We start from the raw sequence: 253,797 nt of genomic DNA on the forward strand, positions 1-253,797 counted from the left end.
ACAATGATTGTGCCCAGGGAAAATGACTCTGAAGTTTTCAAACCCTCTTAAGCATTATGTTGCCATCTTTTGATGCAGAAAAGAACCAATTTGCATTCAGCCAACACCAAAGCTGAGCACATCTCATAAACATGTGGAACATGTCAGTTTATGATGGAAGTCACCTTAGCCTTGCAAACAGTACTTTGCAGTGTCTGCAGCCAAAATTACTGAAAATGTTTCTCAGACACCCATTTTCTTCACTGTTACAGCACAGATAAAACTATACTTCTTTACTTGCCAAGCGCTTACATCTTACGTGTACTAAGTAATCCCAACTGTGTGTTTTTTAAGTGTTCTAATAGAATGAAATCTGTTATAGTCGTGTAAAATGACAGTGAACAGCATGAAGCTTTCTTCTTCAAGTTGTTTCTGGGGAGCATTGCAAATGTTAAAATCGCTTGATTTATTTATTTCTAAGCTTTTGTCCTTATGCTTTTTTCCCCACATTTTCTTCTATTAGAGGAATTTATGGGACACGGCAGCAACATCACAAGTTTACATTTGGAGTATATGCATACCAGACAGAGATCTGAATGACTAATTAGGAGAAAGAATGGTGCTGTTTCTATGTAAATGATCATTCTACAGAAGCCGACATACATTATGAGATTTGGAGAAAGGCAGCTTTTGGATATTCTTAGCTGTGAATGCAGGGGATTTCAAGACAAATCCCTGGGGATTTCTGATCCCCTAAATGCCCACTTCCTCACACAATGATAGCTTATTCGGTTGCAACAATAAGTGTTCATTTCAGGACATCAGTGGATGATACAGGCATCACATCTCTGGATTTAAAAAGAGAGACACACTGAGTCCAGGTTGCTATTTTGATCTAAGTGACCCACTTCGTTCTAAAGTGATTGGACATTGCGTCTTTCAGCTGTCTGACTTCGTTAGCACGCTGAGGTTATGCAAGCAGACAGATGCAACAGTAAGGATGGGTGCTGACCAGACTTGCTTCGGAAACATTTTGCCAAGAAGCCACCAGATTGTCTTGTGATTTTTGCCTAGGAGGGCCATGCGTCTCTCTGATACCTTGTTTTCTGTTAATGCTAAAGGCTGTTATCAGTTATGTCATTTTGGATTACTTCAACTGTAGCATTTTTAAAAAGATTAGATAATATTATGTGCTAGCCTTGGTCAGCAATCTCAAGGGTGGTCAATTCTGAGCAGCATCAATGAGAACACAGAATATTGTGAATAGGAATATAATGGATTCAAGTTCAGGTTCTGCTTGTATTTTGATCTGCGGAATCTGACATTCATTGTGGTTTGACTTAGCTGTTAACACTATAGAAGGACATCCCAGCTATATGTGTGATGTCAAATTATGTTTGAGAAATCAATTCAGTAAGGTTTTGTGACTACACAATTTCTTCCATTAAACATATTTGTCACATATTTAGATTTTTTTGGACTATGACTGACATTAAACAACAGCATAATATAATGGACATATCATCTAAACACTAATATTTAATACCATTGATTAAACCTTGATTTATTTTCCGTATATACCGTAAATGTTTTCACTGTCAAATCTTTATGTCCTGTTGTCTATAATGTACACATTTGCTCAGTTATTTCTAAGTATTTAATTTTAAGAACCATCCTAAATGCCACATTAAAGCATAGCTCTTCGTGCGCAGTTCACTGTCAATAAATTATAAATTCAAACATAAGACGTAATAGAAATTGTGTATTTATTCCCAGCAAATGCACAGATTAACAAATATGTGCAGAATAAAGGAAGAAGTCCTCTATGAAAAAATAGTTATTCAGTGAAATCAACTTTTGTATCATTTTTTTATTTGATTGCTTCTTTGTTTTCGGTTTATTATTGAAGCAAGAACGGATCTCCCATTCACTGCAGCCCATACTTGTTGCAATGGGTTTGGATTTCTGTTCCCTCTAGGATGCAGTTTGAATGAAACTGGTCCCTTTCATGGTGTAGTTAGCAACCTACAGGAGGTCAACATGGTTTTGTCTTTCCAGTGGTCTCCAGCCTTATTCCAAGGAATGGCATCAGTTTCAGTGAGCACCACTCGTTAAATATTGCATAACCTTTGACAGGAATTAATAACTAAATAAAAGTTGACAGAATGAATGACAGTGTCTCTCTCGCTCTCTATCTGTTTCTCCATCCCTATGATTTCTCGCTGTGCTAGAGGCAGGTTTTTCTTTTTCTTTTTTCCTTTTCTTTTGCAGTGGTCTGACTCCCTTGTCATCGCAGAGGCTTGGTTGTGATGCAGGAAGTGTCTCCCTAGAGGTGGTTGCCTAGCAGCCGGCTGCTGCTTGATTATGGGCTAAGTCAGACGTGAGGAGCTCCGGGCGAGGGAGGGGGGGGGGGGATCCCTAAACAAGAGCGGTGTGCTTAGTTGATGAGTTGATTTTTGCACAGGGGGAGAAAAAGAGAAAGGGGGAATTCACCTACGGGAATCGCACAGTCCTGACATCTCACCTCCACATTTTTACGCCTTCCCTGTAAATAGGCTGAACGTTGTTGTTTTTTTGTATCCGCTACTGCTTTGCCTAATTGTGCATTAATGTGTGAAGCAAAACAAATGCTAATCGTTGTGTTCAATTCATAGCTCGCCCTGTAGCATTTAATGGAACCCATCATTTGTGCTTAATTCACCTAATCAGAATAAAATATACATATCCCCAAGAAAAAAGCTTCCTTTGACACAATTTCCCCCACCACAAACACACACACTTTCCTTCTCACATAACATTTTATTTTTCTTTATCTCAAATTAACAAACAATGGCTTTTACTGACCCAGTTTTAGTCACATACTGTTTGTTTTCACAACCTGGAAGCACAACCTTTTGACAAGCTGGAATCGGCTTTCTAATGCGGGATCGGTGGATATGCAGCTTGCAGGAACATTGTTTTCCTGAAGGGCAGATGAAAATCGTTCCATACAGGAGAAAAGAAAAATAGAACCATAATGCCAGTCCTTGCTTCACAGAGTAGACTGACACAATGGAATCACCAAGTGCCAACTGACTGGGAGAATATAGTTTGATGTTAAAGTGGAAGAAGTTACACTAATGAGAAAGGCAGCTGAAAAAAGAATTGGGTCAGCATTGTGAATCATGATTGTGTAGAAAAAGGGGATCAGTAGAATGTAATTGCCACTGGCACTTACACCATTTAATGTTATAGTTGACACCTCAAGTTACAAGCTGCATAATCTTATGTCTGGTTGTTGGATGGAGTTGGTTGTGCTAATAATCACACTATTCAAATGTTTATAAGACTGACACAATGACACTTCCAAGGGACAAATGCATTTTGTTGTAGAAAGCAGCTATACTCTCTTCATGGAAGCCTGTGGACTTCAAATTGTATCTTACAAGCCTATTGTCAAAGTGGTGAAGGTGTGGAGGATGCCACTGACAGGATTTGCTATGAAGGCATTACATAAAAGTTAAATAAGCTTTCTGTGTCACGCAGAAATAATCGATATTGACAGCCTGACAGCCCTATTTTTCTATGCAGGCCCCAAAAAACAGAAGGGGTATGGAATATATAAATCACTGAAACGTTGGCCCAACTGGCTTCCCCAGTAGGTAGCCAACATTTCTTCTGAGGAGGTCTCCCATCAGTCTCATCACATACAAAATCTGTTGAAATTGGACGACTTTTAAAATGATATTTGGATGTAGACACTTGCTAGGCATTAGACTTAGACCCAAAATCTTGCATCTAAAAATTCATGATTTAATATATGCAAACCACTATGCCAGTCAGGCAGCTGATCCCTATTTCACTTTGCTAGCTCAAGATACAGATGGCGCCAAGCTTTTAAATGCTGGAGACTTAGGCATAGCTTGACAGTTTATTTGCAGACCATTGTCACTCACTAGGTAGGCAGAAGACCTGTGGCACCTATAGACAGCATTCCCCTACAAATTCGGCTGCTTGGAATTAATCAGCTCAGGATAACATGATATGCAGTACATCACACTAGGGAAACATCAATTTCTGGCTACTATATACGTCTAATTTGTTCATAATTATATTGTTGTCTGTATACTGTTTGTGTATTAGTTAATGGTTGAAATAGTTGCCTGGGAAAAAAGGTAATTCCTCAGCTTTTATTTTGTCAAAATTATGTTTTCCCCATATGAAAAATATGTCCATCATTTATTAGCCTGGATTATGAATGAATTTCAGATGTAGAAATCCAGTCAGTGAGTGGCTGGCATTCTAGGAGCTTCGAGGGAGAGAGAGAGAGAGAAAGAGAGAGAGAGAGAGACGGAGAGGGAGAGGGAGATGGGGGTTGAGAGAGAGAGGGAGGGAGGGAGAGAGAGACATTCAGAGAAACACAGGGAGAGAGAGAGGAGAGAAACAAGTCATGAAGAATAAACCCAGGCTTTAGTGGAACAAGAAATGCTTTGCAAAGAATGTCACTGAAGAAGCGGATCTGTTGCTGCTGGAGATTTGGGGAAAAATAAAAGACAAGTTTAAAGGATCCAGCACATGGTGAAGCAAGTATTACCGTATCTACTTATCCATCTCTGCCTTCGAACATGAAGACTGTGGTACTTAAGTGGCTGTGGAGGGAGTAGGGAGATAGAGAGAGAGGCAGAGACATGGAGAAGCAAACAGGAGGTTTCTGATGTCTTCCCTTTGAAAGCAGGAGTGGGAATAAATAACCAAAAAATGCAGCGCAAATGAAACTAAGGGGGATTAAACGGAACTCCATACTTCCTAAAAAGACATTCATGGGCATTTATGGACATCGGTGGGGAACCAGTAAGACAACTTGACCCACAACGTAAAACCCCCCAGCACCCCTCCCCTTCCTTCCCTTACTCACCCCCTCACCCCCAGCCTTTCCCCCCGAAAAAGGATTTTAAATTTGTATTATTCTCCTGCATTTTCCTGTTTTATTCATTTGAGGGAAGATATGTTTTGATATAGCAAAGCATTCTGATATGGGGGCTTTTTCTGTTATGAGGCATTTATCTCTGTTGACTTGTTTTCTCATGTGTTTTACTTTGCAAAACAAAACTGGAAATATCTGAAAAAATATATTTTTCTTTTTTTTTTTCTTTTTTTTACTGGGGGAGAAAGTGTGAGACATTTTGATATACATCAGAAGGATGAGGCAGAACCACTTTTCAATTTACTACTGAAGACTGTGACCTGACATAAATCAAAAAGGAAAAATACGAAAATGTGAAAGATCAAACTGCGTCAGGAAAGCAAACTGCTTCAGAGCTACGGTTTGCTGGATAGGAATTGGATTGCTGTAATGAAAATGTAATTCTTCCAGTCATGACAGAAAGACTGACACTTGTTTCAGGCACCCAGGATACTGGAAATAAACAAGCCAGCAAAATAAGGGAATCTTCAAAAATGAAGAAGTCGGAAATGAAAACATAAACTGATTTCCTGAGACCAGTTAAAATATTGTCTCCCCCCCACCAAAAAGAAAAGAGAGAAGGAGTGAGGTAGAGAGTGTGCTTTTGTGAATACAACAGTATTAAAATGAAACAATAGAAAGAATCACTACAGGGTGAGGGGGGAAAAAAGGAGGGCCATTTTTTGTTTTGTCACTATTTTCACAATATAGCCATTACTGGAGAAGGAAGGCTCGTCTTTGTGTTGCTTATCAAATTCATTAACATCATTGGAAAGGGATATACCAAGCACGACCACCTAAAGAGGAAAGAGAGAGAGAGGGAGGAGAGAAAGAGAGAAGAAAACATTATCAACCCAAACAGAATCAGATTTTTCCAGGACTCATTTGTTGAAGAAAAACAAACAAACATTAAAAGATCATTATCATAATATTCAAATCTGGACAGCTGGAAAGTGGGATTGTGGGGGTTGGTGGGTGGGGAGGTAGGTGGGGGGATTTTTAAGGTAACCAACATGGAATTGTTGCTGAAATAAAGAGAAGGTCCATGGATTTATTTCCACACACCAGATGCAATGTATGGTAAGTAGCATGCATTTGACCTGACTAGCTATGACTTATATGTGCTTGGGTACAGAGGTATGTTTAGTGTCTTTTTTTCCCATCCTATCTCTTTACGTATCTTTTTAAACAGAAACATGGGGGTTGATGAAGGGGGATTATTAGATGTATAATATGTAGATCAGGATAGCATATGTGATGTTCAATTAAGTAAGGTGAGAGTGGGTTAGGTAGAGCTTTCCTTTGTACAGATATATATATATCAAATTGTGACTGTAAAGGATTTCTTTACACTCCAATAACAATGCAGTGCATGCAGTGTGGTGCCCAGCCATAAACATACTTACCTGTATGTACTTTACACAATAGTGGGTTTTTCTTGGATGCAATATTCATATGCATGGGATCTATTTATAGAATGTGGATGGAGTGTTTGATACAGCATGTGTGTGTGTGGATGCTGTGCATTATGAATGACTGAAGATGGACGTGTAAATGCAAGGTGAGCCAAGATGTTTGTGCTTGACTCGCTTCATTGACTCCTTCCGATTATTACATTTAAATTTTTCCATTTTTGGAAAGCCCAGGTACCCATACGAGAGATTCCGTCTGTTAACAATGACACAGAATTTAAAAACGTGTTGCTCTAACAGTGGCCACGTGACCCATTTGTTTAAAGAATCTTGCTGACTGTTTTTCACAGTTAAAGTTCTACAACAGTACCCTGCTGTAATGCTCAATCACTCAAATTAGTTTGCATGTATATGCATGTGTTTGTGTGTGTATGTGTGTGTGTGTGTGTTTATGTTTCTTTAGCTCAGAATGGTTAGCTTGTAATATGTAGCATCTGTAACAATTAACCAGCTGGTCGCTAGGGTTTGTACGCTCCACTTGTTATGACTTATATATCCTGGGCGTATAATTAGCCAATCCTTTCACATCAGTGACGGATCATGTTTTACATTTTAAGTGAACTTCTGGGGGGCCACTTAATTCTTAATTAAGAGTATTTTAGCTTAACTATCTTGCTTTCAATAAGGGATTCCACAGAGGTTCTAATTTGCAATTACATATTTTTTCTTTATTTCTAAGCAAGTGGTGTTATGAGAAATGGGTTTGTTTCAGAATTAAGCCCGTGCTATTCAAAATATTGGTTTTGTTAAAATTTGTAATGAAAAGTAAAGATGGATATGTCTACGATATTTTATTTGATGCAGATGGCATTCAGCCAAGATAAAATTGCCCCATAATGGAAGACATTTTTACTCGATAAGCACTCCCGTTACAAACGTGATCTTGGAATTCGACTTTTGTTTTGTATGTATAGATTTACATATTAATTTTGATTGTTCTAAAACACAAACTGGTCAAGCAATTCAAGTCGTATTCTAAGCAAATTACCAATAGTATGGAAGCAGTTACAATTAAGATAGTTTAAAGTACAGGAATAAGCACACGTAAGATATGGAGTAAGAAAGCATCAAGGTGGGGAGAAGATAAGTGCAAGTCAGAAATTTGGTTTCACGTTCGACTGCAATATTGTCCAAAAGATAAGATATTACAAAGTGACCAGTTGTGTCTTGAGCAGAAGCCAGGTGATTCGTGATTGGGCAGTGCTGACCTCAGTGTGTAGGTCATTCCACTATTTGCAGGGAGATTGTGCAGCCAAGGTAACAAAGGGGGGACACAACCAGCCTTCTAGTGCAAGAAGATGAGAATGGTGTAAAGAGATGTGTCTTACATTATCTAGATATTCCAATTTTACAGTTTGTTCAAAGAAAGTGGAATGGAGAAGTTTTAGCTTCAGTGGACCTGCCAGCCTTGGCTCATACAAATATGCTTCCTTGCTATTGGTTTTGCCAGCATTTTGAATGTATGCTGTAGTGAGATAAGTATTTTCAAATATTTGTAATATGTAATATTTTCAATAGCAGGAAGAGAAACAGTTTTTCTAGAATTATATACTTTGTTCAGGAAAGGAAATATATAGATAATAAAACATACACATAACTATTTTACCATTTCCCTTCTTAAACCTAATACAAACTAATTGAAAATGAAAGAAAGTAACCTACAGTAACTCTGTGGCCATAATGACACTAATAAATCCACCCTTTGCTCTGAATTTGAGTGAGAGGAAGAAAAGGAAATATAGAGTCAACTCACAGTTGGTCATCGAAAGCAATAGAAAAAGAGGTCAGGGTAGAAATGGGAGCAGGAGTTTAAATAGGACAGGCTGCCACAGAATGTAAAACAGTATCAGCAAACCCACTCAAGTTTTAAAGATTGCTTTCAGCTGGTGATGCAGTTGGTGATGTTGTTGTATAAACAGCGCAACTATAGTAATACTTTTCGGGATCAGCGCAAGGTATGATTTATTTATTTGGTTTATGCCTTCATCCAATGGATTGCAGACTCAGGAGCTATTTAAAAAAGGATGTAGTGCAGTGTGGTTTCACAAAATATTGGTAGGCAGTGTCACATGCTGGTGGTTTATAGGTGAAAAAGTGTATTGTGTTGGAGGGCGATTAGTACACGAGCAATCCTGACATTCCTCGGTTGATGTTTCCTCCATAATGCAGAAGGTGGCATGGGAGGTAGGAAAAGGTCTAACCAAGCAACTCTCAGGAGATAAATGGGTACAATTAGTAACGGGAGGGACTGGAGATTAGAAATAGGATGGGATGGAGTAATGCAGTCTAGAACTGGGTGCCACAAGTCCTGAGTTGAAGGGTCAGGAGTAGAACAATTGTGTGGGAGAAGCAAGGTTCTGTATATATTCCCCAGTCTTGGACAAAATTATTTGTTGTTTTTTTCTTTCATGGTATATATAAAAGTAGTTGATTTTCTTACAAATCCCATCCTATCCTGTCTTCACTTTGATTATTTGCTCACTTGTTTGACAAGAAATCCCATGGGTGGTGTCTTGAAAAGGGGGGATAGAAAAAACTCTAGACCGCATTCTTTTTTGTTTTCATTTTCTGAGCCTTCTCCACCAGCAAATCTCTTCGGATGCACATACACTACATAAGAAGCGCTGGAGACTTGCACGCAGTATCCCCATAGTTGTGGATTGTATCATTCAATTGAGAAAAAACACAGAGTCTTCAATGGCAATGAAGTGTCAGGTGCTGTGCCACGTGACGCAGTCAACCAACTGCTCAGAAGCCTGTGAGGGTTTTACACAGCCATTCGCAGTGCACTGTAGGAAAGCTCAAGAATTGTTTTGAATAGGTTCTGTGCATCATTCTTTGTGCAACATCGGTATCTGTCAGGCCAGCTTTCAGGCCAAGTGACACCAAGATAGCTTTTCCTCTCTATCTATCTCCCTCTCTCCATATATAAATTTGGGCACAGCAGTATTCAAGGGTATACACATTAATTATTCCTTGGTAAAAATCATTTTAACAAGGAATATGTTAAGACTTGTGTTTATGAATGGTGCATAGGGCAGTCTGGTTATGAAATAGTCAGATCTTAAAATCTCTCAGGTTTAAACATGAAGGGGGATTTGCTCTGATACTTGATGTATGTGATCAATTGTAGATGCATTGTTGCAGAGAACACACAGTGCTTAAAGACTGTCTCCTGGGTTTTCATCAAATGTAAACGTGTGACACAAATAAGCACTTTGAAGCAAAATTCTTGATATGGTTGATATGGATCAATGAACTACTTACATGTGAGACCCACCAGTTGGGCCTTTTTTTATTATTTTTCTTTCTGATGTTGTTTTAGACCATTTTCATTTAAGTTTCCAAGCTGAAGTGTTTGCTCTTGTTTCAAAGCAAACAGATACATTTGCTGTAATGAAGAAACAGCATCAGATGAAGCAGTGTAAAAATAAAATAATACATAAGTTAATAGTAGTCTAATGCCTCTTCAAGATGATTGGCCTTCACAGAAGACATTCATGCCCTATGCATTTTGTCATCCATGAACTTAACATAATGGTATGTTTTTACTATTCAGGCAAACCTTTCCCTCTGCCTGGCTTGCTTTACTGAGCCTCTAATCTTTCTCGCTTGTTCTGATCAAAACAAACATAGTGTCAGTTGCCTTTCTCCCAATGTGATTTTATAATTTAACTGCAGTATTGCTCACAGAAAACAGATAATATCTTATTCTATTGAAGCCCAGAGGCGTGACTGGTACTGTCACACCATACCAGTGTTTGGTAATATGGAGTCCTGCTAGTGTGGATTTTATGTAATATTTTGTTTTCCCTGTAAATATATATGTACTGGAAATGTTCACCATTAGCCTATATCGATCCACAGCTGGATGATGGCCTCCCCAAGATCTTTCCACTTGCTTCAATCAACAGCTTTTCTCTCCCATATCAAGCCTGCAAAGTTTATGATTTTATCTTGCCATCTTTTATGTGATCTTCTTCTAGGTCTTTTTTCATCTCTTGGTGTGCTTTCAATAGCTTATTTTGTCCATCTTTGATCTGTTCTTGCAATGTGTCCGGCCCATTGCCATTTTAACATTTTCACTCTCAATGATGTCAATGTTTTCTGACTCATTCATTGCTTTTGCCATCTCTTGTGATTCAAAGCATCTTTCCACGCTTCTTTGTGTCATTGTCACATTTTCTGTATGTATTTTTGTGTTTAGTGACCAGGTTTCAGAGCCATAAGTAAGCACTGGCAATATGCATTCATCAAATAATTTTCTCTTCAAGTAAACGGGAAGATTTCCTTTCAACAGCATGCTGTTTCTTCCAAATACACGCCATCCCTTTTTTATCCGTATGATTTCTTCCATAATAACTCTGTCTGCACTGATTTGTTGTCAAAGGTATATCTATATATTTATATATTATAAAAGTTTTTTACTATATGAAGGGTATTTTACAGCCTCTTGTGGAGTAGGTTGATGCTTAAGCACTGGAAGGGAATGAAACCTAGAGGATCTCAGTATGTATGTAGGTGCTTGTTTTAACACGTTAGTACTTGTATTCTGTGATCCTAATAAGTTGGACGGTTTAAGAAAGCTTAGGGGGAACCAAATTAGTGTGATAACTCCAGATCATGCACTTCAGGATGACAGCTTACCTTTGTGTGGCAGATCTGTCCTCAGGTGTTGTTGTCTGACTTCATTAAAAAAGCTGGTGGAGAAATGACGACTGCAGATGAACATGTGAAAGGCTGGAGAAGAGTGGCCTTAAGGACAACCCAGCTGCCTTGAATTAAAGCTGACTAAAACAGCTGAAACAATCAGTGGTGATAGAGAACGCAGTGCGCTCCAGAACACCACCATTTACTCTTTAAACGCAGTCTTTTTAAAGATCGATATCTAGCAACACAAAAAGTTACCAATGCTTCCACAGATGTGTTTATTGTGGCAAAATAAATGCACCCTTTGAGGCAAACCCCCCTTGAGTTTCTCTGCTAAGAGGTTAATTTGTCCCTTCTGCCAGTATCAATAAAGCCTTTCAGAGTCTCTAATATGTGTCATTAGTAACAGGGTCAGACAACATATTTCCAGCCTGCAGCGGCAAGGAAAGGAATAACAAAAACACGCTCTGAAATAAAGTGCCTGCAGGCCCCAAGCTGACATACAGCCACTCTGCATTAATAGACAGCTCCCTACCTCTGAGATGGGGGGTGTGGTCCAAATCTAGACAGTGTTTCTGGTGTGCTAGCTTTGATTCTCCATTAGGACTTCTATTTTAAACACGTGTTGACTTATAATGTGAAAGTTGCCATCACGGTTGCACTGCAAGTCTAAGTTGGAGTAGACGATTCAAGAGGTCAATCGAACCAAACTAACGTCAAGTGACTGATGCTTACCTGGGTCCTTTGAGTTTGGTTCTGGTTGCTCCTTTAATTGGACCTTTGCTTTACCTGGGACTTTGCCTTTGTCATCTCTAAATATTCTGATTCCTTCCTCTGGAATACCATTGCTAGCTTCCAAGCCATTTTATTTTATTTTATGTTGTCTACCCATTATTTTGAACTAGTTACTGTTTCATTCTAATTGGTCATGAGAAACAGGAGGGTAGCTTTTTAAGAGAAACTGCCAAGCAATGGCAGATAGATTGTCCAATATTAGACTTTGATCTCTTCTCAGTTTATCATACAGTCATTGTATTTAACTGTACATCACCTTAGCATTAATAGGCAGGATAGTTTGTCCCATTAGCTAAACATATGTTTGTCACATATATTCAGGGGGAATCATTATACTCCACAATATGATAATTTGGTAAATTACTGGTGAAGGACCTTCCATAGGCCATAGGTTTCTTAGGATTCTGTAGAAGTTTACATACACTAATGTGACGGGGGTGGTTGGTGTAGTGGAGGGGAGTTGGGTATAAAATGAAATTAAAAAAAATATTTTATTGTCTATGACAGAATAGCAGAAACAGACAGTCTATTAGAGTTTAGATCTATTTAATCATTAACTAACCACTAAGTAATGCCTTTTTAATTATTGCAATGCAGCGTATAAATCAAAGTCTTCATTGAATTACTATAAAAATGTACCTGACCTCCATTAATTAGCCTGATTGATGAAAGCAGGAGGCTGAGGAGGCTCAGCCTTGGCAGGACCCCGAAGCAGCCCTCTTTTCCTCAGAAGTGCCGGGGAAGCTGTCTTCACAGTTAATGAAGCTGCTGGTATATAAACCCCCCACACAAACAGAGTTAAGATTCTCAATGTTTTCGCCCTAGTTGAATGGTCATGGAAGCTTCTGATAAAAAAAGGAAGGACAAACTCACTCTCTTAAAGGGCCTGGCTTATGGCTTACCCTTAAAGTAAAATACTTAAACAGCATTGCTTATGTCTGAATTTCCTCCTTTGCTTCCACATGCTGCACAGGGATGGTTTTTTAATCACGTTCTACTTGCAAGTATAGAGGAACTGCATGCAGCAAATGTTTAGGACAAAGGGTTTATTATTCCAAATCCCTTTGCACATTTTGCCACAGGACGTACAACTATACAAGTCGTACTGTTTTTTTTAATTTGTATTATATTTTAAATCATATCGCAATGTTAAAAGCAGTCTAATCCCAATGCCAAGTTAAATCAAGCAACTGCATGCAAATTAGCCTACCTTCCGAAACCTATGCTATTTTATATAGGTGTTTTGGTCTCCTCTTTTTTTTCTCATCTTTATTTCACTTCCTTTGCATTTTTTCGGGAGGAGCAGATCAGATTAATTCATATTCATTCCGTTTTTGCACAGAAAAGAAAGTAGCTTACTTATTGCTTTCGAAATTGACCACAAGTGGGAAAGCACTGACATGAAGGACTGTTTTATAGCCGGGCAGCATGTTCTTTTGCAGTCTTGTCTGAAATCAATCTACAGTGTTGCATCATGCATGTGTTGGCCAAATTCAAGTGCTAGTATTGCCAGCCTGCCTGTCCACCATGTCCCTATCAAGGATCTACATACCAAGTGTCTAATAATTAGCTAAAGGACAGGAGTTTAATTAATTATAGCCTGGTATACTGCTCCCTTCACAGTAATGTGTTTTGTTTCCTTTCCTGCCTCCTTGGTGCGGAAGATTATGAAACGATCATTAGATGGTTCATATCACACAATATTAAATCTCCCAAGCACCACAAGCCAGTAATTCACTAATCTCCTCTGCTTGGCTTATTGATTCAAGGAAACCTGCAAGAAAAAGCATGTCAATCAATGTCAGCTTCTGAAACATAACACTAAAAGTTTTCTCGAGCTTTAAAAATCTTGAGTAGTGTAACAATGCTGATGCTATGGTCCACCTTGGAACAACAGGACCTAACTGAACATTTACAGGACTAGAAATATTTGTTTTCTTAAATTTTTGATGCTGTTGTTAAACTCATGTGAGCACACATTTGATTCTTCTTTCATAAAATAAATGCGGACAACTGATCATGACTGCATGATTATTATTATTATTATTATTATTATTATTATTATTATTATTATTATTATTATTTTATTGCCCCACTGGTATAAAAACACTGTTTGTTCTTTTGTCCAGCAGATGTGTATTTATCTGAGAATTTTCACAGAAAAGCATGCTTACAGTGGCTCTCAAAAGTATTTACCCTCCTTGGACTTCCACATTTCATGAAATCAGAATGGGTTTAATCAGGAGTTTAATCATAATTATTGAATGCATAATAATTGAATGCATAAGTAATTGCCCCTTCTGTCAATATTTGGTAGAGGCACCTTTGGCATCAATTACAGCCATGAGTCTATTTGGATAAGTCTCTACCAGCTTTGCACATCTGGACACAGATGGATGGGGACCTTTGATAAACAACAATTTTCAACTCTCTCCACGTATTTTCAATTGGATTGAGGTCCGGGCTTTGACTGGGCCACTCCAGGACATTGACCTTTTTTTTTTTAAGCCACTCCAGTGTGGCTTTGGCTGCAAGATTAATCTTCTCCCAAGTTCCAGGTCTCTTGCAGACTTTTCTTCCAGGATTTCTCTGTACTTTGCTTCATCCATTTTGCCCTCTATCTTTACAAGGTTTCCAGTTACAAGCATCCCCATAGCATGAAGCTGCCACCACCATGCTTCACAGCAGGGATGATGTTCTCAGGATGATGTGTGGTGTTAGGCTTGCGCCAAACATAGTGCTTAGCGCTGAGGCAAAAAATCTCTATTTTGGTCTCATCAGACCATAGAATCTTCCTCCACATGGTCTCAGAGTCTCCCACATGCCTTCTGGCAAACTCTAGCTGAGATTTGATGTGAGGCCACTTTTGTGAAGCACCCAGGCTATTGTTGCAGTATGCACAGTGTCTCCCAGCTCAGACTGTAACTCCTTTAGAGTTGCCATTGCCCTCTTGGTGGCCTCCCTGACTAGTGCACCTCTCGCCTGTATACTCAGTTTTTGAGGATGGCTTGATCTAGGCAGATTCACAGTTGTGCCATATTCTCTCCATTTCATAATAATGGACTCCAGGGGATATTCAATGCCTTGGAAATGTTCTAATATCCTACCCCTGAATGGTGCTTTTGAAGAACCTTATTCGGTATTTGATTTGAATGTCTTCAAGATGTAGTTTATGTTAGGAATTGTACTAACCAACTGTGGGACCTCCCAGAGACAGCTGTATTTAACCTGAAATCACGTGACACACCTTAATTGCACAGAGGTGGACTCCATTCAGGTAATTACTTCACTTCTGAAGACAATTGGTTTCACCACAGCTCAGTCAGGTATTTCATAGCAAAGGGGGTGATAACTTATGCATTCAATTATTTTCTATTTTGTATTTGTAATTCATTTAGAACAATTTGCAAATTATATTTTTCACTTTGACATTATGGACAATTCTTTATTTCTCTTGGTGTGTGTTACTGATTGAGTGTGTTTGTGTGTGGGGGTAAAAGTAAGGGGGGAGTTGTGGTAATAGAGTGAAAAAATGCCACAAGGCTCCTCTCCATAAACACAGAATTGAATTGAAACACTCTATTGACTTGGCGGCTTCTTAAAGGTCAGAGCATCCTAAATCGAGTTCTGTGAGAGCTGGGAGGACTTGCTGTTACCAATTGCAATCACCCGTTGAAGAACCATCTCTTACTGATTACTGACTAATTTGAGGCAGTAGGCATTCAACCCCCTAGCCTTTTTTGTGGGGAGAAAGCAAATCAAAATGCTGGTGATATCTACTATACCTGAATCAGTGGCAGGAAATCCCAGTGGAAGCCTCAGGTGTTATTCTTCAGTAAAAGTTAATTACTCCTGAAATGTACATATTATTTCCACTCTTTTTTATTTGTTTTATTTGTTTATTTTTTTTATCATGCTCTTACACCTTGTTTTCCTCTTATGTGGGGTTAAGCCACCCACTGCCACTTGTAGGTGATACTCATTATATGCGATTCTAAACTAACCATTGGTTTATATGGTTTCTAATATTTTAAATAATGTTTTCAGGTCAGGAAAAAAGGTTGTAAACATCTCAGCATGAAGTAGGAATATTAAATGTCCTTAATAATACTAGGAGTACACTAAATGGTTGTGCTTATAAATAGGTGCCGTCATGATCCAGTGCCAACTCAAAACTATGTGAAAATTAGTTTTCTTTTTTCAAGAAATTGGATGCATGCTGTTGACAGTCCTCTCCCGCACTTTTGCCATTCATACAAATGAAACCTATCAGCAGTCGGAGAAATCATAATAGTTTCAACCCCCCCTGTCACCATAATGGGAGAGTAATGAGTGTTGCCTTACTGGTCAATCAACACGAGCAGTATCCTGATTTGATGTCTCCCACCCTGGCATTAACCAGACCAAACTTTACCAAGAGGTCGGCAGAGAATGTATTTCAAGGTAGTATAGCTGCTGTTCATTTGGATTAAGGGATGTTTTTATACCATCCATACAGAAGTACAGAGCTAAGCGGGGGGGCTGCTGTAATTAAAGAACAGCCTCTCCTCCCCTATCTCCACATTGAGCAGAAGATGGCTATTACAGTAAATTAGAAGTCTCCCTCAGGTCTAGTTTTCCATGCAAAGGGAGACAGTGAGCGATAAATAGAACATCTTACAGTCTTTGATTTAAATATAGGTCAAGGTGAGTCACTGAAATGCAGTGCACACTCAATCAAATCTCAGCCTTGTCCCACACAAAGAAATAAAATGATTTTGCTGAGGGCACACACAGGCAGATCATTAAGATATATAACAAACTCTTTAACATAACTGGATTCCACAGTGGGAAGTTTCCAATTTTTTTTTATTTTTTTTCTTGATGAAAATCCAAAAATAGTGCAAGAATTTGAAGGAGCAAAATGGGGCCTTTTATTTTTGCATGGCTTGCATAGCTTTTCTTCCCAACTTTTTCCACAGTTTTGCATTCATGTTCATAAAACAAAGCAGTCCTTGTTTTTTATGTGGAAGCTTAAAAATAGAAGTTTGTGAATTCAAGTCAGATATGATCAAACTTGAACAAACCTTTTTTTCCCACCCTCTAATGTTGTTTATTGTATTATCTTCTCAGTTTCTAGAAATGTGTATATTTTGTGACAACTTTAAGTCACACTGGCAGGGTGTTAGCTAAGACTTTTTAATATATATGATAATAATATAGTAGAAGTCATGGATGAACATGAATAGTCTCAGAAATGTGTTTGTAACAAATTATCTTTAAAAAAAAATTACGATTAGGATCTAGTGTCTTAAATAGTGTCTCGTGTCTTACATAACCCAGGATGATGCACCTATAAATTGGCTCAGCCTTGTCTTTATTTAGCACCCCCCAATGTTAAATTAAGGACTATGGGCTCAGAGACTATCAATCTGTTTAGAAGTTCTGCCATGGGGGAAAAAAAATGAATGGATGAAAACTTAATGGTGTTATTTTGACAAGCACTCTGTACTGTACAGGGAGAGGATGTGGCACAGGCAAGGACATCAGCAAAGCTTTCCTTGGCCAAAAAAAAAGTAAAGAATTGTTCCTGACAGGCAGTTAAACTGTTTGAGAGAGTGCTTTTCGGAATCGGCGGTCAACGTTACTATCTACAACTGCAGACTGTTAATGAGTCCAGCATTGGCTGTAATGAAATGCAGAGAAAGGCCACAGAATGAATAAGTCATGAATGTATTACAGGCACAATGCATCACTCTCTTTATTTTACAGAACAGACCCTATCCTGTGGTATGTTTACCTTCTCTACAATGCAGATACTTCTTTTCTACAAGAGGACCGAGATGGTACTTTAAACAACACTAATGAATATTTTAGGACCCAGCTCCTCCTTTACACACACAGAACTTGCCTTAATATATTCCTTTTGCAGTGTTTTCATTTTTTGGTGGTAATGCATTTGAAGAAACCTATCTGCTGTTTGCACTGTAACAGGGGCGAGCGAATGTATAATCAGAGCCCTGGTGCAACTGCATTCCTTTTAGGAGGTTTAGATTAAGGAGACTGAAGCGTGACTGGAAACCGAAAGGCCTCCTTTTGTAACATGCAGGCCACACTCTTCATTTCCTCCTGATGTGGCGTACAAAGGAAACCTCCATCGGCAAGTGGCATATTTCATTTTGAAGTCCCTCGTTGTCCTTTAAGGATGTTTATTAAACATCATGTAAGGATCAGGTGCTGTTGTGAAGCTCACTACGCACATCTTTGTTTTGTGAAGCAACCTCAGTACCACCAGGGTGATCTGAGTTACACAACAGTGTTTATGGAGGGATGTTCAAAGTGTAAAACTGCACAGAGGTCAGGACTGTTTTTCAGGTTTCATGTTTGAGGACTATGCTTCCGTGTATAGCGTCAGACAACTGTGAAGTGAACAATTTCCATGGAGGCTTGACTTAATATGTTAAAAGGTCAAATGCTGTCAAAAACAAACCCTTTGACATTTTTGTTGTGCCCAGATAGCTGCTGCTTTATGCTACCCGAGCATGAGATCATGAGTGCAGTTGACAAGTTCTCGGTGTATATATATATATATATATATATATATATATATATATATATATACATATACACTCACCTAAAGGATTATTAGGAACACCATACTAATACTGTGTTTGACCTCCTTTCGCCTTCAGAACTGCCTTAATTCTACGTGGCATTGATTCAACAAGGTGCTGAAAGCATTCTTTAGAAATGTTGGCCCATATTGATAGGATAGCATCTTGCAGTTGATGGAGATTTGTGGGATGCACATCCAGGGCACGAAGCTCCCGTTCCACCACATCCCAAAGATGCTCTATTGGGTTGAGATCTGGTGACTGTGGGGGCCATTTTAGTACAGTGAACTCATTGTCATGTTCAAGAAACCAATTTGAAATGATTCGACCTTTGTGACATGGTGCATTATCCTGCTGGAAGTAGCCATCAGAGGATGGGTACATGGTGGTCATAAAGGGATGGACATGGTCAGAAACAATGCTCAGGTAGGCCGTGGCATTTAAACGATGCCCAATTGGCACTAAGGGGCCTAAAGTGTGCCAACAAAACATCCCCCACACCATTACACCACCACCACCAGCCTGCACAGTGGTAACAAGGCATGATGGATCCATGTTCTCATTCTGTTTACGCCAAATTCTGACTCTACCATCTGAATGTCTCAACAGAAATCGAGACTCATCAGACCAGGCAACATTTTTCCAGTCTTCAACTGTCCAATTTTGGTGAGCTTGTGCAAATTGTAGCCTCTTTTTCCTATTTGTAGTGGAGATGAGTGGTACCCGGTGGGGTCTTCTGCTGTTGTAGCCCATCCGCCTCAAGGTTGTACGTGTTGTGGCTTCACAAATGCTTTGCTGCATACCTCGGTTGTAACGAGTGCTTATTTCAGTCAAAGTTGCTCTTCTATCAGCTTGAATCAGTCGGCCCATTCTCCTCTGACCTCTAGCATCAACAAGGCATTTTCGCCCACAGGACTGCCGCATACTGGATGTTTTTCCCTTTTCACACCATTCTTTGTAAACCCTAGAAATGGTTGTGCGTGAAAATCCCAGTAACTGAGCAGATTGTGAAATACTCAGACCGGCCCGTCTGGCACCAACAACCATGCCACGCTCAAAATTGCTTAAATCACCTTTCTTTCCCATTCAGACATTCAGTTTGGAGTTCAGGAGATTGTCTTGACCAGGACCACACCCCTAAATGCATTGAAGCAACTGCCATGTGATTGGTTGGTTAGATAATTGCATTAATGAGAAATTGAACAGGTGTTCCTAATAATCCTTTAGGTGATATATATCACATAAACTACATTTACAGTTTTAGGCTTATAGCATTTGACTGACATTAAGTATCCCCCCTCTAACTAATGTAAGCTCCAGTTAAGTTGTTAAATGATGTAGTCTGTTGTAGTAGGACATATTTTCCATTCCTTTTGAAGAGCACTATGATCATACTTTTTGCTTAAGAAAATCAACATGCATAACTGAGTTTTACGTAATCCCAGACATTTAAGCTCCCATTATAATCAGATGCACAATACCACAACAGCCTAAGCTAGGAAAGAATACTTATTAGACGGCACAGTAATTAATTTAGTTTCTAATTATTGTGTACCTTCCAATGTGACATGACTCCAAAGTGTATTCACCAGTCATTCCACTGAAAATGCGGAACCTCAAAATTAATACATCAATTCAACTCTTTGAAACTTTGTTGTAGAGCATTAACCATAGCTTATTATCTGTATTAAATTCATAATTAATTACATGGAAATTAAAAATGTGAGATGCTGTGTGGTAGAAACAAAGTAAGGGCAGACAGGGGAGTTGCCAACGTCTAAAGACCTACCTCCTGCAATTCTTTTGTGTGTGTTTTTTCTCATGACTTTACCTTATCTCTTTTTGGTGCAAGCAAAAGTCAATTGCCTGCATTTCCTGACACAACTCTTAGAGAAAGGGGGATGCTGGGGATATTTCTGTACATGATTCTTGTAAATAAACCTATTTAGAATTCTTATGTTATTCCCATGTCTATTGCAAGATCCTTAATATTACTAGTTACAGAAGTTGCCAGTTTGAGATATGGGGTGCTGAGCAGGTTGACTAGGTGTGTGGGGGAAGAGGGGACGATTGCATTTATAGAGCTAAGCCAATTTGAGGCGTCAACAGTAGACTTTGAAGTGGGCTATAACAGCAGGATGAGCACAGCAAAAATGCCAGACGGCATCTTTGGAATAACCCTTTCTGTCCTTTTCAATGACTCGTAATGCCCAGAGTATGACTCACCCACAGCAGCAATTGTGTTACTTTTCAAGGTGGCTACACCAAGCCCAGGCTTTGGATGAGTCGCTGTCCAAAGTGCTGATTTGTATTTGCATCCACTGAACTGAGATGTGAGTTGCAGTATCTTTGTCTTTGCGTTAATCTCTTCACTAAAAGTTCCGGATTGGGTCCCCATGGTTTTCAATCAAAAGGAATAAGTGAAGAGATGGACCTCAAGGATTATACTCTGAAATTCCCAAACAATGATAGTATTTCTGAGATGCTCTCTAAAACGTATCATAACAGAAGCTGACTAATTAAGAATTTGCGGTGTGGTGAAGTTCTGCATTTGTATAAACAGTGGAAGGCCAGGATATTGAGAGAACTTGCATTACCATTAGCAGTCAGTGTTTTGTTTATTTTATTCTGACAAAGAGATACATACATGGTTTAAACGAGATGTCAGGTGTTCCAGTCTATGTCAAGCTAATAACACAGAATTGGCTGGCTGAAATATACAAATAGATTAAAATACAGATTTGAAATATGCTGCCCATGGGTAAATTTGATTCCAATTCATGATATTTATTATTATTCATAATAATTGTTGACAAACATAAGATATCTTGGTAAAACTTGATATTGCTGTGTTGTTAATAAATGATTGGTCTTATAGTTTAGTTTATAAAACAGTAAACCATTCATAATTCCATTTATAAATTATGAATAAACCTTTATATTTTGGTTTCAATTTGATTTTGATAAATGATAAATCATATATTATAAAGGTTTATTGAACATTTATACATGTGACACCGTAATATAAAGTGTTACCAAAATCCCTCTATATATATATGTATATATATATATATATATATATATATGAATATGAATCAGAGATACCTCCTACAAAACCTAGTTTTATTTTTTTATTTTTCTCTCTAGAAGGAGAAGGTAGATACCCAGGTAGCAATGTCTGCTTCCTAGGCTCTATATTTTAATTCATTTTAAGGGTTTCATCCCAGCCTAGCACTCCTTCATTGACAGACCTCTACTATCACATCCTGCGGCACTGAAGCCCAAAGACATTTTGGCCCCGTTTCTATAATTTTTTATTACCCTCCAACAACGAAGGAGGACACATTTTATTGACGCCTCTCCAAAAATAAACCGCAGCCGCCAGCGAGCATTTGAATTGCACCATGAAATTTCCCAACCCCAGTTAAAGAATAAGCCGCAGACAGGAAACGAGACGGCCAACCGCAGCCGAGGGAATGAGACGTGGGGGAGAGGGTAGTGCAGTTGTGCCCGTGGAATACAGCACAGTGATTGGATTTGTCGCATACAGATCCTGTTACAAATCAGCCTGTGGACTCTTCAGAACCCTCATCATTCTCTCTCCCCCCCCTCTCTTTTTTTTGTTTGTTTTTTAATAGATTTTTGCAGAAGCAGTAGCACAAGAAGCTATAGCCAACTGCAATGTACAAGAGTCTGAGAGCTAGATGCTGAGTTTATTTCCCCTAATTGGGTTGGAACTAATCTTGTTTCATCACTGAATGACTAAATCACATCAGCATGTAAGGAGGTGATGTCCACGTTTGAAGCCCTCATGCTCCTTCTGCTGTGAACGATCAGAGACTTTCTATTATTATTACTGCTATTACTACTAATAATAATAATACAAATACAAATAATAATAGTAGTAGTTGTATTAGTATTGTTCTACAAAGGAAAGAATGAGAAAGAGAGCCTTTGTTTGCTTGCTTGCTTGTTTGTCTGTTGTTTTCACCTCTCCTGCCACTTGATAACAGGAGAAGCCAAAGTGGGACGTCCATCCTGGTCTGTGAGCCCCCAGTGACTCGGCCACTCTGATTTCTCCCCCAACGACAAGGTAGCACAGAACTGTCTGTCCCTGATTAGATCTGCGCAGCATTATGAAGCATCAGCTTGACATCGACTTCATTTCACATTACCGGCAAAGTCCACTGGATCAAAAGTGGCAGGAACAGAGGTCTTGAGCTCCACTGCCAACACTCTCTCAGTCAGGAGGAGGGAAAAGGAGGATCAAAGTGGAGCTGAGATTGTTGCAGAGAAAACAAAAACCTTCCTATTTTTCTTGTAACGGACACTTTAATTTCCTTTAAACAAAAGGTTCCAATGTAGTGTCAGGTTTCGACCTTTCTGACTTACTTTCAACATAGGGAAATGCGACTAGTTACGTAGTGCAAATGTGTACATCCCACCTACATTGTAATTATATTGATAAACATATTTTCTTTCTTACTTTTTTTTGCATAGAATGGATAGCCTCCCAATTGGACTGTGGAGTTTCATTATGTACAAGAATATCTGAAGTAGTGCTCACAAGTATCACAACCCCACTTGTCAGAATAACATATTTTCAAATCAGCTTCATAAGTTACTAACATGCATGCTGCTGCACCATGAACATGTTTGTATTTGCTGGTACCTCCCGTATCTGTCAATCCTCTGAGATTCACAAAAACGAGAGTTCAATATGCTTTAAAAAAATAAAATAATAATAAACAAAAACAACTGCTTGTCTCCCATTTGTAAACGGTGGCCGCTTTGGGAATAAGTGACGGCTGGCGCATCTCGATTTACAATTCCTGCAGTAATAGAGTGGGTGATTCATGTGTTGTGTGCCGACAGTGCCTGCATTTGTGTTCGCTGCTCTTCTTTGATTAGAGGCTTATCACTTGTCCTGTCAATAAGCGGACCCATTCTCACATACTGCCATCGATCTCCACAACTTTTCTTTCCAAGGGCCTCATCAAGGCATCATTTTTCTTGCTTGCTTAGATTCTGGTGTGATAACGAGGCTTGGGATGGGAGCTCAGGCAACAGGAGGTTTTTCTTTCTTATTTTACACTGTGCATTAATGGGCTTCTTTTTTTTCTTTCAACTCTTTTTGTTCTCTTGTTTTTTTGCTTCAGGCTTACAGTTGATATTTCAGCCTTGCCCACTTTTGCGTTGTGGTTTCCCTTGTGGAAGTTTAAAGTACAAGTTTGCAAGAAGAGCTAGACTCAGCTATTTGCAACATAGTTTTAAACAATGCAGCAATAAGGGCCATACATATTATATAAGATATATATGTAAGTCAGCTGTTAAAAGTAGGTGAGTTTATACATAAGGTAACATTAAATTCCTTTAAAATAGCATTTGAAATACAATACTTCTGTTTTTATTAGTACAGGCCCCTCAAGAAAATCATTAATTATTATCAAAATAAAACAAAATCTTGCGCAGAACTGATAATGTGTGTGTGTGTTGGGGGGGGGGGTTCTGTGGGATTTCCTGGAAGACCTGAAAACCTTGACTTGACTTAAGATGAAAAACTCCCATCAGGCTTAGCAAACCATTAAGCATTAATTTCCTCAACAGGATTTGACTGAATGGAGGAATCCCAAAGTCAACAGTACCCTGACTATTTATTACTAGAAACCGCTGAGTAGATAGAATGACTTGGTATCTGACAAGAGCGTTTAAGTTGTGTTTAAGGCTGACACATCAATTTTTCCCGATACCAGATAAGTGTTGAAGGGAATCCAGGTTTCATCAAAGCTTGTCTCTGTTTTACAGCCTTCTTAGCCCTGGAAGTGTATTCCGAGGCAGTATCTGTCCACTGGGAGGGCAAGTCTTCTCAGGATTTTAATAATGTCTTGCTTCCCTGCATCACGGAGAATGAGATGGACACCAGCCGAATTCCCCATGCGCCCGGCTCATTTCCATTCAGTCTTACGACTGCATAACTGCCGACTTAGAGGTGATGAGTGTTGAATAACGCATCGATGGTGGGAATCCACTCAATTCATATCATGCTCAGCAAGAAGTAGATTACAACAATACCTGACCATTTGATGCTTAAAAGATTTTGTATCTTTTGGCAATATGTCTCTCTTCCGTACTTGAATCTCCTAATTTCTCCCTTTTTCTTTTTTCCTCCCCCAACAGCAGGTGGAGCTTGCTCTGAGGGCGAAGAACACTGATATAAAAATGGTCCCCCCTGGACGAAATGATGGTGGCAGTGCGAACGACGATCGTGAAGAATCCAAGGAGGACCGCGAGGAGAGGATCTTAGCCATGCTGGGCATCATCGGGACAGTCCTCAACCTCCTGGTGGTAATATTCGTCTACATCTACACAACCATCTGAGAGACGCAGCAGGGGCTAGGGGGGTGGGGGAGGGGCGTGGAGCGTAACAGAAAATTGAGACCAACAATGAGAAAGACCGTCTTACCACAGTCCACGGAAAAAGATCAATCAGTGCCTGTCAAAAACTGTTGATGCATTGCATATTTCTCCATTGAAAAATAAATTAATAAATCCATACAAAAAAAGGAAATCTGTATGTTGAAGTCAGTTGAAGAACAGTTGAAGAACTCGCTCAACTGTGGACTGCTAAGAAACGTCTCTCAGCTGCAACCCTGGACTACAATGTCAGGATTCTTGAGTCTATAAGTGACCTTTGCCCCCCCTCTACTCCTTTTTATTTTAGTAAATAGATTAGATTTAATTATTTCCTGCCCCTGTCTGTAGAGTAGCATCCCTCCTGCAGCCTCACTTGCCCACTGTTTTTTTTTTTTTTTTTAATCTTATGCACTGCTAGGAGCAGCCCACTTGCTCCCATTGACAATTTAGCGGCTATCCAGAAGCACAACTGGCCATGACTTAAAGGGACTTGATGGCGAACTCTATCCAGCTCACGATGGCAAGCCTTTGGGGACTGTGGCTTGTGAAGTTGCCCTGGGATCTTGAAGTTGGTGAGCCCTCGACGTGTGGGGTGAAACTTCAGAAGGATTGCGTAGCACCTCCAGAAAACCAAGGCCTGCCCCAGTTTCTGGGCGGCCTCAATATACATTACTTTACAGATATATTGTTTTCTACCAATAAGCTGAAACCGGAGAAGACATAATGAAAGCAGAAACTGCAGAGAATGGACATCTTTCTACTCTCACGTACTTCCATTGAGTGCTTTTGCATTTCTGCTGTTTCTAAGCAAAATGTTATCTTGTCACTTATTTTGAAAGCATTATTATTATTATTATGATGATGATGATTATTATAGATCTACCAGCTTCAGAGATTGTGTCTTGGCAAGGAAAAACAAACAAACATACAAAAAAGTAAGAGCCGCAATGTATTTCAAAGGTGTGTTTTTCTTTTTCAGTCAAAAAACAGCAAAAAAAAAAAATCCTTCCTTACACACAAACAATCTTGCTGAACAGAAAAGAAATGTGTTGGGGCAGTATTGGCATATTGACATACATCAGTGTTTATTTTACTGTTATACATTAATCCCAATGCTCTTACACAACCTGATTGTGTTGAGCACTTTTTCACCTGGAAAAGGAACTGTACAAAAAACAGAAATTCATCTAGTTATGGTCACGTTGAATTAAATCAACAGCCACAGTTATATGTCACCAATATTACTCACACATGGTACCAATATTTCCCCAGCATTACATGGTTAAACTGTAGGAAACAAGAATGCCAAGCAGACTGCCAACTATATATACACAGTTCCGCTGTTGACTGATTTCATCAGCGAATCCAACTGGCCACCAATATTGTCCTCACAGTTGCTGGTTAACTGGGTAATGACATCTTGGAAAGGGAATAACTTTTTTATGCTTCTATGATATTAGCAAATATGTGGATATTTGAAGTCAAGGTCTTTTCTGGGATCAAGAAACAATTCACAGCAACTTCCTACTTTTAATTATGTTTCAAAATAAAGAAAAAAGAAAATGCTTCCCTACGATGTAGCGTATCTGACTTTGATTTTGATTTTTCTCAAGGGCCTACAATCCCAAAAGCTGCTCGCCTTGCTGTAAAATTTAGGTCGAGCTCCAATGCTTCCAAAACATACTTGAATATGAATGGCAAAATCAATCTATCGAGTGTTCCTTCCTTTTGAGAAGTCATACAGTAAACAAATAAAAAAGGTTATCTAGGTCACAAAAACTGCGTTCCAGCTCTGTCTTCTGAAAACCCATTGCTGTTCTGACAATCCTTAAATAGATGCTCTTTCACTCTATATGTAAAGCACAGGGCAGGCTAATGCAATTTAAGTGATTAAAACATTTTGGGGATCAAAATGGGGAATGAGGAACTTGGATTCTTTAAGCAATGCTGGAAATTTGCAGATTACATTATGAATGATATGAGTTTTTATGAGTGTCCCCAAGTCTACGGAGAATTGTGCAAAAAAACCTTATTTTAATCACGGTTAAGAAATGCATAAGATAAAAATAAGTTACTTGAGTCCGATGTTCCGGACCCATGTACAACAATGAAACTTAAGTGGTTCCTGTTTTCTTAATTTGTTTGCAGTGGTTTGGGTATAAAGGATTAAACTGACACACAATGGCATATGCTGACCAGTCATAGTAACCTGTGCAATACAACAGACCAAATGTAAATATCACAAGGCTCCAACCATTTTCAACAAAACCAATCTGAAAATGCTGCAAGGATCTTACATGGTATACAGTTTCAGTGTACATGTGTGCTATTAGGGTAGTGGTCCAACTTTGATTTCCCCAAACAAACGAAAATGTGGAGGCTTGAAACGTGCTTCACAATGAAGAAGACGGAACGTCTGTGTCTTTCCTCGTTTGCTGTTTGTTTTGCTACCAATTGCTAGCTTGAGTGTGTGAAGTTACTGTGGGTAAAATAAATAATTAAATAAATAAAACATGTTGAGAGGTCTACAGCAAACGCAATCCAGTCGTGGAAATGGCCTGAAGCAAACACGAAGCCATCTGTTCCCCATGGATAGATGTAGCAACTCTACTTGTATTCCTCTCATGTTTCCAACAAAAAAAGGTCTGACTTAGCAATATTTTACAAGGAAGTCAGACTGTATGGTTACATATTGCAGCTTTATCGACATACACCTGACACGTAACCCTGCTACCCTAACGTGGATGAAGACTTTATGATGCTTTACAAAAATTGATTTAGCTGAAAAGGAAGGCAGTATTACTTGAAAAAAAATGCAATATGTGCTGACATAGTCCATGTTAGCTGATATGAGTGAAAAGTCAGAGAAATGTGGAATGTTTCTAATGCACAGTACATTGTTTTACTGAACAGGTACCAAATTTACGGAACAAGCTAAAGAGCCTTACTCTCTGCGGTTAGCTTTATTGGGTATTCCGTAATGGCGAAATAATTGCGTATTACGCTTATTGTGTAATAATCACTGCAAGCCTGAAACATTATATAACTCACAGATGATGATCCCCACATTGCCCTGCCATGCAAATTCAGGCAGAAATATCTTAGATGTGATAACTGTTGGGTGATTTAGTTTTGAATACATCAATTATTTTGTGGTATGCTGAAATATTTTTACACCGCTTAATATTAATGTGCTTGGGGGAACAAATCTACATTTTAGCTACACTCTGATACTGAGTATGCCGTTGCTTATTCCTTTTGACGTTCTGTGTTTGTATGCACAGTTTATTATGTAGATTGATCTGGATATTATGTTTAATTTGGTGGCACAGATGGTACACTGCTTGAAGTCATTTGTATGATTGTGTTGTGTTGAGGAGGTTTTATCCATCTTCGGTTTCTGTTGTAAATGCAGAGGCCTTGTCCTTAATAATGCAACCAAACGTACAGTATAGAAGTCTGAGCAAGTGGACTTTTAAAGCAAACTTTTATGACAAGGAAGAACAAGAACCAAAAACATAATGATATGGGAAATTGTATTTATTTGTTTTATTGTAGTTTATAGTTTTCTCAGTGAGTTACATTAGGAACAAATAGAGCAAAAACACAGTTTAACAAACTTAAACCAATTTTGGAAATAAATTAAATAATATGGCATACCTTATTCTCCACTACCAGTACACTGCCCAGACCATAGTCACTGAATCACACGCTGAGTTTGACCAATTTGCCAATTATCCACTTGTCAATAACCAGGAAAACATCAATGCTTTTGTTGAGAATGGATCAAATATTTTTGTATAGACATTGTTGTTGTTTTTTAATCTGTCCTTACCATGTAATACTCACCACAAATCTTATTTCGATATTTGGTGATCCATTTCCCATTTTCCCAACATTTATACTATTTCTTCACGGGTTTCCCCATTTCATAGTAATAATTTTTTGATCAAATTCTGTTCAGCCTAAGTTCAATCTATGGTACATTTGTATGATGTGTATCACCTCAAGCACTTCTAAAGTCAGAATTGCAATGTCCACATTTCTTTCAATAAGTAAAGGTAATAACACACTTTAACTACAGGTCATTCGACTCCAGTGCATCCTGTCCCCTAAAGATGACAAGTTTTAAGTTAGGAGTTGTGTTGTGTTGTTGATGTTTAGGATGCTTTTATGATGTATCTTAGTTATGCATTTTGCCTGTTCACAAGTTATCTTGAGGACATGGATTTTTTTTTTTTTTACTTAGCTTTTCTTTTCATTTTTTTCTAATCAAGTCTGCAACACTACTCCCAACATATTGCATTTAGCAGGATTACTGTGCTACTGGAATACGTTCTTATTGAGGTGCAGTAAATGAAGCTGCTTGCAGGTCTTGCATTACCTACAGAGGACCCCAGAATTAAAGGTGATTATTGCTGGGGAATGGTGTGTGTCTGTGAGTGAGTGTGTGCATGGAGGAGGTATAGGCACAACATGGGGAGGAATTTTATACTTACTAAACAAAGAGAAAGGTAGCTTATGGTAAATTAAAATGTCTTGGCTAACTTGTTTATGATAAAAAGTGTAATAATAGTAATACTATTAATTGTGTGCCAAATTATACTGAAACAGCAAATAACAGAATTTGATATGTGCCATAATTATGACCTATGAAATATATATTTTATTGTATTTATTATTATTTTTTCAAAACACTGAAATGGAACTTTCTACATTCTGTCACAACAGAAAAGTATTTAATCAGCATTGTATTAACAATTGAATTGCCTTTATCACACAGGAACAAGCCTGAGCGCTTTGTAAAGTAAATGACGCAGAGGGATAAAATTAAACGTTTTCAGGGAAGGGGTCTCAGGGAGACAGTTTACAAGGAAATAAACAACAATATTGTGATCACTTACCTTGGAACAATCATGAACAAGCCATTCCTGGTGATCAGGGTTGCTCCAAAATGTTGATCTTTGCCAGGCACAAACTAAAACACACATGAAAACTTTCCCTGGCTTCCTGAAAAAGCAGCTGTGCACAGACAGGAATAATACGCCCAGTTCATTAGCTCTTATGGTGTCTTTGTATAGTCAGTGAACAAGACATTCAGTCCTTTTGAAAGGGCAACCTACAACCCTTCCCCTCCACATCTTTCACAGGGTTCACATTATTTCCTTTGCCATGACAAACTATCCTGTTTTTATTTTGTATTTATTTAGGTAGAAAAGGGCCAAACAGAACACTTGTAATAGCGCTTTGACATTTCCCTTTCAGAGAGAATGGCTTGGGTTACACTCAAGACAAGTGTTCAGAGTTTCTGTCCAAGTACAAATTGTCTTCAGATTGTACAAATGGTCAGATTAGGTAATTATATTTTGTATTTATTAAGCAGTGCTGTCAGAACAAAGTAAACTATTATTATTATTATTATTATGGTAACACTATATTATGGTGACATTAATACATGATTGGTAAGTAATTGATAAAACAGTTACTATTTACAAACCATTAATATTTCAATTTATAGATGATCAATAAACCTTTATAAGATATGGTTTATCATTTATAATACAGATTTTAAACAAAATTGTGTTTTGGCAGCTCCCCAAACTGTATTATAAACAATGTACCAATCATTTATAAATGACATAGTAACATAAAGTGTTACAGTTGTTATTATTTATTTATTTATTTGAATGCCTTCACAATAACCAATTGGATATTTTATGTTCCACCCAACTGCCTTTTCCCCATCCAGTATTTTTTGTATCTCTATAATGTGTGAATCAACAGACACTATGCGTCGGATGGGAACTATTTGAGTAAATTCATACTGTATACTGACCTGAGCTGTATTAGTGCAATCTGCCCAATCAGACAGATGTAACTGACTTAATGTTACACTGGGAACCCATTTTATTCCATCTCTTTTAAATCTGCAACTGTTGCAATCGTAAACCTAAAGGACTTCAGACATATGCAAGACTTCAGACATATGCATTTTAAATCAAACATTACTTTTCGTGTATTCCCTTCTGGAAAACAAAAGCATGTTTTATTTCTGTTTTGACCAAAACTGGAGCCAGCTTTATGCCCTCGTGCAATGCTTTCTGAGGCATGAGTCTCTATGTGTTTCTAAACAATGGGAGGGGGAAATTATATATACCATATATATATAATCTTTGGAATTAAACAAATCTCTAGCTTTAGCCTCGAAGCAAGACAGATGCCAACTTACATTCAGACATTTCCTGAAATAGGTTACACAATCTGACTATATTTAAACTTGCCACTAATGTAACACACTGGACTGTCAAAATACACCGTTCTCTGGGGGGAGATAAAAGGGAAAACATGTATGACTTTAGTATTGAAGAAAACAAGAATAACAGTTACACTTTTACAAAATGTACCATAACGGAAGTAGGGGTGAATGTGTGTATGTGTGTGGCGGGGGTGTCACCACTGCTAAAATCTATCATCATTAGTTACTTTTAAAGTTGCACTGCATACAGTTTGTAAGGTGATGCACTCCTCATAGCTTATGCTGTATGTATCTGGCTAAGATCTAAGAACTGACCTAAGACAGACTTGCTTTTACAAAAGTATAATAGCTTTTCTATTTACTATGGGCAATTCAAAGTAATCAATAAAAATCCAGTTCATAACATGTTTAAATGCTGACCAATGGGTCCAATGTTCTTGCGCATACCTACGATAATACATGAATGCCTTTAAATGATCCATGTGTGTTGCCAAATATTTGATGTCATTTTTTAAATTATTATTATTATTCTTCTGTTTTAAAGGCGGAACTGAAAACTCAAAATAATACATTTCTGTGTCTGAAATGAATAAACAGAAAGACAATAGAACTACTGCCATGGAATCAAATGTATTTTTAATGTATTCTTTATAATATATAAAATATATATATAATAATAAAAAAGATGTGAAAAAGATTGGCGGAGGTCTCTTTATTTCTTCCTTGAATCTGCTTTATTTTTTGTTAGTAGTAAGGAATTTGAGGAACACTGGCCTACTGTATAGTGCATGGAGCAGTGTAGTCATATTTTGTGCTGATCTGTTTAAATGAAGGATTTCAGACTTCTGACATTGTAATATGTCACTCCATTGCATCCAACATACTCTCACGGACAGTCACCCTTTTAGAGTCTGTGGTGTGAGTGTGTTGCCCTCACTACAATCTGCCTCCCATTCCCAGGGTAGATGTGTAGTACGGGTCATTGGATTTCCTTTCATGAAGAAAGTAAGAAAAGAAAACTGCAGCCTGAGTGCGTGTTGTTCAGCTGCCGAAATTAGTTTTCCTTTTCCCCACCATAAACCACAGGAGCCTCCAGCGAAGCAATCGCCCACCTCACACTTTCACCCATGAAGGGTCTCCAGGAACACAGGGGTGTTATTGTGTCGTAATTTCAGTTGTTGCAGAGCACTGAGTTTAAATCACTTGGATGTTTTGCCATGTGTCAAAAGGAGAGACGAGAGCCAGAAGGCTAGGAGCTGTTGTCAGGGTCTTGTGTTTTTTGGGGTAAGGAGTTTTCAGAAAGGTCAGGGCACAGACCTCACGTTGCTTGGATATTTGGATGAGGAAAATGTAATTTGTTTTGCTTGAGTGGCTACCTGATTTGTGAAAAACGTGATCATTTATTGTTGGCTACTCCTATCTTTTAAATGTTTTTTAAGCCAGAGGAAAGTTTTGTAGGCAGGAAAAAGAAAAATCCAGGTAATTGCTGTTGTTTTCTCTAGACTCTTCACTTTGAATGGTGTGCAGTAAAGAAATATGTTAATCTCAACAGCTTCTAAACTAGAGAATGCCCTCCTGCATCTTCTACCCCATTAGGGACAACCTACATATTGGCCACCAGTCTTTTAATGTGGCAAACCCTGTCGTCCCTTGAGTCTATTTATACCTCCCACACTGGAGTGCTACGGAAAGGACAAATTAATCATTCTGTGGGCCGCTGCTGTGTTTATTCCCAGGCCATAATTCTCTTCACCTCATTTAGTTAAGGTCCTACAAGCTAGCCACTAATAACCAACTAGCTGGGGCTCTAAGGGAAAGCTTGCTAGGTTTTATGTGCCAAATGATCTATAGGAATTAACTGCTACCTGGGGCCGTCAAGTGGAGTGCAAATCATCTCTGAAACGTACACCTTGATGCATGCACAATGAGACGCAGGTTTCCCTCCTCCTGTAAAAGATGTCCTGGTCAGAAGGTTATAGATGTGTTGGGAATACATACATATTTATTGATTTATTTTATTTGAAATCGCCAATTATTTTTTATTTTCTCCCCCCTACGTTTTTTTTTTTAATTGTGCTAATGCATCTTGGCTTGTCGCCACCACACTGGTGGAAGTAGGAAGTACGATTGGGACCCTCCAAATCCCAGCCACACTCACGGTCACAATCTGCAAATTACATAAACTGGGATTGAACTGGCAAACCACAAATCCACTCAGTAGGCCAACAAATATATTTAATAAGGAAGGATTTAAAGGCAAGGCAAAAGATCAAATAAGATATGCACTGATTTATACCTATCTTATTATTTTCTTCAGTTTAGCATTGTATTTCCTAAATGTTTCAATTATTATTCATTGTTTTGTACTTTCAACAGCATTGGGGCTGTGTGACTCAGCAGGTTTGAGCATGTTGCTGATAATAGCAGGCCGTGGGTGTCTGTTCAGTTTCACTCTGTCAGTGATGGGTTGGAGCCCAATACAGATTATATTATCAATTGTAACCACAGTCCTGATGGGGTACAGTGGTGGTTATAGACCATTTCTGCTGGGGTTCCTGACTGGGGCCAGTTGTAATATTAGGGGGGCCATCAATTTCTCTGCGGTGTTGAAGTAGGGGGTGTTTTGTCCGCTATGCTAGCAGGGGGTGGGTGTTGGGGGTGCTGACTATGTTTTGTCCGCGGTGATAGCGGGGGGGTTGTGCTAACAGTGTTCTGTCTGCAGTGCTAGTTAGGGGGGCCATAGAGGGGGGCAAACTTGCTGTCACAGGGGCACCTCCTGGCCCCCCCTAAGAACCGCCCCTGATGGTTTGATGAGCTGTTTGATACAACTGGACCCGAAACAAAGTGTCCAAAACATTTTCCATACATTGATTAACATTGTAGTAATTGGTTGATACAAGCTTCATTTTCTTCCCTGGTAAGTTTACAGCATGTTTTCTCCTCCCCCCCCCCCCCACAAAAAAAAAAAAAAAATTAGTAGATGTGATCAATGTTTTAAAATCTTGGCTTCCTCCTAAATATCCTCATAACTCTAGTGAGATTTCACATGCCAAAACAAAACAATCTGCTGTTAAGGGGGCACCCTAAATGTTCATGTAAAAGCTTTTATCTGAGGTTTGCAAAACAGAAATGTTGTTGACATGTTCAGCAGGCTCATGTATAATTTGTTTTCCCTATGTATGTATGCATGCATGTATTAATTTCCAACATGTTTACCATCATGTATGAAGATTCACACTATACCGTATTTATTTTGCCTTTTTTAAATTTTCCTTCCACATTCCTCCACTCACTATTTCCTCAGTAGGGACATCTTTTCCCCAGGGTGCAATGCTTTAGATGTGGTGTAATTTTTGCAGGTCCTAGCTGCTTTACACCTTGGGTCTTTTTTTTTTTTTTTGCTGCTCCCTTTATAATGGATGCTGTTTGACTTATTTCACAGCACTCCCCGGGAGAAATCCTCCAAATCCATGGGTGAAATTGATGGATTGGGTAGTAAAAGATTCATGCTCACGTTTCAGTCCTTGAATCAAAGAAAGAGGGAAGAGAAGGAAAAAAAGGGGGAAAAAGGAAAGGAAAAATACTACGCTTTGTGACAGTGCCACTAGAGGCTGTAAGTAAATTTACTTTCCCCTGAGGATATTGAGCAGAGGTGGCAGCATGCACACACAGCTAGATGCACAAACAAACAAAAATATTTGCAGGAGCATATGTTGGGTTATACGCTAGTATATGTGACATCAAGCTAGGAGAGGTCAACAATTATGTATATCTAGGTCAGTAACTATCATCAACTGTAAAGCAGATGTCTGAAAAGCATACATGTATATTAGAATGGCCAAAATGAGTTGGCATGCTTTCTGAAGAATAAATCAGATTCTAAAGGGGAAACTAGCTTAAAAGTAAGGCCTGAGACCAATTTGTGCTTGCTAAAATATGGGTGAGAGACCTGGATGCAGAATGTGTGTACGAAATATAATTTTTACATCAACGTAAAATTTGTATGGCTCTGTTTTTAGGGCAATGTTCAATTCAATGATTTTTCTAATAGTACAATAATTGTTAAAGATTGCTAAGCAGGTCCACGGTTTACCTACTCAGCTTTGTAGAAGATTCCGAAAGTGCTCGTTAATAGCAACGTTTAGCTCAACACTGATGAGGCTATATGTCATGGCTAAGTAGTGGAGTACTCTAACCACGTTGTGCAAATGCAATGTTAGTGCCTCATTGTAGTCAGCATCAGCAAAAAGCAAAACAAGAAAATGACGTCAAATCAGAGTTTGTTGGAAATTTCCTTTAACGAGGCACTTCTAAATTGCACGGCATTGATCTCGCCACAAATCACGACACGATTTTATTTAGACAAAGACAAAGCAAAATAAATTAAAATAAGGATGTTGAACTTTTGGGTCTATTAAAGTGTCTGGAAGGTGAAACATGATGTGTGTGTTTCCCCAGATTTGGTGTGTAAAGCTCTGTAAAATGGCATTAACCCACTGTGCTAATTTGGTTTGTGCACTAACCCCATAGCAACCTCTTCAAGGTGTTTTTTTATTATTATTATTTGGTGGCTAGTGTTATGAGTCTGCAGGGCAGTTTTTCCACCACTTTGACCACATGCAACACAAGTGTGGAGACTAAACAGAAACCCTGTGTCTTTTGACGTGACCTGCACATCTGGGAAACCTATGGCACAGACTTGCAAGAGGGATTGGCAATAACTGATAATAATAATAATAATAATAAAAAAAAAAACATTAAAATATAAAGACTTTTGCTCAGATATGGGGGAAAAAAGGTCAGCGCAGCTAGAGAGGTAGATGCTGTCACAACATTTTAATACATCGTGTCAGGGAGCCTATTGCATTTGAAGTGTTGGGCTATTTTACGCAACTTTCTCATGCACACTGACTTCACCTGAGGGCACAAAAGCAAAGCATGGGGGAGAACTCAAACCAGTGATGCATCAATGATACATGCGGAAATGTGCGGTGCAGGGCTGGGGGTGGGGGTGGGGGTGGGGGTGGGGGGGCTGGAAGCTGGTTTTATCAATAGCGAAGATACAAATTTCAGCCTAAGTCAATTCATGGTTTCTTTCAAAGAAAAGGTTGACTTCATTTTGGAGAATTGAGAGTCCTAGTGACTAACTTTCAAGATGTATGAATGTGTATGTATGCTCTGTAGGAGTCGAAGAGCACTCACATCCTTCAGTTCAAGCATTGTGATTTGATGATTAATTTAGTCGTTCATTAAACTCTCCTTATTTATCAATAATGTCTTTCCAGAATTTTCTCAACACTGATGTCAGTCCGGAGACAAAGTGAAAAGGTTCCAGCTGATTGAAAGCATATATGACAATTTATGTGTTGATGTATGTACAGTAAGTATGTATTTATGTATTGATTGAATCATTCTTTCGTGTATTTATTTATTAACATACAGAAATGCTTGTTTAATTTAGTCACCTAATACTAATAATAATCTGTTCCATTTTATGCATGGAGATTTGTGTCCATAAATGTCCCAAAGCTGTAGGATACAAATACTTGGCAATACTTACCCTGAATACCCTGATCATCTCATACAATAACTTGTTACCTGACCATCAAGTATCTCAGTAAATGTTTTTCTTTTTTTCTTTTTAATGTGGGAGTCCTCCTTTGCTCCTTTGTCCTTCCTTGATTTCTGACTCAGTCAATTTGGCTCAGTCAGTGTACTGTCCAGGCAGTGGTACCTTGAGCTTTAAAAAGATTTAAAGGATATATCTATATATAACTATAATTGTGACCTTCTTCGTCAGTATTTATTAGAGAATGTAATTAGAGGTTTAAAACTCATCTCTACTGGGCGGCATACACCACTATACTGCAAAGCAGAGGTGGAAGTCTGTTCAGGCACATACAGGGCTAGTTTCCACAATAGGAGTTGAATCACAACCCCCCACCTCCTTGTACACACACACACACACACACACACACACACACACACACACACACACACACACACACATGCAAGTGATGCTACGCATGGGAAAGTTGACACTCGCATACACGCACTCTCCCAATGACAGTATGATTTTTAATTGATTCAAAACCCCCTCACAGCCAAACGCAGAGAGTCCTCTCAGGCAGGGCTGAGAGTCGGCTATAAAAAGCAAATAATGTGGAGTGTGTTGGGGGGGAGCGGGTGGGCTAAGGGGGGGAGACACATAACACGGTAAACCAAATAAAGCATTCACATGGAACAAGGAACTCAGGAATAAATGCATACAAATGCCTTGTGTGGGAGCATACAATTGGTTAGACATGCAAACACTGCCTTTGCCTTCCAAAACAGAACATCACTTTTTAAAATATATTTTTTCCCCCTTGCTGGTGATTTGTGAAAGCATACAGAGTAGCATGAACCGTGCAGTGCTTTAGTTGACCTGGATGAAAAAGCTCCAGTAAGGCCTGTCTTAGACGCACAACTGCTCCAGGGGGTGGATCAATTTGTAACCATGTCACTGCAGGATAGAGGACCACATTCTTTAGCAAATTCATACCTCATATGAATACTCCTCACCCCCGTATGTCTTTGTGAAGCCTGCTTTCTGGGCAGGGACTCAGCTCTGGTAAAATACAGCGTAGGTGGATTCCATCTTGAAATGTAGCACTAACTACAGCCCAAACTCACCAAAGTCACCAAAACATATGTAGTCTTCACCCAATCAATGATTAAAGCAGAAATACCAAGCTGATCTTTAACAGGGGCTTTCATTTTAGTCAACACAGAGCTCAGAAACAACCTAAAAGTAACAGAAACCATATATACCTTTTGCTGAATACCTGATACTTAATTATACCTGATCGTAACGCAAGTCTATCCATAACCAAATCAAATAGTCACACTAAAGATCCTTACAATGGAGTTCCTTTTCCATCCCCCACGGATATTTTGATATGGTCTCTGCCTATTTCAAGTGCATTGCTGGGACCGGCACTGTGAAATTATTCTTATGTTCAGAAAGGCAAGGCGGAGGTAAAAGGGAAAATTTGGGACTCAACAGATGGTCATGCTTCTTTCATTATGAGGCAAAATCAAACAACCATTTAATCAATTTCCGACAAGGCTGCAAATTGATCACTTTTTATTAGGTTTAATTGATTGCTCTGAAAGCTATTAAGGTAAAGACTGGAGTATTGTATAATTGCACTCATGTTTGTTTGCCTGATTTATTTATTTGATTGGATTCATATTCTTCAATTAAGATTAACCCCCTTCTGTCTGTACCCAAAAATAAGATTTCCCGTGTCTGATCAGTATGCTTTACCAATATCCAAAAAGGGCTTGGGGTCTGTATTTTTTATTATGCCTCACGCACACACAATATTCTATGGGCGTTATCTTTTTGAAATGGTCTTTAAATGGCTTTTCATTGTCTACCTCTATCTGCAGTACAGACACAATTTGCAGTGGCCGATTGTTAATTAACGAGTGGCCTACAGCTACAGCCCACCATAGCACAGAAGAAGACGAGTTCCCTGATATGTACAATTATTGTAGTGCAATCAGTCCATACACCTGTTTGACACTGCAACCCCTCAGCGCAGGTCTAGGAGAATGTGAAGCATTTATTGAACCAACTGGGTGTGAAAGCAAAACAAAAGTAACACTGGCAAGGTTTGGAAACAAAAGAAGAGGGAATATCCTGGATTTCAGCAGTCTGCACTTTGCCTGTAGCCCTTGTTGTTTTGTGTACAAAGAAATATTGCTATTGTTGTTGTTGAACTAGTCTTCCAGGTCACATCGAGACTTGGTTATGACTCCAGTTTTCAGTACGGCTTATGAAAATATACCAAATTTAAGCCGAAACGGTGTTCGGGTAGAGACAGGATGAGTGCTGCACCGCTTGGCAGTGTAATAACTCACAGTATTTTTCCACAGCTCATCTGAGTCTACATTGCAGATTTCAGCAAATTCGGTGAGTTTGATGGGCTAGGCCTGCACAGAAACGATTACCTGGAGACTCAGAGCATAAAATATTATTACTGAGCTATGAAGACTAGCGCACAAGTGGAGAGCTTTGATTAAGCAAATCAATAGCCAGGGCGATACTAACTGGACCACCAACTCGTTAGGGGATTCCTGGGGTGTGCTAATGAGCCTTTTCCTGATTACCCTTGCCGAAGCAGAAACTCTTCCTAATTCAGCTCTCTGCGCCTCCCAGAGTGACTATTAACAGGTCCCTGTCCCCCCAACCTTGCCTGTGAACTCAATCTTTTTTTTGGAATTGCAGCAGGCTCACAGCATAATTGCCTATCACGAGATTACAGGCTACCTTCCCTCCTCTGCCTGGTGTCGAATCCCATGGAAGAGATTACAGAGGGAGTTTGTTAATCGATGGCTGGGGCTCGGGAAAGGATTTTGCTGGGAAAGCACTTTGGATTTTCTTCTGCACCATAACCCTAGCTTCCCACCCCCCATCTCTCCCACCCCCCACCACCCCCAAGCTCACTCAGCAACAAAGAAGAAAAGGAAAGAAAAATGCTCCTGTATCACAGCTGCCAGCAAAGAAATACCTTTTGTCGTTTTTAGTCTACATTATGTTGATTCCTTCTTCTGTCACTGGGAACTGAAAGGTCCATGTATTTTAACTGAGATGCACACATTATGTTTCTGACTAAGTTAAAATAAATAAATAAATGCATGAAGTCCATATTTTGTTAGATACACTTCTGACTTTCAGTCCACCTGATTGATTTGTGGTTGCTGGTATTAAATTGTGTTCATGTTTTACTTAAGTGTGGTAGTCAGTTACAGTAGCTCTCAGCACAACCTCATTCTGCACACTTCGTATTGATTGAATTGGGTTGTTTAAATGAACTGAAGTTATGGATTTTTTTCAGCCTGTCTCCTTTGCTTTGATTTGTGCTGCCATCTAGTGAAAAGTATGAGACAGCTTAAATGTATCGTTATTATTATCTTTTTGTTTTTTCCGTCTTTTGTCATTTGCAAAACAAGTTCTGGAAATAATTGTATTGTTAAGGTCCTTACTGAATAACAAAACTAAACAAACGTTTTTTGTGGGAGAGTTAAGCTTTATGATTTAATGATATTTGAATCTTATTCATATTTTTATTAAATAGTGTTAAATTCAATGCATTGCATTTATGTTTGTTACTTAAAACACTATGTAACAAAGCAACACATAAGAATGACAAAATACTAAACACTTAAGGGCATTGTAACTATTTTATTCACAATATTTCTTCAAACAAAATCCATTTATAAAAGGTTAGACTTTCCTGCGTAGAATAAAGCTCGGTTTATGTAGGTGCTTTAGATATGAATTTTATACAAAAATGTTGATATCATTTACATAAATATAGTATACAGTAGGATATACGTTTCATATTGTACATAATCTTTATACCTTGTAATTCGAGGATTGACCACTAGATTGCGTTTTAGGACAACAAATTCACCTGCACCTACCAAACCTATATATATATATATATATATATATATATATATATATATATATATATATATATATATATATATATATATATAATACTGACATATTTTAGATTAGAAAATAATAGACAATAGTAATATTAATAATAGATTTTTGTAATCTGCATAAAGCAATACCTCGCCTATATTTTGTAACAGTAAGAGTTGTTACTGTGTTAAAATGAACTCAGTCCTTAATCACACTCAGATAGGATAGATACATAAATAGCCAGAGAAAGAGATAGATATAATACCACTCTTCGGATCCTTGTTGTGCAGAAACAACCCACATGTAATTAAGACAATATAATAGATCATTATACTCTCTGTGCATTAACTTGGGAACTATTTACTTTCATGATTAATAGGAACAGGACAGTGAAATGTCTGATCTGCTGTGTCTTTAGGAGGCTAAATCCGTTATCAGATCCGGCTTAGCTGTGTCTTTATTGGCTTTATTTGCTGCAGGATGGATTGGAAGTGTTCAAGCATAATAATCTTGAAGATGCAATATCTATTTAAGGCACAAAATGCCACACGCCTTTCCAAACTGATGTCCATCAGTGTCAGAAATTCAGTGAGGCGGGGTTGAGCAGATGGAAAGGAGAAAAACTGTAAAATGTCCTTTTCCAAATGGAACAGATTGAATGGTTTTATAAAGGCGCACAGTAAGGAGTAAAATACGCATTCTTACGATTCATTTGCTATACAAATGGTGCAAGCAGAAATTAGATGCAGTTGGATGTGAATACAATCGTTTATTTCCCACTGTGGGGCGGAATGCAAAGACTGCAACATGGCCCAATGCGACCCCCTCATACCAACCCATCACGCTGTTTTAAGCCTTTAGCCGAGGACTTGTGCTACCCTATCCCTCCCACTTTGCAAGGCTATTGGCTGACTAACATCTACAACGCAAGGCTTTGGTCCTATTGGCTTAACGTTTTTGTAAGCCCAACTTTAAACCTCTTCTATCTGTGCACTTGCGTCCACAGAAAGTTCAATAATACCCATTGCAAATGCGCAGACCCTCTTGGCACACACACCCAACCTGGCCCTGGATACAATTCAGCGGGATGGTGCAGAAGCAATTCTCCAGTGACAAAATAAGTGAAAGATCATGCAAATGAAAATCTAATTAGAGTTAAACATTTACAGATTTATATGTATATAAATTACAAGAACAGAAACCCACATTCATTTTCTTATCCACGTTGTAAAATTTAGAATTTTTTGGAACTTTAATTAGTTTTGTTTGGACACCCTGAACCCTTTGGGATGTAAACACCTACAACACAAAATGTTGAACAGGAAACAAGTGCTATTGGTGTTAACTTGGTTTGGACTGATGCTGCTTTTGACACTTTCTGATGCACTGGAGACCAAAAAGCAAAAGACTGCCACAAGGAAGCTGGGGCGGGAGACGCAGCGGGTCGAAGACAGCAGTCCAGCTCGGCGTTTACGTGATGCCCCAGGGAAGACAACTGCCAAGCCAAGATTGAAAAGCCAAATCCCCAAGATAAAGGCACTTGCAAAAGTGAGAAATGAAGCGACCAATTCCACCAAAAAGCTAAACAAATTGACTGGGTAAGTTATAATAATAATAATAATAATAATAATAATAATAATAATAATAATAATAATAATGCTTATACACTTAAACATATCGTGGTCGACAAGGCAGTTGCATTGAAATGATATTATGTATTGGTGAATAAAATATAGTGATTATTTTACCTCCTGAAAAGTAAATAAACATAAACAGGCTTTACTCAGCAGTGGAAAGCAAATTATATGAAATACAATACATTGAGCTAAATCAATACATACAACAACAATTTAAACAAACAAGCAAATAAACAAATGAATAAATAACATGAGCTGCAGTACTGGTAGGAGATAAACCATTTGTTTTAGAATAAATTAAATGTCACGGTGAAAGTTTGAGTTTTTCTTGTCTTAAAATGTACTAAAATGTATTCAACTCTATATGTATGTATAAGTGATGTATAGTATAATGTATTTATTGAGCAAAACATAATAATGATAACGCAAATAATAATAATAATAATAATAATAATAATAATAATAATAATAATAATAATACATTTTAATTAATATGATGATGAAAATAAATAGCAGTGTCTTTAAAGCTCTGTTCTAGATAAGACTACATTTCCCAGCATGCATTAAACAAAGTGCAGCGTTTTAGGGGTGGTGGTCAATTGCTTTTAATTAGATAAAATGGAATCGGCCAAAGATAACATTGAACAAATAATAATATGTAAGTAATGCATCCAACGTCCAGAGTTATTTTGAAAATTCATAATAATTAATGATGTCCGCTGCCAGTTTTGCATTTAAAAGCATTGAGTTTTGGTAACAGCGATAAAGACACAGGCTCGCCACATAGTAATCAGGCATGTAGGTAGCCTATATATGACGTTAAACATTCAGGTAATTAGGCTACTTCAGCTTATACAAATGCGCAGTTATTTTTAAAAGTGTATGTTACAATGTAATCAGTGAAATTGGCTTCATAAGATCAATTTTGTTTTATGTTTTGTATCAACTACGATCAGTTGCTGTGTAATCCAAACAAAACCTTGTGTCCCTCACATTTTAAAAACAGTTTCAGAGATTAGGGTCTTTCATCTGAAATCCTCATGTGTTGTAACTATGTTGTTTGTGAGGATGGCTTAAAACTAAGAAAAGCAAACAAAATGTACCATTTACTTATGCGTGACTCTTTGTGAATAATAGAAGTATTCACAAGTTGCCATAGACAGACAAAGGACAGTACAGGTGAGAGGCAGCTATCGTGTTGTGTTCCTAGTTTCAGACAGTTTTAGCATTCTTGATTTTGTTTTAACTGCCTTAATTGAAGTTAATCTTGTCTGTAGTTTGCCTAAATGTAAGTCAATTCAGTTCAGCTGCTGAGTTGGTGAAAGTAAATAGGATTTCAGTTAAGTGAGCTGTGCCAGGTGGTTCCAGTTGGAGACAGTTAGGTGTAAATTGGAGGCAGGAAGACAAAAGGGTACTCAAAGCAGAACAGAAAAAGTCAAGCAGTTGACCAGGGGACAGAAACCAAGATCCTCCCCCCCAAAAAAAAAAAATAAAAATAAAGTGGCATGTGGCCACTACAATCTCATGTTTGCAGAATGATTGCCTTCTTGGATGAACTCATCAAAGAAGATTTCATTTGTGAACATTGTCGACATGTTGAAATCCTAGAGATCAAGGTCCGTGATCTTGAGGCTCAGCTTGTCGATCTGCGCTGTATTACTGATATGGAAGAATTGGTCAATCAGCCCATGAGAGAGATGGTGTGCACGCCAAAACCTAGGAGAGTTGAGACCTTAGAGCAGGAAAGTGTACAGAACTGCTGGGTTACAGTAGGCCGTAACCGCAGAAAAGGGCGTGCACAACCCCTAGAGACACCCCAAGAGCTAGAAATGCCCAAAAGGTTCCAACTGCTGGACACCGAATTGGCTCGGCTCAGAGGGTGATGGGAGGGCAGTTGAGCACCAGAGCACCATGGTGCCCACTCCCCCTCATAAGAAGGAGGTAGTTATAGTAGGAGACTCAATTCTTAGAGATGTAGATCACACAGTGTGTTCTAGTGACAAGGAGACCCGCATGGTATCTTGCCTGCCTGGTGCTCAGGTTGCAGATCTCCCTAAACTAGTAGACAGGCTACTGGCCAAAGCTGGGGGGAATCCACTGGTCATGGTCCACATTGGAACCAATGACATAGGAAAAGGTAGGACAGAGGTTCTGCAAGACAAATTTAAATAATTAGGAAAGAAACCAAAGAGCATAACCTCCACGGTCATTTTCTCCTAAATACTTCCGGTACCACGTGCCAGGCCAGTGAGATGGGCAGATATTAGAAACTTCAACACGTGGCTAAAATTAGCAAATTGAGGACCAAAAAACATTGGCCAAAATGGTTTAATAGAGGTATGCAAAAAAATATCAAGAGAAAGAAAATGTTGTATAGCGCATACAAAAGGGATGGAGATGAAACAAAATACAAAGAATATGTTGAACTGCAAAGAGATTTTAAGAAAGGGATCAGGAAAGCAAAGAGGGAAATAGAAAGAAACATAGCTCTTGGGGCTTAAACTAATCCAAAGAGCTTTTTTCAATACTACAACAGCAAGAGGTCAATAAAGGAGGACGTGAAATGGAAGCATCTTGGAAAATTAACAAGATGTGGCAAATGTTCTAAATGAGTATTTCACAGAGGTTTTTACAAAAGAAAAAAGGGATTAACAGGTTAACAGTCAGTCCAGTCAAACCCTAAGAGAGATCAGGATAAATGAGGAGGAGGTACTAAAGGGACTAGCAGAATTAAAAACAAACAAATCACCTGGGCCAGATGGTATATTTCCAACAGTACTTAAAGAAATGAGGGAAATTATTTATATATTCTTACCTGCATTACTTGTAAAATGTTGGAAAAAATTATTAGACAGAGCATCTCAATGATAACCATATTCTTGGAGATAGTCAACATGGGTTTAGATGAAACAGATCATGGGCCGGATTAAATCAAAACATTGACCCACCCGCTAATTGAAAACTACAAACCTGTACATCATAGCGGTTACATTTATGATTAGAAGAAAGTGCCATCTTACTAAAAATGAAGCCACAACTGAGCACAGTTCTGTAGTTTTCTATTAGCGGATGGGTCAAAGTTTTGATTTAATCCAACCCCATGTTTTACTAATTTATTAGAATTTTTTGAACATGCAACTGCAGCTGTAGATCATGTGAAAGCATATGATATGATATACTTAGATTTTTAAAAAGCTTTTGATAAGGTTCCACACCAAAGACTGATCCTCAAATTGGAAGCTGTAGGCATTCAGGGTAATGTATGTAGATGGATTATGAACTGGTTGATGTATAGGAAACAGAGGGTGTCAATTAGAGGAGTCTCTTCTAACTGGAGTGAGGTTGTTAGTGGAGTTCCACAGGGATCAGTACTAGGGCCTTTGCTTTTTCTAATCTATATTAATGATCTGGACTCTGGGATAGTTAGCAAACTTGTCGAATTTGCAGATGATACTAAAATAGGTGGCTCAGCAGATACAATCTCGGCAACACAGGTTATTCAAAGGGACTTAGATAATATTCAGTTGTGGGCCGACACCTGGCAAATGAAATTCATTGTGGACAAGTGCAAGGTAATACATGCAGATAACAACAATGTCCACTATAATTACACTATGGGAGGAATAGAACTAGATGAACGCATGAGAAAGACCTAGGAGTCTATGTGGACTCCTCACTTTCTCCATCCAAACAGTGTGGGGAAGCAATAAAAAAGGCAAACTGAATGCTAGGGTATATTGTCAAAAGTGTAGAATTTAAAACAAGGGCAGTAATGTTCAGACTGTACAATGCACTAGTTAGAGCTCATCTGGATACTGTGTACAGTTCTGGGCTCCACACTTCAAGAAAGATATTGCTGCTTTAGAGGCAGTTCAGAGGAGAGCAACCAGACTTATTCCAGGTCTGAAGGGAATGTCCTACTGAGAGACTGAGGAACCTGAACCTTTTCACCCTGGAACAGAGGAGACTACGTGGGGACTTGATTCAAGTCTTCAAAATCATGAAAGGCATTGACCACATCAAACCAGAGGAGCTTTTCCAGATCAGCAGGGACACACGCACCCGGGGACACAAATGGAAATTGGGCTTCAAGGCATTCAAAATGGAAAACAGGAGACACTTCTTTACACAGAGAATAGTCACAATCTGGAATAAACTACCCAGTGATGTGGTCGAAGTTGAACATTTGGGAACATTTAAAAATAGACTGGATAGTATCCTTGGATCACTTATTTATTAATGGACACCAAACGAGCATGATGTGTCGATTGACCTCCTCTCATTTGTAAACTTTCTTATGTTCTAATACATATCTAGGCAGGAAACATCTAATACCCGTATCTTTGAACCCGTTCAACAGTTGAAAGTTGTCTTGCCCTCTAAGGTTTCCCCAGTGGCTAGTTAGACAAGGGGTCAGACTGTTCTTGAATCACAGTTTATCATTCTGTACTGCTGTAATGGGTGGGTTTACGGTCACTGACCTTTATACACTGGATAAACCCAGAGTATAAACGTCTCTGTTCATAGAAAAAATAATTTATCGCATCCAGACTTTAGGGGGTAGGGGGAAACTTGGTGTGTGAATATGAGAATGCTAGGTTTTGGGCCTTGGTTCACTCAAGTGGTTCAATAAAGGTCCTAATCTGATGATACATGGCCACTTCAGGGCCAAAATTGGTTTCAGCATCTTAAACTACTAGAGTTAGAGTTGAGCTGATTGTTTGCAATAACTTTAATGCAGCAGGGTTCTGTACAAGTATATAAACAAGAATCAATTAAAGTGTTATCTGCATTCCTCTGGCTTTTGGAAGTGCACACCATAGCCTTTTTAAGCTACAATGGACAGTCCCCCCCCCTTAGTCTTCAAACAAACCATTCGTTCTACTCACGTCCTGGGATTTGACAAGCTGACTGTGCTTCTCCTTTCACCAAACACGATGCCAATGACATGTTAGTGCAGCGACTTTGACAAATCTGCTCTTTTGTGTGAATATAGGTTTCCACTGGGGCGGACAAAATGTGGGCAGTATCAGACGAAAGGAGGTTCGTACATGGGGGGGCAGAGTATCAACACGTCAGGGTATCTCCATTGCATGGCCATAAAGTAGAAAAAGTGGCGTTTAGATCACTGATCATATATGTTTCAAAATGTAGTATAATCCTTTCCTTCGCTCATGGTTTTATCTCTGATTGGTGACGAGAAGGAGGGAAGTGCTAACATGACCTGGATGTGGAAAGAAGGGATCCCTTTTTTTCCAGGATCTGATTGACTGCTCTTAAGTGATCCCTTCAAACCCAGACTAATAGTCAATAGGTGGGAAAAAGCATTGAATAGTTATGCTCTTTAATTCATTCGCAACTATACTGACCTCAATCTGAAACAACAAAGAAAAATAAAACAATGATGCCAACCTTTGGCTTTTGTGAGATGTTGCTTTGGACTTTTGAATTTCTACAGCAGTGTTTATCTATTTTTTGTTGTTCAAAATCAGTGATCCAAAATGTTCCCTGTGTGGCTGAAGCGAAGTGAACTGTGTGAACTGCCATCAGCAGTACCTTCATGCTTTTGAGCTACATTTCTATAATAGTTATAACTTCAGCCTTTTTCCATCATAGGGTTCACATCTTATTCCCACAGTTAAAAGTGTGAAAAACCCTGACATTTCCAATTATAGTTAAAAAGCAGCTGCATTAAGACTTCATCTGTACACTTGCATTTGAGCTGTAGATGTACTTAGTAACTCAAACCTTTTGTATTATTATATTTTATGCTTAACCAGCGAATTCCTGGAATCTCTTTATTTTATATTATATGCTAACATTGGATCTGACTTAAGAGAGAAGTGCTTCAAAGGAAAATAATCATCATAATATTATTGAACCTCAAATGAATGTTAGGTACAGTTCTGAGGAGGAAAATAAGTTGGAGCATGAAATGTGTATTGAGCACTGTGATCATCTGTGATATGATTTTGCACCTGTCTCAAATTATTTATGTTACTTTGAGGGGCAGTTTTGCAGTATCAACGGAACACATTTTTACATGGATGGCAGACTTAAGATACATAGTATTTGTATTTGAGTATGTCCTTCCAATTCACTAGTTATATTGTCTAGTTTAAAGCTTGTCTTGCCTGGAAGTGCTAGTTTTAGGGTTAGGCAAATTATCTTCCCCAAAGTGATATATTTGGTGAATCCATTGTAATTGTAAATATAGAAGTGACCTCTTTTGCAGGGAAAACAACTCACTCTGTTTTCCATTTTGTTCCATAAACAACCTTTTTGCTAGGGGTGTTCTGTCGAATCCCTAGAAAACTGCTTCTGCTGGCCGGAGCCTAGAAATTCACAATGGTTTGACAAGACAGACAGAGTAAGATTTGCTTCTCATACATTTTGCTTCCTCATTCTTTGTGACTTAAAAAATATAGACAGGATGTTTCTGTTTGGCTTTTTCTTCTTTATAAACTTAGATTAAGCATAAGTATTGATGATTGGGGAGTGTTTGTGGGATCTTTAGATTAAGACTTCCTTGTTTATGGTCTGCTTGTTAATGGGGGGGTGTTAATAGTCATTAACATCTCTGTGTTTCTCTGTAGGGAAATTGTTGCTGGTCTGCAAGTTTAAAAAAGTTTAAAGGCAGCACTTCTGTTGCTGCAGGGTGATGGAAATTGTTTATGTTGAGGCATAAAGGATGTGATATTGAAGAGAGTACCAGTGGTTCAACAGTTCGTTAATGTTTTGGCAAAGATCCTGTTTGAACAACCCCACACCACCTCCTCCTTATTCCTGTCATCCAGATCTCTCACACCATCCAGCTTTCAAAGAAACAGCGCAAATATCAATCTTATATTATTGGTGATTTTTCTAAGAGAAGCCTGGCTTGAGTGTTGCTTTTCAGAAGGTGGCTTGTCCTTTGCTAAACCGCATTTGAAATTTGTTCCTGTGTTTGACGCAAGCTTTAAACATGCTCAGTCATGTCTGATCTGCCATCACTAGGTGATAATACTCCTGTCAGAATGGGCTTTAAACAGCATAGAAGAACCACTCACCTCTACCGTGATGAGATCATGACAGGGGAACGCACTGAGTGCAGACCTTTGTGCTTTGTCTTAATTTTAAAAGAAAAAAAATGTTAACTTCAAAATTGAAACAGGAGGACATAACAAAAAAGAAAAGGTCAAGAACTACACAGACTTGACCATGATTGTAAATCTCTGCTACATTCAGGGTAAACGTGGGAGTATGTACCAAAAAAAGATACAAAATACGCAAAGTGAGAGAGAGGCAGGGCTCATTGCAGATTCTGCAGTTCCTCTCCCTCCCTAGAGTTCATTATTCGCTGTACTTGCTGTCTCCCTAAATCCCAGCTTGCAAATTGGGCAGAAATAGGGTTTAATGGAGCGTGAAGAGAAGGGGTTTTGTAGTATTTATTTATTTATTTTACATTTTGACAGAAAAGCTCCCAAGGAAAGTGTGTTAGGGGAGGATATTTAAATTGCTAAAAGGGTTCCCAATGTTTTTCTTGAGTTTCCTACTTGTTGGGGGGGGGTGTTAATCATTGCCAACTTTATGCTCTGCATTCTTTAAGACCCCCAACAGTGAACTTGAACTTGTGATTAATATGTCAAATGCTTCTGCATATATATGTCTTGCTGGGTGAAGGGTCAACCATTCAGTTCTGTGAGAAGATACTTTCCCAGAATTGTAGTTTCCAGTTGCAGCTCATAAGCCTGTTTAACAATTTAACTGGACTCCATGCGTGTATATGTAATTCACCTGCCAAATCAGTATGTGTAATTTTTTTGTGTGCATCTCTTGTCACTGGTCTAAGTAAAAAAAAAAAAAAAGTGTCCATTAGCATTGAACACTTACTCAGAATGATGGGCATGTATAATGCACATGTGTAAAGGTCCAATCATACATAATGTACTGAGCTAGTAATGCAAAGTGTTTTTTTTTTCATTAACACATTCCCATATGGCATGAATTATATTGAATTAATCAGATTTCCAATGTAATGAAGTGTTCATAAGTTGAGAATGAGTAAATGTGAGAGAAATAAAACCCTGAACATTTCCAGTTTGAACTGGCCAAGACCTCCCTTAATCTAGACCCTCTCACTCTTGGTACACATCTGAAAATACTTCGATCACCAGATTGTGTATTGTCAGCACTAAAAGGATGGGAAAATGTATGGCCTTTTAAAGACCGTTCTTGGGCACTTTTGGGGAGTATTAATTCAGCTTGAGGATTGGATTGTGGCACTGTTTTGTGGCACCTCGTTGTTAAAGATGCACACGGGACCCTGAAACTGCTGAATAGCAGCCTGTGACTGTCACTGCTGAAGCCTATTCATTTGTTTGTGGCAAAGAGCAGCAGGAAAGCTAAGCCCTGTTGTCAGGCTGTGAGAGCTGTTAAAAGTCTCCCAGCATTGCAGTGGGCTGGGTCCTTGTTTGCAAAAGCCACTACTCAAGTATTTCAGTGTTTTCCAGCCCCTTACCATGCCAATTAAAACATGAGAGGGAATGCCACTCCATTGTGTGTAAACAGTGATCCAGTGTTGGTTTCCCAATGCATTTTGAGAAATACTCCTTCCTGTTTCATGAACCTGGACCGGCCGAGCGCAGCACACAATGTCAGGGTTGCCTGGCAACAGGGTGAAAAGTGCCAGCCACTTTGATTTTTTTTTCACTAGGGTGGCAGCAATGCAAGACTCGACTATTGCCAGGACGTAAAAAACATGTCATGTTAGTGCTGCTGGTGAAGTGTGGAATCATCGTTTTGCATTGTAAACTAAACCACTTAATCTGTTAAACTGAACACCTGCTTTCCTTAATGAGGATAGAAAACACAAAATGGGAAAGAATCACATATTTATTTTGGGATGTTTAACTAATTTAAGTTACAAAAGTCAATTCAATTATATTTTTGTTTTTGTTTTTTATATCTTAAAAAATGCCATTCTGCACATTTGGGTGCTAGTAACTAGTCAATCCCAGAATGTCCTCTCTCTGTCCATTTCTTGAAGAATCCAGAAGAGCTGACTTGTGTAGTTAGTTCCAGATTCTGTGTAAGGTAGTACCTCTTAATTTCCACTAATGACCCTATGGATTCATGGTTGATCTTGAAGTAGGCCTTTGGGTTGATTTTGTCAACTGAGTGCCTTTGAGGAATTTGAATAATTGAATCAAGTGCCCTCACAATCTCCTCCAACTGCCATTTGTGAGTCTCTAGTTAAACATACTGTGGTTTGCAAGGGAAGGATGTCAACATGGATATCGGCCAGGAAGAGAAGTCCTCCACACCCCAAACCCCAGCCGAGCTTCAAGCCAACTTAGCCACTGCAGCACGCAGCCAATTGCGTGGCACTCCACAGGGAAAAGCATTCATAGTCCGCCATGACACAGCCCAAATTGGAACCAGCGATGTCTGTACTATCTCAACATGAGCTCTGAGCCGAGGCTTTTACCAGTTGATCTATGCAGGAACCCATTTTTTTCTTTTTTTCTTTTGCTGCTCACCAGCGACACATTGAGAAGGCCCCCCGACTGCTGTCCGCAGCAAAACAATAAAGCCACAAAAGTGTAACTAATTAGAAAATCTCACAAAGGCAGTGAGAGTATTCATTTGCACTAATCTCCCTAACTGTTGCTTTGAAGTGAGGATTGTCACCAAGGTTTGTATTGGGCTGCTAATTGCCTTTTCTCCCAGAAGCCCTAAATAAACAGAGTCCCACAAGGAGGCCCCTCTGAGGACATTTAATCTGGTTTTGTTTACCCGTCTTGGAGGCGATAGACAATCTGTGAACCTGTGAAGAAAAACAATATATTTTCATGCATGGTGCACAAATGGTGCACAAATATGTATTAAATATTATTAAATATAAATCCTATTTATAAACTATTGATTTCCTGTTTGCTTACAGAGATAGATCTGGTTATAATAAAATAACTGTACACTTCTTTTAGGAAAAGAACAAACTTCTAGGAATAGCTCTTCAGAGTTAGTTTTTTCCTTTTGACCAGGAAGATATACATTTCTTTTCCATATTTCAACACCACCAATTGGTAAGGTAGGCTACATATTGTTGCAGCGATCCTCTGTTTGAATGTATAGGCAAACATTAACAGCAGGACTTGTAAACACACCCTTGAAATTTGCAGTTCAAAAGACACAGAGGAATTATTTAAAAATAAAACCTAGATAATTATAGGACCTCAGCCAGTTAAACTGATTGTCAGCCTTTTCATCTGTTTTTATAAGTTTACAATTAAACTGAAAGAGTACAAACATAGACTCTTTTTGATGTCTTAGCCTGCCTGTCCAACATTCATTGTTGGCTTATGTGTGACATGTTCTTGCCACAAACCGACAATCAAGCCTCACAAAGTGTATAACTGTTTGTTTATTTCTTTGTCTTTTTTTTCCATCTCCCTTTTAGACCCAATGTGTGTGGCAACAGATGTTGTTCAGGATGGGCAGTGGCCTTGAAGACAAAGCAATGCACAAAACGTGAGTTGACATTTCTTGGAGTTTTATTTGACATCCTGGGGAGCCCCCATAGTTTTCACGTTTTTCTAGAATCTTAAGGGTTTGTCGTTAGTAGAACACAATTAACTAGGCTGGCTGAAAGCCTGAAACTAGCTGAAAGCCTAAAGGTGTTTATTTAAACAAATATATATATACTAGGTGACCAACTGGGACTTTTAAATCACTTAAGAGTACAATGTAAATAGTATCAGATTTGTTTAGTATTTCCCTTCTGCCAGAATGTCTTTAAACTGATCCTTACCCAGTAGCATTTTTCCTGTGATTTCCTCATTTCAGTGATGCCCTTTGTGACTTTAATGCTGCCACATATGGAAACTAGATTTGTGAATTATTTGCATTCAGAGCAGGAGAGAGGAACCACACTGTCATCCCCACAATACATAATTGGCTAAGGCCTACAATGTGTATATGCTTTTGAGGTTTCTGTTGCTGAAAAGACTGGAAAAACAGAGGCCCCAGCCTTCTTTGTTATCAGGCAGGAAACCGTGTCTTGTCACTTCCTTGTGTGTGTGTGTCTAGAGCAGAATGACCCAGGATAACCCTCAAATTTATCTTGATCATCAAGGGAATGTGGACAACATCTTGTCCCAACAATAAGCCCTTTACAAAGACATGAGGCTGATATCCACTTACATTTTTATCCCACACCAATCCCTCATGCCATAGAGTTTCATATTTTTTATTTCAATATATTTTTATTCTCCCCTTTCTGAATGAAATGGACCCATACCTAGAAAGTTTATTTCATTAATTCCAACAACACTGAATGGAAAACATATATGTGTTCCCTAAATACTGAACAAAAAATGCTTTATACTTATGAAAGATATGATAGTCCAGCCTTCGAGGACTAATTTGAAGAAGGTGGCTGTACCTTGCTTTCAGTCTTTCCATGAAGACATATTTTTCTCTGAGGCTAAATCCATCGTCTGAGAAACACACTTTAATAACTGAGGTGTATTAATCACTTATAAGTACCACTGCCATTCGAGTACCATTAGAGTTTGCTAGCTTTCAGGACAATGTGAAACTGTTTGTTTAAAGCCAATGTTATTGAAGCATGAATCCCCGTAGCATTAAGCTACAAAAGAACTTGATCTACTTCATCCTCATGACTCATGCCTGACTGGAAGAAAACCCCGCACAAAATATTAGTTATACAAAAAGTATTACAAATATATTTTTAGCTTTATGAGGACTCTCCAGACTCAAAATGATGAGCAGTGGGTAATGAGCCCCATCTGGAAATTGCAAACAAATCTGGGCTGTGGCCCTTCCTGGATTTCCTTTTTTTGTCAAGAAAGGGAATTACAAGTGGATAGTGGACTATATTTGACATTCAATAGTGGAGGGAAGCAGAAGTCAGTCATACAGTAAACAAGAGAAGAGGAGATTATGTTTCTGGGCTCTTTTCAAAACTCCTCCCCCCTGGCATCTCACCCTCTGTGTCTTCTCTGGTGTTGATCTGAAATTCCCACCTCTTGACGATCAATGGTCACTCACAGCCATCGCTACTCAACCTTAACCGAACTGGTGTCAGTTCCAGGGGCTTCTCTTTGTCTATCAAATGACGGCTTCTTGTTATTTTCAGGAACTCTTTCTGTCGCTCTCTCACTCTCTCTCTCTGTTCAAATACCTTGAACCCAATGGCCCGCTAAGGCGTAAGAATGGAAAGGGGGGGAAGAGCTCCATGCAAAGACGTAATTCAGCGTCAGCACTCAGCATCACACAAGCGCAGACCGGTGCCCTCTCAATAGAGGCTAATGCACATGGAGTTCTCGCTTGGTGCATAGAGGCCTAAGGTTAGGGTTTTTGTGGGCATTTTTCCTTTTCCTTTTCCATTCCTTGTTACTGGGCTCTTAGAAGCAAATAGAAAAAGCTTTCAATAAGATAAAATCCTTTGAAAACACATTTAAAACACATATATTTACATATTAAATTTTGATTATTATTATCATATAGTAGAGATGTCTCCCTTTTCCCACAACACTTCAGTGTCTTTAGGCCTGTTTCCTGTGAGCCTCCCAGACGTGATTGTCTTTGTGTGGATTTTGTTTTGATCTGACATTATTATTGTAATCGGGGTTATTTCTACATGGATTGAAGCATTTGCCATACTGATTGGTGAGGGCATTTTCTGTGAACAATAACCTACCATTAGAACTCGTGGTCTGAAGTCACGCCTCCGTCACAGTTCAATATTTGTCATCTTCCAATCCCCATTTTTGAGTCTTGAAACATTTATTAGGCACCACTGACCCAATCTTGGTCTAAACTCATTCTCCCTAAAGGAGGAAACTTTTTTTTTTTTTCTTTATTCATTTTGGGATTAGCTTTTGATTCAACCCAATAAAAGGTACAGGGGGGTTTAAATGAAATTCTCTCAACTGGCTACCTGTCTGTCTATACCCCGCTGAGTTCCTTTGGCCTTATCAGTGAGGCACCAGTGAGGAGTAAGACCTGGCATAGATGGAGCTAGGATTTACTGTACTGTCAGGTCAGGCATTACAGCAGTGGCCAGAGTATCTGTCCCCCGGGCAGCGTTACCCTAGAAACAAGAAGGAACATGATATTCATTATTAAGTGCAGACCTATAAGTCACCCAGATGGAAAGTCTTCATACAATGTCAGGATCAGGTCATAACAAAACCACTCTGATATTGAGCAGAGTTTCATGGATTCCCAGTGGTCAGAGTGAAGTTCAAGGCTCCAGGAGCTCATAACTTTTCCTCACACTTAACTGCGAGGGCTCCTTCGCAGACACTGGGACAGTCAGGGTGATGAATTGTAATGGCAGGCCGAAACGGCAGTCAGAGATTCCTCAGCAGCTTGCACAGTGTGGTGAGAAACTCATAAGAAACAAGGTAGGGGCAAAAGAATTGATATGGTGCCTCCTTGTATAATAATATGCCACTTTCTTATGTATCCCCTCCTCCAAAAAAGGGCTTACATTTACAGATCTCTAAATGTTCTCTACGTTTTAGCCTTTTCCTAATATGAAATTAACTAAATTAAATTAAGAGTCATATTTACCTCTAAGGTTGATAAATTGTTAGCTGTAGGGACATGTATTTATGATTTTGTAACTCCAGGAATTGTTCTCTCTCTCTCTCTCTCTCTCTCCATATATATATTTATATAATATATAATTCTTCAGATGTCTTCCTTTGTAAAAGCGAGTTGACTTTAGGAACAAATAAGTGGCAGATGCTTAAGAGTACAGTTATGAGAATAGTTAAATAAAACATTGGTGCATTCAAAGTGTGAGTGAGATGGCCCATCTGTGTGGGGCTGATAGGCTGTTTGAACATTCATATGGGCCTTTTCTCTGCGGTCCGTATGATGCTTCCATAAAAATGACTTCAAACATGCTCCTCTTCATGAATGTGTTGAGCAAAATATTCAGCCATGGTGCCCGATTGGAGAACTCAATATCCACAGTTTAGATAAGTTTTCTTGTTCATTTAGTATAGACTATCATTAAATTAAATGTGCTAAATTAAGAAACTGACTGCACATATGAGACGTAAAGGCCTGTGCTTGTGGCTGTCTAACCAGTTTATTCGCTTAACCAAATGCTCTGTCTTGGCTAAACTGTCTCTGTGATGCATACTGTCATTCTTCATTGGGTTTAGGGGCCGAGGGGCAACACCTAGTAAAAGACAAAGCTGAAACAGTTGAGGTAGGCTTCTTTTTTGGAACTGCAAATCTAAAATTAAACATCCCCTGATTTTATCCCTGCTTTACTTCTGTGATAATCCCAAGGATTGAAGTTAATGTTTTTATAGAATGTCAAGTTGCTTTCTTTTAATGCTTTTTAAATGAGACATTCAGATATTTGGCATGCTCCCTATGTCTTCAAGCACTGTATCTTAAAAGTTTAAAGAGATACTTTATATGACTTATCTATTCTTAGCATATACAGCATCTTGGCTTTTTAATACCAGGTTATGATCTTTTAAAAAACCGAATGGAAAGAATTCCATTGTTTATGAATCATGTTTTCTCCTGCCAATAATGTTTCAAGTGGCAAATTAGTATTCCAATGACGTTCCAGCTCTTTAAACAGTAACATTTCTCTACCACTAGGGTGCTCTGTTTTGAGAATATACCATCGCTCAAGAGGGGCAGGATGAGAATTTGTGGGGTGTGAAGTTAATTGTATAGAATCATAACTTCATAAGGCATCCATAGAAATGAAAGCTACTAACTTCCTAAATGCCCTTTCAAAGTGTTAACATCTAATGACATTAGATGTTAGATTATCAGCAAGGGCAGATGCATTTCCAAAATCTTCCTTCTGTATCAATTTAAATTGAGAAATGTATCTTTCATTTCTATCCCTATACTTTTTTCTGTATCCAGAATGATAGCGTTCTTTGAAACTACTTTGTGTTACCAGTCCACCTCAATCTCACCTTTCTTCTTCTGGTTCAGAGTTGGAAAGTAGGTATGGACAACATGATTTACCACAGTACAACAATTTATGAGACATTGAGACAACACAGCAACTGTCAGTCTTTCATTTGTACTGCAGCTAACCAACCTCCACTCAAAGTGCCCCACAACCATGCCTGGAGTGTCCAAAAGCTCAGCCCCTTTATTAATGACAGAGAAAGAAGCTTGTTATTTAGTTCAACCATTTGTCTTTGGAAGGGCCTTATTTTCTTTTGCCTTCCCCTGTGCTTGACAGGGCTGGATGAACGACACCACTTGGACCACACAGGAAACCATAGCATGGGAGAGGGGGAAAAAAATTGGCTAATTGTTCAGTTGAATGAGTTAAAGTTTGAAGATAATTATAGATGTATGCATTACATGAATGATAGAGCCCTGCCACATTCGATTAACTTGCAACGGAGGCAATGCAACTTTTACAAAACAGTGAGCAGACACAAACACTTCTGTTTCTCGTCGCCGGATATGGATAGTCATACCAGGACCAAGGTTTCATGCTGGTTGCACAATCCTGCAATTATCGGGGGTTGCTAATTTTTATGCATTTGATTTGCATACAGAGAGAAAGACATCAGCTGCCATGCTGTAAAAGAGGTAATGCTCCATCTGGAAACCAGACATTTAGACTATGGGGTATTCAGTGTCAGCTTTGTTAATGCAACTGTCTGTTGACCGTTTAAACAGTGGTGAAGAGCAGTGTGGCCTTACTGCACAAGCAAAGAGGTTTTAATGGGCTTGCCTGAGAGAGATGGGTGAATTGGGGAATGGAAAATTCCCCAGGAATGGTTTGCATAACCGCTAAATAGAAATGAAAAGCTAGTGAGAGTGAGTGAGTCTGCTTGTGACAGCGCTACTTTTGTTGGACAGAGAAAGAAAGTAAAATAAAATGGCTGCCATATTAAAAGGAGCACCCTTGACATACGGATAATATATTTATATTTCCAGTCCAACTCCAAGCACAAAATAAATCCCAGTTAGATCTGGATATCTAGCAGCCACTTATCAGCATAAAGTGGATTGAGTTATTATGTTGGATGAGCAAGTGGAGGCGGTGCAGGCTAATTCATTTTGGTATGCAGGGGTTCTGTGACTCTTCAGCATACCCAGACAGCCAGGTGCATTCTGAGCCAGAGTTTTAAATGAATCCAGATGTGCAATATTAACGGGAGGGGCTCCACCTGGATTATCTTACGCTCCCACACGCGACACAAACTGGGAGTACTCTGCCCTTTGTGGACCCTTCCGATGTCTTGACACCCTTGACAGAATCCAGGCTGCTTTCATTTTGATCGCTCTGGCACTTGTGTTGACATCTACTCCGGATATATCAAATCATGCAACACAAACAACCCCAGAAAGCATTTTCCTTACTGTCACAATGAGAGAATTGTGACGAAGGTGGTTAGAGATGCAAACTTCACTGCCTTTCTTTGGCAAATGAAAGCGATACATGTGAATTCTGCATTTTTTAGATCTTAACCTGCATTTGCCTAATGTTTTTACAAACACTGATTATGTAGCTGGCTCCTTACCTTTCTTTGTGCATACGCCATAATCCACAAGCAAAGAAGAAGGTTTTGTACTGATTATTTCTGTAGATGGCAATATATTTGCTTGCCATGACCTGGGAAAGTGACACTATAAACTGAAGTGGAAACATCTATACATATATGTATAGATATATGCTTGGAATAACAATAAGAGATTATTGGTTCCGAGAACAAACCAAAATATGTTGAAATGGCAATGGGTGGGATACATTGCAAGAACAGATCAAAGATGGACAAAGGTTGGTAATGAATGCATACCAAGAGATTAAAAAAGACTTGGAAAATTACCACATGAAAGATGGGAAGATGAAATCAGAAACTTTGCAGTGGTGAAAAGGGAAGCTATAGATCAAAACTAGTGGAAACATCTTGAGGGATTTATATATAACAGTATGACAGTATTGTATGTCACAATAAGATCATTTTCAAACACATTTTACGTTCTAAATTGTTCAACTTCCAAACTCTAGGGGAGTTGAATGACACTAAGTTAAAGAAGGAAAGTGGGCTCTTCTTAAAAGTGTAGTTGCCTTTGTCCCGCAGAGGTGGAATGTCACAATGTATTTCTATTAAAATATCGCAGGTCGGGGGTAAAGAGCTGTCTGGATGAGGTCCAAAGTCAAAGTTGAGGTTTTTTTACAGCTCTTGTTGCTATCCCCCACCCCCCCCACACACATACATACCACCACAGGTGCATTCCACAGTGACAGGGGAAAAAGGCCTTAACAGGTCCGCTTAACATTCCTAATTGAAGTCTAGGGTCAGATTTTTATGCTTCATTATTTATAATCCACACCTCCATAATCCTTCTTTACAAGGATTTGCACACCTCACAACTAACCCCCTGACCTAAAGGGGTCTAGGACTCTCTATTTGTGGATTGGTCAATAATAATAATACATTATTTGGCATCTACATTCAAAATAGATTTTTGTTTTATTTCCCCCCTATGTTTTGTTTGTTTTTGTTTAAAAAAAATATACATGTTCATACACATGTTCAGGTATTGAATGGATCCATTGGGGACAACAAAATCTAAGTATAAGTGTATTTGATAGTTTAAATACTGTACTGTACACAATGAATTAGCTATCTGTTAAAACGTTAAACAGCAATCGGGGAGAGTTTCTATATTAAACAGTTTGGAGACAGTCTAAACAGTTTAGTTTGTTACTTGGCAACATAACACCTAATAGAAAGGACTGAGTTTGGAGTTCAGTGAATCCATTCAGAACGTATCTCATCGAGATCAACAAGCGCATGTTATTAAGATCTCATTTGGAGTGCGAAATGAGCCCTGCTAGCTTTGTCATTAAAACATTTGGGCTTTACTGGTGCAAAACAAAGAGCTGTGGTAAATGCACTGTGACTGGAGCTTTTTGTTCAGAGGCAGTCTCCTAAAACACATTCTAGCAACCTTCTTTTAGAAATCGCATCCAAATTGGCAGACAAGGCCCTACACTGGGGATGAACAAAAGCACTTTTTTTGAGCGGTTACTGTTTATGTTCATCGAGTAGGTCTCGAGATTTGTGATCATCCACTAATGGATGCAGTATTGTTGTTTGTGCCAAATGGGCCATTGGCAGTGACAACCTTTATGTTTTTACATGCACACAATAACTTTGAATTCAAGCAAACTTGAGTGGACCAGGAAAAGTCTTGTAAAACTATAATCAAGTATGCGTGAATGCACAGTATGGCAGTATCCTAGGCTAAAACACAGTCCACTGTTTCGCAACTAGCTTCTCACATGCAATTGTGTGTGTGTGTGTGTGTGTGTGTGAGTAGATAATATTAACTCTCCATCCCCAGGTATGCTACTAATGCAGCTAACTGCTTTCAGTCATTAAGAATTAATTTACTGTAGTTCAGTGTTAATGTCAGGGTAATGTCCTTCAAAAAATTTAAAAGTAGGGCACGCCTAAAGATAACTGATTGTTTATGGAAAATGTTGAACAAAATCAGAATAAATTGTACTGCAGCTTAGTTCTGATTCAAATGTGAAACAAGGTACAATTATAACATTACAAATGTTACAAAAGCTGGGCTTCTACATTACCACAAAGCTGAACTTTCTTCCTCCACATCATTGCTTGATGCTGAAGTCACCATTAGGATATGCATTTGTTTTGAGTATACTGACTTGTAATGATAAAAAATGTTAAATATGTGTGGAACTATAATAAAACCTATATTATTCTGAACTCTGACTGTCTTTATCTTCCTCTCTGGGTAGCTCGCTGCTTCCCCCGCTGTGTGAATCGAGGAATCTGCAAGCATCCCAACATGTGTATCTGCAGAGGGGAATTTGAAGGTCCCAGGTGTGAGTATCCCAGGGTCTCTCAAGCTGCGACCACTCCTGCTTTCATTTGGACGTCCACCAGCCTTCTCACAACCCCCCGTGTGACCTCGCCACCTGGGACTGCGCTGACTGGCACCACCACCACCCTGTGGGCATCGACCAGACCACCCCAGAGCTCGAAGAAACCACGTGTGGCACAGTGGCAGCCATTAACGTGAGTCACACCTCTCCAGTTGTTTTAAGAAATACAATCCAAAAGGCACTGAACGCCTCCAAACATGACACAGAGCTTAAAGGTGTGCAGTTGAATAACAAGCAAACAGCAATCTCTTTTAACTTGGCATTGGCGTGCACAAATGTGACCCAGAAGCTCAGATAGAGGGCCGAAAACTGGATTCTGTTGGGGCTGTTCTGTTTAATATGACTGGCCTCTGTGCTTCGTTTTAGCTACTCTGCATGTCTTCATGACGTAAGTACGCCAATCTATTTAATTCAAAACATTTCTTTAAATAAACAATTATATGATCTAGTGCGTTCTGGTTGAGGGGTGTGGGTTTCTGTCAGTTCAGAGAGAAATGGGCTGAACACAATGGATGAGGCCTGATTTTGAATAGAGCCACGTTTCCCTGTGGCCGGAGATAAAAGAACATTCGAAAATTTGACGGTTCTCCGGCACATAATCTGGCCCGTCTCTGCTTCTTGGGATTTATGGCGTCTCTCTCTCTCAGCTGAGTATTACGGCGGATCACGCTTTTTGCTTTGATGCTGCTGTCCCTCATATATGGGACATGTGGAACCCAGGTGCAGCCCGGCCCCAGTGCTCCAGTCTGGTAGCTTTCGGCCTGAGTGATTCAGAGCAGGTGTGTGGATTTAATCAGAGCAAAGGCCACTTCATGAAATCAGGTTACTAAACCCCGTGCAAAATATGAAAGATTTGATTCGCAGCCAGGGAGACCCTGGGCTTAGTGTACATTTATTTATTTATTTATTTTCTCTCTTTCTTGTAGAGACCTTAAAACAGAGTGTAACCTTTTGTAAAAGCTCAAGAACTTCAGTAATGCTTTGTCCTTCATTTTTGTTTAAATTCTATCCTGTTTGTGGTATCTTTGGGGCTATAAAATCCCGGCAGAATATACCATAAATTCAAGTAGCTGTGTAAAGAATTTGCCCTGGCCGTTTTAAATGCCCCTTTACAGTTCAAGAAGTGCTTGGGAAGTTGCTATGATTAAGATTTTCCTTGCAGGACTTTGGAGTTGGAGTGAACTTATACAGAGCCTTGTGTTCTGCACACTTTTCAGGTTTTCTCTTGAGTGTGCTTATCTCATGTTGTGCAGTTCCTTAATAACAATAAAAGAGAGTCCATTGAGCAATCATAAAGGAAAACATTATGTATTAAAGCCTCTAATTGTATAAGGATATGACATCAGGGTATTTCTGTCTACCCATACCCTGTCACATATCACATAACTGTGGCCTATAAATATTACTCTATATAATGTTATACTGCTTCACATATATACTTGTTAAATCCCACTAAAGTGCCAACCACTTTCTTATGAGATCTGAAAAGTAAAATTGCCTTGATGAGAGAGAGACTGCAAAGAGATCAAATTTTTAACGCATTTATTTATTAAAAGTTGTCAATTTCATTATAATACAATGAAAACAAGTGTGTTAACCCCAATATATACATTAAAAACTGTCTCGGACACTTTTTTGAATTGCATTTTTAGAAAAAGAAAGTTCTGACACATACTTGGCATTTTGGACATTTAGATTTAGAAGTTTTATGTAGGTTGCGGCTTCAGTAGATTTATTTCATTTACCTTTCGAAAGAATTAAATGCAAAAACATCCCGCAAGTGATTTTGAAACCCAGAATGTGAACACTTCAAAGAATGTTCCTTTTTAATATTTTCTTGGTCTTCTTGTCTTGCATTTGATTGGCCTTGTCTAGTAAGCAAGGTGCTTGTACTTAACAAAGTCCACATGCATGCAATAGCACTGCAGAAATAAGCACTCGTACCAGTCAGGTAATACTGTTTCTAGCCACCAGATGGTCCTATTCTCAAAACATTTGTCCATAAACTAAACACTATGACCTAACTGCAGGCACACAAAAGATTACTACTTCAAAAAGCTCTTCGTAAAATTAATATTTCTAGTGACAGAAATTTACATTTAGTATTATTCAGCTTATGAGTAGTTTTTGTTGCTGACATGCAAGTAATGAGTCTATTAATGATTATACGATTATATAAGTATATAATAATATAATCATTAATAGAATTATATATACATATATATATATAATGGTCATCTAATTAATAATCATGACTTCCCCAGGGAAATTAAGAATTGAATAATCTTTTTCTCAGGTTAAATTAAGTGAATTTATGTTATATTAATCTGTTTCTAAGGAATATAAACATATATATTTTTTTCTTACTTAGCCACTACACACACATACACGCATATATACACTCACCTAAAGGATTATTAGGAACACCATACTAATACTGTGTTTGACCCCCTTTCGCCTTCAGAACTGCCTTAATTCTACGTGGCATTGATTCAACAAGGTGCTGAAAGCATTCTTTAGAAATGTTGGCCCATATTGATAGGATAGCATCTTCCAGTTGATGGAGATTTGTGGGATGCACATCCAGGGCACGAAGCTCCCGTTCCACCACATCCCAAAGATGCTCTATTGGGTTGAGATCTGGTGACTGTGGGGGTCAGTTTAGTACAGTGAACTCATTGTCATGTTCAAGAAACCAATTTGAAATGATTCAACCTTTGTGACATGGTGCATTATCCTGCTGGAAGTAGCCGTCAGAGGATGGGTACATGGTGGTCATAAAGGGATGGACATGGTCAGAAACAATGCTCAGGTAGGCCGTGGCATTTAAACGATGCCCAATTGGCACTAAGGGGCCTAAAGTGTGCCAAGAAAACATCCCCCACACCATTACACCACCACCACCAGCCTGCACAGTGGTAACAAGGCATGATGGATCCATGTTCTCATTCTGTTTACGTCAAATTCTGACTCTACCATCTGAATGTCTCAACAGAAATCGAGACTCATCAGACCAGGCAACATTTTTCCAGTCTTCAACTGTCCAATTTTGGTGAGCTTGTGCAAATTGTAGCCTCTTTTTCCTATTTGTAGTGAAGATGAGTGGTACCCGGTGGGGTCTTCTGCTGTTGTAGCCCATCCGCCTCAAGGTTGTACGTGTTGTGGCTTCACAAATGCTTTGCTGCATACCTCGGTTGTAACGAGTGGTTATTTCAGTCAAAGTTGCTCTTCTATCAGCTTGAATCAGTCGGCCCATTCTCCTCTGACCTCTAGCATCAACAAGGCATTTTCGCCCACAGGACTGCCGCATACTGGATGTTTTTCCCTTTTCACACCATTCTTTGTAAACCCTAGAAAAAATTGTTTTCGTGAAAATCCCAGTAACTGAGCAGATTGTGAAATACTCAGACCGGCCCGTCTGGCACCAACAACCATGCCACGCTCAAAATTGCTTAAATCACCTTTCTTTCCCATTCAGACATTGAGTTTGGAGTTCAGGAGATTGTCTTGACCAGGACCACACCCCTAAATGCATTGAAGCAACTGCCATGTGATTGGTTGGTTAGATAATTGCATTAATGAGAAATTGAACAGGTGTTCCTAATAATCCTTTAGGTGAGTGTATATATACATACACAATGAGATAGAGATGGAGAGAGAGCAATCATCCATACACTGATTTAAACAAGGCATGGTCTACATTCTTTGCATGAATTATGGACTTCTTCCTTACGAGTCTGTTCGGCCACTTGATGCAGTTCACTCAGGCACATTGTGGTTTCTACAGAAAAGACTTAATAGGAATTGCAGATTGTCTGTTTACGACTCCAGTAAGCACTGTTCATTCACAAAAAGGGCAAACATGTATTCATGGCCATTTGCTTTGCAGACATTGCAGTGAGTTAACCTCAGTATTCTTCAACAAGTGAGTTTATAATAGACATATATATCAATACAATCCCGAAAGTACAAATGCCACACTATGAAAATCAAGCCCTGCTGGTTTTAGTTCACTGTTTGCAATACTATGATTATGGTAAATAGTTTTCCACACTGATTTTAGTACCAAAATAGCACTGCTGAGAGAATCTGAGGGGCAGTGGTTAGAATGTGAGACGGTGTGTTAGATTTTACAGGATGAAGTTGTTGTCTGCAGCCAAAGTACAAGTTCAAAAGGTGTTTTAACAACATTTTATCGTATTGTATAATTAACTTTCTGATACGGGAATAAAGAAACTGACACGCTTGAAGTTCAGCATTACAGGATCTGTTTTTCAGCCAAACACCTGCTTCTGGAGGATCATACACATATGTTGTTCTAGTAAGGAAATTGATTAGTAGGTATTTTTATATCAGAACTTTGACTAATCCTACTACTACACATCTACTGATAGATAGGATTTACAGTACTGTGCAAAAGTGTAAGGCAGGTGTGAAAAAATGCTGTGAAGTAAGAATGCTTTCAAAAATAGACATGTTAATAGATTATATTTATCAATTAACTAAATGCAAAGTGAGTGAACAGAAGAAGAATCTAAATCAAATCCATATTTGGTGTGACCACCCTTTGCCTTCAAAACAGCATCAGTTCTTCTAGGTGCACTTGCACGCAGTCAGGGATTTTGTAGGCATATAGTCAGGTGTATGATTAAACAATTATACCAAACAGGTGCTAATGATCATCAATTCAATATGTATGTTGAAACACAATCATTAACTGAAACAGAAACAGTTGTGTAGGAGGAATAAACCTGGGTGAGGAACAGCCAAACTCAGCTCACAAGGTGACGTTGCTGAAGAGAGTTGACTGTCAAAAGTCATACACCATGGCAAGACTGAGCACAGCAACAAGACACAAGGTAGTTATACTGCATCAGCAAGGTCTCTGCCGGTAAGAAATTTCAAGGCTGACAGGGGTTTCTAGATGTGCTGTCCAAGCTCTATTGAAGAAGCACAACGATACGGGCAACATTGAGGACCGTAGACGCAGTGGTCGGCCAAGGAAACTTACTGCAGCAGATGAAAGATGCATCATGCTTACTTCCCTTTACAATCGGAAGATGTCCAGCAGTGCCATCAGCTCAGTATTGGGTGTACCAGGGTCCCACTGTTTTCTGCCATCTACTGTCCGGAGAAGTCTGGTCAGAAGTGGCCTTCATGGAAGACTTGTGGACACAAAGCCATACCTCTGATGTAGAAACAAGGCCAAGCGACTCAACTATGCATGAAAACACAGCAACTGGGGTGCAGAAAAATGGCGGCAGGTGCTCTGGACTGATGAGTCAAAATTTGAAATATTTGACTGTAGCAGAAGCCAGTTTGTTCGCCGAAGGGCTGGAGTGCAGTACACAAATGACTGTTTGCAGGCAACAGTGAAGCATGGTGGAGGTTCCTTGCAAGTTTGGGGCTGCATTTCTGCAAATGCTGAGAAGTACAGGCAGATACGTATCTATCATGCAATACCATCAGGGAGGCATCTGATTGGTCCCAAATTTATTCTGCAGCATGACAATGACCCAAACATACAGCGACAGTCATTAAGAACTATCTTCAGCATAAAGAAGAACAAGGAGTCCTGGAAGTGATGGTATGGCCCCCACAGAGCCCTGATCTCAACATCATCGAGTCTGTCTGGGATTACATGAAGAGAGAGAAGCAACTGAGGCTGCCTAAATCCACAAAAGAACTGTGGTTAGTTCTCCAAGATGTTTGGGCCAACCTACCTGCCGAGTTCCTTCAAGAACTGTGTGCAAAGTGTACCTAGAAGAATTGATGCTGTTTTGAAGGCAAAGGGTGGTCACACCAAATATGGATTTGATTTAGATTTTTCTTCTGTTCACTCTCTTTGCATTTAGTTAATTGATAAATATAATCTATTAACATGTCTATTTTTGAAAGCATTCTTAAGTTACAACATTTTTTCACACCTGCTGAAAAATTTTGCACAGTACTGTATATATATCTTTTAAAAGTGAAGACCTAAGTGAACAGAGTTGCTGGTGTGTGATGGGCTATGCTTGACTGATCATGTCTAAGCAAATGCTGACTACCTGGAATCTAGATTAGTGATCTCATCCTCATGCTGTATGAATTCACAACTGTCTTGCGTTTGTAGATGAATGGCTGTATCAAGAACGTAGTGTAACCTATGCTTTGCCAATACTGTGTATGGTTCCAGGGTAAACCAGGGCTTGCAGACACCAGCTTTGATGATTAACGACATATTACAGACACTTTCTAACACTGTTATTGTGTTTTTGCTGAAAAGCCACAATAAAATGCAAGAGGCACCTTTTGTTCTGTACTCCCAGTTTTATTTGTTTTCCTTTCAAAGACTAGCCACAATGTGTATTAACTCACTGCACTGAATACGGTATTACTGGAAGTTAATCTTCCCATTTTTACAGGAAACTCACTGACAAATAATTTACTTTATAAAAAAACTAAAATAACACTTTGACGTCTAATTGCAAATTACAAATCAGACCAGGGTGTGTGTTTCATCAGTACAAAGCTGGTAATGGTATGTGGGTTTTGATCTGATTCTACTTTTACTTTATTTGTTTTGTCTAAAACACAGAAAGGGTCCAAAATAATGAGACGGAGACCAAATTACCAAAAAACTGTAACGTATGATTGTCAAATAATTTCAAAATCTAGGTGTTGCTAGATTTGTATAGTTTCATATGCACTGCGTTATAACTTTTTATTGTAGAGTGTACCGGTACGTCAGTACTCCCTGAGGACAACCTCACTTAGAATGTACTGGTACGTTCTTACTGCTCAAAGGGTTAATAAAATGTCAGTAACACTTTACAATGTGTCCCTAGTTACAGTGTATTTACATGGTAGGTACTTAGTAACTACAGCTGTAGTTACTCATAAGAACAGAGTAATTATGCATTATTACAATGTACTTAATGTGTAAAAATGATTATCGGTATATGTAAGTACACAATTGTAAATACATTTGTAACTAAGATTTTTCTTAAATGCACATGTGATTACATTTAAAACTGGTCCCAGTTTTCCATTTCAAGCTAAATATGTTTTGAGAATGAGTGACCACGATTATGTAACAGTGGTTACACTGCATGGACAATGTAAACAAATGGTAGTATCAATCCATCCATCCGTCCATGAATTTTCAAACCCGCTTATCCTGGTGAGAGTCGTGACGGCAAACTAAGCAGGCGGGTGAAACCTCCCTTTCCTCAGCCACGCATTTTACAGATTCCCTCCTCCTGGGGTATTCCCAGGCATTCCCAAGACAGCCGGGAGATATAATGTCTGCAACCAATGCAAGATAGAAGCACGATTGATTTATATTTTTAATGGCCCAAGGCTCTCAGGCTTGGAGGCGCCACTTGCTCAGTCAGTTTCATTACAATGAGATTTGGTCACCAAATGCTTTTCTCTTGAAAGAGAATTTAAAACAATTTCCGAAAAAATTAAACGAGGATTTTATAGGATATATGGCGGGGGAACCAAAACTCTGACCAGATTACAGACACAATCCTTTAATTCTGACTCTTTCTTTTAAATCTGGTATGGTGATCCCTTTACTTCCCCCCAGGTCCTGCCACATAGATGGATAGGGAGTTGACTAAATACCTACTATGGAGGTCTCTGGTGTGTGTTCAGCACTCAACATATGAAAAAAAAGACAGGTTTACATTAATTATCTCTTTCCACGCTGCAATCTAAACAGTCTGAGGAGCAAGCTGAGAAATGAATTGAGATGAACCAGAAGTGTGTCAACTGACTGCCTCTAACAGTTTATTTATTCAATTTGTCAAGTAACAGGGATGACTTTTGACTCACTAGCTGGGACAATGTGTAATCCTCTTTTGCTCATGGGCTTTATTTTATTTTATGATTATTATCATTTTCAAAGTAATAGATCAAAACTGGAGTACATTGTAACTGTGTATTTGAACAAATCACTCCAAATAATAGTCATGCGCCCTTTTCTCTTTGTTGTAAAATATAACGTATGCTGTTTGTACAGGCTGTCAGAGGAATGTAGTGAATGACAGGTGTTTAGAGACCCGTGTTGCTTAGAATGAGTTGGTCTGTAGTCTGTAAACTCAGAAGGCGAGAGTCCTGGAGCTGTCTGAGATTTTCCTTTAAATAAAATAATTCTGAGGGGTGGGCAGCTATCCACAAACTGTTCATCACATATATTCCTCTGAAGGATTTAATTACAGAATGCTTTTTTGTTATCTGATTGATCTTTGGTCATTTCAGGGACATAGATAAATAGGGCTAGTTTCAAAAGTGCCACATTCGAGTCATCTATCTTTCTCATGCTTTTTAATAAGGTTGTGGCTAAAGTGAAGCAAAATGCAGACTAAATTAACATTGCATTAGAACCACCTAAAAGAGCCATTACTCCAGCCAATACATACTTATGATTTCCTCACAGCTGGCTTTGACGTTTCTTTTGGCAAGTGTCATTCATTCACAATATGTGCTTTTAACCCATGTGAACTATGCTGTAAACCAAGACTGAAAGCGTAGTTCAGCACATAAACTAATCTCGGCACCTCTAGGAATCTCACTTCAGTGCATAGCTGACTCAAACCAGGAAGGAAGGGTTTGGCCTATTTGTAAACACAATCTATACAATAGACTAACTATTGTCAGACTGGAAGATGTGGCAAGGTCATTAAAATATAAACTTAGAGTTGTTTTAAGAGATAGTATCCATAGCCATTTTTGCCCTTGGAATTTAATTTTAATTTAATTAAACCTGAAGGGAAAATTTAAACATTATATGTATATACAGTGCCTTGCAAAAAGTATTCAGATTCTCTCAGTTTTCACATTTTGTTGCTTGAAAGCTTGCAGTCATGATACATTTGAGTAGGAATTTATTTGTATTACATACACAACCTACTCCACACATTCAAAGCAAAGAAAAAAAATACATAAATCATAATTCATATGAAATAAAAATTGAAAAGTAATAATTGCATAAATTAGGGCGTGGTTAACCTAAATTAATTTAGGTGCACAGAGTGATCTTAACAACCCACACAATTAGTTGAATGGCCTTTTACAGTGGTTTTCATGATTTCTGAGTAAAAACACCTTTCTCTGTGAGGTTCCCTGTTCAGGAAGTACATTTCAAGCAAGGATTCAACCGTGAAGACCAAGGAGCTTTCACAGCAGGTCAGAAACGCATGTCAGGAGAAGGATACAAACAATATGGAAGTCTCTGAATATCCCTTGAGTACAGTGTACTCAATAATCAAGAAATTAAATGTGAATTGTCAGACACTGTCTAGATCAGACTGTCCCTCCAAACTGAGCAGCCAGGTAAGGAAACTGATGAGGGATGCCACTGTGAGGCTAGTGACAACTTTGAAAGAGCTACAGAGTTCAATAGCAGAGATGGGTGAAAATGTGCATCAGTCAACATTCTACAGAACACGGCAAGGAGGCAGCCATCACTAAAATCGTAAGTCCTCTCAAAGCCTGCATGTGAGTGATCCAACAAAAATGTGAACTTTTTGGTCTAAAAGTAAACACCATTCCTGTTGGTGGCAGCATCATGCTATGGGGATGCTTCTCCTCAGCAGTGACTGGGAAGCTTTTTAGGATTGAAGGGAAAATGGATGCAGCAAAGTATAGGAAAACCTGTTTCAGTCTGCTAAATCTACCTTTCAGTAGGACAATGATCCAATAGGCATAAGCTAACCAGGAGTGGCTAAAGAATAAGAAAGTGAACGTCCTTGAGTGGTCCAGTAAAAGTCCTGACTCTAATCCTATGGAAAATCTGTGGAAAGACTTGCTGTCTGTAAGCGATCCCCAAGCAATGTGAGCAAATCTGACCCAAAGAATGAGCAAAAATTACACCAAGCCAGTGTGCAAAGTTGGTAGAGACTTACCCAACGAGACTTGTAGGTGAAAGTATTGCTAAATTTGCTTTCACCAAATATTGAGTTGACGGTTCTCAATACTAATTCAGTCAACATATTTCCTTTTTTTGCTCTTTAGTTTTTTGCTGACATTTACTGTTACTCATCTCACCTGTAAAGGTCTTCAGCTTGAGCATTCAAGTTTTGAATAAAATACTAACTTCAGAATGGGAATCCATATGAAGGGTATGAATACTTTTGCATTTCAGTGTCTATCTTGAAATTGCATGTTGCAATTTTTTTGTTTTTTTTGTTTTGGTCAGCTTACCACTGAAGACATCTTCAAAGATAATGTGAGAGAAGAAATGTGGAAACGATTTGAGGTTCACGTGTAGGAGAAGATGACTAATGTGTTGTTCTCTTTCAAAGCTCTTGCAGTGTTATGATAGATAATGTTGCTTTTGTCTTGTGCCTTTCCTTTCACAAACTTTTCCTGGCTGCATGACTCCATCGCCACAGAACTAAGCCAACAAGCAACGCCAAGTTAACGCCAGCCTCAGGGTCGCGTGAAGCCAGAAGGATGTGGACGACTGCCTCTGTGAAATTTTCTGCTATCATTTTTTAGTGTGTGTAGGGGGGTTACACTTAATCAAATAGTTGAAAAAAGTTTCTGGTGCATTTAAGATCTGTTCGTATTTTTACTACCAAAGTGTCATTGTATGCTTCCTTGCCACAGCACTAAATAAATGCTTAGCATAGTGTAATTGATGTGCTGCAAAACCATACAGTCAACTGTCAGAATACTGTACCATGAGAGAAGAAAAGAGCTGGGTATATATTTTATCCAGAGTACTGACAGAAATACTGTATTTAAAACGGAGGATTCCAGTGAGAAGGACTCTTTGACTTATCCCTTTTGTGCCTATAAGTAGACTGCACACTTACGTTCTCTAAAGCGAACTCTTTCAAACACTAGTTTGCTAGCTTAATCTTTTTGATAGATGCATTAGGCCATATCATATCATTTTACCAATGCTGGCAGGTCTCCACACTGTTAAAAATGTTCCACTGTGTACTGGAAGTTACCGTACCCCTTGTAAAAACCTACAACACACATTCTCTCTGGTGCTGTTCTGTACCAGTGGAGGTTGACTTGTCCTATTCATTTTGGTAACATTTTGTATGTAAGAAAGAGAGAGAGGTTTTATGCCCACAGCACTGCAGAAAAATATTTCAGCTCCTCAGTATTTATTTATTTACTACATGTTTATTACCAAAGGATAACATATGTTTGTAGAAGAACTTATTCATCAAGGAAACAGCTGCAGTTTCAAAACTCTTTTCTTTCCCATGCAAATCTTAATTTCTAATGGATAGAGCAGTTAATTAGGTATACCTAAATCATATTCAGAATCATAATTCTGATATGTTTTAGTGCAGTGCTGACAGGAAGGGCTTGACACAATAAATGAGTTTACCTGCCAGTTTTTTTCGTCTGCACCGCAATGCTAACCAACATCAAAATCTCAAGCTAGGCCCATAACAAAACTAAACCTGATCCAGTTAAGTCAGTAGAAAAGTAACAAAAACAAAATCCTGCATTTACTGGGAACACTTACCCTAATCTAAGCCTGGATCAAAGCATAATTTGATTACTTAATTTCATTTGAATTATTAATGTAGCTAAAATAAACACTTAAATGATTGCCCTATTAACTAACTAAATGTAAGATCTTTCCTACCTTCATCCGACATTTTTTAAATATAGGATTTTCGCATTTTATTCAATTGTATTTTCTCCCCCAAGATATTTTAATTTAGCCACGAAGAATGCTTCTAAAAACTTAAACTACGTATATAATTTTAAGGTTTTATCAACAATTTGGCAGGAAGAGTTTAATGGGTAACAGAGAGTATGCTAATAGATAGTAGAGGCTTGATTCCTATTTGGGTCACATCCACAGCAACTAGCCAACTCCATCTGGGAGTAATCAAGATAATAGTTTCAATAAAGGATGTCTCTTTACAAGCATGCAGTGTAAAATCCAATTGGTTAGAAAAGCATGCTAATAAAACTATTCGCAGGGGTGTCTGAAGGTATTTGGTGGATTTATGATTTGAACATACCTCAGCTGTTGCAGGGCAGGATGTGAGTAATTTAGTATATATTAATTTGCTATAAATTCACGATAGTGTTGTTTGTGGTTTGGGAAATTGTTTTCCATTTGACGCAAAAGAAATGTGTTCTTACACGATAATTTGAAATGATGTGTTTACAGCAGAGATTCTTCCTGTTGACCTAGAATCTTACTTTTTTTAAATAATAAATATATAAATCGCATAATTAGTAGTTTCCTTCTAGAGCTTTTCCCTCCCGTCACTTTAAATTAAGTGTTCTTTAACAGCTGCCCTATTGCAAAGGACTTATTGTAAAAGCATTTTTTAAATTAAGCTCATTGGGGGAGTTTATATGAAGTGTTTTTAACTCGTGAAGTGGATAACTCTGGAGAATCAGGTTTGTGGCCAAAAACAATGGCCACAGAGGAAAGGGTCAATCCCAAATACTTGAGTAAATGATGTAAAAATGATGAAAACACTGGAAAAACACACCCATTTTCACATGTAAACCCACATTTCACGTGTAAATGCTACTGAGATAATCATATATATCCTAAAATTACTACATTTTAACAGTGCAAGATAATAGTTCAGTTTATTGTGGGTTTTACGTTAAAGTAAGTTGCTGATGGATGTTTGATGGTTAGCAACGGTGTATTTCAGGTTAATGGCAATACGGAAAGCAGTTTTTTTTCTTGTATTTTTGTTGGTTTCCTATTATCATTATGCACGCTATATTGTTGTGGGTTTGTTGTGAACTCTCCAGTACTGTACATCATGTTGTAATCCTAACTTAAAACATTTATTTTCATGGCTTGCTGCTCCATCAGTGACGTTAAAAACCACTTGGTTAAGATCAGTAAAACAAAGTATTAAATAACTAGACATAAGGCACGAGCCACAGCTGTACACTGTTTAATTGAGGAAGTTGTCACATGACAGCCATGGATTCAGTGATGTCAGTGTCTTGAGTACTGTTCTCCGCACGTTTAAACCACCCTTTCTGGGATTGTCCTGCAGAAACTTGCATGAGAACTGTACGTAGAGCTAATTTTAATATGAATGCCTTTCATTTGCATGACGTTGGGAAAACAGCAGCTCATCCTGAGTGCAATAAACTAAAACCATGTATACCCCGATAGGGAGAGGCATATTGTCTCGAGTAAGGTCTACACACTTGTGCACTCAATGGCAGAGTTTACATATGAAAAGACACGGTGTACAGTAAAGGCTGGTTGATTGTACACATGATATCTGTACACATTTTCACCTGCTTGTCATGAGAGTCAGCAGTGACATTGGTCAAAAAATACTTTGGCCAGGATTCAATCAAAACTTTGACCCATCTGCTAATAGAAAACTACAGAACTGTACTTAGTTGTGGCTTCATTTTCAGTAAGATGCCACTTTCTTTTAATCAGAAATGTAACCGCTGTGATGTACAGGTTTGTAGTTTGCTATTAGTGGGTGGGTCAAAGTTTTGATTTAATCCAGCCCTTTGGACAATAGTAATTTTTTCTCCTTTCTAGTCTCCTTGTTTGGCTAGAAAGAAATGTCTGCATCTCATTCTGAAAAGCTGAAGCCAGCAAAGGTCATGAAAACATCATCCCACAAAAACAAGGGTAAAAAAGAAGAAGGAAAGAAAGAAACACTGCAAGGAAAAAGTACAGACCTGATGTCATTGCCAAAAGTTTGCCAAAGTTTTAGGAGGCAAACGGCTCTCTGACATAGTTCTCTTTAACATAGTATAAATACACAACTTCAGGCTTAATTAGGCGCAATTTACAAATTGCACTGTATAGTATTCCCTAGCCGGGGAACAAAATTGGTCGGTTTCCCTGATTTTGATTTTGGGCCCACTGTTGCCTCGGAAACGGGATGCTACAAAACAAGGGTCTCCCAGGACTCTGAGCCGTTTACTCAGCATGGGATCCTTGGGCCAATTTTCTTGTCAGCATGTCGACCCCATCTGGGTGATAAAATTGAACAGTGTACATAGCTGGTTAGTAGTTATAGTGTTTAGAGAGTATAGCTTCCAGGTAGTGTAGGATCCTTGGTTTTCCTCTTAGGATAGCGGGAAGGTACCCACAGTTAAAGTGTTGTACGTGTTAGACTTCACTGCTTTTCTGCACCATGAATGATTGAACATCAAAAAGTATGTTCTTCAAGCACTGTCATCTACAAGGAAGGCAATGAAAGACACAGGCAGGACAACTTTCGAAAGCAGTTGATCTGAACTCCTCTTATAACCATATTTCAGCAGAACATCAGTGATGCCAAATGTCTATTATTCAAATCAAGGAATATTTCACCCAAAATACCAAACAACCTTTTTTTTTTCACTTCGTTGTCCAGGTTAAAGGAAGCCCAGTTAGTGCTGCTGAAGAAATCTCTGGGGACCAACGGCCGAGCTTCTAAGTTGACTGCGCTCTTGTCCAAGCACGTGGAGACCGAGAAGCAGAAAGCACTGTCCAACACCCTCCTGAACCCCAAGGGAAGCAGTGTGAAGACTATCCAAACCAGCCGCGGGGAATATACCATCTATCGCATAGCCATACCAGGTGAATCTGGGCTTGTAGGAATTTACACTAACAAGGGTATTTTCAATGCTTTCTGTTTCACCATCCTTTGCACTGGTGTAAAGAGCTTTTATTATCCCAATCATTGTGTACACAATCTGTGTACATTAATACTTCCATTATAAAAAATATAAATCAATAAAATAGTCATGACTTCCATCTCAGTTTCCTTATTTACCTTTGCCGTTTTGTGCTGCAAAGGCATTTTATACTTTCTTTTGTTAAAGGCGAGTATAAAATAACCTGGCCTGTTGCAGCAACAAAATGTGAGACAGGGTGATGTAACTCAAACTCCCTCTCCAAGCCAAATTTGACGGAGCATCTTCCCCAAGAGTCCCTTCATGGATGGTGCTAAACTGGGTTCACACCTGTGCCTATCAAATTGGAGGGGAGAAACCATTAATCCTCTATGGTTTCAGTGGGAGGGACAGCTGAAACTCCACTTGCACCGGGCTCGTCTTTCTCACTTTTGTCATTGAAACAAGCCGACCGCTTTGTACCACTAGCACATCTTTTTCATATCAATCTGGAACCGTCTAGTACGCCCACCTCCCTTGCCATCCAGTGGTGTTTTTCAATGCTGTGCCTCTCAAGCTGCAAGAAAGATTGATGAAGGGGGAAGACATGTGTAAACCTAAACTTGGTCTTTTTTGCAGATTGGTATCAATAAAACAGTGCTGGGGATAGGAGTGTATAGTTTCTGAAATGGGCAATTGGTAGGATTTACAGGTGCAGCTGGAAAGGTGAGCTTCGAGAAGCTTCTGGAAAATAGTCCATATTCTTTGATGTGTTATGTGCATATATTTTAGTCTTTCTTTGTATATTTCTTAATAGCACAGTTCACATCTTGAAAGGTCATGGTTTCTTTATAGCACCCTTCAGCTATGTCTTGTTTTAATATTTTGGCTTGCCCCCAGCCCCAAAACCTATGGGGAATGAGATTAGGTTATCTTAGTGCTTTTTCTGTCGCTGGGGTTTACACAATGTCCCTTTCCACGGAGACAGGCTTAGATATGCTATTGTAACCAAATCCTGCTATTGTTTTAGTTGGCCAACATACTGCGGCCTAATAATTACCCGCTTGATTGATGTTGTTTTGCTAATAAAGCCCCCCAAATCACTTTCCCAGATGACCTCATAGCAGCTTGCTGAAATATTATTTCGTAAGCTTGGAAATCATAACAAATTAAATTTTTAAAGTGAAGTTAATGTAAATATAAATGTCATAATTTGTATTTATAACTTTCTATCTCATTTCTGTATCACATATGTCCAGACTAGTCCCTTTGCAGCTGCACAGTAAGGTTTAATCACAGGTGTGGTACACCCCTATATTTTTCAGTCATGTTAATTCATTTGTTTCCTAGCTCGTATATGGTCCTGAAAGAAGATATTTTGGGGAACCATGCTAAAGCATAATGTTTTGTTTGGAAGGAGAACCAGCTCTTTTTCATCTAACATTTGGCTTTTTTTTAATGCAGCTTTAATGTCAGATATAAATGTTCTGGCAAGTTTACAGAGTGAGTGGAATTTATATTTTATGTGTGTGTGTGTGTGTGTGAGAGAGAGAGAGAGAGTGAAGAGGTTGATGTAAGATGCTTCATTTTGCCTATTTTTCATTTCACTTTCTGACACCTGTCACATGGACCACTTTTATTATTTCATAAAATATATCGATTTTAATGCCATTCTTTAGGCCCAGTTCTGTGCAAACGAACAGACTACAAGAGCATTAACACTTTGAGACTGATCTGGATTTAAAAGTTGCCCTCAAATTAAAATAAATGAACAAGTCAATCATTCATTACAGCTTGGCTGGTATGTACATTGTTGTTCAATAACCGTGTACAGCAGACAGGTAATACTGAGCAGATGTTCACTATTCCCGTGCCAGCTGATCAGTAGAGAACTTGCATGTTAGCATTTATATGTGATTCACTGATAATTAACAGATGCTAAACAGTGCTTTAACATACGAATAACTACAATTAACACCAAATGAATAACACAAATGAATACGGTTACAAATAATGATACAAATATGGTATAGCCTTAACTATTTCTCTGATCTCTAAATCAGGAAACAGTCTGTGCTCCTTAATTTGAAGAGACTAGAGTGTTCTGTGACTGCATGTACCAATTAAATGCTAAAAGTGGTCTTTTAACTATCCCTTTAATTTATTTATTTTTCCCATCCTCCTACGAAGACACAGCAATAGTGGCATGCCACCTTGATTTTTGGAGGATGTGAAGCCTGGCGTGAGAAGGCTTAAGATAAACAAATAGATACATTTAAAAAATGAAGGCCCAAACCAGTCCCAGTCCCATTTCAGGTCTTCTACATTTAAACACAGTGATTTATAATGTTTTGGCAATTATCGTGCTGCTGTTTGAGGGCAATGCTATCTGGCTATAGATGGAGCATAGCCCCCTATTCATAATTAAAACAATAAGCATATCTGGCAGACATGTGTGAAAGCCTTGGGCTGTGCTGACATCATGTATAGGACTGGAGGTCTGTCAGCCATTTCGGGGGCTTGGGATTGACGGTGGCAAAATTGTTTTTATTCAATCACCTCATATAGGAGAGCTGAGAAGGTTTTTTTTCTTTCTCCAAGTGGGTGGGATGTGTTTTAAATGTGTAATCTATCTATTCATCTGTCTCTAATACATTAAGTCATATAAAACAATGATTTAGTATATATGATCCACAAAATATACTTTTCTCCAAGGATACTCATGCTAAAAAGAATCTAGAAATCTCTCTGTTGGGCCCTCCTACTATTTACCCATTTACCCATTCTTATGTGGCGTATCAAGATAAATTATTATTTTAGGAAAGAGTTCAACCACACACATATAACTGAAGTGTAATAATATTAACGCTTTACACTACGGCCTATTTTTCCTGTTATTTTCCTGTTTGTTTATTTGTGTGTAGCTCCTTGATAGTTTGTGCTGTATGCTATTATACACCGATCAGCCATAACATTATGACCACCTGCCTAATATTGTGTAGGTCCCCCTTTTGCTGCCAAAACAGCCCTGACCCGTCGAGGCATGGACTCCACTAGACCTCTGAAGGTGTGCTGTGGTATCTGGCACCAAGACATTAGCAGCAGATCCTTTAAGTGCTGTAAGTTGCGAGGTGGGGCCTCCATGGATCGGACTTGTTTGTCCAGCACATCCCACAGATGCTTGATTGGAGTGAGATCTGGGGAATTTGGAGGCCAAGTCAACACCTTGAACTCATGATTTATCAGACCAGGCCACCTTCTTCCATTGCTCCATGGTCCAGTTCTGATGCTCAAGTGCCCATTGTAGGCGCTTTCGGCAGTGGACAGGGGTCAGCATGGGCTCCCTGACTGGTCTGCGGCTACGCAGCCCCATACGCAACAAACTGTGATGCACTGTGTGTTCTGACACCTTTCTATCAGAACCAGCATTCACTTTTTCAGCAATTTGAGCTACAGTAGCTCGCCTGTTAGATTGGACCACACGGGCCAGCCTTCATTCCCCACGTGCATCAATGAGCCTTGGCCGCCAATGACCCTGTTGCCGGTTCACCGCTTTTCCTTCCTTGGACAACTTTTGATAGGTACTGGCCACTGCAGACTGGGAACACCCCACAAGAGCTGCAGTTTTGGAGATGCTCTGACCCAGTCGTCTAGCCATCACAATTTGGCCCTTGTCAAAGTCGCTCAGATCCTTACACTTGCCCATTTTTCCTGCTTCGAACACATCAACTTTGAGGACAAAATGTTCACTTGCTGCCTAATATATCCCACCCACTGACAGGTGCCATGATAACGAGATTATCAGTGTTATTCACTTCACCTGTCAGTGGTCATAATGTTATGGCTGATCAGTGTATAACATCAAATTAAAGAAAATGTTCTTGACTTTTATAAAGGCTTAATCGTCTGACCGAGTAAATGGCCGATTGCGCAATCCTGTAGCTCAGGCTGGGAAGGCCTTACATACTTGAGTAAGTCGTCATTTGAAAGCTTCCGGTCTCTAGGTTCAAATAACCCATGCAGACATTAGCGTCTGTGTATTTTTTAGTTTTGAAAAATATCTAATTTATTTCTGTTTTATTACAATGTTGCTCCGAAAATAATGGGGCATAGTGTATAAGGTTAATTAATAATACCAATTAATAATACCAATTAATAATTGCGCTTGGGTAACATGTGAGATGGTCTCTGAGGCACAGACCCTGGTGAATGAGACGGTGATTCTATTGTTGAACTGGGGATGGGAGAGATCGATAGATCTCTACTATAGATATACAAATAAATGAGACTGTAGAAGTGAGCCTTTGTTATAGTAGCTTCCATATGAGATAGGAATGCGATACCTGCGTTCACAACACAACCAGGTTTCTGAACAGATGCCCTGTAATTTGCAGGCCTCCTGGGTTGTATCACTTCCCAATGCTTGGCTCTAGATAAGACTCTTGTCTTTTAGCCCTTGCCCAGAATGAATCACTATTTACTGCTGTATCCCAGGTGCAGTTCTGAACTGGAATTCCTCTGCCACCGCCTGTCTGAGATCCAACTAGGAAGAGAGCAAAAGAGTGCTTTTCACGACAGAGAGAGGGGCTATGTCCCTGCAGCCTGTACTGCAGCTGAACACGGCACAAGGTGACCTTACTCCAAGGCTTTGTACTCAGTCAGGGATTCCAGCAGAGTGACCAGCCAACACTGTCTGACATAATTGTCCAGAGGATTAGTTAAAGTGTGTAATTTTTATGTTCTATTATTATCTTTTATAAATCGTTATAAAACTAAAAAGGACACCCACACTTTCTCAAATACTTTCAGTACACTGCTGCGTGTGCAAATGGGAGTGTAGGAGAGTCAAGGTCAGTAGATAAATAACTGTAGTAAAACAGTTACTCCAAATGTGGCAAAAGGCACCTGCAATCTTGTCTAGAATGGACAGGAAACTGCTAAAGAATATTGGATAGATTAAAGAGGTGGTGTTGTGTTTGCTTGCCTGCTTGCTTTCTCATTCTCTCGTTGTGTTATTGTATGGGTGTTGACCAGAATGTCTAGACATAACTCCAACATATATCAATAAAACTATTAGACCCACACTTCCACTATATGTATACACATGCACACACCATTTCCTGATTCTTTGAAATAATGAATCATAGACTAGTTTGTAATGTTTGTGGAAACTGCATCAAACGATGGCAGTAGATTGTAGAAAGCATACCTCTTCAGAATTAGTAGAATCTGCTAAGTATCTTTTTACCCTTGGATGGTCTATTTTTATTTGTAACCAACTAATATTGTTTATGATAACATCCCAGTTTATTCAAGGCATCCATGAGAGATTGGTTTGGTTTTGCTATATCTGAGTAGAGCAGACTGTTTATCTTGCAGGTGTTCCTTAAAGTTGCACCAGAAGGGAAGTGGTGTGAAGTAGTGGTTAGGGCTCTGGACTTGTAACTGTTGGGTTATGGTTTCAAATTCTGTGTTGGACCTTGGCTGTTGTACCTTTTAAGCAAGTTAATTAAAAGCTATTTAAAAACAAAACAAAAACATGTAGGGCTAGACCAAACCAAATGTAGACCTACCCGTGAATCACAAAGTACAATTCTGTATGCTATCAAGGTTGAAGCTATGTTCTACTAGTATTACACATCAAAAACGTCATAGGGTACACCTTTGGAAATTGCCATTCATGTGCAGGTCGGTGTTTGACAAATAAAATGATTGTAAAAATAATGCATGTTCAATATAATTCCCTACATTGAATGATTTATATAGTTAGTTATTTATTTGTTTCCAGAAGAAAACCTAACCAAAGCAGACGCTAACACATTTTTCCACTGCCGTGTCCTAGAAGTGCTGAATGACACAGAAATCACACTCCACGGTACCGGACTAGCTTCTCATAGACTTCCCCTGCCTTTGTTTAATGGATGGCTGGAAAAACAAAAACCATTGCCCACAACAGAGGAACTCCTAGTGTCGTATTGTAGGCAGCCTGCACTGAAGAGTTAACAGTTCTGTGTGATGGATTGGATCCCTTATAAACATTGTGTTTGGAGTGCAGCCCAGAGCATGCTCCTTATACTGCTTCCAATTAAGTGGACAGGCATTCATTTCCAAGCAAGCTTTTTGAACCAATTTTTTTTTTTCTTCCTGCAATTTTTTTTTCTTCTTTTTTGGGTAATGCATTTCAGGAAAAAAAAGGGGGAGCATCAGCTTTTTTTCACTGCGTAAATTGTTTCAGGTCCCAGCATAGAGAAGTTACAAAGAAACGGGAGGAGAACTTAGTGTTGCCTTCTGGGTTTGGCTTTTTTTTTTCTTTCTTTTTTTTCTTCTTCTTGCGTTCTACTTCTACTTCTAGGTCTCCCTCTCTCTCCTCTCCTTTGGGATGCAACAGTAACAGTCAGACATGATCCTTCACAAGCTCTTGCTGCTGGTTTACTTGTGCGTTCTGTTTCCCCACCCAGCCAGCAATCAGAGCACGGGAGCTGAGAAGATAAAGGTGCTCTTCACCCCGACAATCTGCAAGGTACGGTGCACCCAGGGACGCTGCACCAATTTCTGCGAGAAGGGCAACATCACCACCCTTTACAGCACCGACCACCGGCGTCCCACACCAGGGGGACCTGGCTTCCGAGTCTGTGAGTAAAGAAAAAACAAACCAACAAGCAATAAAACACTTTTCTATTCTCTCTGGGCAAAATCACGAGTTTCATGTGCTAGACATTTGATTAATTTCTTTGAAACCTTCCTAATCTATGTTTTAGTGATTCCACAGCACCTGCCTAGAACTTCTATGGATTCAAATTAAGTTATGGGACAGGAGGATCCACGAGGGCAGAACAGTAGAGCAGAGGATAGTATGATGTGGAAGGTTTATACAGAGTTAATGCTTTAACTCACCGATGTAAAAGTTGTGTGAGGATACTAGTCAATGTAAAGGACAAGCAGCCAGTCTGTGCTCCATTCTTATCTTGAGATTATCTTGAGCTTTCAGCTCAGAGGATGTTGCATTGTATTGTCAGGTTGCTGCTTTGTGGATACTGTGATGGAAGAAACAGAAGTTGCTAGTGGTGACGATTTCTGCTGGACACCGTTGCACTGTCACTTAGAGAGTGTATGTCCAGGAACAAAACTTCATCTGTAAGTGTAGAGCTTACATGGAAGTCTTTTTTGTAGCGTTTTATTGATTGATTTAGTTTTACTATGGCTTGCTGTGCTGGATTTGCTGTGCCCATACCCTGTTGTTTAGTCTAGTTATCTCAGTTAATAAGTTAAGAGTATTACATATCTTAGCACATTGCTAGACTATTGTTTTTTCAGTTGTTCTTTGATAAGTATGTGCGAGTGGATATATGTCACCTTTTGCACCAGCAGGGCTCAGACACCACTTTCTGACACCAATTTGATTACTGACACACTCTGAGGTTAAATAACTAACAGCTATGAAGCCTGAAGATCAGGTTCTCCCTAATAAAGGCATAACGTTAGCAAACTTTCTTTTTAATCTCCTGTATTATTTGGTGTGTATTCCCAGTGGTAGAACAAGCAGAAAAATGAAGAAAACCTTTCAATTCAGCACATGAAGTTCATTGTACCAGTGAATTATGTATTTATTTTTCATTTGTTTGAAATTCTGTCCTTTCAAACCCACATTGACAGACCAACCTTGTGGTTGATTCCCAGGTAGGATAGATTTTCATATATAAAGTTGATATTGGTATGATATAAAGCTGATTGTGTCTGTTTAACTTGAATGAGGAACACGTCTACTTTTTGAATGCACTAGCTGTCATCAAAAAAGGTCTCCTAAACATCTTCTCCAGAAGACTTAATTTGCAGTTAGCTGCATCTTTCATTAAATTTTTCATCTTCTTTTTCTCCTCTGCCTGTTTTATGTTTTATGTTCATTCCAACCTTGTAAACGTACAAATTCCCACATTGAGTTTTTCCCTTACTGACTGTAGCTGTGTTCCCATGCTCTTTCTGACATACGGTGTATGATTGGGAAATTCCTTGCACTTTAGCAGTCGCTGTTTTTTCATTTCACTTCAAAGTCTATACCTTTTTATTTTTTTTAAGATCAAGCTATGCAGGCTAGTTAATGCAAGTGTGTTCTTCAGCACTTGAACTATCAGCGCTAAATTTAACTTAGAGGCACACATTTTCCTGGAAAAGGAGACCAATGCAACAGTTAAACATTTGGGGTTCTGTTGCGCCAATGGAGACTGTTACAAACAGTTGCTTCCCTGTCCATTTTGAATTCCCTCTCCAGTTTTATCACATCACTTCTATAACAGCTGGCTGTCATTTATAATAGCAGATGCAGTAGAGGGGACAAAAAGGGGGGAAAAAAACATTGTATGCCTTAAAAAAGTGTTACAGAAGATAATATTTGGTATAAAATTCATGCTTGATCCTAGATTATTTATGTATTTCATCAGTACGTGTCAGTAGTTAGTTCATTCATTGTCTTTAATAAACTGCATTGTTGTCTCATCTATCATCTAAAATATCTCATTAGTAACAATTTGTGTCCTAAGGTTTGGTCACTGTCATATTTTGCTACAATCTTGTTCTCATAGTTTTTCAACTTTCCAGAATTGTTCTGTGAGTTATTTTTGTATATGAAGCTACGCAAATAGGTATTTACATGGGAATTGCATTGGATTTCTGCATGCGTACTTCTATTTCACAACCTGACAACACTGCAAGGCTCAGATTCTTCATCTAACCAAGCTGGGGAGAATCTGGTCCTAATGGACTTACCAAAGGAGCTGGAGTCATGTGTCTTTCATTTGGGATGAAAGCTTTCAAATAGTGCAAATGTTTGCAGCCTGGAACTATCTCCACACATGCCTAGAATATGTGTGAAACTATGTGTGCTTCCCAAGCCCTTTACTGTGAACATATGACCTGATACTGTACATTAAAAGCCAACAAAATGACCCATTCAAAATTAAACCCAATAGATCCATCGCCCCTCAACCCAGGGGAGGGGGAATGGGAAAAGTCCAGCTGGCACATCTTGGTTATGTTTACCTGCGATTCTGAAGAAGGGGGCTGAAGAAACATAACAGTTTGTTTCATATCATATTTTTTAGTGCTCTGAGAAACGTAGTAGTAGTAAAAACAGTATATTTCTTATTATTTCAACCCTACACCTCTGTCTGGGGGAAAGCAATTAAAAATAAAGTAATTGACTAATTGACTAAGATATTGAGCATTTAGTGATCACTATTGATAAGAGCCAACACTGTGTGTAAAGTCTGACAGAGATCATTCTACTTCTAATCCGTTTCTATCCTTTTTCCTGATCGCCTGTTCTCTGGCTTGGCTCCTGTGAAACTCGAAATGCTTTTCCTTTTCTTTTTCCTGCTGATAACGGCTTCTAACATTTCAGGGAGCTTTTTGCAGTCAAGCACATTGTGTTCAAATTCCACTCTGCTTACCTTACACATGCTAGAAAAAGATGAGCTTGTAGAGGAAAGCAATGCAATTGTTGGGAAAGCAGGATTCTTAAGAGTTATAGTGTGGAAAGTTAGAAATCTATATTAGCTATCTGTTTGATTGTATTGATTGATTGCAGGTAATAATTAATTTGTATACTTCACCATTACTAATAAGCTAAAAAAACATGTAAAGGACATGTATGTAGCTTGGTTTGGAACACTACTGGGTAAAAAAATAATGTAGAAGAACTGTGGGATGTCGATACAGATCCCTTCTCTGTGAAAAGTGAATGATCTTGTAACTTTCAATTAACTTGTAAAGCCTTACATCAGTGAAACTAATCTTCGGAAGGGAATAAAACTTTATAAAAAATTAAATAAAAAGTTTGGTAACTCTATACGGTAAGACTCTGACTCATACATTTGTTTGGTACCATATTTTCTGTTTACTAACTAGATCTTCTAAAGTTACTACACTAAATCAAACCTCCTACTAGTGGTGTAATGCTTGTAAGTTTATGCTTGGCCTTGTCCTCACAGGAAACCACTGAAAAGCAACCCAAAAACATCAAGAAAAAACAAGAACAGACATTTTTGGTCATGTTTATTAGTAACTTGCTGCCTTTCGGCCACAAAGAATATGTGAAATAAGATATAATGTCCTTAACTATAACCCTCCGGTTATTTCCATACCTAGACTATGAAAGTGTATTGTGAAGTAATATATGTACATTTATATTGAATATATTATTACATTACTTGGATCGCATCTAGCAAATTAGATGTATCAGACTAGTTTTCATAAAACACACTAAGCATGAAGTTTACAGTGTCATAAAGTTCACACCTGGATGGGAGTCGGGTTTGTAGGGGGAGACATTATTACCTGAAAATGTGAAAAATGTGTAAATCGCAGAGAGATGGAGACAGAGAGAGAGAGAGAGAGAAGAAAACTATGGTTCTTGCAGCTGCAAATTGGTGGGTTAGAAGTTACAGCTGACCGCTTGTCCCAGAGGTGATGTAATTGTTTTCGGGAATAGAAAGAAGTAATAGAAAACGATCAGAAACCTTCTCCTGAGCGTGTCTTCCCTCTCCATCACAAATCCACACATTTGATTGTCCCTGAGTTCTTAGTTTCCAAAAAACATATTTGTCTCTCCTTCTTACTTAATTTTAATAACCAGGATTTTGAAGTGATTGTGTAGCTGCCACCTAGAAGTGGGTGTGAAATAAGCCATTCTCAAATGTGGCACTTTGACAATCACTGTGACAGACAATCGGACTCCTCCCTAATGTAGCTGAGTTGATTGGCCAGGGGCCCACTCAGAGATAAGGAGTGGAAATGGAGCTGCCATTACATGAGGGGAGCTTGGGTGCTGAAATGTTCATTCTGCAAAGTCCCTCAGACGGAAAATCCATCCAAACCTACCAGAGGAAGGGCAGAGCACTAAAAATGATTGAGCTGTGTGGATTTTGGACAGCTTTCAGCTCCGGTCCATTAAGACAAAGGGTCTCAAAAAAAAAAAAAAAAAGCGTTAAAATGTTTAATGAGAGTAATTTTAAGGGCCCTCAAAGAGTTAGAAGTCATATTTTATCCTCTATGGTCCTCTAAATACATCCCTTGTTGGAGTTTCAAGACGTGCATCCTTATTTTGCTCCACAAACACGTTCAGCTCTGGAAAGACAAATGAGCCCCCTGGCCTTCTTTCCTTCTCAATTGCTTTTCCTTTCTCTGCAAGGTTGAAGACCTAATACTGCAGTATAGCCGTCCACTTAACCTACAGCACAATTGTTGCCCACAGCTTGCATCAAGGGTTGACTTGTGGGTATACTTTGGAATGGAGATTTTATGCCCATCTATATAATTTTAAACCTGTCAAAAAGTCAATAGAACCACATCCTTTCCCCCAGATAAAATTGTACAGTGAGGGAAAAAAGTATTTGATCCCCTGCTGATTTTGTACGTTTGCCCACTGACAAAGAAATTATCAGTCTATAATTTTAATGGTAGGTGTATTTTAACAGTGAGAGACAGAATAACAACAAAAAAATCCAGAAAAACGCATTTCAAAAAAGTTATAAATTGATTTGCATGTTAATGAGGGAAATAAGTATTTGATCCCCTATCAATCAGCAAGATTTCTGGCTCCCAGGTGTCTTTTATACAGGTAATGAGCTGAGATTAGGAGCACTCTCTTAAAGGGAGTGCTCCTAATCTCAGCTTGTTACCTGTATAAAAGACACCTGTCCACAGAAGCAATCAATCAATCAGATTCCAAACTCTCCACCATGGCCAAGACCAAAGAGCTGTCCAAGGATGTCAGGGACAAGATTGTAGACCTACACAAGGCTGGAATGGGCTACAAGACCATCGCCAAGCAGCTTGGTTAGAAGGTGACAACAGTTGGTGCGATTATTCGCAAATGGAAGAAACACAAAATAACTGTCAGTCTCCCTCGGTCTGGGGCTCCATGCAAGATCTCACCTTGTGGAGTTTCAATGATCATGAGAACGGTGAGGAATCAGCCCAGAACTACATGGGAGGATCTTGTTAATGATCTCAAGGCAGCTGGGACCATAGTCACCAAGAAAACAATTGGTAACACACTACGCCGTGAAGGACTGAAATCCTGCAGCGCCCGCAAGGTCCCCCTGCTCAAGAAAGCACATGTACAGGCCCGTCTGAAGTTTGCCAACATCTGAATGATTCAGAGGAGAACTGGGTGAAAGTGTTGTGGTCAGATGAGACCAAAATTAAGCTCTTTGTCATCAACTCAACTCGCCATGTTTGGAGGAGGAGGAATGACCCCAAGAACACCATCCCCACCGTCAAACATGGAGGTGGAAACATTATGCTTTGGGGGTGTTTTTCTGCTAAGGGGACAGGACAACTGCACCACATCAAAGGGACGATGGACGGGGCCATGTACCGTCAAATCTTGGGTGAGAACCTCCTTCCCTCAGCCAGGGCATTGAAAATGGGTCATGGATGGGTATTCCAGCATGATAATGACCCAAAACACACAGCCAAGGCAACAAAGGAGTGGCTCAAGAAGAAGCACATTAAGGTCCTGGAGTGTCCTAGCCAGTCTGCAGACCTTAATCCCATAGAAAATCTGTGGAGGGAGCTGAAGGTTTCAGTTGCCAAGCGTCAGCCTCGAAACCTTAATGACTTGGAGAGGATCTGCAAAGAGGAGTGGGACAAAATCCCTCCTGAGATGTGTGCAAACCTGGTGGCCAACTACAAGAAACGTCTGACCTCTGTGATTGCCAACAAGGGTTTTGCCACCAAGTACTAAGTCGAAGGGGTCAGATACTTATTTCCCTCATTAACATGCAAATCAATTTATAACTTTTTTGAAATGCGTTTTTCTGGATTTTTTTGTTGTTATTCTGTCTCTCACTGTTAAAATACACCTACCATTAAAATTATAGACTGATCATTTCTTTGTCAGTGGGCAAACGTACAAAATCAGCAGGGGATCAAATACTTTTTTCCCCCACTGTAGCTACGTCTTTCCTAAATTGTCAAATATTATCAACATTTTCAAATAAACCACTCAATAGTGCCTAGCGCCCTGCTAGATTAAAAAATAACTTTGATTTTCAAGCTGGCTTTCTCATCTGTTTTGTGAGGATGGCCAATACCACACTTCCAATGGATTGTATCAATTGTGGCTACATGCTGCCTGTCCTCTTTACCATTTGAAATGAACACCATGTGTGGGAATAGTAAAGTCATCTGTATTAGATAATTGGTAATTTGTCTAGTTTGACATGTTTTCTGGACTGGACGTTTAATTATAGTGGGTTGATTTGAAGGGCACAACAGGTCAAATCCAGGAAAGCAATGCAGTTGTTTAATACACTGATAGATATATGTATGTATTTTTTGTGGTTTACCATCTCTCTAGGGCTTTTGCAAAATGAAAATTACATAAAAGTAAATAAATTACATTAAGGTAAAAAAAAAAAAAGATTTAGCCATCCTATAATAACTTTTGGGAAACAATGAAAATGGACTGATGGATATTCTTTTACGATATGTGTTTTTTCTCTCAGTTTAGTATTTATTCATGTACTTGCTTTTGAAAGCTTTTGCTTTTCTGAAGCCTCTGGGAACTCCTGCATAGAGTTTGTATCAGAAAAATCACCAGTCACTCACACAGAAAAACAAATCTTGCTTTCTGTCTTATAACAAGTTATTATGTATTCCAGCTGACATTGGCAAACTAACCCCCCTGCCATCCCCCTCCCTCACAGTGAGATGGAGGAAGATATATTACAATCTCCCAGGTGGCTGGAGGGGGAAGGGTGCAAGGATCTCTCTTTTGAAATTGAAATGCAAAAATAAATGAACACAGATTTTCCAATTATTAGCATTTAAATTGGTGTGTCTGTGTACTAGGTTGAAGGTAGATGGGTGGGGGGCATTGATTTGATTTGCTTTTTTTTACAGTGAGCTTGGAAAAACAGATTCAGTAATGGAAAATAAATCCTGGAGCTATTCATGATTCCATTCTAGTGTACAATCCGCTGTACATTTTTCAGGCAGCTGTTTGTTCTGTCCTGTTTGACAGATTTATATCTAACTGCCAGTCTGTCTACTTATTTTATCTGCCTTATCTGTCTGTCTGTGTTGGTAGGAAGAAAGATATTCAGATAAGCATGGGATCTAATGGGGAAAGACAGCTTAGTCTGATACATGTTTCATTGATACCTGTGTTGAAACTGCCATAGAAACTGCACACTGATAGGTCGGCATGCAGTTCACAAGCAATTTGTCTTTGGCTGCAGGTTATTTTACATGTATCTGCTCAAGCCCAAAGTGTGGCACACATTGCACTGTAATCAATGTGAGCATCTGATGTATAAAGCATATCCTGTCATCTGATATATCGGATCAAGGAACAAAAGCATCTATTTTCCATTGAGTAGCCATCCATTGACAAAGGCAAGGAAAGTGTAAACAGTGATATTCCAATTGTGTTTATCCTTTTGTTGGCTATTCAGTAAGAATGAAATCAGAGTTCTGCTATAAAAAGGACAATAAAAGCTAGTCTGATCCAAGGTATCTTTCTGTCTCACAGCCGTGAGAAAACGCCAAACATCTTGTCTGGAATGAACATTCCAGGTTTCTATCTTGTTCAGTGCCCTGTTTCCCTTCTTCTGCTATTCAGACAGTCCCTCGGTACAGTACAGGGCTATACCATGTCCAATCATAAAGTATGTAGAAAGGAAAATGAAAAAACTTGTATCTGTACAATTATGCGTGTTTGATACCACCTACTTCCATTCAGGTTTTTGCTATTGAGTATTTCAAGCTGGGGATTGCATTGCCTTCCTGCTATGGAGAAATTAAGTCACTTTCCCCATGGTACTTAAACACTGTACTCTATATTTTAACTTCCCGAGCTGCTATGTGTGCTGGTGCATTTGTGCATGTGTGCCTTTTTAGTGTTGTTTCATTACAGTTCTAATAAAATGTCAGGCTTCTCAAGAAAGGACTGTGTTGTAAGTCTTTCCCATATAATAATGTATCTTTCTCTCTCTCTTTCTCTCCATTTTCTCGATCCCTCCAGTCCTGTGTCCACTGCTGTGCAACAACGGAGGAGTGTGTATTCATAAAGACGTCTGCCTGTGCCCCCCAACCTTCACAGGGAAATTCTGCCAGATCCCCATCCAATCCTCCACCAATGAGATCGAGAAGCCGCCCTCCAGAGCCCCTGCCTTACCCAATCAGCAGGGTCTGACTCAGTCCGAGTACACCCTGCCCCTGCAAAACCACGAATCGCAGCAGAGCGGTAAGATATGTGCTGGCGTTAACTTCCACAAAGCAGCCAACATGTTCCTAAGTGTGGATGTGTGTGCAGTTTATGCCTGTCTTGGTGAATCTGAAACTGGTTTCTCTGCTAGCTGAGTATTCCAATGAACACTTTTTTTTTTTTTTTTTAAGTGAATATTACAGAAAAAAATTAAATTAAAAAAAAAAATGTGGTAAAATTCCCCCAAAACCCATAAAAGAGTTACACTATACTACTTAACTTTTTTGAGGCGTTAATAAGATACATGACATCATAATATGCTCAATCCAACTCAAGGCTTTTAAACAATACATTTACTGTTCGATTACCAAATTATAAGTCCTGTTTGGCTTGTTCTGTCTGTAGCCCATCCCCATCATCTATTCGGAGAATAAACAAATGCCTGTGTTTTAGTCTTTCCTTAATCTCTGGTTCATTCGATTGCTGACAGTGCACTTTGCAATTGACACAGAATGAATGTCCTGTTAGATTCAGTTAACAGAAGAGGGAATCGGTGGTTTGCTGACTTTTTGTAAAATATTCTGGATACAAAAAGCAAGAGAAGGACAGCAAATGTCAGTAGATCAATCCATATTCCACTGAGGGTACTTTGGGTAATGGTCAGAGCATGGATGCAGTTAAAAAGAAATCCTAATGCAGCTACAAACAGAAATAAATTGAGCTTAATTCAAAGACTAACGCTATATTGTCCACTTTGATTTAAAGTCCCTTAATTGTAACGAGGGGTTCATCAGTCTGTTCAGGAACAAATAATCTCCTCTGATGTTTAATAAAAAATACTTAACCTCTGATGAATATATCTTGATATTCAAAATGTACTGCCCTCCCCTCTCCCCATGTACCAAATATTTTGAGTCTGGACTGTGACGATATTTCTTAAAGTAGAAATGATAAAGATTACTAGGCTGTATCCAAATACTTAAGGGTTGAACCTTATTATTTTCTGGTTGAAAAGGAAGAATTTGATACTCCTCTTGCAGGAAAGCATATGCACATTACTAGAGTCAAGGGCTGTTCATCAATGTTGAAAGCTTTAGAAAAATAAATTAAGGTGTCAGATTTCAAAGTTGAAAAAACATGCTTTACAAAGGGGAATGCTAAAGGGTAGTCAAAAGTGAATGGCATACAAAAAAATGTATTTCGAGCTACCAAAGTGAACACCAGGGTCAAACATCTTTATATGTACTTTATATGTACTATCTCTTTATGCCCCTGTTTCTAGTGCTAATATGCAGAGCCCTACAAGTAAAAATGTTATGAATACAGACCATAGTCTGCAAATATATTTGTAATGTTAGGATGTATTTCTTGGATTGCATTTAAACCCATTTATAGGCCAGGGTCTATGTTTTTTTTTGTAGGTAATTATGATTGCAATTGCTACAGTAATATGTCATGTCCTATTTAGAAGATTAATTGGTCTACAAAATGTAGTCTATTAATTTCTTCCCTTTTTAAGGCAAGTATTTTGTTTTTTTTCCTTCAGTTATAATTTTTTCTCTTCACCAACAGGTGTTTAATGTGGAGAACTAGTACGTTACTTGAGGCTCATTTTGGGTACATTTAATCCAAACAGTGAAACTTGTCAGTTGTTTCAAAATGCCGTTTCCCGAAAAAGAGGCACAAAGGGAACCTCTGTTCTCCCAGGTGACTATGTATACGGGGGGGAACTATAACTGTGTGGCACTAACATGGCCAGACAGAGTGAAATAGTTAGGAAATTAATGGAGCGATTGAGAGGGTCATAAATTTTAGGAAGCAACCTGGAAAGAAAATGTACCAAAAATAAAAAGAAAAAACTAAGGCAGAAAGTGTTTCCAAACAGCTTGAGTGCAGACTTTGTAACTGTCGGAAACGTGTTAGTGCTTTTGAAGAGGTGCAAAAGCGAAATGCAGTTCTGATTTGGAGCAACAACAAAAAATGAATTTCTCCAGGTGGGAAAACAACAACAGAACACACAAACATACATCTATTTTAATTCTCAGCTAGGTGAAATGTATTGTCCATAAAAAAAAAAATTACTAAATTTTTAACAACAATACCAACAGTGTTTTCGTGGTGCGTAATTCATTGTAAGCAGAAAACACAATTACAAGCCCAGCTTATTCCAGCAGATTTGTTTTTCTTTTGAAATAATTTGCTATGATTTGGCAATGAAATAACTTGCAACAAATTAGATTGCTGAGTGATGTGGCTGAATCATTCTTTTTCAGCTTTTTTTTTTGCACTGTGAAACCACACATTAAGAGCTGCATGTGTGTAAATCTCCTAAGAATGTCAAAAGAATTATCTACATCAAATCCCCAAGCTGAAACAATGTGGGTGGCGAACACTTCCTTTTGACACTTGCGAGCTGTTTGTACTAATTGACTGCCTCAGCCCTCTCAATATTTGTATTGAAGCGATCCAGTAAGAAAATCTATTAATTGACAAAATGGAAGAGAGCTGAAACAGAAGAAGTCAGCCAGAGTTAAGCTATCTCCTTAGGGTTCCATTTGTAAGATTATAATAATAATAATAATAATAATAATAATAATAATAATAATAATAATAATAATACACTTAAAATTATGCATCAAATATTTTCCTTTTCCAAGAAGAAAATAAGGACACGGAAAAATACACTTTGTTGAAAATGTTCTGATGTTTGCCTGCCTCTAACCCTGTTGTAGAAATGTACGGTTAGTATTGTCTGATAGATTACTCTGGGTTTTGAAGTATCAGGGCTAACATTACCAAAAGAGAATATTCTGTCCTGTGAGACTGAGGAAATATCCCAGATTTGCCAGACCCACTGAGGAGCACTTATAAAGACATGGTTCAGAGTAAATTGACATGGGATCTTGGTTTCACACTAAAATACACAACTGTCCTGTTTTCTTACAGTAGGGTCGCCGGTGGTGAAGGTTCGAGTCCAGCATCCCCCTGAAGCTAGTGTGAAGATCCACCAGGTTCTGAGAGTGGGCACCAGGCAGGGGGAAGATGGTGGGGTACAGGATGATGCCACCCTGTGGGCGGGGGCCCTGCCAGGCACCAGAAATGGTCTGCTGCTGGGCGAGAAGGCCGATGCACCCCTGCCTCAAATACAGGCCCAGACAGTGAGAGGGAATCCCAGTTACTCCGAATCTTCAGGGTTCAAGTACTGCTTTAGGGAAATCCTGAACGGTCAGGTAAGGATCTCTCAGTCTTGTCCACAATCTCAGTATATCTACAGATGGTTTGACTAAATTGATTTACAGATCTTTGTGCCTGCCAGGGTCTTAATAATGTAATTTAATGAACTATCAACCAGGTGTAATAAAGACTTGGGTGTTTGGAAATGTTCAGAAGAATTAATTGAGAACTACATTTTTGGGAATACCTTGATGACTGTTTTTCAGAAGAGGGTGTGTGATGATATATATGTCATCTACAGAAAGTGCATTTGTGGGTGCAGATTAACATATTACAGAGTTACTTGTTGATTGTTGAAAAGGATACTGGGATTCTGAAGGATTCTAGCAGTCTCATTTGTATATGTTTTGCAAGTAATGTGGTAAGAGTTGTGTCTCTGATGTTCTTGTAGTTCCATAGTGACTTGAAAGAGAATATAATATTACCAACTGTGGTGCTTGACAAATTAAAGCTGTAAGAGATTACATTATCAGCCCCGACCATCCACTCTTTAGCTGGAGAATTGAACAACCCTATTTGACTTACAATGGAGCTCCCACCCCCCAGCCCCCACTTACTACCTTCCACTCCCCTACTCTCCAGGGAGCTGCTTGGGAATATTTCAGAGAAAGCTCTGGCTCATTTTCCTCGGGTTCATCTGCTGGCTTTACAACATCCCTCCCAGATGAGTTGCTCTCATTTGAATGCATCCTGAGTAAATATTGACATTGAAATGAACAAACAGCTTGATTGCACCAGTTTTGCCAAGACTTTGCAACACATTCCTTGCTCTCATGACCATGGCGATATTCCTACAGTGTTTTTTTTTTTTTTTTTTGCTGCAAAGGTATTAATTATTACTTTAAGAATTACTTGAGAAATTTGATGAATTCGGTATCACTGGATGCTAGCACTGGAGGAGAAGAACAGCATTGTGTTGCCAAAGCTAAACAGATTAATGAATATCTCCTTTTTAAGTTGTAATTACTTTTACCTCATTATGTCCTTGTTTATCCTTTCTGTGCTCTTTCAATATGATTTGATCATAAAATTTGTATTGATCATTGAGTTCTTCTGTAATCAGACATCTAAAAGCTAGCTGAGAGGAAATTCAATGGGGATGACTTTCAATGTTTCACACCGTGCTCTAATGCAGGGATCTGTTTTTCCCATCACAAATATGTAATATATATTTATTTTCCACGATATGACCTTTTGAGGTGCTCCCTGATAAAGTTCAATCGCCCAAGCATGCTTTTTGTTGGTTTAAAAAATCTCATGCAGCGATAACTACAAGTAATTTTCCCCCTTGATTCTTAGTGTTCCTCCCCTCTTCCTGGCTTGAGAACACAAGAGACTTGCTGTCGGGGTGTGGGGCTGGCATGGGGGATACAAGATTGTACGCTGTGCCCTTCCAGTTCAGGTTGGTATCCTTTCCATTCCCTTTAGTCAACAAGGCACTCACACTTCACCAACCCCATTGTGATGTTACCTCCCTCTATAAGAGATACTTTATGTCTTAGGTTGGCACTACACAAGTGGCTGTATTAATGTGATTACTTTCATGGCCGCATACTCATCTGAAATGTCACTGCATGGGAGACAGGAGGTTTAGGAACACATAGTATGGACAGCACTGGTTGCCAGTTCAAAAGATGCTCATTATACAGTTGTTGAAGCAGGGACCGGTTGCATAAAACTATATTAGACTAGTCTAAACCATTAGACTAGTCTTAATTTGATAGTTAGACTAGTCTAATGCAAGTTAGTCAGTTGCATAAAAAAATTAAACTGACTAAGACTTAGCCTGCAAAGTTAGCCTCCTCACCCCGAGCCTAACATAGAATTTAAGTCTATCTTCCCTTTGAAACTGCTTGCCTGAGACTACGGTGACACTGTCACTGATGCTGACAGACAGAGCCTCTCATTAGTTCACACACACTCCACTCTCCCGCCCACAGGCAATCCCCCAAAACATCGAGACTCCTCCCTAAACATTCAATAACCAATCCTGTGGTCCATTTAAGTTTTAGGTAGGTCCTTTTCCAGTAAGCGGATGTTTCCTCTTAAATATTTCCATCATTTCTGCACATCTTTTACACACTGCACACAAAGTGGGTTGATGCTGTTAACTTTTTTGTTATTTTATCCCATGCTTTGAGTGTGATAATGAGCACATATTTTCAGTTACTGTGAACTGGGATCATCACTGTTTTAGAGAAGTGTCTTGAAATCTCCCAGAATGCATTGCGTGATTAAGTAAGACCAGTCTAAGGAAAGACTGTTTTATACAACTGTTTTACCTGAGTGTCTATTGTTAGTATGACTTACAATTATAATAAGACAAAGACTTAGTCTATGTTGATGCAAGCGGCCCCAGGTCAGTGCTTTATTTAAACTATTTGTAGTCCAAACTGCAAATTGAATTGAAAGAACAAATATTAAAATTGAAATGACTGATACAATTTCCATCACTGTTACTCTTTCATTTGTATGATTATCTTGTTTGTTAGTATTGTTAATATATGCATTTAATTTATTTTGTCTCATTGTTTTCTAAGGGTTGCCTTTTTCCAAATTTAGATTTCAGCACTGTCAAAAACATACAAAAACAACATTGATTCTAATACTCAGAATCACTCTGAGTTGTTTAAACAGCCTTGTAGGTTTTCCATAGCAAAGCAAAGAGAACCCAGACGACATCGAAAGAATACATTCCAATCCCAAGACGTCAGACTTTTCTTTTCCCCCTCTTCTTTTTGTTGGAAAGTAAAGCAGAGTATAAATTTGAGCCCAGCAGTGCTATTGGGAACAGAACCAAGTAGTAACCACTTTCCCCAAGCATACGTAGCAGTTGTTATTTTGGAAATCAGTGCAGTAAAGGCATTACAAGTGACTACTTTAACACACAATCGTTTAGTGTCCCCCATTCATTTATTTATGTATTTGTTTACCTCTCAAGCCTGCTTTAGATTTAGATCTCGTAAGACCTATCCTTGGATAGCCAAATGGGGAAATTGACAGCTACCGCACAGAAATGTTTCAACCATTCTGATGGGCAATCTAGTCATGGCCTTGGTAGCTGGTTAAGGAAACCTATGGTTGTCTACAACTGTCAAAGGATCAATCTGATATTCACCTGGCTTTCAATAACACATACTACTAAATCAATTGTTGTATTGTAGCCTACCTTAAAGCTATATGATTATCTCTAACAGCAACTATAACTATAACTTTATATAGCAGGTGTCTCAAACTCTGTTCCTGGAAGGCAATGGTGTCATTTTAGGCCTATTCATACATTTTTTTCTTTACATTTTTGTCTTCACCTTCTTCCAAGACTTAATGCTTGAATGTGTCAAACAAGCCTTTTATGGAGAATAAGCACCAAACATCCAGACACTGTTTTGAAACGGAATGAGACGCTGAAATCTAAAGTCACCCCCCACCCCCCCTTCATCTTCAGTTGTGACTGGCCAGTTCTGACAAAAGATTGAAACCAGAGACCTTTCTGTAAAAATCACTTTAGGTTCTTAATAAATTAAAGTACAAACATATCAGTTACTGCTAAATATAACTTCTGAGCTATTTTCTGCTCAGGGCTCAATATATGTTTGGCTGCTGTTACTCCAGATTATTCCATATTTGTCCATTACTGTAGGCTGTATGTCTCCCATTACTTCTCCATACTCTGACAACATTAGTGGACCCTTATATATTTGTTTCCCTTGCCCTATTTCCACACCAAGCTGATGGGATTCAAGATTTATGCACAGGATATGATTTCTGACAAAGCCTTGCTTTTATTTCAACTGTGAGAGAAAAAAATAAAAAATAAAGCTTGAAATAATTGGAACCACGCACTCATATATTTTCTTCAAGTCATCTGAAATAAAGAAATAACCACTATTCAGCTGTTTTCATTTTAAAGTAACACTTTATTTTTACTTGTTTTAATTGTAGTCATAAATCATTTGCCCTCTTCTGTTGAGATACTGTTCTTAAGACTTCCTATAAAGCTATACTATGTTGTACTAAGTGCTATCAAGAACTAGTCATTTTTCTTTTACCATTTCTATGTGCAGTCTTTATCCAGAGATGAAGGCAAAGAATACATTTCAGCTATTGCTAGCTAAAAGATTGTTTACAAGCTGTATTGATATGTCAGTGCATATTTACTCAGGTAACAAGCATGAAATACAGAGCACCTGCACTTATATACAAAAGTGAGTGTTGACAAACGTCTGAAGCTTGTGAAACCTGAAAGTGCTCAGACTGCTATGGATAATATTAGCATTCCTGTTTCTGTAAATAAATACAATTATGTTTAGCTGGGACCACAACTAGGAAGGAACTTAATTTGTATGCTCTTACATAAATCTTTGCCCTTTTTTATATAGATTGTCTTGAGAACATGAGAACATTTAGCTGTTGAAAGTTCAGCACTGAGTCAAACTTTATAGTGCTTTACAAAGTAAACCTCCTTCTTGCTTGATTGTGGGGTCAACCAAAGTTTAGAGGCTGACACCGAAAGTCACAATGACATATTTCTTCTGGGACTAAACTGTATGACTTTGTCTTTTGTCTCTCTCCATGCAAGGAAGTATTTCAGGAAACAACTGTCTTTTGAATTGGGATTAATCAGGACAGCTTATGCAAATAAATATGGTCTAACTTTTTCTTAACGCATCCATGGGTTTCTCATTTTCTGTAAAGGGAGGGAGAGTTGAACTTTAGCAATGCTGAAATCATCCATTTTAATGCCTTTTTCCATATGACCCTACCACTTTAATGCCACGCCAATGGAAAGATAACATATGACACAAATTAGAAGGTAAAACAAAGCCTTCACTGTTTAAAATGAAATAAATAAATAATAGAGAAAATTTTAAAGCAGACCAACTGACAAAACGATGCTTGTGTAAAGTAATTATGTCACTAGGCAGCTTGTAAACAGTATTCTTGTTATCCTTTATTGTTTCCCTGTGTTCCAGCTTTCTCCTGTGAAAAAGGATCACAGGAAAAAGTGAGACAGGCCTAAACAACAAATATATCAAAGCTCCATGACTTCAGGATAACAATAAACTCATATATTCCAATTATTTGGACTATTTTTGTTTTGTTTGTTTTGTCGGCCGTAACTAAAGACCTATTTAATGGATGGGTTTTCAGTTGACAAAAATATAAACAAAACGCAGATCTCCCTTTTGACATCTCAACTGTAGATATATCCCATCCCTGCAACAGTCCAAAACAGCCTTAAAGTATAATATCTATGTATGTATTTATGTATTCATACATTTCAAAATCTATGAAAACCAACACACTAGGCCCTACCTTTTGTGTCATCATTTTTGTGTTCATGTTGCTCAGAAATGAGTTTATCTTCAGATTTGGGGCTGACCATCCTGGCAGGGAAATGGGAGTGAAATAATTTTTTCCAAACTCAACCTGATCCTGGCTTTTTGTGGGTCTGCAGCACTCCAAAATGTTTTGTTTATTTCATGCTAGGCCATTTTATCCACCTTAATTCATATGTAGGACCTTCTTTAATTGCTGCTGTCTCTTTATAGTTGCAACCTAATCATTCTGCACGAAAATGATGCCAATATGTGACTGATACACTGCTAGAGAAGTGTCTCATGTGGAACTTCACTAAGAGGCCAAGGAAATACCACCTGCAGTTATATTTAAAACTCCATAACCGGCGGAGTAGCGTTAAAATCACTGCAGTTCCATTAATGTCATACAATAATATATCTTGTTGTTTTCTTTGTGTAAATGCTTTTAAAAAAACTGCATTACAATGTATTACTTTGCAAGAATTAAATGGAAAAGATTATTTTAATATGGACATTTTATTTTCATTAGCTATTTGTGACATACTATCTGGACTGCACTTTACTGTATAACTGTGTAATTAAATTAAGATTTTCTGCTTCATCTTTAAGTTGTCGACCATAATTCCTGGCTCCCCCAGACCAAAACATCACTGTCTAAAAGTTACTTGAGGTCGACTTGAGGCTTGATTTTTGCAGAGGAAGTATCATTTGCTGTCGCCATTATCTTTGGAAGTCTAACCCTGATCCCATTGTTTGTGAATGGTACTTCGGCACTAATCCAGCTCCCATATTCCGTCTTTAAACAATCACAGTCTTGATAGACTCTCTTCCCCAGTGCTCTGCTTGGAAATCATCCATGAATACAATCCAATCCAAAAAAAAAAAAAAAAATCATTATACTGACATAGAGCAAAGGAGCAAGCAAAGCTTTAGGTGGCACTGTAAATGAATGTGATTTAGTATATATTGCCAATAGCTGGATATAGTGTGTAGGTAGGTGCATCAATGTATTTGGAGACCCAGGGTCAGGTATTCGACTCAATTGAAATGGGGGTATACAAAAGTGACCTTTTCACACCTTCTCAATGTGACTCTTACTGCTCCGGCACAGAGAAGCTGTCAGAAAATAGGATTTTGACACACTAACCTACTCACCTACCTCTTTAGTCCAATATTAAGTCTGTTTTGTTTGAACATTGTTACAGACCAATGCTTCTGAAAGGCAATCCATTGGGCCCAATCACTAGAATAAACTCCAGCTCTCGTCAGAATTCAGACACTCCAATTGGTTTCTTTGAGCGTAGGTGCCTTTGTACAAGTGTGTGTGTGTGTGTGTGTGTGTGTGTGTGTGTTTGCTATTCATTTTAATGTTGTTCAGCTGTGCAATGTTTTTTTTTTCCTCTCATGTATTCGGCTTCCTCTGGGGGGGAATAAAAAGTCAACGGGTGATTTCTGATCCTTTTTCCTTCAAGTGCCCATGCGTCTGGCTATTTAGCAGAACAGTTTGATCTACCACCTGTAAAAGCCAGATTTAATTTGGTGACAGTCAAGTCACAGCAGGAGAGCTTTCCTTTCTCTCTCTCTTTGTGGTGCCCTTAAACCAAAGCTGTTAACTCTTTTACATTAAAAGAAAAATAACTTGGTGAGAGGATCTCGCATATTCTCAATTTTGTTCTGTTTTTTCTTTGAATTAAATAATACTTGAGATTAAGGCCTCATTATCTTTCGTAATTAAATAGACAGGTGCATTATACATTAAGCAGGGTACTTTAATGCCATACAATTAGAGTAGTTATTTGAGGTGAGTGACACTGTAGAGTATTTGAATTTATTATTGTTGTTTACTGTTTTTTTTTTTGTTTTTTTAACCATTGACTCAATGTGTTTAATAGATCATATCCTGTCTGTGGGAACTCCTGGAGCATCTCCATTTGAAATTAGCACAGAAACAATAACCAGACTTGTTGTATTGCTTATAGGAAATGGTGCCAATGGAGACAGGAGATGTCCAATGGGATTTCAAAGGATCAACGGGACCCAGTGTGTAGGTAAGTCACTTCTTCACTTCCACCTTGCTATGGTTAGTTTGATGGTTAGTAGGTTAGTTTGATCATCATCTACATCAGGGTCTGCTGGGTTTTGTTCCTGCCCAGCTCTTGGCTCCTAAATTTGTCTAATTAAACAATTAACTGGATTAATTCAACACTTCTCTCCAGACTCCAGACATTTTAAGGTATTGGCTTTAAAACATAAAATATGACAGGTTTAGATGAACCTACCTGAGTAAATAATGACATTAATTTAGTTATTGGGAGCTCTTGTTGGAACAAAACCCAGCAGACACTGGCCCCTCTGGACTGGAGTCTCACACCCCTGCTCTACATGAATACACAATCTCTAGATAAAAAAAAATCACAGCAGCAATCAATACTTGATGTTTCTAATAATGTTTTTGTTTGTTTTTATATTGACAACATTGGTGTTTGTGAAGTGTGTAAAATAACATTGTTGTTGTCTTTATTCTTTCCTCCCTTCATACTTGAGATTCTAGCTTCTGATAAACACTTGCCAGGTCTGATGATTGTGTCTGGTTTGGTGGTGATCTAAGTGAGAAATCAATATTAGGGCCATCTGGCAGCTTGTAGGGTCTCCTTTACAAACACTGTTTCGAAGTTCTTGGTTACATAATGGTTCAAGAAAATGAAAATAATGACAACCAACAAGCATTCAAGAAATTTCAGCTTTTCCTTTACTTATGGGATTTCAAGTATTTGTGTGGTAAAAGGAGCTAATTGCAAAGGACAGGTTATTCGAATGTGTAGTGCACACAAACACACACCCACCTCCTTTACAGTGGCTAATATATTTATACTGGAAGCAAGAATATGGGACCCAAGGAATGGAAGTGATATGTTTATCATGGACATTAGCAGTACAGTTACGGTGGACTTTTTTTCGAGCTCCCGGCAGTGTTTTGTGACCAACGCTTGTTTTTCCAGATTAATCCGTTGTGTTTTCATTAAACCTAATATGTTTTTGTTGAGCTGGACTCTTGAACAATCTGGCTTCAATTAGGCCAATATGTTTCACACAAACTGTTACACGGGCGAAGATGAGGAAGAAGGAAAAGAAAAAAACTGATTTCTTTTTTTTTTTTTTTTTTTTTTTTAACTAAACTGGAGAGTCGTTACAAGCCCTGTTCAGAACTGAAACAAGGAGAAACCCTTTGGGATTTTAGTAAGTGCTGTGGTTTGTGTTTACATCATTTGGTGCTTACCCCCTCACCCACCCCTTCCTTTTAAGCAGACCATGAGTGATATCATTTGGACCTTAGTGCTGAAGAGATATCTCATTGAGTTTGAATGTGTTACATCTGCATCTCTACATAAATACATTGCTTCACTAGGAAATTATTCTGCCCCCCCCACCCCCCAAAAAAGAAACTATCTACAGATAAACAAAGTTGGACTTTACAGGAACTGTAAGGCAAAAGAAAACAAATACGTAGAAAAAAAAACGTTATCTTAATTCACTTATGAACTAGGAATGGAATGCATCGCAATTTTTAAGTCTTAGAACCAGTAGAAACATGGCGGCGATCCCTGCTGGCCATGTGGAAACACTATTAATGCCAGGGATTAATCTTTAAACCCCTTTGAACATATGGGATATGACTCAAATCCAGAGATACCAATGGATCTTGATGACATTAACCCTCCTCATCTCTTTGTCTCTCTTTCCCTGAAACCACCAGATAAGAGGTTTAGGAATTGATATATTTTACTATCTACTCCATCACATTAACCTTCAGGGTTCCATTTTCTCTGAACCTACCTGTCTTTAAGCAGATTGTGAAGCAGCGTCTTACTTCTTATTAACCTGTTCAGAGTTAATTTAATTAGTTTTTTTTAATTTAAATTAGCCTGCTAATGTCAACATTTTCATTCATTGCTGTTGATTTAACTCATAGGAATTATTACTTGTACATTTGATTCAAGACTAAGACCTCACTCTCAAGCCTTGTAGGAAAGCAATACACCTCAGAATTCTTTTGTGTGTCAGTCTGGGTTCAACCCCAAATCAAACTTTCCAAGAGGGTCAGTTTGATTCACACCATCAATAACGGGGTGATCCAAATTCTCAAGATCTCATAAACTCTTGCACTTCAACAGGGACAGGAGTGTGTTCTTCGGTGGTAGAGTATTTATGGTCGTTAATATAAGCATGTTTGGGAGGAAGCCAGTGACCTGGAAGGCTTGCAACAAGTGAAATTAGTGCAGGAACAAGATGTGACAAACCCTCTCCCCATGCATAAGAATGCTATCAATTCTTAACACTGGTTATTAAACTGCAGACATATGTATTTCACTGTCTTGGGTTCAGTTACCTCATAAAATAGAAGATTGAATTGGAGGCTTGGCACTATCCTTTAATTCACATACAACATTTGCAGTTCACAGGCACAGTGACACATTTACACTGCTTCTCCTGTGCTGATCCAATAGAAAAAATGAATAAAAATAAGTCTCTTGTCTTCATGTCTCTTCCCATCAGGCACTTGAACTTTTTTTACCGACCTGATTTATCGGTTGATAAAAGGATGTGGTTGAGAGCTAAGCACTAAAAACTAGCAGAAGAAAAGTAGACATCCCATAATTATATAATAATACGAATAATTAATTCACACATGTGAGGACTACAGGTATCAAATGAAACCTTATGCTCTATGACAGTAGAGTGGAGGCCATGTAGGAGTAGCAGTAGATATTAATAATTATAATTATAATTATAGAATGTTGAAGATAATTGTATTCAAAGCAACGTATACAGACTAAGATGTGAACTTTGCAACATCATTTTCAATAAGAGCTCAGTATTATGTTTCAGACAGGGGCAGGCATTCAGTGACATTCAGGAACTTATAACAAAAAAATTGACAGAGGGGGCTTGAACCAAGGATATACAGATGACAAGCCTGAACCACCAACCCTCAGAGCAGTTCATTTTACGGGGGGGGGGGGGGGGGGGTTGTGGAAGCTGCTTTACTGATTTTGTTATATTGGTTACAGTGATTGTGGAGTAGTCCTACTAAGAAGTGAGGATCTTGTGTTTGTTTGTCCGTTTGTGAGACGGGGGTGGCAGTTGGGATACAATGCTAGAGGAAAAACAATGCACATAAGGTTTCCAGAAGAGGCGGTGGACATCTTTCCAGAACTGGGGAGTGCCAAAGTGGAGGAGTGCGTCTTCTTTAAACTCATAAGCTCATGAAGGCAGAACATTATTTGGGACTGAAAATATGCCCAGTGACCTGGAAGGAGTGGGGGGCGAATGAATGTATGGGAAAAAGTACCGTTAGTGACCTCTTGGAGAGCATAGCCTGTGAAAATTGACATATGAAAGAGATATATATTGGAAGGATTTTTTTTTTTTTATGGAATAATAAAGTTGATGAGTTAATGTAGCAGACACCAAGAGTGCTGTTGGGGGGGTTGTGTGCTGAGAGAATGGTATTGTTCATTATAGCACATCCTTCTCTGCATGGGGTGGAAAATAAAGACTTATTATTATTTCATTATTTTATTTTTTTGGCATTGTTAAATTTGTTGTTTGGGTGGGTAAAGAGTTGTGTTCAGTCATGAAGATGAGTAATAGGAAGGTTTGGGTTTGATGTGCAAGTAAAGGAAATGAATGGACTATTTCTTTGGTATGACGGTATGTTGTCATAAATAGCCCTAACAACTGCTAGAACCCCAAACCTAGCCAAGTCCACAATCAGAAGCTACAACCATTCAGCAGCTCTGTCTGTTTAAGAGTCCAAACACAACCTTCCCTGTGTGTGTGGGCGGAGTATGGGTGTATTAAAATGTTATGAAGTTGCCCTTCAAGCAGATCAGCTGGATATCAATAATGTCTTACACCTGAGTGGGATATCTGGAGCGGTGGTGCTATAACACACATGGCTTGAACTTGTGTCATGTTACTTGGCAGAGGTGTGATCTGAGCAAATGTTGGCACATGCACTATCTAAACAAACTGCTGGACTACAGGGGATTTATTTACAGTCTCGGGCATGACCATTCTTTTGTTTTATTTTGCTACTAGGATTTTAACTGTTAACCTGTTGGACAAATTATAAGAAGTCTTTACACCTGCCTGATCTTTGAATTCACCTTTGAGTTGAGTTACTTCTGTTCAGTTACAGTAATCATATAGTTATTTATTATATGGCTAAAGATGACATCTGAAGAGGCTGACGCGACACACCAAAGGTTGAGAACCCACTTTGCTTTTGATTCTGGAAGAGACACTAAGAGTTGGTTTTCACACAGATTAGCACTAATCCTGGACTGCCCAATGTTATTTTAGATAGAGCACTCCTAGACTAGTGTTAATTGAGGTCTGTGAAACCAGCCATAATAGTGTTGATCCCCTCTTATTTGTTTATTTTTGTCCGGTTGACCTCTTTGTTCCTCCTGCGCCAGGGTGGATAATCTGGGCTCAGGATTGTGTGGAAGATCAAGCTGAAGTGACGGAACTGTTTTCCCTCCTGTGTAGATATTGATGAGTGTTCGCAGCCTGGTTTCTGTGAGAACGGAGACTGTGTGAACACTCGTGGGAGCTACAGCTGTGTCTGCAAGCAGGGCTATATATTGGATGCGTCTCACGGAATCTGTATTTGTAAGTAAGGGCCTTTTTGTCCAAAAAGGCTGATATTACTCTTCCAAGGATCGTGAATAAGGCAAGAGAAAGCAGGACAGAACTTTTAGCAACTCCTTCCTCGTCAAATTACCTTTTTTCCTATAAACCTCTTGTGGCTGTTTTGACTGGAAAATCTGGAAATCCAGAATATAACAGACACACAAAAAAACACGCACCACCCTTACGATTTGAAAACTGTCTGAGACTGAGGAATAAAGAAAAAAAATCAAATCAGGTGCATTTTTTATAAATAAACAAACAAATGCATAAAAGTTCTGTCATGTTTTTCTGGTTACTTATTCAACTTGGTGTTTTAGGAAACTGTGCCTCATCCTTCCCTTGACTTGTTTTCTGCACTTCAAACCTGCAGTGGTTGTGATACCTCTGGATTTACTACATTTTTTTTGCCTGCTGCTTTATGCTTTACTGCAAAATCCCATGTTGCTGGCTGGACTTGAGCCTTCCTCTCTTTTCTTTTTTTTGCCTCTGTGGCAAATTGAGTGCTCTTCCCTCCTGATCCCTCTGGGGCTCAGACTTTGCTGTTTGTGCGAAAAGGCTGTTGCTCTGTTTCACACCTCCGGATATGGAATTATCAACTTTTACCACTGTATCCTCTGCTGATGGGCCTTTCGGTTCATTTATCGTCTGCTGAGATGAGTGCAAGTTAAATAATCAAACTCAACAAATTGTAATAACAGACATCCAAGGCTGAAATAACAAGTTCCCACTGTACACCATCCTTGAATGGCCTGCTTTGCATGAATGACCTTCCGCAAATGAAGTTATTTCATGTCCGTCGAATGCTGAAAACACTGTTTTAAGGTTTCTTGCTGTGCTGCAAACAGGTCACAAAAATCTGGAGAAGAAACCTAGTAAATGTTTTCCTTCCAATATCATCCCAAGTAATACACAGAGGATCAAACTCAAAGGCAAACAATTCGTAAGAGGACAACAGGTTACCATCTTCAAACACTTGATTTTGGGCCTAGTGTTTGAAGACTTCTTGGAAAAAGATGTCAGTCTAACGCTGAAAACACTGTTTTTCGGTCAGGCAGAGGAGATCATCTCTGAGAAGCAAGGTTGTTTAGTTACGGCCATTAATTTGTTTTTTCAGGATACCAGCTCTCTAATGAAAACATTAATTAACAGGTGAAAAGTAATTAACCTTTATGTCCTTGAGGAGGTCACACTTGCCCGGTATTATCTCCACAGATGTGAAGTTTGGGCCTTAGTTAGCGCCCTTTTGTCACACAACCCCCCTCCTCTTGCTTAACAAACTCACCTACTTTGGTAATGGCATGTGATACACAGACACTCAATTAGCTGATCAAACTCTAGCACAGGAAGCATATTGCTGCTTTTTTTATATAGCTCAGCTAAGCTGTTTTCCTCCAGTTTTATGACTATAAAGCTGATGTACATGTCTGGTAATTGAGTCTGCCACCTGTCCACCCAACTCAACCAAACAGTTTGCACACTTAATTAAAGAAACATTGACAGGCCCGATCAGGCAGGAAGTGTTTGTGGGTCTTGATAGTAGTGGGCTCTTGTTAATTGTATACCACATTTCCTGAAGACAAAAAAGTGCAAAGGTTGCTTCTTGAATTGTTCCCTGCATTGGCATCTATAAGACAACCTTGAGGGCTGTAGTTCTGCTTCATTCAAAATGTTTTTTTTTTTCTAATTTCGTCTTTTGTGCTGCAAACTGGTCACAAAAATGTGGAGAAAAAAAACAGTAAATGCTTTCCTTCCAATATCGTCCCAAGTAACACACAGAGGATCAAACTCAGTGGCAAACAATTCGTAAGATGACAACAGGTTACCATCTCTGGATTTTTGGCCTAGTGTTTGAACACTGTCTCCTAGGAGAAGAAAAGGAATTATCTTGGCCAAAGTCACTAGGGTTACGCAGTGGTGGGTTAACCAGTGTGTTTGTGGATGTGCTCTGTTTTGGTCCCCAGCCCAGAAGGTTATCTCTGAAGACAAGGGCCAGTGTTACCGGCTCCTGACATCAGGCTTCTGCTCCTTGCCCATCTTGAGGAACATCACAAAGCAGATCTGCTGCTGCAGCCGTGTGGGCAAAGCCTGGGGCAGGAGTTGTGAGAGATGCCCACACTTTGGCTCAGGTGAGATCAGAAGATGGGGAATTTGTTGGACCATGACCTAAGTTTTCAATATGGAATGGGTATGTTAGGCACAAACTCTCACTTTGGTTTTGTTCTTGCATTGGAGTCTTGAAGTGTGAAGTTCTGCTTCTAAACTATTGAATTATTAAATACAGAACCTTTTCCCTTAAACCCTAACTGACATTTATGGTTATGGCTGATCTCTGGAATACATATATTTTGCAGCGGGCTTTAAGGAGATCTGCCCAGCAGGGCCTGGCTACCACTACTCTCCCTCCACTGTGAAGATCAACCAGAGGGTGGTGGATCAAGCAAAGACGGGGCACGTACTGACACCCTGGGTCTCGGTTGAAAAGCATCCCACCAGCATCACTACTGTCCAACCAGCCAGGGCACAAACACGTGAGTTCTGCACAGAAAATAAGAAAAAAAAATAGATTAATTAGATCATTAGATCCTGGTTTTCCATTAGCCTTGCCTTTATTAGACATTTGGATTACAGATTGCAAAGGTATGCAAAACCAGAGAGTTACTTAAATTGAGGGTGCTATTTTTATACTGGCAGCTTTGAAATCGCTAATCAAACCAATCCCCATCTCCCTCTTCTGCCCACTGTACAGTATCCAACTAAAGGCAGTGCTTCACTACCATAGTAATAAAGATAAGCAATTTTGTCTGAAAGTAGTGGTAAGAATGCAATACATTGTAAAGGAAACAAGATACTAGGCAGTCTGACTTCCCTTCACAGTGTAGTCCATTTGTAAATGCAAATCCAGTGGGTATCGGAAGCAATGATCAGTAGCAAGGCTTTTGTGTATTTACAGCTCCCATCCCTGCTCGGACTGCCCCCACGAGAGATGACAGGCGCCAGCCAGTGACAACAATCCGACCAGTACGGCCCATCCCAGTGCCCCGGCCAGGTCTACTGAGCACAGATGATGATATTGCTACCACAGGTACTGGGTAAAACGGGGGAAATCAACATTTATCTCAAAAAGAGACTGTAGAAGAGGCTGAAAGTGATTGAATTGCACACCTGTTATTCCTGTTTGCTGTGTCTAAAATTCCAAAGTGAAATTAACTTTTCACAATAACACAATCTTGTGACACTGACCCCAAGCACAGATTAAAGTGTTCCCTTTTGCAAATTGTGTGTGTGTGTGTGTATGTGAGAGAGAGATAGAGAGAGCGAGAGAGACAGATAGAGAGAGAGAGATACCTAAAGCTAGCCTAGGAGGGAGACTGGAGCGGGCGATTCTGATATGGCGTTGGGTATGCCCCTGCAATAAATGTTTTGTTCTTTGCCTCAAGCTGGGCTGTGCTTCCCCCTGATTTTCTTTTCGGGAGCTTTTCTTTTTGTGAAAGGACTTAAGTGTTAGCTGTAGTGGGTTCAAAAGCAGGGAAGAAAGCTTCATTAGAAAGGCAGGAGTAGGAAGATAAATCTCTGGGGGCCAGGCTTTATCCTGCATGCACAAAGAGATCTGAGAACCTACTGTTGGTGGCAGGTTTTGCTTCAGATCAGTGCTTCTGCAGGATGGAATGGACCCCCCACTCTGACTCACTCTGTGACAATGTCAAAGTTACTCCCTGCAATTTTGTGTGTGGGGGGGGTGGGGGGGTTGTTGTGTATAGTGGCTACTGTAAATGTGAGAATGTAGGCTGTTTGAGATCAAAGTATTTTTTCATGCAATTCAGGTCAGAACAATGGTTTCAAGCGTCCTTTAAAGAATCACTCAAAAAACAGTGTCAGTGGGCAGAAATCTTTTATTTATGTATGTATTTAGTGTTGCTTTCCTTCATGGAAAAAATGGGGCAACAGAAGCAGTGTGATTATGTATGGATATATATATATATATATATGTATTCCATACCAATGTCACTGAGAATTGTAACATACAATTATACTCACTCTGCCTCTGTTGCCCCAGTTTTTCCATATATACACTCACCTAAAGGATTATTAGGAACACCTGTTCAATTTCTCATTAATGCAATTATCTAACCAACCAATCACATGGCAGTTGCTTCAATGCATTTAGGGGTGTGGTCCTGGTCAAGACAATCTCCTGAACTCCAACCTGAATGTCTGAATGGGAAAGAAAGGTGATTTAAGCAATTTTGAGCGTGGCATGGTTGTTGGTGCCAGACGGGCCGGTCTGAGTATTTCACAATCTGCTCAGTTACTGGGATTTTCACGCACAACCATTTCTAGGGTTTACAAAGAATGGTGTGAAAAGGGAAAAACATCCAGTATGCGGCAGTCCTGTGGGCGAAAATGCCTTGTTGATGCTAGAGGTCAGAGGAGAATGGGCCGACTGATTCAAGCTGATAGAAGAGCAACTTTGACTGAAATAAGCACTCGTTACAACCGAGGTATGCAGCAAAGCATTTGTGAAGCCACAACACGTACAACCTTGAGGCGGATGGGCTACAACAGCAGAAGACCCCACCGGGTACCACTCATCTCCACTACAAATAGGAAAAAGAGGCTACAATTTGCACAAGCTCACCAAAATTGGACAGTTGAAGACTGGAAAAATGTTGCCTGGTCTCATGAGTCTCGATTTCTGTTGAGACATTCAGATGGTAGAGTCAGAATTTGGCGTAAACAGAATGAGAACATGGATCCATCATGCCTTGTTACCACTGTGCAGGCTGGTGGTGGTGGTGTAATGGTGTGGGGGATGTTTTCTTGGCACACTTTAGGCCCCTTAGTGCCAATTGGGCATCGTTTAAATGCCACGGCCTACCTGAGCATTGTTTCTGACCATGTCCATCCCTTTATGACCACCATGTACCCATCCTCTGATGGCTACTTCCAGCAGGATAATGCACCATGTCACAAAGGTCGAATCATTTCAAATTGGTTTCTTGAACATGACAATGAGTTCACTGTATTAAACTGGCCCCCACAGTCACTAGATCTCAACCCAATAGAGCATCTTTGGGATGTGGTGGAACGGGAGCTTCGTGCCCTGGATGTGCATCCCACAAATCTCCATCAACTGCAAGATGCTATCCTATCAATATGGGCCAACATTTCTAAAGAATGCTTTCAGCACCTTGTTGAATCAATGCCACGTAGAATTAAGGCAGTTCTGAAGGCGAAAGGGGGTCAAACACAGTATTAGTATGGTGTTCCTAATAATCCTTTAGGTGAGTGTATATATAGTTATGTATTTGAGGTGACTGTTGGCTCTTCACACAGTAAACCTCTTCAGAAATGGCATAGTATTGAAGGACATACCTTGCACACAGCCCGGCCAACATTGTAAGGAGAGGACAACTTATTATCCATCTCTCTTTGTGTGTACTGGCTTTACAATGAAGTCTCAGGAGTCTAAAATCATTTCCCTGCAGAAACAGACATTCTGTCTGTCTAGTTGCTTCCTTCTTGCCTTGTACCTGGAAAACAAAATCCTGTGGAATCAAAGATTCCAATATTTTACTAGACAAATTCCAAGTGGAAATGAAAACAATCTCAAAAATATATATTTAAGAAATGTACACACTCATTGGAGATTTACACAGCACTCTGCTGCCCTTGCTGAGAAAAGGAAAATTCAAATAAATGATTTAAACTCTGTTTCATAACAGAGAACGAATATGAGAAAGATAAAGAAATGACTCAGAAAATAAGCAACTTTGATTTCTAAACCAAGTATGCCACCAAAAAGTTCTAACCTGTACCTATATTGACCCACTGAATCCAATTTTATCTGCACTGAAGTTGTTTCCAAGTGGAAAAGAAAATGGACAGCTTGGTGACACATGTGAAGCACAGGGGAGAGAGCTCTATTAGTTGTACGTCTCGTCTGGCTCAGCTATTCATGACCCAGTTAGCAACAGACATTTTGAAACGTATTATAAATCATTTGACCTCTCTGGCTGCCTTGAAATGAAACTTAATAAATTGGAGAATGATCTGGGTTAAGGCAGGATATGGAATACGTTTAAGGATCTTCTCTCATATAAACCAGGCTTAAGCAAGAGGTATTCACTTGCAGCTCTTTGGCTCCATCTCCTGTTGCCACCGGTGAGACTGTAATAATGTAAAACATCATAACCTCGTATTTACCTCTAGTAAAAGTTCTGAACTCAGTCTCTTGCAGGTTAAAGAGCATGTTGCCTTCTGCATAGTGGAGGAGACTGATTTTCCTCTCTGTCTCCCCAGCTGTGTTTTCATTAAATAAGTACATTCACAGTAGATAAGATCAAGCAAACCAGTTTGTCAATGAGACTTTGAACCCTGAATCTTTATTTATTTTAATGTTCTTTTGCTGCTTCTTTTTTTTTTTTTTTAAAGCAGACAGGAAGCATTCCTGCTTATATTACCTCATCTCTGTTATCCTGGTTCAATTGAAAAAGTGGCAAGCTTTTTCAAGACTTTCATACATACTAGTATAAATACTAGTTTCACTTCTTCATGCTTTGAAGTTGTATAACTAGCACTAGACAAATATTCAATTTTATCATCCATTTTTAGGGGATTTGTATTTGTTGTACACTACAGGTCAAATGTTCCAGAACATGCCCATTTTTCCAGCTTTTATTGAAATTTAAGTCCAGTGAATAACCTGAAATGGTACAAAGGTCTGCGCGTCTCATTCTCAAACACATCCAATTTACAGTTTCCATGTCCCCTGCCGTCATTCAGAGCCCGGGGGGTAAACATGCAGTCTGCTCTTGCGGGGGGGGTGTCTCATTCAGATGGTGAAAGATCACTCAGTTTCTATCAGATTTCCTAGCAAATAGGCCAGTATATATTATTTGATGTTCTATCAAACAGAGAAGTTCAGATCCAAAGATAAAATCGTTGTGTATTAGTACACTGTAAACAGAGTTTTCCATCTTGACATTTTGAGCTCTCTACGGGTGTGTGTTGCTTCTACCAAAACGTGGATGGTCTTGTTATGATCAGTAGACTGTCTGGTTCCAGAATATGTCATAATTGTCAATATTTTCTGAGATTTTGTATTCCTACTCAGACCAAGTATCCCCCCACCCCCCCATTTAAGCTTTCATGGGATACTAAACACACAACAGTGAAGAGTAAACATGGGATTAAAGAGATGCACACGGATTTGCTGCCTTTTTAAGGGTACCAGAGGGGTTTGTCAGCTTAAGTGGATACATTTTGTTAAACAAAAATGATTCTATGATTTCTTTTTTTATCTCCAATTGTTTATTTGTTCTATGCTTTAATATCAGAGTACAGTGAGACATTAAACTGCATACATTTCAATAAAAACTGGAACAATTGAGGTGTTCTAAAACTTTTGACCGGAAGTGTATTTCAAAAATGTATTGCATTTCCAGACAATATTTCCAGTTGTTAGACTTAATGAATACAATGCAATTAACTATACTGCTAAGGGAAAAGCATTACTTTTGGCCATAGTTTTATAGTTGCTGAGCACACAATGCAAAAACATAAATACAAAGATCATTTTATGTGTGTGTGAGTGTGAGTGTGAGTGTGAGCACTTTAATCAAAATATCTGTCAAAAGAAGGAGCTGTGCTGGGTGATTTTTATTGTATGTAAAATGCAGTTTTAATTCCTAAATTAATTAATCATTTAATGAATACATTTTTGCTTTTATAATGAAGCCCTTGATAAAAAAAAAATACTTGAGATGAATTGTAAATCTGTGAGGGTGAGGCTCTTGTCAAACCACTTCTGTTTTGCCCCTGAATGGGTAGTTTTACTAAGAGTAGGACTGCTGTTAAACCAAAAATGAACCCTTGTGCCAAGCTATGAGCAGATCAACAGGATATTATCAAGCATGTTGCTCTCTCAACCCATCAACTTGTGTGCTTTTGTTTTCCACCTGAGTCTGCTGTTGTTTTTAAATCACCTTTTGATTTTTTTAAAATATATTTTTATATTTTTTAACCAGTGATTTTAATCCATAATCCATTCACCTGTAAGGTGTGGCATATCAAGAAGCTGATTAAACAGCATGTTCATCACACAGGTGCACCTTGTGCTGGGGTCAATAAAAGGCCACTCTAAAATGTGCAGTTTTTTCACACAACACAGTGCCACAGAGTCTCACGTTTTGAGGGATCGTGCAATTGGCAAGCTGACTGCAGGAATGTCCACCAGGGCTGTTACCAGAGAAGTTAAGAATAAAAATCTACCATAAACTGCCTCCAACATGGTTTTAGAGAATTTGGCAGTATGTCCAACCGGCCTCACAACCACAGACCACATGTAATGATGCCAGCCCAGGACCTCCACATCCAGCTTCTTCACCTGCAGGATCGTCTGAGACCAGCCACCCAGACAGCTGATGAAACTGGGTTTGCACAACTGAAGAATCTCTGCTCATCTCCGTGCTTATCGTCATCACCAAGGTCTTGACCAGACTGCAGCTCTGGTGGATATTTCTGTGGTCAGCAGCCTAATTGCACACTGCCTAAAAACTTGAGACTTAAATCTATAGATATAGATAGATCTATAGATAGGGCCTAATTAATGTATTTAAATGGACAAATCTCCTTATACGAACTATAACTCAGCAATATATTTGACATGTGTGTTTATATTTTTGTAAATATGTAAATAAATATATTTATTTTATTATTTTTTCTCGACTGGTATGTGTTTTGCTGTGCTGCAAGCAGGGTTATCTGTGTTTCCTTGTGCCCAGAACTCCAAGTGTGTCAGGTCAGCCCTCTGATCTGTGGCCAAGGACGCTGCATAGATCTGCGTGGAGGGGGCTACACGTGCCTCTGTAATCAAGGGTACAAGCTGAATGCCGAGCAGACACGATGCCAAGGTAAGGGTATACACTATAAGGTAATAGATAAAAAGGCTGTGCTGCTTGTCACCTTTCATTCTTAAGTTATGGTTTCTCCAGTCATTTAATTTCACTTTTATGAGCATCCTCATTGTAATTCAGCAGAGGTATCTATCCAGGATATCAGTATTATATTGTTGAATCCTACACGCTGTACACATAGTCACTCGAGGAAAGGTCATTCACAAAGTTACCATACTTTAGTCATTTTAGTAGCTATTTCCTTCATCTCAAAATGAAATTTCAATGCACTAAAGACATAAGTTACGTGTTTGCAACTTTCATTCTGTTCCAGTACTTCAATCTAATTGATGCATTTATCTTATATCAAATTAAAGAATAAATTGTGGCCTTTCCTTTTATAAAAGGTTACTCAGATGACCGAGTAAAAAAAACAAAATGCGAACATATGCAAATGAGTCCTGTACACTCTGACAAATGGCCGATTGCACGGTTCTGGCTAGGAAGACCCTACATACACAAGTAAGATGTCATTTGAAAGCTCCTTGTCTTTAATTTCAAACAAGCGATGATCGTGTCTACATAAAAATACAGTTTATAGCTCAAAATAATGGGTTGAAGTTTAAAGAGTTAAATAATTTTGGATTACTTGAATCAAAGAACTTCACTGCATTGGATTGGTAGTATCAAGGTTACTTCCAGCATGTAGTTGACTCTTAAATTACTGTGTTTTCAGATGTGGACGAGTGTCAGCAGAGTCCATCACCCTGCAGTGGAGGCCGCTGTGAGAACATAGAGGGGACGTTCAGGTGTAATTGCCCCGTGGGGTACAGACTGGGACCACAAGGCAAGAGTTGCACAGGTAAACCATGCCCCATTGGGCCAACCCCACAGCTCAAATGACATTCTATCTTTGGTCTTTTGTTCATGGACTGAAAATAAATCCTTTAGTCCTCAAATTAAGGTCATTTTCTACAATAGCTGTTGACTCTAAAGGTGTGTTTTAATGTGTGTGTGTGTGATTGTATGTTGCTGTTAATCTTTACTCCAGTGCATAGTTCACCCTAACACATGTTGCTGTTGTCCATTTTTTCCAGACATCAATGAGTGTGAGAACCCTGGCCACTGTCCTGGTCAGGAATGTGTTAACTCCAGAGGCTCGTACAGGTGTGTCCCGTGTAGGAGTGGCTACAGACTGCAAAATGGCAGGTGTTCAGGTAATGTTTTCCTTTGTGGCTCTTCTTCATACACCCTTGTTCACTAAGGATGCCAAATATAGCTTGATTACTGGTCTACTATTACTATAATAATCTTTTTGGACTCTCTTACAATATTATTAATAATACTTAAGAAAACAATGTACTTATTATAAATATATAGTAGACTCAATTATCCACGTGCAGTCTGATTTGCGGATTAACCATGCACTTTTGACATAAATTAATAACTCAAGAATTGTGCAAACATGTTTCATTGAGTGTGCTTTTGTATGGACTTTTATAATAAAATGAGATCAATACATTCTTTACTACAAATTCTTGTTTTGTTCATTAACAAACTCAAATTTCTTAACTTAATCCTTTCTACTCATACACATTATATAGATGTCAGCATCTATGATAGTAAAGTTATAATATCTCAGTGTAAGAACAACAGAAATATTTGATCGATGTGTTTGCCTGTGTCATTAGACGAGAATTAACTACCCGAGGAGCCAATTCCGAGTTGTTTTCTTAACTACATTATTATAAGTTTTTATAATATTTGTAAGTCATGGAATATCGACAAGATTTACATGTATTTTTTTTTTATAAATGAAGCTTTGCATTGTGAGACTAAAGGATTAATTTTGGATCCGCCAAAATTTGATATTTTTAGATTATCCGCGATTTTGGATTATCTACGACTGTCCTCCCCATTATTAGTACTGATAATCGAGTCTACTCTGTTTTTCCCTTCATTAAAAACGCTTATCAAGAAATCTGCAACAAAACTAAAACAAAAGCACAAACGCACACACCAAATGTCTCCTTTTACTCGTATCCAGCCCTTAATTAATTGAGGATTACTTGAAGAACCCCATCTGTCATTCATCTTTACTCCAGTGAATCTTCTACCATAAAACACGTTGTTGTTGTCAATTTATTCCAGACATCAATGAGTGTGAGAACCCTGTCCACTGTCCTGGTCAGGAATGTGTTAACTCTGATGGCTCCTACAGGTGTGTCCCATGTAGGAGTGGCTACAGACTGCAAAATGGCAGGTGTTCAGGTAATTCAGGTTCAGGTTTTCCTTTTTTTTCTTCATACAACCTGGTTCACTAATCACCAGGAAACAAAATGCAGTTTGATTACTGATCCAGTATTATGAAAATATTTTTGGTAGTAAGAACCCTCTGATCCAATTTTATTATGAATACTTAAGAACATATTATGCATATGATAAATATACTCTGTATTTCCTTTAACTCAAAATCTAAATCAGGAATTCCCCAGGAAAACTAAAAAACAAAAGAGAAAGTAAGAAAACACACACACACATTCTCCCTTTAACTCATTCGGCCATTGAATAATTGAGGATTACTTGAAGAAGCCCATCTGTCATTAAAATGTACTCAAAATGGTCCTCAATTTGCTAAGACTTGATTCAGTCTTCAAAATCATTAAGGTCATCGACCACATCAAACCAGAGGAGCTTTTCCAGATCAGCAGGGACACACGCACCCGGGAACACAAATGGAAATTGGGCTTCAAGGCATTCAAGACAGAAAACAGGAGACACTTCTTCACACAGAGAGTTGTCTCAATCTGGAACAAACTCCCCAGCAATGTGGTAGAAGCTGAACATTTGGGAACATAGACTGGATATTATCCTTGGATCACTCAGTTATTAATGGACACCAAACGAGCACGATGGGTCAAATGGCCTCCTCTCATTTGTAAACTTTCTTTTGATCTTCTTATGAAAAAGGCTGGATGGTGGTGGAAGGAAAAAAAAGTGAAGTGCTGGAGGTGGAGGTGAGCAACTGGATAATTTCCATGCAGCCAAATGTCTGCAGATGTCCCAAAAAATGATCCAAAATAAACCCAAAGAAATTATCTTGGTATTGTCACAAAATGACAACAATGTTGCCGGCAATTTTAAAGCTAGTTGTGCTTGGCTAGAAAAGTTTATGAAGTGAAACGGCTTTTCTATCCGATTGCCGCACTACTGTGGCACAGAAAGATGCGCAACACTTCATAGAGAAAATTGCTTCTTTTGTAATGTATGCTAACAAAGAACGCAAAGAAAGGAAGATCGCAGACTCCAGCATCATCGCGATGGAAGAAATGGCTGTGTGGTTTGATATGGTTGGTGCCAGAACTGTGGACTTTCGGAGATACAGAAGCATACCATTGAGGAGTACTGGGCACGAAGAAAGCAACCTGACAAAAGTGGACAGGATGAAACTCAAGTCCTTCACCGTGTTCAAAGGAGCAATCAGGGATTTAAATTCAATGCAGAATGTTAGTACTGCGATTGTTGCTACATCTGTGAATGCGTGGATGAATGACAATTTGACAGCTGACTGGCTGAAGAGGGTAATGGGGCAATTCTCTTTCACTCCCCGTCTCTTAGTTTGGGACTCATATCGTTGCCGTATCAGCACTGCAATTAAAGAGGAACTCAAGCAGGGATACAAAGTGCACACTGATGTGATTCCTTAGATAATTAAGGATTACTTGAAGAACCCCATCTGTCATTCATCTTTACTACAGTGAATCTTCAGAGCCCTAACACGTATTGCTGTTGTCCATTTTTTCCAGACATCAATGAGTGTGAGAACCCTGGCCACTGTCCTGGTCAAGAATGTGTTAACTCTGATGGCTCGTACAGGTGTGTCCCGTGTAGGAGTGGCTACAGACTGCAAAATGGCAGGTGTTCAGGTAATGTTTTCCTTTGCGGGTCTTCTTCATACACCCTGGTTCACTAATCGCCAGGATACAAAATGCAGTACCGATCCAGCATTATAAACATATTTTTGGATAGTAAGAACCGTCTTACAATATTATTATGAATACTTAAGAAAACAATGTATATATTATAAATATACAATAGACTCACGATTATCCACGTGCGGGTTATACAATTTGCAGATTAACCGTGCACCTGAGATTTTGATGTAAATGGATTCAAGGATTCAAGGATTTTGCAAACATGTTTAAGCGAGTGTGTTTTTGTATGGACTTTTATAATTAAACGAGATACATTCTTTACTACTAATTATTGTTTTGTTCATTAACAAACTCAATTTTCATAACTTAATCCATTCTACTCATACATATTGTATAATTGTAGGCATCTATGCAAGTAAAGTTAGAATATCTTGGTGTAAGAACATCAGAAATGTTTGATCGATGTGTTTGCCAGTGTCATCAAATGAGAAGCAACTACCCGAGGAGTCAATTCCAAGTTGTTTTCTTAACTACATTATTACATTTCTTTATAATATTTGTAAGTCATGGAATATCAACAAGATTTATATGTATTTTTTTTTATAAATGAAGCTTTGCATTGTGAGACTAAAGGATTAATTTTGGATCTGCCAAAATTTGATATTTTTAGATTATCCGCAATTTTGGATTATCCGTTACTGTCCTCCCCATCATTAGTGCTGATAATTGAGAGTCTATTGTACACAAACACAAACACACACATCAAATGTCTCCTTTTACTCGTATCCAGCCCTTAATTAATTGAGGATTACCTGAAGAACCGCATCTGTCATTCATCTTTACGCCAGTGAATCTTCTACCCTAAAACACGTTGTTGTTGTCAATTTATTCCAGACATCAATGAGTGTGAGAACCCTGTCCACTGTCCTGGTCAGGAATGTGTTAACTCTGATGGCTCCTACAGGTGTGTCCCGTGTAGGAGTGGCTACAGATTGCAAAATGGCAGGTGTTCAGGTAATTTTTCCTTTGTAGGTCTTCATACACCCTGGTTCACTAATCGCCAGAATACAAAATACAGTTTGATTACAGATCCAGTATTATAAATATGTTTTTTGGATAATGAGAACCCTCTGATCCAATTTTATTATGAATACCTAAGAAAATATTGTGCATATAATAAATATACTCTATATTTCCTTTACCTCAAAAACTAAATCAGGATTTCTCCAGGAAAACTAAAAAACAAAGGAGCAAGTAAGAAAACACACACACAACTTCTCCTTTTTTCCTCATCTGGCTATTGAATAATTGAGGATTACTTGAAGAAGCGCATCTGTCATTAAAATGTACTCTAGTGCATCTTCTAACCTAAGACATGTTGCTGTTGTCCATTTTTTCCAGACATCAATGAGTGTGACAACCCTGGCCACTGTCCTGGTCAGGAATGTGTTAACTCCGATGGCTCATACAGGTGTGTCCCGTGTAGGAGTGGCTACAGACTGCAAAATGGCAGGTGTTCAGGTAATGTTTTCCTTTGCGGGTCTTCTTCATACACCCTGGTTCACTAATCGCCAGGATACAAAATGCAGTTTGATTGTCGATCCAGTATTATAAACATATTTTTGGATAGTAAGAACCGTCTTACAATATTACTATGAATACTTAAGAAAACAATGTACATATTATAAATATACATTAGACTCTCGATTATCCATGTGCGGTTTATCAGATTTGCGCATCAACCATGCACCTGAGATTCTAACATAAACGAATACCGTAAAATATTTGGTACTCGCCGGGTCTCAAATAGCAGCTGGTCTCCAATAGTCGCCAGGTTGATTCGCGTAATCATGTAAACAAAAGCCGGTCTCTAATAAACGCAGTTATGTGTCTAAGCATTGCCATGGTAATGTATCATGTAGTGCAGTCAGCTATATGTTCATACTGTATTTACCTCAGTTTACATAATGGCGCCAAAAAAAGCATACAATCTCAAATTTAAATTTGATTGAAGTGATTAAATATGCTGAGAATAATTCTGGAGAAGCAGCTGCAAGACATTATGGCATTGATCCCCAAAGATTGAGAGAATGGAAGGGGCAGAAAAAATAAATTTTGAACTTAGCAGAGAGACGGCAAATACATGGCTTACAGAAAATGATGGGGATGAATACAAGTTGAAAGGATACACACAGTTTAGGAGGGACAGGCAAATTTGAAGAGGTGGTGGGGTAGCATTATACAGCTCTGGAAAAAATTAAGAGACCACTTAACATTATGGTTAACTTTGAGGCATTCTGTTAAAAAACAAGGACCAAGTCTAAAACAATGGTCTACAATTTTAGAAAAGCAAACCTTGAAGGTATGAGGTGGCACTTAGAAGAGGTACACTGGATACAGATTCAGCTGAAAATGGATGATTATATTTTGTATAATTTGTACCAAAACTTAGCAAATTGAGGACCAAAAAACATTGGCCAAAATGGTTTAATAAAAGTATGCAAAAAATATCAAGAGAAAGAAAATGTATAGCGCATACAAAAGGGAAAGAGACAAAACAAAATTAAACTGCAACGAGATCCTAAGAAATGGATCAGGAAAGCAAAGAGGGAAATAAAAAGAATCATAGCTCTTGGAGCTAAAACTAATGGAAAGAGCTTTTTAAATACTACAACAGCAAGAGGTCAATAAAGGAGGAAGTGAAACAGCTAAAGGTCAAAAATGGAGGTATCTTGGAAAACGAACAAGATGTGGCAAATGTTCTAAATTAGTATTTCACAGAGGTTTTTACAAAAGAAAAAATAGATAACATGCCACAGGTTAACAATCAGTCCAGGCAAATCCTAAGAGAGATCAGGATAAATGAGGAGGAGGTACTAAAGGGACTAGCAGAATTAAAAACAAACAAATCACCTGGGCCAGATGGTATATTTCCAACAGTACTTAAAGAAATGAGTGAAATCATTTATAGGCCGCTAACTCAAATATTCCAAATAACACTTAGAACAGGGGATGAGCCAACTGACTGGAAGACAGCAAATGTCATACCAATCCACAAGAAAGGTGCCAAAACTGAGCCGGGAAATTACATTACATTACATTACTTGTCATTTAGCTGACGCTCTTATCCAGGGTAAGTTACATTTGTACCCATTTATACAGCTGGGCATTTTACTGGAGCAATCTAAGTGAAGTACCTTGCTCAAGGGTACAACAGCACTGCCCCACCAGGGAGTTGAACCCACAAGCTTCCAGTTATGAGTCCAGAGCCCTAACCACTACTCCACAGTGCTGCCCAGACCAATTACAGAACAATCAGTCTTACTGGCAGATGAAATTCAATGTGGAGAAGTGCAAGGTATTACATGCAGGTAACAGAAATGTCCACTATAATTACACTATGGGAGGAATAGAACTAGATGAAGTAACGCATGAGAAAGACCTAGAATTCTATGTGGACTCCTCACTTTCTCCATCCAAACAGTGTGGGGAAGCAATAAAAAAGGCAAACAATATTGTCAAAAGTGTAGAATTGAGAACAAGGGCAGTGATGTTCAGACTGTACAATGCACTAGTTAGAGCTCATCTGGATACTGTGTACAGTTCTGGGCTCCACACTTCAAGAAAGATATCGCTGCTCTAGAGGCAGTTCAGAGGAGAGCAACCAGACTTATTCCAGGTCTGAAGGGAATGTCCTACTGAGAGACTGAGGGAACTGAACCTTTTCACCCTGGAACAGAGGAGACTACGTGGGGACTTGATTCAGTCTTCAAAATCATGAAGGTCATCGACTACATCAAACCAGAGGAGCTTTTCCAGATCAGCAGGGACACACGCACCCGGGGACACAAATGGAAATTGGGCTTCAAGGCATTCAAGACAGAAAACAGGAGACACTTCTTCACACAGAGAGTTGTCTCAATCTGGAACAAACTCCCCAGCAATGTGGTAGAAGCTGAAAATTTGGGAACATAGACTGGATATTATCCTTGGATCACTCAGTTATTAATGGACACCAAACGAGCACGATGGGTCAAATGGCCTCCTCTCGTTTGTAAACTTTCTTTTGATCTTCTTATGAAAAAGGCTGGATGGTGGTGGAAGGAAAAAAAAGTGAAGTGCTGGAGGTGGAGGTGAGCAACTGGATAATTTCAATGCAGCCAAATGTCTGCAGGTGTCCCAAAAAATGATCCAAAATAAACCCAAAGAAATTATCTTGGTATTGTCACAAAATGACAACAATGTTGCCGGCAATTTTAAAGCTAGTTGTGCTTGGCTAGAAAAGTTTATGAAGTGAAACGGCTTTTCTATCCGATTGCCGCACTACTGTGGCACAGAAAGATGCGCAACACTTCATAGAGAAAATTGCTTCTTTTGTAATGTATGCTAACAAAGAACGCAAAGAAAGGAAGATCGCAGACTCCAGCATCATCGCGATGGAAGAAATGGCTGTGTGGTTTGATATGGTTGGTGCCAGAACTGTGGACTTTCGGGGATACAGAAGCATACCATTGAGGAGTACTGGGCACGAAGAAAGCAACCTGACAAAAGTGGACAGGATGAAACTCAAGTCCTTCACCGTGTTCAAAGGAACAATCAGGGATTTAAATTCAATGCAGAATGTTAGTACTGCGATTGTTGCTACATCTGTGAATGCGTGGATGAATGACAATTTGACAGCTGACTGGCTGAAGAGGGTAATGGGGCAATTCTCTTTCACTCCCCGTCTCTTAGTTTGGGACTCATATCGTTGCCGTATCAGCACTGCAATTAAAGAGGAACTCAAGCAGGGATACAAAGTGCACACTGATGTGATTCCTTAGATAATTAAGGATTACTTGAAGAACCCCATCTGTCATTCATCTTTACTACAGTGAATCTTCAGAGCCCTAACACGTATTGTTGTTGTCCATTTTTTCCAGACATCAATGAGTGTGAGAACCCTGGCCACTGTCCTGGTCAAGAATGTGTTAACTCTGATGGCTCGTACAGGTGTGTCCCGTGTAGGAGTGGCTACAGACTGCAAAATGGCAGGTGTTCAGGTAATGTTTTCCTTTGCGGGTCTTCTTCATACACCCTGGTTCACTAATCGCCAGGATACAAAATGCAGTACCGATCCAGCATTATAAACATATTTTTGGATAGTAAGAACCGTCTTACAATATTATTATGAATACTTAAGAAAACAATGTATATATTATAAATATACAATAGACTCACGATTATCCACGTGCGGGTTATACAATTTGCAGATTAACCGTGCACCTGAGATTTTGATGTAAATGGATTCAAGGATTCAAGGATTTTGCAAACATGTTTAAGCGAGTGTATTTTTGTATGGACTTTTATAATTAAACGAGATACATTCTTTACTACTAATTATTGTTTTGTTCATTAACAAACTCAATTTTCATAACTTAATCCATTCTACTCATACATATTGTATAATTGTGGGCATCTATGCAAGTAAAGTTAGAATATCTTGGTGTAAGAACATCAGAAATGTTTGATCGATGTGTTTGCCAGTGTCATCAAATGAGAAGCAACTACCCGAGGAGTCAATTCCAAGTTGTTTTCTTAACTACATTATTACATTTCTTTATAATATTTGTAAGTCATGGAATATCAACAAGATTTATATGTATTTTTTTTTTTATAAATGAAGCTTTGCATTGTGAGACTAAAGGATTAATTTTGGATCTGCCAAAATTTGATATTTTTAGATTATGCGCAATTTTGGATTATCCGTTACTGTCCTCCCCATCATTAGTGCTGATAATTGAGAGTCTATTGTACACAAACACAAACACACACATCAAATGTCTCCTTTTACTCGTATCCAGCCCTTAATTAATTGAGGATTACCTGAAGAACCGCATCTGTCATTCATCTTTACTCCAGTGAGTCTTCTACCCTAAAACACATTGCTGTTGTCCAACTTTTCCAGACATCAATGAGTGTGAGAACCCTGTCCACTGTCCTGGTCAGGAATGTGTTAACTCCGAAGGCTCCTACAGGTGTGTCCCGTGTAGGAGTGGCTACAGACTGCAAAATGGCAGTTGTTCAGGTAATGTTTTCTTTTGTTTCCTTTTTTATTCACCCGGGTTCACTAGTTGCCAGGGTACAAAATACAGCTTGATTTGATTTGATTTACTTTTGGGGACTGCATACATTTGGTTGACCTACTGCTCATTTGTCACTATATATATTAATAAATCCGTTCCTACAATGAACTAATACCTTGAGTCTGCTAAAAGCTAAAACATGTTTCATATTCTCTCTTTGGGGACTGGAGCACTGAAATTAAATCAGGCAGAAGTAAGTATGTCACATCTAGCTGGTTACATAGGTTGGACTTTCCGAAACAGAAGCTCAGATTTTCACTCCAATTTCTTAAGAATAATTGCCAAACATCTGTCGGAAAGCCACCTTCTGTGAATGGAATGAGTTGCCCTGTGATTAGGCCCTTCCAGAACATCACAGACTATTTCTTTACCACACATGATGTGTGTTTACTAAAAAAAATGTCACAATGGTCAAGTAGAAAATAAGCACAATCGGTTGTATTTGTACTGCAGCCATTGCAAGACATCAAAACAGCAGGATATACGCCCAAAGTTCTTGCTCCAGTGCAAAATTTGCTCAGCTTCTTCTTGCTCCAACTAAACCCCAGCATTTTTAAAGTTTTTTGGCCAAAACTACAGAAACATTGGTCCAACTGCCAATCACAACATCCAAGCCCAGATTTGGCAGATTTATCTAGGGTAGATTCAAGACAATTTCTGGCAACCTGACCATTGGCATCAAGTGACAATTTTGGTTTTGGTGATTTCAGGATGTGTACAATTTTTTGGGTATTTTATCTGAACCTATATTTCAGAGTTTTATTCCTATTTTTTCACATCTTACAAATTCTGATGAGAGGTGGAATCTTTTAACATCTACATCTGTTTTACAAATATGTAGCTAGTTTTGCTCTGGAACAAAAAGCTTTCAAAATATCCCTGTGTATACTGGAAACAGTGGGGAAAAATTAAATAGTTGTATGATCTGGCCATCATAAAATCTGACTTTTACAGTCTACTCCCCTCAAAAATTTTAAAATAAATGTGCCTATATAGGAATCAGTATATTGTTAAACCATTGGCAAAATACATTAAGATACCACTCTGCACTTCTATCCATCGCAACGCAAAACAATAGGTGTAAACGCAGGTCTGTACCTGGATAACTGACTACAAAACTCAGTGTCCATATAGTGTAGTCAAAACACACAATTATTTATAGGCATATTGAATGCATGGCCCTCAGCCTATTTTCCATGCAACCCTGAAGCTAAAACTCTGCATTATAAATGACTGATAAATCAGCCATGAACACAAGTTATGTTATGTTCTTATGTTCAAATGTAGCAATAATCCAACTAATGCAAACTTACTATATAACTAAGGTAAGGTAATGCACCTGACGTTTATCCCCATCTTCCATAAGCAACAAATATATTATCATATACCATATTACAACACAAAGGATGAATTTAAAAAGGCCAGGTGAATGAGAGGGAAAGACACATCTAATCATTGCGGGTTCTGGGTGGGAATGAGCCTTGTGTGTGCGTAATGTGTCACTAGAAGCCTGTCAGTCCAATTAGGGGTGACACAGCACCCAGTACGATACAGTGGGAATTTTACACAACACCCTCTGATTTAAAAGGGAAAAACAAAAACCATGACAATCTGTAATTATTAAAAACAAAGCAAAAATGAAGTGTGTTATGAGTTCTTCTGCCTGTGGGAGGGGTCCACTCACTTTACATGTTTAGAGATTATCTTCATAGTTGGCCTGTTGTTGCATCCAGTCTTCCAAGAGCAAGAGAGAAGTAAAGGCTGGCTGTCTTCTTTGGATCTTGTAAGGTCAGAAGAAGTCTAGTCAGTAAAACATCAACAAAAATCAAGCTCTGGCAGTTTAATAGTAGCCTTCAGGGCTGCCACAACAAGCTAACACTAGCTAGCTACTTCTTGATAAAAAAAAAGGGAAACGTAAATCTGAAAAATCTAAAAGTGGTTTGCAATTTGCACTTTCTTTTTTGTAATATGGTACTATATCTATCTATCGCTTTACCACCAGTTCGTCACACTCACGTGCAATACAGTGGTAGAGAATTGAAGATGAAATTTGTCAATTATCATTGGACGAACACGATGTCAACATGACGTCCTCCCTTGGAGCACAATTTAAGTACATTAAATTGATATAAGAAATCCCGCCCTAAGGTGGACAGCAGGAGCCCATCCTCCTCTGCCCCCCACCACCACTTCACACAGCCTGCCCTTTCCCCTCTGCCTGCAGGTGTCGCTGTTGAAGCATTTAAATCAGAATTTCAATAATGGAATTTTTCCAAAGAAGAGAGAAATTATTTTATAAATGATACTGAGATTACTCTTTTTTATATTTTGATCTCCCTCTTGCCTCTCAAAAATAGAGGAGGAGCAACCTCCTTTGCATCTATGGACCGGCCTCCTCAGATTGATATATATATATATATATGTGTGTGTGTGTGTGTGTGTGTGTATATAATCAATAAGTAATAGAATACCTTTCACAGAAATGGTTTTTGTCATCATTGCATGGAGGCAGCTTTTTGGAACCTGTCCAGCCTAAAGACTTAGAAGTAGCAGTTTATCTCACTTGCGTTTGCCCATTGTTTCATGTCAGACTGTGCCATATGCCTACTGAAAAACACCTATTTTAATATGGCAGTGCTCTGCAAAACAGACTGTTCTGGATCTATATTTCTTCACATGGCCTTTTTAAAACTAGCATGGGGCAGCTTTAACGCCAGTGCACCACACAGCAACCTTGTTCTCTCCCTGCACTCAAGTCAGGGTCACTGCTTTTCAGAGCCCGGGAAGCTTCCCATAGCTAAGCACCGTCTTCAGAGAATCTGGTTTCTGTTTGTACAGTTGAAAGTCAGTTTTTTCTCTCTCTCTTTATGCACGGAGGTATTTGGCAAAATTCTTTACCTATGCGCACGGCTATTTGCACATACCGCATAAATCTGCAAAGCCTGGGGGAGAGAGAGAGAGCGCAAAGGTGTTTTCCATTAAAAGAGGAGTCTGAAGATGACAGGGCAGCCAGGGAGTATTGAGGGATAGGGAAGACTACACCAGGAGAGAACTTTTATAGTCCAGCAACAACGCACAGACGTTAGCAGAGACAGATGAGTCCCTTTATCTAAAGCAAACTTTCTGAAACATCTCTGCACGTATTATTAAGTGTATGGGGTTGCTATAGTGAATTAAATTCTCATTAAAAAAAAAAAAAAAAAACATTTGCAAGACTTTTAATATGTAAACAACTTGTATATCTTAACATTTTCTCTCATTTCTTTCATATTTTTATTTTGTATCTGATTGTTTTCTATTTAAAATATACTACAGGTATGAGCTTTGTTATGTTTGTTATAAAAGCATTTGTTAGCATTTATAAGAAATAAATATTTCTAATAATAATTTAAGGTGCCAGTGTGAAATACAGGGTATCATTAAAGTATCTCAAACTGCAGAAAACAGGTGTTTCAATCTTGTTTCTTTATGCATGTCTCCTTTGTCCATTGCATAAATTAGCAGTAACGTCTATCAGATCAAAGGTTGTACAGGGTTTTCAACAGTAAACAGCTCTGTAATGGAACACAAGGTCTTCTGTAAGCTTTAACTTATCTGCCAAGGGTGAGTGCCACTGAGAGTGTGTGTGTCTTTCCCAGATGTGGATGAGTGTCAGGATCCTCTGACCTGTGGTTCAGGCAGTCGCTGTGTGAACAATAATGGCTCCTTCCGCTGTGAATGTAAACAAGGCTTCAGGATGGACAGTAGTGGGCGGCAATGTAGAGGTGAGTAAACCATTGTTCAACCAGGTGTCACATTGCCATGTTTTTTTCAGGGGATCAGTTTTTCATCAATGCTCATGTATTCAAGCTGACCAATTGTGAAACACTTGGCTATTTTGGAGCTGTGTGTGTATTACGAACATAAAAAGTTAAGAAAGTTTACAATAGTTAACAACTTATTGATCCAAAACGCACATTTGTTTGCTGAATGCTCCCAAGGAGTTCGCTTCAGCAATATGGCTAAAAAGATTATGCCTTAGCCTTTGCCTTAAATAGAGGTCTGTAACAATATATGCAAAGCAATGATTTATCAAAAGTAACATCTTCAAATATAATAAAACTTGACCCCTGACTTACCAATGAATTTGTCTAGCCCCCCATGATGTGTTAGAGTCTGTGCTTTGTGTTGAGAAACTTGTATTGTATTTATTTGTGGTTGGTTGTTTGTTTATTAGTAGATACCCTGGCCAATATGCACATTTCGAGAAATCTAATACAGTAAGACCAAAAAAAAAAAAAAAAAAGAGTTCGATTACAGTTGTCACTCATGCCGGCTTTAATAGGACAGGGACATGAAAGTGTTTATAGTGTCTATTTGTATTTGTTTTTTTTCCTCTTTGTCATTGCTGCGATTCTCAGATATCAATGAATGCCTGTTAGAGGAGTTTTGTTTCCCCCATGGAGAGTGTCTTAACACAGACGGTTCCTATCAGTGCCTCTGTGCTGAAGGGTTCAAGACCACTCCAGATGGTGGTTCCTGTGTTGGTAAGAATCTTCTCAGACCATCTTCTCAGTAGTCTCTTGTCTTCTGTTTTGGTGTCATTGCTGGCGTTTGTAATATAGAAACAAAGAGGAATGTTTCAGGTCTTCTATAATAATGGGAAGATTAAATACCATTATATGTGTTCGCGTATAATAATTAAAATATGAATAATATTCTCCCTTTGGTTTGACTTGACAATATCTGCTTTGTACTTAAAGACACACTGAGTGTACACATTATGAATGTTTACATGTGGTTTTCATAGCCTAGCTAATCACATCCTACAATAAGCATCATACATCACACTACATACAAGCCAGTTGTGTATTCTGGAGGCAGGAACTGATTTCCTTGATGTTATGTCCAATTATGCTTCATTGCCAGATGTTGATGAGTGTGCCAGGCCAGGGCTGTGCCAGGACGGCCGCTGTATCAACACTGAGGGCTCATTTGAGTGCCAATGCCAGAATGGATTTACCACTAACCCTGAGAAGAATGCCTGCCTGGGTAAACTCAGTTTCAGATTGCTGATCTGAAATACAATTATTATTAATATATAGTATATTTATATACACTGCCTATATAATTTCTAAACCCCTTTTCAAAATTTAAACCCTTTTGTTGACTTTTAGCCTGGAATTAAAACGCATTACCATTTTTTTTGTATACATTTTTTTTAGTTTTTCCACAATTTTCAAAAATTAAACTGAAATAGCTTGGTTGGATAACTGTCCACCTTAGCAATAGCAATCCTAAATGAGCTCAGGTGTATACAGTCACCTTCAAAATCACACACCAAGAGTGATACATTTGGCCTCCACCTGTGTAAAAAGTGTAGTGATTCACATGTTTTCAGGAACTGGCGTAATCCGCCAGCAATGATATTTGGCCCACTCTTACCGGCGAAAACACTGTCAGCACCCCCCCCAGGTCTTACCGGCGAAAACACCGTCAACCCGCTGATTATTAGCTCGGAAGAATTTTGGCCCGAGGCGCAACCTAGTTGACGACCCCTGCTGTAGGTTTCCCTATGTGTAGTGCATTGCATAGCAAAGACACAACCATGAGCACCAAGGAGCTTTCAAAAGGACTCTGACAAAGTTATTGAAAGGCACAGATCAGGGGATGAGTATAAAGAAATATCAAAGGACTTGAATATCCCTTGGAGCATGGTCAAGATGATTATTAAGAAGTGGAAGGTGAATTGCACCACCAATTCCCCGGCCTAGACCAGGCCATTCTTCCAAACTGGATGACCGAGCAAAAAGGTGACTGATCACAGAGGCTACCAAGAGGAAAATAACAACATTGCAAGAGCTACAGGCTTTTATAGTCAAGATTGGTCAAACTGTGCATGTGACAACAATGTCCCAAGCACTCCACAAATCTGACTTATATGGTGCCCAAGAAAGCCCATCCAAGTAAAGTAAAGTTTTGTGGTCTGAGAAAACTAAAATGGAACTTTTTGGCCTAAATGCAAAGCATTATGTTTGGCACAAAATCAACACACCGCATCATGCAAAGTTCGCCATCCCTGCTGTGAAGCATGATGGTGGCTGCATCATGTTATGGGGATGTTTCTTATCGGCAAGGATTGGGGCACTTGTCAGGATAGAATGGAAAATGAATGGAGGAAAGTATAGAAAACTCCTTGAGTAAAACCTGCTGCCCTTTGCAAGAAAGCTAAAACTGGGAAGAAAGTTTACCTTGCAGCATGACAATGACCCAAAGCACACATCCAAAACTATACTGAGGTGGCTAAGGAACAAAAAGGAAAATGTGCTTTAGTGGCCCAGTCAGCGCACCAACCTATAATCAAATAGAAAATGTGTGGTATAACTTTGCTGTCTATCTACGCTCCTCAACGAACTTGACTGAGCTTAAGCAGTGTTGTAAAGAAGAATGGTCAAATACTGCCACATCTAGATGTTCAAAGTTGGTAGAGACCCAAAAACGTTTTTTTCCCCTGAACAGTGTGAAATATTGAATATGTGTTGACACAGCAAAATTAGAAAAAAGTTGAAGGGGGTGCAGACATTCTATAGGCACTGTAAATGTATTGCAGCAGCAGATGTATTAGAGTGAAAAGGCTAGGACTGATGTCCTTTGAAGTGTAAAACTGATCTAAATGATTTCAAATAAGAGATGACAGGATTTGCACATCTGCTGATACATCTATTCATGCAGAAGTCATTATAGCTGAACATTTCAACTGTAGGGTAACTATTATTTAGTTTGTTTGTACAGTTTCTTCTTCTTTTACCTCCCCTTCTCCTCCTCTAACTAGAATATCACCATTCAATACAAAACATATAACTGTCTTTCTTGAACAGCTAGAATTTGCCAGGCCTTTTCATGTGTTGTTTCAGTAATGATGGTGACTCCTCTCACTTCACATATATGAGTGTGTCTTTTGGTTGTTTAGATGTGGACGAGTGTGCCGACACAAGGGGGGAGGTGTGCCACCCCCAGCGTTGTGAGAACACCATTGGCTCCTATCACTGCATCACCACCTGCGAACCTGGTTTAAGACTGACAGCGAGTGGAGAGTGTGTGGGTAAGGGTGCTAAAATCTATCAATATCTGTAGCTCCTAAAATCAGTCTCGATTAAGATTGGGATTATGGTTAGCCTTAAGGGGTAAGGGTTAGAACTTTGCATATAGCAATGTGGATATTGCAGAAACAGTCCATTTGCAATGCATGGCAGCTTGCTTTTATATGTAGTCTGGGAGGTACCACTGCATTTTTTCTTATGAGTAATCACTTTTCAAAAACATGCAGTCTCAGAAAGCCTCAAAAAGGCAAAGAAATTAACAGATCTGAATAGCTCCCAGCAGAATTGCTTAGTTTCAGACACTTAAGTTGCCTTCTTGCCCTGGGAGGCCACTTGTGGGAAATGTGGATGCTATTGCTTCAATGCAGTTGCGCTTAAAGACACCTGTCCCATTCAAAGAGAATATTATCTTTGCCTCAGGGAAATGGAAACCGGTAGAATAAAATCTCCTGGGTGCACATCCTGACTTTGTGCTCATGTCAACTAATTCAAAACAAAAGGCTCACCGGATATCATGGCCAAGGAGTGTATTTACTTGTTTTATGGGATTTGGCATGTGGGCCCCTTTGTTAGACAGCTATTTTTAACATGGAGGGTACTGTGCCAGTAACTTACTGTCCGGTGGAGGGCTGTCACCGTGCCGACAGCTGTAGTGTTCATAACTTGAGCTGGAATGTTAAGAGCCCACTCTCCCTCACAGCTGTGCTGGATTCCTGTCAGTGTCGCTGTGTTGTTTTCCACACCAAAGACTTTTTGTTTTTGTGCTGCCACTCTGCACAAGCCAAGAAAGGCATCTGTATCCCATTGGGTTTGTTCTTTATCTCTGCGGTTACAGGAACACATGGTGGGGGCTATGTAGGCCGGAGGTGCGCAGGTCAACACGGAAACATCTCTCCCTCTCTTGCAGTCTAGCTATGTAGGACACCGAAAGAGATACAAATTTGTTGGCTTGATTCAACACCCTTTTGAGTAACAGTAACAGAAGGAGCTGTTCAATATAGAGCATGTCAACAAGCAGGTCATTAAGTGATGGATTTTTAAACCTTTCTAGCTGCTGGAGTGCTTTTATAGCCTTTCAACAATGGGCCATTATGTCAAAATAACCTAAACTCAAATAGAAAAACACGTATAATTATAATGCTTACATTAACATTACAAGCAGGATGACAGGGTTAAAGATTCTCTCTTAATGTGAGCCAAAATTATTATAAAGTGAGAATGTTTGTTTTGTGCCCCTGTGGCAGGATTTTCTGAGGATGCCTTGACCTGTCTCTTAGCTATCAGGGGTCCTCAATCCCCAGTCTGGAAAAGCACTGATATGAGATACTATTTGATCATGCAGAATCCTTATATTTCATTTGGGGATCAATCTTGTCAATTTCCTCAGGAAGAACACTCACTTTCGTCTCTTTTTTTTGTGCTGTTTAATCTGAAATTCAGTTCCACTTCACAGACATCATCCACAAGATTATTCCAAAAAAGAAAACCCCACCACAGACATGTAGAAGAAAATGGTCCTGCTTTAAAACCATTCTAAGAAATTAAGTTCTCAACTTGTAAACAAAAATCTGTGTCATAAAGATGCACTTCCTGTCTTGCAGACATTGATGAATGTGCCAACAAGACCATCTGTGGCCCTAATACCATCTGCCAAAACCTGTTCGGATTGTACCAATGCACGTGTGAGCGGGGTTTCAAAATAGCGGCAGACGAAAGACAATGTGTGGGTATGTATGAGTCCTATACCCCACCAACTCACATACCAACTGCCAAATCTGGGCTTTGTATTGATTTGTCTTATTTTCTAATCATAAACTCACAAACAATTATAACATTGGGATATTATTGCTCACACAATTCATTGTAGATTGAAATAGATCGTAAATGTTGTTTTGGTGTATTTTGAAATTTGTGTGCCTTTTTTTTTTTTTAACGAATGGGGCACAGAATGTCCAAGGAACCAATTCTCTCTCGCTCTCTCTCTTCCAGACATTAATGAGTGCGAGAGCCTGCATGGAGTTTGTGGGGATGCGCTCTGTGAGAACGTCGCAGGCTCGTTCCTGTGTAACTGTCCCTGGGAGAATGAGGAGTTTGACACCAGGACCAGACAATGTTTGAGAAGGCCTGGGTCTGAGTCTGAACCAGGTAGTCCTTTACCCACTAGCAGTAGCACATATGAGGGCATTTAAAACTGACATTTTTCAATTTCTCGAAGAGCAAACTCTTTAAAAAGTATGGAAAATCAAGTTTGACAGCATTATGTTCTGTGCTAAAATATCTTTGTACATGCCACAATTTTTCTTTTACTACCAGTGCTGTACAGAGAAAATATGAAACACTGTACTACAGTGTTTTTGACAGTATTGGCTTGATATGGTTTAATCACACTAAATACACATATTTTTTTATTTTTGATATACTTTGCTAAACAGTATATACTCTCTGTTTGACAAGCAGTTAGGCAGGGCAACACTGCCATCTTATGTTGAACAAATGAATGAGTGAGTGGGAATAGTTCTGTATTGGCAATATAAATTGGAAGGACCTAAACGGCAAACTGGATTCAGTATGACAGCTTTAGTCTCCTGTATGGTCTTTAGCATACGTTTAATTTGATTATTGACGCTCTGTATTACATTTCACATGTATTTAAAGCAGTGATGGGCAACTTGCAGCCCCCACCCCCAAAATAAAGAAAGAAAGAAAACAGTAGTATATTTATGACAACTGCTTATTTTGTATCAATGTATTACTCCCTTACTACATTGTTGATATGTATTTATTGCATTATATTGCTATTATTTTATTAAAATGTAGCATTTGTTTCTTGTAATTGTGGTAAAATTGCGGCACAGGCAGTTTGACACCCAGACTTGTGGCCCACTGATTAATTTAGGTTGCTCACCACTATTTAAAGCAAATGTATTTTTAAAAGTCTTTGAATGTTAAATTGTAATTATATTTTAATAAAAATGATAATAATGATAAAAAATTCAAAACCGAGGCTAGGGAACTTGTCCCAGCCTGCACGATTCTGTGTGTGTCTTCATTCTATGGTGGTTCTCTCTTGGTTTCTGTAATACTGTTTTTTTCTGTTTGTTTTTCTCCCCCCAGCTCGCCCAGGGTTTTCCGACAGCTCTCTCTCAGTAAATCCTCCAGACGCGACATCCCCCCGGGAGGAAATGCAGGAATGTTACTACGACATGGACAACCTCCACATGTGTCACAAGCTGTCCCTCAACAGCACCCGCCAAAAATGCTGCTGCACTATTGGGGAGGGCTGGGGAGTAGGGTGCCAGGCCACGCCCTGCCCTGCCCCTGGAACAGGTAGCCACACAACGCATGCATGTCTCATTCTGTGAATCATTCTCCTGTACATATTCCCAAACCTAGGCAGATACATACAGAACCCTGCTGTGAGAAAAGAAGCAGAGAGGGTGGCAAGTACCAACACAAAGGTGTGTAGTAGTCCAGGCATCTACAGGAAGCAGAATTTATGGAAGATGTCTATCTGTAGGCAAACTGTATTTAATTTGGGGGTTATTTGTTAGAACCTTCTCTTGGCAATGTGCATTGTTAAGAGTTACACTGGTCATGCTTAAATCGATTCAGATCAGACTTTCTGAGGCTGCGACAGACATATACACCTTTACCCCAAGTCTTTGCGAGGGTAAAACTTTTACCACATTACAGGTGAAAGCATGTTATATCGAACTTGCTTTGGCCTCAAGCATTTCCGGTATTAAGAGTCGGCAGATAATTTTTGTTAGAGCTAACACGGTGTATGCCGGAAATAAATGTGTTCTACAATGGTTAAATAATATCTTCTTTCTTCAATTACAACAATTATTTTATAAGCTTGCTTAAAAGATACAGTGTATTAACAACTCGGGTACTAAACACTGCTAATGCAACCATGTAGGCTCGGTTTTATCACACATCAATCTTTTGGACTTTGTGTAATGCTTAAGAAAATGAAAATCACATAAAATATCAGAAATGCTTTAAATTACACATTCTTACAAATTGTTTAGCAAATAGGTGCATGGGCCAGTTTGTCACTTACCTAACTCTGTTATACGTAGATTGTTAAGTAATATGAACCGTTAACTATTAAAAAGTTTGAAAATATTTTGGAGATGGGAGTTTTAACTTATAGAAAAGGTTCCAATGAAGCTAACAAAGGTAAACTAATCAACTGATTTAAACTGTCAATGTAATAACTTTAAGACATTTTTTATGCAATGGCGATTGGAGTGAAGGTTTAAAAATGCTGTAAATGCACTTGGCTTTGTTTTTGCTTAACTGCATTATATCAGATTGCGTTATATCGGGGTAGAGGTGTATAGTCAATCGTGAGTACTGGCAAACCTCTGAGGCCACCAAGCATGTTAGTGTGAGGTTTGCAGCCCCTAACATGATTCTGCATGTTCTTTGTTTTTCTCCCAGATGAGTTTCAAGCACTGTGCCCATACGGAAGAGGATTTGTCAGTTCAGCATCCAGCTTAAGTTTTAAAGGTCAGTGAAAGCTATCTAAATCTTCCCCCCTCATTCAATGCAGACACAAACATTATAAGGGCTGGATTGCTCCAGAATTCTAGTTTGATATATACCTTCTGCAGATCTAATTAAACTGGTTGTCTTAAACATCTCAGGAGGGAAATAGGAGTCCACGAAATACTGGTAAACACTGGATAAAATCTTAGTCTCCATCTTCTGTCATAGTTGTGAGTCAAAGAATACTGGTGAAAATCCATTTGTGAGACACGTCTGATTTTGATTTCCTGCAGATCAAAATGGTCTAGCCATCACAAAGCTCGAAACCCCTTAATAGTAAGTGAAACCTGGAATTTAAAGGATTGTTAGCTATTAACATGACTGCCATCCCTTCACTGTCCCTGGCACAATATGAACCTTTATATTGTCATGATTACTTTCAGAAAAGCAGTGCCGAACTAATTTGAAAATCACTCTGTCTGTGGATTTCGTTTTTTCCACTTTGAAAGTCATGTAGTGGATGTCTGTTTGTGTTGTCTTGTACAGACGTGGACGAATGTAAAGACTTCGAAGTTTGTAAAAATGGGGTTTGTGTGAACGACATCCCTGGTTATACCTGTTACTGCACCAGTGGCTACTACTTTGACTCAAATCTACTGGAGTGTATCGGCAAGTGATATTATTTTTTCCTTACTTGTCCTTTATCTGTCTCTCTCTGTCTCACAAAGATTATAATGAGTGTGAAGGAGATGAAGCCTGTATACATAAGAGTGTAATCTCTCTCTCTCTCAGATAACAATGAGTGTGAGGGCACCGAAACATGTCCCGGTGGTACATGTATCAACACCATGGGCTCATATTACTGCCACTGTGAACCCCCCCTGGTCCTGGATTTTACCCAGACAGGCTGTATGAACACCACCTTGCCCACAGGTAAAACACATTTAAAGTGAGCAGCCCCCAGCTCTGACAGAACGCGAAACATAAAAAGGAACAAACACACCAGACACTGGTATCGCAAGGCTTACAATTTCACTCCATTTTTCTCTTTCTTAAAGAAGCCGAATGCTTTTTGAGTTTCTGTCCAACTATTAAAGCTACTGAGATGGTAAGAGAAAAACATGGGGACCCAAGAAAGTCATTACATTATTTAATTGCACATATTTTGTTAATCTCTTTTAAGATGCAAGTTATAGTTTTTGAAAAACATCTGTCAATAAAACAAAAAACAAGATATATACATGACACAGCAGGGGGTTGGAAGTGTCTTTGAGGATCAGGGCTGGTGATTTTACAGGAAGTAGACTTGTTCTATGGATTACATTCAGTGTGAAAACAAAACAAGCCTTTACAAAGTCTAACAAATATCCAAAGCCCAACTCCCAACTGACTATACTTATTACAAATTGCTAGCTTTAGGTCACCAAATGGTTTTCCCAAAGTACTCAAGTGCCAATCCGTTTGGGTCTTGGTCATCAAGTAAAGTATCCAAGGTTGTGTCTGAATTCGCAGTCCTTGTACATTCCAGATCAGTAGTCAAAGCAAATTTTCATGATACATTCCTGTGCAAAGGTTTGTGTTTCAAACTGAGAGAGCATTGGTTACTGTCAAGTCCCTAGCAATGTTTGGTTTATTCCAGGTGTTTGTCTTTCCCCAGGTGAGTTTCTCGATTACTGCTGGCAAGAAATATCAGAGGATTTAGTTTGCCAACAAGCATTCTTGGAGAGACAGGTTACCTTTCAAGAATGCTGCTGTCGGCATGGAAAAGCCTGGAGTATGAATTGTGCTCTCTGTCCAGACACAGGCTCAGGTAACTATACTTGTCACAGATGATGACCAAACCCCCACCTGCTTCAACCAACAGAACAATAAGTCTAGGAATTTAATCAAGATATTGACGATTTGAAAACCATCCTGAAAAATATCCATCCAACATTGGACTAACAATAATTGGAGAAAGATATGTTTACACAGTTAATATACAAAGCAACTAAACATCTTAGCCACTTTCTACTGCTATGTTACATATGTGACTGTTGATAGGTGGTCAACAATGCCTTGTCTTATCTCTGCAGACATGTATGAAAAACTGTGTTCCCAGACCATTGGAGAGGATTACAGCCAACCATATGGACCTGATGCTTTTGTTGATTACTCTGACTACCATTTGCCAGACCGTGATGACTACCCACCACCAGGACGCAGAGATCAGTGGTACAGGGGCAGACCTCCCAGCTCGTATGGGCTGCGGGAAGGCCCCTACGGCCGGCGCAGGTAACCTAGTTTCACTGCATCCCAAAGAGCAAGGTAGTTTGCCAGTAACTCATATCTTCTAATGTATAAAAACATTTAGACAGCTCCTTAAATGTGTTTTTGCAGCAGTTATACAGTACAGCGTTGCATAAAACTATATTTGACTAGTCTAATGCAAGTTAAGCTAAGGTCACACTACATGATTTTTAGCCTAATGTTTGCGCTATTTGGCTTTCCCGACAAATCTGCACAGCTCGTGATAACAAGCAGCTTGGTCTGGGCAGGTTGGCCGCTACCAATGACTGTGTAGTGTGAGCAGGGCTGTGATGCAATCGCTTGCACTCTGATCCAATAGCGTCTATGACTTTTTATCACATAGTTTTCATCAGCGGGTAGTTGTAGTCGGTTTTTCAAAGTATGTATTTAATTCAGTAAATAAATATGGAGTGTAATTTGTGCCAAAATAATTAGTTAAATAAATTATTTATATATATATATATGTACACACTCACCTAAAGGATTATTAGGAACACCTGTTCAATTTCTCATTAATGCAATTATCTAACCAACCAATCACATGGCAGTTGCTTCAATGCATTTAGGGGTGTGGTCCTGGTCAAGACAATCTCCTGAACTCCAACCTGAATGTCTGAATGGGAAAGAAAGGTGATTTAAGCAATTTTGAGCGTGGCATGGTTGTTGGTGCCAGACGGGCCGGTCTGAGTATTTCACATCTGCTCAGTTACTGGGATTTTCACGCACAACCATTTCTAGGGTTTACAAAGAATGGTGTGAAAAGGGAAAAACATCCAGTATGCGGCAGTCCTGTGGACGAAAATGCCTTGTTGATGCTAGAGGTCAGAGGAGAATGGGCCGACTGATTCAAGCTGATAGAAGAGCAACTTTGACTGAAATAGCCACTCGTTTCAACCGAGGTATGCAGCAAAGCATTTGTGAAGCCACAACGCTTACAACCTTGTCGACGAAAACTCCTGTAATTGTAATCTAGTTTTAGTCAGTGTAATTGTACTCGCATTTTAGTCTATATATATACATTTCTTTTTACTTCATCATCACCATTATGCATTATGTCTGATTTACATCCATTATTGGATGGATGCAAAACATAAACATAATGATTGACTTAATTTGAAATGTATTTGAAATCAAGTCACAAACAGCTATTGTAAGCTTCTTGGTCACAAATTATTGTAATTCTTTTTTTTTTTTTTAAGTTTGAAGTCTCTCTTGAATTTTTGTGTGAGAATAGAGTTATAAGAACAGTATGGAAGCATATAGTGGACTTTATTCAAATGAAAATGCAATCCCACAATTGCATTTTCATTTTCCATGTATGCATGCGTTATTTAGGTAAAACTGCAAAAGCAATCATTTTGCATTTTTTAATATATATTCTAGTACACATTCACTGACAATATCTAGTTTTTGTATATTCTAGTACACATATTCACTGACAATATTGAAATGTCAAATAGCTTTTGCGTGATCTTTTCATTTTCAAAGATTTCCCCCACTGATACAAAAATAATTGGTTGTTTAAAGTGATATTAAAAGCATCTTGTTAAGCCCTATGGTTGCCAAGCGTGAATTGCGCTTCATCCTGTAAATGCTTAATGTGGCTTACTGTACTTATAAGTTAACCAATTAGATCATAACTTTACTAATAACAAGACCCACACTTACCAGTCCTATATACAAAATAATAGGCATTTATCAATCTGTATCAACTTCACGTTAAGCCCAATACAGTAAACCACATTAAGCGTGTTCAACGTTAAGCACAACACACGCTCGGGTACAATCGGGTCGCATTCTGTTGCACAGATGTTTGCGGTTCTGCACAGAGCTACAGATTCCCACCGATCCCATCATTGGAGCAGCGCAGATCTGGGCAGAACTGTGATAAACTGCGCTACACAAACGTGATGGCTGAGTCTGCATGTCACACCCCATGTAAACACACCGACAAAGTGATATACTTCGGAAATCTTCTTACAGGCACAATGGCCAATGATAGAACTGCACTGAGCATTTCAAATCTCTGGACAAGCCATGCGTGATTTTGATTGCACCATGAAACAGCAGCCCGACTGCCTCCCAAAATACTGTAATTTATGTCCATTATTTTTCTGTTAAATTTTGGTTTCGTCACATTTTTGTCAAATAAAATTAGAAGGCATTTATTTATAGTTATCATTTTTTTTAACTTTATTTAATCTCGTTATCACCATAGTTATCGTCACTGAAAATAGGTCATAGTTTTCATTGACCAAAATAACACTGGTCCAATGTGCTCGTGAGTGTCCAGATCCATGTGTGTTTACTTTTTCTCTGGATGGATCACTTGTGTTTCCTTGAGATTTGGAGAGTATCGAGGCTGAGGCTGAGCTCCCCATGACCAATTATTTTAGATAATTCAGTAAGTGGAGGGCCCCCTTTACTTAAACTATCGTGTAGTTTGCACTGCTTCTCGGTGCAAAGGACATAAATTAATTGAAAGCCGGTCGTTAAGTGTGAGCTCAAAATCGGGTCAGATTTTAGAAATCGTGTAGTGTGACTCTAGCATTAGTCAGTTGCATAAACATTAAGACTGATTAGCACTTAAAAGTCAAAGTTAGCCTCCTCACCCCCATCTTAGAATTGAAGTCTATCTTTGCACGGAAACTGTTTACCTGAGACAATGGCGACACCGTCACTGCTGCTGACAGGCGGAGCCTCCCACTGCCCTGCATACACTCCGTCCCCCAAAGCATCAAGACTCCTCCCCAAAGACTTAAATAACCAATCCTGTGCTCCATTTCAGTTGTAAGGGCGGTCCTCCGACTCCAGTACGCAGATGTTTCCTCTTATGTATTTGTTTCAGCATATCCATAGTTTCTACATGTCTTTTACACAGAACGCATACAAAGCGGGTTGATGCTGTTAACTTTTTGGTTATTTTATCCCACAACTTGTGTCCGAGTGCGTTAGTGCAAGTTTCAGAAAATGTCTCAAAAATTATGTATTTTCTGCATTATATTTCAATATCTAGCATGATTTTCAGTTAACTGGGATCGTCGCTGTTTTACAGAAGCATTCACCACCACCCAGAATGCATTGCGTGATCGACTAATTACGACCAGTCTAAGGAAAGACTTTAACTGTCTATCGTTAATATGACTTATAATTATACAAAGTTCAAACTGCAAGTTGAATTGAAAGAACGAATATTCAAATTGAAATGGCTGATATATTTTCCATCACTGTTACTCATTCACTTCTATTATCTTGTTTGATTATCATGGAGTATCTACCATGTATCTGTCTAGTATGGGATATATACCAAAACGTTGATTAGTTCACTGTGCCAATAGAAACAAACAAACAAACTCCGATATTCTGGCAGTGCAATAATAATCATAATAATAATAATGCATCATCATTTATTCATTCCTGGACAGATATTTGTATGTGAAAGCTTAATGTTTGAGGCACATTAAAAACTTGTATTAATCTAATTATTATTATTGTTATCATAATGATATCCATAATCACAATCATAATGAATCCAACATGGAACATGAAAATGTCTGTTTTAGACCCTTCCTGTGCAGTCATTCTTCTTGGTCCACAGAGACGTCTGTTTATGTGTCATTGTTTGACCATTGCAGCTCCAGCCGCTATGACACGGGAGAGTTTGAACCTCGGTACACACCCTCAGAACCCGAGTCTCCTTTTGGGGTCGCAAACCCCCTTACCGAGCCCTCCTACGAAGCCCGCCCCCGTGTTCCCAGCCGGGGTGCTTACAGGACACCGGGGATCCCGCCTGATGGCCCCCCCTTTGACCAGGAGGAGCCCGAGTCTCGAGAGCCTTGGCTCCGCTTCAGACCCAGAGAGGTGCCGTCCTACCCAGAATTCTCTGAAAGGCAGCCTGCAGGAGGACTCCGAAGGGAAACATTTGAGAGTAAATGGAGATATATATATATATATATATATGTTTTTTTGGTTGTGTGTCCCTACTTATTTCCTTCTTTACTTGTGTTACTTCAGCACCTGTTTCCACGTTCATTTGTGTTTGTGATTATGATTTGGGAATCTTTTGCCTTTATTCCTACAGTGGGGATGAGAAAGTTGAAATACCTTAATGCAGGGGCGGACTGGGACCAAAAAATTGCCCTGGCCTTTTACCCAGGGGAGCGACTGCTAGTGAAGTCTGGGTCCCAATAAAGTGCGGTCGGGGGTGGTGGGGGGAAGGGTTGGGGGGTTGCCAAAGTGTGATCCGGGGGGGGAGAGGAGGTTGGGGCAACCGGCCCACATAAGAATCTGCCAGAATTGCCCAACGGCCAGTCCGCTTATGCTTTAATGTGTCATTTAGAGAAAGGATGTGTTCACCAAGTTCATTTTAAATCCAAGAGGGGGAGACAAAAACATGGTTGTGGCACAGACAAGAAAAAGACACCTTTGTATCTTTAGGGTCCATACATTTAACACACTCCTACAACCAGGGCTTGAGACACGAGTGAGAAATGTGTCCTTATATATAAAATCTGGGTGAACAATAAAAATAACATTACACCTACATCAGAGAATTGTAGCAAAGGGTAAAAGGGAATTTCCTTATGTAGCCTGTATAAAACATGTCTGATAATAGTGCCTAATTATATTTCATTATCGTCTCTCAGGGAGGAATGAGCCCTATGTGGGTCTCCATGCTGAGGAGTGTGGGATTGTGCATGGCTGTGAGAATGGCAGATGTATCCGCATCCCAGAAGGCTACACCTGTGACTGCTATGATGGCTACCAATTGGACATGACCACCATGGCTTGTATAGGTATGACAGACTCTGGCTTCAAATCTACTCAGCCAGGATATGAAACTTTCAAGGCAGCAACACTTTTTCGGATGGAGTAATGCACTACTTTCAATTTTGGATGAGGCTTTCGAAGGCACAGCCCTTTTGAGGTCTTTGTGGACATTCGTGTTATACTGCAAAGAGTGACAAGTGTCTTGTTGTTTCCCAGATATCAATGAGTGCGATGAGGCAGACGACCCCAACACCATGTGTGTGAATGGCCAGTGTTTGAACACGGACGGCTCATACGAGTGTGTGTGTCTCCGTGGCTTCGTCATGTCCAGGCAGTCCAACTACTGCATTCCAGCACAGCCACGACAGTAAAAGATGTACAAAAAAAGACAGCAGGGTAAGGCCAAGTCATCACCAAGGAGCCCTGGTCCGTTCAGCTTGGTCTTTGTTACTTCACTTTCTGTTGGGCAGCAACCCCCTTCTGCTTTTGAGTCTATCAGGGGATTTGTTATATATATATATATATATATATATATATATATATATATATATATATATATATATATATATATAATCTTATGAAAAAACACATTATATTCCCACAAACTGTATTGTCTGTTTTGGTTTTTTTGGTTTTATTTTAGTTTTTGTTTGTTTTCATTTTGGAATTTTCACAGGACTCAAAAGCAAATCCCTGTGATATACACCATTGTTATTAGAAAATAATGAAAATAATAATAATAATAATAATAATAATAATAATAATAATAATAATAATAATAATAATGGTGTTTATAACCCTGTTCCTGGAGTGCCCTTTGGTCTTATGGTTTTCATTCCAACTAAGCTCTCACTTTCTTCAACTTTTTGAACCAACTATTAACTATTAAGTCTAAATGTACCTGATTTAAGTTGCTGAAGACACCTATCACACTTGAAAGAGTCCACTCTGGGACCAGGGTTGGAGACCACTGCTGTAGGTCACACTATCCTAATGAAAATGCTTAGCCGCTGTTTCAATCCAACCAAATTACCAATTCAACTTCGTCATCGTTTGGAAAACAGATTCCCTGGTGAACATCATAGCCCCATCCAAAGAGCAGGTTCAGTACAGAAAATTATATTTCCCCGCAAAATGGCTACCAAAACACCTTAACCATATGGAACTGCTTCCCATTCCATTGAAACACAACTCACACCACAAAGCATTACAGCAGTGAGCCACATGTATAATCAGTGATATTAATTAGGGAAATATGCTATTTATTTTGTGAATATTTCTGAAGTTTAAGCGAATACGAAAGTGAAAATGACTTAGGGCCGGATTAAATCAAAACTTTGACCCACCCGCTAATAGCAAATTACAAACCTGTACATCATAGCGGTTATATTTATGATTAGAAGAAAGTGGCATCTTACTAAAAATGAAGCCGCAACAGAGTACAGTTCTGTAGTTTTCTATTAGTGGGTGGGTCAAAGTTTTGATTTAATCCGGCCCTTAATCTTTTTGTACATAGTGTGCAAAAAGCAGAAAACAAAGTCAAACTGGTTGCCAATATAAGCAACTTTTTTTTTCTATTTTCCATACCAGTAATGAAACTTAAATTGGGAGAATTTGCTAATTGTTCTTAATAATAATATCTTTATCCACACTAATCCATCTGATTATAACATAGGGCTGTTGTTTTTATAATAGACAGCCTTTTTGGTATAAATTGTATATACAAATCCTAAAGGACTTTCTTCAAAATAAATTTGCCAAAATTCACTGAGTTCATTCTATAGCTTAAGGCAGCAATACAAATATACTTATTTATGAGTCTGGTGCATTTAGTAGTAAAAGTGATATCTAAATTAGGGGTCTCCTTTTATGTGCTTTTACATTAATTTATACTATGTGCAAAACTAAGCTTATTCACTTGGGGAAAATACTTTAAACGTTATTTGAACTAGTTAAGCTATTACTTTTATAAGCTTTTTCTGTCATGAAATATGCCAACAAGTGATTCAAGATCACCTGAACAGTTTTGAGAGAAGAAAATATAACTAATAGCTCGCTCACACGTAACAACATCAGTGTACTTAAAATGTATCTTATTGTTCTACCTTTTTGTAAACATTTTATAAGGGGGCAACTAAATTTATTAAAACTAATTTAACAGGACATCTATTTTAAGATGATATAACTAAAAATGAGTTTTTCATTGTGCTGCAATAATACACATCAGAGTAGCAAATTTTAAGACTATAGTTGTGAATTTGTATTTTTTCAGATTCATTTAAGATGGAATGTTGTCTTTGTTCATTTATTTTTGTAAAGCCTGTTGTGTATACATTGTTAAGTAAATGTTTAAAGACTTACATAAATTAATTAATAATATGATTTTAGATAATAATAATAATAATAATAATAATAATAATAATAATAATAATAATAATAATAATAGCACCAATATCTCAAACTATAAAATAAGCTTTGTGGAAATAAGCTTTTATATTATTATTTTTACTCTCACTTTTTAAGTTCAAAATAATTGTGTTCTCTTCTGTTGTGTATTTATATACATTTAGTTTTTAAGTAGATGAGTATCTGAAACATTTCTCTGAGAAAACAAATGTTTTCCAGCACATAAATATGTATAACACTATGCACTGTATTCGTGGAGAAGGACTGATCTAAAAGACATGAATACATTTCGGATAGTCCATGGACTTATAAATATATAATTATAATCTTTTCAAATGCTGATTCTTGTTTGTGTCAGAAGGTTGTTGTGAATGATTTGTATTTCTCACATATCCGAATGTCAAGAAACACCTTTTTTTATGCACATAATACATTTTTGTACCGTCTTGTTTTTTTTTTTTATATCACTGTAGCTCTGTACATTTGTACTTGAAAAATAAATGATAATGTAACAAAAAGTGTTCACAGTGTATCACACTGCAGTCAACTGCGTCAGATTGAGCATTTCTTAAATTCGGTGCTGTACCTTGCCTGATTCCAGTGGTCAACTTCAAGTGGGCAATTTTACGGTGCTGTATACGAATTACTGTATTTTTACCACAGTACACCACACTACACTTTACTGTAATTTTACCACAGTACACTATACTATGCTTTGTTTTTATCAGAGTACACCACACCATTTCTTGTGTTTTACCACAGTACATTACACAATACTTTGCTTTTATCACAGTACACCTTACTGTTTTACCACAGTACACCACACTGCAATATACCGTGTTTCTACCACTGTTCACCACACATTACACTTTATGGGAAAAAAGTGTGAGTACTATTGGACATGTTTGCAACTGCATCTTTCACCCATATAGTATGCCAGTTTATTATTTTACATCTACACCAATGGTTTGTGGGATACTCGCGGAAGCAGAAGTGAGTGATTATATAACACTAAACGTTATGAAAGATTGTGAGATTCAGGCATACATCATGCAAGTTAATTTATAACAGATAACAGAAAAATATATAGGACTCTGTCACATACTTTGGCCACAGCCATTTACAGAGATCATACTATGCTCTCACTGCTGTGAGAGGCTGACCTGCACCAGATGGGTGGGACTGTATTTGTATGTCAGCTATATGTTTATTTTGCAAACTACAGATAAACTAAACATTTATTTAAAAGCTATACGTTTATTTTGTGACTCTGAGATTGAATAATTAAATTAAATGTGTATTTCAACATTAAATGTTTTTGCAAAGCCCATATTTAGGATTTAGCTAAATATTAAATCGCAAGATAAATATTTATTTTTCAAAACAGAAGTAGTCTATTTATTTTAAAATGTAACATATTTATAAATGTGGGGAAAATATATAGAAATACACTAGATAGAAACACCACCAGCTTCTTTAACTTGGTTATTGCTGCACAGGACCACAGGACAGAGGCCTGTACAGAAGAGTTTCATCTGTGAACGGGAGCTGCCCTTTCACGTGCTCGGTGCAGAATAAAGTAGCTTTGATACTCTTACCTGGTTCCCCAGCCCTAATGTACAATGTGTTTATCTCAATCCATGGGTTAATCTTTTTTATAGGCCAATCCGCATACCCGAAACACGCAATCCAATTAAACTGGTCCACTTCATACTTCATTCTTAATGTATTGTGGCGGGTTGCAGTGGCCAGCGGAATATCAGCTTTCAACTCTGCACTGCATATTTATGTGCCATCTTCACTCCTTTTTTTCAATTAAAACATCACAATGAAATGCTTGTTTGAGAAATGTATATTCAGTCAAAGTAAAAACAAATAAATAAAAAGGTTTCCTTTATTTTTTCAAATTAAGACTCGGTCCTAGACATCAGTACCGATAGCATATTGCAGCATATACAACATTCATATCAATTGCAATTTATAACAGAATGGATCCCCAGCTCCAGTGATCAGACATTCTTCTTATCATTTGTGCGACTTTCAAGATGATGGAAGTTCAGAGATTGAAATGATGTAAAATTGATAAGTTTTGTATTAAATTTTTTGTGAATATTCTCTAAAAAATGCACAACCCTTCAGTGTAGGAGAATATTCCCAGTTAATGTAACATTTGACAGGGCATCTATCTATCGATTGATCCGATTATGCAAAACAATTCAATTTTCAATGCAAAAAAAATGCTAATTTGCATTTTTAACCACACCCAATGTTTTGTATTTCTAGTGATGTGTCTATTATTTGAATTGTGGTGTTGAAAAAGCTTTTTAAAAACACTTTTTAAACAATGTTGCACAATTAATGAATGCCACAACGTTAAAGGAACCCTGCATTGCAATACATTATTTTGCACCACTTGTGAGATATGTGTTCCAGCAAGTGCTAGACTATATGGAGGACCAAAACAAATCATCTTTTGGGGGAAAAATCTTTTCTTCCTTGACTTTTAATTTGCTGATTTGAGGTAAGCACATGATTAATTTGTTTGTTTAATCGACAGCTTGATAACATTTGTGTATTTTCTATGCACTTATTTATGTATTTGCTCGGCTTTCATTTTGCTCATACTTTCTATTAAAATAATATAAAACCTAAAGTATCAGAACTACAAACTACAATGCCACTTTTGTTGTGTTTCTGCTCACAAATACATATATACAATCTGTAGAAACAAAGAGTAGTTATTTGCTTTGATTCTAGAAAACAAATCCCCAGTCTGGCCAATAGCAATCAAAGGTTTTAAAAGACTGCATTGCAATACTAGGACTGACAAAAAAAATCTTAGCAATCATTTGAGTGGTCTGTGATTATGACTGCATATGTTACAAGATACAGATGATCTAACTCAGACTGTGTCTTTCAGTCTTCTGTCATATTCCCTATACACTTCTCCCCTTCCGTTCCCCAGTACAAGAAGTGGATGGCACACTTCAACACACATTCACATACCCCCCCTTGAGACGCACTTTAGCATCAAAATCCTTCTACCCCAGCAGACAATATTGAATAGCTCCACAAGAGAAAATAGGCAGGCTTATCCAATTCCAGAAAGTGTACACTTTCTTGTACGAGTTTGCAGGAGGGAGTACTGATGGGCAGGGGGATCATAAGGTACACAGACGATTTCAGAGGACCATTTTGTGTAGCTCCTTAGAGATTGGTACACCACTCCAGGACCCAGCAAGAGTAATATATTTAGTGTAAACCCAAGAACATTGTGAGATACAGGCAAATGATGATGTGGCCCTTGTGTTGCATTTTCTGTCTACTCAATTGTTGTTGTGACAGCAGCTGTTGTGTTAAGTAAACCAACTCTGCCTGTAAGCCCTTCAGCATTACTTGTTGTAAGCCTTTGCTTAAAATGGACACAGTAGTGTGACAAGACCCTGCTCTGATCCCTAAGTGTTTTAAGTCCAGGGCTGTGTTGAGATAGAGGGTGAGATTTAACCCAGTGGCCTCATTTTAGCCCCAGCGTGAACTGTGGTTATGTATGTGGGTAAACATAATCAGAAACTGGCCTCATCAGACAGAGAGTGGGAGTGTGAAGGTGTGAGTGTGTTCTGTGTGAGAGACCTGCTGAAGAGACCTTTCAGGGATTAGAAAGGAAAGTAGACAAGTGTCACTCAGCAGCCTAGACATTAATCGTATCACCGCATTGTGTTGACTGTAGGGCCAGGACTAGGGCCAGAATTGGGTCAGAATGTTCCTCACCTGAGGCGGAGAGGGAGCAAAGTGATTGGTTCCTGTTGTATGAGAAAGTCAGGCCAAGTCCAGCTGTTTGGTGGAAACTTGGTTCCATTTAAATTAATAAATCCAAACTAAGTAGCTGAAAGTCATACTTAGTATTATCATTGTTGTTGTTAATGACGTTTATGCTAGTAATAGTGGTAGTATTTCACTTTTATATATTTTGTAGTCTTTATTTTACCAGAAACAAATTGAATGCATGTTATTCCATACAACTGTGTGGATATTCCACAAAAACAGATAGCACATTGTATAAAAATAACAGATATACACATCCACAGTCATCTATGCTGAAACTGCATATATACTCTGAATGAATATATTGAGATTCAGATTTGCATACAAGAACCAAAGACTGTTCAATCTTAATAAATACACAAGATAATTAAGTACAAATTTAATTTAAGTAAACAGGTCATCATCATTGCCTAATATCTAATGCACTGTTAGTTAGGTCTCTCTGCATCATGAATACGTTTTAAACAATGTTCAAATTGCTGGCTCCATTCTTGGTGGGCAATAAACTTCGCCAAACTCAGTGTACCCTACCTTCCTGTTAGGGCAGCACTGTGGAGTAGTGGTTAGGTTGTGGGTTCAAATCCCACATGGGGCAGTGCTGTTGAGCAAGGTACTTCACTTATATTGCTCCAGTAAAATGTCCAACTGTATAAATGGGTACAAATGTAAGTTGCCCTGGATAAGAGCGTCTGCTAAATGACAAATAATGTAGAACCCACACATCTGTATGTATCCTTGACCGTGTTGAACCCTCTTGTTCTTTCCTATACCAACCATTTATGTAACCAGCTTGAATTGTGGTAAAGAAATTGGGTATAATCTTGGCAATGGTTGAACCAATATTGGAGGCAGCCCGTGGGACGCTATAGGTTTGGGTGGAGGCAGCTTATGTCTTGCTCTCCAATTAAGAGCAAGGTGGGTTGGCTGTAGCTATGGTCAGTCATTAAGCCTGCCTCTTTCCCTCTCTCTCCTATTTGGAGAGCTTGGGAAGGGGGTGGGACTTGGATGACTGATGGATTGAAACCCCACCCTCGAATTTTCCCCTTGTACTGCAAGTTTCTTTGGCGGGATAATCTGGAGACACTTAAAAAGGGGGTAGGTAGCAACTGCAGTATTCAAGAAACAAAATGACAAGGTGTCCCCTCACGGTCAATGGCACAAAGACAAAAAAACACCCAATCACTTAGTTTCTTAGATACTGATCTATGTAAATAATTACATTAAATATTCTCCAGGCAAAACACTTCCAGGGTTAAGAGCTCTCATGGTAACACCTTTAACAAAAAAAAAGACGACTAATAAAAATACGTTATTTCGCAATATAGGGGATACAAATCTATAAATATAAGGCACAGTTCTTAATATACTTTCATAACACATTCGTGATCATTACATTTAGTACAGTTGAAGCATTGATTCAATCACAGCACAAGTTGTTAAAAATGTAAATCCACAATAAAACTGTCAAGAGTAGCTTGCCAAAATACCAGTAGTTCCTGAAGTCGAACGAATCAAGGGCCAGTGGGATTCTGAGACAGGAGGACATAATAAGCCAAAAACAAGAGGGACACAATGAGCCCAAACTAAATTCTTTATAATTTGTTGTAATGTGTAAATAAGAAAAGACAAGTTAGGGTACTTTCAGAATCGCTCGCTCCACATATTAAAATATTATACAGACTGTTTCACTGTTATATGAGTGTCACACACACACACACACACATATCTATATATATATATATAGATATATAGATAGATATTATACACACACATCATATATATAGGGCCTATGCACACACTGTGCTCTTTTATCCTATAAGTGTAAGTCGTCCATAAAGTCGCGTCTGCCCATAAATTAATACACACAAATGTATTTCATCTATATACAGGCTAGTTTACAGTAACTTTTGAAACATACGTAAAATACAGTTTTAGTGTATAGCGGATACACAAATATTCAAATTGTGCATATTGTAACCGAGTTGTCTTACAATTACTATGGCCATTGACATAACATTTTGTTTCGATAAATGTATTGTTAAAATATGTGCCATGTGTTTAAAACTATTTTAAAAAGCCCATAACGTGATTACTTTGTCGTTTGTAACACGTTAACATTTTCTCTTTCCAGATATTCATGCAGAGATTGTTAATATACAATTAAATACAATAATTGCAGAAAGGTATTCAAAGTAGTACTTTGCTGGCAATTCAAAAGAAGAATAAATATTAATGAAAAATAGACTTACCAATAAAAAGGCAATATCCACAAATAAAAGGAAATTTACACAAAGCCTCAGTTGCCTAGGGTAGATCAAATGCACATGAAGTGGGTTTAAATGACTTGATTGCGCCTTTCACAAACATTTCCCATGTATTTCAACCACATTTTGCGACTGTAATTTGTTGCTTTTAAACTTTGTATATATTGCCCACGACAATATATAAAACAGAAGAATGCACGGTTTTAGTTAAGATAAAATGGCATAAATATACAATAATATTAAGTTAGTCATTGAAACAAAGTATCAATTGAAAAAAGTTGTTAAAAAGACAATGCAAAGCCAAAACAAACGGTTTGGAAACTTACATGAAGACAAAAAGATTAATTGTTTTAAATGTTCTTGTACAATTACGATTTAAACTTCCAGAGTGAAATAAAAACATAAATATATAATCAAAGTCCTCCATCTGAACGCACACATGCCGCAACCGCCATCTTGCAAAGCGCACCTGAGAGACAGGTGCATAGGAGGGGTCTCTCGGGAAGGTCATTCCGGGCGACGTTTCGTTGTCTTGATTGACAACTATGGCAGAATATTAAAAAAATAAATCTTATTCGTAACACACGAAAAAGACAACACCTTACATATATTGTGCATTCCATTAAATCATAATACTAAGGCAGCAGTGTGGAGTAGTGGAGTTGGGCTCTGTACTCCTGAATAGGGTCGTGGGTTCAAGCTCAGGTGGGAGACACTGCAAGATACTTCTCCCGGATTGTTCCAGTAAATCCCCAGCTGCATTGGTAATTGTATGTTAAAATAAGTAAATAATGTGATAAATTGTACGTTTACTTAGAAATATGATAATGCTTTAGAAATGCAAAATATTACATTTTTGAATATTTCTTGAACAGTACTGTACAGTCTGATCTAGTTAACTGGTTAAGAAGAACCCATTATACTTATTTACCATGGTGGTGAATTTTCAAAACCTTATTAGTATTATTATTATTATTATTCATACTCTTCATAACACACAGCTGTGCCATGGTATCATGTTTTGAAAGCTTATAAAATGCCACTCCAGGGTAGACTAACTAATTAAAACCAAGATGACAGACTTCTATTTGCTGACAGCTTCATCTTCTGCCATTCTGAACATTAATCTATTATCCTTAATACAGTGAAAAGGTATTGTCCAACCCAAGAATTGCAGTTCTTTTCCTGTTTACAAATATCAATGACATAACATGTTCATGTTTGCGAAACACAAACTGCCATAAAGGAGTTTGTCCATTTCTTTTTTTATCTTCTCTTATGGACTAGTATTTTCGGGTCTTTGTTTTCCATGTGCTGCCCGTCTGCCTCTTGGTGAGAGAACCGGGCTTGAGATAAATGCTGGTATCATCTTTCTTTTCTCAGCTTTTCCTGAGTTTGTTTGTTTTTACTAACCTTTCAAAAGCCCTTAGCCATCTGAGGATGTGATTGTGATGTAATTCAGAACATTTTAAAATAAAACGGATATAACAATCAAACCAACAAAAATCATAATTTGACATATTACCTCTATGTATCCATATCATGTATTTATGTATCCTTCCGGAAAAACAATGATTCAAAATCATCACTTTATACCATTTAAATATTCAATAAATACAAGACCTGTTTTCAAATATACCTTATATGGAATGCCTAATTTATTCATTTTAATTGCCTCATTTATTTTGAACTAGTGATTTAATATAACTAATATTTTAAAAAATACAGATCAAAGCCTACTGCTTGTTTCATTCCTCAACAATGTATCTGTTGGCATTGTGCTTTGGAGTTCTGCTTTATAAAAGGAAGTAACATTTTCCTGTATTGAAAAAATCTAAATCAAAATCAAACAGTGACAGTACAAATAAAGGAAGCAGTTAAACGGTCTATTAATAGCTGGTTTATTTAAGCTTTTCAAAAATTCTAGTAGGCTTTTGTTAATTTTAAGAAGTTAAGATTGAACAATAGAGAAGGAACTGTTTCTCAGCCAACCTTGTCACTCCCTATCTCTCCCAAATTGCTTCCAAAAACTCAAAAATGTGGCCCTACACCCAAAAGAGGCTCCTCTAGATGTCAGGTCCTGATTGGTCCTTCCCAAACTCCACTATGGAAAATCCAAGTATCCATACATACAGCTCATGCAATCTAGACACACCAATTATCTCCTGTAGGGGGTTAGGGCTGGGATATTGGTTTGAGGTCAGTTACAGGTAGAGTTAACAGTCAGGCAGGGGTTAAGGGTTTAGGGAAGGATGGCACGTACAGATGTGCAGAATCTCCAGACCCTGTGGTGAAAGTAATGTAAGTGGATGAAGCACAGAAGGGACAGATTGTGTGAAACAACTGCCTCAGCACATTAGCCATCACCGAGGACCTGTGGACTAATCTGCCATGTAATCCCTGTCCTTCTAAACCTGACCTACTGACTGCTTCTCCTGCTGGGCCCCTTCTCCCTCTCCCTCTCACTGTTGCTGTCTGTTTGGAGATTAAACGACATGTTCCCACTCTGGGCAGACCGGCTCAATCCTCTCTCTCCTGGCAGAACTGGGATAGAATAAGGCAACCATTTACAGTAAACACAAGCTGCCTTGGGGGCAGGGTAGTTAAAAGGCCTTTTAACTCGTGATATTAGCATATGTAAAAAAAAAAAAAACATACCTGACCATGTCACTTGAATAAACCGAAAAACACCTGCCAAGTGCAGTTGGAGTCAAAATATTAAAACGGCAAACCTGTCGAATGAGTGAAAGCACCGTTTTCCCATTGAACTTCCATAGCTGTGGTATCAGCCTACCATACGACAATCCACACAAGGTGTTGCATGACCTACAAGTCCAATCTAGCAATGTGTTTAAGTGACACTTTCACAACTGGAAGAAGAATACTACTAATTAATCTAATTCCAGACTAAGATGTTTCATTTTTCAAGCTAATAAAAATAAAATCCCAAATAAATACAAAGATTTGCAACTCCACAATTCAACAGTAATTGATATACATCTCCTAGACCAGAATTAAGAAAACAACAGAAATATCATAGCAGGATTCAGAATATAAAGAGCTACAAGAGCAGCAATTAGTACTGATATTAAGCTTGCCAGTGACCTTTGGAAACTTGATCGTGAAGAACCTTAAAGAAAATCCGGACCCATACAGTCTATCTGAATTTATTTTTAGTATTCCAGCATACATATTCTGAACTGAAGTGACCCATTGTTTAAAGGTGTTTATTGTGGCAATTACGTACTCCCCTCCCTTCAAAAAATGCTGCCATGGGTTGTGTTTAGTATTGATCCTCATTGCAAAGATCAACAGTTTTTCTATTCTGTTTCAAAACCCAAAACATCATGGGATTGGAAGATCACGAATCAGGAGGTAGGCTTAGGGAAGGTCCCAACAGAGTAATCACAACATCAGCAAAGTGCATGTTTTGGGATACATTTGGAGTAGAAACCATAAATAAAAATCAAATGAAGAAGTACAACAGAAAAAATGTCTTCATTGTGTCAAGCAATCCCGATTAGGCAGCACAGCGTCAGCCTCAATATGTGCATATATACACTATTTACAATAACAGCATAATTAATCATCAAAATAATTATGTATTTTGTAGATACAAAACCTGAAACGTTTCCTACACTTCATGGGAAATAGATAGAGGTATAGAAAAAGTTAAGAAGGTGTTGAATTACAGAGATTATCCCCAGAGTATAGAAGAGACTTGAGTGGCTAAACTGTCCTTTTTTAAAGTGCTTGGATCTAGGAAAATAAGCATGGCATAGTAAGGGAATGCATTGACTGAAAGAGATGATCTGGTCTTTTTTTTTTTTTTGCTCTATTTGGATAGACATTATTCTAAATTAATTTAATTTAATGTTATAATGCTCTGGTAAATGTTTATCTAAGAATGGTCTATACCTGTCCCTCTGGGCCCCAGAAACACTCATACACTATGAAGCCATGTTGATGGAAACTAATTTATTTGGAGGTTTGTACCCATGTAACTGTATTGTACCTTTGTCACTGCCACCTCCTTCAGTGATTGATGGCTCTGTCTGGCTTGTCGTTCGAAACTTCAGGTCGAGAGGCTAGGCCCCAAGGTAGATGCTTGCAACAGGGGGAGGAGGGGGCACGACTTTTCAATAAGAGAATCTGAATATTGCACATCTAGCATCTACCAAAAGAGTATTAACCCAGCTCCTGAGAGTATCTTTAAACAGGCCAGTCCCGGCATGAAAGCATTATTTACTGTACAGTAAACCAGAGCATATATCTATCTGTACACACTTTGTGAACCTTCTTGGCTAACAAGATTTTAAAATAAAAGCTATTTTATTTGATTCTTTATTGTGGGGTCGTGACATTATTTGGCATGAGTGAACTTACTTTTCATTTTTGATTTACAGAGGTTCACCATTTCTGGTTAAACATCTGCACTATATTTGAGTGCAATGTCTGAAGAAATTGAAACTGTTTCTAAACCCTTCCATGTATATAAATCTATATTACATTATTTATTAATTCCTAATTTTATCAAATTAATGGACACAAAAATTGAACTGGATCTAACTCAGTGGTACTGGAATGCAGATGCTAGTATGTTCATGTTTCTTTGGGGTTTCAGTTTGCTAATCTGCCGTCTGACGGATTTGAAAGCTTGCTGTCTCACAGCTATTTACATTCAACAAAGGCCCAAATGAAACAAATTCTCACATGGTGCCAAGAAAAGGAGGGAGGAGGAAAAAAGCAGAACGAGGGCAAAAATAGATGCAGGGAAACGTGGGAAGTTTGAGCTGTGAAAAGCTTGATAAATGGAAGTGACAAAAGTAAAGCAAATAAATAACACCTGCTGATTTGGCAAAATCGGGAAGGTGTTTTGGTATCTTAAGGCTGCTAAAAGCTGCTTAGTGTTTTGTGTGTGAATGAGTTGGAGGGGGACAAATTAACCAAATGGACCAAATGAAATAAAATAGTAATGCAAATACAGTATGACAGAGAAGGAAAAGTGGAAGGTGCATAAAAAATGTATGCATTTGAGGTATTCCAGTATAAAATGTGTTAAAACAAAACCACATACGAAATGCAGAAACAAACAAATCTAAATTTTCTAAATTAGCAATGTGAATATAAAATGACCAGTGTGTGAAAACAAGAGCACAAATAAATAGACAATTCCTACTTGAATGAACAATTAGTGCAAGTACAGTTTCTTCTTATCATTATTACTATTAATAATAATGATAATAATAATTATATGTAGGCCTAAGCTATCTCCAGGCTTTTCACTTACCTGTGTATTATAGTTCAGGATGTGCTTTCATCAATATAGCAGCTTACTGAATGTGTCTGGATTAGTCCACTTTAACACCGCCCCCTTTTCACCTAATATCAGACCCCTGATAAATAAGACGGAGGAGCGACCAACTCTCAAATGCAGTAGATCCGCGGTGTGGCTGCCTGTGGGATCCTACCGGTGATAGCTTCAATATTTATTTTATATTATTTATTTATTTATGTAAAGAGTATCACGACATGGACCTAAAGGATTTCTGCCTGAGTGAAAATTTTCATTTCCTAAACCAGCACAGTCAGTAAGTATTCAAGGATCACTCAAATAACTTTTTGTTGAGGAAGATTGTTTCAAGCGTCTATGGTTATTATTATTATTATTATTATTATTATTATTATTATTATTATTATTATTATTAATAATAATTATTAAACAGGTGTCAAAAGAGAGCCAAAGAATTTTGCACTTGAATCTACATTATTATGATTATATTTATTATTGAATCTACATTATTATTATTATTATTATTATTATTGTTGTTGTTGTTGTTGTTGTTATTGAATCTACATTATTAGTATTGTCTTGTGGTGTTTTAATAAGGCCTAATAATCGGATAATAATAATCGGAAAATACTTCAGTCATAAATCGTGTATTCCTGTTTGTTTGGGGAATAATGATATTTACAGTTAGAAGACATACGTTGTATTTAATTGCAATACTTGGGGGAAATGCGAAAATGGAAACTGAACGTCAAAGCATTTGCAATAATTCTTGTTGGAATTTCGTGTGGGGGCTTTTGACTTAAGTAGTTCAAACCTAGGTTTGATTTGAAATCGTTTCACAAGTAAATGAACAAGTTTAGCTCAAATGCACCCCATTATTATTATCAGCATCATCAACAAGACAATGCATGAATGTGCCTCAGATGTTATAGCCAAATCCAAAGTTTTGCATCCAGTCGTGTTCAGTTCAAACAAATCCACGTTATGAACGTCTGAATTCAGTTTCCATCTGTCACATGTAGCTTGCGCAGACAGTCTCCCGCCGATGGCTCTCCCTCATCATGCGAGCCCTGTGTGAAAACGGAGCCCCCCAGCCCGACATCCGTCCTGGACAGCAGCACCCAGTTCAGCCCGGGCGGGTCTTCTGACAGCAGCGGCTACAGCGTCCTCTCGCAGAGGCGCTCACTGGACCCGGACTCGCCGAGCTCCAGCAGCGGCAGCGGCGGCGGCGGCGGCGGCGGCGGGGGAGCGGTGCCCGACTCCTGCAGCTCCCAGGTCTACAGAGCCGACAGGACGTTGTCGCTCCCCGCTGCAAACTCCATCAAATGCGACTATGTCTCGGCTCTCAGCTCGGGGCCGAAGCGGCTGTGCTTGGTGTGCGGGGACTTCGCGTCCGGATACCACTACGGGGTGGCGTCCTGTGAAGCGTGCAAAGCCTTCTTCAAGAGGACTATTCAAGGTAACTGCGGGCGGAACTGTCTCCAACGCGTTGGGGGTCCACAACTGTGTATACTTACTGTGCAGTAGGGACAACTTGTGCAATGATGTACTTTTGTGCGTATTTACACGTGGCACTAATTAACCAGAAACCCATCCGACCAAAACAAAAAAGTTATAAAAGAGTTTCATAGAATGCAACTGAATCCATCTCAATCTCAATCCCCGTTTTGAGTATTACATTAATGTGTAAACCCCCATACATGCCATAATTACACCAGACTAGGAGATAACAAGAGGGCAGCCAAACCTAATGCAGAACATACATCAACCTAAAACAAAAATTACTGCATAAAGTAAAATCGAATTTGTATATTTTTGGAATATTATCATCCATCACAATAGAAGGCCAATTACAGATTGGCTGTAACAACAGTCTTTGACAACATTGATTGGGATTTGCTTGCCCAAATCTGTGAGAAGGTTTGAGGGCACAAAACAGTTGCCGAGATCTTAATTAATAAAGTGATCAATAATCTATTAGAGGGGATTGAGTAAATGCCCCAGATTTGGAGCAGAAATCAGATTTCCAATATTGTTCTCAGTTGGCCAGGGTTTCTGTTAAGTGATTGATTTTCGTGTGAAGCCTCAATATGCTTCATATTGGAAAAGTACAAAAATAGATATTCATTTTTGTTTCCAAAGAGAAAGCCAACATATCACACTTACATATTCATCTACACAAATAATTGGGAATGGCAGAAATCCAAATTAATTATATTATACTGTGCTTAGCCTAAGCATAGGTCTAACTGAGGTCCTGAGGCTCCCATTTCTGGAGAATCCTACAAGATGCATACCACCATACAGCATTATGGTCAGTTATACAAAGGGCAATTGAATAATTTAAAATCTGTATATCAACCAAGTGTAGCATTGCTGTTAAAAAAACTGTCTTGCCAACTGACTTGATTGAGCAACAAGTGAATTTTGCTTTTTGCGTAACCAGATTCTCTCATTGACATACTTTGTAGAGGATTTATTATTATTATTATTATTATTATTATTATTATTATTATTATTAATTTACTTGTTTATTTTACTGCCCAGTAACAAGTAAAAGTTAATGGTCTTGCTTTTAGTATTGTTTAGCCTTTGACTGCCTTTCGCTGTTCTTAACATTTCATTATATGACAACCAGAAACATTACATTCTGGATAGAATCTCCATTTATATGGGTAATATACCTAGAAAAAATGTATACAAAATTACATCATCATCATTTAAATATCTGAATTGTTTGTTTTATGTCTGAACAGTTCTTACAAATTGTCTTTCCTCTAAGGACATCGTATTTCGGTACCAGTGCATGCTTTATAAATTAATATGGCGTAAACAAACCTTCATACTGTTTTTCTAGCATTATAGGGTAACACATGGCATGCATGACACACTCATATCCCCAAAATTGTGGTCACTATGTGTTAAGAACTGTGTCGTGAGGCTAAACATCGATTGAATCTTTCATAGTCTAAAACAAGGGCCCCATTCCTGTCTGTCTGGGGTTTAATGGCCAGGAAAGTTTTGGTCAATAATCTATTAGAGCCCTTTTGTCTTGTGAGCCCACATTTCAACACTTACAGTAATCACTAGACACGGTGTGACCATAATAATCAATACCTGTGTTATGCCTGGAGTTCTATGGATTTCTGTGTGAAAACACAATGTGTCACGCAGAACGAACAGTAGCAGAGTTAAAAAAAAAAAAAAAAAAAATTGACAGCAAAATAGGGAACCAAACAACTTGTCTTTCAATTGACAGTAGTGATATATACATCAAACGGGTTAGTGGTACGTTTTAGCCACATTAGAATATGCAGGTCAAGATGCAAATGCCTTGACAAACAAAACATTTTAGTTCCTTTATGACTAATTAACTTCAGTAAAAACAAATAATATAATTAGATAAATACCACAATCTCTTGATTTGGTTGAATTTAATTGAAGTTTGGCACATAACTGTAACCAAATGCTCTATGTCACTAACAAAGATTATTAATGAATTCCTATTTTCACCAGGGAACATCGAGTACAGCTGCCCGGTGATGAACGAGTGTGAGATTACAAAGCGCCGGCGAAAGTCCTGTCAGGCCTGTCGCTTTCAGAAGTGTCTACAGGTCGGCATGATGAAAGAAGGTGAGTGAGGGCTGGAGTGTCCTCTGATCCCATCCCCTCCTTCACAGAAACGCGAAAAGAAAACTAAACTAATAGGATAGCAGAGGGTTCTTCACCTTTTCTTCACATGGTTATTTTCCAGAATATGTTTACAATTCAGGTGCTGTCACAGATGTAACCAAACACCAAGCAATTATTTTTTGAAGTGATGACCGGGAAATCTGCATCTTGTAAACCTCTGATGACATACATTTTGTGTCTTCAGGGGTTCGTATGGACCGAGTGAGGGGAGGTCGGCAGAAGTACAAGCGACGAGTGGACTCCGGCCTCTCATTGTACTTCAAAGCACCTTATTCACATCCTCCCAAATCCACAGGTAATAACTCAAATAACTAGCATTTGATATGAGACACAGAGCAGAATTACAAGAGCTGCCTCAGATATTAAGAGCAGAGATGGGGCTTGTAACCACAGGGCCAAAGGTTCCCATCAGCTGAGATATTGTTTTACTCAGATTCCTAAAAAACAAATACGCAAGTCACTTTGGATAAATGTGTAAACCAAAATACTGCTACTACTACTAATAATAATAATAGCAAGCACTTATTAATAATTGACAGCATGTTCCCCAGTCCTCAGAGGAACAAACCTCAGTTAAAACAGTAACTCTAGTAACTCTTACTCTTGGTTCTCTAAAATGTGTGATTACAGCACATCGACTATAGAAATGTAAATCCATTCCATGTTTCTCTTTCTTTAGGTAACAAAGTCATCTCACAGCTCCTTATAATGGAGCCTACCCCAGTCTGCGCCATGCCCGACCCCACGACCCCTGACAGCGACCTGAAAACTCTTATGACCTTATGTGACCTTTTGAACAGGGAGTTGCTCGTGGTGATTGGCTGGGCCAAGCACATTCCAGGTACTTGCTCAAGCCCACTCCCTCTTTTTCCTCTGCAGAGGCTCTTGACATCCACAGCTTAGATTCAAGTACAAGTAAAGAAAGTAAGAAAAAGTAAGAAAAAGTAAAAGAAAAGTAAAATCCGGCTTTTCTCCCTACTGCCCCAGTGCCGGGGATAAAAATGAAAAGTTCCCAGCTGCAATCCCTCACTGTCACCTGTCACTGTCCGCTATCGATCTGCCTCTATTGATCAGACTGATTATACTGTTTCCAATCTGTTAATTAATTCTTTTTTAAAGATGGTTTAAGTCTTCTGCTTGGGGACCCGACAGTAGGCCTGTGATAAACATCGCTGCTAATGTGAAATGAAAACAGAGGGAGCCCACTCAATAAGCTCACCAAACACCCATTAATTACTCGGCTATTCCAGGCAGACTCAAAGGGTCCAATTAAACTGAAATCTGGACAAAGTTAGGGAGCAACACGTTGTATCATCTTAGCCTTCCAGGTGCAGAAACCATAACAGCATTCATATCCATCGAGTCTGTGTCAGTTACTGTGTGATGTGTGGATAAATGCATGTCATTTTCTGGGTTGTTGGTGGCAGCCATGGGATGATTCCTGTAAGCTGTCGATCACCTTTTAATCTTTGTGAATTCTGTCTTTCCCTACAGGGTTCTCTGCCCTCTCCCTGGTGGACCAGATGGCTTTGCTACAGAGCGGCTGGATGGAGACCCTGGTGCTGGCTGTGGTGTCACGCTCTCTGAGCTTCACAGAGGAGCTGGTGTTTGCTGGGAACTTCCATTTGGACCGGGCCCAGTGTCGGTCGGTGGGTCTGCTGGATCTTTACACAGCCCTGAAGCAACTCATCTACAAGTACCAGCAGATGAACCTCAGCCCAGAAGAGGTGGTCACACTCAAAGCCATGGTCCTCGCCAACTCAGGTTAGCTGGTTAAGAACCATAATAACTGTACATTATATACTTTTTAGGACTGTTTCTTGTACCAAAGGCTGAGGTTTATTACATACATTATAAGGCATTATAAGACATTCGTTTTTTTCATTTGCTACATTTATTCACTATTATTTATCTAGCTGGCTTCCATTGGAACATATCTTCTTTTATAACATGTATTCCTATGTCGAAATGGGTTTCGTTTAACACTGTTTCAGCTGGCACGGCCATTTTCAAGAACACATCTACCATGTTAAATGAGACCTCCCTGTGTATAGCACTTTCCAGATTAAAATATAAAGCCTTTATGTAGAGATTTTACTGCCGTGAAAAAAACAAGCACAAAAGGGGTAATAATTGGACACTACACAAAGTAATGTTGAAACACTGAGCAACTAGAGGGGTGCTTATTGTCTCTGTCTGCAATACCAGTGTATATAGATTTCTGAAATGGGTCTCCTAAACTGTCCCATTGAATCCCACACAGTACTTCAAGGCTCAAACAGAGGCTGGGGTTGGAAATTCCCTGCAGTTATAAAGCAAAATAAAATCATATAGGAATCAAAGCCTTCACAGTCAGATGTATTCCTATTCTCTCCTACTCTTTCATTCTTTGCTTTATAGCTTGATTCTCTTATTTCCATTTATATTTTCTTTCCCTTCTCGTCCATAGCCTTGCGTAAACTCCTTAACACTCTGTGTTTGCCCTTATAATAGAAATGATCAATCTTGGACTAACCATTGACAGTTTCTCCTTAAAATATAGAGTGGTATGTTTTGTTCTAATCTTCTAATCTGGTTCAATATTTTGGATCCTTTCCTTCTCATTTGGTCTTTCACTCTCCACCTTTGCCCCAACTCCTAGCCTCTGTCAAGGGCATGGTTTTGTAATAATGGTAAAAGCCCTATTCTCTCCTGAGAGTTGGGCTAAAGATAGAGCGCTCCCCGGTTCCGCCCCTCACCAGAAAGAGTCTTTTAAAAGCCTGTTAAAGACTCCAAGAGGAGAGATTGCTATCGACAGCTGTCAAATACTGAGCAAGTGGCCAGGTTGTCCATATTGGCAAGAACTACTCAGAACCCCAAGTAGAAAGTGATTGACGTTAGCAGCTAGTTTAAGGACACTGAAATTCATGTACTGTTAAGATGGTATAGGTGTAACACCCATTGTAAACACTCTGCACTTTTTATGAGTGATCAGTGTGTCTAACATTACACTACTACCAATTGTGCAACAGACAAATAGCAAACCACAGCCATTTATAAAGTATTTAGTAGGACTCAGTCCCCGCCTCGTCCTTATTGACTGCTGTAATCACAGTGATAGACTGAGAATTGCGATTCCATTTTTCCAACTTTGGATTGGTTGGTTGTTTTTCCCTGATTCATCACTTCAGTTCATCCCAGGGGTGTTTTACAGGATTATGGTTGGGATTCTTTGGAGACAAGGACATGTTTTCAATGCTACTCTCCTTGCTATGTGGTTATATACTTAATTTAGTGACATGATGTTATTATATTGGACAGACCTTCGCAGTGCACTGTTGTAGTGATGCCCTTCAAAAACCAACCTACACTGCACATAACCTCTGGTACCATCCATTAGCAATGGCGGGAGGCTTGTCACATTATTTTTGGTATCATGGCTTAAAGTCCCATGCAATTCGGGGAATTCATTATGACAATTTAATCTGTGACAAATACTTGAGGGAATTTGAGCAACTAGAACAAGCACATTCCCTTTTACTACACCGTGGATCTCCAGACTTTATTCTCCCAAAACACTTTTTTTTTTTTGCTGCAGGATATCAGTGCTAAGATCATACTTAAACCAAGAATATAATCATAAACAGGAGGAATTAACTTGTAAGAAGACTTGTCCATTTCTTGTTTAAATTTTATTTGTCAAAGAGGAAAAGACAAACCTCAACTTGCACCTCAGGTCAGATGTCTAAACTTCCCTTACCCAGATTAATTTGAACAAAACTAAACAAATAATTGGATTAGCAGACCAGTTAAAGTCTCTGCTTTCCACTCTGAACTCCAAACCAAATCCACATTCAATTTCTAAGGTAATAGAAAGACACAGGAAAGCACCTCATGTATGAATCTCTGTAGTTAAACCTTGCTTCCATCATTTTTAATAAGTATTTGAACAGGACGTGTGGGGCCCAAGCTCTCCCCAGGCACAATTTTGGGTAAAGGGTTGGAATTAGGAAATTGATTTTGTAATTAAGAGGCCATCAAACTCATTGATTGATAGGGAATTTTTTTTAATGAGTTTTCAGAACATGGAGACTCCAAGGATGACAAAGATGTATCCCACAGATAGCAACACAACTGTGAATATTATTGTATGACCACTGAGGCCCAATTCATAAAGGCTTTGACGTGAAACAATAATCCAAAAAAGTGTCAACTGCCTTCCTTTCCTGTTATTAATTAATATTAATATCTAAATATTAGCAGAAGTCTTTTGGGGAAGGGCTTTAAAACTGAATACAGTTGATGTGTATCATCTTAAACAAACTTCAGAATATTTACGTATGTGAATAATTAAACTGCATATTTTTGGGGCAATTTTAACTTATTGCAAATGATTACATTGACTACAGCACTTACAATTATATAATTAACTTCTTCCCAGTTTTATTACACAAATATTACTTTGTTTGTGAAGGGTTCCAGGCTTTGATCAACAAATATATGCATATCTAGTTATGCGGTTTAGTGCAGAATTATTTCACTTAAAATGTATTCAATTTACATAAGCGAATCTTGATATATTTTATAATACATGTATTCTCCTTTTGGATACTACAGGGGCAGTGCACCTTTCAAGCTAAGAGATGACTCCCCCAGCCCCCCCCTCCATCCCCAAATACTTTTGCCTAGACCCATGTAACAAGAGGAAAACAATCAATACTGGAATAGTGAGAGAGATTGTTCAGCCTCCAGCAGTGATCAATAAATCTATCTGCTCACTCTAGCAATCTATCTTAGGAACTCATAAATCCATTTACAGTGTCTCCTGACATTAGTTTGATTTTCATGCAGTCAGTGTGCGTGGCAGAGCAAAGAATATTCTGTGCAATAAGCATGGAAACCGGTTCATTTAGCAAACTCTAGCTGCTCTTAAGAGGCCCTTTAAGTGTTTTATGTACAGTACACACATTGCTTAACCACAAATAATAGGACAAGCCAACCTGCCGGTAATGGATTGTACCAGAGGTCATGTAGAGGTTGAGGTTTTTGTGAAGGGCACCATGATCAGCGATGAGTATTGTCACATTGTGGTTAACTCTGCTGAGAGCAACAGAATCTTATGGTGAGGAGACCCCCAGACAGATACCAACAATGAAACCAAAATAACGAGCTAACAAGTAGCTGAAGGACACTCTGGGTTCCCTCAAGGAACAGGTGGAAGAAATTAGCAACAAGAAAACAAAAAACAAGATGGGCCAAATATCATCTTTTGATCTCTTAACTGTATTCTTCAATTCCAGGCTTTGAAGGCCACAACCCTGCAGGTTGTACAGGGCTCTTTGAATCATACCTTGAAGTAGACTTAGGAAATTGTCTCAGTTAAGTGAAAAATCAGTTCCCAATTAAAAAATAAAGATGTCAGGTGGTTTTAAAACCAGAATGCAGACACCTTCAAGGACCAGGTCTTAGTCTACTTCGTCTACGTATGTGGTGGTCACAAATGAAAGTAAAAAACCCAAGAGGTGTCTCTCTCACCTTTGTAAGCAATCTCTCCTTTGCCTTTGCTTCAGATTCAGGCAGCGTGGAGAACGTGGAGGCCGTGCAGCAGTTTCAGGATGTTCTGCACGAGGCCCTGCAGGATTACGAGATCGGCCGGCACCCCGAGGACGCCCACCGCACCGGCAAACTGCTGATGACCCTGCCCCTGCTCCGGCAGACCGCCAACCGAGCTGTGGAGACCTTCTGCAGACTACAGCTGGAAGGCCGGGTGCCAATGCACAAACTCTTCCTGGAAATGCTAGAAGCCAAGATGTAATGTCTACCTCCCATCACCCACCTCACCCCAAGTGGAATAAAACAAGACATGGTATTTTTTGGTATGACTATATCTCCCATCCTTAGCTGCAGCTCATTACTTACTCCTCTCAAGTCAGGAGCTGAAAGACAAACACCGCTGTCCCATACCATTTGGTCCATACTATGACTGTATTACATCACCTTGACTGTTCACCTGGGTTTTTAAATTGTATTTTTTTATGCACTGTACTACAAGCGAGCCATCTGATGCATTTCTCCATGTATATATTGTTTACTGATAGGGTTATGGGCAATGTAATTATGCTTTACCAACATTGCAAAGTCATTACCTTTAATTAGAATTACCAGTATGCAACTGGTCGGCCGGAATGTAAATTGAACAGATTTAATAGTAATGTTGGTATAGTAAGAGAGATAAAAGAACTGAACCAAAGCCTGATACTAACAGAGGGTACTTTTTTAAATCAGATTTATGGTTATGCCTTATTTATGTTAACACGCTGTGCAGAAGTGCAGTAGGCGAGTGTGTGCGACTAATTTATTTATTTATTTAATATACGTGTATCGCTGTATACTATGTTACTGGCAATCTCAGGGGAAAAAAATAAAGTACTGCAGTATTTGCCTTTAGTTGTAGTCAGTTTGTGACTTAGAAACTGCAATAATTCAGAATCTGTCTCGGTTTGTTTTCAGAAGGGTCAAATTTAAATGATAAACAAAGCAAGATCTACCATCTTTTTTTTTTTTTTTCCTTTTTTATCGGAGGAGCGAAGCTTTAGATCAAACTGTCAACTCGTACACAAAAAATAAACACAATAGACAAAACAATGATGTTGGAGAACTTTCACTGAAGTGTATAGTGTGCACACAAGAAATGGCTGTATGTGTTTTTTAATCTGGTTCATAAATACACAGTGTACCGCAAGTTGAGTTCAAAAGACACCTTGTGAGTTTCCTGTAGCGGCAGTTTTTTTTCTTTTTTAGAGGTTCCTACCTCCTTGCTTCCATTTGTTTAATGGAATGGGACTCCCCACTAAAATAAATACAGTTAATCAAGTATATAAAAACAAAGGCAATATATAAAACAACAGGATTTATTTGTATTGCTCAATTTACAAGAGCAGACTTTGCTAATCAGTTTTGGCAGCAGTGGAGGTAACTGAAGGCACTCAACCCCTATAGTAGGATAGACTCTGCTGAACTCTAAGTGCAACCCTAAAGCATTACAAGATTCATCTCACAGTGAGCCCGTAATGGCTAGTTTTATGCTTCCTGTACATGAAAATGCTTGATGGTAGTCTGTGCAAAATTATTGTCTATTTTTCTAAAACAACTTTCCAATAATCCAAAAAAAGGAAACTAATAAAACCACAGAAACAGTTTTTCACCAGTGTAATATAAAACCGACAGGTGCTCCACCACTGATGGAATTGTGAGGAAATGAACATGACCGGTAAAAAGTGCACTTCAGTGTGATCCATGCACATTGGCACAGTCAGCCTTTGCATTATTGTAAACTGGGATTGAAAAAGTGTTGCACAGCAAAGTGGTCGAGTAAACTGGTTAACCCTGCAGTTATGTTATCAGACTCCGGATACTACAAAGTATTGCTTTGAAAAGAGACCAGTCCTGTCTGGCAAAGAATAATAAAAAAATACTAAAACCCCCATTGCAGGTCAGATAAAAAATAAAAGAAAATACTAACTTTGGTTGTGTGTTAGGAACTCTTAAAGAAGAGTTGTGGGTGCATCTTTAAAAGGGAAACACAACAGCATTGATTGCATTCCATATAAATATGTCGTGGGAATCCACAGCATGAGAAGTGTGTGTGGGGGGGGGGGGGGGGTGCAGGAAGAAGGTGTGTGTGAGAAAAACAATAGACAAAGGGAAGTTCAAAAGCTGGTCTCATTCATCCTGGGTTTGGGACTGGTAGAGCTGGTGGGGGACCCAGGGTTTGGAGACGTGCTCGTGGTGCTGGCAGTGTTGCTAGCTTCACTGGGGGGAGACGCGCTCGGCTGGTGAGGGGAAGGGGGCGGCTGGGACCTGGCCGCTGGCAGGGGGCTAGGGACGGGGGCTTTCCGCAGGGGGGTGGTGGAAGACAGAGTGGGCGTTCTGATGCCCAGCCTGGCCTCCAGGTCACTGGACACCGCAATGCTTCGGCGGGCATCCAGGCTGGCATAATCAGTGTTCTTGGCGAGCTCCTGGCAACGCTCCACAAAGCTGCCCCGCCGTGCCGATGCCACCGGGTCCTTGGCATCCGCTGCACACCTCTCCTGGCCCAGGGCTCTCCTGGCCCAGGCCTCAGGGCCCCCCCCAGCGTCCGTCAGTCCCCTGGCACTGTGTGTGCTGCTAGCGTTGCTCAGAGACACCTGGCTGTTGGCAATCTGAGGGGGAACGCACAGCCCCACCCCGGCACCCAGCAGGGCCAAATCCCGCGGCTTGCTCAGAGGCATGGGGGGTGGCTGGCGGGACAGCGTGCCCACAAAGGGGCCGGCCCCTCTCACCCCACCCCTCTCCCGGGACAAGTCACTGGACTGAGACTGGAGGCTGGAAGGGAGAAACCAAAATGAAGGCAATGTCAGACACTGTGACACCATGTATGTATTCTAATGGAAATACAATTTGCAGAATAATTTTCAATTTGTAATATTTTGTGATCCAGAGAAGGCTTGCTCCTCATTTTCTGGAAGTAAGAATAAATAATTTAAGTAGCAAACTCAACAAGGGACTATATAGGCATTTTTGCTGAAAGCTTCAGTGCATTACATTGCACATAAAAGTTTTTGCTAGAGGGTTTCTGAGAGCTGATGGAGAGAAAACCTGTGCAATGTGGACACAGGTGTCTGTGTGCCATGTGTTCAGCCAATCAAGGTAGTGCTATGTATAGAAAGGTTCTGGGCAGGGTAGCCTAGGCCATACCTGCATGTGGAGTTACGGGGGGTGGCGGAGTGAGTGAACGAGGCCGCAGGGCTCATGTCTGGTGTTCTGGTTAGCGCCAGGTCACACTGGTCCAAAAGCTGCAAGAGCTCCTCTTCTGTGGGGCCTCCAAAAGCTACAGCAGAGAAACCGAGAGAGAGAGAGAGAGAGAGAGAGAGAGAGAGAGAGAGAGAGAGAGAGAGAGGTGGGGGGGTTCATCATTGTTTGTCTCGATTTTTTTGAACATTATCTTGGTGCATTCTTACACTATTCTCACAATGAAATATTTCCTTGGCAAGAAGGCTGTAGAGACATGTGTAAACTAAAAAAATAACCTCTACTTTACCTTCTCCTTTGTCTAATAAGTAACTAACAACCCTCCAGTTCATTCAGCTGCTAGCCATGCAGGTCTCTGAAGGTCACTACATTGTTGGATCCCTGCATTGGCTACAAGTAAGCTTTGAAACTGATCCTAAGGTAACTGCAAAACTAATCTCTTTAAATGCGTTTAAATAAATGGTTTAACTGCAATAGAAGTGGATCACACACATTACTTTTAGTTTCACAGAAACATTGTGGTTGTCAGTTCTGTACAGTACAATACTACCGGATGTCTCAGAACTGTTTAAAAATACATCTGTATTGTTTGCGTTTCTGTAGGGCCTCTCAGCTCTAGAGGTTACAAAGTTCACTTTTCAGCAGTCGACTGACAGTAATGAGCTTGCCTTGTTTAGAATGTGGTTTCTGTGATCTGTCTTACTCTCTTGTTAATCCTTAAACTCAAACTGCTTTGAGAAATGTACATTCCTTCAGATTTTTGTCCTGATCCTCTGTTCTCTTTTTAATTTATGCCTTTTCAGAAACCACAGAATTGTAATTGTAGGATCTGCTCAGCCCAGTTTCTTACCCTTGGAGTCAGTCTTGCCAGCAATCTCCATGGCTGTGGTGAGGTCCCACATCTGGATGCTGCCATTGGCATGACCGGTAAAAAGATAGCGGCGCTGTCTGGAGCCTATGCGACTGGAGCCCTCACACTCATGGACCATGAACGCGGTGATGGATGTGCCGTCCACAGAGCGCACCTCGCACACCCTATGGGAAACAGGCAACACTGGATGAAGCGAGGAGAGAAACCAAACACGCCGCAGAGAAGAGCGGAAGTGCAAGCTGATGCGGGACAGTGGCCGGTTTAGAGGTCAGATATATTCTCTTTGTCTTACTGTTGCAGCAAGATTGCGTACATCGTATGCAATTTCCAATGATCCCTCGAAATATGCAAGAGTTGTGTTCCTGGAACACTTTCCATAGTCAAGAATCGTGCAACTCAATGACGTTATTATGCCAATAAAAAGTGCCACTGCAAACATTTTCGACCCTCGCCTGTGGTGCAAAGACCAAAGCATAATTCTTAATGTGTTCATACTACACGTACATTAAAAATCACTTCTTTCAGCTTAACTCCTGACCTACTTGACTCATTGGAAACGGGAATATATGGAAACACACTCACCTTTTCCCATTGGAAGATAGACGCACATAGACCTTATCTGTGTCGGGAACTACTCTCTGGATGAAAACCTGTTGGTCATCACGTTCCCCATAAGGCCCTGGCAATGAAATACAAAACCGGTCAGTGTTGCTTACAAATGAAGACTGAAACCTTCAAATATATAATGCAATTTGATGCATCTTTCTATGTTCCTGTGGATTTTTAGGTTTCTAAGCACATGCTGGAAGCCTATAGTTTTTTTTTTTTATCTTTCTGCCACCAAAAGTAAAAATGCCTCTAGAACGCTCCAAGTTGCATGCAAACACACATGCAGTGTTGTAGAGGCCTGTGATACCTTAATTGTCAACTAATTGAAAACTACATGTGCTGGTCACATTGTATGGCGGCCATATTGCATTTTGTGGTGAAGGTACAAAAATCTTCTTCTAAGCCACTTACAGGGCACATGTGAAAATTTGTGCACATTATTGCCTTATGACCTAGTTTTACAGTTGTTCAAAACAAGCTGATCAGTCGCATGGTTTTTGCAGCCATGTTGCATTATTAAAAAAAGATTGAGATTCTTGTTTGGACGATCTGATATCAATTCTTAAAATCCCAAAGATCGATCCTTTAAATCTATGCATTTTCTCAGTGAATGAATAAAAGGTGCCGCCATGCCAAATATATGAGTGAACGGAGTAAAAACAATACGTGATGCCCCCCCCCCACCCCGCTCTTCAATACACGTGGCTGTTGCGCACACACACTAAACTTAAGCTTGCACTAATTCTCAAAAAAGCTCTCTCATAAGCAATACTGGTATTGTAATTATCACTATTCCCAAATTAAATCAAAATCGAATCAAATCGGGAGATCTATGCTGATACCCAGCCCTATTAGTGAGATCAAATTTTTTGTAACAATATTATAGAGATCTGTAAAAATGATAGGAGTTGATAGGATACAAAATATGGCTCTGATTTCCACATCTTAACTAACACCTACACATTACCAAAAAATAATTGAAATACAAGTGCAAACTTTAACTAACACCAGCATGCAGTCTACCAATGTATATTATATTCTACTGAAAATGAAACACACATGTATTATCATTATTTTATTTCTTATCAGACACCCTTATCCATTGCCCTTGAAACGCACACATTCCAAAACACAAACATGCAGACTACAAGGCATGCTACAATCTGAAACCTGCCGACGTACCTTGGAAGCCTGTATAGCTGCACGCAACTATTTTTTTAATTGTTATTATATATTTTTTTTTAATTCTGTGTTTTTGGATGGCCTCAATGAAAGGAAAAGCAGCTGATCACACATACACACACACACACAAATTGAAAAATGGCACGGCTCACCTATATCGATGCCCGCACTGCAGCCTGCATGACCATCTATGTCCTCCAGGGACAGGATCTTAAAGGAGGAGAGTGGCGTGGAGCCCGGCTGGGTGGAGATCATTCCTCTGAACCGGGTGACCGTCCAGGTCCGCACATGGTTGTTGTCAGCACAGACTGTCAAACACGACCACAGGAGTTAAAGCCACTGCACAGTGGATCTGTTCCTGCATCTGATCATCTGATTAGAATAATTGTCAGATAAAATAACATGACCATGTGCAATTCCATATTGCACTTAGTCCTGATTTTGTCTGCATCAAGCTAGGGGAGGGGACAAATGGACCATACTGCAGTGTATTATGGTTTTGTTGTGAGGCACACCAGCAGGGATTGGCCTACCTGAGGTGAGGTGTTTCTCCGACAGCATGATCTTGGTGACAGGGCTGCGGTGGACGGAGAACGTTTGGAAGAGCTGAGGTCCAGAGCCCACAGTCTCAGGGTGCTGCACAATGACCCTCACCGTCCCAGAACTGGTGCCATACGCAATCTCAATCCAGTTCCCACTGTCACCTGCCAGGGCAAAAGAGACAACTGATAGTACCCTCATATACAGGAATGCAACTAAAAAATATATCATATTATATATATATATATATATATATATATATATATATATATATATATATACACACACACATATACAGTTCCAATTTTTCAAATGTGGAAATTTATGTAAGGACTACACAAGGTTTGCAGTACAACACTGCAGTTTAATTCATTACACTCTTAACCCTTTGTGCACCATCTTTTGCAGAGTACAGAACTGCAAATGCAGACATACTTGTTTTGGGCGTGAGGTAGACACTAAGGGCAGTGATGGCATCTTCTGTTGGGTCTCGGTAGAGTTCAGTTACCAGGAGGTCATTGTCCTTCATTCTCAAGGGAAACTTTTGGACATCTAGCAGGAACAAACAAAGAACAGAAAATGAGGAGAAAAACAATGAAGGAATAAATTAATTTAATTTAATAGAATGTTTACTAGAATGTTTAACCACAAACTTGTAATTGTCTATTTTGTAGCAAGGCTTAATCAAATATCTAAGATCTAAGTCTACAGTATGTTGTGAAACTTGAATACTCTGTAATAGAACCCTCATCCAGGTTATATTTATTTGTAGATCTTGTAACATACTGCACTATATTTCAGTAAAGATCTAAAAATATTTTCCTGGGAACCCTATTCTTTGTGAATAAAGTACTTACCTATATAGTAAATGGATCCGTTATTACATCCCAATATAAGAAATGACCCAGCAGTGTCATAGCTGTTAATGGGAACCACATCTTGATTCTTGACAAAAAGGAATAAAATAATGCAGAATTTAAATCAAAAGGTTATGCACTGTAACTCAAGATACACAAAAGGGAAAATATTTTAGCGATGGTGATCTTGTTATCTTAACTGAAGCCTATTAATTTACATTCTATGTAAAGAAACAACAAAGCACTAGTGAGCTTCACATATATGTCAATTCCACAATTCCACAAAATGCATAACCTTATCAGAAAATTAGCTAATTTTGAAATTGCAAAATACAACAAAAGAATAACAAACATAGTGTTGTACTACAGTGTCTTGCAAGAATATTCAGTCAAGCATTATGTTAAGCACAGACCCAACATGGTACATCTCCCAGTCAACACCATTCCTGACGGCATTCAAGTGTGTATGTGTATGCATCATTTTTTTAATAGGAAACCATAGGAAGGGTCTGAATAATTTTGCAAGGCATTGCATGTAGCTTGGCTTTAACACTACATAGAATTGAGGAACCTCTGTTTTGCATTGTCATGTTTCCCTTTCTTAAAAACAACAAAACAATAGACATAACAAGATGTCAAAAATTCTGAATAACATCACAAATAACTATCAATATCAAATCACCATTAACTCTGATTTCAATTCCATTACCACAGTAACAATAAATACATATTTATATATTTTAACTGCATACAGCCAGTATAGGGGATGTATTTACATTAGCTATATTCAAAAAGGTGAATGTGTCATACATTCAAACAACAATGCAAGAAACAAAATACTCTGAAATCGTGAAAGATTTGAGGTTTAAAACATGCTGCAAAGGTCACTGCATAAGAAATAAGAACAGTACCAAACATCTGGCTGGAAGATATAAATTAAACTATCACTTTCCAAATACTTCTGTGAATAGAAGTCAAACAGGACTTCTGATTTCCTCATATAAATACTGTATGTTGCAAAGGCATGAAAGGTTACACATACAGCTATTTTTCAGTTTTTCTGCAGTGGCGGTGCCATTGTCTAATGCCATTGTTAAAGACTATTCTCTAAACATGCCGCCGGGAAGATTTTACCTGCCAGTGTTTGGTCACTGCGTTCCAGACGCCCACTTTCCCCGTGTGGCTGGTAGCAATCAGTTGGTTCCCTACGAAGAAGAGAGCTTCCACAGGAACATTGAGACTGAAGACACCTAAGGGAGAACCGAAAAACAGACCAGATGAACTCGGATCAAAGCATCCCATTCCTCGGGAAATCAGACATCTAATTTTTATCAATAAAAATATTGTTAGTTTACTGCTGTGGCCATAGTCATAAAACACCTGTTTTTCTTAGTGTGGGGAAGACAAAGAAATAGCAAAGAGTCATATAGTACTGCTACAAAAAACAAAGCATATAATATAAAACAAATATAATGTGTTAAAAGTTTTATCAATGTGGGCCTAGAGTCTCACACACAGCAATCTGAAGAGGAAAACAGCAACTCACCAATCTCTGTCCCATTTCCATCCGGACGAATGGCCCACAGGATGATTTCCGTACAGGATGCCACGGCCACCATCTTATCATTGTCACCCAGGGACCCCCCCATGACCTTGGCGTTGAGTGCCACCCTCTCGATCACCCAGTCCAGACGTGGGCTGGTGAAAACCTGCTGCCACCCAGAAGACTCCTTCACCCTGGTGCACAATATGATAGCAACAGTCTGTAGATGGCTGACCTCTCAAAGTCTACCTTTACCCTGCCTCAGTAAGATGAGTGCAGTAAACCCTAAGTATAACCCTATATATATATATCCATAGTAATAGAAAATATATAATTTTTCCTACAATTATGTCAGGTACATCAGCTCAAAATAGTTATTTGATCCACCTTCAGTTTACAAAAACAGAGAAGTTACTTTCTCCTCTACTAACATCAATACTCGGTGTGAACATTGTTTAGAGAGTTTTCTTACCTGTAACAAACCACAAACTGGGCATATGCCACTGCAATCCAATTGTGGTGACCGCACACCAACCGAACCATACCTGGATCAGCCACCTGACCTGGAAAACAAATACATATTTCTATCAGGGAGGGCAATAAGCTGCAGAATTACAATATGGAAAATCAAACACTGAGTTATTCATTTTTTAAACCTAGTGTCTAGGGACAGAAGGGAGGTGTCACCCCAAAAAATAGGCAAACTATATTGATAGCTTATACTGAGGATACATTTCACTTTATTCAAATTATTATATATGTATTCTCCTTCACAAGAAAGGTGACAAAAAAGATCAGAAGAACTATAGGCCCAGTAGTCTACTTCCCATCTTCAACAAAGTATTTACTAAGATATTAACACACTGACATCAAGACACACTTGACTTTGCCCAACCAATAGAACAAGCAGGATTTAGAAGTGGATATTTACGATGGATTATATACAAGTTGTGAGAGACGTATTGGAAAGATGCAGAGAATAATATGAGCTTCCTCCGTTTCCGGTAGAAGAAAACCGAATTAGAAGATGACCACATAAACGATGGGAAGATGAATAACTTTTGCCGGTGTGACATTGAAAAGAGAAGCTGTAGACTGAAACTAGTGGAAACATCTTGGGGAGGCCGTCAACCAGCAGTGGATCAATATAGGCCGATGATGATGATGAGATGATATACCCATTTACATTAGTATAAGTTTACAGACTACACTTACCAGTGAGTTTCTCCTCTAGCACTTTGCCCAGGATTCCTGCGTTGCCCAGATTGGGTGGCATGGTGTTGCTTCTCCTGACGGGGACTCTCTCTGTGGGGCCCATGCGTCCACTGACAAACTGGGGTCCTGCCACGCTGTGCCGGTTCCTTCTCTTCGCTGGGTACACTGCAGGGTAGCAGGGGAAGACGGAACCCACCAAAAGCAATGAGAACCACAAAAAAAGACAAAATATCCAGCACTGGTATATTGAGTGGAGCACAGCAGAACAGTGGTCCAGTCAACAAATATCATCCTTCTGCATGCATGGAAGCCAAGCAACCAGAAACCTGTGATAGCTTTTAGGCTTGATGTTGTTTCCAGAGCCTGTTATTGAACCTGTTTATATAAGACTGCATATATAACTGGTTCTGAGGTTATGAGGGATGGAAATTTAGCCGAGTTACTGTCAGGAGGTCAAGCCGTTAACGGACAGGGGAGGCAACACAATCCTTTGCATATCCGTAGGAAACACGAGATGCCCTGTAGATCACAACTCTGTTACTCAGGAAACAAGGCTTACTAGATGTGGGTGTTGGAAAGAGGATCTAGCCAAAGGAAGAGATTAGAGGATGTGTCAGTGGTGCTCCGAGCTGGAGTACAGCCAAAAAAACAACAAAAGAAGTGGACAAAAAAAAAACATCAGCTGGAGCCAGGGTAAAAAAAAAACAGAACACCTTTTTAGTAACAAAGAGAGGAGAGCTGTACTCAATATAGGAAGACATCTTACCTGGGGGAGGCAAGTAGCCATTGAATAGGACCGATCCACAGGAGGATTTGTCCAGTTCATCGCAGAGCTGCAGTTTCCGTACTGGAAAAGGGAAGAACAAAGAACTGTAGCTGTAGCATCCAAAATCCGATGAACCGTCACAGGAGTTAAGAAGAAAGAGAATCGCAGCGGGGCTGAGCTCATATGGTTTCGTCTTTGATCACTTTGTTATGGGTCGACTGCGATGGTTAACTTCCAGAGATAAGCCGCGGTATAAAGGAAATGGGAGTCGAAGTCAGGGGAAACACATGAAGCAAAAACTGGTCGCTACACTGGGTAGATTGAACTGTATACACAGAGTTTAACAATGTTTTGTAATTCACAAATTGCGTTAACAAACGAGGTGGACATAGAATTGTGAGCTTTGACAGCTGCAACTCATAAACAGACAAGCTTATATAATTCCACAGATGCAGCTCAAATACAGATATGCTTTGCAAGAATACCCAGCTTCGTCTGGGCTGTGCCGCCTCAGAATGTCTTACCTAATGGAGTGATTCCATAAAATTCAGCTTCATGGATCAACATACGCACATTGACTGACCTGTTGCAAGAAATACAAATATTTGGAATGTTATTTTCACTTGGAATGAAACACAGACTAAACAGTAAAGATACAATATATCATTCATATATATGATTATATATTTAAAGCATGACATCATACCTGGGATGCAATTCTTTGGTTCGAAGGAAGTTGAGAATCGGAGCGAAAAGGGAAGGATCACGGTCGATAAAAATCTGCAACAGACAAAAACAAAATTCTAGTGTGTATTTAGATTATATACAGACCTTAACCATTATAACTATTAGTTTAATTTGTAGTAGCACAAATACATTTCATATAATTCAGTTGAAATTGCCTACTTACTGCTCCCGTTTCATCTTTGAGAGTGGAAATCCTGCCACTTAGAAGACTGAAAAATAAAACCATCAAAGCTTCAAAGTTTTGAAGTTGTCTTAATTAATAAATAAATAAATAAATAAATAAACAAACATTCAAAAGAGGTGTTTTCAAGTGTGGATTATGAGATTGTTTTTAATATTTAAACTCCCCTATTTAAATGTCCAAGATGAATTACTAGAAAAGTGATTGAAAATCAAATTCTGTCTCTAGAGCTTTGCATATTTTTTCTGCTTAACTCAATGTATTCTTTTGACTGTATTTCGACATAATAAAACAACCCTGTTCTTATTTAATGATAATCCTGAAGGACAAAATTAAATAATGCACAATCTATGCTTCAGGTTCAGCTGATGCCAGTAACGGGAGATGTGACGCATCTCTAGTCAGAGAGCTGTGGACCTATGGAGGAAGTGACTAAGGGAATACAATATGATCATTATTGTGAACAAAAGCAACCACAGTACAAACACATGGAGACAAACTGCCTTCTCTTGTTGGTGATGTTTATGTTTTTCCAAATCGCAATTTCTCCTCAGGGTTTAGTCCTACTCCAGATCACTGACCACTCACTACTCCTCATAGACTCAATACAACTGTCCCTGGGTTCTCGAATAACCTTGACTTACACTGATTTGGAAACCAGAGAAGATGGGTAGGAGTTTTAGGTGGGATTTGTCCAATTTCACATGTAGCTTTGGTACCATAACACAAATTAAGAAAAGAATGTAAATCAGTAGAGAAACCCTTTAACAAGAAAAAGCACCTGCAGTGTGACTACATCTACATTTCGACTCGGTAAACATTGCACAGTTCTCATTTTGAATGTTATTTATTTATGTATTTATTGGGGGGGAATAACAGCAAACATTAGAGCAGGTCAGACTAATCTCGAATGAAAGTTTACTGACCTTGAAAAAAAGGAATCTGGAACCCAGGTTAGAGTCTGTCTTGACGTACAGAATCTGAAATGACAAATCTCACACTGTACAAACAACCATTTCCTTTGCTTGGTTTCAGAGCTATAGAGGCTAAATCTAGAAAAACACAAAGCTGCTAAAGCAAAGGAAACAGTAATTGTATTGTATCTGGAAGTTCTACAATATGTGGGCTCAATTTGCTTATTTCCAAAAATGATCATCATCGTCATCGTTGTTGTTGTTGTTACATTTTGCTTTGATAATCCGTGACGATATTAAAAACCACAATCTGCAGGAAACTAGACTAGATGGCGGTAATTATTTTGCCTTCTCCATTTTATAGGTATGCATTTGTCCTCAATACGTTTCTATTACCATCAGAAAACAGATGTCTTATGTGATGTGGCATGTGCTGGTGAAAAAAGACATTTCACTCTATGCTTTTAATTTTTGTATTTTGCACAGTTGTTTATTTCCAGCCACACATGGGGACGGGATGCGTACTGTACTTGTAGTACTAGTTAAATAAGATGCTTTTTTCAATGCACATCCAACTATTTATTAGCTGATGTTTACAGTATCTTAAGATCATTGCAAATTACAATAATAATGATTTCAGTGAACAACAGACGTGATCTGCGACTATAAACTTGCCCTTTGTTGTATAGGTATAGCTTCTTATAAGTTATGTATCAGTTTTAAATATATACATCAGCCTACAAATACATCAGCTGACCAAACATGCAATGTATTCCAGATACTGTAATGCACAGTATTAATAATAAGGCAAAGATCTCGTTTTAAGTAGCTTGCATATCAACTTACCTCTTTCCCCCCACGTTTAGATGTATGATTTCTCCCGTTCTCGGCAAATTCGCCATTTCTTCACGCACCGTACATCATACACGCACACTAGCACACAAAATTGATTTAATAATATTCACATCTCCTGCGATCTTTAAAAACATAAACTTTTTCACGCCCAGAATTGGGTTTTAGTCCCACTTCCTGAAACATATATTTTTAAATCCCTTCCTTTCTGCTCTCCTGTGATTGGCCAGCACGCAGCGCTGGGTTCCCACCAGTGGCTCGCCGAGCTGTCCGTCAAGACCAGCATTTAGCGCACGTCTTCATTTCCCTGTCTGTCGGAAAGGGCTTTCTCTGCACAATGACATTTTCATGATGTCACTACCCGCTCAGATGAAAGATTATTTTCAGCAGTATATCTTCAGTGTTATGCAGTTGATCTTAGACCATTTCATTGTGTTTTTTTCCAATAATGACAATATTATGTAGGAAATACTTATTAGGCGAACCAATGTCCAAAACCGATGTATAAAAATGGTTAAATTTAGCGTTGAAAGCAAAGAAGCACAAATACATACAAATCTAAAGAGCAAAAGAGCTAATTAGTTTCGTTTTAGAAAGGCTCATTATGGAGACACTTCATTTAAAGATAACTATTTACGTATCCAGTCTTCAATCTTGTGTATTTCATTTAAACCAAAATACTTCAAGAGCAGAAATGCCCTGGGCTGCACCACCATTCACCTGCTTCTTTAATTGTCCTTCACTGTAACAAAAGGTTTTTCGGGAAGTGGAGACGATTGCAACAGAATAGGAAGCTTTCACATCAATCCTGACTTTGTTTTAACTAATACTGTAAGCTTTGTGCTGTAGCTAGAAAATATAAAACATAAATGTTGCCATTTGTAAAGCATCGTCTCTTTATTTTAGTCCCCAGGATTCTGTTATAATTTGAGCTTTGAATTTAGTATAATACAAATTTAAACATTCTTGAAACATTGTCTTAAAAAGTTAGATTTAAGAACGAAACATGACTTGAACAGCTCAGGATTTCCTGCAGATTTCAGCATTTGATAGGATGAGTTTAGCTGTGCATCTCACCATATATCAAATGCACCATACAACCCACATGCTAATTCCGTGGTAAAAGGATTATACCTTTGCCAGGAAGTGGTACAGAGCTGCAATGAAGTAATGTGAAGTAACTACATATTTCAAATCAGTGTTGTTTATTCAAAAACGCCAACATTTTTATTTGCTACAAACAAAGAGCTTTAGAATTCTGCTCTTGGGTGTTCAAGTCTCTGTGTCCATTATTGATATATACTTTATAATGCATGTACTAATCTTTGTGACCTATTGTGTTCTTCTTCTCCCTTCACCAGATCATGAGTTACGAGGACAAACTGTATTAGGAACACAGGGGTTTCGACACTTGACTTCCCCCCCACAAACTATAGCACTGTGTTCATTGTGGGGCTGCTGGGGTATCTTGTTGCCTTGGGGGTGATTGTTCAGATACTGAGACGCAAGAATGTCCTGTGTGCCTACCTCTTAAACATGTCCATCAGCACCCTACCACCTTCTTTATAGCTTACACCATCGATGGCGAGAACTGGGCTTATTGTAGAGCGGCTTGCAAAGTTCTTAGGCACATCTACTCCACCAACCTCTTCCTCAGCTGCATCGCCTGGTCCTGATCCTTCCCTTCTCCCTCATAGGGGTCTGAAGAGTGAAGAAGGCTATGCTGTTGTATGCAGTGGTCTGGTTGATCATCATCTGAACTATTAGTGTTTGTGATCTTCTACAGCCCCTTGCTCTTGCTCCTGGTCTCCTACTCCATGGTTATCAGTGTAGTCCACCACAGCTCAGTCTTGGATGCCCTAAAGTAGGGGAGGTCGATGGGCTGGTATATCAGCATGGTGGCCCATCTTCATGTCTTGCTACCTTCCCTATGATTGGGCTCCTACCTCAGCTACACTGCTGCCTGCTCCTGCAAGACCCAGGGGAGGACTCACCCTCTCTAAAGGGTCTTTTCTGTCCTCACCAGCATCAGTAGCACCCACCCCCCGGTGCTCCCCACTACTTCAGTCACAACTACATAACTGTTACTGCAATATTGAATCAGTTTGCTTTCATTAATGGTTCAGGGAAAAGCAAGATTAGGTTATATTAATGGGGAGAATCTGACCTCATCAATCATTATCATATTAGACTTAGATTAGAATATTATACATTATGATATACTGTTGTTATCTTGTAATAACTACCTTAAACAATCCAACATATTATTGGAATCTAAAAACAAACACAAAATATAAAATCAAATAGTATATGCATGAATGCATGCATTCGTATCTTTTTGTTGTTGTTATTGCTTGTTTTCTAATGAAGTGCTTGTGAATGTACAAAATATTGTCAAAAAAGTGGATACAATATGCATATGCACTACAAGTGGGTGTGGGTGAAGAACTGTAATTTGGAAACCATCTATTTGGACATTTTGCACCAGATACAAATATAAATACATAAACACAAATAAATGTTTTGTGCATTGCTCTGTGAGTCCAAGAAAAAAACAAAGCATAGACTTGTGTTTTTTTGACATATCACAACTTGTATTTATCAATTCACGGAGATAACTGTACAGAGGCAATGATTGATTGTAAGGTCTGATCTATTTTATACATCATTATTCACTCATTCATTATTTCCATTTACTTACATGTGTCACCCCAACCCTTTATTGTACAGTGATTGTATAGCAGGGGGATAAAACTGTTTAAAAACATGCACAGCGATTCAGTAATAGGGACTTAATACTAATCCATGCAACTTTTTTTTCTCCTGATTTTTTTTTTTTTTTTTTACAAATAAATTAATTTTCCCCATTTATTTAATCTGATCGTTAAATTGGTTAAAATTCATTAACATTTTTTTAAAATGTTTTACAGCAGAAAAACAAATGAAGGAAATAAGGAAGAAAGAAATGGTAGTTTTTTTTTTTTTCTTTACAGAAAATATTTTAAGCAATTACATTTTATACAGGTCATTTAGCTTTTGAGCTTTGCAAAAAATCAGTAATTCACTTCAAAAGCAATGGTGCTGCAGGGTTCAATTAGTCCTCGAAGAAATAAGTAGTGATTTAAATTACTCACACACACACACATACACATACATTCATATATACAGCCAAGCCAATAAAGTTATTATATTATTTTAGCTGAAGCAGGACAGTGTATAAGGACAATGATAATGAACTGCCTAATACTGTATTACCTAACTCACGATTATCTTCGGGGCATCCGCTCTTCCTTCAGACCTGTATAGTAATTTAAACGCTTGTCTTGTTCAGAAGAAAATGTATTTAAGATCAAATATAATTTCCTGAACCCTGGCTGTCCAGACCAAATAGAAGAATTACTTCAGAGAGACGTTTTGCACCTAGTAGAGGTCCCAAAGACATAACACAGCCTGGTTATTTTTTTGATTATTTGTTTGTTCGTTTTTGAATCCCTGTTCTATTGCTTAAGGCTTGGTCTAGAACATCTTCTCTTGTCCTCTTAAGCACATGACATCCTTACAGGCCTGAATGGCGCAAAACTGTGTTCATTTTATGAACACACTCATCTATCATTCTGCTTATTGATGTGTCATATGTGTGTAAACAGGAGAAACAGTTGCAATCCAGGCTGTAAAGCTCTTTATTTATTCAATTACAGAGCTTTAGTCTCAGTAGATGGTGCTCTAGGTCTTAAATTAAATTAGATTTCAAGTGATTACTGAAGGTTGCAGTGGCACCTAGTGGCAGTAACTGAGATTACAGTGTACCACCCAGACTGGACATGAAAAATCCTAAAAAGCAAAGGCAGCAATACAAATAGATATGCCTTACTGAAGAATATTTTTTTCTTGTTTATTTATTTTCTGTAAAATAACAGCTAGGAACCATCAATGCATTTTCTGTTTTTCCCTGACAGGAAGTGGCACTTCTGGGGGTTAAACTACTCTTTTGGGGAGTCTGCTGGTCATTTGTTCTACACATAGTTATAAAAATTGTGCTTTCCCTTCATTAGCTATACTCTGCTTTAGTAAGATACAGATTACCTTTTCTATGAGGAAAAGGAAACAAATGTGTGTGTGCGGAGGGGGACGGGGGGTATGCATGGCAGAACTAAACACAAAGCAAGGCCACCACCTCAAACAAGCAGACAAGATTTGTGCTAGCCCTTTCTTTTCCTATATCTACAACTAATGTACTGTGGCTGCCCACATGTTGCTATTTTTAAATGCCACCAAACCAGAATGGTGGAAAATAAGAGAGCCAACTAGTTCTGTTATTTGCTTTTCAACTGCAGAAGCTCCAAAGTGATATATAATTCACAGCACTGTTATGTTTAAGTTAGGTTTCAGGTTTTAAGTTGCTTGAAATAAGGTAATTCAATCTACAAAAACAATGAAATGTCTATTAATTAAGAAACTATAAAAAAGAAAGTTGGACAATGGAAACAAGTGGCCTTTTTGTTCAGCAGGATGATCCAAACCTAGTATCTGTCACTTAATGCCCAACCACTAACATTCTGGTGCTATAATTCCTTAAATTCCTTTAGCTTTTTTGATTCATGAAAAAATAAACCTATTATTCCTTTTAAGTATGTTAGAAATTCTAACATAATAAAATGCTTGTTCCACTGAGTGGTTTTGAGTTGACACACATTAACATGCACCGTAAAAAGAGAAATCTCACAGCAGATGTTCATTGTACAGCATCTGTTAAAACAGTATGGTGTGCCTTGCTAGTTTAAAACTATGTAAAGAAAAACAACACTTTCATTCCTTATCAGAACAAAAAATGAGAACACACTTCCTTCCATTACAGATAAAGTAAAATGCTAATTGGATTCAATCCATCAGTTCAAAAAATCTCCTTTCGGTTGAACCTGCATCACCATTGCTTTGCAGGCATTAGCACTGTGCAATGGGGTAGCGCTTTTTTAGTGCAAAGGAAAAGTTGCATAATATTTTCTATTCATTTTATCACTATTATTTGTGGCATCTTCCTCATCAATTCAACAGGACTAAGACAGTTCTACTGCATAACATCGGCTTTCAGAAAAAATACTGTGAAAAAAAAACATTGTATCAAGAACAATATAAACAAGGACAAATAAATAAATAAAGTACAACAATGCAAGGTATTGAGCATCATTTCCAAACAGAAATACAATTTTAAAAAGGCCAACTCTTGAATACAGTATGATGCATTTATTTTTTTATTATTATTATTTCCACCATTTTGACAGGAATGTGCTTGGTGGAAAAAAAGTATGTCTTTTTTGTTTTGTTTCATTTTTAAATCTGTGTTACATGTTATTTACAGATTGCTAGACAGGGCCAGTAACCTTTGAATTAAAGAACACATAGTGTGAAAGAGTTCAGCCTTTACATCGGTTTTGTTTCCTTCCACTTATACCAATGAGATGCTATTGTAGTACCCATCAATACTACTATTTGAGAGTGGTGTCAGCAGCTTTGCAGTCACTATACACCTGTGGCTTGCTGACTTTCTCAAAATATAAATATGTATAAGTTAACACTTCAAGTGTTCCTGTTAAAATGTGAAAAATGTTAACTTAATGTACACTAAATTCTGCATGGAATATTTCTCCTAAGCACACCCAAAACTCCCAAAGGTGTCGTGAGTGTGATTACTGCAGAGTTTGAATAAACTAGAGTTGCATTTTTAAATGCCGTTTGCAAATAGAGCTTCACATATTTGCGAGCGCTCACTTAAGTCTTGGACCGACATACACAGAAGAAACATACAAAGCCTTACACCCTCAAGTGGAAAATAAATAAATAAATAAATAAATAAATAAATAAAAGTAGCATACATAGTACACTAAAAGCATACCAGCAGTACAAGAGGTATCTTACTGGGTATATATATATATATATATATATATATATATATATATATATATATATATATATTATTTATTTATTTATTTCAATAAGCTTAGCAGTATATTCCTACCATACAATATAGTACCTTCATCACTGCATTAGATATATACTTGCTTCCTGTTTTTTGAAGTTTCGTACTTCTCTGAATATAACACAGATCCCGTACACCTGTGTGTGTCTGTGTGTGCATGTGCGTGTGTGAGCGCATTGTGCCGTTTTACATCACCATTCCCATCAGTGTGATATGATAAATCATGTAACACGCTTTTGTGTCCGACGTGCATTGATATTTGCATTGTTTTGGCTCTTGCGTATAGTATAATGCACACCGGTGTGTACTGAACAAAACTAACAAATGAAAACAAAATCCACAGCAAAGGCAGTAGCCACATAACCAAGACACAAACAAACTTAAAAAATTAATTGCATTAAAAATTAAAACAGGTAGAAAAAAAAAGTTGCTCAAGAAATGTGTTATATTCAAGACATTTACGAACCTCAGATGTAGTAGTATGCATAATCTACACTACCTGTAGAAACAAACAACATTTGGCTTATAAATCTTTGCCAAGTTATATTTGCATTGTATTTTGTTTGCCATACTGCTAGTTATGGCACTAAACGCTATATGCCGGACCAGAAAAAGACTTTACAATAATTGTCGTCTTATGCTTTGAATTCTCCAGCAATGCTAAGAAGCAGCTTCTCTGTATAACTATATATCTATAAAGGGAAAAGCAGAAACGATTCATTCCTTAGAAACTGAAGTCAAGGAGAAGCAAACTATCTGTATATTTCAACTCCACGAAGTACACCTGCTGCCAGCTTGGCAACAATTGTTCTTTTTTGTTTGCTTGTTTGCTTACAAAGAGCCATATGCACAAACACAAGAGATCCTGTCATTTGAAGCTTGTGAAATAACTATTTTTTCCTGATACAAAACAAAGCAACCTCCAACACCATCTCTTAAAAACGATGCTCTGATGAAAACACACATACCAAAAAAAAAAAAAAAAGCGAAATTTCAAAAGATTGAAAGACTTTTGAAGATTATGCCTCTCCCCTCCTCATAAAGTTAATTCAAGTCCAAAATATTCCAGACTGTGTGCTTCACTAATGTGGGTTTTGCCATCTGGGAACCAATCGGACACAACGGGACTGGTTTACAGAGCCCCTTCACTTAGTTCAAGTCAGAATCCTGGATTGCTTTTTCAGTCCTTTGTCGCAGCACATTTGCACCGTTTTCTTGGCGACTACCCAGTTGCTCCAAACAGTCATGACAATGCACAAAGAAACCAAAAGAGGTTTGAGTTCTGGTTGATTATATTGTTGTTGCATTGTTTTCTCCACATACAAGTTAGGCTCTTACCAAATCATACTTTTCCCTCATGGTCGTAGTAAGAAATTTCTGTTCACTTACAGAGAGACAAGCACGAGAATGGACTAAGCCAATAATGGAAGACTTCAAGAAACACAAGAAAAGAAAATCTTAGCGATGGCATACATGTGGTTGGAGGTAACGAATAAATAAATAAATCAAATATCATGCTCCGAAGAAAACCTCCTTGGCCCTTAGTTTTACTAAAACAAAGATGACTTTCCCTGCTTTTGAAATACAACAAAACAAAGCAAAAAAAGTAAATAAATGTAAGTCTCTTTCACAAAAAACAACACCACACCTTGAAAGGTCCCTAATTACATCTTCATTAGAGAATACCTTCAGTTTCCAATGTGGACATTTTGGCTGTGCAGCCTTGTCATCTTTCAAATCACCTATGGCTTGCATATGCTTTTGCAAAGATAAGCAAACGATAAAGATACAGATAAAGATAAAGATAATAAAGGTGACTGGGAAAGGATAACACTTTAGTAAAGTTGAGCTGCAAACTTTGTCATGCTTCCCTGGTCACAAGCCTGCTTCTTTAGGCCCTGTTCTGCGGCACGACGTTGTGTGATAAGCAATCCTAACCATTTAACTCTTTTGATTTCCATCTCCTACATCATTTCTACAGTATCATACTGCCGTGTGGAAATCCTCAGCTCCCAGTGAGACGATTCTTATTTGTGGGCCTTCTTTCGTTTTAGGTTTAGAGCTTTACTAGTCAGATCTGACATAGCCCTTTGTAGAATAATTTTAAACTCATTATGTTATCGAGGAGGGGAGGGGTCTGTAAGTAATAGGGACCACCTCTTTCCGATTTGTAGGGAATTTCGACTCGGTGTCAAATTAACAATGAAAGAAAGGAGGAGAAGAGAGGACAAGGAAAGGGCAGAGCAAGAAAAAATCTGAACAAAAACTCAGCAAAAGAAGCTAGCTTTAAATATCATGGCATAATCCACTCTCTTTTACTTGGACTATATAATAAGGTGTATAGGCAGATAGATAGATAGATAGATAGATAGATAAATAGATATAGTTGAATAAAAATAAACATTCTTATTGAGCTACTTTAACCTAAATACCTGTGACATCAACCTTTTATTGTTAGTATTACTATTTGCTTCTTTTCTCAGCCTACGTACTGTCCAAGTGCAGGGTTCTGCTTGCAGAGTCTGACGTCAACTCTGACTTGAGGTGGTGGCTGTCGCTGTAGAGCTGATGCCAGGGGCTCGTTCTGCGACTCTTTTCAACTCTTGGTCTCTTGTTTGCCAGATTGCCGGAGAGAGAGAGACAGTATGAGAGAGAGGGGGGGTGGGGGGAGATGGAGACAGAGAGAGCTAAAGGACTGAAAACAGTGAAAGAAGTTAGGACGCACGCAGGTTCCCAATCACTTTACGTTTGTCATTTGTTGCCCTGTTTCGCTTTGTATTTCATTTGTCTTGATTGTGGGTTTGCGGTGGGGGTGGAAGGGTTGAGAGGAGGGAAACCAGGAGTCTCCCTTTTGTCCCCCCGGCATCCCCCCACCCCTCCTCTGTGCACAGGATCCCCTCTATCATTTCTTCTTCCCCGAGACACTGGAGCGTCTGTCTCCTTTTTCTCCTTTTTCAGATTTTTCAGATTTTTCTGCTTTTTCTCCTTTTTCAGCTTTTTCTACTTTTTCTATTTTTTCTACTTTGTCTCCATCCCTCCTTGTGCCCTCGTCTGTGGAAGAGGTAGTTGGCTGGGTTGGCTGCCCCCATTTAGCTATCTCCTCGTGCTCTGCTATGCTATTCGTTATGTTCGATGTCCAGCCCTTCAAATCCTCCTGCAAGTCAGATACAGTGAGAAGTCTGTGTTACCAAAGGTAGACAACTTCAGATCTACTTACCATTGAAAAAAGTTCCTGCTGGACTTTAATTACTGGATATCATTTGAATGTTTCAACTGAACTGGCTGCAAACTGACACATCCATAATTGTAAACACTGCTATGCAAGAACAAATACACTGATCAGCCATAACATTCTCCTCTGAAGACCTCTGAAGGTGTGCTGTGGTATCTGGCACCAAGACGTTAGCAGCAGATCCTTTAAGTCCGGTAAGTTGCGAGGTGGGGACCACTTTTGATAGGTACTGACCACTGCAGACCGGGAACACCCCACAAGAGCTGCAGTTTTGGAGATGCTCTGACCCTGTTGTCTATCCATCACAATATGTCCCTTGTCAAAGTCGCTCAGATCCTTACGCTTGCCCATTTTTCCTGCTTCTAACACATCAACTTTAAGGACAAAATGTTCACTTGCTGCCTAATATATCCCACCCACTGACAGGTGACATGATAACGAGATTATCAGTGTTATTCACTTCACCTGTCAGTGCTCATAATGTTATTGCTGATCGGTGTATGTCTAATATAGTATGTGAAGGTTAGTAGTCCCTGTATAAACACCTCTTTTTAATGCTAAAGGCCTGAAAACAGTGAAAGTGCAGGGCTTTTGGGTGAATGGGAATGTGAAAAGAGCTTTGCATGTACACAATTTGTCTCAAATTGGCACAATCCAAGCTAAAAGCTTACCTCATCCTTTGCGCGGAAGAGGTACTCATTGCCCTCTTTTGTTCTAAAAGAAAAAAAGGGAGAAAAGGTTGAGATTTTGTGTGAATTGAAGAACAGACATTACTGAAGCATAAGAATTGCTTAACAATTCCAGTTCATTTGACAAACCATGCATAGTATTATGTAGGCGAAAGTAGTGTAAGTGGACTCGCACCACTATGTTTGGAAGTCAAGCTCATATCGGCCGGGTGTCGTTTAGAATGTATTCCATGTAAGTCTGACGTGCCTTTAAAAATCCAACATTGAATAAGTTGAGAAAATTGAAGATGCCACTATTCAAAACTTTTTCTTGTGGGATAAAACATAAACAAAAAAACTATAGAAACCAGCAAAATCAAGGGTTGAATACATATTGTTACACTACTGGACTTAAAAGTTATTTTCTTGGGGAGCGGGGAGGGGATTTACATGCAACTTAGATTGGGGCTGGGGCCTTACTTGAGTTTGAAGACGTTTTTCTTCTTCTTGTATCCATTGGTGTCATCGCAAGTACAGTTCTCTAGGCTGAGCAAGGGCTCACTATTGTAAGGTGTGGAGGTGTTCTTCGCATCTTTGTAGAAACCAATCTCCCCTTTGTTTAGCACACAGTATAGGTTCACCCACGACCTACAGTTTTAGGGGAAAAACATTTTTTTCAACTTTCATTCACAACAGATACATTTCGGAACATATTCACATTATTTCCTAGCATACTGAGTTCACACACTTTTTTTGCCCCTCATCAAGAAAATAAACCAAAAAAAGTCTGCATACTTTCTTAGGGGAATCTAATTTCTGAGTCCCTGAAGACTTTTGATGATGTTGTTTTTTCTTTCTCTCAAAATATTTGAGAGGTGGAAAACGCTTTCTCAATATGGTCCAAAATAACTTATCCAGTCTCTAATAATTTCACCAAGCAAAAGAATGTGTGTCGAGTTGTGAAAACAATTGATTCAATTCTCATTTTCAATACAGACGCCTTCGGGCATCATTGAAGAAAGAGAAAAAGGTGCTTAGGTGGCAAGGTATGTTTCTCTTACCTGTTTGAGGCCTTCTTCTGACTCTCGACGTCATGCTTACGGAAGAGGAAGCCCTCATGTTGAATGGTGTGGGTGGGCGGCTGGGGGACAGACGGGATGGAGCCGCTCTGAGCTGGGGCAGAGCGCGATCGCCGGGCCTCACCAGGAAGGGTGTTGGGCTCTTTGGGCCGCGGTCTCCTCCTGGGTTTGGGGCGGTCCCGGGCTCGTGGCCTGTCTGGTCTGGTGGTTCGTTCAGGCAGACCATTGGGCAGACGTGGGGTTCCTTCTCTCTCACGGACCTATGCACAGGAAGAAAAGGCCCCGTGGTTTGTTTACTGCCTTTTAATGAATGACACAGACCTCTTTCACACAGAACTCATATTAACGTCTACTTTAATTACATTTCCAGAACACTTTTCCAAATCTGGCTTTTGAGACGCCCTTGTCAACTGCTTCTTTCAGCTGAGCTCTCAATAACATAATAAAACCCTCCACTCAATGAATAAATGGCTTAATTATACATTTAATTGTTTTAGCAATTTAACAGTTAGAGATTTCATACAAATGTATTATAAAACATGAAACCTGCAGCTTATAATGAGTATACAGTGATTAAAAAGGTATAATTTAACCAATGACTACTTTTAAGTTAGAATTAAATAATGTATGAACTACATAGTGTTTTTGTTTTGTTTTTACTGTAGTTCAAAACCAGTAAAAGCTCCAGTACAGTTCACAGCAATTTTAACATTAAAAAAGCTATGTGGAACCTAAGGTCCTCATCACACTGAACTGACCTAAAATATCTCATGTCATCTCAACCCTTGAGCATATGAAGAATGGTCTTATTTTAAGCTAACTGGGGGACTCAGATTCTACAAAATTCACTGTGATGAATACTGAATAACCTTGGTAATGGCACTATATAGAAGGAGGCTGTGGGGGGTGACTGAGCCAGACTCGGTGCCCCCCGAGAGGCTTTCTGCTGCTCTGCTTACCTGGGCTTGGGCGGCCTCCCTCTCCTGAAGCTGCTCGACAATATCTGCCAGCGTGGATCGCTTCTCCCTGCCAACACAAATTTATCTCAGTTTCATATGCAGTTCTATGAGGGACCTCTGCAACTAACACACAGTGGCAATTCCATGATGGCTGACACTGCAGGGTCAATAACTCGGATGTGATGATGTTTTTTGGGACTGTCGAGGGTGTTATTCCTAATGCTTTTTATTTAGCGTGCAAAGGGTCTACATTTAATATTTCACAGCAATGCATGCAATTTTTAGATATACAGCTATTCTTGCCAACAAAACACAGATGCAGTTTTGTTTTCTCCTCTGCTTCATTTTGTGTTTGAAATAAGAACGCAGGTTGAATGGAGACCAGGGAGGGCCTGGCCCTTGATAGACTGTATTTGAAGAACACTTGAAGAACATTTGAAGAACACAATGGTGACCCTACACTCACCCTCCAGAGCGCTTATCAGAGTGCTCCCGTGTGGTCTCCTGCTCGCTGGACTCCTGCCTCTCCAGCCTATGCCGATCCCTCCTGCGTTCCTGAGGCAACTCCTCCCGTCGAGCCTGGGCCTCCTGTTCGCTTGAGGTCTGTCTCTCCAGCCGCCGCTCGTAGCGCTCCCTGCGGACCTCCTGGGGCAGCTCATCCCTTCTGGCCTGGATCTCCTGTTCACTGGAGGTCTGACGGTCCAGCCTGCGCTCGCGCCTATAGTAGTGGTCCACCTGGGGGTCAGAGCGGCTCCCCCGGGGGTCCCCTTTCTGCTCCTGGGGCCCGTTGGTTATTTCCCGGACTGGCTCTCGTGTCACCTCAGCTGGGGTAATCTCCTCTCTCTCAGGTTGCCTGGCTTCCAGCATGGGCCTCCCCCCGTCCTGGAGGAGATCGATCCTGGGCTGCAGACGCTCTGGCTTCAGCTCCTGCCGGACATAAGCCACTTTGGGCTCTGCCCGGAAGTCCAGTCCACCGTATTTCATCCCGTTCATGACTGGCGTGTAGGAGGCCACTGTGGAGCCAAGCCTCCGGGCCACCGAAGAAGTGGCTTCCAGAGGCCGCTCGGATTTGGGCTCGATCTGCTCGTAGATGGTCTGCCGCAGCAGTGAAGAGGTAGTACTCCGAGCAGGTGAGGCTTCCTGGGGATCCAAAAACACCTTGCGTCCCAACAGAGGTGTGGGGGGCAGCTTGCTCTGCTCCGCTTTCAACTTCTCCACCTGACAAAGCAAATCTGTCACCAACATGCAGCAATCCAAATTCACAGCTTGGACACACTATACAGTTGGTATAATTTAATTGCCTTTTTGTGAATGACTAACAGAGGGCACAACCCACTATTGGCATCCCAAAATAAGAAGGTAAGCCCATCTCTAGACTTTTCCTAAATATAGTTATTCTAATACACAAAGCATGTATCCCAGAAGTAAGGAAAATAGAGTCTAAAAAACTTTAGAATTTTGAAAGGCTTCTACCGTGGTGAGTCTGCGCAGGGAGCTGAAGCGCTCTTCCCAGGTGGCGGCCGCCTTGCGGAAGGCCTCGTGCCGCCGAATCAGCTGCTCCACTTCATCCACACTGCTACCTAATTCCTGGCTACTGATGAAGGGCTCCTGGGCTGTCAGCCAAGCCTCTGCCACTACAGCCTCCTGGGCAAACTGGTTCACCTCCAACACTGTAGGGCAATACAAAGAGAGGGGGACCATTTCCATAAAACACTTTCCTTTATGCCTCACAAAATCACTTAAATTTGGTTCCCCCAATATATGTGACACTTTCTTTACAACTTCCTTCTCAATACAAAAATAACACAATTTCAGTTTAGCAGTGTGGAAAAAGCTTTACGTAAAGTGTTTCAGCTTTATTAGGATTATTGGTGGATTATTGGTAGGTGTTTACAAAACAGTCTTGTGTGACCAAGGTTTACTCACTGTGTTGTAGGACTTCCCATTGTTTATCCCATTTCTCAGAGAGTTCTTTTTGCTTAGAGATCAGTTTGTCCAACTTTTCCTTGATCTGAAAGAGACAGATGTTAACAGAAATAACAATAATAATGAAAACTACTTTCAAACAGGTTTCTCCAGTATTTTACATATCAGAATGTTCTATTATTGTGAAACTGACACATTCCTCTGGGGTATTGTGGACTACAACACAGACTCCCAGTGACTTGGCAGGTGCCTATGAACAGCCAGTTTTGTCAGCGAGAGATGAGCTGTCCTCCAGTCAGCATTAGCTCTCTTGTAAGACACTGTTCAGCTCTTACTGTGAATAACTTACCACTGTCTTTTGCAGTTGGGCTTGTGCCTATGGCAAGGCCTCCTGTATGAAAGGATGGGAGTCGCATCTTGTACGCCAAGTGAATTGGCAATTCCAAATATATCATGAACAAAAATACAGTTCCTAACTGTATTTGGACAACCCCAGGGAAAGGCGTAATGCATTACTTAATCACTGCTACAGACAATGCCCTGGGAAAGGCATGGCAGGGATTGGGCAGGTAGAATAATGGTCACCTCTTCCGCTGCAGGATTTCTGGCCGCCAACAAGGTCTTGCCCATTTCCATGCACTGCATCAGGCTCTTATTGCGTGCTTCAATCTCACTCTTCAGGCTCTGGTGGTAGTTCATCATCACTTCCACTGAGGACACGTCTCTGAAAGGTCCGGAGATTAAGGAGAATATTATTTTTCACATCCCTGTTTGAGTCCAGCTGGCTTCTGCACAGTCAAAACCTTGCAAACACAACTACAGTATATCCAACAGGAACTTCATTTAATATATTTTAGCTTAAAGTAATTGAAAATTGTAATTTATATGTACGTAGTTTGAAATATAATTGGGGCACATTGAATTATATTTCATGTATAACCTGTTCAGCAGGAACAAATATTGTTGGCCACCACTGACCTAGTTTTAGGGGTAACTTGAAGTGGAGTATAATGTGAAATCCCATTGGACTCTTAATTAACCTTTATGAAGTACAATTGCATTCTCATCAAGTCACCTGTACTGCAGTGTGCCTACCTGGGTTTGTCCCTGGTTCCTATCTGGCAGATGATGCTGTCCATCCAGAGGACCAGGTCTCTCACCATGCCAAAGAAACGCAGCTTGTCCGTCGCTGTGGTGATCTGCACCCGGCACTCTTCACAGGAATTCAATAGTTCCTTCCAGGCCTGCATCACTTCCTGCTCTTTCCCAGCAATGGCCTCTGCCTTCTCCCCGGCATAGACTGTCCTGAGTTGGGCCGCACTTTCCTGCAATTGTCTCACCTGCCACACAGAAAAATAATTAGCACTTTTAAGGTCTAATTCTCCTAAGATGCGTTGTTTGCTGTGCTAGAGTGGCTTGTGTAATGTTTCAGAGTAGACGTGTTGTGGTTTGAGTGTTGCTGGTTTGCCCATATTTAGCGTGAGAGGTATTTTTGCTTGTAGAGGTTTAGTTGTTACAAATGGGAATGTTGTGTGATGGAATCATAGCTTTTCCTTATCTGAGCAACCTGACTGCAACACAATTCAAACATGGTGGAGACAGATGAGAAGTTCACCTGGGTGACAAGCAGCTGGATGTCATGCTCGAAGGTGTGCATGAGTCTCTGCAGGGTACTGGTGTTGGAAGTGCCCCCTTGGCGCGCCCTCACTTCTGGCAGTCGCTTCTGCTTGTCCTCAATCTGTGCCAGCACCTACAATGTAATACAACTGCCTTTACCATGTATCACGACTAGTACTTCACAAGGTGCTTGTGACACGAGAGGGATTTCAACGTATGGTAGTTAAAGTCCTAACCCTCAAGGTTAACTCAGGGTTTCCCCAAACAGTATGCCGTGGTATATTGGTCTATCTTTAAGCGTCCAAATCTTCAGTTAATACATGCAATTAATTACCCTAACATATAAACAGTATTCCAAAATGTAATACTGCCTTTGAGTGCTGATAGGAGAGCTCTGACTCTATAAATAGAGATATATAGAGATGATTGGCTCGTTGAAAATTAACAACAAAAAATCGTTACGCCATTAATTCAGTTATCCAGTCTACCACTGGATCGCCTGCATAGGTGAATCTGGGACATCGGTTGAAGGGACCAAAAGAGCAAGTTTTGGAGATTACTGAAGGAAAGGAGTCTAGGGGCCGGATTAAATCAAAACACCCGCTAAAAGAAAAAACCTGTACATCATAGTGGTTACATTTATGATCAGAAGAAAGTGGCATCTTACTAAAAATGAAGCCGCAACTGAGTACAGCGCTGTAGTTTTCTATTAGCTGGTGGGTCAAAGTTTTTATTTAATCAGGCCCTAGATCTATGTATTGATTATCTGCACAATTGTAGAAAATGCACATTCATGTGCTACATAATCTTTGGAAACTAAAATATAAAATGTATAAATAAAATATTACACAACTCTGTACCTCAGGACAAGATGATTTCTCACACTGAAAGTAAGTTTTGGTTAACATTTATAATTATGTGACTGGTGTGCCACACAATATTTCCTGTTATGTAGTAGTAGTTTTGAAAAGGTTGGGAAGCATACTTAAAATCATTAGCTTATAATACATTTGATCGATTCTGCATGGAGCTCAGACATCAATGTAAGTAGATTAATTTTATATAACACACAGATTTATCTGATATATCATATGTTATGAGCTGTGGGTATGGTCGTGGTCCTTTGTCTGATGACTTTTCATGAGACTGGCCCTTATTAAAAATATGTTGTGCAACCCTGGGCTAAGTGCTTAAGTGACTTGCTAAAGTTATCAATAACAAGCATGTGTAACCCATCTTTATGAACTATCAGGTGAACTGTAAACTAAACTACAAGCTCTCCAGGACTAGACACAAATGCACATCTGTAGCTATCCTTGTCATTATGGTTAACACATCTGATCTGAACTCATCACAGGCCTGTGGAAAATTGATATAACTAAGTAAGATAATTATGCAGACTGAAAGGGTACCTCGCGGCAGTCAGCAAAGAACTTGTGCAACTGGTGTGAGGCAGCCAGCATTTGGGCCCGTGTCTCCATAAGCTCCAGCAGGTCAGCCCAAGCCTCGTTCACCCCGTCCTTCCACTCCGCGATGGTGGCCGCGTCAGCATGGCCATAGTCTATCAGCTCATCCACCATCTGGTTGACGGCAGTCACTCGCTCCTGCCCCATGTTTCCAGTCTCTGACGCAAACTCTGTGAACTTCTCCTGCAGGATCTGAGGAGACAAGCAGGAGGCAGGGGAACAAACAACTGCATTAGATTCACCTTGCACTGTAAAACGGATTTTATCTGAGAAGATGCATTACTCTCTAAATCATACTAGAGGTCTGACTTGAGCTGACCTTTGTGATCTGTAAGTTCTGATGATTTTTAGCTTTAATAGTGTTCCTAGTGAAATGAGCTGACCCACTTCTCAGATCTATGTACTAACACAATTTGACAAAAAAAAACACCACCATCAGCCAGGTTGTGAACTATACTGATCACAAATTGTCCTTCAGACTAGTCAATCAAACTATCTGTTACATTCTATTTAGGCTCTGGGATGGGGTGTCTAGTCTGTGTTAGTGCACCAGGGATCTGCAAGTCTGCTCCACTAACCCGGATAAATGATTTGTCCCTTCACAAATCAAAAAACATACATGCTCTTTTGCAACTTCATTGCCTCAGTTAAGCCAGTCATTTGAGGGAGAGCTGGCATTCCTGTAAGATTTCACATTCACTGACGAAAGGAGAAAAGAAATTAGGAACGTGGTTAATCCCCTCTAAGGCCTTTCAGCTCCTTTGGGAGGGCCCTATAGGAAAAGGTACTGTCTTAAATGCCCAAGGCCAGCGTTTCCCTATGGACCACTGCATGCATCGACAGCGCCTCATTAATAAGCAGCAGGATTCATCTGCTCTTCCATTTCTTAACCCCTTTCCTCATTAAAATCCCAAAAAGATTATATTCAGGCCGCCCCCCATTCCTCTTTCACACCCTTCCCCTGGAGGTGCCTCACGGCTGCTATAGAAAAAAAAAATCTAAGCCTCTCCTAGATCAGTCAAGTCCTTTGTTTATCAGTCATCAGGCCTTTCGAGCTTTACAACTACATGGCATGGCCAAGTCGTTTAGTCAGGAACTCCTAAGGTACCAGCAATGGAAATGGCATGGTGTTATTTAGGCCTGACTTTATTATGGAAGAGTGCAGGCCATACGATTCCCTGCTGAGTCACTCAACCAAATAAAAGTAATGCCTCTACTGAGTAGCAGATGACAACAGACATAAATAGCTCCCTTCTCTTTCCTTTTCCAAATACCTTCTATCTTTGCCAAGTAGCTTCTGTAACATGCATGATTGCAATTCACTTATTAGATGTCATGCCTGATCAAGTCTCCCATTGGGAACATGGCACAATGTCCTCTCCCTCTCATCTTTCTCCTTTCCTAAAGAATGTGAAAGGTATGAATCTTCACTTCAGGTCAGTTCCTATAAAGCAAGTCAGTTTTACTTGAATGGTCTAAAGGTCCAGCAGAAAATTGGATGGATTTAGGATCAGGATGATACTTGCTCTCCAGAACCAAGCTCTGTCACCTTTTGTATATAGTAAATACAAATGTAATATTATCCAAAGACAAATTTAACATATATATATTTACATCTATTTTAGTAGGATAAATATCCACTGTATCTAGTTCAAACTGTGTAATCAAATAATCAATAAACATATTAAGGGTTTTAATACCCTTTGGTTCTCCAGGACCAGGATTGGGCACCCCTGTTGCAAGCCATCCAAAGATAATCAATTGCTGTCCCCAGCTATATGCTCACCGAAACATGCTCAAAATCCTGCCCCAGCTCAGGGGACCCAGCCACCACCTCCCTCTCAGCGATCCACTGCTCCAACTCGTCCACTTCCCGGTTGAGCTGGTACAGCCAGTACTGCTGCTCGAGCTTGGACTTGCGTTCCTCCACCAGGTCCTTCAGAGACACGTAGAGCCGGTCGATCTGGGACTGCCTTTTGCTGATCTGCTCGCTTTCACCAACAGACAAATGGACGAGAGTTAGAATAGAAGCCCTAGGTTTTTTTGTTTATGGTTTGCAGTTTTCTAGCTTTTCATAGGCTAGTATCATTCTGTAGTATCAATGTCTATGCTTAAACACAATTTTTAAATGGAAACCTGTCTGGATGGCCAAGCTCTAGCAGCTGCCGACACTGCTGGGACAGGAGGCCTATGGTCTCAGCGTAGTCCTCGATGGTCTGTTCCACTATCAGGTGCTTCTTGAGTAGCTGGAGGGTGTTGCCTTCATCCTGGAACAAAAAGACACAGTCTGACCAACAATTCACTCCCCAAATCAGCCTATTTAAAGCAATCTGATGCAAACACTTGGATGCAATCAAAATCTGTGAAGTTCTTTCAGCTAAACGTTGCAACCCTCAGCATTGTTTCAAAGTATGCATGTTTATACCCAACGCAACCGGAGAGCAGTCAAGACCCTACCCCCCCAAATCCACCTCCTACCTTGCCTTTCTCTTCATTCATCATGTGAAGCTCCTGCTCGCTGAGCCAGGCCTCCACCTCAGCCACATCAAAGTAGTATTGCTGGGCCTGGTACATGGCATCCAGGGTGAGCTGACGCCGCTCGGTCTCCAATCGCAGAGTCTCCCACAGGTGCCGTAGATGGTCCAGGCTGGCCCGGACACAATCGGCCTCTGGGCTACGGATGGAGGCAATGAGGCCCGCTCGGTCCAACACGTCCTCCATTCGTGCCCGATGACCCTGAAGCTCACGCTGTAGACTCTGAGAATACCACAGGAAGAGAAACAAGCTGAAGGTACGCAGAACACCACATACAAGACACCCAAAGATGCTCGATGGGAAGGACTGATATTCTCAGGATGACTCTGTAAGCTCTGTTGCCAAATGAAATTAAACCACACTTTCAAAATTACTGGTTCTAAGCATACAAAGTATCCGGCTATATTTGTTCAATACTTTATCACAGAAAATTGTTTTGTTTTTATGAAGCCTCAGAAAACACAAACCCAGGAAACCAATAAACAAACATTTATGTATCCACCAAATGAAATGCGTGAATTTTCATCTTCATAAATCAGACTATCCTAATATTTTTGATGGCACCTTAAAACTTAAACAAAAACTGGGCTTTCGTTTTCTGCTTGATCATGCTGGTAGTAGGGATATCTTGTGAGTCACTTGCCTGGTTCTTCTTCATGAGTTGTTGCACTGCTTGAAGGCTGCTTCCATGTTCTTTAGAAGTGGCCATTGGGAGTCTCTCTTGAACCCAGATCTGCACAACCATCAAGACAGGATCAATCAAATAATCTTCAACACAAATTAAAACAAACTGGAAAGGCAGAGGGGTCAACATCTTAAGGAGCAGAGATGCCATAAAGAAAGAAAAATCAGTCAGTTTTCATTTCATAGACACTCCTTTATGCGCTGAGCTCTGTCACATAGAGTCAGCTTGAAACAGTGCATACTAATAAGTGCACTACCCTGAAAAGCACACCACTGAAATTGTTTTTCACATAATCATCATTAAGGTCTCGATGGCCAGCAGCTTTCTCCCCAAAGCAGACATAAAATAAGGGACTCACAATTTCATCCTCCAGGTCTCGGCTGACTTGATGCACCTCCTTAGATGCCAGCAGGATGCGTCGCCTCTCTTTTAGAGGTTCGATGAGGCGCACAATCCGTGTCTCCACCATGTTCTGCTTATCAGTCACACTTTCCCTGATCACACCCTGCTGGGGGATGGAGGCTGCTTGTACCTGCAAGTCCCCCACTTCCTTGTACCACTCCTCCATTTGACTCTCCATACTCTAGAAAACAGGAAGAGGGCAAAAGACAGAGAGAGAGAGAGAGAGAGAAAGACCGCCAGGGCAAGTGTGAGTCTACATTTGCAATGACACTAATTCCCCCCTCCTTCTTCTTTGTCATTTCAGAGAAAATTCCTTTACTTTTCCAAAAACTGAAAAAATGAATCAGTCAAATAGATGAGTAAAAGGATTCGCTTGGATGAATTAATCAGTAACACTGTAAAATAGAATGGAATGGAAGTCCAGAGGTACAGTAGCACTGTTACGGAGTGAAGGTGATTAAACCAATGTGAATGAATTGGATTAAATTCCGGATTAATTTAGGAATTTTAAAATGTCTGGAAGTTGTTCAGCAATCATTTTCAAGACTGCATATTGTTCTATAATTTTACAGCAGTATCGAATAACTGAATGCTCTGTGCTTATTTATATATAACTTAAACTATAACTATAAAGGTTAAACTAAAGAATGCTTGAAAATGACCTGCTTTGTTGGTTTTCCTGGGTCCTTTATCTCTGTCAAAACAATTAATCAGGAGCAAGCCAATGTGCAAGAATAGCAGAATGAAGACTGAAGAGACAGACAGAGGGATGGACAGAAAGTGTGGAAAATACAAACAAATAAAGATAAGCCCAAGGGAATATAAAAATAATGTGCAGACCTTAAAATTCCTTTATTCCCTTATAGTCCATATTTAATTAATATGTAATTCAGAGTTGACGCAGTCCCTTGTACAGAGTGGCAACTTCATTGCAAACCTGCTTGGTGGAAACACTGACTCAATATGGATTTCAAAGGAAGAAAGATGCACACAGTAATCACAATTCAATTACTGATCATACAGTGTTAGCAAAGAAAAAGAAAATAAATATAGAGAGTAGGAGGAGGAAAGGTGGGAATGAAAAGTGGTTGGAAACCCAAACAAAAATGTATGGCGAGAGACAGCGAATGGAATGAAATTAAAAGGCTACTGTACCCCTCATGAAGGTGGCTGGGTGGCATTGATACAAACCACATTGCGAGGCTGCAAAAGGAACTCAAAGCAGTTCATAGCACCAGCATGCTGTCAAAAAGGAGAATGAAAAATGCATGAAATGAAAATCTGACTGAGGCAAAGAAACAAAAAATAAGGCAAACGGCTCTGACGCAGACCTGCGAAGGCAAAAGGACAAGATCCTTTGCCAGATCTCACTGGATGTAGGACAGAACATACTGTGCATGTCCACGCTGTGCAGAAGACCAAAACAACCTGTGCCTGGCAAAGAGCTATTCTCGCAAGCAAGCTTTGGCATTCCTACAGTACGGTATATAAATCAAACGTCTCCACTACAGAAAACGGAGGTGTTAAATCAAGCTTCCTTGATTTCATTGCCTCCTGCCTCACTGGCGGAAGTCCAATTTGAACTAAATCTCATGGTTGGCCAACTTAACGTGGAATTTTAAAATTAGGTGTACATTAAATGATTCTTTCAAATTAAAAATGCTCTACTTTAATGGACAATGGAAGAATAAGAATGAATGCCTCGGAAATCTCAAGGTCTCTCGCTGTGATCAATCACTCCCACAGCAAGAGTCCTGTGAAAGAGGATCAAATGAGTTAGGTTTTCTCTGGATATCTTTGTTGTTGGGATGGGGGTTCTCAGCAAACATGATTAACGCTTGATGTGTGTGTCAAATTAATATTCTCCCCATCTCAAAGCTGCTCGGTCCAATACAGCGGGATTGTGTTCTGTTGGGACCAAACGTAAAACCATGTACGAATAAAATCACACAGCCAATGGCGAGATAAAAGGGAAAAGACCTGGAGCTTCTTGAGTTGTTTGTTAACGCTGGTTAGATCTCTGCCTTGATCCACATGGGATAGGTGGCCCTCCAGCTGAGACAGCTGTTGATCCAAGCTGCTGTAACTCTGGACCAACAACTCAGCCTTATTGGACTCAAAGAGTTGCCGAGCTTTGGCCTGCGTGGTGCTCTCCAGCTCCAACCAACACTCTCGGATCTCCTCCAGCTTCCGCCTCACAATGGAGCCCAACTCTGGTTTCTCCTGTATCAGTTGCTGACCCTCCTGTCAAGAGAGAGGGGGGGGGGTGGGGGGGGAATGTGGGTTAGTAGAATAGAGACCAATAGAGCAAGGTAATATCTGTTTGTATCTAGAAGTTGTTTGCAGGTAGTATCAGGGCAAGGCAGCAATATAGTGGTTTCTTTGAAATTCAAATCTCAAAGCGTATGTTTTTTTGACTGGAACAGGGTTGAGGGGGGCAATGGGGGGCTCTGTACAGAGAGATGTAGGTTTGATCTGCCTGTGATTTAATTGTGATTTAAATTATTTGTAGCTAAGGAAGTAATATGGTAAGGAAAAGAGAAATTGTAAAGTGACAATTGTTACGGATATTGAATCAAAACAGGATGATCAACATTCATAAATGCACACTGCTGGTTTTTCCTAATTTTGTGTTCACCCATTTCAGAATGTAGAGCAAAACCCCACCTTGATCGTTCAGGGTGTCTGTATTTGAAAACAATGAATTGTCATTAAAAATACATAATTTTTCACATTGTCTCTGTAGGAAAAATATAGGAGTGAAGGTTCAATAATCACAGGGGATTGATGGACCACCCCTAGAGTACAATGGGTGAGAATGAAGCCCTAAGACTCCTAGAGGATTAAATACAAGCCTTTGTTCTCTCAATCCAGTCTCTCAGAGCCATGGCAGTTTTCCAGCATCTTGAAACAGAATGCATGCCCTTATGCATTAATACTGTGAGGATGAGGAGATATTATTTATGACAGCTATTTCTGAGACAAATCCAGGACTGCAGGGCTATAGCTGGGCTACATCATAAAACGGTAATATATATATATATACACTCACCTAAATGATTATTAGGAACACCTGTTCAATTTCTCATTAATGCAATTATCTAACCAACCAATCACATGGCAGTTGCTTCAATGCATTTAGGGGTGTGGTCCTGGTCAAGACAATCTCCTGAACTCTAAACTGATGGAAAATGGGAAAGAAAGGTGATTTAAGTAATTTTGAGCGTGGCATGGTTGTTGGTGCCAGACGGGCCGGTTTGAGTATTTCACAATCTGCTCAGTTACTGGGATTTTCACGCACAACCATTTCTAGGGTTTACAAAGAATGGTGTGAAAAGGGAAAAACATCCAGTATGCGGCAGTCCTGTGGGCGAAAATGCCTTGTTGATGCTAGAGGTCAGAGGAGAATGGGCCGACTGATTCAAGCTGATAGAAGAGCAACTTTGACTGAAATAACCACTCGTTACAACCGAGGTATGCAGCAAAGCATTTGTGAAGCCACAACACGTACAACCTTGAGGCGGATGGGCTACAACAGCAGAAGACCCCACCGGGTACCACTCATCTCCACTACAAATAGGAAAAAGAGGCTACAATTTGAACAAGCTCACCAACATTGGACAGTTGAAGACTGGAAAAATGTTGCCTGGTCTGATGAGTCTCGATTTCTGTTGAGACATTCAGATGGTAGAGTCAGAATTTGGCGTAAACAGAATGAGAACATGGATCCATCATGCCTTGTTACCACTGTGCAGGCTGGTGGTGGTGGTGTAATGGTGTGGGGGATGTTTTCTTGGCACACATTAGGCCCCTTAGTGCCAATTGGGCATCGTTTAAATGCCACAGCCTACCTGAGCATTGTTTCTGACCATGTCCATCCCTTCATGACCACCATGTACCCATCCTCTGATGGCTACATCCAGCAGGATAATGCACCATGTCACAAAGGTCGAATCATTTCAAATTGGTTTCTTGAACATGACAATGAGTTCACTGTACTAAACTGGCCCCCACAGTCACCGGATCTCAACCCAATAGAGCATCTTTGGGATGTGGTGGAACGGGAGCTTCGTGCCCTGGATGTGCATCCCACAAATCTCCATCAACTGCAAGATGCTATCCTATCAATATGGGCCAACATTTCTTAAGAATGCTTTCAGCACCTTGTTGAATCAATGCCACGTAGAATTAAGGCAGTTCTGAAGGCGAAAGGGGGTCAAACACAGTATTAGTATGGTGTTCCTAATAATCCTTTAGGTGAGTGTATATATAAACAGTATTTCCCAAATTCAGTCTACGGGCAGAGCTTGGAGTCACACACTTTGTAGAGCTTGTAAGCGGTTGTTCATTCTAACTTGATGACTTCATACTGTGCAGAACAAATAGGTTATGAGGGCTAAATGTATCATGATACTGTGAAACAAAGTAAAATCCCTGCTACCTAAGAAAGAGCAATGGTGACATTTTGTCTTCACCAGGACAGGTTAAGAGAAAGCAGACAGAATCTAGTTAGGATTACTGCTCTATATACTTTAATGTTGAATGTCCCTCTTATGCCATTCTTCTTAGTAAACAAACTAGTAATACCAGTTTTAACACAAGAATGCAAAACAGTGCCTATCTCCATTTTCATATTACAGATGTGATTTGATTACAGGTGTTTGTAATAACACTTTATTGCACTTCATTGCAAATCATATGATATGTATATCAAAACATCAGAAGTATAATATACTTATTTATTGATATACAAGATTATCTGTATGATAACATTCATTTTAATGCATTCAGTTCTGCAGCACTTTTCTTCCAAGGGTTACCATAATCAAACCTGTTATACAAGCCCAGAGGCACAGTAGCCTTCGTCAGTCCTGGGCCACTCAAGAAGAAGTAATAGGAACACATTCTGCCAGTCACTAGAATGGTCTTGTATAATTCATAAATTGACACATAAAAATGTCACAATTTCTACACATATTCATGTAATTATTACTAGAGTACACCAATTTTTATTTGGCTATATTTTTTAGAAATGCACAATTCCCGTAGAATTTTTTTTTTTGCTCTCCCTCTCCAAATCCCCTCCTCTCCTCACCAGTTGTGCACTCTTCACAGTAGGGTGACCGTGTCCTTGATCAAAGGGGTCATTACACAGGTATTCCGTCATTTTAATATTCATTGCTCTAGACCACAATTAAATGTCACCCAAAGCTCAGATTATGCCATAGCTCCCGCCCCAACCACCTTCCCCCCGGTCTGAACACCCCCCTCCCCCATGATGAAGGCAGTTTCATCAGCCTTTCGCCCCCACCCTCTAGAATGAATTTGTTCAATCTCAATGGGGATAAAAGGACAGTAACTCCTTCCATATTGTCTCTTGTGTCACAAACCACATCTTCTGAAATCAAGCTAATGTAAATACAATATGTAGACACCTTAGACATCTTTGTATTTTGTGTTTATTTGTGTGTGATGCATATTTCAAGACTACAAATATGAAAACTATTATTATTATTATCAGTATCATTAGCATTATTATTATTATTACAGTGCTTTATTTGCTATTGAAAAACATTTTCTTACACTGGCACAAAATATTTTCTTAGATTTTTTTTTTTTTTTCATGCTACATCCAACACTTTTTCAGCACCCACACACAATCCTTTCAAATCCCCGCCTACCCTCCCCCCTGAATAAGCAGAAAGGTTTTCATTACTGCCTATTGGCTGTCATGCTACAGAATTCCTCTCTTGCTATCTGTGAACAGGACAAAATTAGTTTTTAATCAACTGGATCACATTTTGGGCAGTTGCCTACTAATAGGAAAATGAGGGTTATGGTTTTCATAGCAGGCTGTTTGTGGATGACTGTGCACTGGTGTGGCAGATTGTGAAAGGAAATAAATAAGTGTGCGACAACACGTATTAACACAGTGGATCTTTACTGCCAAGAAAGGGGTTGGGTGAAGAATGAGTCATCGGCATCGGGGAGGGGAAAAAAAATGAATGAATGCTCTCTGATCACACAGAGGTGAAACGGTAATAAAAATAAGAGAAAGAGCAATCCTGAGCTTATGTAATGCGCTATCTGCATTCCTCCCCCTTGGTGAGAGTTTTCCTGCCTGACTGCCTGACTTCTGCTGCTGTTCTTCCAGATTGCAGAGCCAGCAGAAACAGGAGCACAAGGCACCACTACTGCTCGTCAAAGTTGCGAAAAAAAAAGCTGGGACCTTGTTTTGCGGGCAATGGGGGAAAGAAAAAAAATAATTGCACCAAACAGCGCATGATCCGTTTGAGCCATATCTTCGGTCACCGTAACACAGCTGTCAGGCGGGGGGTGGGGGAGGGGGAGCGTAGTGGGACATTGCAGATGGTACAGAGAGGGAGCGTTGAATCCATTACACATCAATGGGCTTGAAATCAGTGCTAGTTTTTTAACTCCCATTACATCATACAACACGGGCAAAAACCACAACCAAAAAAACGTACACCGCCAAAATAACTTCCCAAGGGCAGCATACTGTGTTTAAGAATCAGTGTTGCACCAAAGTCTGGACTGCATATTTAAATACAGTGTAAGGTTTACCAGGAATTAGATTTGAAAGGATGTGCTGCAAACCTTGGAAATGCCTAGGAAGGTGTGTCACAAAACCAAATCAGGCAAAACTGCAGGTAAAAGCCAATGGTCATTTCTGGCAATTTAGGAGCTCATGGCAGGATGGAATTAAAAAACAAAACATACATATAATGTTAAACAGTATTGTGGTGCACCATTTTAATAAGTATTGTATGTATTAAGCCTGCAAATTAGTCATTGTTTAAATTAATAGTCATCTGTCACCCTGCCCTGTGTTTAGAAATTAATGGCTTCAATAATTACCTTCAACTGGAGTCTATGGACTGGAGATTGAAATGACAATGGAATTGGTTAAGGATCACAAGGCAGTCTCTCTCATAGAGTACAACCCGAGTGTGCTAAATAACTGAGCCGCTCAGAGTTAGATCACTCCAAGAGTGTAGGGAGCTAAAAGGAAATGACAAATTCCAGTACAGGAGAGCGCAAAGGGACTGTAAAAAATGGCAACCAAAAAAATCCACAAAAACAAGCATTTAGGAAGTCTGAACTCATTAACTGACCCTGAGTGATGGGCTAATGGGCAAAGAAGACCCTAGGTTTCTTTAGACAATTGCTGTGCATTTCTAATAGGACAGACAACTGATTCTACTTCCTGTAGATTAGCTTTTTCTGCTCTTTAAAAAATAAAATGCTCCACTCACCCACTGTAGCAGTAGGTCATAAAGAACAGTGCAGATTTAAATATGAATAAATTATTAACATGTATTTGTTACATTGGTTGATAAATTGAACTGGAAACCTCAGTAAAGCACCCAGATGTTGATCAAATAAGGGAAGTCTCTTTTCATCTCACTAAAAAAGTCAGATTGATTTTAATCAATGTAAAAAAATATATAACTATATCACAAATATTACATATCACATACCGGAAAAATAAAAGGGAACCAAGCACTTTATGTTCTCTTGCTGCTGCACAATTTTCAGCCAGTGACCTGACCTTGCAGTGATTTTTGAATAGCCATGTGTGTATATAGATTTCCCTCTCATAATGTATGATTCCCTACCATCAATACCAGCACCTTTTATCAGTCTGACAAATTCCATCTTATCCCTTTTCAGAAATGCCTACTTTTATTCATGAACATCCTGCTCTGTAATCAAATTCCGATGGACATTTATACCCCACAGTCTCACAAATCTGCTGTTAAAACTACACAAAAATAATAATAAAATAAATACAATTATATTGTTTCCGATTAACGAATGTCATTCACCATTTTGTGAACTGGTGAATATTGGGTTGTGATATGAATGCCTATTTGAAATTATTATGGATTTAACGCAGTTTTATCAATTAGTATTGGGAGACACACAAAAAAAAGTAAATAAGCATCCAGGTGTATAATACACTCCTCACTTTCAATCTTGCAAATTTCCACTCTTTCTAAGGTTATGAAAGCAGGACATGAAGAGTTTCATCTTTATTCGATCAAACAAAATAAAGACACAGATTCGATAAGAAAGCGGCAATTTTCAAAGGTAATCATAAATGCTTGTTAACAACTTAAAACAAAATAAAAAATATATATGAAGCAGGCATTTTTGACATCTGTGTTCCTCCCTGTGTTATCGAGACTTTGCATTGCAAAAGTCATTAAAGCTGGTCTTTAGTCACCTAATTGATCCCTATAAAAAAAGAGTGACTTCAAAACCCCATCACCATCAATCTTCTCAGACAAAACTGGCTTATCAAGTCTGGCTATGGTGTAAAGTGTAAAAGACAAAAGTGGAACCATGGGTGTTTGAAACCATGATGTGCTGTGAACTACACAGCTTCTCACCTAAGACCTAAAAGCGGTGACCAAAATGCCTGCATGCAGTCACTCTGCGTAAAAAAAAATCCAAGGACATGCGCACAAACTGCCCATTCTCTGGGTCTTCAGGCTGTGCTACAGAGGAGAATTTGATCCGTCAGCTGTTTGCAGGGCTTCCAGCAAGGTCAGCTTGGGCGATCTATGGCTGTCTAATTGTTAATACAGGAGCAAGCAGTCGCAAGCCCTTCAGACACAAGGAACAGGTAAAGGAGATACCTTCTGGAAGGACACAGGGCAGGAATTGACTTCTAGAACTGATTGAAACTCTGAGGGTTTCTTTCCCAGATTTTACATTCTATGACTTCACTGATCTAATCCATTTCTTCAACTAGACTGATTTCCTATTTGTTTTTTTTTCCAGTTCATGATTCCAGTGGATTCTGGAGATGCACTGACTTTAGCTAGCTATATTAAGGGGATTAATCTTTCTTTTCTAACTCTGGTAAAATGTGCTCTGGATTTTTTCACAGCTATAATGGTTTTGCGAGCTCACCCACTAGCAATCTGAAATTATTATATTTTCAGTGAAATCTTTTGCTTTAGTTTTTTGTCATTTTGCCGTTTGTTTAGTTTTTTGACATTCAAAGCAAACGTTAATACAAGGATAACAAGTAGGCAATGTTTCAATTCTGAACTTCCATAATGCATTGCAGGGGCACACGGATTACAAACTTGATCATACTGCAAACTGTAAAGGACAATTACATTTGCGTTACTGAATTATAACATCACACACAATCGGCATGTCCACCCTAAAACTACCATTTTATAAACTTATTATGACCATTTACTTTGGGAAAACCCTAATCTTAATTTAAGTGCACAATTCTGTTGATTCAAATCAAACCATTAGTTTAAAAACAACAAAAATATAACCATACAACCAGTCCTACTTTACCAGTATCTCTAAATCTCACCATAACTGAGTCCAAAACCATAACCCTTGACCCACCCAAAGTCAAAGTGTAGTCTGAACTGTAAACTTAATGCTAATGCACTAATAGTCACACTATTACCACTACAGTACAACTTAGGCCTAACTGTAACTATACGATTTATCCTGCATTAAATCTCAGCATTAACAGAGCAGTACAGTATAACAGGAAAGCCTTCTTCCAGTCCGAACAAACAAAGACAAGTCTGTGATTGATATCCAATTACATTTTGTGTGTAGTCTTTGACAGACAATTGGGTGAGATGTACGGCCTTGTTTAGCCCTTCTTTTAACATGCTGATTCCAGTCTTTCTGTGCTTCATTACTTTTCCATATCTTCAAATACCCAACAATGCAATCCACAGCACAACTTGGTGACAAGTACTTCTGACAACTCTTTCATCTTTTCCAACTTAAACCAACTGTCAAGCTCCAGGCGGAATGACACCAGGCCCCCGTAAAATCCAATATTCACAGATTTATTACAAATTTTGCTTTAGCATGGGTTTTAACTCCTTCAGGAAGATGTGCTGAAGCAAAGCTGAACCCAGTTGAATACCTTTTAGTGAAAATAAATAAAGAAGAAATTGGCAAAAAAGCATCTGAGCAGTTAGAAAAAAAAGAAAAAAGCAATCTGACTGTGACCTTATTCTTCTACCCCATCATGGATGCCATTGTTTATGGCAGAGACTCAACCTTAAGACCAGACCTTATTATGCAGCCCAGTGAGAACTGAATAGGATAGCCCGGTACTTAACCTTTAACACTGTAATAAATTTCACTAGAGTGGGGGAGGCAATCTCCTTAAATTAAGCCACAGAAATCCATATCATTTTTTTTCTTTTTAGTCCTACTGAAATAGAAGACAAGAGAGTCTGCACCAAAACAAAGGTGAGGCAATGGCCGATTCGAGCAAGATCCTATTAGTCTCTGGGTAGCTTTGTTTAACCTGTTGTAAGACGTCTGATGCAGGAATCTGACACAAAGAGCTTGGAAAAAATGGGCCCAGAGATAAGTCACGCCAGTTTAGTTGCTTTGGGGTGTAAGAGACATGATTGTTGAGACAAGAGGGGAAAATCCTTCGGAGATTGCAGCCTGCAAAGAGTATGTTTTCATATTCTATGTTGTCTGGGTTGGACAGTGGAAGGAAAAATGTGACTCTTAATGGCTTCTTCTTTATCCCAGTAAGAATTGTAGTTGTAGATGTTTACCTTGTGTGTTTTCCTTTTCAAACTTAATTCCAGTGTATTTGTACATTAAATGAAATGTAATCTATAGTGAAGCTATAAGTGCAATGAAATCCAGGCAAATACAGTGATTTACCATTTTAATTTTTAAACTGTCACTAGGGCCCAGTAGCAGACCATTGCAACATCCTATAAAGCCAAGACACTATGCCCTCCCAGCTGAGAAATAGACAAGTTATTGTCTTCAGTACAACTTTATTTCACATTTCTAGACAAGCCATTACAAGTTACATCATATAAAGAAATCACACAACATGAGACCCGCTTCTGTGTCTGGCAGAACCCTAACCTCTCATCAAAAGTTTGTGGGCTTTTGCAGATGAGTTTCCTTCCACACTTCCTACCCAATCCACCCGTTAGGTGGAAAAGGAATGGGCAATACTGCCTGAAAATGTGGATATTTGAACATGGAATCTCAAACAGTACTTTACATTTTAGAAACAAGTGTAATTTAACAACTCTTTTCACATTTGATCCGTTCTCCTAATCTAATCTAACACACTCAATCAATTGGACAATACTAGTCAAATAGGTAAAAGTGTCTCATAATTGAAATGGATAAACATTAATCTCAATCAAGAAAACTATTAAAATAAATGAATAATAATAATAATAATAATAATAATAATAATAATAATAATAATAATAATAATAATAATAATAATAATAATACCATTACTAATTTAATTGCTGTTAACATTTCTATTAACTATGATTACAAACACCATTTTATGTTAATCCTAGCTTTGCAAAGACCAGACAATTGGTTGGAAGCAACAGAAGATCTTTATTTTATTATAACCAACATGCAGGCCGGCTGAACTATTATAACTGTAGACTCCTATTATCAATATCGGCCTTGTTCCAGCCATGTGTTTGTTTTACAGCATTACGGTTATTCTAACTGTATCATAGCCCAACTATTACAGATTGTATGCATTCTCTCATCAGACTGTGAAGACGCACTCCGTCTGCAGGTTTCCATGGTGATATAGCAATGACAGACCATGTTGTCGTTGCTGAATACTAAAGAGAAGAAATGGTGTCCCTCTAGCGATTGTGATTTCGGTTGCGATATGTATTTTTAAAACAATCATCACTAGAGTCTTCTCCTAAACAAGCTGGATTCACCTGTTCTGTTTCCCATCAAAATCAAGCTTGGGAATGAGGTCTTACTGAGGCATACTGGTGCAATGCCAAAAAGAAACCAATAAATTATGGAGACACACAGGGCAAGCAAAGCAAATAAAAGCCTGAACAGAAATAACATTTCCACGTGAACAGAAACAAAGACCAAAACAAAAAAATTAAAAAGTGTTATGGGGCAAATAAAGGATATTACACCATCACCCTTTCTTTAAAAAATATCTACCATCCTGGCATATATTGAGTATTCCTGCTGCTCACTTTTCTCTTACTTCAAACAGATGCACTATGGGAAAGTGAACAAATACAATGGGTTCAACATGGAGCTGAAAAATCACAAGCAGGAACAAAGTGGCACAGAAATCCACAATCATAATATTTCTAAATCACAAAGTAAAATCATTATCTGTGGTCTGCCAGAATCACTTGGCCAATCTGAATCTTTTCACCGTCTCCAAAGAGACGACTAATAGCCTCTCTCAAATTACAGGATATGGTGTAAACTGGCTTGCAGCTTGCATTACTGTTGTATTCCTCTGCGTTGCTGTTATACCATTACACCTATACTATGCTATTTCTTTTGCATTTCAATTACTGTACTGTTAAATTATGTCCCATAGTCCATAAACTGGTATATTGCATTACATAAACTACTTCACTTTTTCATTGCAACATGCACCTTGTTCATTTTCCATGTCATACTGTGTTTTCCAGGTATTTACAACACATTTGTCTTTGACAGTCCTAAGCATTTGTAGGTCAACTTAGATAAAGGCACCATCCAAATCATAGGCTGAAGCTTGTGTGTTAGTCTGTTCCCTAAACCAGCACAGTTGCTATTCTTATTATTTTCATCAGTAGGACCAGTGTTATTTCTATTAGATATAAAGCAGATCCTCTCAAGCTAGTACTCTGGGATTCAATCAAAGAGGCTCTAATACCTTTTAAGTTTCACACGCAACAAATTCAAACTGGCATTTGAACACCAATTATAAAACATAGGCTGCATGCTTGTTTATGTTTGTTGTCTTTTCCCAGAATAATGTCGACTGGAGTTACTTCACAAAATCTGTCATTGATAGGGTGATGGGGTTTGGTCTCTGGGAATTTCAGCATGTTAACTGGTATATTTTCCATCTGAAAACAATTGACTACCCCCACCCCAAATACGTTGCCTAACAAAGCCTGGGTTTTGTGACCAAACATTCATAACAATCATGAGAACCAAATAACTCAAGACCAAAACAAACTTAATGTAGATCTAACTGCTGTTTGGGCTAAAGCTGGTGTTCCAGGGATTTTAAAGAGGTAAGAAAAATTATAACAGACTGTAATTCAACCAAACAAAAATTGGCTACTCCTCGGGTACACCTGCTAGTAAAATAACATCTCTGTTGTTACTGCATTAGTCGTCAGGAGTAGCAATACTTTTCGCAAATTGTCCCCCTGCTACATTTTCCCTTTCCCTAGCATAAGCATAACGTGGCAATTTAGAAAAACAGTACCACTCTCAGGGTCAGTTTGTAAACATATGACATTATCAGAAAGGGAAAGAATCACACATTTGATACATAAATAGAAAGAAACAAACCTGTACAGAATCAGTACCAGGAAGTTTTATCAGATAACCCTTAACGTATTGTATCTCCATCACTGATATCTGTTCTGGGTTTCAACTAAAACATTACAAAGAAAAACACTGTAATATTAAACCTGAGTCTTATAGATATTAAAATAATGTCCAGTCTTTTGTTTGGCATTATAGTTCTCAAAAGAAATCCACAATCAAGCAATTAGAAAAGACAAAAAAGTTGTAATCAATAAACTAACAAACCCACACAGACACAAGCAAAGTCCTGTACTGAGCTCTTTAAGCCCAAAAGACACACAAAAAGAGCAGCAAAACTTCCAACCCCACCACGAAGCAGGCCTCCCATCTTTCCTGCCTACCTTCTCGATCTTCTCCAGCCACTCTTTATTTTGGGCCAGCTCAGCCATGAAGGCCTGGTGCTTCAGCCATTTCTTGTGCAGCTTCTGGGCCTCGTCCCGAGAGGTGTCGCGAGCCATCAACATCTTCTCACCCACCCAGTCGTCCAACTAGGGAATAGAAAGACAGCGGTCAGGTGGGGGAAGGAGGAGGGAGCTTGAGTCCTGAGGCATTCTGGAAGGTTGATCTGCAGGAATGGAGGAGATGGGGAGAAAGGATTCCAAAGTGTTGTTCCCTTTTATGATTGTTGGTGTGTTTCTCCCCCAATCAGATTTCCCTTCCTAGGAAGAACACCCCTATCTCCAAAACCCAACACCACCCACGCTTCCCACACACATACACCCCCCCCAACACTGCACACAAACACTTATTATCTGAAACCCCCTGCACTCCCCCTATTCGTTTTGTTGTTGTAATAGAAAGGTAGATCACCACCTTCTTCCTGTTCAGCTCCAGGCACGAACTCCAAAAGCCACTTATAACCTCAGTCCTCTCATCCTTGCCTCTCTTTGTCACCGCACCTGCAGTCCTGGTGCGCTGATGCCAAAAAGGCCATTTGAGAAGATCCCAGCTCGAGGAACGCAAATAATTCAAAACAATGCAAAATTGGTCGAGCAAGTGTACACAGCCAAGACTCCAAGATTCTTCTGTGTTTTTCCAAGCCCAGTAAAATCCAAAACAATATTGGCCTCACAAAGGAAGGAGGGGAAAAAATAAACAAGTCCCCCAATAAAATAACAACAAATTAGTAAAAACGATACAGCATACACGGTAAGAGGGAAAAAAATGGTTTGTCTTTTCCTGGCCCTGAGTCTGTGTGGTGGGGGGGGGGGGAGGTTTGATGCTGTTGAAATCAGAGGTGCCTTAGGTGCTCCATAGAGTTGTAGTGTTGCTGAGGCTGGAGCTTGATGCTGGTGCTGGACAGCAGTTGTCGATGGTGATGGAAGGTGGTGGGGGGGGGGAGAGTTTGGGAAAGGAGAGGAAGAGGAGGAAGCTCTGTGAATGTGGCCACCCCCTTTCTCCTAAAAATCTAATATCGCCCAGATCAGATTCAGAGACGACGAGACGTTCAGGACAGCCAGAGATCCATATCCATTTTTGCCTGCTTCTCTCCTCCCTTTCTCTCTTTCTCTCTCTCCCTCTCTCTCTCTCTCTCGTGCGCGCACTCTGTATCGTCGCTTACTGCAGTCCTGCCTTTCAGAGATGCTGCTGCCAGATTCCTCAGTGTGCAATAAGCCCCAGTTTCCCACTGCAGTGCCTGAGCAGTGTGAGCGAGTGAGTGAGTGAGAGAGAGAGAGGGAGGGGGGAGAGAGAGAGAGAGAGAGAGAGAGAGAGAGAGAGAGAGAGAATCTACGTAGTCTCTGGGCGTCACCAGGGACAATTCACTGCACTTGAAATTACTGCACTGTGAGCAGAAGCAAAAAAAAAAACAGGCACAGAGAAACAGCTGAATGAGATAAGAGCAGAAAGGAAGGAGCACATGGTCCACACATGCTGACTGAATTAGAGCACTGTTTTTAGTTAAAGGGACCTTGACCTATTTTTTTTTTCATTCTCCTTTTTTGAGATTAATCAGTAGCTTTTTCTTTCTCTCCTCTTTTCTGACTAACAGAAATATCCATCCCTTTGTCACTGTGTATATGAACTTGAAACTTAGGAACCTGGGAATAGAATGTAGAACCAATTTTAATAAACAGCGAATAACAAAAAGGGGATCAATGTTGTATTCGAAAACAAGCAGCCTGAAGCCTAAAGAGGCATTTTCGTTGTCATAACTTGCTAATTGAAGCAGGAATGCTTTTGAGGCATTATGTTTGCAGTATACAGGTTTCAGGGGGAATACTACATTTCCTAGCTATGGCAATGCTAGGACGAGGCCTACAAGCTATTTTTCGCCCTTCTGTGATTGGTTCCTTGAGGCATGCGATTGGCCACTGCTGCAATATTAGTTTGACCAGTATTAAATCATTACTAAATAAAATGTGTAGCTTGAAACGTTTGCATGGTATCACCGAAGATGTAAGATTTACCACTAGTAATGTGGTAAATGATAAAGTAAAAATGAGGTTAACCAAGGTCAGATTTGGATTGGCTTGGAGAAGCAAAATCAGAAAACTGAACCATGCAAAATCAATAAATCAGCAACTGCAAAAAAAGTGGAAAAGGAAGTGGAGGCAGGATATTCCAATTGAGTATCCTGCTGTTGATGTTTTGAGTATCCCCGCCATGTATCCATTCTTCTTCAACAACTTATATCTGCAGCAATGGTGCATCCCAGTTAAACTGAGTAACATATGACCTTTGTTTATTTTCCTAGTGAAACCGGTCAAGCCTTGTTGTTCCATTCAAAAAGCAGAACAAATACTTACATGCAAAAGAGATTGATGAACGATACTTTAATTGTCATTAAAAAAAAAGCTTTTCATGGCCATTATGTTTGAACATATGCATCCACGTCATACCTAACATTTAGGTCAAATCATCGGCCAAACAGAAATATTAATATTATAAAACACAGGGAAATTCTCTATATACTGATATCTATGTAACCAAGTATAAATGTATCCAAAGATCCTCTGTCTATCTTAGATCTTTGATGCATCTTTGAGTGTATGTAACATGCTATAAAATCCGTGGGGAAACAAGTATTTTGTTACTTTAGTCTGGATATAAAAATGTTTTTGCCAGTGCTGTGTCGGCACTTGCACCCCAACCCCCTACCACACCCCCGCAAAAAAGAGTGAGAGACAGCTTGTTTTCATTTCAGCCAGGTGAACAAAACAGGTTAAATTGAGGGAAAAAAAATCTGTAAAATTCCTATTTATTTTCTATAACAGTCTGTTTTATTTTGATCTGTCTATGCCCTTATGAACATTGCTTTTAGGTTTCTTCAGAATTTAATTAGTATCTATCGATATTAAATGTATTCCAAATGCTCACTGCATAATCAAATACCTACTAAATCATCTGTCCAAAACCAGGATACCAACACCAGCTGGGGTGCCATGGTAAAATAACTAAATATGCTTAATGATTTCCTCCCTTCATAAGCTTTTACACATGAAATATTAGTGTATTGAAATATTTAAAGGTGATGGTTATTATATACATTCGTTTTGCAGTGTGCATGCACTAGCTACTTTTGGATTACATTGGGGGTTTCCGTGACAACGGAGACACCATTCGTATAGGAAATGTGATGCTCAAACACAAGCACATTTATTAAAGACACCACAAGCTGTGTACTGCAAACCAAAATAAAATTGTACACATCCACAGAAACCAATTGTAACATAAGAGCTGAAGAGAAATCAGAATCAAATTGTGCTACATATAAGCTGAACATTATGTATGTTTGTTGGCTCATATCATTTGGATATAGTATTTGTTGTTTCAATGTTCTTTGCTATAGAAGATCATGAAGTCTGTCATAGTAGGTGACTGAATTTGACATTCCAGTACAAAGGTAAGTATAGGGTCTGCACAATGAGAATCAAATAACCATAAACCAAAAGTTAGGCTAAACTTTATGTATCCCCAGGTGTGATCATCCACAAAAGGTTCTTTCCAAAAGGAAATGTATAGCTTCAGAGATCAATCTATTAGGGTTGTTTCAGGATATACACAGACATACACTGTATATATCTGTCTATCTTTCTACAATCATTCAGCAATTTTATTTTGTTTGGTTGTTTTAATTTGTTAATTTAACCTGTGAGCTGCTTTAAACTGATACATCAAAATAGCAGTCACCATGAGGTGTTACTTCTGCCACACAGAGATTATTTTAGGTCAGACAATTGTGTCTTATTACTTTTAATTGATCGCTCATTGACATTTCAGCTGCTCATTTTTTCATTTTTAAAACTAGTATTAATATTAGTAATTTCATTTAATTTACAGTTATTTATATACAACCCAGCACTGAGGACAGCAACTACAATCTTCTAAAAGCATCCAATACAAACCTGATAATGGGAACTATTGTATCCTACATGGTACCATAGATATCCGTAAAATGAGTATTTCTCTGTATTTTGTAAAATTAATATTCTGGATATAATGTTTTGGCTATAAAGAATTGGACATAAATGTTAAGCATGACACGGACACATATGTTCAAACCTAACAGTAATGTGAAGCATGTTTATTTTAGAAAGTGAAAAACTAGATATTTAATGTGACAGCAGTTTTGTACATCAAGGGTTATAAGCAGTGTCCACTGTTTTGATCTATACTTAGATAAGAAACTAACAATTGTTACTCAGCAAATACTGATAATTCAAACCAATGTCACATTCCTATCTTAAACATTTCATAGTTTCATTTAAGTGGAACACCTATAGATGAAAATGTATTATTTCAAATCAAACAAAAAAGGGGAAAATTGAATTAATGTAAAAGCCACAACATAACATCAAAGATCACAACAGTTCCCATGTTAAAGTTATATATATATATATAAGTTTAATAAATAATAGGCAAAGCTATTACATAATTGATTAAAAGCAGAGAAACGTTTGCATTCTCTAAATAAAGCTTGGGGGTATTAAAAATAAGGGTAAAAACAAGAATACAGGATGCAATTTAAAACAGAGACATTTCACAGAGCTCAAAGAATTGGTGAAAGAATGGTAACCCTAATTGATAAGCAGGCTCTCTAGTAGCACATGATAAGAGACAAGAAGATGTTTGCATCTGGTTGTAGCTTCAAACCCAATCCAGAGGTCATAGAACACATAAATGAAGGAATAATACAGCCAATGTGACCAAAATAAATGTGCATCTACCCTCTGTCATACTTAAGAACCCCTATTGTGCCTCGTATAGCTTAGAAATTTAGTCTACCTGCCAATAGGATCTCAGTCACACATTTTGAAAGACCCATCAGCAGCTTCAACAAACCTTGTCATGAAAATGTTCAGTAGTTTATATTTGCTTGTTTAGGCTAATCCATTTTTTTTTTTTTAATATTAAAGGAAAATCATCAACCCTCAAATGTCTTCCTCAAGGGCGAAGATGGACAATGAAATGTTCAAATTCACCAACATGCTCTATGAATCAGTTAATCCTCGTTTGCTACATCAGATCACCCCCATTCAGTCAAATCATAATTTCCAACGAGAGACACACAATTATATAATGCTGAAAAAAAAATATTAGTTTGAGACAGTGGTGAGAGTCACATGAATAAATCCCCTTACAGAAAATGTAATATTCAGCATGATCCAGTTTTATCTGTAGAAAGTGAGCATAAAAGTTTATATATTATAATTATTGTCATCATCATGATCATCAATATTATATATCAATATTGTTATGTCAATATTAGGGTGCAGAATGAACCAGATTAATTCTGCCAATTAAGAGTGCACTTCTTTGTGAATCATTCATTGCATAACGTGTTTGTATTCCAAATTGCATGGACATAAGAAAAGAAGGCCAGCAGTAATAGCTCCACTCATTAGAGGGCTTCTAGTACTCTTACCTCACTCTGCATTATCATCCACACAAAGAACAGCGTGCTCTTGAGAGAAATATACGTTTTGTTTAAAAGCTTTTGGTGGAAAAAAAAAAATATCAGGGCACTGCTTTGTCTGCACACGCTTCCAACAACCTCCCACTGTAAGCTTGTTTATATTTCCAGCAGAGATAGCCAGCGACGCCTCAATATACTGATGGGTATCATTGCAATCGAAGCTCTCTGGAAAGCAATCAGAATTCACATCATGCTGTTAGAAGTGCCAACCAGTGCAGCCTACCTCATGGCAGTCCTGCAAAAATCTCTGGAGCTCCCACTGGTCACTGAGCTTGTTCAGCCACTCCTGAGCGAGTTCTCGGTTGTGCTTGCTCCTGTAATGGGTAAGAAGACAGATGCAGCCTACTTGGGTTGATACACTTTTTGTTTGGACATCACGTAATTAGGGATGGAAATTAGACCACCCCCCTTGCCATGCAGTTCGAACAATTTCAGTTTTTAACAAGCTGCCACCTCCTGTATACAAATATATGGATTAAACACCACGTACTGTGAATTTCATTCCTTGTTTCGAGATTCCATACAGAGAGGCTGGTGTGAATATTGTAATATTAAAAAAGCATACATATATATTTGCCTTCTGCAGCTCGTGAAATCCAAAATGGCTTAAAACCACTATGCAATGGTGTTATGTATTGAGCTTGCTATTGATCATCACTGCTTCTTTCAGATGTATTAGCCCTCTGAGTCAGAAGAGAATTGTGAATTCCGGTTATTAAAAAATATTATTGGTGCAGTTCATCAGGCCAGAACAACCTCTTCATCTTGATAATATTAAAGATTTTTCATTCTATCTTTGAGCCCTTTTTCATTATTTGTTTAATTTGTATCAATTCAAAAAGTGTTTGTGCCATAAGAAACACCAATATTGAGCATAAACATGAGCTCTTACTGATTAGGTGGTTTGAAGTCTTTCTGGTACAATTCCTTTGAAACATCTGGACCAACAGTCAATACAAAATAAATAAAAATGAAGGCATGCTCCTATAAATATACCACAGAAAAAGCAGCACAGACTCAATTATTTCTTGTTGTGCAAGGAGGGGGATCCCCAATTAGTTAATTATATATATTTATATATTAACAGTTTGATATATAGATTGATACAGCCAAACATTTGCATAGCATCAGCATCCTTTCAACATCCTTTACAGTACACATTTTGTAATCAATCAGAAGTAGACTAATTGGCCTATAGTTCTTCAGATCTTCGCTGTCTCCTTTATTGTGAAGGAGACAGCATTGTTTACAATTTATTGGGACTGGTTTAATTCTGAAACACTTTGTTAACGTTTTGCAAGAACTTTCTCAATTACTTCACCACCTTCTTTCAGGATCTCTACTCTGCTATCATCTGCAAGTGTTTTCCCATTTCCCATCCTCTTTATGGCATAAGCTACTTCTTCTGGAATCTGGTATTTCACTTGTGTTCATTGAGACCTCTTCTTCTTGTTGGCTTACTGCTGCCATAACTACTGTACAGGTTTCGGACATGTATCAACCTGATTGATAAGGTAGAGCTATATATGTTTCACTGGAACCTTCAGATTCCTGAACCTTTCAGTTTTTCCAGTTTTCTGCAGATTAACTCTGTGCACAACAAGCTCTAAAACATAATCTTCTGTGTGTTGGATGGTGCATCCTTGCTTGTGAATATTGCAGGAGTTTACTTTCACTTATCCCCCTACTGAGAAGGCTAGTGTTTCTAAACTGAGTCTCTTTGTCAGGGGGAGAGAGGTCAGCAGTGGCAATCCAGGGCATGAACTCTTCAAACTGAGATGTGGTGTTTTCCCAGGAGAGGTCTTGTGTTTGATCATGACTGCGAATAGCACTGGCATGGGAGAAGGTATGTACTGAAATGCCGCCAACACAAGCTCCACACTTGTCCCAGCCCTGCCTGCAACAGAACTGTGCTAATCTCAGCCTCTCAGCAGCCTCATTAACAGCAAGCTCTTGAGCAGCTGGGTCTTTTGTTTAGGCTCTCTGGAGAGAGATGACTCTTATTGACGAGGCATTTTCTCTTGTCCCGTTCTACAAATTAATTACAGATGCAGAGATCACTGTGCTGGTTAGGATTGGAGAGGAGAACAACAAAAAACAGATAGAAAAGAATATGTGGCAAATATAATGTGTGGAGCTAATCCACTGTAGAAGGTTCTGTTAAGCTTCAGTATCCCACAATCACATTCGATTTCACGCTCAAAGCTTAATCGGGGAGGCTAGCCTGATCTGTGAGGAACCTCAAGGTCTTTCAAATGTGTCGTTTGTTTTCCTTTCCTTTCCCCTGAACCTAATTTGAACAGACCTCATCACAAACATAGCATTAATGATGAATACTCCCTGACCTGACTACAGACAAACCAAACGCAGGATACAAACAAACACACGTGAATCAAAATGAATGCAGTCTTCCCTACAAATATTCAAGCTTATTTCTGTTATAATTACCTTATCATCCCATCAAGTCTAATCAACAAACTGCCTATCAATCATTGCTCCACATTATAGTCCTGACCAGAAGCATTTATTTATTTGGAACCCTATGGAAGTTTACTATGGTAAATGTACCAAAGGATTTTTGCATTTTTTAGTGGTTTTAATATGGCTTTATCAGTTTTGCAGTGGAATCCTATGGGTCTATATACTTTATTACTTTATTTAGAAACCTTTATTATAACATAACAGCATAAACTGAAATCTTCAGGTACATAATAAAATAAAAAAAGTCAAAATAAGCAAGTTTAGTTGAAAATTAAATAACTTTGCACTTAGTTGCAATGCTCAGCACAGTGTCTTTTCGATCAGCATTAGGAATAATTACCTGTCAATTTCATTCTATCAGAATCAGGAGGATATACTCCTTGCGTGCCCTCACCTGTTGGCAATGGTCTCTATCCTCTCCCTGATGCGCTCAGAGTAGATGTTGCCCTGACTGATGAGACTCTCCCCAGCCTCGATCACGGCCTTGATCCTCTGTAGGTTTAGCTCCATGGTGGTGGTGAAGTCTTTATGCTTTTTGATGGCAGCTTCTACAGTTTCCACTGTGGTAGGCAGCTCCACATGAGCCAGAGCTGACTCCTGTCCAGTAGGAAAAAGCAGTGTGTCCATCAGCATCATGGGAGAAAAAAACAACAGAAATGGGCATGTTTTAACCAGATCCACCCTTCATTTATGCTGTACCCAACTGCATCTAAAACTCCTTTCTCTCTGAGCTCTCAATTCTTGGATCAATGGATCGGAGCATTGACTGAAACTTGCACATAGATGTACTGATAGGTAGGCGGATACATTAGTAGGGAGAGAGAGATATAGTTGTGGACATTTTCTTTTTTGTTTTTTTACATAGCCTATCTGTTCAGTGTGATGGATCTAAAGGTGACACAAAAAATTCTCCAAGGCAGCAGTTTTCCCTTCTATTATGTCACATGACTGAATTCAAAATCTGTCTGGCAATTAACAACAACAAAAAAACACACAAAAAACAGTTCAAGTCCAATGTTAATCACAGTATTGTGATTATAAACATAGACCAGGAACTTCAAAACCTATTTTACAGCAGAGCAAACATTGAGATCAGCTAACTAGTTCCCAGCAAATGTGTCATAGCTGAGCCATGCTTTATTAGACATAAAGGACTAAACATAGTTTTAAAGAGATTAGTATATGTACAAATACATACATACATGTCTGACTATAGTGTGAAGTGAGTGTAAAGATTCAATACATTTCATGCATCTTATGAATGCAAGTATTACCTTGGCTATTCTTGCATTCAGAGATAAGCTACCCGTGAGATCTCCAAAGTGGGGACTTGGAAAAGGTCCCCACTTGGCTACCAAGTCCCCACTTCGTGAGTGTGTAATGACACCTAGGTCCGCACTTGGATAGGTAGACGAGAAGACACACACACAGAGAGACATGCAGACACACACGCAAACAATCAGGGCCAGGAAAAACTGATTGACAGCCAGAGAAAATTGTAATTATGCAAATCCCCCACATGTTTCATAGATTAACCATTTTCACTCACTTAACCCTTCCAATGGAGACACTCTGATAAATCCTGTGTCGTGCAGCAGATTTCAGTGTTTAGAAAATGGCTGTTTCAGGCGCTCAGCTATACCACCCCTCAGGAAGATTGTCATTACTGTGCCAATGCTTAAACTCTATGACTCTTTATAGAATCCCATCGATGCAGTCTGTGAGCTCTTTATACTATATAAATAGCAAAACCATTCTGCAATGGTCTCTTGTTTCCTTAAAAATCACAAAAACATAAGTCCTCAGACTGACAGATGAATTGATAGATGACTTGTATTTTACACACTGAATGCATTTTTTTGTACCTAGCACTCGCAAACACTTTTATATGTGTCAAAGATCAATGCTTACAGTATTGTGATTGTGGGTTGTGATAATTTCTTTAGTATACATTCAGTAAGAATAAGCACATTGTACTGAAACTTTAAACTTGCATAGCCTGTTGCCTGCATTGACTTGAAACAAAACTGATATGAAACAAAGAGCATCCTTTGACCTTACTTGACTTGCCCAGCAGAAATTCACTCCAAGATCAATTTATTTATTTATTTATTTTACTAAGCTGAGGTCACCATTGCCACAAAATGTGCGTAGCATCCTGTAATCATAATGGTGAAGATTTTGCATACAAGAGATGGTCACAGCAATTGGGGTTTGCCTTGGAGAACTTGACAAGTCTAACTACAGATTGCTCTATTTGAAGGCTGCCCAGCACCTTCCCCTATCTCACCTGGTTGTTCAGGAAGGACTCGGCTTGCTTGACATCTCGGAGGAAGAGGTGGAAGATGTGGGACTGGACCAGGACCTCTCGCCGGCTCTCCCACATCTCCAGCAGCTTGTTCCAGCCCACGTCCAGCTTCTGCAGCCACTGCTGGAGGGAAATGTAAGGCAGCTGGGCCTCCTCCAAGGCCAGGAGTTTGTTGACCGACTGAATGCGGTTGTAGTCCTCTTCGTAGCGACCGATCTCCTCCTTGAGGGTGGCGTGCTGGTTGATGAGGACCTCAGCCTCTTCCAGGGTGTTGGGCAGGTCTTCGGAAGCCACTGCCGTCTGTGTCTGGACGAGCCAGGTCAGGAAGTTGTCCAAGTCCTGGATGAACTGCTGCAGCCGGCTGGCCACGGTCAGGGAGTCCTCACAGCCCTGCAGTGTCCTCTTCAGTTCCTCCCACTCTACACTGATCTCCTCAAAGTGGACCAGGATCTCCATGGCCTGGGATGGGTGGGTGGCCGCTAGCTCCTCTGCATCCTGTTGCAGCTGGATCAGCTTGGGCTCCAGGATGGCCAGTGCCCCCTCCATGGTGGAGAGCTTCCTCTGGAGTGCCAGCACCCCTCCCAAGTCACTGCCAGTGTACTGGGTGGTCTCTATAGCTTTCCTCTTCTCCCGGATTTGGGATTTGATCTCAGTGCACTCCAGTAGGTAGTTTTGGATGCGTAGGATGGAGTTGAGATGGTCCTTCTTCTGCTCCACCAGTTCCACAATGCGATTCCACCTAGCCAAAGACCACAGAGGATGTCAACAAAGCAGATCTATTTATTGGGGAAAATTAAGTAAAAAATAAGTGCTGTATATATGAAAATACCAGTAAAGGAGTATATTACCATTATTACCAACATAATTTTCAGCTGTTTGGTGTGAACAAAATTCATACTCTGCCCAATATTAACAGGGGAAATGACAAAGGTAATATCTGATGGAAAAATTAGTCAGCTATTCTTTATATCTTAAACAATACTTTCTAATCTAAAGCAACACTGAATTTACAGGAAAACAGATTAAAATTCCTTGACCTGACAGCTTGTTTCTTCACATTTCAAACCAGTCACTGCGCTGAACCGGGTGGGGGAGGAAATAACGCATTTGATTTATTTTTAATTAGCGCCTATATAGAATGGAAAACTGTGCCAATTGACAGACTGGAAACTTTCCAGGACACAAATAAATAACACAAATCTAAACACCATGTTTGGTATTTTATACATATAGATGTATAGATAGAGATTAATATATATATATATATATATATATATATATATAGAGAGAGAGAGAGAGAGAGAGAGAGTGAGAGAGAGATACAGATACATGTAAATAGATTAGATATATATACATACCTACATACCCACACATATACATAAATAGATACTAAATAGTAAACATACTAAATAGTGAAAAATATTACAAACAACAGTAATAAATCAGCACATTTATTATCTAGCAATATTTCATCATCTAAATATATACCTTCTTTTTTCGTCTATTAGCATCATTACCCCATAGGCACTCAGACATGAGATGAGTAATTCATTATATTAATATCATCATTGGGGGGTGGGGGATTACAGAGTATGGAAGAGATAAGACCTTTCACTCCCTTTCAGACCTATGAATCAAAATGCACCTTTCCAGAGGTTTGGTTGGTTGTTATTTATAACTAAAAACCATAGAAAGCAGAAAAAAAATCTAATGGACTCCACACGCTAAGCTGAAAAGTGGTAGTTATCCGACAATCATGTAATTAATTAGACTGTAACCTCGCCACACTAGAATTATAACCAGATTAATTTGTGCAATTTCAGTTGTAATTTGGGGTAATTTAGGAGACAGATCAGTGCAAGTTTTTTTTTAAGAAGCCAGACAGGATGGCTCAGAACATAGTTTATTTCAGGTTTAGAATCTGGTAAAATGTGACAAACAAATAGGGCCATGGACAATGTTCTCCTCCCCTCGGGCACCCCAGCCCATGCAGACAAGCTTCCTCCAGACGCTAAACACACAGAGAGGGTACCGACAGCCTTTGTGGAAAGAAGACTAGACAGATTAGGAGTCAGAACACAGGGAACAGACAATGACATGGAAGCCTAGTCCCCACTAGCCTCAGTCCTGGTGTAAGATGCGTGTTTTAAAAGCAGTTATTTGAACCACCCACCTTTCCCTGAAATTTAATTTCTTATAGACCATGTTATTCATCCAATTGAGTGTGTGTGTCATTTTCCATGGCCTACATTTGTTATTCAGCATTCAAAACCAACCCCCATGCCCCCAATCCTCCCCTTCCACCCACCCTAGAAAAAGGGATTCCCAAGGTCATTCAAATACAGAGGCAGCAATTGGGACTAATTGCTTCGAAGTGATGGGACAGGATTAGAAACAGTTAAGAAATAAAGTAAAACCACAAAGCAAATTAGGATAAAATGACAAAGAAGGGCAACTTTGGCACTTTTGATTTGTTCGATCCAACCAGTACTTTATTCAGCCAATTGACTTTAAGTAAACCAATTTACTCTGGATGATGGAGATCACTTAAATAATTAAGGATTAGCTGCAAGAAAAAAATTGGGGGAAAAAAACAATTCAACAGAATTTAAGGACAAAGTTGCCTGCTTCTGATTAGACATTAGTGCATCTAACACAGCTGTCATTGCTACTCCAGTGCATGTAGGGATACAGTACCTGCCGTTGAGATGATCCTGACAGCCACGCACCTCCGCTGAGCTGGGGTGACCGCTGTCCAGCAGCTGTTGGACAATCTGATTGACATCCAGAATTCGTCCCATCAGGCTATTCATCTCCTGATCCAGGCTTTCAAACCTGTAAAGAGGAAAGCACCGAATTAACTCTGAGGAACAAAGAGGAATGTTTTTCAGATTCAATGTCACAGAGATATAAGTGTGCACTGTTGCTGGAAAAATGCGGTTGAAGAATGTCTATTAACAGTCATGTACACACTTATTTTATCGGTCAGTTGCCTACTGAAGAAAGAGAATGCTAGACATAATTGTTCATTTCTATCCATTAGCAGACTGACCATTATGAGCAAAACAGATTTAAAAAAAAGTGGGGATCCTGCATAAATTACAGACTTTGCCGCACTTTTATTCTTTCACCTATAATCTTAAGAAGGTCTTAATTTCTGGAGAGTGAGAAGTGACATTAAACATTAACACTGCATGTTCTTCAAGTTGTCTAGTAATTAGAATTACTATCAAGTAAGAATCGAGTAGGAATATGGGGTAAAAAACACTGACACTCAGTGGACTTGATAATAATGATTCGACTTGTCACAGGGAAGACAAATCCTGTGATTTTGTAGTTTTTCTGCTATCTAGGAAGTTATGACATGACATATGCTGACACCATGTATGAGCATACATGCTGGCTTTTGTCATACGCCATTTGCCAAATTATTTTTTATTAGTTTTAAAAGTTGCTTATATGATACAATTGATCTGGAAGGTATACACCTTACTTATACACTATAGCAAGGGGCCACCAACAATGTCTGCAAGAAAATAGCGCTGTACCTGTGAGCCACCACCTCCACATCCTCCAGCCTCTCAGGGATCTCCATCTTGTTCAGCCACTGCTCCTTCTCGTCGATCCACACCTCGCAGGCATTCACCTCGCTGAACATGCGGTACACAGCCAGAGCATCGTGGAGCCACTGCTGCCTGAGAACCGAGACCTCAGCCACCTCGGTGTAGAGCTGTTCCACTTCAGCCATCCGGGCCTGCACCTCATCCAGCTCGCGGTACTGCAGTGTCAAGCTCACCATGTGTTTCCGAAGAGCCACCACGTGTAGCCGGTGCTTCTCAATGCCCTCCCGCACTCCCTTGTGCTTCTTCAGCAGTGACTGGGTGGAGTACTCGTCGTGGCCAAAATCCTCGCTGGAGACCAGGCGGTAGATGTCCTGCAGCCAGACAAGAAGGTCATCCGTCTCTGCGTTGAACTGGAAATAGTTGAGGGCCTCCTGCAGATTGTTGAGCCTCTGCCGGGCTTGGTCCTCCAGCTTCTTCCACTGAGACTTGACCTCCATGATCTTCTCCTGAATGCGCCCCGTCCCAAAGCACTTCTGTGTCAGGATCTGCTTCCCTTTCTTCATGGTCTGCTGCAGCAGCGAGCGGCGCCCCAGCAGTTCCCCGGCCAGGATCTTGTGCTTGTTGAGCAGGCCCAGCACACTGCTCAGGTCCTTTCCAAAGCTCTGTGCCGCGAGGATGGAGATTTTCTCCCGGATCCAGGCTTCGGCCTCCTCCACCTCCTGGAAGAAGGCCCAAAGCTGCCGCGACTCCTCCAGCTCGGTGCGTCGCTTGCCCGCCAGCTGCTTGAGTTCCTCCAGGCAGGTGCTGACATGGTTGACCCTGTTGCAGATCACTTGTGGGTCACAGGGTTGGTAGCCTGTAAGAATGCGAGAACACAAAAGGGACAGAAATAAGATTCCCATCATGTAGCAGTTTGATCTAGTTCAGGTTCTTCCGAGTACACAGACTCTGAAAGTGACCCAGATGAAACAAAAAAGTAATTTATTTTAATCTATTAATGCAGAATATGTTGATTCTCTCAATATTCTCTAGTTTTCTCTGGTTTAGACATAAGTGGGGTAAACATAATTCATGCATTTGAGCAGAGGAGAGAATTAAGCATTCCTCTTGTTCACATGAACTGTAATATTCAATATATAAGATAGATGGATATAATAAGGTCATTCAGCCTTCAGTACTAAGATTATAAACAGAAACTACTGTTGACATGCCCTGTGGGAAACATCTTAAGTGCATGCAGGCATGAACTACTGATAACGCAAACAAGGACAAAATATAAGAACAACTTGGTCTTCGAGCACAACAAGAAAACAGTCCCATTCTCTATGTTTTCTGCAAGAAATAGGATTATTCCCCCTAAATCATATTTTCCTGTGACACCCTTCATATACCGACAAAGCAATCTGTAGAACCACAATCACAAAATTATTTTTGGACTCTGCCAATTTAGGACTGTGTGTGTATTCAATCATCAGACCTACCCATCTTGAGGCGAGTGAATTTCTAAACAAGCACACGTTTGCCCTCTTGTGGGACTCTCTAGTACTGTTCAGCTCATTTCCAATACTTGCTTTTAAATGCTTTTAATGAGTAATGCGTTTACTCTGCATTAACCCAGCTCAGATTTTCAGAACACTGCATCTGAAGGAACACATTTTGCACATGGGCTTATACAAGTATACATCCTGTGGTATCTGTGCTGTTATTTTTACTTGCAGTCCATTCATTATGTAAATTGCATTTGTTGTCCGTCCCCCACAACTCTTTTAATCAACATTGGTCTCACAGTGTTTTCTGAAATGGCTTTCAAACAATTGACTATTAAAAAAGCAGTAGCACCTAAATATAAACTTTTTTATATTGGTACCACCCAGATTTCATTGTTGACAGACGTATTTTAGATTTCTGTTTTTGTTTTTCTAAATAAGCCCTTTCCTGTACATAATCTAATACTAACCTAATCATTTTATGCACTGACTTAAAATACATAACTATACATACAAGCATACATACTTATTAGAATCTAAGCAGAGACATCTGTATCATTACCAAAAGTAATTCCATTAGACTACTAGGCTAAACATGCTTAATAAAAAGTACATATACTAGAAATCCGAAAGCTCATTAAAAAAACACTAATGTAAAATGCACACTGGAGGAGGCGGCAATATACTTGGTTCTAGGAAAGGGCTCAGTACCTTCAATGTTGGTGAACCTCAGGGCAGAAGCATTGAGTGTCTGGACTCTCTCAGCTTGGACAGCGATGTCTGCCTCTTGAAGGCCATGTTTCTGAAGAAGATCGTCCACTTCCAGCAAGTGCTTACCAAAATCCTTAGACAGCAGCTGAACCTGAAATATAGTAACTGCTCTCAACTGGCTCTCATGCTCTTGCTCCGCTGAAGGAGATGAGAACAGGTAGCAGCACTGGGCAATTATCTTTATCTTTTACTCACATTCGATTTGGCATTCATTTAATATTTGTAAAACTCTGATTAGCATTATTCTAATTACAATGAGATTGGAAAAATAAAACATGGAGAGTGTACACACACATACACTCACATAGACACATACAAAACATCTCCATAACAACATTTCTTTCACCCATTCATGTTTAGTTTCTGATTGCAGTTTAGAATATAACTGTGAACCTTTTCAACCTTTATGAGCTTCATACTCTCATGCATGAAAGCCACACAACATATTCTCATTCCATAGAGATGTGATTAATCAAATTGTGTAAAGCTGGAGTACATTTGTTTGGGCAGACATGGAGTTAAAATGTAATGAAAAATACGATTTTTCGGCTTTGTCAGCATAATGTGTCCAAGACCATGAAGCTTGTAAAATCAGAAAGTGCTACTTAACGGGAGGCATGTTACTTTTTCCGTGTAGGTATGGAAAGAGATTCCTCAAAAACAATCACAAAACGTTTAAAAAATGAGAAGAAGGTAATAGAACTTAATTAATTAAATTTAAGATAGTACTCAGAATATGGACTCCGGAGACCAACTGGTCCTAGCTTGTATGGATGCATGTTTGCTCTTCACACACTTACCTGCATGTCCTCCATCCAGTCGATCATGTATACCATCTCCTGGAAGGTCTTTTGCAGCGTGAGGTTCGTCTCCAGCCGTGTCCTCCGCCCGATCACCAGCTCCTTCAGTAGGCCCCACTGCCGCAAGATATTCTCCTTCCTGGCTGTGATCCTTCGGATGTCATAGTAATTTTCCTCCTCCATCTCGCTGGCCAACTCCACCACCACTCCAATCCTCTCCTCGTAGGAAGAAATGTCCGCCTCAATGGCTTCGTGCTTCTTCATGGCTGCCTCCACCGCTGGCAGATCATAGCCAAAGTTATCCTGGAGAGGAATAAAACTCAGCTTGGGTCGCTCATAACAATTCTTAGGGTTAGAGTTGACACATGAATGAAAAGTTTTAAGCTACTCCAAAAGATAAATCCAAGCAATTGCCAGATTTCAAAAGTGTTTAAAGCTTCTTGCACAAGCTTATCAATTAAGAAAAAAAATTAAATGTGCTTGTTGACAAATCTATGCAGTGAATGAAGCCCTGGATAAGGCCGTTTGCCAATAAATAAATAATAATAATAATAATAATAATAATAATAATAATAATAATAATAATAATAATAATAATGTCCAGTTTAAAGTTTCTTTTGAGCAAGTAATTTTTACTGTCTTATTTATTTTCCTGCCATTTATTTTCCCTATCACATCACAGAGTTCTCCGCTATTAACATAAAAAAAAAAGCTCTGTATTTTATCAGATTCCCAGTACTTCCATGAACATAGAAGAAATATCAGCATTGTGCATTGTCATCTTCACCAGGCCCTGAATAAGGATCTGGTGAAAATGTACCAATTACAGCACTCTGCAGGAGGCCCAGGCATTTCATATACCTGTGAAACAAGTCTCTGGTTTTCATTCAGCCAGGCTTCTCTCATGGTGGTTTTGTGGTCAAAACGTTGGGCTAAGAGTTCCAGCTTCTCCTGACGAATCAGCTCTGTCCGCAAAGCCACGCCCCTCTCATGCTCCGCCTTCTCCAGCCTCTCCCAAGCCTGATGGGTAAACAACAAGGAACTGAGTAACACAACATCCTCCTTCCTATCCAATGTCCCCAAAGCTCCACTGTATCAACCAAGGTGAAGTACATCACTCTGGTATTATGCATCAACCTGCATTTTGATGGATTCTTGAGGAACAACAGATGGAAGATTGAGATTCCTGAATCAAAAGGTGAAAGTCTAGCATTTTTGGGGGTCTGAATATATCCAGACTCTCACTCCTGGGGAACAGCTTAACGCACCTTGTTGATGTCAGAGATCAATTTCCCCTCATTAGGCACATATGGTTTCTGGTTGTTGGCTCTTAGTTTGCTTTGGATTGTGAAGAGGAGGACCTCCAAGTTGCCCTTTTCCTGGAATCTGCGACAGCCACAAAAAATGAGTAAGTGAGCAAAAATTTAAAGCACAGAATACTTTTCAAATTATGTCTGCAATGTCCAAAGCTCAGCTGATTTGTCATTAGGTTTTTACCAGCTTTATACCACTCAGTTAAAGTCAGAGTTGTACTAGCCATAACAACAATGCAGCATTTAATGCAACCCATACAGCTTCCTACCATAGTTTAAACAGAAGCAGTAGCAGTAGTAGTAGTAGTAGTAGTAGTAGTAGTAGTAATAGTAGTTGTAGTAAATGAAGAAGAAAAGCCTTGTTGGATTATGTAGAAAATGTATATTTACTACGAAAATACAACACAGCTACAAAAATATGAACTTGTGGTTTTCCAAACATGGCGGCTAGGGTTAACAGCTGAAAATGGGTGACTTTTCTCTGCAATAACAACGCCTGGTTGAAATAAGATCCAGATGTTTCAGTTTTCATTTCCATCAAGAAGCAGATGTTCCATTTGTAATACAGTTGGGAGTGGGAGCTACTATATGCTGTGAAGGATGTTTTAGTGATACTGAGCAAAGCTCTTCCATTGCCTTCCGTGCAGCAGAATGAGATGATTTATCATTTGGAAAACCTACATGCAGATTTCCCAGGAAACTGCAGATGAATTATTCCAATCCCAATTGGTGCGAAAGGGCAGCGGTCAAATTATGTTTAATCAGTTTACTCTCTTATTAGGCCCTGGTGCAGCAGCTTCAGGCTTATCACCAGGATCCTAAATCACAAATGTAGAAAGCAAGTGGCTTGTGCATTGTGTAATTGAAGTAATTGACTTTTTTAGGAAGAGAGGGCAAGTCAAAATGTGGATTAACTTCACTTCATCTTTCACACCATCACTGCTTCCTTGCATTCCACCAATTAGATGTTTGTCATAATGTTAGTGTACCTTTACTCTTTCCCACATTTTGTAATTAATTATAATTAACAATAGTAGTTATTGTACTTAAAATAGGTATTCTACTAATTGCAAAAATAATCTCCACACATGAGTTAATGAGAATAACCTACATTAAGTATTTTCCAATGTGGTAGTGTGCTCATCCATCACACCACCATTCAATCCAAATGAACTGATGAAACTTTTCATTACACACTGAACGTTAGCTCTTGAAACAAATCATGTTGTCCAGACTTTCTTTGCCACCAAAACATTTGTCCTGATAATCATTTTCTGATACTGTTTTATTTTTCACAGGGGGTTCTTTGCTCATATCTTATGCATACAGCCACTGGCATAAACTGGAGTTGTAGGAGGGGTCAAAATGGTGGATTGTGCCCTCAACTGCACCATTTTGGCTCCTCCTACCCCTACATCACAAAACTCTTACTTGACAGGTTTCTCAATGGTGCAGTAGGTGGTGAAGGCCTGTAGCTGTTGCTGGACGCCCGTCAGAGAGTTGGCAAACTTCTGATTGCTGATGATCCCAATGGTCTTTTCAATCCATTCCAGCAGCTCCGAGGCCAGGGCTTCGTAGCGCTCAATAATCTTCTCCGTCTCGATGGCATTGTCCAGCACCTGCTCAGGCAATCACAAGATAGAGTCAGCAATGCCCTTTTATAAGAAATCAGTTCACCTTTGCTTTGCTTAATCATTTTGTCGGGTATATTCAATAATTTGAATAAAATCGGCTATTCCAGTGAGTGCAACTGCAGGACCTCCATCCAACTAGTACTTGAAGTTCTTAATGAGCCCTTAGTGTTGAAGATCACTTCAACAGACCAGGAATAGAGAAAACACAGGCTTGCATTGGACAGGAATGGAAGAGCACTAGGGCCTGCCCCTAGGCCTGCCCCTGCCCCTATAATAGAATAATACCAAGCCCTTATATTCTCCCTATTTATCAGTGACTTACCAGGATTCCACTTCTTTTCATCCAACAATAAGCTAGTTATAGATCCTCAATTAAAGAAAACACCCTGTTGCTTAGTGTGTGTTGAACATCAATGTTCTCTACTGATCAGTCAATCAATGGGCTCTACCTACCTTCCCAACCCTCTTTCCTTCCACAGCCAGTGCTTTCATTTTGGAGAAGTAATGGTAAAAGGACACTACATAGGTGATGATAGACTTTTCATCTGGGTTCTCCGTGTTCACATCTACAGAAAGCAAATAACAGGAAATCGATCAGATTGAAGGAAGAAGGGATCCTTAGGATATACCGCTAGAATGTTTCACAAAATGTTATTAGACAGATGATGTCTGTAAAACATCTGGAACAAAATGGATGTCATTGAACCCGATTGCCTAGGATCCTTCATAAAAAATCTGGACGACATTCTTGGACCAGTAAGCTTAGGCAACCAACTGTAGCTGGGCTAAATGGACTGCTTTGGTTTGAAGCCTCTCTCGTGTTTTTAGCTTATCTTATCTTTATGATGGCCATCAGTACAAAACTGAAGGGTTGATAAACTTAGAAAAAAATGAAAACTTCTCAAAAGCACACAAGTGGATTAAAGGACTTACAAATATGGACAAATATATAAAGAGAAGACCTCACCTTCAGGATCTAGGAGCTTGGTGAGTCCTAAGTGTTGCTCTGCAGTGTTAAAGGCTTGCTGTAGATTGTATGTGGCATTCGATTTGGTCAGCTTGTTAAATTCAATCAAGTCAGGCCTACAAAAAACATACACAGCTTAAAATAAAATAAAAATACTATCAAATGCAAACAAAGCTGCTGGAAATGCTTATGCTAGATGTGTAATTACGAATTAGAACAATTTCCTGGATTACCTGTGTCTGTGAATGAGCGCATTGAAAGCCAATCCGTCTCTCCAGCAAGAGGTGAAGTTTTGGATGTTCACTTCAGGGTATCTGTGGGTTTCAAACAGGCACACCATTAGCCACTGCCCATATAGGCTTGCAAACCTTTCTTTTTCCTTCTTAACAGCAAACTGAGACATCTCCTAGACCATTTAGCAGGAGCAATATGTATGTCAGGCTTACAGGTACCACTTTGCAAGATCCAATCCCACACCACACAATATTTATAATCTCCAAATTGGCATTGTTCAGATTTAGAATTAAACATAAGCAGGTCAGAGTATAGGAGCAACAAGAAAGAGCAAGATCAGGCATTTCAGCCCAGAAGCAATCAAAGTAATCCTATTATTAAGAAGTAGATTGGCCAACCCTGCTCCTGGGGAGCCATGCTGTGCTGTTTTCAGTCTTATACCAATTTGTAACTACCTATTGATTCAGTTATTGAACTTTTAATTGAGTAGGTAATCACAATTTCCATGGGCTTAAGGTATTCTGTGATTGAGGATTTTGACAGACATTTTATAACCTGCCAGATTGGGGCTCTCCAGGCAGTTAGGCGAGAACATTTCAGGAACAAATCCCGACTGAAGTAAGATGCAATAGCATGAAGAATAGCTATTATGTTGTTCTGGAGATGCAGATGATTGACGTACCCTGCAGTTTTCATCTGGCACCACAGGAGAAGAGCATCTTTTGCCGAGCGGGTCTCTCGGTTGTCCTCGGTCTCAATCTTAATCACCTGTATCTGAGGAGTAAGGAAAAAATGTGATCACGAAAGAGGGGGCAAAGAAGTTAAAGAAGGAAAAAGAAAAGCAGAGATGTGAAGCTTTATTTTCTTGAACCAGAGCAGGTTTCAGAAAGGTAGATCCAGGACTAAAATTAGGAGGCCTCTGTTAACAGAGTCTTGAGGATTGTAGAACAATGTTCTAGATTAATTATCGTGGATTCCTGAGGAGGTTCTTGGATAGAATTATTTTGCTAGGCAATGGATGCATTTGATGATTTTTCTGTGTTTCTCATATCCTTTGCTTCATTCGCATTTTGTTCTAATCAGCTGCATGCGTGCTGGACCTGATACCATTCCACTGAAGGAAGCCAGGTGAAAAGAAAATGCTGTACATGAACAACATTGACAGTGTTAATCTTAACACTTAGTTCTGAAATAAATCAAACTCATGGAGAGCATTTGGAAGGTCAAAGTTGTGCAGCAATCACATATACACACACTGCTTGTAAAACACAACCCAGAAGCTTTAACAGGGACCGTAACGCAGTCAAATCTCTAAAAACAAAAAAGTTGAATAGTTAATCGGTTCAAGCAAGTAATTCCCTAAAGGTAGGTAGTTCATTTTGCTTTCAACATCTCTAGTCTGGCCTGTCCCATGGTGTACAGTTAAAAGCGAATACGTGCTTCCTGAGTCAATTCCATTGAACTACTGTAAAGAATTATTAATAATGTAGTAGTAGCATTAATTACAGTTACCTCTTACATCTCTTACCTACAATGTTTAAGGATTGTGGCAGAACAAAATTATTATTTGTATTATTACGTCTACTACTACTATTGTCATCATCATCAGCAATAACAGCTGCAATCGCTAATGAGCTAAGATTGTACTTTTCAGGCGGCGACATTGTACCGCAACCTTCCAGAGTGTTTATTTTGTTCTTCACAAACGCTTTGCTCAAGACTGTCCTGTTAGGCTCTCCTGAAGCTCCTGCATGAACAAATCTCCTATATCATGTTTCCAGCTCACCTGCCTGCCTCATTCATAAGGCCTTCCCTTTCTTTTTCTTTTGTTTCTTTTATTCCTCCCCCCCATTCTCAACCCCCCCTCTGTCCCAATGCAGCTGCTGCAGTAGCGAGACCCTTTGCTGCTGACTGGGCAGAGAAAGTCTGACAGCAGAAGAGGGAGGTGGGGGGTGGGGAGGAGAAGAAAGACTAGCCCTTCCATTCCCAGAGTTCCACCCGGCCCCTCACAACACGTTTCCAATAATCTGCTCCTTCTCTTTCACTGCATGAAAAATTTAAGAGCCCAATCGACTGACTGGCTCCAGTTTGGGACATGGACAGCAGCCAAAACGCCCTAGCTAACCCACTAACAGGAAGATCACTGGCATAACGCTGAAAGAAAAGATGAGCTGGGCACAGCTTTCCTAAACTTTTCTATTCCTAAGACCAGGCTTACCAGGAGGTTTCTAAGGGAAGGTAAGTAAAAACACATCATATTCTGTGGCAAGGGATGGGGACTTCAAGTAAATTAAAGGAATCACTTCTCCAGTCTAGTGATCGAAATAAAGGATGAACAGCTCTCAACAATTCCATTCCATTGCAGGAACGTAACATTATTCAGGGGATTCAAGCGTAATTTTGTCATGGACCTGAAACTCAAGCGATTCATTCCTGGAGGCCCATAGTGTTTTGCTGTATGACCCACCTGGAGTAATCGACTATATTTAACAATTTGTAGGAATAAAGTCTTAAAATGAAACGGAATGGAACTGGAGTGCCAAGGTTGGAGTGTCTACCCATGATGAAAAATGAAAAAGGGACTTCCTATACCTGGAAGCGCAGAATGATGGTCCAGATGAGACCGAGGGTGAGGCGATGGTTGCCGTCCACGATGTCATGGGAGCCCACATTCTCTAGATGTACCCTCTGCTCCTTCAGGAACTGGAGAGCCTTGTCAACGTTCTCCAGACAGTGGATGCGCATTCGGCCTCTGGTGGGCTTGGGCTGAGGCGACAGAGATAGAGAGAAAGAGAGAGAGAGAGAGAGATCAACAGAAGTCAAACAGGTCACAACAACTGCAGCTGCTGCACAAAACACTTTCAAAAAGAGGACATGGAAATCTTTAAGTCTTTAATATTTGATTCTCCAAGTTCTATTTTAAGCAGTCATTTATTAACATCATTTTTGTTAAGACAGAAACTACAAAATGGTACCTGCAGCAGCTCAAACTTGTATCTTGCATGGAGGCCTAAAATTAATGTAGCTCTCATTTTAGTAAAAAGGGCATTGTCTTAAACTTAAAGTCACAGCATCCAGAAATGAAAAGAAAGAAGGGAGGTAGAAAAGAGGGGAAGAAAGGAGGTAGAACAGACCAGCAGCTCTCCCGACAGCACTTCCAGCAGTCTGGTAAGCATGTAGCCATCCCGGAGGTCATTGTAGAGATCTGCAATGCGACAGGAAACTCGGGCCAGGTGAGAGTTCACCCATTTGGTGAAAGTCTTCTTCTGAACAGCATCCCGCTCATCTGGACAAAACACAAAAAGACAAAACTGCAGTGAAACATCTTTGGTTACAAATTACTCCCTTCAGAGCAAAATACTTCCGTAAACTGTACTGTAGTTATCATTGGGACACAGCAATATAGGGCCTGATTTACTAAGATTCACACAAGGAGAAATGTTGCAGATATTGTACTATAGGGGAGAAACTCTAAATCCCAAAACAAAGAAACATTTGTACAGTAGAATAATGGAAGAGATCATGGAAATATCCTCCTATTGGACAGGACTCTTAAGAGCAGCCGGCTCTTGTACTAATTGAACCGATTAAGTGGAAAAGTGGAATATTATTATTAATATTTGAACTCCATGTCTATTAATGGAGAAGCATCCTCCACAGCACCAAACATGCATGAGATGTCCAGCACAGCTTGGTGACTTATCTACAATCTCATAATATCCGAAACGGCCTTGCCAATGGGATTCCTATTTACTGTTCCTTTCCCCGAGGTGCGCAGAGTGGCCTACCTGCGAGCGCTTTGATCCGGGAGCACTCGAAGAGCTTGGCGGTGGTGCTTTCCATGTCCCATGCTTGTTCGGTGGTGCTAGCCGGCCGGTTGTTGTTATTGAGCTGCCGCTGGGCCTCTGCATTATCCAGGTCTGTCGAGGCATTGGCCATGACGGCTAAACCCTGTGACCCTGCAGAACAGACAAGCAAGAGCTGTCAGTTCACTACTAATAATGATCCAAAGTGGCTCACAGGGATCACATTCGGTATTTGTTTTTATGCAAATTCTGGTACCTATTTAAACAGTGTTTTTTTTGTTGTTGTTGTTGTTGTTTTTTTCTAATGGACCAGCTGTGGGGAAAAGCACCTTGTTCAAAAGCACAGCAGCACTGTCCCCACTTAGGATTTGAATCCATAACCCTCAGGTGTGGAATCAGGGCCAGGTTGCAGAAAAGACCTGGGGCCGGTTGCATAAAACTATATTAGACTAGTCTTAACCATTAGACTAGTCTTACTTTGACAGTTAGTCTAGTTTAATGCAAGTTAGTCAGTTGCATATAAATTAAGACTACCTAAGACTTAACCTGTGCCCATATTCATAAAGCGTTTGAAAGTAATGCATCGGTCCTAAGTGCCTGAAATATCTGAGAGTGACGTCAATTTGGGACATCAATTTTACACCTAGGAGTAAAAGCTAGTTATAAAGATTCTTAAGAATTAAAAGTTCTCCTAACTTGACCAATATTTTGGAGACCTCACAAGGTCCCCTAACTAGTTAGGAGTTGGGAGATGGCAGCAATGAGAAGAAGGCATCAGCACACCTTCCTTGAAAGGAAATAAGTTTTACAGCGGTGTGATGATGAAGAGTTATTGCGGCGATATAGATAGGAGAGAAATTGAATATTCTTGGTTACTGAATTAGTCAGAACTGCAGTTTCTTCTGCCACTGTCAGAAATGAGGCACTGTCAGCAGAGATAAAGGTGGTGACAATGTTGCAGTGTCTGGCCACAGGGAAAATGCAACAGTGTAGCAGTGGTGTTTTGGGACCATCATCACAGCCATCAATAAGCACAATTTACCATCAGACCATAATGGCATTAACACCCAAGATCATCTGACAGTTTATTGATTTCCTCACTACTGCTTGGCAAATTTCCCCAAAACAAGCCGAATTCATAATGAATGATTATGCCTATATAATCAATGGTAGCCTAATCAATTAATAATCAATGCTAGCCTATATTAATCAAAGGCTTTACTTTACACCGATTCTATATCGGACTATTTTTTTTTACAAAAATAAAAGTAAAATATAAGCTGCAAAAAGAATGAAAATTCATACAAAGCATATTCATCATAATCTGTATGCACATGTTCATTGTACTATATACGTCATGTGACCAAACACAAAGCATGATGGGATGCAGTAGTAGTGTATCTCCTTGTAGTGAGCTCTGGTTGTATACTGCATATTTTGGCAACTGTAGCAAGCCATCCGGGTACTTTTACCACACTACAAATTAATATACTACGTCGAATATGCATCCTGCATACTACTGAAATGTTGGTATGTAGCACGTGTAGTATGATATTCGAATATAGCCTTAGTCTATGTTTATGCAACCGCCCCCTGAAGTTCCATTTCCACTTATTTATCAAGATTAAGGGTGTTGCACAATTTGTTACGGAAATTGTGGAAATATGTAAGGATTTATGAAAATTGTCACAGTTCCTTACCCACTAGACTCTGTATAGACACTGCTTTCCCTTATTAAAATGTACTTCAGTAGTATCCCCTGGTAACCATGCTTAGGGCTGGATTAAATCTTCCACCCACCTGCTAATAGCAAAGTTTTTGATTAGTGGGTGGGTCAAAGTTTTGATTTATTCCCTGCTTTAACTATAAGTAGAAAAATAAAATCAAGGTGAAGCTCACAGCTGTACAGTGAATTGATACAAACTAAGAAGAAATACAAGGCAAAGCAAATGTAAATGCATGGCAAAACCATAGGAAGATCCCAGAAACACTGTACATATTTATTGTGGCAAGCTTTCTTGAGGCTTTTCTTTGAGGCTGCTGGAAGCTTTGGATAAAAACAAACAAAATGTTAAAACATTAAAATTTGCACAAATAAACAGATAGCAGCTCATGTGTAAAGACAAAATAGGAGATGTGTTATAGATAACCTTTCAGTGCTTGCAATAACAAAGCAGACAAAGTATTTCAGTACAGTATCCCAATCCTCAAAAACAAAATGTAGGATCTTACCAGCCTAACATCCAAAAAAGTTACACAAATATTTCTGCAAGATTCTGTTTCCCCACAGATTTCCATTCCCTAAAACATGATTATTGCTCTGTTTTAATTTTACAAGGAATACATTGTCAGTACTGGGAAGGGAAAAAAAGGTAATAGAAAAAAGGTGTTGTGCACTTAATTGAATCTGCAGTCTGTGAGGAAGCTGGAATGGCTGAGAGCAAAAAATAATTAATCAAGACTTCATAAATTGTGGAACTGTGTGGAACTCTGGCACATCGCACACCCTGTACCAGCAGACCACAGTTAAAAGGCACTCAACTGTCAGTCAAGCCCAAATCCCACAGCACAGAGCCAAACAGCCACAAGTTCTAAGCAATACCCAGTGCTGCATACAGTGTAACTGGTCAGAGTGGTTCACTTTTAATCAAATACTGGCAAACAAAATACGACAGTGTCAGCATGAGAAAAATGTATCACTTCCTTTTGTCCATACTTCATTAAAGGATCGGTTCATATTCAATGCACTTTTGTATGTTAATCATCTTTTGTGGAAACCTCCACAAGGTGTGATTCTAACTTAAAGGCTTAGATAATTAATTGATTTTAATTATTAAAAGAAGAAGATAGCAAATTCCATGCATAGTCTGCTTGTTCTAAGATGACAGGAAGACTCATTGCAGACTTTTTTCTTTCCAACTTTCAATTCTTATAAAATCAGTGCTTCCTTAAAAAGACCACATTAAGTGATCATGCCATACTAGTGTATGTCTTTGTCTACATCATGTTGAGTCTATACAAACTTCTCTTCTATACAAACTTGAGAGTCAGCTTGATTTTATGTAAATAATCAAAACTGTATTTACTAAAGTGTATATATATACACACATACACAAACTTTATTAAATTAAAGTTTCCCACACATACACTTTATTAAATAGTTTGATTATATATATATATATATATATATATATATACACTCACCTAAAGGATTATTAGGAACACCATACTAATACTGTGTTTGACCCCCTTTCGCCTTCAGAACTGCCTTAATTCTGCGTGGCATTGATTCAACAAGGTGCTGAAAGCATTCTTTAGAAATGTTGGCCCATATTGATAGGATAGCATCTTGCAGTTGATGGAGATTTGTGGGATGCACATCCAGGGCACGAAGCTCCCGTTCCACCACATCCCAAAGATGCTCTATTGGGTTGAGATCTGGTGACTGTGGGGGCCAGTTTAGTACAGTGAACTCATTGTCATGTTCAAGAAACCAATTTGAAATGATTCGACCTTTGTGACATGGTGCATTATCCTGCTGGAAGTAGCCATCAGAGGATGGGTACATGGTGGTCATAAAGGGATGGACATGGTCAGAAACAATGCTCAGGTAGGCCGTGGCATTTAAACGATGCCCAATTGGCACTAAGGGGCCTAAAGTGTGCCAAGAAAACATCCCCCACACCATTACACCACCACCACCAGCCTGCACAGTGGTAACAAGGCATGATGGATCCATGTTCTCATTCTGTTTACGCCAAATTCTGACTCTACCATCTGAATGTCTCAACAGAAATCGAGACTCATCAGACCAGGCAACATTTTTCCAGTCTTCAACTGTCCAATTTTGGTGAGCTTGTGCAAATTGTAGCCTCTTTTTCTTATTTGTAGTGGAGATGAGTGGTACCCGGTGGGGTCTTCTGCTGTTGTAGCCCATCCGCCTCAAGGTTGTACGTGTTGTGGCTTCACAAATGCTTTGCTGCATACCTCGGTTGTAACAAGTGCTTATTTCAGTCAAAGTTGCTCTTCTATCAGCTTGAATCAGTCGGCCCATTCTCCTCTGACCTCTAGCATCAACAAGGCATTTTCGCCCACAGGACTGCCGCATACTGGATGTTTTTCCCTTTTCACACCATTCTTTGTAAACCCTAGAAATAGTTGTGCGTGAAAATCCCAGTAACTGAGCAGATTGTGAAATACTCAGACCGGCCCGTCTGGCACCAACAACCATGCCACGCTCAAAATTGCTTAAATCACCTTTCTTTCCCATTCAGACATTCAGTTTGGAGTTCAGGAGATTGTCTTGACCAGGACCACACCCCTAAATGCATTGAAGCAACTGCCATGTGATTGGTTGGTTAGATAATTGCATTAATGAGAAATTGAACAGGTGTTCCTAATAATCCTTTAGGTGAGTGTATATATATATATATATATATATATATATATATACATACATACACACACACACACACACACACACATACAAGTAAGGATGTGATTCAGCATTATTCACCTCCCTCTAAGCACATTGTGGTATTGCTTCAAATCTCAAATCTGAAACCATTTACTCTCTTTAAAAATAAATTTAAAACATAATCAAATGCCAAGGCTCAGCAAAATTTTGGACCAGGTAAAAGAGCAATACATATTAGGCCAAAAAACAACCCACACACCAGGAGGAAACAATGCAAGACAAATGTCATAACAGCCTTTTGGCCACATGAACACAAACAACTTTTCATCACCTCGGGTAATTCAAATTTTGTGAGTTTTAGTAAAATGGCATGGCGACAGGAAGCTCTTATTTTTGCTGCTGTTATTAGGAAATTAAAATCCCAACCAAAGGCAGAATCTCATTCTTCAAAGACACTTAAAAGCAGCTTCAAGAAGAAATGTTTTTTTAAGTATATACATTTCTTAGACAGACTGCTATCTCCGAAATAGCTTGCTGTGTTTCCACATAGACGCACAATTTTACAAGCATTGGACATTGATTTGCAAACCTTTTCTACACCACCCATTCTTCTAGCAGTTTCTGCACCCTCTAATCTTCTTAATGATTAGTATTATTAATGTAAAAAATGATGCAGTATATGTCCCTTCCCCATACTGTGCTCCAATGGTTTCCTTCTCGGTTCAGTTTTTGAATAGTGATTACCAGGGCACACAAGGAAAGTTGAAATAAAATAATTAAAATAAATTAAATTAAAAGCGAAGTTCACAAAGGAGCTTTATTTATTTACATTCTGTCAACCCCCCCATACATTTTGGAAATAACCTGGAGAGCTACTTTTATCATAAAAAAAATAAAATTTGTGTAGATAATACTATTTCTAGTAGGGTACTTCTGCTGCTGATATTTTTAATTATTTCAGATAATATTCAGAAAAAAAAAAATAGATAGCAAGCCATTTGCGAAGTACTGTGGGAATGAAGTGAGCCCTGAAGCTGATGTTACACAGTTCAGTGACTCCTGGAGTTTCTGCATTCCACCCTGTACAAAGTGCTGCTAGCTTCAGTTAATGGATCTCAGGGCATCAAAATAAAAAGGGTACAGTGCAGAGAAGAGCATGTCTCCCTCTGAGCAGTTTTAACTGGTAACCAGCTACTAAAATCCAATGGCCAATGGTGTTCCTCAGCAGACAACCCCACTTAAAACAAAAGGAATCCAATCACCAACACCCCTTTCAAATGTCCGTTAACAATCACTTTGCATTTTACGTAATACAAAAAACTTCATTAGAATATAATTTTGTGTAAAGTCAGACACGTATGTTATGTGACTGTAGTAGTTCTGAAAGGAGACCACTTACAGGACAAGGCTGTAGCAATGACCCCAACTCATGTTGCACACTGGGGGAATACTGTCCTGGAACATTGATCCAGTGGCTGACAATAGTGGTTCAAGGTCACCTACATAAACGGGCTGAATTAACACTAACCTAAAAGTGTTACGTTACAAAAGTGAAGCACGTTTCAAGAAAGGCCGTTTCATTCCCATGATAAGCATTTAGACATCAGGGATATGAAGAGGTGAAGATGGGGAAGCCTTGATCTGCAGAGAGCAATGCAAAGACCAGAGGCCTTTAAAAATCGCTGATCAGTGGTCACTGAAAAAATGATCGGCTACAACAGGCAAAATAGATCCAACGACGGCTACCTTTTGAAACTGTGTAATTTAATCTGATGGGTCTAGTCTTAAACATGAATTGAATGTGTATGCATGAAATGATCTAAGAACACCATGTGTCAAGTAAATATTATTGTGTGTGTGTGTGTGTGTGAAGGGGGGGCATGTGTGTTTCTGTCTGTCTGTCTGTGGTGTGGAGGCTGAGGCAGGACTATGGTATGAAAATGTAATCGAAGGCAATGGAAAGAAACAGTACATAATATGTAAATGTGTGTGTGTGTGTGTGTGTGTGTGTGTGTGTGAGTGTGTGTGGTGTGTGTGTGTTGGTGTGTGCTAGTGAGAGTGAGAGCGATTGTGAGTGCTTGTGTGTGCGTGTGTGTGTGTGTGTGTGTGAGAGAGAGAGAGAGAGTGAGTGCGAGTGCGAGTGCGAGTGCGAGTGTTCGATTGTGTGTGTGTGTGTCTATGTTCATTGAGGGACTGGCTGCTTGTCACTGCCTGGAGTGTTGTTCTGACCCCAGTTCCAGACAGCTGTGAGAAGGCTAGGAGGAGACACACACACACACACACACACACACACACACACACACACACACACACACACACACACACACACACACACACACACACAGATCAGACTTTCAGGAGAGAATGCTGAACAGGAGCCTGTTTTCTTGAATCCCCTTTTTTAATTGCGGTTTTGATTTTTAACTAGATTAAAAGTAAACATATTCTGTAATAAGAATAGAACTCAAAATACATATCTATCAATCTAATTTGTTATCTCTGGAGGATGTTGGACTGTTCTGTCCTGCAGGTGAAAACTGAATTCTTACATTTGTTTTTAAAGAAACAATGTAAAATATATGTTAGCAAAGCTAAAAACAATATCCAATATATATTATAACTGGATATGCTGTAACAATGGCTAAGATCTAAATAAAGCATTCAGTGAATACATACATGCATAAACAGTGAGTAAGTCAAATGGGTTTTGTGTCACTACATCAACTGCTTTTTAGAAGCAAAATGAACCTGAAAATTACAGTATACAAATTCAGTATTGTTGGCACTGGACTCTCTCTCTCTCTCTCTCTCTCTCTCTCTCTCTCTCATAGCTTACAATATATTTTCTTTTGATTACTGGTCTTTGGATGCTTGTCTTCTTTTAGTTTAACTGTAGAATCTCTATAAATCACAAACTGCCTCAGAAGCCAACAGTCAGACTATGGCGTCATATTTATGCCAGTATTATAAAGCAAAGGTTTTGGAATCAAAAGCAAAATAATTAGTACTGCAAACAAAAATAATAATATTAAAAGCAAAACAAAAAAGTTACAAATAAATAATTTTGAAGCGTGAGCAAAATTGATTTCAAATGCGAAAAAAAGGCTAAACTAGTTTTGTTAAGTATTTCAGCATTGAATCCATTTAATCTGGATGCAGTTTTCTTACCTTTGGTTACTTTTCCTAGATCATTGCTTTCACTTCTTGTTTTTATGTCTTGTTGTTTTTTGCTCTCGTGTTTGGCACATTCCTCGCGGGTAGGTGGGGTTTACAGGGAGGCGTATATGTCTGTAAACCCCGCCTACACATGAAGAATGTGCCAAAATCTAAAATCTAAAAAAAAAAAAAAAAAAAAAACACAAAAACAAGACCCAAAAGCAAACATCTGGGTAACGGAAACAAGGGTAAGAAAACTGTAGGCAAATAAAATCGATTCAGTCATGTTATTATTGAAAATATTTAACATAAAACTATCTGAGGCTTCAAAATAATTTGTTTGCAACTTTCATGTTTTTCTTTCAATAGTATTGCAAACAAAAATAATAATAATAATCAAATTTGCTTTCGATTCCAAAACCTTTGCTATATAATGTTGTGCACAAATATAACTCAATATACTCCCCTTTCCTTTTAATAGCTCCCTGAAACACACTAATTCACATCCATCACTCCATACCCGCGTCTGATTGAGAAAATACCTTACAATTGTCGTGTACGTTAAACAATACTGTGCAATGGTAATGACATGCAATTTGTTAGGAGGTTTTTTTTTTTTTTTTTTTGTATTTTATTTTGAACCCAAACACACAGCTGGAGAAAAAAATATATTTTATAGTTGAATAATAGGTTTTGAAATGAATGCACTGGTTAAAACTCCCATTGATACATTTTATCATGATAGGATACAAATTAAATTAAATTAAATTAAAAAATCTATTAAAAAAACATGAAGAGCAGTATTACATTCTCTGGACTTGATGGGTAAAATAAAGACAACCAGAGTATGTATAGCTGGTATGGTCTGACAAGGGGGGCTATTTTCATTATTATATTTCATTATTAAAGACATTTGATTTTGTAAAGGTTTGTACATTTCCTATGAATCAATGCTGCTTCTCAATTGCAATTGCTTAGTTCTATGTAAGTATAACTACCCAAGAATTCCTATAATATTGACTGTTAATGTACAACAGCTTTTTCCTAAATGTTTTTCAAAGCCTAGTGATAACTACGTTTCAGAATGATGAGATGGTTCGAGATGATGATTCTGTCCGACACACTGAAATGGAACCCTAAAGAAATCTCATTTACATAACCACTTTTTTTCCACAACTACAACAGCAAAGCTTTCGTGCCACACAAAATAAGAAGCAAAACCTCAGCCAACAATGTGACCAAAAATCAGAAATGGCATTCTTCCGACTGACAGTTAAACAAGATAGAGGCAACATATCAAGTGCATTGCAAATCACTTAAGCGGGGAAAAAATACAATATATTGGTTCTTCACACCATAATTTGAATGCAGGCATTTTAGAACAGTAAACAAAAATGTTAGATTATGCTTACCCATACACTTTTTACCTCAAGAGACACGTCAAGCTATTCCTATAAAGGATCCCAGAAAGACAACTGTCTGTAGATTTCTTCTTAAATACAGCAATGGCACTGAAGGGATTTTGCTTACTGGCACCCACTGTCCTACAGTCTTCTCTCAACTGACCATGAAAATACACTTCCCCTCAGAGGGCTTTCCTAAGGGAAATCTTTCAAAATACATCTATTCTGGGGTCCTATCATTAGGAAACACACACACACATACTCTTACTGAATCCTGAAGAGCAAATTAAGAGATCTGTATGAGTTTGGATATATTTTTATCCAAGTCTACTACCCTTCGGTTCTTTTGCAAAGCTGGAAATTGACAGATGTTTGCAGGTTCAGTGTCCTTTTTATAGAGGTACAGCAAGTAGCACTGTTTTCAGTCTGTTTTGGGTTCACAGTCCAGCACCTAGTGTTAAATGCCCCAGACAGAGTAATGCTTCAACAATGTTCAAGTAGCCTTGCCGTGGGTTTTTCCCACTTGAAAAACACACATATACAATAACTTTTAAAGCTTTCAACTACTTTCCTAAATTTCATCCCTTTTTTAGCACCATTCCTAGATTTGATCTTTTAATCATATAATGATGATTTAAAATCATATAACGATGAATCTTGTAGCGATGGTGTAGCACTGTAGGACAGTTATGGGCAACTCCAGGCTTCAGGCATGGTAGGGTCCCCTGGTTTGCATTCCACCCCAGATCTTGAATCCATTAATTGGATAATAATTCAAATCACCTATGATTTACAGCTGAACAGGAAGGAAATATTTGACAATTTTTATTCTTGTCAGCTTGCAGAATAATAAAGATGTTTTCCAACATCAACCCTTATAAAATAAGAGTGGAAGAACAAGTGACAACAACATAATCAGAACTCTACACACTAAACCATTGTAATATTTATTTTATAATACACCCATGACAAAGGCCAGACGAGAATGGATTGGTTTGTGATCACTGCAGCAATGCTATGTTGTCGTCGTTCAGTGAAGGCATAACTTGGCTTTTGTGGTTCACAGCCTATTACATCAAATTAATGAAGCGCCGGCCTCAACGAGACTGACAGTGACCCGCAAACTGCTTGGGCGTCGCAATGACTCCGTGTCTTACATTCTTCCAAGCAAGGCGGAAAGATGATCGGTGTTGAATACGTCAGAGCCAAAAGGAAGATCGCATGGAGCCAATAGTGTTAGAATCAGCATACATAAACTCGTCCTCACACAATCTCTTCACTGGCTGGGCAAACCGGCTCGTATTCATCATCGTAAAATTTAAAAGTCCTTAATCTACACGACAGGAGTGATTTTTACATGCTGTTAGCTCTGCTGACCTCAAAATAAAATAGCTCACATAAATCAAGCTGATGGCTCTGATTTTGTAACATACCTCTCCCCACCCCACTCCACTCCTTTCTCTACCACTGTTACAACCAAGTCTCCATCTCCTAATCTACTAGTTTCACCGTTTGTGTCAATCATGTGTATTCCATCAGGATGTTTTTTACCTCATTGCAGTAATTGTGTTTTTGTCTTCAGACCTTATTCAACATGATACTGCTACAAGAAGAATCCATTTAGAGTTTTAAGGTGGCAAATATGTTATATTTTCTCATTAAAAAACATCCAAATCACCTTAAAATAAGGCTAAAAAACCAACAAAACAAAAACACTAAACTGGTATAAACTTGAAAGAACTGAACATTGCAATATCTTTCTTCTGTGTCACCCATGTAAAAACTGAAAAATATGCCATAACACTGAAAAACACCATTGTAAACACCTGATTTTGTTTAGTGCACTGCAAGAAATGTTTAATTGCACCTTTTTGTTAAGTCACTATGTCAAAATCATTTTAGATATTAGGCTGTGAGTCATCCATGTCAACCCTCCCCCACCCTTTCTGAAGCCCAAGTGTCTGAAAATGTGCAACATGTTACAGCAACAGATCCACAATAGAAAAATAAAAATGCCTCTTATCACGCCGCAATAAGCCATCTACATTAATATTGACAACATCCCAAACATATACATGCTGAGGGCTGATTTTTGCCACACAGTATATCCCTGAGGAAGCTATATAATGTTTGCATTGACAATGATACTCCTAGACAGGTGTCACTTTGTGTCAGGATAATGTGTTTTAATGCCGATCTGTCTTATTTAGGTAGACTGGTGGGGAGAGCAAGCTCAGTTCAAACTAAACCCTCCTTCTGCTCTGGAAGAATATTCTTCCTATCTTGAATGTGAAAAATTAAACCAATGTCAATTTCCAAAGCTAAATAAAAGTAAGCACTTGCACAACACCACTATACAGGAAAATCAAGAAACACAAGACTGTATTATTATTATTATTATTATTATTATTATTATTATAATACAGATCAGTCAATTTGTTAAACAATTCGATTTTTTTAGCATCTAGTTACTAATTAGACTAAATGTTGTGATATACGGCGCTCTTTGTGTTGAAAACAGGCCTGGAGTTATAGTTTTGTGGTCAAATGAGGTAAAACACTGGAAGACAAAAGAAAGAATAAAAAATATATGTAGTTTCACAATTTACCAATAAAGTCCTGCCATTTGAAAATACCAAGATAAAGGTGTGTTTCCAATCTCCATTGCTTATTATGTCATTAAGGAAAGGAGTGTGTCTGGAATAAAATGTTTCCTTTTTGGATGAATTGATATAGTTCTTATGGACATCCTCATTAGGAAAATGTCTATTAAAAAAAATCTACATTGACAACATTGGCTAAATATCAGTAAGAAAGGAGACTGAATAGAATCAAAATGCAATATTACTATATGGGGGGGGGGTGCACAAAGGAAGACATTTATTTTATTTCAAAGTCAAGCTGAATTGTAACTCAATAGAGAGATTAGATTTTTTTTAATTACAGAAGTAATGTAATTTCTGCAGCAGTACATCACCCCAAATACATGTCAATGCTTGATTCAAGACCCCTGGGAGACATGGTGTGTGTGAGATTATAATTTGCATGTATTTCTAGTCAATCAGGACAACCAACTGTGATGAGGTCTCTTCGTTTCAGCAGAGACCCCAGACATGGGAGTGGCACATGACACTAACTTCAGCCCAGTTCCCTTGCATGAGATATTAAAACCAAACTGGAGTCATGCTCTAGTAGTTTTGACCCAGAGCACACAAGGGTCCACTGACATCACTTCCATGAGTAATTCCCATTCGATGTCCCCTCTCCAAGTACTGAGCAGGCCCAACCTTCCTCAGCTTCAGAGATCTGATGCAATCAGGCTTCCAAGATGGGCACAGCTGCCACCAGTGCAACTCTGGCACAAAGACAGGACCCCATCCCCATTAATAGATACAGTCTGACCTTTCAGCAGAAACACTCTGCCAGAATTCTGTCCAAGTTCCTGCTCCAGGGTATTAACCAGTGATGCACTTGACAAAGAAACACTAGAATAAACCTGAGGGAGGAAACATGCCATACTGCATTAAAGTAAGGCTCTTCAACTGTCCCAGCCAAAGCTTTAAAGATAATCAGATCGTTTTATTATTATTATTATTATTATTATTATTATTATTGTTATTAGTAGTAGTAGTAGTGGTAACTGTATGGGGGGGGGTTAGTTTGTAGTAGATTTTAAAGTTTAAATCATATGTGTAAAAACAGATCAATATGCAAATATTAACAGCCCAGGGAGAGGTGATAAAACACTGACAGAACTATAAAAAGTAGGACTCAAAGTGTGTAAACTTGGAGATCAATGGAGGAAGAATGTGAGAAACACATTTACTTCTGTATATAAATGATACTTCTGTATAAAAACACATTGCACCGAAACTTACCAAACTGACTATGCAATAATATGGATGCATTTTTAATCACTAATATTCTTAAAAATGCGCACCCAAAGCCAAATGTAATTGATATTTAGTTTGCCTATTCATCTGCACCATGCAGGGTGTTTGACGATTAAGATACGCAATATTAAATCAAATTTAAATTAGTTGAGTGTGTTTACGCACAGTCTGCTGTTATTTTTATAACAGAATCTATCTGGTGACATCACTATTTTTCCTTTCATTTTTCAAATGAAAAAGTAAAATCTGTTATGATGTAGATCAACAGTATTTCCAAGACTTCAACCCTTTGTAATGCCTATCTTTCATATTTTATTTTTTCATATTTTACGGTTGACAATAATCATCATCCTCAACATGCTATGTGTTTCTATAATAAATTTACTGTGACACCAGCTCACACCCATTCTTAGCGATAACATCCAAAGAGCAATGCAATCGATCAGTGCAAGTCAGTACACTGCTGTTTTAGTCTGAAATGCAAGCCTTGCTGCTCTCCCAACTGTGTCTCATGGTGCACCTCACGTTGTGAATGCTCTTGTACAATTAGCAAGGTATCATTAGATTGCATTATGAAGAACATGGAACACCAATGACGAATGACATCAAATAACAGTGAAAGAGGGAGTGCTGTCAAATAGGCTTTTATAATAGTAAATATTAAGTGATAATACTTTGAGAAGTTTTAAGAGTCAGCTTAGGACTGATATTAACACAAAGGCTATGCGGGGGGCAGGGAGCAACTATATACACTCTTAAAAACAGTTTGGAATCCTATATAATATATGTATTAATAGTAGGCTCTGGACATATTTGGTGTACACTGCCAGAATTTAAATTGTTGTTTTGGAGTTAGTTATTTTTTATACAAAAAGCTATCCGGACAGTTACAAAAATATACATTATTTACATCAGTATTAGTCAATTTCAATTTGTAATTAAATATCAGCTTTTCAAGAACATTGTAACATTGTAGAACTAATGTTGAGGCTTTGCTGCTTCTGATTAAATCTGCGAGCGCCTGTATGTATGTTTGTATGTATTGATTGAGCTGTGTGGTCTATGACCAAGTATGTTATAAATAGCTATGACATTGTTAAAGCTATACACTACTTGAAATGAGACGCTATACTTCTGTGTGTGTGTGTGGGGGGGGGGGGGCTCTGACACATGGTAAGGCGTGTACATAACATCGACAGAAAGTATTAAGTGTAATGCATGTATTTGATTCTGTGTATGTATGTTAGGCCACACACATACACACAATAGCAGTCACACTGGTCAAATTCCTTTTGCTCTCCTCGTTTTAGAGTGGGGATCAGCTGTGTGTGTTCTAAGCCACTAGAGGCCAGATAAACTCTACACACTAACATCCGGACACTACCCTGCAGTTTG

General features: G+C 39.1%; 4 protein-coding genes across 5 annotated transcripts; 2 read left to right on the top strand and 2 right to left on the bottom strand.

Annotated features, from left to right (window-relative positions):
* Positions 1-41,614: 41,614 nt before the first annotated feature.
* ltbp4 (latent transforming growth factor beta binding protein 4) lies at positions 41,615-146,723 on the top strand. 2 transcript variants are annotated; one of them, XM_066703940.1, is made up of 37 exons: positions 41,615-42,186; positions 52,667-52,737; positions 61,022-61,301; positions 75,508-75,713; positions 82,207-82,380; positions 90,774-90,995; positions 93,903-94,186; positions 95,490-95,592; positions 101,491-101,559; positions 106,067-106,189; positions 108,172-108,336; positions 108,562-108,738; positions 109,161-109,292; positions 114,994-115,122; positions 115,841-115,966; positions 116,202-116,321; positions 117,256-117,375; positions 118,911-119,030; positions 119,934-120,053; positions 120,441-120,560; positions 123,962-124,081; positions 124,987-125,106; positions 128,803-128,928; positions 129,565-129,690; positions 130,073-130,195; positions 132,114-132,245; positions 133,845-133,970; positions 134,233-134,388; positions 135,358-135,570; positions 136,693-136,761; positions 137,287-137,409; positions 137,533-137,673; positions 138,398-138,550; positions 138,816-139,014; positions 142,665-142,957; positions 143,676-143,825; positions 144,016-146,723. In XM_066703940.1, exons 1-37 carry the CDS (start codon positions 41,900-41,902, stop codon positions 144,168-144,170), a joined length of 5,673 nt encoding a protein of 1,890 aa, XP_066560037.1. In that variant the 5' UTR covers positions 41,615-41,899; the 3' UTR covers positions 144,171-146,723. The 2 variants fall into 2 exon arrangements, with proteins under 2 accessions (XP_066560037.1, XP_066560038.1); XM_066703941.1 differs by lacking the exon at positions 106,067-106,189.
* An 11,000-nt stretch (positions 146,724-157,723) lies between these two features.
* Positions 157,724-167,703, top strand: esrrd (estrogen-related receptor delta). The gene is made up of 7 exons (XM_066703943.1): positions 157,724-157,882; positions 158,607-159,043; positions 161,101-161,217; positions 161,462-161,572; positions 161,957-162,118; positions 162,772-163,041; positions 166,827-167,703. The coding sequence occupies exons 1-7, from the start codon at positions 157,824-157,826 to the stop codon at positions 167,069-167,071; spliced, it is 1,401 nt and encodes a 466-aa protein (XP_066560040.1). The 5' UTR covers positions 157,724-157,823; the 3' UTR covers positions 167,072-167,703.
* Positions 167,704-168,151: 448 nt separating this feature from the next.
* On the bottom strand, positions 168,152-180,547 carry shkbp1 (SH3KBP1 binding protein 1). Its single transcript, XM_066703942.1, has 18 exons — positions 180,318-180,547; positions 179,484-179,537; positions 178,540-178,585; positions 178,336-178,409; positions 178,154-178,212; positions 177,630-177,710; positions 176,864-177,028; positions 176,121-176,211; positions 175,652-175,842; positions 175,240-175,355; positions 174,106-174,193; positions 173,684-173,800; positions 173,242-173,412; positions 172,861-173,016; positions 171,500-171,596; positions 170,897-171,081; positions 169,993-170,125; positions 168,152-169,620 (listed from the first exon to the last, which is right to left on the bottom strand). Exons 1-18 carry the CDS (start codon positions 180,371-180,373, stop codon positions 168,966-168,968), a joined length of 2,535 nt encoding a protein of 844 aa, XP_066560039.1. The 5' UTR covers positions 180,374-180,547; the 3' UTR covers positions 168,152-168,965.
* An 8,414-nt stretch (positions 180,548-188,961) lies between these two features.
* Positions 188,962-239,666, bottom strand: sptbn4b (spectrin, beta, non-erythrocytic 4b). Its single transcript, XM_066703944.1, has 37 exons — positions 239,516-239,666; positions 238,862-239,013; positions 238,320-238,493; positions 236,410-236,501; positions 235,727-235,807; positions 235,494-235,609; positions 234,980-235,092; positions 234,324-234,511; positions 232,848-232,965; positions 232,441-232,599; positions 231,580-231,882; positions 230,720-230,870; positions 228,507-229,377; positions 227,656-227,793; positions 224,941-225,697; positions 223,045-223,247; positions 220,393-220,483; positions 214,594-214,740; positions 202,847-203,110; positions 200,823-201,047; positions 200,423-200,512; positions 199,723-200,001; positions 199,381-199,511; positions 199,031-199,235; positions 197,191-197,436; positions 195,777-195,911; positions 195,257-195,501; positions 194,747-194,885; positions 194,162-194,246; positions 193,709-193,905; positions 192,702-193,453; positions 192,236-192,302; positions 191,259-191,536; positions 190,678-190,845; positions 190,201-190,243; positions 189,342-189,451; positions 188,962-189,257 (listed from the first exon to the last, which is right to left on the bottom strand). Exons 1-37 carry the CDS (start codon positions 239,664-239,666, stop codon positions 189,200-189,202), a joined length of 7,722 nt encoding a protein of 2,573 aa, XP_066560041.1. The 3' UTR covers positions 188,962-189,199.
* Between the last annotated feature and the right edge of the window lie 14,131 nt (positions 239,667-253,797).

This window comes from Amia ocellicauda, chromosome 5, assembly GCF_036373705.1.
Source record: "Amia ocellicauda isolate fAmiCal2 chromosome 5, fAmiCal2.hap1, whole genome shotgun sequence".
NCBI lineage: Eukaryota > Metazoa > Chordata > Actinopteri > Amiiformes > Amiidae > Amia > Amia ocellicauda.

What these genes read in the sequence shown, in the direction of transcription:
- sptbn4b (XM_066703944.1), bottom strand. Translation starts at nt 239,666, where the DNA reads ATGGCCAATGCCTCGACAGACCTGGATAATGCAGAGGCCCAGCGGCAG. An exon ending in TCTGATAAGCGCTCTGGAGG is followed by an intron (nt 192,303 to 192,701) that starts GTGAGTGTAGGG and finishes TTGTGTTGGCAG; the next exon opens with GGAGAAGCGATCCACGCTGG. An exon ending in TCTTCCGCGCAAAGGATGAG is followed by an intron (nt 189,452 to 190,200) that starts GTAAGCTTTTAG and finishes TCTGACTTGCAG; the next exon opens with GAGGATTTGAAGGGCTGGAC.
- ltbp4 (XM_066703940.1), top strand. Translation starts at nt 41,900, where the DNA reads ATGTTGAACAGGAAACAAGTGCTATTGGTGTTAACTTGGTTTGGACTG. An exon ending in AGCGAGTGGAGAGTGTGTGG is followed by an intron (nt 132,246 to 133,844) that starts GTAAGGGTGCTA and finishes CCTGTCTTGCAG; the next exon opens with ACATTGATGAATGTGCCAAC. An exon ending in AGACGAAAGACAATGTGTGG is followed by an intron (nt 133,971 to 134,232) that starts GTATGTATGAGT and finishes TCTCTCTTCCAG; the next exon opens with ACATTAATGAGTGCGAGAGC.
- esrrd (XM_066703943.1), top strand. Translation starts at nt 157,824, where the DNA reads ATGGACCTAAAGGATTTCTGCCTGAGTGAAAATTTTCATTTCCTAAAC. An exon ending in GGTCGGCATGATGAAAGAAG is followed by an intron (nt 161,218 to 161,461) that starts GTGAGTGAGGGC and finishes TTGTGTCTTCAG; the next exon opens with GGGTTCGTATGGACCGAGTG. An exon ending in CTGGGCCAAGCACATTCCAG is followed by an intron (nt 162,119 to 162,771) that starts GTACTTGCTCAA and finishes CTTTCCCTACAG; the next exon opens with GGTTCTCTGCCCTCTCCCTG.
- shkbp1 (XM_066703942.1), bottom strand. Translation starts at nt 180,373, where the DNA reads ATGGCGAATTTGCCGAGAACGGGAGAAATCATACATCTAAACGTGGGG. An exon ending in ACCAAAGAATTGCATCCCAG is followed by an intron (nt 178,213 to 178,335) that starts GTATGATGTCAT and finishes TTCTTGCAACAG; the next exon opens with GTCAGTCAATGTGCGTATGT. An exon ending in TTATGGAATCACTCCATTAG is followed by an intron (nt 177,711 to 178,153) that starts GTAAGACATTCT and finishes TCCCTTTTCCAG; the next exon opens with TACGGAAACTGCAGCTCTGC.